The 288,358-nt window shown below is 27.4% G+C and overlaps 6 protein-coding genes across 8 annotated transcripts; 4 read left to right on the top strand and 2 right to left on the bottom strand.

The window, feature by feature from the left end:
* Positions 1 to 86,762: 86,762 nt before the first annotated feature.
* LOC123295803 (protein nubbin-like) lies at positions 86,763 to 218,387 on the top strand. The gene is made up of 9 exons (XM_044877264.1): positions 86,763 to 86,842; positions 109,834 to 109,869; positions 115,225 to 115,278; positions 182,665 to 182,784; positions 201,303 to 201,356; positions 213,876 to 213,991; positions 215,379 to 215,642; positions 217,013 to 217,412; positions 217,745 to 218,387. The coding sequence occupies exons 2-9, from the start codon at positions 109,836 to 109,838 to the stop codon at positions 218,290 to 218,292; spliced, it is 1,590 nt and encodes a 529-aa protein (XP_044733199.1). The 5' UTR covers positions 86,763 to 86,842; positions 109,834 to 109,835; the 3' UTR covers positions 218,293 to 218,387.
* Positions 218,388 to 227,109: 8,722 nt separating this feature from the next.
* On the top strand, positions 227,110 to 232,099 carry LOC123295802 (DDB1- and CUL4-associated factor 8). Of its 2 annotated transcripts, none has more exons than XM_044877263.1 (6): positions 227,110 to 227,697; positions 228,451 to 229,153; positions 229,765 to 229,945; positions 230,005 to 230,283; positions 231,113 to 231,346; positions 231,643 to 232,099. In XM_044877263.1, exons 1-6 carry the CDS (start codon positions 227,220 to 227,222, stop codon positions 231,817 to 231,819), a joined length of 2,052 nt encoding a protein of 683 aa, XP_044733198.1. In that variant the 5' UTR covers positions 227,110 to 227,219; the 3' UTR covers positions 231,820 to 232,099. The 2 variants fall into 2 exon arrangements, with proteins under 2 accessions (XP_044733198.1, XP_044733197.1); XM_044877262.1 differs by having other exon boundaries at positions 228,448 to 229,153; positions 231,643 to 231,958.
* A 1,322-nt stretch (positions 232,100 to 233,421) lies between these two features.
* Positions 233,422 to 235,214, bottom strand: LOC123295805 (transmembrane protein 147). Its single transcript, XM_044877265.1, has 3 exons — positions 235,084 to 235,214; positions 234,888 to 235,020; positions 233,422 to 234,135 (listed from the first exon to the last, which is right to left on the bottom strand). The coding sequence occupies exons 1-3, from the start codon at positions 235,158 to 235,160 to the stop codon at positions 233,662 to 233,664; spliced, it is 684 nt and encodes a 227-aa protein (XP_044733200.1). The 5' UTR covers positions 235,161 to 235,214; the 3' UTR covers positions 233,422 to 233,661.
* Positions 235,215 to 247,764: 12,550 nt separating this feature from the next.
* LOC123296358 lies at positions 247,765 to 268,007 on the top strand. The gene is made up of 19 exons (XM_044877820.1): positions 247,765 to 247,824; positions 248,864 to 249,105; positions 250,812 to 251,141; positions 254,093 to 254,710; positions 255,949 to 256,314; positions 257,093 to 257,371; positions 257,828 to 258,089; positions 260,435 to 260,641; positions 261,660 to 261,901; positions 262,588 to 262,799; positions 262,872 to 263,064; positions 263,883 to 264,037; positions 264,125 to 264,332; positions 264,444 to 264,563; positions 265,576 to 265,698; positions 266,346 to 266,456; positions 266,637 to 266,817; positions 266,948 to 267,210; positions 267,454 to 268,007. The coding sequence occupies exons 2-19, from the start codon at positions 248,868 to 248,870 to the stop codon at positions 268,005 to 268,007; spliced, it is 4,662 nt and encodes a 1,553-aa protein (XP_044733755.1). The 5' UTR covers positions 247,765 to 247,824; positions 248,864 to 248,867.
* A 2,276-nt stretch (positions 268,008 to 270,283) lies between these two features.
* Positions 270,284 to 272,141, top strand: LOC123296357. Its single transcript, XM_044877819.1, has 2 exons — positions 270,284 to 270,315; positions 270,611 to 272,141. The coding sequence occupies exon 2, from the start codon at positions 270,744 to 270,746 to the stop codon at positions 272,139 to 272,141; it is 1,398 nt and encodes a 465-aa protein (XP_044733754.1). The 5' UTR covers positions 270,284 to 270,315; positions 270,611 to 270,743.
* A 637-nt stretch (positions 272,142 to 272,778) lies between these two features.
* LOC123294835 lies at positions 272,779 to 287,112 on the bottom strand. Of its 2 annotated transcripts, none has more exons than XM_044876007.1 (5): positions 287,047 to 287,112; positions 276,993 to 277,312; positions 276,059 to 276,344; positions 275,307 to 275,821; positions 272,779 to 275,146 (listed from the first exon to the last, which is right to left on the bottom strand). In XM_044876007.1, the coding sequence occupies exons 2-5, from the start codon at positions 277,282 to 277,284 to the stop codon at positions 274,134 to 274,136; spliced, it is 2,106 nt and encodes a 701-aa protein (XP_044731942.1). In that variant the 5' UTR covers positions 277,285 to 277,312; positions 287,047 to 287,112; the 3' UTR covers positions 272,779 to 274,133. The 2 variants fall into 2 exon arrangements, with proteins under 2 accessions (XP_044731942.1, XP_044731943.1); XM_044876008.1 differs by lacking the exon at positions 287,047 to 287,112 and adding an exon at positions 286,529 to 286,552.
* Between the last annotated feature and the right edge of the window lie 1,246 nt (positions 287,113 to 288,358).

The following is a 288,358-nucleotide window of genomic DNA, read 5'->3' as shown; positions in this document are numbered from 1 at the left end:
CAAATTGGATAAAGTTTGTTGAAGTTTTGGAGTCAGAATACCACCCATACCAAGTTTTAGTTTTTTACCTGTAGAATCAAAATTTTGAGATGCGTAAAAAAAGCGTGGTTTCGAAGTTTTTCCACAAACCAGAATCACGTAATATACACATAGCATATAAAAGTATGCGGGTCGTTAGTCGTATAAAAGTATGCAGGTACTCCTTTACACCTGCGCACCACGTCATCTTACACCACTGAGTCATTTTATGTAAGCACTTTTGCTGCTGCCCTTACAGTATAAGCCTGATAAATCATCATACAGCATAAAACCATAATCGTTTTGTATGAAATGATGAAAATCACTCACAGGCTTACGTAACTTTTCCGTTTTACTGCTTTTTCAATCCCTTTTTCGTGGCGCACTTATTAGCAAACCGTTTGATCGCTAGCTTCACTACATACTCTTATCTTCCACGTACTTTGAACACTTTACCCTATGGCATTGCTGCTTCCAAAACTTGAGTAATTTTTTACCTAATTTGATAGGAGTAAAATATAAAATTGACATTACGTTACATTTGGTACGTTACGTTACGTTCTTGTTATCTGTTAGTAGTGTAGTGTTGTAACGAATGATATTTTATTATTGGTTGTGTGAATACAATTTGTTTAAGTATATAAAATAAAAGCTCTTTCAATTTATTTAATGGTCAACTCATTTTAGTGTACATTCAAATACAATACATATGAACCACATTGGCTACCGGTCTATTTATAGTGGGACTCTTCAAATCAAATCTTTACTCTCAAATAACCAACCCAACAAGGAAAGCAGGAATGGCAGTTCAAAAAAACGGAGAAAAGTTCATATTCTCATAGACTCCTAATATGAAATTTTGCTTGCCTCTTTCCCAACAAAATCCTTGCCAACCAAAAAAGAAGAAATAGTGGCGGTTCTAAAGGAAGAATATGAAAGGTAGGAGTAAGAAGGAGAAAAGTATAAACATCCAAGAGTTCCAATGTGACTCCTCATATCAAATTTTGTTTGTCCCTCTCCCAAAAAAATCTTTCCCAACCAAAAAGGAGGGAATAGTGGCAGTTCTAAACCAAGAGTAGGATGGTAAGAAGTAAGAAGGAGAAAAGTACAAACATCCAAGAGCTCCAATGTGACTCCTAATATAAAAGTTTGCTTGCCTCTTTCTCAAAAAAAACCTTCCTAACCAAAAGAGAAGGAATATTGGCAGTTCAAAAAGAAGAGCAGGAACTGTAGGAGTAAGAAGGAGAAAAGTACAAACATCCAAGTGTTCGAATGTGACTCCTCATATCAAATTTTGCTTGACCCTTTCCCATTTTTGCGGAGTGAATTTTAAATGTATTAATATTTCAATTCAATAATAATGACTTTCAAACGATGACAATTCTCATTAACTGAGCATGAATGGCAAACCTAAATTTTGGAAGCAGCTCGATTCGCCTGCTAGCTTGCTAACTATCGGTGCGGTGTTGTGTGTGGCGGTTGTGATCATAGTCGGTATGTATTAGAATAATTCCATAGTAAAATAATATATTTTGCATATAATAAAGTCAGTCTGCACTCTGGTTGTGAACACGTTTAAAGAATACTAATGATTTCACCGACAAAAGGAAGTCAAATTGAGCATCTGTATATAAAATATATTAAAATTAACAATAGTGAAGTCCAGTCCAGTCCAGTCTCATAGTCAGAATCAGAATCAGAATGAATTTTACACTATATATAAAAAATTTAAAATGTTTTTAACTTTTGAATAATATAAATAAATAAATATATATAGCGGTTGTTGTCACTCAGCATTTTGAATATGACATGATTGAAATGTATTATTGTTTAAACGATCAATGCAGGTTACATCGTCATTATTATTAAGAAATTTTATTTAGGCTATTCAGAAAGGAACTTCGGCGTTCACAGATTCTTATTGCAGAAGTCTTTTAATGGGTTATTAACGAAAAAAATAACCGCGGAGTGCTATTAAATGACGGGGTGAAAATTAAAGATTTTTTCCAATTATCTCGCTAACTAGAAATTTTATATGAAGTTTTTTTGTAGAGAATCAAATTTTACGAGTAATTTGCACTTCACGGGGCCCTCAGTTATGTTTACGAAAAAATATTTCTAACAAAATTTGTTTGTTTTTTTTTTTTTAAAACATTTTTTACATTTAAACTTTTGTTCTATCCCTAATGGTTTGCAAAATGGGTCCGACGTTCCGAATATCTTGACCTAGTTGACCATTTTCGAACACAAAAACGTCACTTCTTACGTCCCGAGCACGCTTTAAAATTTTCGATTGATATCTCTTTTTGTTTTTGAGTTATTATGTTGACGGACAGACGAATGGACAGGCAGACAACCGAAAAATGAACTCCTTTGGTGATTTTTGGATTACTATATCAAAAGTCTATTCGTAGCATCAATATTTTTAAGCGTTACAAACCTTGATATATATTTCACATATTTATATCAAATCCATTATAATAATATGTAAAGTTATAGATATATAAAATAAAACGAAACGGACTGAAATGATAACTCCAACAATATATCATACACATTGTTAGAGGGCCGCCACGCCATTATGCTGATCTTTGGATCTTGCTTGTTGCTATTCTGAAAACAGAAGTGACAAAAAGTTGACAGTCGGCTTTGTTAACAACATCCACATCAGCATTAAATGTAGCAGTTAAACTTCTTAACATTTTTAAAGTCTACTACTGCTAGTATAATATAATATAATATAACTTTTATATTTTATTATAATATTATATTCTAAATGCTTGTTAAAAAGAGAACATATCATTATATTTATATAATAAATATCATCGATTATTTCACTCTATCAATAAATAATTTTATATAAATATAACGTATCTATAAATAATCAGATAGATTATAAAAAATATTTATTTTATATTATTTTTACATTCTTTAATGCATTCACTAATTTGTTCTTTTTTAATGAGAATCAATCTTCCCTATTGGACAACTCCCTAAGAGGCTAAGAGATATTCTTCAGCACCCTTTCTGTTAAATGATCAAATACACACTTGATACTTCGTGAGTTGTGAGTTGGTGAGTTTACCAAACTTCTTCTTTACGACTTTTTTCGAAATTATTGGGTTTTCAAATGAGAATGATAACCTCATATTTAAGCTATCGGTTTGAAACAAACACTGAAAGTAATTTGTCGGTCACTATGACCACTTGATAACATTTATAATTATTTAACAATTCGGCCAAAGAAACCACGCATGTACTCGAAAACAACTTTTGGGGTATTTGGTACTTTTGATGGCCTACATGTTATGAATAAATTGGTTTATATAATTTGTTCCTTTAATTTTCTTGAAAATTAAGAGTCAAACAAGATTTTTTGTGTGACATGTGAGCTTCGCAAAAGGTTTTCGTTCGGAAGGTAAGAAAAATTTGTTTAAATACTTTTGTTGTTGTACAACTAGACGGCTTTTTACTGCCACACATTTTAAAGATAGAACAGTAATTATATTATCTCCTGGTGGTTCGAAGCGCCGACGGAACCAAACAATTGAATCCATATTTTTAACCGTTACAAACTTAGGGCTAAACTTAATATACCATACATCATGGTATAAAAATAAAATTTCTGTCGCCTGTGTCAAATCTTGGTTCCAACGGGAAGATATAGTAAAGTTATTTGTGTGGTCCGGCACTCATTTATGCATTCTTAAAATTGAATAGAGATAAGCTAACAGATCCCTTTTAAAATCAAACAAAGATGTCAAATGTTTAATTTATACAGATTGGATAATACAGGTAATGTAATTGGTAGAATTTTTTTAAAGAATATAATGTATATAATGTAATGTATATATATAATGCAATGTATATAATTGAATTTTTTAACATTTTAATTGATTTATTAGTGTTTGTTACGTGATATTATTTTAAATTTGTATAAAAATAATTAAATAATGTATTTATTTATTTAATATTCAATTATATTAATTTCAAATCACAAGCCTGAAAAAAGTTTCTAATCAAAATTTATTTTATATTTACTGCGACAAATTAGATTTTCTATAAATAATTCTACATAATTTTATATAAATTAATTTCTTTATGCACTAGCTAAAAATAGTTTGAAACAATTATTTCACCATATTTTCTATCAATAAAGTTTATTTTTTTAATTCACTGAGTAGGTACGACTTATATCAACTAACGAAAATTCACGAACAGAACTAAAAATTACCGAAAAATTCTATATAAGAGAAATGTTCAAACTTACTGAACGATTTGGAAAAAATATATGATTAAAAACTTTGGATGTTTTGTTTTTATTTATAATGTTAGAATCATTTTTAGTTCTGTGATCGTACTAAAACGGATAAGATGAAATTATGGAATAAAAACAAGAAACGGATGTGATTATCTATAGAATATAGCATAAATATAAATAAATATATGCTCATTATTACATTGATTATCTTTTGTGATAAACGGCCTGAATCCCAGACCCGGGAAGTTATTCAAACCAATTCTGCATTTCCGAAAAACACAATATGGAGCAACAGGAATAAAAGTGGAAAACAAGTGATAAAATATACATTTTTTTTCTCAAATGGGAACCCAAACTAGAACCATATTAATATTACTAAACCTACTTAATTTTTGTAATCCTACTAAATTTTGGCTTTATTGTTCAAACTTCTGGTAAAATTTAACTTAGCTATAGTAGGTTTCACAATAGTGTTAAGTACTGGTTCGGTTGTTTCGCACAAAAGAAAGTAGTAAAGAAAAAATAACATCACAGATGAAAAACTTAGCCAAAAATTAGTGAGTTTCAACAAAATTCCATTCAAATCGAATAAAATTTGTATGTATTAAGTCAGAAATTGATTTTTTGAACTTAGTGACGTCACCAAAATCTAAAAAAAAATAATTTTGCTCTATCACATCCAAAATATATCCAATTTTGATAAACTTAGTATGTAATTTCACTCAATTTGGGTCATACTTTTCAAATTTGTGGTCCAATTTTACCTAGTCTTTGTAGGAGGTAAGAATGTAGATCCCTAGTCCCGATTTTTTTCACAAAGATGTATGGCAAAGGCTAATGTATCAAGTTTAATAACATCACAATACTTGAAAAAAGCCACCTTGACTGCAATATATCCTAACCTAATGTTTTATTGTATCCATTACAATAGTTTTATCGTATACAACTTTTTATTGATCATTGATTAAAAAAATATATTTTTGCGATCAATATCTTTGAACGTTTAAAGCCAAGGACAAAAAGGCAAGAAGTAAGGCCACTTTATATTTATAATTTAATAACTAAATAATAATATCATTTAATTTAACTTCACTATATTTAGTGGTGAGTTTAATTTTACATTAAAAACCAGAACGACAACATTTTAAAGTTACAAAAAATAAAAAAAAAAAATAAAAAAATAAAATAAAATGAATATGCAGCAATAAATGGCGAATATTATTATAAATTATATTCGAAAATTACATTAACACAAATTCAGTACAATTATTTATAAAAATTATATAAAATAATACACATTAACCAACAACCATCTTGATAGATTTTAATTTGGTTTTATGAGTTTAATTTGACTTTGACTATTCATCTCCTTTGTTTCGTTTCACATCAGATCCTCCATCAGTACAGTGCATTCATTGGTACTGTGTGTCCTAAGTTTGTTATATCCTATATCCTATAAGATATGAATTCCATCTTCTGTATAGTCTATCTTAACAACCAATCGATCGATTTCATTTTTTTATCATGGTTGAATAGAGAATTTTATGCCCTTTCAAATAATGTTAATATTACAAGAAAAAAGATGCCCTTTGAACTTTCAAAGCTGGAGTGGTTAGGCCGGGTTGAAGGGATCAAACCTTAAATTCTCTAGGTACCATTTTTGAACTTCCCCGTCAATATCTAAATCGAAGAGTTTTCACTCAAAACAATAATCATATTAGGTCAAGAGGTTTTAAGATTGGATACTTTTGAAATGAACACACTGTATATATTAAGGTATACTAAGTTCAGCCTCAAGTTTGTAACACTTAAAAATATTGATGCAACAAACAAAATTTTGGTATAGGAGTTCATAAAATCATGGACCATTTTAGGAGGCCATAACACGATAACTCAAAAACGAAAAGAGATATCATGCGAAAAGAGATATATGGCGTGCTCAAGACGTACAAATGTGGCCCAATATATAAATACAGGTCTGGGATTTAGGTCTTGATCTTGCGGAGATGAATCTTGGTCTTGATTTTAATTCATATAGAAAAGACATTGATATTGATTATTGTCGATACAACAGTGTGTCGTATTTAAGATGAAGACACCCTCATATATTCGATTTGAAATTTTGCATAATCATACAAGATGATGGATCACATTTTATAAGATATTTAACCGAAATCAGAATTTAAAACTCAGCAAAAACAAATCGACAAATAGTAATGATTCTTAATATTTGCAAGATCAAAATAAGTTGTACATTCTGTACATATGGGATGATAGTAGGTAAACTACCTTATCGACTACCACAATATTATATTCATAATACAACAAAGCAAAGTAAAGTAAGCAACCAATGATTATTATTAGTTAGAGGTACCTACGTAGGTACTATGGTACTCTGGTACTCATACAAGACAACACGTTCAGTTCATTGGTATTAATTATATGTTTTGATCAATACTATTACTATAGAATCTATATTGTACTAGTGATGGGACGAATATTCGTATTGGCAAAAAACGATACGAATGTTTCTGACAAAAAATCACCATCATTTTGTATCATAAATTGCAAAATAACGCCCAAATTTCACTAATATGTACTTTACTCATATTTTTAGATTACTTTTTAATCACTGTTAAATTTAAAAAAACTGAATTTTGCTTTTAAGGATGTATGAGCATGGTAGTGGGGGCACAAATTTAAAAATAGATATTTTCAATTTTGATGATAAATTTATATTATTACTTGATGATATAAGACGAAAAGTAAGAATAAAATTTTTCGATATCTGGCTTAATTTTCAAAATATCGAAAATTGAAAATTTTGTTTAATTATTTAGCTTTCGATATTTCGAAAACCAAGACACATATCGAAAAATTTTATTCTTATTTTTCGTCTACATTCATGAAGTTATAACAAAATTCATCATCAAAGTTGAAAATAAGATAAAAATAATTGCAAGCCTTAATCTACCCTGCTCTTACATCCCTTATATGGACGGTGACACTTAGTTTTTTTTTTTCTAATTCATTGCTAATATGTTTACTTTCTATTGAAAAGTTTTTTTTAAATTTGTTTTCATTCATTCCAAATGAAAATTATCAAAAACTTCTAAAATATGTCGTTTTTTGAGATTCTTCCATAAGAGCCAATGTATTTTATATCGATTTTTAATGACTTTTTTCTTAAAAATTTGCACGGATACCTAAACTGAAATTTTAACCACATATTCTTTGAGTAAAAGACTACCTACAAACAAATTTTGAGCCTTTAAATCAAACATTGTTGTCATGCTCATACATCCTTAATGTACTTAATATGGATTTTTTAATGGATTTATATGACGCACTTTTTTACGCTAATGAAGAATTAATTATATAGATCCGTGCGAAATTCCGCTTCTGTAAGAACTGTCGTAACCCATAATACTCTGTACTCGTTTCTTCAAAACAACAACAAATTTCGTAGAAAAGTGATGAATTGATATTAGGAGAACATGTTTTTAAAATAGTTTCATTTGAAACATCTTTACAGTTGCTGATTCAACGATCAATTAAAATACCGAAAAATTTTTCGTTGAAATAATTATATATTATTTCCTATTCTGTTTTTTTCCTAAGCGGTACAATTTTAGCCCGTGAGTATATTTTTCGCCATAAGCCAACATGAAGGGTTTGTAAATGAAGCATGAATCAGGGAATTTGATAAAGAGATAACGTAGATAAGGACAGGATAGAAATAAACATGTGGTAGAAATAATATATAAGGATTAATTAAGTTATAACATTAGAATTTTTTGAGTGCTTCATTTGAAAGTTAACATTTGCATTCTCGAATATTGAATCGCGAATGTACAAAATTGAATTTTCGTGAAATCACTACAGTGTACATATGGCCATTTTAATATTATTTATAAAATTATATTGTTTATATTAATAACATTACTGTCTTACTACAAAATAAAAATATGCAATATGCTTCTCATAATTTGATGACGACTTATTATTATAAATATATTTAATATTTAAACAATACGGCAATAAATTATATTTAATATCAATCAATACGATATTCTTTATTTATATATTGTAGGTATTGTATCAATAAAGGTGCTAGGTGCTAGGCTATACGGCTGCTTGTGTGACCTTTAGAACAAAGCCACTATAAATTAGTTATTATACAAACGTTTATTAGTGATTTCACACATTTTATACCTGCATTTTATTCAATGGAGTACCATGTAGGAGCACCAAGGCAGTTTTAAATAAAAAGCTTGATATTTTTTTATGTAGTTGGACAAAGTTTTATTTCAATTCTGAAAGTTTTAAGGAGGGTTGCCCGATTATTTAAATAAATGACAAAATAAGTATTCTTAAATGTGTATCGTGAGAAAAATGTAATTTTCTTAAAACCTCTTAGAAACTGTCCTTAATATGGTAGAAAATAGTCCCTCTAGTAAAGTACGAAGAAAAATTTTTAATTAATGAACCATAGAATATATAATATTATGCGCTAGCAATTACGTTCGCTGGACGATTTCGAAAACTACTAAATGAATTTCAAATGACTCATATTAGAATTTAGACATACAAATTTCAGTTCGAATCTTACCGCTTCTTAGTAATAGTGATATGAAAATGATAATTAACTACCGATTTGGTTGATTGGATGCAAAATACATTTTAGTATTTTAATTCATATAACATGTAGATGATCTATACCTTTACCTACCTATAATATAATAATAAAATGTTTTGTTTTTGATGTTATATTCAAAACAATAAAGAGTACACTCAAGTGAAATAGGTAGGTGTCGTTTTATAGAACAGACGAATATAAGTCATGAATGAATTCCATCAATGTTTCTAATGACTTACCATAGAGATTTTCTCCTTTTTAGGGACGTTCCCAAAAATCACGTTTTCTTAAGATAATCAAATCTTTCGAGAAAAGCTTGAGATATCTTGTCAACCACCTACAAAAATGTATGTTTGTGCGACAATTCCAGCTGAGTAGCTCGCGTAATAATACTCACTTTGGATTAATCAGCGATCCCAGATCCATATATTGTACTTGCTTCTCTTTCATATGCAATTAAATGCAAAGTTCTTTCAAATTTCCGGTTACCGAACATTTTGCATTCTTTTGAAGTAGTACAGAACGATCAATTCAAACTTCGTTACCAGAAAATCCGCTGTATGTATCCGAAAATAATTTGATTTTGAAAAATTTGTTTAAGGACATGTTCTTAAGACTCAAACCTTTAAAATTATGCACACAAAAAATCGATTCCTTGAAAATTCTAGACCAGAAAACTACCTTAAATTGATATTTCCGTATTGTACATATACCGTCTTTAGTCATTCGGTATGATCCTTTCATATATTGCCTAGACATTAAACTGAATGATAGATTTCACTTGAAGGATGCTTGTAATATTAAATATGTATTTAAAATAAATGTCTTGAACATTACCAGTATTTTAAATAAGTTAAGCAAAAGCAATCATCAAACATAATCATCGAATACTTATACGTACAGGTACAAGCTACATCACATCACATCTATATCGTGGTTATCCATCTTTAATTATAATAATATAAATATTATTACTAATAATAATATTGATTGATGCGCTTCCATTCTGGAAAAAAAAACTTTGCTGGTGTGAACGCTATTACATTCTGCAGTCTCTTCTGTCTATAGTCTTCTATCAACTTTATATACAGTCCCACAACGTGAAACTTGAATACAAAATGGTTAAGTATGTACTAGCGCAAAAGGAAATATTTTAAAAGGAAAAATATTTTCCTATTAAAAATGAATGCCATGCCATTTGTGTATTATTTCTTCTATAAACGATTTTCTTTAAATCATTAGGCATAAATATTTTAAAAATTATGGTATTTATACAAAAATTTTACTCCTAATTTTTTGGGAATGTCTTTAAGTTCCCCTGGCTTAGCTACGGTTTGATCGAATATATCAGCCATATGCATTGAATTGTGAAAAATGAATTTTTTTGGCAACAAAACATGTGTGTTATCAAATTACAAAAATTTTTATTGTGAAAACGGTTTCATAATAAAAAAAACTAATCTAGAATTAGGTTGAATGTTCTGCGTTTAGAATAACTCGAATAAACTTCTCGGAAAGCATTTGTGGTTACAGTATTACGTTTAGAGATTTTAATTTATTGAACCTATGAAAATTAATAATTTAACAATAAAAAAACAGATTCTATTCTTAGATACCACAGAAAACACCCACATAATAACATATAAGTATTCTATCTACTTTTTTTGCATTCCTATACAGAGAGTTATTAAATTATCGAAGAACGCATTTTCTTTAAATTATAATAAAAACAACATATCACATTTTTTTTTTTAATTTTATCGTTAGAAATTTCTAGATATTAACATTTGGCTTTCAGTTATACAGAACGATCAAGACGATATCAGCGCTTAAAAAGTCAAAAATCGGATTTCGAGGTAATATCCTTACCTTATATAAGGGCAAGAATCATCTCATAATATTCATTTAAGGGCTAAGGTCGAAAAAAAGTATTACATATTTAAAAAATTTTATATGGGTTTTCCATAAACTTCAATATCGAAAAAAGTCGCATATAAAAACCGTAAATATGCAGAATTTCGTTACACTTTTAATTTTTGTTCATTTAACGTATAGTTTCAAAGTTGTTGGAGGATGACTGTGTTTCAAATTTTCATCGAATCGTGAATCTTTCACAAATATCACTTACTTTTATAATAATCGGCCGGCAAGCATACGGTATTAAACTTATAGCAACTATTTATAGTTACTACAGTCATTTAAAATAAAAATTTCAAAAAATAGTTGCTTATCAAATAATATAAAAATTACTTTTTTTCGCCCATCCCCGACCACTACTCCATGAACCATATGGAGCTGTTTAGGAATAGCAGGAGTGCTTTGACGTCAAAGTCGATTTTAGGTTGGAGAGGTAGTCAAAGAGAGGCTGTCACATTGTCTCACCTTCTTCCCCACTGTGACAACTCCTGCAGTAGTCGTGCTACACTGTCGGAGCCAGGCGTGCAGTAGTTAAAGTGTCTGACAAATCGTACAGGACAGTTTGGTAGATTCATCAAAAGGTAGCCACTAACGAACTTTCAAGTATGTATTTATCATTTAAAGAAATCCGTGATGTTCGACAGTCTATAACCTGTTTTTAGCCACGGGTATCGCTCTGCGGAATTCCGCATAGGTCAAGCCGATTTTATAAGATTACCACTAATATCAGGTTTCTTTTTGTGCGTGTTTTTAGAGACGATATAAGTAAGAATGATCGTGGTATACCTGTATAGTATTTTATAAGCATATAAACTATTGTATAGGTATATGTATATAACAAACACCTTAGAATGTTCTTATTGTTCATCATCTAATTGTCTTGATAGTTATCATGCTTAAAACTCGCAACTCTTGTGAGTGACTTTATCGACAGGTAGATTCGACACCTGTTTACAACACATACACACACATAAACATGTAAATACATAGATACTTTTAATATATTAACCTTTAAAAAATGTAATAAAATTTATGTTTATCAATTTACTGTGTGTTTTACAAAGTATTAAGTATTTTTTAAATGTTTAATTTTTCTTCTCCTAATTCTACCAGATTATAAACAACAAAAATTTTACCACGTCCAAAACGAAAAATGTATAAACAAAAAAAGCGATCACAGAGAAATTGGACATAGAATAACAACAAATCAGTATTATATACTTGATTCAGTTGAACGTTTTGTCTCCATATTGAGGCTTCTTCAACAACTACAAAATATAATTATTAAAATTACAAAATAAATTACAATTACTATTATTATAAATAATTAATAAATTAATAATATTAATTTATAATAATTATAAATGATATATAATTTTTAGGATTTATCATTAAGTGACAATTTCATTTTTGATTTTCTTTAAGAGAGATTTCGCTTAGTTGAAGCAACTCATAGCCTATAACAAACTGTATTTGTTGTTTGTTTAAACATAAGAAATGTAGGTACATTGTGGCTATAAACAAACAAATAATAATTATAATAAATAAATATTGCAAGTATTACATACAATATAGAGTATAGTAGATATATATTCATTACACAAAACATATATTTTGTTATTAATATTATATAATTAATATTAAATTAATATAGACGTGTGCTACACATAATTTGTAGTTATAATAACTGGTTATCAACAATATAAACATTATATTATGTATTATATTATGTATTATGTATTGTATGTTGATGTTGACTGTTTGATTATAATTTATTTATATTTATATGAATGAATTATATCTTATCTATAATTATGTATATTGTATATTATACTTACAGATACTAGCTATAGTCTGCATTCTATAATACAAACTTAAATGAATAACCATCAATTCTGATATAAAACGCAAATTCTTAAAAAAAAAAAAACGAAAAATATAGTTTTTTAAAAAAACATTAAAAAGTAGAAAATTATTTGGTACTAAATTTAGTATACCTTGCTTTATATTTCATATATACAGGCTTTTCAGAATTTTTGGAAAACTCGACGACAGGAAAATATGTCTCAATGTTCGAACTATAATTTTCGTATAGGAAATCACTGCTGTAACCTATGTAGAAAAATTGTCATACATTTTAAAGTAAATTACAAAATTCGATTTTCGGAAATAACCAAAATTTACCTTGTTAAATGTCTTCAGTCACTTTGATTCTTGATCGATTATTTTTTGCGTTTTAGTAAGCATTACAGTAATGAAGAATTGGATTCTCTTAATAATTAAAAATAGAGATTATATTGTAATTTTAATTCGATTGAAAAGAATTCAGATTATAGAGATTATACTGTACTATAATAATTACATGTGGGTATATATCAAATCGTTGTACAAAAGAATAATTTAAAAATAAATTAATAAGTAATCAAATAAGAAACATCTGTATATCATATATTAACGATTTTAGATTATACAGATTAATTTTTGATTCAGGAAGTTTTATTTATAATCAAAATCGCAAACTTTAAATTATACAAATTACAAAAAAGTCAATAAAGATTCGATTTTAATGCCAGTAATGTAAATTGTACATATAAAAGAGTAGATTTAAAGTTAAAATACTCAGCGTAGCGAGTGGGTAATTATTAGTAGGTATGTATATCTATATATTATATATGTATATATTATATATAGATAATATATTGTATATATAATTGTGATATAAAAATATTTCTTAGAGAGGCACCCATGCAGAGATGACTGGCTGCTGCACCACTTGACGGTATATATAGAAATTAAGCGAGGACTTATATTTTCTCGCCTAGACCAATCTTTATACGAGCATGCTTAGCGTTTTAATAAGTTTTATATATTATATTATTTATTATCAGTGGCGTCTTATTTGTATCATTGTAAGTTATATCATAATGCGTACTGCTATCGAAGTTTATTTTAAATTTTACCCAACATTTTCTAAAACTGAATCGAATATTACTTTTCTGTGAAAATTCTAAAAATTTCAAGTTTAAATAAAGTAAATTTATCAACAGATTTCGAACTTCTCATATTCCAAACTTTGAGATTTTACCTACTTATAACTTAACTACCAAAAAACATATACACAGTGTACCAATTTATCGTTGATATTATATAAAATGCATTTGTGGTCAGTAATGCTATAGCACGAATTAAAAAAATTTATGTGGGTAACAAATGACTTCTTGGTAATGCTTAGTATAGGAAATACATTAATAGGGACTATTCATGAAAGTTTTTTTATTAAATTTCAATTTTGAGATTTGGACATATTTGTACTCCTTTCCGGGGGAAGAAAACCTCTAACATATTGACGAAAAAACCGTTTTAAAATATTAAACTTTGAACAATTTTACTATAATTGTTGAAGTCCAAAACAAACAGATTATAATTATTATTATTAATGACTTAATTAAAGTAAAACTAATGTTCTCCGTCACTGAGCAAAAATAACATATACAATACATATCTTTTCATTAAGTTGGGCTCTGTCCTGATATATCATAAGTCTACTACGAATAATTCATATCACTATTAAAACAAAGCGCATCCAATTTATTGAAACTATGTACCTTCTCCCTTATCCCTTATTAAGTCTAGTTTTACAGATTTATGCGTTATATGGAAAATTCGACAACTAGCAATCAAGAAACTACCGTGCTTTTAAGTAACTAGACCCACACATTAGTTTAGACGTAGTAAATGTGAAAAATATGAAAATGATGATGCATGTTGCCGCATTACTATCTTGAAGACATTAACTATCATATAAGAATAACTAACGTTTGAGATGTGGAGAGAACAGACTGATGGGTAGATTGTCATTGTGTATGAGAAAATGGGTGGAATTGTATATATAATGTGGGGGTGAAAGAAGAGGCAGCAATACTACTTGCTTTGCCTACCTATAACTTAACTACCAAATAACATATACAGTGTACTAACTTATCCTTGATATTACATAATATTTATGTTATTTGTGGCCAGTACTACTATAGCACGAATTTACAAAATTTATGTGGACACTAAATGACTTACTGGTATTGTTTAGTAAAGAAAATATAATAATCGGGAATATTCATGAAATTTTTTTAACAAAAATTTCAAAATATCGTAAAAGAAATGATAAAAAGTGTATTTAAAATTAAAAGTGTCCCTAACACCTAGACCAAGGAGTCCTCTGTGCCCTCCTTGAGAACAATCCGCCACCCGAAGACCAGACGTATTCGGGTAAGTGATGCTTTTAAAATAATGATCCTACAGGATTTTGTCGAGGTCAGATACCACGCAGAAAGCCCACAGCTTCTCCATCGGGATCTCTCCAAGGTTTGACAATTCCAAGATTTCAGACCCAAACATCTAAATCTAAATCTGACGCAGATTTTAGCAGGTGTAAATAATATGTATGGAGCTATCCTCGTTCTCCGTACAGGATCTGCAAGTGGGATCGTAGGAGATAACCATGTTATGATGGTGATAGTTCAATCGACAGTGTCCTGACAAGAGTCCGACCTCCATTTTCAACTGTGCTCTAGTAACTTTCAGACAAGATGGGCTTGTCGTAGCCATTCCTTGATTCGGAAAATTATGGAGCATCTTGCTATGGGAATGACAGATAAAAAGTTGCTTTGAGACGAATCATCTGTTAGCAAATCCACTGATTCATGTCACTTTAAGGCCAGATTGGCTCGGTACCCAGATCATCCTGACTGTGTTGTTCAGTGCGATTCAGTTCCTTGGAGGATTCATAATCTTTCCTCGATTGAAATCTTGACGCCTCCAGTGTCAGAAAGGCGTCCCAAGAAGATGTTGATATGTGCCTCACTGCAACCTTTCGAGTTACAGATCTGGGCAACTCTCGGCATAACGAAGATTTCCTATTTTAAACTACAAAATAGATAGATATTAGATAGAGAGATTGAACATCATATTCTATGTTTGCGATAATAACTTTTGTTTTGATAGAAAGAGATACAAACAAATCATTGATGGCTTTTATCTTGGTATTGCTATAACTATTGCACTACCAATTAAAATATCTATGTAATACTATCAAATTTCTAGAAACTCTGTACAATAGAAGCACCTTCCCACCACCCACCTGAATACAAGAATGAAACAGAATGTAAGATTGTGAAGTATTGCTAAGTTTTCCTTATTTCGTTTCATCTCGATGGCTTGTTTCTTTCCTTCTCTCCTTCACTCGTTGCTTTCTTGGTGCTGCTACACTGGCATACTGATTAATCTTTCAATTCTTTAGTCAGACGAGAGGTACTTATTTATTACGGAACACATAACAGGCAGACAAACAGATAGATGGATAGATAGACTAGAACTAGAACTAGAAGGAAGATGCACACAGAACAGAGAAAGGAGTAAGGCAACGTAGTAACTATCAAGCAAGCACTGATGGTAAGTAAGGAATGAGATGAGATGGTAAGGATATGAAGGAAGGCAAGCGATCATATTTATAACTTTATATGCATTAGTGAACCTCAAACTTTAATATTCTCTTTAAATGAAAGAAATATTTTACATTTCTTATTATTCTTTTTCGTAATAAGATGAGAATTTTTTAATAATAATGTTTGTGATCCTTTTACATTTATTTATTTATGATAGAAATTACCCGACGGAAAAAAAACACATACAAAAAAAGTACGTTATACATAAAGGAAAACTTATCGTACTTAGACCGACAAACATGTTTAGAAATTTCGATCGATTTTAATAGTTTTTGAATTGGTTCACAGCTTTCAAGTGGTTTGTCTGCCTCGTTATCCCAGAGAACTATTCGGTCAATGTATTTGCTTCTTAAAATTTCTTGCATATCAAAACAACATTATGTGAAATTTGTTAGACAGTATATTACTTTCAAACAAACAACTCATGCGTTTGTGTCAACTTCATCACTCATCCCCTCACGGTAGTTGTATCACATTTGTCGCTCCATTCGCTATATTTGATCTCGCGATGAGGTTGAGATAACTTCATATCGGTTGATATTAAGAATTTCTTTTTCAGTGAACATATTAGAAAGATCCAACGTTTTTGAATGACGAGAAGACTTAAAAACGGTGTGAACCTCCTTAAGTCGACATATTCCTGCAATAGCATGTGTAAGGTATTGTCATTTGTAACATTTTATTTAAATGAATTAAATTATTATATATTTTATTTACCCTCATTTTATAAGAACATATTACACAGTTAATTTATTGTTATTAAATTATAAATAGATAAATTGTCATATTATATTTATTAATCCAAACAAAACAATTATCTAATTAAAATTTAAAACCTAAAATGAAATGAACCAATATTGTCAATTATAATCAAGCAATAATTTTATAGATATTTATTAAAACGAAAATGTGTTTTTTTTTTTTTTTTTTTTTAAATTTAAGTGGTGACATTAACATCTGTGTTAAATTATGAAAATATAACTAAGTTATTTAAACTTCTATTCCCGTTTTTTTTGGGAAAAATACGCTTAATAGAAGTTATTGTAATCTATACAATGGTATAAAATTGAAACGCTCATAAAATTTTAAAATTTTGAGATTCTACGTGACGCGGTTCGAAAATTGCAAAAATGCAACAATTTCTTTCTCAACAAGCCTTCCGAGTTTTCGAGTAATTTAGTTTCCTGATGTTTTTTTATCAACCAATAAAATATTGAAGGTAACAAATTTGTGGGGAACTTCGAATAGTACGTTTATTGATTCTAATATCAATTCAACCGTTTCTGGAAGTATCTGAAAAAGACATGGTGACAACCTTTAGCTCTGAACAAAAAACAATCCAAAAATTTCAACAGAAGATTCAAAACGGGTGTAGAAGTTTGTGTGGAATCATTTGAAGTTTTTTTTTTCTATAAAAGTTTAAACAATTAAGTATTTAAAAATAATTTAATTTTGATTAGGTCATTTTTTGTGTGTATTAATCATTTTATTATCATTATAAATTAAAAATTATTTAATTAAATTTATTTAATAAAATTAAGTTTTTATTCAGGGGTGTAGTTAATTGGTTTGAAATTAGTTTTATTAATGAGGTTAATTGATTATTTTAATTTGAGTGTAATGTGAGAATTTTATAGAAATTCTAATAATTTCCAAAATTTTAGCTCGACATCTGGAAAAATAGGGCTCCTAGGTTGCCCATTTTACTTAATGGTTAATCTTGCCTGCACAGAAGTGAGAAAAAGTGACTTCTTTTTTTTATAAATTTATGAAAAATAACGAAAATTGACGTATCTGGAAAATATTTTAATCACACAAAAAAGCGTCTGTCTGGGGACTGTCGAACTGTGAAAAATTAAAACTTTGGAATAACTTTTTAATAAGTTACCAAAGATCAGAACCACTGAGTTAATAGTTATCTATACAGCTTTAATTATTATTCCATAGGTGTCGTTTTTTTTAAACATAGGTTCCTTCCAAAAGATTTTATCCTATCCAAAGTCGCCTAACGCTAAAGAAGTTTTAATTTCAAAAAACAGATCAATAATTGACAGATTAATTAATTTTTTTTATCAAAAATATATAATATAAAAATTACAAGAAATGCATTTATAATAAAGAGTAAATTTTATAAATATATAAGTTTTATTAACAGCAATTATTCTTAATTATAATTTATGGTGAAATTGTTAAAGATATAAATTAATACGTCGAAGACTATCACACGCTAATCAGAATGAAGAGGGCGCCTCAACTCAATTCAACAACTTATATCATTCATTTATTATTTATTATTGTATTAATTATATAATAAAAATATTATTTATATTACATTGTAATTCAAAAATTTTAAAAAAATTGTTTCATAAATGATCTTAATAAATTAATAAATTAAAGTTTAGTTTTTTTTACTTTAATATTTTATTTTCTTTATTCGTGTGAATAATTTAAGACAAAGGTTTTATTTTCTCTTTGAACATTTTTTAAACTAATAAAATAATTAAGATATCTTAACTAGACGATATAGACACATGTTACTTCTTCAGATATAAATAATGGGGTTCATGTAAATGAAAAAATACGTCGTCCATCCTAATTTCCGTTCATAGATGGCTTTTAAACTTTTAATTTTCTTGATTTATGAGCTAATCTTATGCAAGATCAATGAAATGCTATGTAAACTACTTCCCTTTTTATTTCTCTTTTCAGTTTTTATTTAACGCAGTCGGTTTTTTCGTTTTTATAATTTCTTTTTTTTTTTTAAATTAATGCTACCCTTAATCGACCAGCAAAATTTAATATAAATTATAATTATAATAAACGCAATATCAATCAAAACATTTAATGGCATTATCTATTATTCATCAATAACGGTATAAGTTTAAATGGCCTTAAGCGATTACGATTACGTCACATCCTGCACTTAGTATCCACAGAAATAAATAATTTGGAATATTACAAAGATTATTTCAAGTAAATGAGTTTTAAAATTAAATGATTAGTTAAAATTATTGAACCACATTTTGAAACTTTTGGATTGTTTTCAGAAAGTTATTTGAGGCTTTATTTGTGCAAAGTTTCAATCCTTATTATTGATATCGTGACTGCTACTATATCTTAAATCTTACATTAATTTGGACAAAAATGCTCTTTTTGTATAATTTGCATAAAGCCAGAAAGTAAAAATGCTTTTGAATTATGTTTTTTTTTTTTTTTTTTAAATTCGAACAAAAAAACTGACCATTCTAAGTCGTTCTACTTATTATTATTATTTTAATGATAGAAGAAAGAAGTCATAAACTTAAAATCACTCAATAAATATAATTTTATGATTTTTTTGCCGCAAAAAACTATGTGAAACAAAATAAAAAACTTAAATATCATATAATTTAAAAATTATGATTATTTCTATCGAATTTAAATGATTTTCACCTGTCATTTAAACAATATGATTAATGGTTTTGTAAATATCATACATTTGTTGAAATATGGGTATTTGGTTAATAATGAAAAAGGAAGCAACATTTCGTATGTTGTTGTAATATGCATAATTCTCCTTTTTTTACAAGTTTTGTAATATATTGTTCATTTTAGCATTCCGTAAAAGATATCTATAAAAGGTTTGCGTAAACGCTCTATCATCCATACTTCACCTCAAAGCAACTTGATTTAGCTAAATTTATCTTAGTACCCAACTTAGTACTTAGTAATAGGAACACGCGATAGGAACTGTGTTCCGTTCGTAGCTTCGTACATTATAAATTTAGCGCTTACTATTTTATTTACACGATATTTTTCTGAATTTTTAAGGTATTAATTTTAGAAATCAAAAGCTTGATTTATTATTTAAAGACTTTTTTTAATGAACACAAAACTAACATAAAATTTTAACAAAAAATTAATTGAGAAATAAGAAAAATACTTTTTCATATTCTCAAAATACACGGCAAGCGAATCGGCTGAAAAAGATTTAGTTTCCTAGGAGACCAAGGTGCAAAATGGATATCGTTTTTTTTGTTTTCACCTTTTTTAGTTTTACCTCCCAACCAACAAACAAGTCAGCAAACAAATTCTTAAGATGTTTTCCAAAAAGGAGTTAGAAAAATAATAACATATGTGATACTTGTGAGCTGCGTATTACCTCACACTTAATCGGCTATTTCTTTAAATCCAATGATTTGGTAAAAATACTTTTTTTTTATAGTTTTTGTACAATAATTTCTGTACATTAGCAAAAGTCCTCATTATGAATACCTGTAAATCTAATTGTGAAACAAAAAAGGGAACTTATTTGACCAGGTAAAAAATATTGGCGCCATATTATAACACTACCCACAAATATACCTAGTGATAGATTTTTAAGAAGCAGATTATATAGATACCGAACAGACCGACAATAATAGGTATGCTAACTAATTTTTATGAATGTTGAACAAAAAAAATTTAAATTATATGGTATTTGATTATTAACCAAAAAAAATAAAATGATTAATTGTTTTTTGAAAATCATAAACTAAAATGCAAATTACATATGAATACATGTTATGTTTTGGTTTTTAAACTTTAAGTATAGCCGAAAATATTTTTTTTACCCATATTTACTGATTTTTAAATATGTATAGGTATGTGTTCTGTTAAAATCATTTAAAATATTTAATGGAAAAAATTTATATTCATTGGTAATTCCACGAAAAATTATATGAGAAATCGATAGACAGGAAATTGTCGTTAAATGTGTTGATCAGTTTATATTCACGGTAAATAATTAAATTTTTACCGTAAATATACATAATTTAGTATTTTTTGATCTGCAATTTTTTAAAAATTTCTTTGTGTCGATGTGAGCCAGTCAGTAATTGCGTTATGAGCATTTATTTGCTCTCGCTCGGCTTAAAGCGATTTTTCTCAAATACGATATGTGGTTGAAACTTTATTTAGTTTCATATAATTTTATCTATTTTCAAATTAAGAATATTTTAAATTTTTTAAGCAATCATACAGTAAAAATATATTTCTTTTCTAGTCCCTCAGTCCGTGAATATAGCGGACACTGGCTCTTAGACCATAACATTTTCTTCCTTATCGATATATCCACTAACATCACAGTTAATTTACACATGAGCTACTGTAATTGTCTAAAATTTACAATGTAAAGGTGTAACAATATTTATTACAAAGTAACGCCTTTAAAGTATAATTATTAAAATAAAATTGTAGATATAATATTTTATGTCCAATTTATAAATTATTAATTATAGGTTGTTAGTTTTCATATCTCTTATCAGAATGAATAATTAAAATTATTATTGTTTAGAGAGTACATACATTGTAAATCATGTAAAAACAAGTACTATTTTTGGATAAAACCATTTTATTGTAATTTTTTCAAAACAATATAATTATGAAAAACTGTATTTAATCTAATTTTGTTTTGCTTGAATGCTTGTTATTTAGCTTCTAATTATCTAATGCCGCAGTTTCATCATTAATAAAAAATTCGTAACGCAGGAACTGCAATAGCTAAGCCAATTTCCTCAGAGATTGAAAAAATAAGACATTTTTCTTACAATCGAATATTGTATTTTCAATTTTTCAAGAATTGTATTTCGAAAACTAAGCGTCTAAATCAAAATCACCAAAGGACTTTTTTGCTTAAAACTGGTCAAAAAAATTCAAAATTATGTACTTTGCGCTACATCATTCTTTTATCATAGTGAAAATCAATTTTTTAAATTGCGATTTTAAGGTTTTATATATAAAGATATAGTTGAATCATTTTTAAGTTCTATAAATTATCAATAGATGTCTATTAGAGTTATATAATTGCACTCAAACAATCTTATTTTTAGTTTGTATAAGTATTTAACAGATGGTGCTGTGTTTCAATTCCAAATATAGTTTTGATGATCCAATTTAGTCCATGTGTCTCTCGCATAAATGCAATATGAACAACGTGCGTGTCCAAGCCACAGCAACGCATGATCATCAGGTCAGTCAGTATTAAATAAAATATAATCAAATAAAAGCTTCATTGAACAGGATACAAATATAATTAAAATAATTGTAATGTAAATTCACAATCTGATCCTAGGTATATCACACCTGTAGACACACATAAGCACCTATATCTATCTATACCTATATTGTGTACGCATTTAATGTAAAAAGATCCAGTTAAGGTAGGTTAAGAAGATGTATAACCGGTTTATTTAAAACGTGGGAGCTAACTGCTGACTGCTAAAAGCTAAGCCAATGTTAAGGTGTTGAAAAATATATACAACTAACTTATATAGATAGGTATTATAATAATACAAAATATTTAAATATATTTTTAATTCAAATCTGATCTTAAAATAACTTTTATTATAATATTTTAAAAAAGATGAATAATTAAGGAAAATTTTCAATATTATTCAAGTTAGACCAGATATCGAAAAAATGTATTTTTACTTTTCATCCTATATCGTCAAGCTATACTCATGTTTAATAATGTTTCCTTAGTTAAGTGTTTTTCATTTTTTAGATAATGTTTTGAGCTGGTTACACGTTATCGTATGAGTAAGCACTTTTTACAATTTATTTGTGGATTCTATGAAAAGAATGAATATGTAATTCGTATTGTCATTTGAAGCATAACAATAAGACATTATCTATGCATGCTATCTAATTGATTTAAGCTTAACATCTATATAAGACGTATACCACGTTTAATTTATACAGTGTGTTGCATTTAAGATGAAGACACCCTCATATTTTCGTTATTTATAAGAATATCGATTTGAAATTTTGTACAGTTTTAAATTTTACATATTAAACAGAAATCAGAACTATAAACTCAGCCTGGTAAAAATTGACATATAGGGCCGATTCTTACTAGTCTTCTTCATTTTAAATACAACACACTATATATTTTTATATTACATTAGATAGAACAGGTACCGTATATTTGAAAAGCGTTAAATTAGTTCAATAAAATTCAATGTTTAATAAACATGTACATTTGGTTATTTAATACAGTTTATACTTATACTCTATAGTCGTTTCAAAACTGCAAACATGTATTGTAGTATACTGATAGTACACGGTAAGAAATTTTTGCGCCGATATCACTATGTAAGTATAGGCGTGTTTGCAATACTATGATTTTACCATTAAATGTATCGTAACATAAGCAACAGTCAGTATGGTTTTTAGGCCCATACTGACTGGTGATATCCACAATACTTCTGGCGAATTGTACTATTTAACAGTGTAATGTCGCTGATGCTACTAATAACATACCAGCCATGTTTATTAAAATGACAAAATAGGTTAAGAGTAGTAGAAAAACGATCAGTGTCACAACAAACATAGCGTTTACTGCTATACTGAATAAGATCGAAGTTTAATAATATGTATCGATAAAAGCGCCAAAAATTATAGCGGGAAAAACAAGTACCATTTTGACATCTGTAATGTAGAGGACACATTTGGACAGTATGTTTTAAGTGTGAGTTTGGGGTTCCGTATCCGAAAAAACTAAAAAATTAGTGCTGATCTTCAAAATCAGCTCTGTTTGAAAAATGCTTTAAGGAAAAAGGTAATTTAATGGAGAGTATTCTTAGACATGTTTCAAGTGTGAGTTTAGAGCTCCATATTCGAAAAATTTGTCGGGGCTTTTTGAAATTTTGTAAATTTCACTTCTTTGTCTTTATGCAGGTATTCACTACTAGTTTGTTATGTAGGTATTCTTGAACCAGTTATACATATTTTGTTTGTGCTTCAGTTTAATGCATATTATATAAAATATTAATAATTTTAGTGTTCTTGTTCTTCAATTATTAACAAATTTATAATTTTTTAGATATTTTTTAACTTTTTGATGATAAATTTTATTTTGACACGCAAATGGAAATGCATTAACAAAACAAGTTATAACTAGATTTTACTTCTACATTCTAAGAAATTAAACTATACTTGAATGTATTAGCACTGTTCACAACTATCAAAAAGTATTCTATCCCTTACCTTTTAGGATCTACATTGACAATTAAAGCAACACGAAGGTACAATTTGATGTTAGAACATGATGTTCCTCATCAAACTCTTATCGTAGCAATAATATGTTTAGTACCCACCCTGTATAAAAATAAAAATAAACAGTTTTTTTTAGTATTTTATGGTTAATTATAATTTTGTATAAAAGTAATTTTATGCCAATATTTAAATAAGTTTCAGTTCGATCATGGAATGGACTTGATAACAAACAATGCCTAAGCCCGTAAACAAAACGTAATGTGTGTTTGTGTTGTGTGGTTTACATTTGTTATAAGATTTTAAGGATGTACGAGAGCCAGGTCAATTTTTGGATAAAAGGATTGATTCTTTGTATACGAAATTGGACTAGATTTAAATCAATTCTGAAAATTTCAGATTATTTAGTTAAAAAGACTTAAAAAAGAAGGCTTATTTAACTTTGGTCTTAGGGGAAAAAGGGTAGATGGATGATATGTTTTCATAGATTTCCCCAAAACTAGTCGGTGGAAATTAAAAAAAAACTATTTAAATTAAAGTTAAAACCTGAATAAATTATTGAAAATAAAAAATGTACCGTTGTGCCCGACTAATTAAGGATGTTTGAGCACGGTGTTGGAATATATATTTTCAAATTTGAAAGTGAATTATGTTATACCTTATTATATATAAGAGAAAAAGTAAGAATAAAATTTTTGATATCTGGAGTAAGTTTCAAAATGTCGAAAATTGAAAATTTTGTTTATTTATTTAGCTTCGATAATTCTCGATAATTTTATTTATTCTTATTTTTCGCCTATAATAATATAATAAGGTATAAATAATTTAAAACCACAAGTTTAAACTTACCTTGACACTCGTACTACCTTAATATAAAAGTATATAAGTAGAGGTTTATTAAATAAGTTGGTGGTATGCGAACTCACGATCTTCTGGCTCATATTGTTCGACCACCCAACACACTACCATGATGGTTGTTTATATGTATTATGTATGTTACGTTAACATTGATGTTATCAATACTTGTATCTCGCGCCACTCTCACCGCCCGCCCGCCAGCACTGCTATCTGGTGACAATATCTGCAATCTAGATCATGAAGTGAACACCTCGCGTTTGCATGTTGTTTCATTAATGTATGTATAACCTATACTACTATTATTATATAGAGATATGTATTCTGATCTGACTATATTGGCTCCGAAAAACCTTATTTACCCATATAATAATATATCCTACTGAATCAATTCAGGTATACATATTTAGTCTAGTCAACAAGTTCAAATTGGTGAAATATAGAAATAATGCTCGTAAAAATACGTGCGAAAGCTTGTTGGATTCGAAATGATGTCTAGAAAAATGTGCCAGAAGCATTTTTAAGCACATGCAAAATTCCAAAAGTTATTAATAATTAAAGATCAAAAGAAATAGGTATATCGTTTTCCTCTTTTAGAGGATGGCTCTAAGTTCAGTGTGCTTTTTGGCAACGGCCTCTTCTAACATTTTATGTTGTGTTCTACCTCTGGCAACTCTCCTCCAATAAGGAGTTTCAACTCATCTTCCCATCTCTTAAATTGTCAACCCCGTTTCTTTTTCGCATCTCTGGGATACCAGTCGGACACAATTTTACTATACTTTTCCTGAGTACTCCTTATCGTATGTGGCCTGTCCATCTCCATTTTAGTTAGTCTATCTTCATAAGTATATTCATAACTCTTGCCTTGGTTCTTATAAAGGTGTTTCGGTTACTGTCTTTTGTTGATGCTTATCATGCCTCTCTCCATCGCTCTTTGACAACATTGCAGCTTATCTCGGTGGTGTTTTGAAACAGACGATGTTTGACAGCCCTATGCGATGCCAGGTAGAATGCAAGTGTTGTAGACTTTCCGATTTTTTCCAATGCCAAGGTCGTTGGATGATTTCTTTGAGTCACCAGTATTTGTTCCAGCCGTTTGCTATTCCGCCTTTTGATTTCACTGTCCGTCTGATTCTTGAACGATATGATCTGTCCCAAGTATATTATGTACTCTTCCACGTATTCGAGAGATTCTAGACATGTTAGATTGGAATGATATCTTGAAAACTCGTGTTACGACCATTATATCTATATTTCACTAATTCGAACTTGTCGACTAGACTAATATTGTGTTGTATCTGTTTCTTAAAAATGTAAAATAAAGAGTGCATCTTTGTAAAATCATTAGGATCAACCATTTATTGTTTGAGAATGCATGCATATAAATATAGAAAAGATGCACTGGTGGTGATTCAATTGTTTTTATCATAAATATATTTTTACGTGAACATCTTAAAACTTACTAGATGGGGTGATTCTATGAAATAGTGTCCCTTATGGTGCCAACATTGTAGTACTTTTAAACTTACTAAGTACATAAATAATATTTTAAAAATTATCGTGTAGATTTTAATTCGAAAATGTCTGGTTGCACGATTTTCATGTCACTTTTACCTTCGAACGTAATCAATTTTTTTCCTTCAAGTTTTCACAATCGATAATTTAAATATAGAGTTTTTTGAGTCGTCTGTCAAATCCTTATTTCTGATATTTCCTCAAGCTTCTGGCAGATAAAGACTACATCTACTGACTTTTTCATCGGTTAAAAAACTTAAAAATTTAACATTATAACACTGTTGGTAACTGCTCCTGTATAAATCCTTTTTGTTCTATCGAATCGAATGTTCTAGTGTATTTAAAATTACACATGATTGTCAATATTTATTATATAGTTACATATTTTATCAATTGTTCAAAGAATAATAATAAAATATTAAAGCTATTGTATGTATATATTATACATTAAACATACATACATATGTATACACTTTTGAATTATATCGTAGGCGGTGAAATAATTTTATTATTTATAGCCAATAAATAATAATTGTATTCAACACCGCTAGCAATTAAATAAATATTATCAAATATTCAATATTTTCTTTTTATTGTTTATTTTATACTAGCGACCCGGTGCGGCTTCAATTTAAATATAAAAAAAAATACAAACTACTTATTACCAAAAGATAAGGGTAAGATATAGACGCAGTAGGCGCAGAGAATATGCCAATCAAATTCCTTTCCAAAATAGATATTAAATTTGGAAACACTATTTTGAAAATAACAAGCGAAAATAAGCAAATGATGTCTTAAAAATCCAAATAACCCTATTTTGCTCTATCAAGTCCAAATAATATCCAATTTTGATAAGCTTAGTACGTTATCCTACTAAATTTGAGTCATTCTTTTTAAATTTGAGGTGAAATTTAACCTAGCTTTTATGACTTTGAAAAATATGGAGTCCTGGTACCGGTATTTTACGCTTAGAGAAATAGTAGCGAAAAGCTAACATCACAGATGAAAAGTATGACCCAAAATTAGTGGGTTTCAAAAAAAATTCCATGAAAATCAGATCAAATTTGCCTTTTTTATCAAAAAAATCAATTTTATGAACTTAATGACGTCATCAAAATCCAAAAATTTTAATTTTGCTCTATCACATCTAAACTCTATCCAATTTAAATAAATTTGGTATGTAATTCTACTAAATTTGGGTCATACTTTTCAAATTTGTGATCAAATTTAACCTAGCCTTGATAGGTTATAAAAATGTGAGGTGCTGGTCCTGGTTTTTTGCACATAATTGAACAGTAGCGAAAAATTAACAACACAGATGAAAAGTATGACCCAAAATTAGTGGGTTTCAAAAAAAATTCCATTAAAATCGGATCAAATTTGCCTGTGCTATCAAAAAATTCGATTTTTTTGAGCTTATTGACATCATCAAAATCCAAAAAATTTAATTTTGCTCTATCACATCCAAATTATATCTAACTTTAATAACCAACAATGTGCAACTTCATATATGCCATGGAAAATGTTGAAGGTATTTCTCATAATCAATTCGCAATCAATTTTTCAATAAAGAGATCTTTCGACATAAATAGAAAACGTAGTTATTTATGTTATGTTAATATTTGTGTTGACTTTAGTTTTCACTTTTTATTTTTATTTTAAAACGATAAAAATAATATTACACTGCAGAATAAAATCTTTTATCATCCTCTCTATAGATCCCATCCAGGCAAGTAAGTACGCGTTTTCTTTTGGTTAACTAATACTAAAATGTTTGTTTTATTTTTCTTGAACAGTTTACACCCAGTAATTGGCACGATCTGTAGGGAAACACGCAAACTTTAAAGCGGAACTTGCTACTCGTGTATTATATATGTATAAAACTATACTTTATTTATAAAACTATTTTACGACTTTAATAGTGTGTTCCGTATCAAAAGTATATCACAAAAAACCAGCGAGCTTACCACATTCGATCGGCTGCTTAAACCTAATTGCTTTAAGTCAAGGTAGATAGATTTAAACCACGTACTTAAATTTTGGGACAATTCTTTAAGAAGGAACAATTTTCAAGAGAAAAATCATTATTATTCATTTAAATAATTTGATATACATTCGATATTGTTAATAAAATAAAAAAAGCACGAGAGGTGTCGTGGTACACTCGGTAGGAGCTATGTTCCCTTTGTACTTTCGTTTCATTATAAATGTAGCGCTTACTTTTTTATTTATTATTTATTTTATTAAGATATTTTTCTGAACATTTCCGGTATTAATTTTATTCTATGAATTAATTTACTTTTTATTCTATGAATTAATTTTAATATTAGTTAAAAAAGACATACTTTCTGATTCTTTATTCATTACATACATTTAGCTTGATCAGGATATTTATTAAGATATAACTTCTTTGTACTTTAAATTATCTATTATCTATTATCTATTATCTTTAACTTCTGATAACTCACTTTTTAGAAGAAAAAAAATAAAATTTTAACAAAAAATACAAGTTTAAAAATTAACAAAATACTTTTGTTGTATATTCTCAAAATTCATGGCAAGCTGAATTCAATGAAGAAGATTAAGTTTCTTAGATGATCTAGATGAAAATGGTCGATTTTTGGTGTGTTTTTTTCAGTCAACAGTCTCACATTTAGCCCCTTTATCATCTTTAGTTCCTATCATCCCTAAGAAAATCTTTCTGGCCACATTTTTTGTATGAAAATTGGTAAATTTTTCAATATAAAACCATTTCAAAAAAAGAAAAATCTGTAAATTATTCATATTGATATCAACACTATTCGACATCTAGTCCTGTTTGAACTTTATGCATAGCCGCATAAGATACTGTTTGAACTTGGTGTAAGCCTTTTCAGATTGTAGTATAACCGCATCAGATAGTGTTTGAACTTGGTGCAGACTTTTTAAAACTTTATTTACACCGTTCAGGTATATTAAAATGGCATGCCACGTACAATATATATGCATAAATGTTAGGTAAATATACGGTGATTGTGAAATATATATAAATATATAGTTTTTTCTTGTCCAATTTACACTGCATATAGTTAAAATAACACAGGTACACTATTTTATTAATTTTAATTGATATATGGTATGATTAATAAATCTAATATATATTATTATCGTGAAAGTTTGGATGTATGAATAAAAGTTTGTTTCCCAATTAGGCCAGAACGGCTGAGCGAATTAGAGAAGGATTATAGCCCGGAATAGTCTACTTTTGCACATAGTCTACTTTGCAAATTTGTGGAAGAGTTTTTAGGAACTTTTCTGCTCTCTAAGGATCTTTTTTTTTTTTTTGCCGCAACCTCTTCATTTGTAGCAGAAAAATTTCTAAACATAATTCCGAATCAAATGCCAACCTTAATCAAAATATTCCACAAACCAAATTCGTTCTAAAATGGTGCTTTTTGACTAGGCTAGATACACAGAACTTTATAATCATACTATTGTTTATGTAATCTTTATATTTGTTGCTGTATTATATGTATATACAACATACATATAAAACTCTGGTCAATGTTTATCTTCCTCGCGCGTCAAATTTATAGCATCAGTATTATCAGTTGATATTGGTAGTTAAGTAGACAAAACCCACAATAAATAATATAGATTTGATAAAAATCACTATCACACAAAACAAAAAAAAAGCTTACATATTATAATAAACATACATTTTACTAAACTTTAGCTACTTCATCCTACCAATATCATCAAATTATATTTTACACTTTTATAGCTACACCAATATACCACACAATACGTTATAACAACTTGGAGATTAAGATTTCATTGATCACTATTGATCCTACTATTCTATCTAACCGATTGTGAAGATCATTGCCAATTTTTTAGGGGTTCGGGTACGAAACCCTAAACTCGCACTTGGAACTTAGCAAAAAACACTCTCCATTAAATTACCTTTCAAACGAAACAAAAAAAAATCAAAATCGGTACACCCATTTAGGCACTACCATGCCAAAAACAGCCAGACAGACACACAAACATACATAGCGGTGCAAGGTAGGGGGTGCAATTTGAAATTTCATACTTTTGGTGGGTGGGAATGAACGAATGAAGCCTAGAATTTTGTAGATACCAATTTTGCTCCTCCCCGTCAACATCTAAATCGACGTGTTTTCACTCAAAACAATGATCATATCCGGTCAAGAGTTTTTATGGATGGATAACTTCCATCTTCTGTGGAGTCTGTCTTAAGAACCAATCGATCGATTTCATTTTTTAATCATGCTTGAATAGAAAATTTTATGCCTTTTCAAAGGAAGTATAACAAAGCAGGGGATACCATTTGAAATTACAAAGTTATGGCGGCTAGATGTGAAGGGGTGAAACCTAAAATTCTCTAGGCATTATTTTTGAAGTTTCTCCTCGATATCTAGATCTACGTGTTTTTATATAAATCAATAATGACATCGGGTCAAAAGTTATTAAGGGTGGATACTTGAAATTACTGTTTTTGAACGCTCTGTAATTAAATAATATTAATCACTGAAGTAGTTTATAGGTGAGCCACTTTGTACTGTGTTAATTCAACAGAGACACATTTCTAAAATTTCTACGTAATATTCTTGTTAAGTTTAAGGATAACAATATTGGATGATATTTGCATATTACTAAACAACAATTATGTATACGAATGTCGCACTTGATCGTATGCAAAATAGCGTGACCGATTTTAATCTAAAGTACCTACTTACTTACTTATATCATGTTATGTTTTGTATTCTTATATCTGTGGTGGTATACTTGTTATAAGTTTTATGTGTGTGATATATTCTTGGAATTTTAATAATGTACGTGGTCCAAGTAGAGGACATTCACACTTTTAGCACGGACATCCCAAAAATATACAGGATGATCCATTTAAATCTATTATGCCTCATAGCTCGTTTTGTAGTTAGCCAATCAAAAAAAATTCTCTCTGAAAAGTTTGATGGGGGACACCAAGTTTAGAAATCGTAATGGACCTTGTTCTTCGGGTTGCTTTAATAGTCAATTTAGATCCTAAAAGACAGAGATAGAATGACACTTTAATTTACAAAGTTGATCTTCATAAATCATTTCTTTTTTTTAGCTTACCGTTTAAAACACTTTGAATAAATCGCAGCCAACAAGCCATGACTTACAAAATTTATACCATGTGCGAAATGAAGCAAGTGAACTATAAACTACCATAAAATATTCTATAAAAACAAATTTGTATTATGCGTAAGGTATAAACACCCACTTTTGTTTATTATTTTTTTATCAAAATCGGTTCACTAATTATTCAATATAACAGAGTGGTAAAAAAAATTTCATACCATTTTTGTTCAGAAGTGTGAAAAGCAAAAGAACCGTTCAAAGTGTACTTATTATATTGGTACATTGTTTTTATACCCTGTATATATGTAATATACATATATCAAGGTAAACTAAGTTTAGACCCAAGTTTGTAACGCTTAAAAATATTGATGCAACGAAGATAAAACCACCAAGTTAGTCCATTTCCGATTGTCCGTCTATTAGGCTGTCTGCCTGCAATACGTTTAAAAATATGAGCGAAATTTCTAAAATTCCTACTCGACTTTAAGAAGATCCATTTTTTGGGCATATTGGCGTCAATTAAGTATTTTTAGTAAACCAGTTTGTGTATAAGATGTAGCAAATTAAAAAAGGCACGTGCGCGACCTCAGTTTACAATTTGCGTCAGAAATCATTATTAATATTCATAAATTTTATAGGTAGATAAATGTAAGTTAAGTTATGTATACACGGTATAGAAAACTAGCGTATAGTTTTAACTGTAGGAAAAATAAACTAGCGTATGTGATTCACTGATCCTTTTATATACTACACTTTAACGCTTAAAAGGACCTCCTTCGATGCACCTTGCTTTCGTCAATAGTTTACTCAATATATAGGGTATACAAAAAATGCTATTTAAAATAGTATTATATGTTCAAGCATTAACTTTTTGCTTAGTGTTTCCACCTCGACCAACTAAATTCATTCACTCTAACTGTATTCCAAGATCAAAACCTCCAGGCGCAATTTTATGCCTGAAGTGGCTGAAGCAATAATGAACGTGTTGACGCAAAGATCGATTTTTTACTAACCTATAGTTGAAGAAACTAATGAATAGTTTAATTATGCGAATAATTTAAAATTATATGAATAATTCATGACTTTAGGCACTCTATAACGAAAGTATACGATAGTTTTCTATATCGTGTGTACGTAGCTTTATACATTTTACATAATGAAAAACATACTTTTAATTATGTTAATGAATTTAAATATTTTATAACTGTTTGAAAGAAAGTCATGACTTAAACTTATTGGAATAACCAAAATTTAAAACCATATTCGAGAATGGCACGTGTTTCTCCTCCTTCCAGATGTGCCATAAATCCTCAATTTTGTGAATTATGAGTTTTGTATATCATTGAAAATAAACAAGTTCAAATTCAGATTCATTTAACTTACTAACACACACGTTCTGGTATCTCGCCCTCGGAATACATCGCGATTAACACTTATCATTAGACTTATTTCATACGCGATATACGAGTTGTAGCTAAAACAACGGTGAAATGCAATGGGGAGTTCAAAATTGGTTGATTTTTCTAAGCTGACTTCAGTATAAAGTTGTTTAATTTGGTGCAAATCCCCAACACAAAAAGAGGCGCATTATAAGTGTCTAGGACACTGTAGCTCTTGAACGGGTGAACCAATTTAATTAAAATATATTAATTATTAGATATTAATTAAAACGTGTATAAATATATGTTTTAATTTAGAATGTTGAATTAAAATCAAAACTATACATTTGCAAATGTATGATTTACATATTTTCATATATACTTATACAAAAAAGTTTTGTTTAAGTCAAATTTTAATATTCGTCACTGATTTAATCAGTGAGTTATTTGTTCAGATATTAATCTGTAGTTATATATATATATATAATAACATTAAATATTATCAGTTATGTTAATCTCAATATATTATTTCCGTTTAAATGAAAATAAATCTTTTCATTAAACCGCAATACTCTACTTATATTAAAGCCATATAGCACAAACACAATTCTAAAATTTACAAAATATTATTTATTTATTCACAACGAATAATAATATATTTATTAAAATATGTATTTATCCAAAAAAATATATTAAATAGAGAATATATTAAAAAAATATTACATGAATTTTATTTATTTTTATGTATGTTTTGATAAAACACGTGTAAAATTTTACATAGTGTATAAGGTATGTGTAATTGGTTATCATGGAGGTGATGTAAAGAGTATTTCCAACATACTACAAGTGAGAAGTAGATGGCTGGTGTATAATTTTTCATATTACGCATAAAAAAGTAAAACTAGACTTGATACCATAACAAAATTTGAAAGTGAAACTAAAATTAATTAAAAAACGAAGAAGTTATAAGCATTCAAAGATTGTTTCCCATTTCCTTTTAGCAAAACAAAGTTTTATATGTATTTTATATGTATCTCTATGGCGATATCTTCCTCTTTCTTTAATTAGGAATTTTAACCGTCAATTATATGAGGTAAGAAAAAGTTTCAATCACATATACCATTTGAAAAATATAACTTATTTATGTTTTAAATCGAGGGTGAGCAAAATACTCGCGGCTGCTGATGGGTTAAAAATTTGACTATGAACTTCCCAATGTGTGCACAGGTAAGTGTGATATATTTGTTATTTCTGAGGGATCCTGTACACCTGTAAATGAACACATAAAAAATTAAATTAAATTTATTAGTAAATATGTATGTTAATTTATAATTATAATAGAAATAGTAATTTGTAACTACTTTTTATGGAGTTATGATTGAGATAATTTCATGTTTTACATAATAAATTAACTTTATTAATTGCTGATTTTTTTTCATAAATTTTTTAATATGTAAATTTTAATTTGTTTTGTTAGTATAAGATCATTATTCATAAAAAAAATTTATTTTTACTACCTAAGTAAGTGTGTTCTTTTATTTCTTCTTTTTCCTGTTCTTCAAAATAGTATAAAACTCTCTAAACTCTCTTGAATTCATACCAAATTGTAGCTTTTGACATGTAGAACACTAATTTTAAAGTGAGGAAAAAAAATTTCTAATTTTCCATGTCAATTTTTTTGTAACTATTCTTGAAAAATGAAAATGCAATATTTGATTTTAAGAAAAATGTATTAGTTTTTCAATCTCTGAGGGAATTTGCGTAAATAACGCAGTTCTTGCGCTACAAATTTTTTTTAATATCAAAAATTGTAATTTTTTTTCATTTTTGGTACACTTTTTCATGGAATCATCATAAGCTTAAAAACTTTTACCGTCTCTCAGACTAAAATGCTTTTTTTAAATACCTATACCTACATATATTCAGATTATGATCTCATGACAATTAAATGTGAAGTAATTAAAATACTTCCAAAATATTTTAATTGCGTGGCGTCGGACATTATGATAAGAAGAAAACCCTTTTTTTTTTTTTAATTTTATGTCTTTATTTTAATAATTTAACAAAATCCTGTTAAAATAAACATAGTATTATCTTCCGCCATATAATTTTTAGTATATATACAACACATGATGGTCTATCTTGTGTTCTTGTCTGTGTAACCAATATACTTAAACTAATTAATTAAACTTAAAATTTAATTTAATCTACTAAATCATTAAATCGTTTAATTGAAATAGAATTTATAACTTTATTTAAGAAAGAACAAATGTATAAATGTATATATATATATATATGTATGTATCCCACGATTATTATAATAATTATTAGTAAAATTATAAAACAGAAATTTTTTATAATTAATGTATTTATTATGTTAAATATTAGTTATTAATGCCATTTTATCACTTTATAACTGTATATTTACGTGTGTTATTGGAATGGCATGTGGCCTGTGGCCTCGATTTATTTCGATATGATCATTGCTTCGAAAACCGTCAGTATCTAATATTATTCAAGATGTTTCGATAGCAAAGGGATCGGAATCGGTATGAATTTTTCACAATAGACGTATAAAAGAGTGATTAATTAATTTCAAACTTGTTGGAACATTTTCAATTTTTTGGTATCGAAATACCTTAAATGTAGTTTTTTTATATTGTTAATTTGCAAACGTACATAGGCTAAGAAACGAAGAGACTAATATGAATAATTATTTTCTGATTATAATGTCCTAAATTTTGATAGAATAATAAGAAAACAAAACAATAACAATAATAATTTAGTAAGTAGTAAGTATATAAATAGTTCTTTTTGAGATGTTAATTAACGATAGATAAATATGTTTACGTTCATTTATTTACAAACAAAATAATGTATATGTACCTGCTGTATATGCATACATACCATTATTCTTCTTAAAGATCTTTAACAGATAAATAGAATTGATAAAATATATAAAAAAATTAACCAGATGTCAAAGTATATTTGTAATTAAAATACAATTAAAGAAATTATACATTGTTTTATACAAATCATTTCTTACATCAAAATGAGTATGGTTTAATTGTCTGTGCTATTGTGCCTGGTATACGGCTATAAATGTAAGTTCGTCAAATTCAGAAAAACTTAAGCTGTATTTGCTTCATAGGGGAAGAATCAACTGGAAGTGAAGAAAATGGTCTTGAAGTCATAAAAATACTTCACCAATAAATATATCACAAAAAAATCATAAAATTTTCATATAGAATACATGTCAAAGTGAATAGTACGTGTAAACCCAAAATTGTCCCAGCTCGAACCTATGTGACATAAGGCCTCACTATGATCCTGTAAAAGAAGAAAGTTAGACGCCGGGACAAAGATATTCCAGGCTGAATGCGAGAACTTTACTTAATTGAAAGGTATAGCCACCCCAAGTAGAGTACAAACAATTATGCCACAATTTTGACGTTTCATTCCTTCACTCATGAAAATTTTTACGAACACTTATTTTTAATTTTCCCTGGAAAATGTGGACATTGAATTGATTTATAAACAATTTAAAAAAATTGAGTTCAAGTAGTTTTAGTACTTCATTTAATACAAAAAAACAAAAGTTACTTGTTACTAAAGTGATTCTGATTTCAGCGACATTTATACTGAGACAAACTATAATAAGGTATAATTAATTTATCATTTGCATAAGAAGGCCATCATTATTATTGTATGAAATTAGTTAAACAAATTACTTTTGTCCTTCCTAAAAACTGACAAAATTGTTTTAATAAAAATATGATTAGCATGTTTTTTTTTTATTTAATGTAATAGTTCTTTTTGTTTGTTTTATTGTTTGTTTGTTAATATTTTATTATAAAATACTTTAAAGAAAACATAAAACTATAAAAATTCTTTGAAATTTTAACAAATTAATTTTTATCTTTTTGTTAATCATTTTAATTTCTTATTATTAAACTCCGATTAACATCAATAAATTTAACAAAAAATTTGTCATAATATTTTTATTAATGAACTTTAGTTTATGTCATTAATTATGTTATGAAGACATAAATACTTATTAACAGAATTTATCTTAAATTAATCTGAAAAAAATTTATAACAAGTGAAATTAACAAAATTTAAAAAGCCCTCGACCAATTTTTGGGTATACAACCCTAAACTCGACTTGAAATCTATCTAAGCTGAGCTGATTTTGAAGATAATTGAAAGTAATAACAAGGAAAGTTTATGTTATGTCATAATAAATATCTTGATCAATCCAAATGGAGGTAATATACGCACATATTAGGTTGACTACTAAATCAAAAGTATGTCTTTTTTAAACTAATATTACAATTAAATCATACATAAATAATAAGATGCTAATGAAATTATTAATAATTCATACATACATAACAAGTAATAACCATCTATTTAACCATTACTATATATATATAAAATAATTTTTATTAAATTATTATAAATAATAATTTGTTGTTATTTAAAAGTAAGGAATATTTTAATTTGCAGGTGTTAAATACAGACTGACGGTATATAGATATATTCTTTGTAAAATGAATATATGATATAAAAGTTTGTGTTATTACACAGGTGTTAATTTAATATTCTATTTTGATTAAATATTATTTATTAATATGAATTGTTATTCTTTTATTATTTTTATTTATGGGATGGTAATGATTTTAAAACATTGATTAAACAAATTTATTAATCATAATCAGTATAAATATTAACAATAATCAACAACAATTTTACACTTATTTACAAAATGATGCACTCTCTATTCAATGTGGAATCAAAACGTATCATAATTTTTCACATTTATATAAAGTTTTAGTTTTAAGCATTAAACTTGACTCAGGTTTTCTTGAAAAGGTCAGCCTATTCTAGTACTGGTAATAGATAGGTGACCACTTAAAATTGGAAAGTTGTTATTGAATAAAAAAGTAACTTTTTTTTTTCGAAACATTTTCCGCAAACCGTACAGTTCCGCAAACAGGTAAGAACGAAATCAAAATATTCATTTGGTATAATTGTTTCAGCGGAATTTAGATATTCTTCGAAAAAAAGTTTTTCTATAAAGATAGATCATTTTTATAAAGACCTATGTTTGGAATAATATTTCATAGTTTTGTTGTAATGTGTATGATAGTAAGAGTTAATCGCACAGCACACCTCCGTCCGGGTCCGTCCGTATATAACTTGGTAAGTAAGTAATAGAAATGTGCGGATGCATATAATTTGGTATGCATATAACAACATTAAAATAATAAAACATAATACAAATATTATAACATAATACCGACGCGACCGTATAAGTATAATGTGAATTTGTCTTAAATGGAAATATCCTTGCATATTTATTAAAACTTATACCTAAATAAATTATCGCTTGAATTATTATCTAACATTATAAGTTTATTCGTTAATAGCTATATCTGTGGAAGAAACATCTAAATGTGAATTTTGGAAGACTTGACAAAACAAAACGCGTTATCACTGTTGGGCAAGGTTTTTTTTAAAATATAAGTTTAAGGATGAACGAGCACCAAGGCAGATATCGAAAAATTTCTTATTTTTCGTCTACATCCATGAACTTATTACAAAATGCATAGCCAAAGTTGAAAATAAGATACGAATAATTTCAACACGAAATCTATAATTGCCTTGGTGCTTGTATTATCTTAAGTATAAGGTTAAGTGAGAAAAATTAAGATTGTTAATTCATTTGTATTATCAAGGTAAACACAATAACAGATTGTACAAACTAAAACCTTTCAAATATTCAATTTTACAACAAAATATAAATTTATTGCGTATTTTAGTATAACTAGGTTTTATGTATAAATAAAAAACATTAAAATTATATTAAGTGAGGTAATGAAGTACCTTATAGGTTAGATCATATTTGCGAAAAACTATTGAAAATTATTCGTTAAAAATTTCTTTTCGTTTAGTTCGACTACTTTTTCGATCCAACTTTTATACAATATACAGCATGGCTTTTTTAAGTTGACATGTGCTTAAAACTCAAAAAATAATTTTTTCTTTAAAAATACTTCAAGCAAAAAAGTTGAGTGTGTAAGCGCACATTGACCAAAGTTTTCAAACACAATGGAAAGCTCACTCTACTCTATATAACTGCTAATCGATAGATGAACACTTCAAATTAGAGAGTTGTTATTGATTAAAAAGTAACTTTTTTTGTTCGAAACAAAAACAGACTGACAAGTTTAACCCAAAATCGTGTTTCTGTATCAAAATTGTTATTTCGTATAATTGTTTTTGCGAAATCTTGACAGTCTTCGAAAAAAATTTGGCCAATAAATCCAATAAAAGTGGTTTGTTTTTCAATAAAAGCCAATGCAACACAAACAAACACAATGCAACACAAAGTAAAAAGCTTGATATTTGCTATGAACTACTGTTTCTAAAATTTAACAAAGATTTAAAGAACACATTTCTAAAATAAAACGTTTTTCTCATGTTTTTCAGTTAGGAGTCAGAGTGAGCTTTTAGAATTCAATGCTGATATAAGATGTGAACTTTTAAAACTAACATTTTTCGATTAAAGCATATTTCTTTGATTAAATTTATTTATCAAGTTTCAAGAATATATCTCTAAAATCAAGAATAAGAATATGAAGTGATAATTTTCTTTGTATTAAAACCAAGGACACCACGCTGATAGATACTGGACTATATGTAAAGAGTTAATAGAATAATCGTATTAAAAAGAAGTATATATACAACCTACAAACAATGAAAAAAGCATATAAATATTTAAAATATACGTAAAACTAACTAACTTAATGTGATGACAAACAAATTGTAATTATTTAGTCATTAAAATCAACAAGGTCAATTTATTGTAGTCAAATTTTTAAATAAATATAAGTATAATTGTAATAATACATAAAATAATAAATTAATTATTATTTAAGAAAAATACAACATACTACGTTTAAACTTGTTCAATCATTTATTTTCTTATATAAACGTTTTTTTTTTTTTGTTTTTTGTAGCACAAGTTTGAAACAAAACAAAATTTCTAAAAACAGGATACAAAAATATTAATATATTAATACAAAATATCAGTATAGGCAATTTTATTACAGATATGATATACAAATTACATACTGAACAAAATTAAATCTTAATATTATTTGTCTACCCTATTATTTCCTAAGCGGTTCATTTTTAGACCGAGAGTCTATTTTTCGTCATAAGTCGCCACGATAAGATATCAAATGAGGGATAAATCATGGAAATTGATAAAGGAATAAGGAAAATCCCGCGATATCACAGAAAAACAAGCTAAAAGAATAATATATACTAGCACGGCCCGTTAGGAATTGCGCTCCCGTAGTTACCGTAGCCCGTGGCTATGTGTTTTTTCCTAAACGGTACATGTTTAGACCGTGGGTATATTTTTCGTCAAATCAAGACATTGATAAAGGAATAAATAGGAGATAATGGTAGGACTGAAAAAAAACTTGCTAGAGTAATAATAATTAAAATATTATTTTATTAAACATAAAAGTTAAATATTAATTTTGAAAGGAAGTTTCAGAAAGAAATAATTAAATAAAAATTAATAAATATTTGGAAATATTTAAAGGCCACTCTTAAATTATTTTGATATATTTTTTCTGAGTACATACAATTAAACACAGCACAATGCATGGTGTAGTTATGATCATTAATTATAATTATTTGATAATTCAATGAAGGTTAATTTTCTAATTATTCATAATCGAGTGTATAAGATTTTCTGGTCTCCACTTTCGTGTCATAGCAGATTTTTTGAATTTTTCTCGATTTTTTATGGGGATCAACTTTCTTATTTAAGCTAAATTCGCTATTAAAGAAACCTTTTCTGTATAGCTACCAACGATTCAAAAATTCTACTCCTTAACAAATAAAAAAAATTCTTCGTAACATGAGTGAATCTACGTCGCCGCCGGTCTAATCCGCCGCAATAGATCTTTCACATCAAAAAGAATCCTTCATAAATGAAAACTAGACACGCTACATATTTGACTTTGCGCTCTTTAAAGATATTTCCCAGTCCAAGACTTCATGAATTGCACATATTTTAAACAATATAAATCATTTCACAAATATTTGTACAGTATGTCCCATAAGTCATTAGCCATCTATTTCTAGGAGCCTTTCTTGTAAAGTATTGCTGTATTTTAGACAATAAAAACTATAACGCTGGTTGAAATAAGATCCGACTTACTCTTATCAAGATATCACTCTCATAGGTCTTGTATACCAAATTCAACGAATTGAATATCCAATATCTTGAAATCCTTCAGCGTGGCGGATAAATGACCCTAGAAACTGATTTTCATTAATATCGGGGTCAAAAAATAATTTTGCAAAATTTGAAATTTTTCAAAGGGTACCCCTTAAAAAAATTTCAAAAATTCGAGAAAATTTATTTACCCCCGACTATGATTTTAGACTAACTTGATTACGGTGAAAATGATGTCACTAGTTAAAATACGATCCGATTAACGCTTTTCAAGATATCACTCTCATAGGCCTTGGATTCTTAATCCGAGGAATTGAATATTCAATATCTTGAAATTCTTATCCTGCCGGATAAATGACTGCGACTTTCGTTCTTTTTGGGTCAAAATAACCCTATGTGCTATTCCAGTATTGCCAAGAATTTCATGATATTTTGGACATACTGTATTTACGTATATTATATTTGATTAACATTAATATTTCTTCGTGTGCAGTAATATTTTAATGATGGATTTAATAATGTATATTAGATTTTTATTTTATTATATCTTCATTATTTACTCAATAATATATTTATATTTTATAAATATATTATTTTATTTTTTATAATAAATAAGTAAATAAAAAAATATATTTATGTATGAATAAATTCATTCATTGTTAACAATATTTATTAACAATTGACGATTAATTATCGCATGAAAATTATATTGCGTTGAATATTTATAATATTCACAATTCATAATAGATCTTTTACCCAGTCGAAATTGGTATCAGAAGAAAGATAATTTCATTAAATAAAGAAAATTATGGTAAAGGTCGAAAAAATCTAGTTGGCATTGGCTTTTAGACCATAACATTTCATAGCTTCAGAATTATGAGAATTTCTTTCATCACGAGAATAAAGATGTTATCAAAATAATATTAACATCGAAAATTTTCGGGCCTGTTCTTGTACTTTCTTTGGTTTAATGTGAGTCGTAAATTAAAATAACTTGCATTAAAAATATGATGAAATTAGTTAAAATAAATTTAATTATTTAGATTATTTCTCTGCCCTAATACATTTCAATAGACAAGATATCATATCAATAATAAATATGTCTCATCAGATGGGTGAAGGTTAACCTTATATCGCCTTCTATACTATATAGTCTTTTATATAGTGTAATTCCAATATTATTAATTATAAGTTAACTTATAGATAATTACAATAAAATTTTAATAAATTCAACCCTGTATTATTTAATATACAATTTAATAGTAATGCGTTCATGGAATTTTTTAATTGGTATGTAGTAAGTAACATGAATATAAGATATAAAATGTTATTCTGATATGATACCTATACGCAACTGATTAATCACATCTTTGTATGTAAGAATATCGAATCATTATTAAACAGCTATTATTATGCATAAATATATTTCTATTACAAAAAGTCTAAAGTAAAATTATGTTACGTATTTTTTGATGAATTTGTTTTTATCGAATTCTGTATTTTTAGACCCCAGCACAGCACATTACTAAGCTAGTTTTCTTACTTCCACAGGTAGTAATCGAAAATATATTTTAGTTGTCTATTTTGTAGCAACTTTCGGACTTCAATTATTGGTCTTTTTTTTAATGAATCTGTTACAACAAGCCCCTCGATGTTTTCCTATATATGCTCCTATTATTGGCAGACTATATGCTCCTAAATTAGTTTTTATTTCTGTCACTATCTGGCAGTGTTTTTCCGACCAAATGAGTATAAGAAAATTTTAAGATATAGTTTCACTGTTACATAACATATTTATGTTTGAATAGCTACACAGATCCAAAGCTCTTTAAAACAATATTAAATGTAATTATCACTTTTTTATTCAATCTGATAAATAAATTATTATTTTTTTATTATAAATATAATAAATAGATTGTTTATTTGTTTGTCTGTTGATAGTCATTATTAATATTGTTTTTAATTTAGTTTAATAATAATAATTATTTTATATAAAAATTATAATATTAAGTATTAATTAAATGAAGGAAGGTGAAGAAGATGAAACGATAAGTAATATTAGTTATTATTAGTTGATAATGATTATACAAATAATTCATAATTAATTGATTGTAATAATTCACTGTGCGTATCAAATAAATACGCTCTATGAGTCTAATATGCTTACGACTTAAACAAATTAATCTTACTTATACTTATTTATATATGTACATAATTAAATTAGTTTATTTCAACATTCAAAGTTGCTTGGTTGCTTATTGCAAAATAATATTTGGGTTATTGCATTTGGCTTGTAAAACCAAACTTGATACAAGAAATTTGATAGTGAAATTGTTGCCCATCTCCTTTTAACAAAACAAAGCTTTAATAATTATTATTCTCACAAGCAGTATGTTAGGAATGTCCCTTTATCGTTTTATTAAAAATAAATTAACAAATTAGACAATATTGTGTGTTTTAAAAAAGTTACAAAAATTTATCGCTAAAAATTGATTTGTATAGTGAGTTGTAAAAACTAATTATTCGGATTTCATCCTATTTGAAAATGCATGAAATTATGAATTATTTTATGATAAATATAATATTCATAAATATGGCATTTAATTTTATTATTATGATTTATTTCTTCTCAAAGTTTTTATGTAAATCATTTCTAAGAAATACTATTATTATATATATATATCCATATAACATGCATCTATATTCTTTAGCTACATATACATCTTATATATTATTACTCTAGCAAATTTTTTTCTGTCCTACCCGTCTTCTTCTTCATTCCTTTCTCAAATTTCATGATTCACCACTCATTTTCAAACTTATTCTGCCTAAGTTTGACGAAAAATATACTAACGATCTAAAAATTGCCCGCTTAGGAAAACCACGCGAGACAAATTAATTAGTCTATCTAGTCTAGCTCCTAATATTAATTTAGGATCTTTTGATTTATTTCATCATTTACCTACGAAAATGGTTGTTTGTTGTTTTTAGTCACGGGTCAAAGGTAGCCATGGATTACGGTAACTACGTGAGCGGAATTCCCCACGGGTCGAGCTAGTACCAATATACTTCTTAAATGGATATTATACAACGATAAAATATAAAATTATTATTGTTATTATATTATTTTAAAATGATAATTGTTATTTATGAAAATAATTAAATTTTAATTTTTGCATGTAATTGAAAAATTTATTCGTATACTTTACCTATGAATACTATTTAATGTTGGCAATGCACGAATATATAATTCAATTCAAATACATTTCGCCAATAATTGACAGAATAAGCGGAAGATTGTTTCGAAAGTAGGTATAATAAAAGCGAACACCATCAGTACAAAATAAATAAATATATCAACCAGTTCTATAATCATTCTAAAATCTTTTTATTCAATTAAAATATGCTCTCAGCTGGAAAAATATAATATTAAATCGATATTACCAAAAGTATTACAAGAAAATTCTAGGCCTATGATGCTTAAGCTCTTCTTTAAATTAAATGAATTAAATAATTCTATAAATTTTTTCATTATATTAAATATCTATCTACTCCCATTTAAATAAAGTAGTCACAACACACTTCATGCGAGAACTTGAATTTGGAAATTTGTAAGAAATTTCTTCAACTTTTTGGTCAAGGATCGTTTTATCCTATTTCAAACAAAAACTGATCCTTTATCCGTTAATACCGTTGTAGGTAAATAAATAGGAATAGATGGTAGATAGACAGCGAGCATCGGACGTCTTTGTGAGTTATTTTCATATATATAAACACAATAAATTGTTTATAATAAATAATAACTAATTGTTTAAATGTGTGAATAAATAGTTCAGCTAATAATAATGCAATGCAATGCATTAAATAAATAAGAAATGAATATGTTATACCTAGTGTAGTGTAGGTATTACAATCTCTACGAAAAACTATTAAAATAACAAGTGAAAACAAACAACTGACTTAGTTAATTGTTGAAATACCATGCATAGTCAGTGTTGATTTCTTTATCACATTACACATACAAACATGTGACACATACATAACTGATAATCAAGTATAGTACATATTATAAAATTTCCGCCTAATTGGCGCCCTCATGGGTAAACAGTGATGTTTACGAAAAAAATGTTTAAAACAAAAGTTGTTTAATTTTTGATAAGGAACATTTTTTACTTTTAACCTTTTGTTCTATCTCTAACGGTTTACAAGATGGGTCCTACGGACCCAAGACCCAATAGACCTATGATGCTCATTTACGAACTTGACCTTACTTTTTACGTCCTGAGTACGCTGTAAAAATTTCAGCTCGATATCTTTTTTCGTTTTTGAGTTATCGTGTCCACAGACGGACGGACGGGCGGTCAAACGGAAATGGACTAATTAGGTGATTTTATGATCACCTATGACAAAATTTTTTTCCTAACATCATTATTTTTAAGCGTTACAAACTTGGGACTAAACTTAATATACTATGTATATTTCATATGTACATGGTATAATGCGAAAAGGCAAAAGGCTGGAATCGTTCTAAATATACTCCTCGATAAAAAATTTTATGTTTAACAACTTTTATGAAAAGTAACTTTTCCCTTAAATGCACAGTTTGTAAGAAAAATGAAAAAAATCACCAAAAAAACAGAAACTTGTACCTACCTTGTAGATTTTTCGGAAAATATAAAAGAATAGAAAAAGTTTATATAAACAAATCGATTGGAAAATATCTTTGAACGGACCTATTTTGTTCTCTAAAATTGGTAGTTTTTTAATACATTGCAAAAACTTGTGGAAAAAACGTATAAAATCGTTGATTTTTCCGAATTCACCCTTTTTTTTTGCACATTTGAAAATCTTTATTCTGTAGGAAGAACTAAAACTTGGCATGGGTGGCATTGCTGCTTCCAAAACTTTCATAAATTTCACCTAATTTGATTAATAAAATGAAAATTTTGATTGAATTCAGATGGGCACTAAAGTGTGAATTTTGTATTAATGTGTTAGATATATTCTACTTACTATTTGTGTGTGGTTTTTATTTTATATGAATAGTTTACGCAGGTAATTAACAGATAACTACTGATAAGTATTGCTTGTGTTTGCTAATAAGTTTAATAATGCAAAAAAAGAATTAAATAATAAAAATATATAGAATTTTATAGTGCTACTAATTATTTTAATACAAAAAAAGAAGCAATTCATCACATAAGCAAGGTTCGTTAATAATTCTTGGTAAAAAAAAAAAACAATACCTATAGGAAGGTAACGATATATGTTAACTCATGTGATTTGATTAGTTATATGCGTAAATATGCAGGAATTCATTGCTTTGAAGTAACCGCACTGCAATGTAATGAACAATTAATACAAATTATAAATGTAATCGAATAAATAAAATTACCTAGCTACTAAATAATGTAAAAAAAATAAATATAATCAACGATTGAGGCAAGTTTAATGGGTGTCTGACTATATATGTAAATATTAATTACCTCTATATAAAAATTTCATCAAATTAGCTGAAATTTCATATGATTTACTGAAGTTTTAAAGGTAGCAATGCTACCACCTATGCCAAGTCTCAGATTTTTACCTGTGACATTAAAATTTTTATACGCTCAGAAAAAAAGGGTAGTATCAATGAAAAAAAACAACAATTTTCACCTGGCACTCGTATATCCTTGACCTGGTGCTCGTACATCCTTGACCTGGCGATCGTACATCCTTAAGAATCTACATCAATGAAAATTTTCTTTGCATTTGGTGGTTTTTTAAATTTCTCTGTATTTTAAGGAGAAAATGCTTCTTATAAAAGTTGTAAAAGCTTAAAAAAAGTTGATTTTATTCGGATTTTTGGAAAAATCAATATTTGAAAAAAATTGTTCGCATTTGTCCGCAGTTTTTGTAATTGATTTCTTACTAATCCAGGCATTTTACTTAGTAGATCAATCTTTAAAAAGAACGATTCTGACCTTTCACAAATTTAAAACAGAAAATTTTATTAAATTGGATTTTAAGGTTCAAAAATCAATAAAAATCAGTCGAATAAAAGGGTGGCTCCTTACAGCATTCATACAGAGGTTATGCGGCGTTTGTACAATATTTTTTGTTTTATGTAATTTGTTAGTAAGTAAGTAACTGTTTCAGTAAGTTCTGCATGTATTTTGGCTAATTTTAGTATTTTATGTATAATAATAAGACAACATGCAAAAATGTTTTCTTTTATGTACAGAAATGTTTGTTTTAAACAGACTCTAAATTAAATACCTTGTGATGCGCTTGTCCACACAAAGAATTCAAAAACATTATACGTTTTAAATAAATGTTTATTCTTCGATAATACTCTGTCATTCATGCAAAATACAATGACTTATTAACTTATAAGGTTCTTTATTTTACCTAAAGTACCTATTTTACCTAAAGCGTTTTACCAAAATAAATAAGTAAAACCTTAAACCAACGTTAAAAATTTTGTTTCATAATAAAAATATGTAAGCATAATATTGATGAAATTAATTGATAATTAATTACTTTGAAATAAAAATAAGTTATATATATTCCTTTTTATAAAAAAAAATTAGATGTTTTAAATAAAATTCTTCAAGTTTTAAGTTCTATGATTTTTATAAAATTCTTCAAACATCATCAAATAGATTTTTCATTCTATTTCATTAATTATAAGGTTTATATAATTTAATTTTTTTTTTATCTTATTGTTTCTAGGTAGTGACTACGATTAAATTCAAATTAACATTATTTTGAATATTTTCAAAGATTTGAACTTTTTTTTTTGTTCATAAGTAATCAATCACACATTTGTTGCTGTAGGCAAAACAGAATTACGTCATACAATTATATATATATATAGTATCTCTAATATTATGTGGTTTCAATTATGTGGATGACACGCCAAAAACATTATATAAACGACTCTTAAGGATATAAGAGCTGCAGGGCCATTTTAAAAAAAGCTTGCAATTTTTATGTCAAGTTATACTAAGTCTAAATTAATTCCAAAAAAGTAGGCATATTTAACATTGGTCTTATGGGAAAACGGAGAGATATATGATATGTTTTCATCAATCTTTATAAATTATTGAAACTAAAACAATACTATCTCAAGGACAGACCTTCGGACAGACCTCTCTCTTATAGCTCTAATAAACACAATTCTAGATAAATATGGTGGGAGCGCAAATAAATACATATGTATATAGTAAGATAATATAATAACACTATTTATTTGCGCTTCCACCATTTATTGCATTTAATATTTGTTCTTAAATTTTCTAATGTACAAACCCTTTCCAGACAATAATTAACACAAGAAAAAAAAATAATTTACGAAATAGGAATTAATACTTCGTATCTTGTGTACTGTAATATCAATTTCTCAGGTTTCTTTTAAAATACAACTCAAAATACAGATATTTTACTATCCAGAGCGGCAGTCATGATTTATTTTTCTAATAAATTTAATTCTTAAATACTATGGTTCAATACTATACCATTTTCCAATAATTTATTTAATTTGGCCCCAGATTCAATATAAAATCCTTTTGCATGTAGTGTCAGTCAAAACTACATTTTGTTAAATAAATCATATATCATAAAGGTATATTTTTTTCTACAGAGTGATAAAATAGAACGTATTTTGGGAAAAATATAGTGTCAATCACACAAAGAATCATTCAAATAGTAGGTAATATTGATCCATGGCAAATACTCAGAAATCTTTTTGACCATTACTCTAAATTCTATTCTTATTTAGGCGCTATGTATCCAACTATCTGAGAAGGTAAAACATTTTTTTCGAGCAGAACATAAATATAATTTCCAACAATAATAAGGCAGGTACTACACAAACAATTTAAAACTAATTTATTCATGTGTTCATTATTGTTAAAAATGTGTTTTTAACACAAATAAAGATTAAAAAAAGATAGATAAAAGTACATCTACATCTAATAGTTACAAACAAATATTAAAACAATGGATATAGAACCTAGGTTGGAGGTTGGAAGTTTTTAATAATTATTATAAAAACCAAAAAGTAAGATAAAAAAACATAAAAACAATATTTTTGACATTCTATCCTAACATCTTTTTTAATGTTTTTGTTAAAAATACCTTGATTTATATAAAAATATATAAATACTATTAAGTTAACTCTAGAGTTTTAGATGTATCTTAACTAATTACATTTTAAAAAGAGGTCAATAATAGTTTTAAGAAATTTCATAGAATTCTCATTGCTATACGGTTTGTTTTTAATATGAAATGAATACATTTCAACTTCCAACTTATCGTTTTTTAAATGAATTGTCCCTGAAAAAAATTTGACGTAGTGGATATAACCATTGAGGGTCAGACCACTAATTCTATGATTCAATAACGTATTATTTTCATTGATCAATTGTAGAAAAATTTATTTTTTACCACATAAGAACGTTCTCGACGATATTTTACCTACCAGTAAATATATATTTTATATCCAAAAAAATCACTCAAGGCAAATCTGAGTAAAAAAGTAAGCGCTACATTTATAATATACAAAGATACGATAGTAACATGGTTCTAACCGGGTTTCCCACGGCACTTTTCTTTAGCGCCTCAAAATCCTTAATATAGGAGTGATTCATAAATTTATTCATTAATTTAAAATTCTATTTGTCATAATTTTGTATTATGATGATATGATTTACAAATAAAATTCAATTTAAGAGTTTCAAATATGGTAAATTTATAAAAATAAAAAATAATATTTATAATAAGTTTAATAAATAATAATAATAATAAAAAAAAGAATCGTTCGCTCAAGGTAGTCGGTCGAGTACCGCTCCGCTGCGGCATCGCTCACGCTGCTACACTATTATTATTATATTGACTTATTATTTGCAATATTTAATGTCATTCAAAATAAAATACAATTCAAATAATATACAAGACAACTGTTTTGTGTTATGTTGGGTTGTATTCTGAGTCTATACAACTTTTATATAAAAATCCTTTGATAATAATAATAATCATATATAAAAATATAAAAAACTGGCGTCACGCAGAAACTACGTCAACTAATCAAATTACCTCTTAATAATTGATATCAAATAAAATGGCCCAAGTTAGTGTTAACGCACAAAAGGGTTTCGTTGTCAATATAATGAACCTTTTTTTGAGACAAGTTCTATAGGCTCAATTACTCGGCTTAGTGGTCGCGCACTTTGTTTAAAACTGCTTTTGACACAAAGAGGAATATACTTTTAAAAGGACGTCATTGTCATTGTATATAAAAGTCTGTTTAGCAAGAAAAAGATGGACAACAATCTTTGAATACTTATAACTTCTTAATTTTCATCAATTTTAATTTAACTTTCAAATTTTTTTGTGGTTTCAAGTTTATTTTTACATTTTTATGGGTTTTGGTTTCTTAACTTGATCCATTACTCAAGAATTTCCTTCAAACAATTTCTTTTCAAGAATATTATATCACATGTTAACCTGTACATGAATGCTTGTTACATGCAACTGCACAAATATTGCATGATTGCATTAGTTACAAAATCAACAGCTTCATTTTCGCTTAGAAGACATTCGCTAATAAAGGAACGACAAAGTTATGAGCGACTGCTATACATACACACACATGAAGTAAGCTTGGATGGATTGGTTAGCTTGCATTGTGTGGTGTAGTGAGCTTGTTGGTTGCATACAGTAAACCATATAAAAATATATATTTTATATAAAATAAAAATCAAATTGATGATTCAATTTGGTTTGTTGCTCTTCTGCTCTTTACTCTTTGCTAAAAAGTAGTAAGCAGAATGTTAAATTAACCGTACATAAAATGGAGGTCTTCATTTTTTTTTTATATTTATAAATCGGTCGGCAGCTGTTTCTTCTCCTTTTTAAATGACAACAATTTCTTCTTCTCGTCTTCGTCTCAATATTATTATTATTCCTTTACGTACCCATCATGCATGATTCTGATAATGTTGCTTGATGTACCTAAGTAAGTTTGTTTGTGTCTAACTAATGTTATCACATGTATATCTATCTCCTTTTTCTTCGCTTTCTGTTCTTCTTAAGTTGAGGGTGGTTACACAATTACAATTGAATGCTTCTCTTGTGCATAAGAATACTAAGTTATGAAGGTATTATTTATTATTATACATATATAGAGCATACGTATCTAAACTAATGTCTCAGGGTAAGCACACCAATAGATGGATGAACCAAGTATATTACGGTATATATCTTATATGGAATTTACCATATTACTCATAAAAATGTAACAATAGACTTGATACCATGACAAAATTTGAAAGAGAAATTAAAATTGATTGATAAAAACAAAAAGTTATAAGCATTTGAAGATTGATTGCCCATCTCCTTTTATGACGTCACTAACCTATATCTTCCTCTTTGTTGAATTAGAAATTTTAAACATTCCTATTTCGCGTACTTCTAAAGATTTTCAAAAACCAACTTCACTTTTCTACCCGTTCAGTGAGAATTCTTCACCTGAAGCGATAAAAAAATTTTGTCAACATGCCTACGTCGTTCAAAATTTTCCTAGGCAAAGACCTTTCCAAAAATAATCCACCCATTGCGGTTCAATTATATGCACTGGCAATAATAGAAATGAGTACTTCTCAGATCGATCCATGATACAAAACCTTAGTCAATTGTAATAAATTCCGGGTAAAGAAGTAATTTTCAAATAAAAAACAGAAACTTACCTTTCATTCAATGTCCAATTTTAATTTTCATACTAACACCAGATACTTTTCGTAAAAAAATCGTCGATTTTATCTGAGTGTCCATATATTTTTCAGTGTACCCTATGTATAAAATAGTAAGAATACAATTTAAAATCAACCAAAATATGTCTTTTTTTTTGAAGGTGCAAAATTATGTTATTGAATAAATGTCGTTTTAGTCCTTTTACTTTTAAATGAGTCATATGCGTCTAACGATTTTCTTACCCACCTTATAATTACGTATAATACTTTTATGGAATTCCATTACTGTTTTAAAAAAACCCGGTTAGAACTATGTTCCCTTCCTTCCTCCGTATATTATAAATGTAGCGTTTACTTTTTTATTTACAAGATATTTTCCTGTAAAAAGATATTAATTTTAGAATAATATTTCCAAAATTTGTTAATTTCATTAATAAGATACACGATTTTCTTATTCTACGGGTCTGATTTTACCTATTTTCTAAAGTCTGTGAATTGCCACGACATCGCTAAATTGAAAAACTTTAAATATGGCTCTACAACGCCCGATAAAAAGTGGTATTAAAAGAAAAGAAGTTACTTGACATAGTATCGATATTTTTAACTAAAGGCCACCCCATTTCTTTCTGATACTTATGCTACCGTCTTATAGCATAAAACTCAAACCATTATTCGTTTTTATATTATTTATTTCTTCTTCTAATATAAAATTGATTCTTTACAAATAAATTTACACCTTTAAGATCTTAAAAAAAAGAAAGAAACGAATTGAAAGAATAGAAAAGTAAAAGCTATTTGCCAAACTAAAAGGTGGGTGTTTTGTATAACATAGACATACTTTTAACGCTTGAAGTATGCTTTGATCAGTAAAAACACATAAATTATAAAAATAAAATTTTTTTAAGTAAAAGGAACATAATGATATATTTCTTCTTTTTTTTTTTTAATTTTATGATTTTGTGAACAATACTGTTTTAATAATATTTGAATGGAATTTTATTGGAGCAGTTAACTAAACTAAAGTCTAAACTATATATTCAATTGATTGGAAAACCAGCATGAATTGTAACATACAAATGTTTGATGAAAAATTGTATTTATTTATTTATTATATATACAATAATACAATATTGATAAATATACGATTCTATGTACAAGATGTTACAGGTACGATTGTTCATTCTATCAAATATTAATAAGGCAGCACTCGCGTCACAATCGTTCGGTAACCTGTAGTCGCATGAGATTCGCACGTTAAATATAACTTTGTAAATCATAGCCTCAACATAATTTTATAAAAATTTATTTTTCATTCAAAAACTAGAAAGTACAAGTTTTCCAATTAGCAGGATAAGATTTTAAATAACTTTTTTCATAAAATGTGGGTCAAAATAATATGCAATATGTAAGGGCGAACTAAAAAGCTCGTAAAGCAATTTGTTTGCTCATTTTCAAGACAAATAAAGATGCTTTCCAATGGTCTATTTCCTTTTCCAATTTACTGTAAAGTAATTTTTAAAATCCGTGCAAAGGAGCGACAGTTGACAAATTTTGATTAAAAGCGTACAAAATTAGAAAATACAAATTTTCAAACGAGGTATTGTTCCTTCAAATTCGATAATTTCTCGCAGATATCTAGCTGTTTGAAATTTTGTGTTAAATAAATTTTCCTTTAATACTTTGATTCAGTATGTTATAGAATAGGATATAGAACTTTTGCAATCTGAAACACTTTGTAAAATATATATTTTATGTATTATTTATAATAAAGAAGTGTGCGAGGCTTGTGGCAATTTTGGCACATGACAACATTATTTAAACTAATGGTCAGTTAACTGGCCTGGCTGAGTTGCAGTTAAAATTTATTATTGTTCCGTTTTGTTGGGTTTTTTTTGTTGGTTTTATGGTCACTCAATAGGTCATCAATATATTAAATATTGTTCATTTATTTGAAATACCTATCTATATACAATATAATTATTTTAATTGTAAAGAAAGTTGGAAGTCAATTGATCTGTTTTGCTCAACTGATTTTAACTGACTTTTTTTTAACATCACTTGTGTTAAAAGCTATTGTTCAAATTCAATAATATTTTAATTTTCTATATAGATAAGAGGTAATTCACGAAGTCGGAGTATCTTTGTGAGTGGTAAAGAAATCTTAAAGTCTTCATTTAATTTGGCGGGTATGAATAAAAATATTTATTTAAGAGTGAAATTATAACTTATGTCTTACAATTTTATGTGTCCATCTGCCAAATTTACTTGATTTGTTGTTAATTAGTTTATTCTTTTTGAAAAATATCATGGAAAGCTGAATCGAAAAAAGTTTTAGTTTCCTAGGTAACACATCGTCGTATTTTGTGGTTTTACCTTCTAACCTGCAAACAAATTATAATGTGAAAAGGAAAATAGTTCCGTACTACAAAATTTTTACGTTCATGCCGGAGATTTGCATTTGATTTTCGGCGGATGTGTATTTTTTCTAATTTTTTTGTTCAATTTGTATAAAATATTTGCAGGTAAATAATGTTTTTCAATTTGATCACAATGCTATGTACCAAAAAATACAATCTTGGATTATTTTTTTATGTTGCATTTTTTTCATACATTAAAATATTTTCATTTTAAAATTAATCCAACATATTTTAAGCTATGATTTCTATAAAATTATATAAAATGTTTTTATTTAAATTGATACAAAACTATAGAATTATACATCCCTACCTGTTTATACAGCTTAAAAATAATTCGTTTCATAATTTTTTTTTTATTGAAATGTGAGGGTGGCTTACAAATAAAATATAATTTATAAAAAAATATATTTATAAATAAATTTTTTGTTATAAATTGGTAACACAATTGTAAATAAATCCAAGAAATCAGTCATCCATAACAAATATTAAATCCGTGTAACAATTTCAATAAAAGGATATGTAATTTTTTTCACAATACTGAAAATTATATGTTTCCAATATAAAAAAAATTTGGAAATTAATAAATAAATACAAATATTAATTCAACTTCAATTCAATCAAATAGGTAAAACATCTCGATCGCTACACAAATTTTGTCATTCTCTGCTGGCTTATATGTCGAGGGTTATATTTAGATTTGATTTAGAGTTCAGCCCAACTTCATATACAAAAAAAAACAGGCCTTTTACCCAAAATCGTACATTCTTAAAATAATAATGTCACTTTTGACACTTATATTTAGTCCCTCACAAAAATTATTTCGCTCAATTGATAGCAGTTGATTAGTGTATAGCCTTAAGGTGCTAAAACTATAAATGCGTCATATTAGTGGTTCATATAATATAGTTTTACACTGCAGTCACATTTTAGTTTTGTTTTATGAATGAATTGAGTATGATTCACCCCCACACACACAAATCATTAAAGTGAATATAAATATATTTGTTATACATAATAACGATAGAGATGGAAGTAACATGAAAGACACGCGAACACTGTTTATATTAATTTATAAAAAAAATACATAAAACAGATGAGATGATCCCTTCATCACTACCAAACATTCATCTCTTGATAATATATTTGTAATGATTGTGTATACCTTATTCAAGCAGAGATCGTTTTTGTGACGATTAACATGTTATATATTCTCCTCATCACGCTATAACTTGAGAACGGATGGAAAAATTTCGCAATATTTTGTTTTTTGGTGTGTTATTTATTGTCAGAAAAAGGTTCTTATGAACGAAAATATTAAGGAAATTGAGCGAAATATTAGAAATTTTAAGGCAAAATATTAAATGTCATAAATGGTGGACGCGCATATAAATAGTCCTTTACATTACATCTTCCTATGTACTAAGTATTTATTTGCGCTCCCACCATATTTATCTAGATATTGTGAACAGGTATTTGAATAGTATTGAGATATTATTTATTATTATTGCTGTCTTGTGAATAGGTATTTATCAGAGCTATATGCGAGCGCAGTGAATTCCACTGTCGAAGACTTCGGCCAGACAGAAAATTTTGGGAGTCACTGTCTTAAATCGTTTAAAATTCATTTAAGGGTTGCCGAACGTTTTCCCATCACTTTAACTGAATGCCAAAGTTTGTTTTAATCTAGAAAAGCGTCGCGAATTTACCTTTTGATCGTTAACATTTACAATTGAACAAGAAGATGATATTTCATTGAATAATATACTTTTTAAATACAATGATAATAATCACAATATATTTTTAGTATATAGCTGCTGTGTTTGATGAAGATCGTCCTGTATTTGTATCTATGTATAAACATTATACTAGGTATGTGCCTAAATACAGACCATCATTTTGCCCATAACAGTTCGCCTCTGTCATATTAATGTTAAATATATGAAAATGACAAACACACTGTGCTGGGCAGCATGTTGGTGTCTATTTAAATACAGACCTATACTAAATACAACAACATATAGTTAGTTATGTATGAATGTGTTTGTATGATGTTGGTTGTAATATGATAAGTTGTTTGGCGCCTGGACAATCAAAATCAACTTAATATGTTAAATATAATAATATAATATAATTGCTTAGCTAACACAAATGTTGTTAACATTATTATACATTTATTTAAATTTATTTTAGCTATGTTTTAACTTTTTAATAAAATTTAACTAAAAATACTTTTAAAGTAAATGAATTTTAATAACTCACCTATAACTTTATATAATTTGTGTAAGCTTTAGAAGTAACCTTTTGTAGATGTATGAAGTACAAGTTCTTACGGGTGTACATAAGTACACACACTCAGAGATAAAATTGGAAATTTTTCAATCAAGGGAATTTCCCAATCTTATTTTTTTTCTCCAAGGTATTCAGCACACTATAAAGATACCTTATACATATCTACTTAGAAAGCTGATATAATGATTTTTTTAACATAACATCAAGTTAAAACAAATCTACTGGTAGCTGTTTAATGAAGTCTTGAATGAATGAATAATTTTATGTTTATTTTATAAAAATGTTTATAATGTCAATATTGCATCTGAGCAATAACATCTTTAATAACACTGTTTTGTTTTATTTGAAAAGATCTTATTGCTATTATTCGAGACTGGTAACTGAAATGCAAGAAGGGAGTCTTAAAACGAAAATAGCTTTGTTGCATAAAGTTTTGAGTGCTTTGATTACAACTTTTTAAGGTATAAGGCAGGCGACAGTAAGGCTGAAGTTCTTTGTTGATAACTTCATACTTAAACTGACTAATCGTGGTCCTCAGGCCATTCAATTTCATCTTAAACCTACTACTATCAATCTTCAGGTACGATTCTTAATCTGAATAAACTGAATTATGTCATATACTTTTCTTTTGCGTAATGATTTCATTGGTAATTTCGACATAATCATCTCTATTGCTGTGAATGCACAGGCAGAGCTTATCATGTCATTCTAAATTTGAACTAGAAATCAAAGACCTTCCCATACAAGTTTCTGATTTTGTTTTTCTTCATGCCAGCCTGAATCAGTAACCAAACTGGTGGAAAATATATATTCAATTCAATTCGAATTATTTATTTGGATGTATTTTACACGGTAAATATTATTTATTATTTACAAAAAATATGAAACAATAATTAAAGAGACACCAAAAAGATATGGTAAGACGGTCCTTAAAAATGAATTCTATTCATTGTAATATTGCCAGCCAGCCAGCCAGCATGGTTTGCATTCAAGAATTATTTTAATTGTGGGTGGTATTTATATTTTAATTATCATATCACACACATTATTATTCATTTCTGTGTATTCTAAGAATACCATTTATAATTTATTCAAAAAAATATTTATTAAGTGTGAGCATAGCTTGTACAACAAGTGTTCAATATCGTTTTGATGTCCTATACAAAATTGGCAAACCAAAATTATGTTGAACCATTAATAATTTCAAAATGTTTTTTACAGCTTTAATAAAAACATTTGAGCTTGTCAGATTATACGTGCTTAGAGGTGTTCAGGAACATTTAAAATAATTTAAGTGGAAGGATCGAGAATTTGAAGCTTGTACATTTGTAGCTCGAGAACGGATAAAATAATTAAAGAAGTCATATCTCAGAAAAGCCACTTTAAGAATTGTTATCGTTTGTTTATTTATACAATGAAAGGGCAGTGCCTGGACAATATTTCCCAATTAAAAATATCCCAATAAAGTAAAAATGACTCTATAACTTCGCAATTTATCCGGTCGAGTTAGGAAGGTTTTGCGGTCACTTTTTAGCACGGGTCTGCGTCTTTTTTAGCATATACGTTATTTCTGTCATGAAAATGTACTAAAAATTGTAGGAAAATTATTACAACAAACACCAAATTAATGTAAAATCTGCGAGTATTTCATTAGCCTTCGGAATACTTCGGAGCACTAAAAAAACCAGCATAAGACGACACTTAAGTTGTATATTAGAGTTGAATTAAAAATATAATAACTGTTAAAATAAAATATAAAAATTGATTACTTAGTATGTATAAAATGATTGATTATATAAATTTTGATTAAACGTTTTTGATAATAAAATAAAATAATGGCAAACAATTAAAAACAAATTTAATTTAACAACACACGTTCATTGATTTATTTATTGATTACAAATTACACTTTATTCATTGTAGGTAGAAACTGCAGTATTTGTTTATTTTACAATCAAATACAATACAAAGTTCTTACAACATGTTATTTAAATTTCGTTGTATAAGTATATTATTTATTTGTATTTGAATGGGTATGCTTTGTTTTCTTAACCGATTTCAATAAACGAAGGTTCACTGTTTGAGTTTCACATTTATATATAGTGGGGTAAATCTACCGGATTTTGATAATCAATTCGAAAGATTTTAGGAGAAGACTTCTTTTTATACCATGTATATATGAAATATACATAGTATATTAAGTTTAGTCCCAAGTTTGTAACGCTTAAAAATAATGATGATAGGAAAAAAATTTTGTCATAGGTGTTCATAAAATCACCTAATTAGTCCATTTCCGGCTGTCCGTCTGTGGACACAATAACTCAAAAACGAAAAAAGATATCGAGCTGAAATTTTTACAGCGTACTCAGGACGTAAAAAGTGAGGTCAAGTTCGTAAATGAGCATCATAGGTCAATTGGGTCTTGGGTCCGTAGGACCCATCTTGTAAACCGTTAGAGATAGAACAAAAGTTTAATTGTAAAAAATGTTCTTTATCAAAAATTAAACAACTTTTGTTTGAAACATTTTTTCGTAAACATCACTGTTTACCCGTGAGGGCGCCAATTAGGCGGAAATTTTATAATATGTACTATATACTTGATTATCAGTTATGTATGTGTCACATGTTTGTATGTGTAATGTGATAAAGAAATCAACACTGACTATGCATGGTATTTCAACAATTAACTCACTCAATTGTTTGTTTTCACTTGTTTTTAAATAGGTTTCCTTTAAATAGCATTTAAAAATATTAAGCCATTTGCGGTATCTCTTTACTTTGCTTTTATGTTGTTCTTAAATACATATGACATAGATTTGTGACATAATTTTGATGCTGCTAATTATAAAAATTAATAAATGACACATATTATATTTAAATGAGTATGCTTAATTTATTCAGCGTTGAATACTCGCCGCGCTATCATCACCTCTTTAAATATTAATCATAATATGCTAAGAAGCTTATTACTAATAATAATAATTATAATAACTATTAATATTATTAATAAATTTATTCTGAATGTCGGTCGGTTTAATATAAAACAAAAAAAATTTAAAATAATAAATATATATATTTATTGCATTTAAAAAATAAATTTATTATACACATTATTATACGTAGAGGATGGTGTTGTACCTTTAGCCACAGCCATGGCTTGATTATATTTGGGTCATAATTTTTATCTTAAGAGATTTCAAGAATGTGAAGTTATGGTCTCGATTTTTAACACACAGATGGATGCTAGCGAAAAACTAACATTACAGATGAAAACTATGACCCAAAAATAGTGGGTTATCTCGAAAACTGGGAGTTAAATCATTAAATAAATACGATTTTTATATTTTATGGGTCAAAATTACCTTATATAGTCAGTTTCATTGAAATCAGAAATACAAATTTGTTTTCGATTTATTGAATTTTTCTTAAGGGGTACCCTTAGAAAAAATCGAAAAAAACGGGAAAAAATTTTCGCTTCGGAATTTGATAAAACTTTGTTTATAAGGTAAACTTGACCCAAAAAATTCAAAAATCAGGTTCATTTTACGATTAGGCGAATAGTTTCTGAGAAAAGCGATATTTCAGAGCGATTTTCGACGTTACCCCGAAAACTAGGTGTCCAATCATTAAATAAATACGATTTTTGTAATTTTTGGGTCAAAATAACCTTGTATACTGAGTTTCATCAAAATCGGAAATATCAACTTATTTTCGATTTATTGAATTTTTATTAAGGGGTACCCCTTAGAAAAAATCGAAAAAAACGGGAAAAAATTTTCGCTTCGGAATTTGATAAAACTTTGTTTATAAGGTAAACTTGACCCAAAAAATTCAAAAATCGGGTTCATTTTACGATTAGGCGAATAGTTTCTGAGAAAAGCGATATTTCAGAGCGATTTTCGACGTTACCCCGAAAACTAGGTGTCCAATCATTAAATAAATACGATTTTTGTAATTTTTGGGTCAAAATAACCTTGTATACTGAGTTTCATCAAAATCGGAAATATCAACTTATTTTCGATTTATTGAATTTTTATTAAGGGGTACCCTTTAGAAAAAATCGAAAAAAACGGGAAAAAATTTTCGCTTCGGAATTTGATAAAACTTTGTTTATAAGGTAAACTTGACCCAAAAAATTCAAAAATCGGGTTCATTTTTACTTATATTAAGGGGTACTCCCTAAGGGGTACGTATAAAAAAAATCGATTTTTTGAACATAATGACTTCATCAAAATGCATAAAATTAATTTTGCTCTATCACACTCAAATTATATCCAATTTTGATAAACTTGGTATATATATAATTCTACTGAATTTGGGTCATACTTTTCAAATTTGGGGTAAAATTTAACATAACCATAATATATTAAAAGAATATAAGGCTCTGGTCCCGGTTTTTAGCATATAGGTGAATGCTAGCGAGAAACTAATATCACAAATCTATGAAGAACAATAAGTGAAATAGGCAAATCTCTTCTTTTAGACTAGTTATGGCCTGTCTTGTTAGAAACATTCTTTGAGAACACGATTTTAATAACATAGAGTACACAATGATGAGGTACAACATTTTACCTCATTTTAACATTTATTATAATTTACAATGTGCAATTTTATTAGTTAGAATATTTAATTTATGTACCATGCATTTATGATCAACACAGACCATCACAATATGAATAAATTTATTAATTTTAATATAAAATATAGGCTGGCTTTTTACATTGGACATTTGCAAAAAATTTATGAACTAATTTATGAATTAATTTCTGAACGATTGCGTGTTTAAATTAAAAAACCGTTCTTCGCATTCTACTTCGAATTTTCTTAAAAAGCAAGAGTTCTCACATAAGAACGCAATGAAAATATGTTTTTTTTTCTCAAATCACAAAAATTTTGTGTTAGATCATTAGAAATGAACTAATTAAGTGATTTAATTAACACATATGCCAGATTTTTGTTCGTAGCATCAATATTTCGTAGTATTCTAAACTTGAGACTCAAATTAGTATACCTTGGTATATATATTTTATATATACAGGGTATAAAAACATAATAGATGGACATATTACAAAACTAGTTGGATAGGTCGTCATTTTTCGGATACATATATCTATAACATTTGACTGTTCATTACAATATATAACCATAAATGTCTATTTTTATCATCATCTCGCTTCAAAGCTCATTAAACATCTGTTCACTACTTTGTTTTAATTAAAGTCTTTATTACACTAATAAATATAATAATTATGTGTACATATATAATGTTAACACATATACATATACACTTTATTAAAAGTATTGGTGCAGAAGTTAAATAGCAAATAATTTGATGATAAAAAAAAGAAGCATATGGTAGCAATAACACACTCTGGTCAAAAAATATATTAAAATCAACACATTGTTTAAAAATATATTTTAAATATAAATAAAATACCAAAAAATACTCAAACCACCATGAATGATGCCATTATCAAATGTTATCTAATTTATATTACTTTCAGTCTTTCAAAAATATCAGCTATAAAATATAAATGTTGCAAATGTTGTTGTTGGGTTGGGTTGCAATATGCACACATTCAATTTTCAGGTAAAAATTTGTATTTGATTACTGCAGTAGTCGAATGGCTTGGTGCGATCATTTAAGCAATCACTAATGACTAAACAACCAAAATAAAAGCCTTCAAAGATTATTTAGAATCCCTTTCTAGCAACAAAATTAAGCATGGAGTTCTAATGACAAACATAGTTTATATCGCCATATACTATGCCCGATTTCTCTGTCTAATTAGAAGTTCAAAATGTTTATATTATTTTTGCCTTCTCCCTTACGGTATTTTCATATTTTGTTAAAATGTCTTACCTTTTCTATCACTGCCCAACTCTTGCCATGAGGACTCACTTGAGGCAGCCTTTCTTTGACAACCTTCATTAAAGCACTCCAGCTGTTCTTAAACAGCTCCTAATGGTTCAAGCAGTAGCGGTCGAGGATGAACCAATCCCTTTTCGGTAACTTAGACGAACCCTATGTTCTAAGTGTGTCACCCCAGGAGAGCCACTCTATCCTAACCTAACCAAATATATGCGGAAAACAAACCAATGAATATTTCCTATTATATAACTGTCATGTGTTTTCAGTTGATTGTATATTGTTGGTATTCTTGAACGATGTATATCAGTCACCACCATATAGATGGCATCAATAAAATATATTATACATGTATATGTGTACACGCATGAACAAACCTTATGGTTTTTTTAAACCATTATTTTTTTAAATAAATAAATAACTTAATATTATATTGATTATATTGAAAACTACACATACATATATAGATTGATAGAATGATGATTGTATAATTCTTAAATGGATGGCTTTTAATTGAATAAATGAATTTTAATTGAAAATTAAATGGTTTCGTGGAAATATTTTGACATACACGCGATAACAATTATTTTAAAATTTACATCGTTATATTTAAATTAATGTATTCTACATGAATTTGGATAATTTATAAATAAAAAGTGTATAAAGACCAATTTACAAGATGTATATATAAATAAATAAGTACTTATTTATTTATACATGTACCACTCACTCACTATACCAATTAGAATGTTAGATGAAGCAGAAACTATCTAATCGAATTAATTTTAACACATGGCGATATCGAAATATTAAAATCGTAAAGATATATTGAAACTTTTTTGAAAATTTCGTTTTTCTTCAGGTTTTGAATACGGTTTTTTTTTTCAATACTTGAAAAAAATTGGAAATTTTCAATTCTTGTACCTTGTAATGGTGCAAATTTGGCCAATTCGACATCAGGATTGTCCCCCAATCGTAGCAAATTAAAGATTTAAAAAAATTAACTCAAAGAAAATAAATAATTGAGACAAATTTTAGTGTGACCTAACTAATTAACAATTTAAATACTTTCTGAATGTTATATGTAAAAATAAATAATTTGTTCCACTGTCGTGCACAAAATATGATGATGTAAATGATGCTATTTAAAAAAAAAAAATATTCTTATAATAAATGAAAAGATGTCGGAAAGATAAAAGAGACATAAAAAATATACATTAGGATGTGTTAGTTAAGGTTAATTCTAAGCTAACAACATGCTAATTCAAAATATTTTTGCTAATTTATATTCATCATCATATGGAATATAATTTAAAACTCATCTAATAACTTCAAATACTTAAATAAATGATAACTACGTAAAAAATGTCGGCATTTGACAGAATTGTGTGTGCCATATTTATTATTATTATTATTATTACTAGAATATTACTGAAATACTGAATATACATTATTTTATTTATTAATCAAGAACATTTTATAATACAGATCTACATAATTGAAATTAATCAAAAAATATACTTTTTGTAGATAAACTAAAACTATTTATGCATTCATCTTATATATTATATTATTATTATAGTTTTCATATTATATTACTACAAATTATTCAAACATTGTTCTTGAATGACTCATTATTCATCATCAGATATAGATACATCATTCAGCTTCTTTGTTTTCTCATTTAATGCCCTCTATATATGAAATATATATCACGGTATACTAAGATTGTAAATATTGATGCTATGAACAAAATTTTGGCATAGATGTTCATAAAATTACTTAATTAATCCATTTCCGGTAATCATTTCCGGTTTCAACATAAGTCATGGTCTTGTAATCGAGAAAGGGTCAAGCAATTTTAACAATACTTCCCTGAAAGCTTGGAATTTTACGTTACAAAAAAGCTAGAATTCAAACAAGTAAACAGATTAAGCCGTAGTTTTGATCGAAGAATTCTTAATAAAGCAGTGTTCTCAAATGATCATCGTCATTAAACCATTAAACTACCTTACTTAACAATATCCATAACTGTCCATATGGTTAGAATCAATGGTGTCCAAAACTCCTTAATTATTCATCCACAAGTGTTCGAACTCTAAACAGTGGACATTGGATATTGAAACAAATGATAAATATAATAAAAAAAACATTTCTTTAATGTATGTTTGAATAAATTATAACTTTTTGGTATAATAACAAGAACAAATACGTTTAATCCATAAAAAAAAAATGCATGTAAAAACGTCGGAATCGCCAAAACCAAAGTCAAATGTTAGTCAGAAAGAAGTAAAACCATACTAATAAGAAGTAGAGGAACGAATGCATAAATATGCACATTTTAAAATTATAAATAAAAGATAAAAATATGTAAAAATGTTTATTGTATTAGATATTTTGATTATATTTTATATGTATCTTTTTTTAACTTCATTCAAAACGTATATATTCTGTTCTTTTCTATATACTAATAATATAAAGTTAGTTTCTTTCTATATTGTATTGAATTTTATTTTTAAAAAAAGAACAAAAAATCAAATACAATTCTTCCTGGCAAACGATAATCATTAACATATATAAATACTTTGGCCAAAATATTCAGCATTTACAAACATGTGATATTCAAAAGTTTGTTTTGTTCGTATTATTATTTTTAAAAAAGATTACCTAAAAAGTATAAATACCACGATACTCGAAATAAACACACGACGGACTTACATTTCGATAATTTTTGATATTTTCCAACGCCATCATCGTTAGTAGTTACTTTTATTCGCATGATAATGAAGACTCTTACGCCCAAGTTTTTGGATCACACTTTTTAATTTTGCACGATGATTTCCGTGACACTTGGGTCGGTGAATTTTAACTTTTAGACGAAAAATTATTGCCGGAAAGGGCGTCAAAAATTCACTCGATATTTGCAATAAATATACGTTTTCAAGTGTTTACCAAATGCTTTGCATCTTGTCGGTTCTACCTGTGACAATATCAGCAAATGAAAGAAACATTCTTTAGATCGACAATGTCTACAGATCAGCTAAACGGTTTAGCCACGCTCATTATAGAAGTAAAGGCCGATGCGCACAGAGACTTAGGAAAGTTTTTGTCTGTATCTCCCAGAATTAGCTTATTGAAAAATAGTAACTGAATATCACAGAGTTCCTAGCTGTTATTGTCATTATGACCTAACATGCTGAACAAAAGTTTAAATCCCCCTTTTCTCTCCTTGATAATTCCTGCTCACGGGCCTGACTCAAAATATAAAAATAGATAGTCAGCCATGGGGAAAGTCGACGGATGTTTTCTTTTTAACTTTTATATTACTTTTAGAATGAATAATAAAGTTTCATAATTTTTAAAATAAAATTATTAACGTGTGTATAAAAAACTATTCTAATAATTATTATTATAAAAATATAAAGAAATCATAAAATTAATCATGTGTTTCAAATTTTATATCAAACGTCATCTATGAACAGTAATCAGAAGTTACCAAAGATCAGAATCACCTAGATCAGGGCTTCTTAAACTATGGGTCGCGACCCCATTTGGGGTCGCGTAGCAAAATTCTGGGGTCGCGAGAGGTAAAAATACAATTTAATAGAAAATGTTTTTTAACTTGTAAAATTATTGTTATAAAGATAAAATAAAAATTATCGTAGATAAATATATCATAAAATCTTCTAGTTCGGAGATTGTTTGTACCTGCATTTCTATTAGGAGTATTATAAAAACTTGAATAACATTTACTATGAATTATGAAATGTTATTGGAATTAATAAAAGATATAAATTTATTTTTGTCAATCTCTAAAAGCCGAAATAATCCCGAGAAATAATTATCAACAAAATTTCTAGGTATTATTGCTGAAGAAACAGCTTTAACACATATTAAATCCCAATATCGTTCAGCGATAAAAACAGGCACATCCATCTCATTAAATTTTCAACTTATACTTTAATTTAATACTTACCACGCAACTACTTGAATATATTCGAGAAAATTAAGACGGTCGGAATCCATTTTTTTTTTAAACTATAATAAATACAATTTTATAATTGTTTGTGCAATTTTTAATTTTAGATTTTCGTATGTTTCAAAACGAATTCTAAACTTATATATTTTCATATGTATATTGCTACCTAATAAATAAATCATCAAAAAATATTAATTTATTTTTCTTTTATATTTGTATGGGGTCGTCAAGAAACTCGCAATCATAAATGGGGTCGTGAATTACAAAAGTTTAAGAAGCCCTGACCTAGATGATAGTTAATTACACAGCTTTAATTATTATTTCATAGGTGTCGTGATATTTCTGTAGCTACATGGCATATTTTTTCGTCTTAAAAGTTTGATAGTCACTGGTCTATAGCTACAATATCGCTTGTAATTTGTTTTGCAGCTAGATAAAAAAAAAGAAGCAGATATCTGTATAACTAACATATTCAGTTCACAGTAAACATAACCTAAATTCACAATACATTCCTAATATTTATAGTAAGTATAATAATAATATATTGAAAACATTTAATGGTATGGATGGTATGGTGGCATTTAAATTATTTTACATATTGATTCGCATTCGATAAGGTAGGTAAGAACTATACTAGAACCGAATAGATAAACAGAGATAAAGATAGTGGAGTGACATTAAAATCTATTATATTTTTTGAATACCTTTTGCATATTATTCAAGGTATTGGAGACTATTTTTTGTGACTTATTGTAATTTTTATTTCTTTACATATAAATAAAGGTATTTAGTATGCTTTTTCTTCACGTATTTTTTAAATACACCTGCCTTCAGTCACAAATTTTAAATACAAAAAAAAAGTCTATTGTAAATGTATTCGAAACATGCATCATGCAACAGACAAGCAGTTTTTTTTCTTCATACGTTAATTATTCGAAGACCTAGCTTTATTAATTGATTTTTATTTAAATGCCAACATCAAAATGTACTTAAGGTAGTACCTACACGAAAGTGATATTCCAAGAATTTCTCAAAACTCAGAATATAAAATATTTAATTCATAATACACTTGCTGTTAAAATTAGAAGATGATTTACCATGCCATACATGAGATATTAGCAATTAAAAGTGACGCAATTTGTACGTGTACATGGGAGAAGTGTATAAAAATACACAAATTTACAAATATTATATTTATTTACCAATGAATGACGTCCACCATCTCTATGAAAAACTAATATAATGTAGAATACTATATTTAGAAAATATATAAATAAAAATAAAAATTATTTACCATATAGTTTCGATAAAAAACTTAAATAAATAACTCGTTTTAGCGATATTTTTTTATGGAGAGGATATAATAACTAATGGTAAAGTTATATATCATAGTATGTGTGTGTATACGTATAGAAGATTTGTTAGTGAGGAACTACAGTCTTGTGAAAATAATATATGGTATATGTATAATAGTCATAGCACAGTTAATGCACTGAATGATAGTATTAGTCCAAAACTTTTTGACTGGACGGTCGCGGAGGAACTACCTTAAGAGCGTTGTTAAAGGCAAAAGTGTTTCTTATAGAAACAAATTTTGAGAACATTCACAAAGAATCACATTTTCTTAGGAAAATCTTTAAATCGTGCTCATACATCCTTAAAATGATTTGATAAGGAAGTGTTGTAGGTATATTTAGTTTTATATAAATGTTTTTTTTAACTTAAAAGGAATTATTAACAAAAGATTAAATCACTTTTGTTAATAAAGGTTTGCTGTCGCATGGCATTTTCATTGTTATATATTGGTATATGGATGGGTTATAACTTATAACAACTAGTCCGTCATATGTTTTGGTAAAAAAAGAGTTAAAGATGTACATACTGTACATATAGAAAGGTAAGGGTGACACACGACCGATTGATAATCATTACAATAAAAAATAAAAGTAATCTTAACCCGTCCCTTCCATATTACCCCATTAACAATGAAATAAATTCTATTTTTATACCTCTTCTTCCTGTAAAGGTAACGCGTGCGATGTAATATTTACTTATTTATTTATTATAGGTGTGTCTATGTCATGTAATACGACAGAACAAAACAGAACCGATACACAAATATAAGAATAGTGAATAAAAAATATAAGACGTTTCTAAGCAAAATGTATTTTTTAAAGACTATACAAGTTGGTGCAGAATTGCATGGCACTTTTTAGGAATGTGGTCTCTAATTGGAAATAAACAGGAAAGTTTTACTAACTGGATGACCCGTGATCTTCGATTCACCTACACTTTATTTAATTACTATTGATAAGCGAATATTAAGGTTAGCTTGAATGCTAAATCCGTTAAGCCAACCCGATTGCTCGCCCTCCCAGCTTATTTCACCCGCTTAAGACAAATTTTACTACCATCTCTTGGATAGGTCCTTGGCAGTAGAGTTAAATAACAACTCATAACACATGAATAATAATAAATAATACTTAAATACTATTCAAATACCTGTTAATAATTCTAGATAAATATGGTGGGAGCGCAAATAAGTACATAAGTATATCGTAAAGTAATATAATTGCATTAATTATTTGCGTTTCCACCATTTATTGGGTTTAAAATTTGTTCTTAAATTCTCTAATGTTCTGCTCAACTTCCTTTTTCCTTTCATATCAACTTTCTCCTGACAATAATTAACACAACAAAAACAAAGAATTACCGAAATTATTCTATCCGTTCTCAAGTTATACCGTGGCCTGATAGGGACTCATTTATATAAATTGTTGAATATTATTACTTATTTGGCAAGTGATTATTTTTTTTTATAATGACATGGGACTAGAAATAGTTAGAAGAACCTTACTTCTGAAACACTCTTTATTAATGTAAACTTATGTAGGTACTCCCATAAACTAAAACATATAATCCATTACGTAACGTGTATCAAATAACATTCCGTTACGTGTACAATTATTATATTTTTAATTGCATCTTTCTTTAAATAACATGGGTGTAAAAAAATTAATGATTAAAATCAGATTAAATCCTTCTGAACGGTTAACTTACCAGTTACGATTTATTAGAATAATTATTATTAACGTTGAATGGTAGTTCGGATCAAACTCTTTACCATATCGACTAATTTAGGAATGAAATGTCCTCTCCAATTTGTTAATTCAAATGACGTCGAAACAGTGTCATTTTCCAACCATCTATCTACAGTGTGAAGCATTTAAGATGAAGACACCCTCATATCTTCGTAATTTATAGGAATATTGATTTGAAATTTTGTACAATCATACAGAATGATGGGTCACCTTTTTTAAGTTACTTAACTAAAATCTGAACTTGAAAGTCAGACTACTAAAAATTGGCAAATATTGTACATTCTTAAGACTTTGCCTTACGTCAGAGATGGTTAGAGATATTGAGAAAAAAAAACTATCAGTTTTGGTCTTTATTCAAAATTATTGTAAGTTTATTGAAATATTACCATACATAACACTATTAATTGATGGACTCAAAGATAATTAATTATCAAATTGAAAATTCGTGCTATTAAACAATTTAATATTCCCACATTCAGGAAATCGAATCTAAATTATGTAAAATAGCATTTAAAAAATTGTAGGCATTATTATTATAATGGCGTATTAACATATAAAAAATGGCACGTGAACTGCAGACTTCACAATGTTATTAAAGGGTTGATTGCTTGGATAAAATATATATATTATTATAATTTTGGTATATGGTATGTGAATTTATAATTTGAACCCTTCATTTTAAATTCACTTTCAATTATATAAGTAATATATTATATACATTTATATTATATATGTTATGCGTATTATACTTAAAAAAATCAATATTTTAAAAAATGGTTTATTATTTATTCAAACATAATGTCGGAGCGAAACATTAATATATCGTTAAATGATTTATTTTCTGGATAAATTGTAATTTTAAATTCACCACTTTAATTTATCCCTTTCGTATTTAAATTTTTATTGGTGTTCACCATTTTTTCTTACTTGAATTTATGTAGTAATAATATTCAAAATATGACGCAAAATAAAACATTTTTGGATCAAATGTAATATCAGTCACATATAGAATCACTAGTAAAGGTATTTCGTACTTGTTTTAAGGTCTAATATTCGTAAAAAATTTTGATTTAAAAGCAAAAATTATTTTTCAATAACAACATTTGTAATGACATCACAAATTATATTAAATTTTTAATGATAAAAAAATAAAATACAAACTAATGAAATAAAAAGTAAAAATGGTAATAAATAAATTTTCCCAAACATAAAATTTTTTAATAAAATATTATTTATAATTGCAATTGAACAATCATTATTAAGAATTATTAACATAAATAAATGGTTTAAAAATTAAATATTTATAATTAAAGAAGTCATAAATAAATGTAATTGATTTTTAATTAATATATAATTTAATTTCAAATATATATATAAAAATAATAAAAATAATACAAAAAAATCAACGCAAACCTGTTGAAAAATTATAAATTGCTTAAAAAAAACCACAATTATCATTAATTTTCATAATTAAAATTATTTAAATAAAATTTTCCGAAAGGTTTTATAATTTATTCAAAAAACTATGCATTTTAAGGGAAAAAAATAGTCCAATTCAAAGTTGTAGAGTGTAAAATTTTCAAATGGTTTCCGGAAAACTCGAAAATTTTGTTTAAAAAATCGAATTTTTCAAAAATGCGAAACATTGAGTGTAATTTAAATATACAAATCGATAGGAAATTTTTTGCTTAACAATTTTTATCAGAAGAGCCTTTCCTCTGAAGTGCAGGTTATGAGAAAAATTAAAAATACTGCCAAAAACATGTAAAATTATACATTGATGTCAATTTTTGCAAGTTTTATGGGACATAGGAGCACAAAGTTCGCACATAGGACAAACAACATAATTATATATACCCCTATACGATATTAATATAAAACAATATAAGTATAAATTTTTTTGTAGTTAATATTGCCAGCTATATGTAATTAATAAACCATGAGTGGTCTAGTTGACTGCAGGGATCACAGCATTAATAATTTATTTAATTTTCATTATAATAAGTACTATGAAACATACAAGGAGAGATACTAAATGTTCTGTTTGAAAATCCATCTTAAAAGACATTCTGATCCCATTTAGTCATTCAAAAAAAAATCAACTTCTATCGAATAATGTCCCGAAGAAAAAATTAAAAGGAAAATATATGGTAGAAATTAAAATTTTATTATAGGCCGTTACAATTCTAATAATTTGTGCCATTGTCAAATTCTTTGAATGTTTGAAAAGGAAAATAAATGATGCAATTATATGTAGAAATCAATATTTTCCTACAACGTTGTATTATGATTTTCTTTGTAATTCTCGTATAGTTTCTGCATTCTTGCTTTAATTATATATAATGTGCACTGCATATATATTTATTTTGATAAAACTGTACTCAGAATACTGTATTTTATGTGTTTCGACATAATATGCATATATTTATACATATATTATATTACATACAATAGAATGGAATTATTATTGTAGTGCTAAATATTGTATATTCTACAGATATAATACATATACAAGTTGATTTATTTAGTTTGATTTAGTATTTAGAAATAACGGTTGCCTAACATCGATAATAGACTACTGAAGTTGTATCGTTTCTCCCAAATTTCAAATTTAAGCCTTCGTTGACACTTTGGTAATGCTAATATAGACCGTCACCAAATTAGCAACGAGTAACATATATGTATTATAAGAGTAATTACGGTTAACTCATTTACGTATTCATATAATACAAAAATAATCTAGGAAATTGGAACACAATCGGGTTTCCAGAATGTTGTAAGACTCTTTTTCAATACTTCTTTTATTTTGTACACGGAAATGAAACTAATCATTTCTGAACTGAAAGCAGACGAGAAAATTTAACACTAGAACTGAAAACATACAGAAAGACATAGGTTAGTGACGTCATTGTCTGATATCACCATAGAGATGCATATAAAACTTTGTTTTGCTAAAAGGAGATGGGCAATAATATTTGAATGCTTATAATTTCTTCGTTTTTTAATCAATTTTAATTTTACTTTCAAATTATGTCACAGTATCAAGTCTAGTTTTATATTTTTATGCGTAATATGGCAAATTCAACATCAGACAACTAACGTATTGACCAAACAAGTGCTTAACATAATAGATCAACTTATATATAAAACAAAATCATCCCCCTAACATATATTTTGTAAATAATAATAAAAATTCATATAATATGGAGAAAAAAAGAAATATAATTGTCTAAGTTGAACGATACGATACATTTACATTAACATTATACAGTTTTAGGGCATCTTTCAATGCACTATACTGTAGTCAGTTGTGTATTGTAGTGTAAGTTATTTCGCTAATGTGAGGGTGGTTTTACTATTTAATGTATTTGAATATATCGTTTTACAGGTAGAAGAAGGTCCTTTTATACATATACATACATGTACATATGTGTCCATTATATTTACCTTTTTATTTCACCTATACGTACACTATGTTTCAAATATATTGATAATAGTGTTATGGTATATGTCGCTTCAAAAGCATATGCATGCCTCTTATGTTTATAAAATAATGTGCTTCATTAACAAGCTGGTTCAGACTAAGAATTTTAATTTGAAACAAAATCGTCCATTTTACAACACAATAATTAAGAAAAAAATTGTAGTTTTTATGATATTTCGATGCGATATTATAAAATTATCTCTATTATCTTTAACTTCTGATGGCTCACTTTCACAACTCATTTTTTAATGATAAAACTAAAATTTTGATAAAAAGTACAAATTGACGAATTACAAAAATAATTTTGCAAATTCGCAAATTCATGCGGCAAGTTGAATCGACTGAAAAACTTTTAGTTTCCTAGATAACCTAAAGGTGAAATTTTCCATTTTTATTACACTTTTTCTGGTTCTACCTCCAAACCAGCAAACATATCAGAACGATTACGTGCGATAAAGAACATAATTCCAAAATACAAGACCACATACTATTATATACAATTATTAAGTTGGATTTAGTATATTATTAAGAATTTTTACTACTTGTACAAACAAATGAAAAATCACAAAACAATAATTTTTTAACAAATTCCCTTACTAAATAATATTATTTCTAATCAATCAAGGTTGAATAAGATTTTTTAATATTTTTATAAAAACACCGTGACGCAATGGGAAATAAATACTAAATCCATGAAACTGTTGATTTTATTAGTTGTTTTTGGGTCTGTATGTTTTATCAATACAACCGCCTGTTTTATTAAATATTACCTACATATACAATAAAAAAAATTTAAAAGGACGTTTTAATAGACATGACCGCAATTATTACATTGAAAATATCAACATTCTGTAATGACACATCACTTACTGCGATAATTACAGTTTAACGGTATTTCACAGCCATAGGTAGTTCAACGATTCTTGGTTCATATCTTTTGTAAGGATTTAGAGAAATATGAAATTCTGGAGTATTAATAGGTCATTGCAGAAATCAATTACAGAAAACTCGTTAAAGGAAGAGCTTTCATTTCTAAATATACCAAAAACCTATTATCCGGGGGATTCCTTATATGACTGACACTACATTTGACCCAAAATACGTTTTATTTCGAGTCATATTATGAATACTATTATGTTAACGAAATGAATACTTACTTTGCTATGTCACTGAAAACTAAAACCCAACGTTAAAATGGTGTAGTATTTGTGTAAAGGCGGGATTGCCTTTTTGTCTGTGTGTGATATTTTTTACTCAAGCACGTGAAATTCGAAATCAAGTAATCATTGAATGCATTTTTTTTTAAATAAACTACGATTGAATTCAGGCCATCATTTTTCCATTACCTTATTTTTATTTACAATCGACATCAGAATATAGAGCCAGAAATACAATCTTTTAGTTTAAAAATAATAAACTTAGTCAGATTTAAAAACCATAAATTCATATTGTTAAAAGTGTTTTATTTGTAGGTAATTAGATTACCTGAAACAGAAGGGATCAGAAAACAATTAGGTTACAACTAAAGGCAATATTAATTCTTTAAGAACCTTTTTATCCTTAATGATGATTTTTTTTTGTTAAAAATTAGTATTAGAAAATACCATAATTTACTTTTGTTTTAATATTTTTAAAAAGAGAAACAACAAGCCAACAAATCCGCCCGTGTAAGTTTGAGAATTTGTTATGTTCCAGGGTTTGTTTTTTCACCAAAAATCAAACATTTTCACCTTACTTGCCATGAATTTTAAGAATATGTAAACATATTTTTATAATTTGTCATTTTATATTTTTTGTATAAATTTTATGTCTTTTCATTTAAAAAAATGAGTGAGCGAAAAGAACTTTTATTTTTATATTGCTTTTGACTTTTTTTCCTAGTATCGATTTTATATGTCGCGGTTGCCTGTAACATACCTATGTTTATTTACACCATAAGGTCGTTATTATAACATCAGGTCTGCATAAAATCACTTGTAAAATATATATATTCATTATGCGTAAAAAAATTTGATTATAAAACTATCGCATAAGCAAACACCAAAATTATTTAAAAAAACCTTTAAAAATCCTTTATTTAATAAAAAAAAAATATCAGATATCATCAACTCAAACAGTAAAATTTTATGTTTTTGGTTAAAAAAAAACTTATATACGATATCAAAGATCCTAAATGGATGACCTACTTTCAAAAACTTCAGTTATATTGTAAAAAACTGTATGTGGGAATTTTTGTGTAAAAAAACCGTTTTGCAAATAATTTTTTTTTTTTAAAGTGAGGGAGATTACAGTTTTTTACGTAAAACACCTTGATTTTGATTGAAAAAAAATTAATAATCATGGGAACAGTTTTTTTTGTATTCACAGCCCCTCATAATAATGAATTTCTTATTCACAAGAAATTACATTTTTTTATATAAAATATAAAAAAAATTCTGTTAATTTTGCATCCCTGAGTTTTATTTTGTAAATAATTCTTGCAAATTGTATAAATATTGATTATACAGGATATTATTTAAACATTTTTGATTTTTTAAAATTTTTCTCTTGTTTGTATTTTTGAGTTTTTACGTTTTTAAATAAAAACCTCTTACAGGTCAATAATTTTCAGGTGTATACCGTTTTCTTGTCAGCACGATAACTCAAAGAAAATGACTTTGAGTTCGTAAACGAGCAACATAACAATTGGATCACGGGTCCATCTTTTCAACCGTAATAGATAGAACAGAAATGTAAATACAAAAAATTTTCCTTATTTAAAAATAAACAACTTTTGTTTGAAACATTTTTTCGTAAATATCTTCGCTTTCTCATGAGGATTCAAATTAGGGCAAAACTTCAGTTTCCATTTTCTGAAAACCACCCTATACCGTAAGTAACAGGATTTTTTATAAAAAAAAAAGAGAATAAAAATACATAAATTTGCTGAATCCATACTGAAGGTCATTTACAGTTCCCTTTTATATTCATATTCATACCTGTAACTATTAAAATGATTTTTGTGTTATGATGAAAATCGTGTGAATATTTATTTGAGTTTCTCAAAAAAATTAATATTATTAGGGATATAAAAACATAAAATTTGTTTTTTTTTCTCTAACTTATCTAATTTGCTCTGACATAGTCTTTCATTTTTTTAGTATTACTGCTCTTTTTATCTTTTTATAAAAAATTTTTGCATACATATGACTATTTTATTTTTTTATTATTAAATAGTTTTATTAGGGATATATCAGACACATGGAGACCCCTTACTGAGCGGACTGACCTAGTCACTTACCTAGTCATAGTAATGTTAAAATTTAAGTATCAGTAAGGTTCATTATGAAGATCTATGCCTAATAGAGATTATAAACTAAAGAGTCTGAAAGGTGATTATCAAGGTTTAACAACTTTTTCCTATATGAAAATTTATGAAGGTGGAAATTTCTGTTTTGGGGGGAAAATGGAAAATATTTAGTTGAGAATATCGATGACTTTAGTCTAAAAAAGACATACTTCTGAGGTAGTTGTGTGTGTGTTTGAACAAGATGAAAATATCACCATTCGATAAAACGTATCTGATTTACAAGTAAATGAACGATTACTTAAAGTCTTTCAAAATAATTTACCATATCATAAATATTTCATCCAAAAAAAAGACACTTTTATTTATTCAACAATAAATTTTCTGGTATCTGTAAACCATTAAGGCATATTAAAAGGTTCGATATCTAACAATAATGTTTAAAATTCGATATATGCGCTCCAAGCACAAAGCCAAGAAGTACGTAATACGTAAGAAATATATATAAAAAAATACTAGTATGTGAAATATATTTCTATGTAATATATTGTCACTTATGTACATAAAACATATATTATATATATATATATATAACGCCATTTTATAATCTAGAATTTATCAAACGCCTTATTGCGTTTTGTGTCTATTCACACGCTAAAATTTACATCGTCCATTTCATAAAAATAATGTTCAATAGGTTTTCTATACCTGTTTCTTATTAAATTAATGATAAAACTTATTGGTTCTATATTAGCTGCACCATATCACGCGTTGCTGTGACTCAATTATAAAAGAATCAATTCATATTATCCTATCACATATAAAAAGGAGTACTTTATTTATTTATACAGTGAAACCTGTTTAAGTGAGACATCAAGGGACCTGCAAATTTGCCTCACGTTATTCCACTTATCGAGTGTCGCAGATATTCCCGAATAAATATACATCTGTCTCATTTACAGAGGGCTCCATTAATACAGGTCAGAATACTGGTTATTTCAGTTACAGAGGTGCGATTATTAAATAAAATAATGTATTATCAATATCATTTAACTGCTACAAAAACTATAAATAACAAGCCTTCGCGTGAAATCTTGTGCCTTTTCTTTAATCGTCGGTTCACTTACCTTACTAATCAATACCCTGATCAAACCAAATAATATACTCACATATTGGGTTGACTATGAAATCAAAAGTATGTCTTTTTTTAAACTTATATTACAATTAATTCATACAGTAAAAAGTAAAAGTAACTATTATATTAAATTCTTTAAAAAAGAAAAGTACGAAAGTACATAGTTCCTACCGAGTGCCCACGACACGTGTCGTTCTTGTTATTAGTTTAGATTTTAATATTCACCTGACTTATTTGATAAGTTGAAAATGTGTGTGGTATTTCTATCACGTAAAATAAATGGCACAAGTAGTTCTTATCTCACGGACATAGATAAAGCTATATTCATAATAATTTAATATAATTTTTATTATGCTTTTTGAAGAAGATTAATTAATACTAAATGTGTGAATAATTTTAGAATTAATATAGACTGTAGCTTGTAAACAGACACTTCCTTTATCAAATATTAAAAAAAATTTGTTGAAAAGAATGATTTGAAATATCGCGCAATCGCGAATAAAATATATTGGTTTTATAAACATTATATTTTGTATATACATAAAATATATTTGAAAAATATTCTTTTATATAAATATATATATATTATATAAAATGTTTATATAATATACATTTTATTTATGCGCGTTATATATTCTGATATTCATATTTTTATGTAAGACACACCCCTTTTATAAAGAATCTCCCGAACCATCCCGTTTCATCCAGGGATACTGATATTTCGAGGTCGTTGTAAAACGATATATATGCGATATAAAGGTATTATATATATATATATGTGTGATATGAGAGCAAACGAAGCGTCAGCAGGGATTTTACATACGAGACAACACGGTTTGGATATTTTATAGCAAAAGAGCTTTGTACGCTTGCGTCTAACGCACATTAGATATGCACTAACACCGTTCGCTGACTGCTTTTTCAAGAGCTTTTTTTTATGTTATAACGTTAAAAATTGTAATCCAGAATTTTATAAGGGGAATTCATGTAAAATAGATATCTATATATGTATATATAGAAGTTAAATATTATATGTAACCAGTGGTATCAGTTACCACCTACGATACAGCTACGTGGTGAAGGCAATGCGAGGTTTTTATTGGTTCACATAAGCATTGAAAACTGTTTTACATGTTTTATAGTTTACATATTCGATGTTGACTTTCCATTCTTAACATTTTTTATTATTACACTTACATAAGAAATGTATGCCGTTTATTACAATGCTGGTATGGTATGAAGACAAATTCTTAAAAAATCTAATAAGACTTTATATAATATAGCCGTAATATCTATAGCTATGGCGTTATTTACAATACTGTATGGCATAGAAAATAGTAAGCTTAACTCGATAGGATGGTCTTGAGTCCTACATTGCAGATATCATGGTATTATGGGTCTGAGACCCATACTGACATCGGCTTATGTGCCCTAATTTTTGCTCAGGTTTCGATAAATTTAATGTTAAAACCATCTATTTTTAAAATTCTACAATTTCATTTTCAGTGTTAAATTTCTCTCAGAATTTAATTTAGATGTTTGAACAAAATCGTTAAACTAGCTATTAGTCTAAATTGCTAGAATGTAGACATATTTATAGAATCTATAAATGATATCCATTATCAAAAATGGCTTATCTAAATATATTATTATGATATTCATAATTATAAACATTTTTATGATGTCTATATTTATAAAACTCTTGTATCACAAAGAAAGTTACATACCCACCCAAAAAATACCAATCAAGTGCGCTTACTTCAACAGCTTCAAGGATTCTGTAGTAAATATATAGATATAATATCAATATTATCTTCTAAACAGTGACAAAAAATATTAATGATCTTAAAACAAGTCAATATTTCTTTAGTAAAAGATTTCAAAAAAGTTTGATTTAATGCCTCAAAATGTTTTTATAGGCGGAATTTTACTCAAAGAATACGTAATTAAAATTTCAGCTTAGATATCCATGCAAAGTTTTAAGAACAAAAATTGTGGAAAGTCGATATAAAATATGGAGAAATCTAAAAAATGGCATATTTTGGAATTTTTTGATAATTTTCACTTGGAGTGAATAATTTTGTGAATAGAAAAGTAAAAATGTTAGCAATAACATATAAAAAGAAAACTAAGTGACTGATTTCATATAAAGAATGTACGAGCAAAGTAGATTTAGGATTGAAATTATTTTTATCTTATTTTCACCTTTGAGGATGAATTTTATTATAACTTCATGAATGTAGACAAAAAAAAGAGTAAAGTTTCTCGAAATCTTCCTTGGTTTTCGAAATATTGAAAGCTAAATTGATAAGAATTAAAAAGTAAAACTTCATATTGTTATTAAAAAAAAAAAGAAGGTGATACGGAACCATTAGAACGTATTCAAATTTTTCCTTAAAATATAAAATATGCTAGTATTTTTTTATCTTTTTTTTTTTAATTGTTCATTATTTAATATTCATAAAAAAAATATCACCTTATTAGATTCAAAAATTAAACTACAGTGAAACCTATTTTAGTTAAATTTGTACCTATTTTTGTACCGTAGATAGGTATTTCTAAAACTATTTGAACAGTGTAACACCTAAAGCACTGTATGGTAGACAAATATAGCACTGGTTTTCAAGAGCTTAGTCATAACGTTGTGCAATGTGCTCTAAGTCAGTGTTTCAACCTGTGCTCTAAGTCAGTGTTTCTGAAAATGGGTGACAATGTGGTCATCAAAAGGGCGGTAAAGTATGGAATAAATGTAATAGGAACTGATACAGCACGCATTGGAAGCGCTGAAAAATAATTAATTCTCGATGTGGACGATAGACGAAATAATTTTCCCTGCTGTAAGTCCCTGCTGTAAGGTATAAACTGATCTATCTATTATTGTTATCCCTTAACGTTGAATTTGTTAATATATTGATTAATCAATAACCAATAAATTACAGTTGAACTGTAATAACGTCATTGAATGTAAATATTAACGTAAATTGTTGGTATTTGTATCATATTTTATGTTTATTTAATAACAAATTTATCTAAAATAATTTCCTTTATTGTAATTATTTATTAATCAGTTAATTGAAAGTACCCACCTATTTATATATATTGGTAAGTGATTGATAAAAAAAAATTATAAATATACTCAACGAAAGTATTAAAGGTGCAAAGATATTTTTAAAGCTCATTTTCAAGAAAAATCTTTCAATCACTTTCAACAAATTTATTGTAAAATAGTTATTTAAATTTTGGTACACTTCCAAACTTTATTGGGGCTAACATTTCTGACACTTTCAATAATAAAAATTTTTGTGCAAGAGATTCCAAAACTAGAAAGGACAATTTTTCAAATAAGCTATTTTGGTCTTAAATTCGATGGTTTTTCGCAGAGATACAGCTATTTGAAATTTTGGTAAAACTTTGTGTTTAAAAATATGTTCCTTTAATACTTTGGTTGAGTATAATTAATTTTATAAGTTCAAATATATAATGAAGATATGAATCTCGAAAGAAATCTAATCCATAATTCATAATCTGTTAATTAAAACGAAAAATTAGGGATAGTTGAAAATGAAAAAGCAAGTATTTTATACACCGCAATTTTTCTGCAAAAATTTTTCCATATTGCCACGGATTTATTCATATTCACAACATCCAGGCTAGAACGCACCTGTTCAATCAACCCGAGGGAGTCTTTAGTCTAACCCAAGCCTTGAATCATCGATTTCACTTCCATATGTATTTGTCTAACAAAATGTCAGAGTTTTGAACTTAACACGAAAGTCAACGAACTTTTAATAAATATAATGAAAATTTCCCATTTCATATGTCTCCTAATATTCGTTTGTTTGTATACTGTTAGTAGACTAATCAACACATGACCTTCAAATATGTAGGTCAAATAAAACTGATCAGCGCAACAAAACTAAGCATTAAATATATATATCTGTACATGCTACCCTATATACCTATGTTGCTATGTCTTTATTATTCTTTTCATAAAATCCATGATTTTTCTTTGAAAATACTTCCTGTATGAAATCTTTCAAGAAATCATTTCATATGTGATTTATTATAAAGTAGCTTTTTCCCGTGATTTCGCTCGCGATAATGATTCATTTCAAATAATTCACTGAATTATCTATTTAATGAATCATAAATTTAAGGAAAATATCTTATCCTCACTTATCCCCTCTAATCCCAACTCTAAATACAAATCAAACAATTTTAATCCCATCTTTTGGGAAATAACGCAGGCGACCATGATGTCTGTGGCATCGCAGCGCGTAAACGGCTGAACCGATTTTAATTTTTTTTGTTTTGTTTGAAAGACAATTTAATGGAGAGTAATTTAGTTATGTTTTAAGTGATATTTTAGAGTTTCGTACTCAAAAAAGCTAAAAAATTGGTGATTATCTTCAAAATCACCTTAGTTTGGAAACGGCCTTAAGAATAAAGGTACCTAATTTCATAGAGAGTGCTGTTAGATATGTTTCAAGGGCGATTTTAGGGTTCTGTACCAGAAAAAATTGTCGGGGCTTTTTTAAATTTTGTAAATTTCACTTGCTAGATTTTTGTAATCAATAAATGAACATCTTTATACAAATATAAATAATAAGTATCTATTTACCTAATTTTCTAATCTTTACTTTACTTAAGATAAATTTTAAATTTGTTACACATAAATAAATGTACCTATACCTAATTTATGTACTTAGGTGGTACCTTATTATCAGTTAATTAATTATGCAAAACTTATCAAAATTTAAATAAATAATTTTGTTTGTAATATTTTGAAATTTATTTACAATGTATGTATTGTAAAGTGCTTTTTGTATTTTGGATAATAAATTATTATTGAAAAAAAATTGTTATTATTATTCAAACTAATCTAAATAAAAGTTTAAAATAATAAGTTTGGTGTATTAATTATAATAATTAGTTTGTAAATTTATCATCAAAATATGTGAATTTTTAATTTTATTTGTGTGTGTTTTATTTCATTGAAAATCAAATCAATGTGTAGTTTAATTTGAATTTTATTTAGTGAAAGTGCAATCGATATGCTTAAAAAAATTAAAATTTAATTTCAACATCCTTCAAAATCTGTGTCTGAATTGATCTTAATACCTAATACTCATTAATTAATACTTCATTAAAATCAATTTATATTCAAAGTTTTCGAGAAAGTGACTGATTTAAAAACAAATTCAATCCGATGTAATATCATTTTATTGAAAGTCCACTAATTTTGGGTCGTACTTTTCATTTGTGATGTTAGTTCTTTGCTAACATTCATCAATGTGCCAAAAATCGGTACTAGGATACTACATTCTTAAAATCTATAAAGGTTAGGGTAAATTTAACCACAAATTTGAAAAGTATGACCCAAATTTAGTAGAATTACATACTAGGTTAATCAAAATTGGATAAAATTTGGATTTGATAGAACAAAATAAAATTTTTTTAATTTTGATGACGTCACTATGTACAAAAAATTGATTTGTTTGTTAATACATCCATATTTGATCCGATTTTGATGGAATTTTTTTTGATACCCACTAATTTTGGGTCATCCTTTTCCTCTGTGATATTAGTTTTTCTCTACCACTCACCAATATGCAAAAAATCGGTACTAGGACCCTACATTCTTAAAATCTATAAAGGTAAGGGTAAATTTGACCGCAAATTTGAAAAGTATGGCCCAAATTTAGTAGAATTACATATTAAGTTTATTAAAATTGGATATAATTTAGATTTGATAGAGCAAAATTAAATTTTTGTGATTTTGATGACGTCATTATATACAAAAAATTAATTTTTTTGATAACACAGGCATATTTGATCCAATTTTAATGGAATTTTTTTTGAAACCCACTAATTTTGGGTCATCCTTTTCCTCTGTAATGTTAGTTTTTCTCTACCACTCATCAATATGCAAACAACCATGACTAGGATCCTACAATCTTAAAATCTCTAAGAGCTAGGTTAAATTTGACCAAAAATTTCAAAAGTATGACCCAAATTTAGTAGGATTACATACAAAGTTTATTAAAATTTGATAGAATTTGGATTTGATAGAGCAAAATAAAAATTTTTGGATTTTGATGACGTCATAAAGTTCAAAAAATTTTCAAAGAATTAGAATTTCTGCTTCTTTTTTATATTTTTATTAAGACATAGATTCTTCTGCTTCTATCAACTTAATGAAAATCACTGAATATAAAATAATATGTCTGTGAAAAATGCAATAATTTCTAAGGAAAATCTAGATTTACAGTGTGTTACATGGAAATTTTTATTACGTAGAACAAAGTAAACATTCCTATGTTTATAGAATTGATAACGTATACTTAACCGGGAAAACACTCCATTTTTTCCAAGTATTTTCACAGAAAAGTATAACTAGGTACTATGAAATATTTCTTTTTTTGATATCGGCCAAAAACAGTCCAAATTTTTCTTTTTTATTTTAAGAATATTAAAAAGTATTATATTATATCAGTAGCCAAAATATGAAGTCATTCCTGTATGTGGTTTTCGAGAAATACGATGGTAAAGTTACTAATCATATCATAGATAAACGATGGAAAACACACTAATTTAAGGTTCATAATTCAAGGCCCAGAAATGACAGCTTCACAAGAAACTATCATAGTATTTATTAAAGGCTTATAAATAACATTTCTGTTTTTAGTTTTTGAAATAATTTACATAAGTTATCAGAAAATGTATGAAATTTAGTATATTAATATTACGCTTGGCAACGTTGCACATGAATTGAAGATATGTCATTGTACATGTCATTAAGTATTATCTTCAGTTATAAGGCAAATTTTTACAATGAAAAAATTCAGGGATTAGAGAATTTAAGCAAAGAAAGTAATCGCTATAAATAAATAATAAATAATAAATATTTATTACAAAAAAAAATATATCTTTAATTTAGGAATCCATTGAAGTGTTTAAACAATTTTTATAAAATAAAGAATTGAATTCCATTTATAAAATAAAAATTATGGAAATTAAACAAAGACAAATGATAAAAATAAAAAAAGTTGACAAAATAAAAATAAGAAAATAATTAATGTAACACCTCCCGCCCATTTATATCTAATAATAATTATTTAAAAAAAAAAAAAAGATAAAAAAAATAGGGTAAAACGACCAAAAAACATACATATTATTACATTACATACAGTGAAAATATCCAAAGTGGGTATTATGATAAGAACAATAAAATAAGAAATATTATATTAAAACATATATTTATTATACTTGATATTTAAAAAAAATATAATAAAATAAAAATAGTGAAGTGAATAAGATACAATTTAAATTACATATATCAAACAAAGATAGTTTGATTAAAATTATTTTGAATGATAAAGATAAAAAGTGCACATGAAGAAGAAGGAACAAAAAAAGTATTAAAATTATTAAAGAAGGAATGAGAGATATATAAATAAAATAGAGTAAAAAGCATATGCATACTGAATAAATATTAAAGTGAAACAACTAGTAACAAAACAAGGATAGACAGAAGACAAGTGGAATTGTGGGAGGGTCAAAATAGATGATCGCATGTGCTGCGATGGTCGCGAAAGAAGACACCAACACAAACAGCACTTGTTTCGCTCTTGTGAGAGAAGTAGCAACTACTCAGATAGAGTAGACTGAAAATATTATATTCTTACATTTATTTTGCATAAAATTCAAAATTTAACAAAATTATTGCAAGTTATTAAGAAGAATAACTAAATAAACGAAGTAATATTTGAAAAGAATCGTGCGTGTTGTTTAAGTTTGAGTGTTTTTCAAGTTCAAAAGGGGTTGTTTTGAGAATAAATTCAAATTTTTTGAATTTTATAATGTATACAAATAGTTTTTCTTGAGATATCGTATACATAAAAAAAATAATATATAATAATATATACATATGTATGAATATCAGCAGATTTCTAAACGGTGATTGGTAGGTATGAATTCCCCACCCTTCATTATTGGATATCGCAATATATCTCTGTTTAGTATGCACCCCTCTTTGTTTTGAATGTGTAGTAGTAGTAGTTTATCCCCACTCAACGCAGGTTAGGGGCACAAATATTGCTTTTTACAATACATTGTAGTTATATGGCATTTGACGTTCATGTAGTGTGGTCAATGCCTTTATTTTTTTATATTCAAATTCAAAATATACACACATTTTTTTGAATTTATTTTTCCATTCATAATTAATTAAATGAAAACATTTTCATCCATTTTTGTGATTACAAAAAGTGCATAAAATTGTGCGCGGACTTTGCGTGACTTTTGGATTTGCAGTGAAATAAATCGAATTTGCAGTGTTTTTTTTGTATAAAAATTTGTGTGCGTAATGTGTGATTAAATTTTGAGATCAAATGAAACTCACGTATTATTGTGGTGTTCTAGTGTTTAGCAATAAAATTATTTGTTTACAACATTACGAATCTGGCGGAAATAAGTGGCGATTCGGTGCGGCGTTGGGTAGATAAGAGACCCTCGCCCACCCTTGAACAACAAAGTGTGACAAGTGCAGAGACAACACGTACATCATCAACGTCCCCTACAACAAAACCGTGTAATTTCAATAATAACACAATTGACTTTTTAACAACAAAATCGTGGTTAAATAATCGTGCTTTACCAAAGACAGAACCGAGCGAAGAAGTAATCGAACATCAACAGCAACGAGAAGAAGACGAGGACATGCCAATGTTGCTGCAACAACCAGCACAACACGTGCTGTTAACGTCGCACGTTGTTGATACAGCAGCGGATCAACCATTAGACTTTACAATGTCAAAATTTAAAACAAAAACAACAGTTGCGTCCACAATGGCCTCACAATTAAAACAATTAAATAATTTAAGTGCACAGCATGCATTGTTATTGCATAACAATGGTTATTATACAACAAGTAAAAACAATAATAAGAGTTTTACGGGTGGGAGTAGTCCGTCAGGTGCTAGTTCATCAGACGATGAGGGTGTTGGACCACCGAGTATAACGACAGCTGAATCACCGGGTCCTTTACGTGGCGACGGTAAGTTTATCTTATGCTTTTTTGCATAAACTTTAAATTTGTCCTAATCTTCAATCGAAGTTGCATTATTCCCTACTTGAACCGGGTGGAAATTATCTTCTAAGAGAAATAGACAATGAATAAGGTTGCCTTTGTTCTTGAAAGTTGATAATTTTCTGATTTTCTTGGTAATATAGGACACAAATAAAGTTAGCTATCTTTTAATAGCCTTGAAAAAGACCTAACTGAAGGCGAACCGTTGGCAAATAAAAAATTGTTTTTTTGCATTAACTTTAAATGTGCCCTAATTTCCAATCTATGATGCATTATTCTCAACTTAAAGCACTTGCAAAAGAAACGTATAACGAACAACGTTGATAATTATTTGGTTTCCTTATAAATGTACGTCACAAATAAAGTGTAAGAAACAATATTTTAAGAGCCTTGAAGAAGACCCAATTAAGGTCGAAACGTTAACTACATATTTTAAAAACTAAATACACATTATTTGTGTCTTCCATTCCCAAGAAAACATAATAAAAAGTAGAAAACGAAATATCCAATTTGGTCTTTTAATATTCGACGGGGAAATAGAAGTAAATTTCAATAACACCTGCTACATTCTCCCCAACTTGACAATTACCTGCCAAATAAAAATGCACCTTCATGGTTTTGTGTATTAATTCAAATTCAAATTTGCTCTTTTGGCGCTCGGTGGGGAAAGAGGCGAACTTGAAGAACATCTGCTTCATTCCATAACTTTACAATTGCCTACCAGCTTAAAAGTGCCAATTCATATTTTTTAAGTCAGGCTGAAGAATTTAATATCAAAACGAAATTATCCTGACCGGTTTTTCAACGGAATAAATAGGAAAAAATTGTACTATTGACTAGACTAAAGACAAATCCGTTCGAAACTTTACGAGAAAACACGATTTTATCGTGAAAAAAATCGCACGTTTTTCGACCATTTATTTTCTCAGCTTATATGGCTAATGAATAACATTTTTTGTACAAAACAATACATAAGGTAGTTCAAAATCTATTTTTGGCTCTAAATCACCTTTAAAAGGGCTTGCGATATTCAGCGGCGGATTTAATTTCGATGCCATCCTAGGCTCTGTCTGATATGGCGCCCTTTTTGCTCTCTGCCGGATTGATTAAACATATAATTTTCTGTTGAGAAAGTAGTAACAGAAAAAATAGTAAAATTCAAACTTACTGTTGGTAAAAAACTTAATTGCCCTTTCAAATGTTAGTAACTTTTTAGATTTTGAACGCCCCTGAAATGTTGCCACCCTTGGCCTAGGCCTCGCGGATGTTAACCAAAGTTCGCCTCTGGTGATTTTGAATTTCAACATCGAATTCAAGTCGAAAATAATTTATTTTCCATCAAGAGTGCCATGACTATACAAAAAATTGAAATTTTGATCCAAGTAAGTTGAAATATATAAATTTAGGTCCTATGACTGGATTAAGTATAAAAATGACAAAAATGATCAAATTTGACATTTTTCGATAGAAAAAAATTTGTTTGCAAATTTTCGATTTCCCATCAAGAGTGCCATGACTACACAAAAAATTTAAATTTTGATCCAAGTAAGTCGATATGCATATATATTTAGGTCCTTTATGACTGGATTAAGTATAAATAAGCCAAAAATGATCAAATTTGACATTTTTTGGAAGAAAAAGTTTTTTTGAAAATTTTCGATTTACCATCAAGAGTGCCATGACTACACAAAAAATTGAAATTTTGATCCAAGTAAGTCTTAATATATATAGTTAGGTCTTTTATGACTGGATTAAGTATAAATAAGCCAAAAATGATCAAATTTGATATTTTGATAGAAAAAAATTTTTTGAAAATTTTCGATTTACCATCAAGAGTGTTATGACTATACACAAAATTGAAATTTTGATCCAAGTAAGTCTAAATATATATAGTTAGGTCTTTAATGACTGGATTAAGTATAATATTTTGGTAAACAAAAGATCTGTAGATTTTGCAGGGTATTCAGTTGTCCAAAAAGTATATGGTTATGCAAATGGTAGAAAATTTTTTACTAAAAAGCTTGCATTACTTTGTTCCAACAATAATTTTTTCTAGAAAATCTTGTGCAACACAAGATATTAGTATGAGAGCAAAGTCAGGAAAAGGTTGATTTGAAGATGGTCAGAGTTTTGTTTTATTTTGCCTGGCGTGTCTGGCATCTGAGAGAGAGAATTTAAAATCATTTTAAGACAACATTTATCAAATTATTTTTCATACCCCTTTTAGCAATATAAATTATAATTGCCAGACAGTTTTACGGTTGCTAAGACCAAGCCAAATATAATTTTTTTTAAAACCTATTTAAATCATTTAAGCTTGGCTGTAATTTTTATATGATTTAGTAATTATAATTCAATAATCTCAGAAATTCGGTTGCTTTACTAACGCGAATCCATTGTTAATTAACACAACCGCCGTTTATCCAATCCTAATTTCAATAAGGAAAGAAATATCCGAAATTCAATCATTTTAACATAAACTTTCGAAAACGGGTTGCAAGATCTCGATATCTCTTTTTTGTGATACTCCTTAATTAAGAACGTCCTTCAACTTGGATGTTAAATTAGGTACCCTTTATATGGAACTATATGCAGGTGTATCTTTGGTCACAGTGAATAATTTTATATCAGGTGTAATCAATCAACCGCATAAATATTAATATTAACCATCTTTCGTCCCCCTACCCTTCGTATATATAAATGGAGATTTCTGGAGACAATAGGTTTATCTTTTGTATACTATATTTGATATGACCCCAATGACTTCTTGTGAAAAGACTCCAATAAAACAGGTGATTTTTGTACTTCAGGGCTTCTCTTGTTTGAAAGTTTATTTTTTTACTTGTAAGGGAATTCGCCTTCCTAAATATTTTGTTTATTTAAATAATTATTAAATACTTTGTTAAAGAAAATACTAATTTCCAGTTTTTACTAATTTCCAATTTTCTTTTCCTTAGTATCTTGAAATGTTCAGTTGCAAAGTTGTTTATTCATTTCTGTCAAATTTTTAGTTTCTAATCTGATTAAGGTTTGCGCAGGCACTCAAACATGTCATAAATTAAATGATATAAAAAGAAGTCATAATTAAATTCTTAAAAGATTTCAAAGTTTTTCAGAAAATAAGTAAAAATAAATCAAAATAGTCTATGTATTAAAGCGACGGTTTTATCTTTGTCGAATTTATGCTTAACTGAAAACTTCTTTTAAATTAAGCGCTTTCAAAAATTATCATCTATGAGTGACTCATAGAAAAGCTAACTTTCCACTTTTTAGTACAATAAAAGCTTGCCTCTCAAAAAGTATTTTTTACTAAAATCTGTTAAAACATAAAAATTTTAAGGTGCTAAAAGTTTTATGAAAATAAATTAAGATTTGTTCTGTTTCGTGGATAAAGACTTGTATACTTTTGAATGATATTTATAGCAATATAAAACTTTTAGAATCGCATAATATTCATTTATATTGTAAATTAATTAATTAAATTCCCATATCGACGACCCAGTGCTAGCCATTCAATCGTTGGTTAACGTAAGCGTTAGTTAAACTAGACTGTATTGTAATATTTGTATTTTTTTTAATGACGGTTTTCAATTCATAACATTTATTGTTATTAATAGGGATATATTTGCGTATTAGTGATAAGACGAATGTTAGATTTAGTACATCAGCGAATTTTTGAATATTCGCGAATATCTCGCAAATTCGCTTTCAAACGTGACTGCAAAATACATTCAATTCATCATTAGCGTAAAAAACTTCATGCATTAGTGTTAAGTCTATTAAAAATTTCAGTTTGTTTTGCTTTGAGGTTAGTTTGCTGTATGTAATTGCATTACATATGTGTATATATATAATTTCTTTTTTTCATTTGTCAAAAACATTTGCATGATTCCTTGCGATTGCAAATGTATTAAAATAAAAACGAATCCGCGAAATCGAATGCGAATATACGTGCCATCACTAAATGGTTATTATTGGTTATTGACTACAATAAAATTGAATTTAATTTCAATGAGTATCATAAATTATAGTTAATACTTAAATAATAGTTAAATAATATATAGATCGTAATTTTACTTTATGATTATAAACTAAGGTTATACTTATTTTATTTTATATGATATTGATTTAAACCCTATTTAATTAATAATAATATTACATTAAAAATTAATTAATAATACATGCATAGGTACATACATACAGCTACACACAATAATTAATATTATTTATTTTAATAACTAATCATAACTTTATTATTATACTTTCTTATAATTATATTATAAATATATGATGTTATATTTAAATAAGTATATTCGTGCTTAATGTAGCCCGTGGAAAAATTTCATAGAAAAGTGGTTAAAAAAGTCAAAAGTTCTTAAATTAATATTAGAGGAACATATTATATTAAAATAGTAATTATATGTCTAGAAGATTAGGAGATGATCTATAACAAATAACATGTTTGCCTAATAAACTTTTAATCTAAATTTATGATATTTTATCGTTAAAATTATTACTCTAGCTTGGTTTTTTCCCAAAGCGGTACGTTTTTAGACCGTGAGTATAATTTTCGACAAACCTAGAAATACTAACGTTGAAAATGAGAGGTGAATCATGGAATTTGATAACGTCATAAGGAAGATAAGGGTAAGACAGAAAAAAACTTGCTAGAGTAATAATATATAAAATGATAATAAATTTTAATAAATTAATACTTCCCTTACTTTATTAAAATTTACCAATTTTAACGGCCAATCAGAATATTCAAATTCAAAACAGGTAAATCCCGATAACTGGCGTAAACATGAAGTAAACTACTTTTTCAGTAGTTCGAATTTAGACTACCAGGCTACTAGTTAGATTTTAAATTAAATTAAAAAAGGATGCCGGCGGACATTTGTATTAGGTCTTAAAAATGGCACGTGTCCTCATAAATGATAAATCATTGCGTTATAAAAGCCTTATATTAAGTTTACTAATTTATGCTATCTAATTTGTTTTGATTGTTTGAAATCTTTTCCCATAAAATTGATAAACAGAAAATATCAATTTTACTATCAACTTCGTTCTGTTTTCTATAACATTCTCAAATCAAAATAATCAGAAAACCAAATCAGTTTTTGATTATTGTTTATAATACACAGAGGGCCAGTTAATCTATATACTTAAATATCTCAATTTGTAATTAACCAATCAAAAAATAACTTGAGCAAAAGTTCTAGAGTTTGGTGTGGGACATCATGCTCTGAAATCAGATTGGACCTAGTTCTTCATGTTGCTTTAATAGCCAATTTAGATTCTATCTATATTCAAGAGATATAATAACACTTTAAATTAGGAAATTGATCCTCATAAAAACTAGCATTTTTTTGTTTACAACATTTGTGGGTATAAATTTCGTGGAAATACATATCTCACATGATTACGTGACGATTTCTATCAGTTCCCCAGCTCACCATGGCAAGTCTTGTTAAAGAAAATCATTACAAAAAAGTTTTGAATAATAATATTAATGAAAAAGATGCTGTTAATTGAAATCGATCATCGATATAAAAATTAATAGTTGTTAAATTCATACTTAAGTATATGAGTTGATTTGATAGACATGTGTTAGTTAGCTGGTGTTAGTTATAATTGAAATCTAACTAACTTATATTTTTATTGCTACAACGAATTGCAAATTAATTTAGTAATGTGTAAGACTGTAAGGTAGTACCTACCTACTTGACTTCTTGTAAATTAAATATTTAAATATACTGCATTGCACTAAGACGTACAACAAGCATTCGTAGCTTTAGGTAGCTAATAGTCCATGGGGTAGCACCCTTTTTGTTAAATGATAATTACATACTTGAAAATTCGTGAATGGTTTTCTTTTGGCAAGTTTATCAAACTTTCTCAGCATGACTCGAAAGTAGTGTGTTTTCAAATGGGCATTATTACATCATATTTAAGCTTTCGCGGTCTGACAAAACGTGGAAAAGAATTTATCGGACACTATGACCACTTTCTTACATTAAAAATTATCAATTCAACAAAAAGGAATGCTTGTTTTCAAAAACAAAAAATAATTAAGTATGGCATGGTCGAGGTTGTAAACTGTATCTTTGTCGGGCAAAATATTTTATTGTTTAATAATTGCAAATTTTATCAAGTGGTCATAGGGTCCGACAAATTCCGCCTTCTCTGTTTAAAAGACGTTATCATGAAAACGCTTCACTTTCGAAAAAAGTCGTAAAAAGTTTCATACACTCGTCAAAAAAATCTACTAACAAAGTTTAAAGTGTGTATTGATCATTTACCAAAAAAGGTGCTGTCCCACGGACTATAACTATAATTGGATAAAATAAAACTTTAAATAAACACAATTAAAAATTAATTTTAATTAACAATATACATAATACCTATGGTAATAATAAATATTAGTTATTGATCGATATATCGATCTGATCTTGATATATATTATGTATGTATGTATGTATAAATCTAAATCAAATGATTAATAACTAATAATAACAAATTGTAAATTGTAAAAACTGTAAAGTATGTTTTAATTTCATATTTGATTAAAACTTCAATTTGTTTATGAATGTTAATAATGCAACCATATAATTGTTAAAACCTAAAAAGTTATTAAACTTACAGCAAGCTGTAATATAAATAATAATAATACTAAACTAGGAACTATACACTGCAAGCTGAGACTGCATCACTATACTTTCAGTAATTTGCGTTCGATTTATTTACGAATTTACGGTAAAAAATCCAACATTCGTCACATCTCTAATATATAATTTAATAATATCAACTAACAACAAGCTAAGCGCTAAGCTATTGATTTGATTAAGCTGTTAAAACACTCAGCTATTTTATTGATTCAACCAAAAAAACTTACTGAATTTTACTTGTAATGTATTCAGATAAAACTTTGTTTTAAACATTTTCGTTCCAAATTCTTGGAGACCACGGGCACCAATTTCAAGAAACAAGTAGTCCGTTACGGTCGCCGTTAACAGTTACGTTTTCGACCGGCCACGTTTTTATCGATACGGCCCATAAAAGATACACTGGTAGTAGCTCTATAATCTCTTCTGGTTACTCTTCAAACCAATAATACGGCAATTTTGTTTGTAGACATATTTGTATGTTATGATAGCGAGAGTCTCTAAGAATTTATAAAATCTTGAAAAACGGTTAGGCGAAAGAAAATTCCCCAAACATTCTTAATTCCTTAGTTATTTTACCCCTTATTTTAAAAATATTATTTTTTAAAAGGGTTTAAATTTATCTAAACTTTTATGTCACATTTAATAAGCATGTCAAACGGCAGACCTCTAAAATGTAATCAAAAGTGAGAGAGGGTGGCGTATAAGCTGATTTTTTTAACGATATTTGAGGGAGAATTTCATTACAAAATAAATCAATAAATCTTATTCTTTAGATTAAATCTTTTTTGAATAATACTTTTCAAAGTACATCTTGTATTTCATAAGCGTGCCATACTGCAAACTAACCAGAACTTACGCACGATCTACAGATTTACAGATTCATTTTCAACAACAAGCTTTTATTGTGCTAAAAAGTAGAAAATAATTATTACAAAACCTTGTCCAAAAATTTGTCTCTTTCTATTTTTCCACTTTTTTTTATACTTTTTTTGTCTTCGTAAATCAACCTGGAAAGTCTTGCTTGAGATTTGTATATGGTAAGAAATGCATGGCGTTTATTACAATACTGGTATAGTATAGGGACAGATATACTCAAAAAGTATCTGATAATACTATAAAAACTTTGGCGACACTTACATTAGTAAATAGTAAGTTCAACTCGAGAGTATGGTCTTGGGTTCCATATTACATTGCAAATGCCAATTCCAGTTTTTCCAGCCATGATTTTTGGTGCGTTTATCAATACACATTATTAAACTATGATACTATTCAGTATAAGTGTAAACGCTATGTTTGTTGTCACACTGCTCGTCACCATATTATCATGACTTTTAACCTAATTAGCAACAGGTTTAAATAGTACTTCTCGCCAGAAGTATTGTAGATATCACCAGTCAGTATAGGCCAGACAACTATACTGACATCGGTTCATGCGCCCTAACCGTTGCCCATGTTCCGATACATTTAAAAGTAATATTGTCTATGTTTAATTTAACTTCTATCGCATACAATTTCTTACAGTGTAGCATTTGCTAGCCCTAGCCCTTGCCTGTGGCTAATCTGCCACTGCTTACACAGTCTCTGGAGTTAAACAACAACAGAATACAATAATATTATATTTCTATAAAGTTTTCATACGTTATTATAAATTTTTCACGCTAATTTTTTATTTTTGCACAAGAAAAGAAAATATTTTTTTATTTGTAAATAGTCAAACATAAATAATTTTTGCAATTTAAATTTATTTTACATTTCTAATTGTATTTGTTTTTAAAAATTTATTTACAGGATTTGTTTAGAGAATTTTTAATTAATTTTTGTGTTGTGCTTGAATAATTATTTTCTAAATAAATTATTATGTTACTGAATTTGCTAATGTTTTCGATATCAGTTAAAATACCGATTATTACTTTTGTAAAGTGATTATATTAAGCATAGCGTCGGAAACAGGATTTTAATCAAAATAAGAGTAAATAGTAAAAAGTGTCTGCTCTGAGCTATTATCCAGACCTTTTTTTACAAAGCTTTTCGAAATGAAAATTTCGTTCAGCAATTTTATTATAATAGTATTTTATTAGATCCTTTTATACGGCTTTTGTGAAAACTTCAAATCGATTCTCTGTACGGTTTAGAAGAGATTAATTATCAAAGTTAGTGTTGTTACCAAAAAAAGTTATTCATTTTTATGAACAGTTCTTAATTTTTGTATGATTTTAAAGTTTTAAATTTGAGGAAATATTGATAAAAGTTTTTTATGTGAACGGTATCATTTCTAAAAGCTCATTTTGACTAAAAAACCAACAGTTATAAAGCTTTCTTCCTATACCACCAGTTTTTTAATAACACTTTCGTTTTGGTATCGATACACTTTAAGGAGTAACTTTGACAATATTGATAAACATCTTATTATCATAAATTGAATTTTTTTGATTACTAGGAAAGAGAATCAATGAATCGATTGATTATTGTATTAAATCATAAATTTTTATTACTAAATTACCTCATTAAGTATACATATACATAGAATTAACATGTTTTTGATATTTGAATATTCATCGAATTCATAGTTCAATAATTCAATAACTAATCTATGATAATCAAAATAAATAATAGGTATAATTATTATTAGTTTTATTTATATGCGTCAATGACTTCATCAGATTTCAATGATTTGCAATTTACGTAGATATACACCTAACAAAAATACCTTTAATTCAATTTTTTTATGCTAATTTAAGAAATCATGTTTTTACTTATCTATTTTATTGACTGATCAAAGTACATATTTAAATAACTTATCAATCTATAATAATTTAAATTCTTCAAAAAAAAAAATCATAGATGAAACTCATTGAAATATTAACAATAATCTATACAGTTTTTGAAATTAGCTGCAAGTTTTAAAAAAAGACTGCTTAATATGTGCGACATCACACAATGCTTTCAAGCGGTCTCCCATTAAAGTACAGACTGTGACCTATCTTTACATTATTTATAAATTATTATATTTGTTCTTGGTAGAATAATTTTTTATGTGCTTTTTTTTAACAGTGCATTTTTCTTTATGTAGACAGGTAGTGATAGCTACCCGGTAAACTGCTAAGCTATGGTAAATGTTTGAATTAGTTAATTAAAATCAATTGTTCTTTTTTAAAAGTTATGTAATGCATCATTTGTTTTAGCAAGTATAAATTAATAAGGCACTTACCTAATTGAAAAATTTAAATATTTTGTATTTTTATATGGATATGTATTGGAAAAAATCAATTAACTTGATATTTTTTATGAATTTATATTTGGCAAACAAATATTATAGCAAATTAACCTCAAATCAAAACGAAGTGAAGTTTCTTCGGGGCCTCAATCTTCTTGTTATTGTTCCTAGATCTTGTTCCTATAATTTTAATAAATCTGGTATTTCTTGTACACTCTATATAAATATTCATAATGTAAATATCTACTTTAGTATAGTACGAAATAAATTTTAATATTAATCATTTTTTGGTTAGTAGATATTATAGGTATTTTTCTGAAAAATAAAAAAATGGATACAAAATATTAAAAATTTTATTTATATTGATGTTCATTCATTAAATAAATTATTATTTGATACTTCCTGTTTGTTCTTTATAAGATAAAACAAAGACTCTTAAGAACAGAAAAGAATATATATTGTAAAATTTAGATGTAATTATTTTTATAACACCTCAGTCTCAGTCCCTTCATACATTCATTTCATTTGTTTTGAATCTTAACTAATATCAGAAATATGAAAGTAATTCTGTCTGTTTTTTATGTTTTCACGCATAAACTACTCAACCAATTTTGATGAGAGATACATGGAATCTTAGAAAGGACGTAAATACGTAAAAAAAGCTAGACAAAATAAATGTCGTTCGGACACTTTTCGACTGGTCGAAACCCATTAAGGTCAATTATAAATTTCTTTCAATTGAAACTCATCAACGTCAACAGTTGTTAAATAACTTCTGATTCTGATCTTTAATAACTTCTTATTACTGTTCATAGATAACTTTTGATTTAAAACTAAAAATCTTGATAAACGAAAATTTATCAAATATAATTTTTTGTTATTCCATAATACATAATTTATAACGGAAAAAGCACAGTTCCTACCGGGTGTCCCCCGAAATGTGTGGTACTATTTATCAAATTATAAAACCGTCAAAGTTTGAATATAATGTGAGATGTGACAAAGAAACTATCGCTGTGGAATTTTACATTTTAGTTAATTTGTGAATATGGGAAATAAACAATAATAAAGGTAAATTCTTTAAAAAAAAATTCTGAAATTATTCATTAATATTTAAAAGTAAAGTCGCTAGGAGGGGAATATAAGATACAAATTAATTTTTAATTTATTTTTATTTTTTATTGAGATGATAATGGCTCTATAATATTAGATATTTTAAATATACTTATAATACCTTTATAGATAAAGGTAAAAAAAAATCTGGCCGTAGGTTAAAAAAATATTAAGTTATTTTTATAATTACATTATAAATACTGTAACAATGTTCAAGAAATTTACTTAAAAAATATAAAAAAATAGAAATAACTAGTGAAATTAAACAATTGACTGCATTAATGGTTGAAATTTCCTGTATAAACAATGTTGACATGATTAGAAAAATGATGGTCTTCTTTGTTCTAGTCATCAAAGTATTTTCGAGAAAATTTTTCGTTTTTCGAGAAATGTTTCACAAGATTCGCTAGTTGAACTTATCTACTAATTTTCAATACTTTTTGAGAAAATAGACACCAAAATATTGTCCTTAATTTGTGCCCTGACGGGTAATTAATGATTTTTACGAAAAAAATATTTTGTACAATGTTTTTTGTATGAAAATATTAAAAAATTGAAACTTTTGTTCTGTCTCTAACGGTTTACAAGATAGATCTTACGGACTCAAGACCCAATTGACCTATGTTGCTCATTTATGAGTTCGAATTCACTTTCTACGACTTAAACACTCTATAAGAATTTCTCTATTTGTTTTTGAAGCATTGTGATCACGGACAGACTCAAAACTTTGTTCATGCCATCAATATTTCTAAAGCGCTACACACTTGAGACTAAAATTAGTATACCTTGAAATTAATTTCATATATACAGGGTATAAAAATACCATAAAAAATACCTAAAAATGATGAAAAAAAGGCGGAATAGTTAAACACAGAAAGATAATAAATAATGGTAAAAGGAAGTTTGTTTTATGTATTACAACAAAACACAAAATTATAGAAGACGCTTCATTAATTACTTTGATAATTACTTTAAATTGTTTTTATTGAATTTTTGCATAATTATACTTTTATAAATGTATGTAGGCATACAATTTATTGTTTTGTCATGAATGTATGAAATTTAAATTAGTGACAATTCGTTTCATTCCATCAGGTGATCAATATCATATTAAAATTTGTTCTTCAATTGCTTGTTATAAGAAAAAAAATTTAAATTACTTATTACTGTATTCAACCAAGGACAGGTACAAATGGATTAATTAACAAATGAATAAGGTGTTTTTATACATAAATAATAAGTAGCTGTACTTCAAATCCATCTAACGTAGCCTTGTTCAAGTCTTCCATCTCTTCTCAAACGGAGCTGCTGAAAGATCTTTTTAAGAAAAGAAGTATCTTTTTACATTTTTAACTTCACAATTGATTGATTTTCTTTCATATACGGTAATCGTTTATAATAGCGTTTATTACAATGCTGGTATGGTATAGGGACAGATACTCAAAAAGTATATGGTATCAAAACTTTGGCACCACTTACATTAGTAAATAGTAAGTTTATCTCGACAGTATGATCTTGAGTACCAGGTTACAATGCAGATGTCGCAATGATACTTGTTTATCCCGTTATTTGGCGCATTTATCAATGAGCATTATGAAATAGCGACCCTATTCAGTAGAGGTGTAAACACTATGTTTGTTGTCATATTGCTCTTACTCTATTGTTCTTATCTAAGCATAATATTTGGACTAATTTCATTTAAGGATGTACGAGCGACAGGACAATTTTGGTTAAAAGGTTTGATTTCTTTTATATGAATTTGGGCTAAGTCTAAATTAATTCAGAAAATTTTTTGGGGGGTTGCCCAATTATGTAAATAAATAAATGACTTCCAAAGTAGGCATATTTAACAATGGCCTTATGATAAAACGATGGATGGGTGATATGTTTTCATGTGTTTTTCCACAACTAATTTGTGGAAATTAAAATTAAATTAAGAAACTTGATAATTTTGTTTAATTAGTTACCTATATTATTTCGAAAATCAAGTTACATATCGAAACATTTTATTCTTATTTCGTCTACATTCATGAAGGTATAACAAAATTAATCATCAAAGTTGAAAATAAGATCGAACTACCTTAACAGAACGTTTCTAGAAAATCAAATTGATATCATTTTTCTACGATAAAACATGCCCTTAAATTAATCATATAAAATTCCATAGACAATTTCAATTAAATGACTGAGCTTTTCACAAGAAATTTTCTCCATAGAATTATAAAAAAATATAAATTGATATTCAAGTTTTTCACATAATTTAAATTCTTGAAATTTTTCACATTTTTTCTCTAAACGATAAAGTTTTTCCACCCATAAAACAATACTGCTTAAAATTTAAATATAATCTTTTTTTTTTATATAAAATGGGAAAAACCATGAAATACAAAATGAATAAATTAGCTGTTTATGTTTCACTTTTATAGAATGTCCTTGAAAAACATAATTATTCATTTTAATTTATTTTTATATATTTTGTTAAATTATAAAAGAATATAAAAAAAAATCATTAATCAATATAATTTGCATCTTACAGACAAATAAAAAAATTCTTTAAAAAACTATTTATTTTGTAAGAATTCTAAACAAAAATATTGTTTACATATTATTCTCACATTTTTATGGAAAAAATTAATGGTAAAATATATAACCATTAACCTCCATGTAAAGAATAGTCGACTATTTGCCAAAAGGAACAAAATTTCCAACAACTTTTGTTTGAAACTTTTTTTCATAAAGTTGATGGTTAACGAGATATTGGCCAAAAATCGTTTTTTATGTATACGTAGCGTTAATTAACCCAACCCCAGCTTTTTTGAGATTGCGCGTTAGTAGGATCTGAAACTAGATTACTTCAGTTATTTTGAACGGCCTATATGAATGAATTTAGCTACTGACGATGGTTGCATTGGAATCGAAACATCGATATTTAACGAAATATAATTCTGCTATAACCGTTTCGAGTTCTGATCTGTATTCATATAGAGGTTAATAAGTTATTAAAAAAATTAAAATCCATAATGTATAATATTCTTTTTTATCATTAATCTAATTCAAGAACATGTTACTTTATTAAAAGTAAGGTTAAGGTTGACTTTTAAAATACACTTTTTATTTTATGAATAAGAACAGCGATTGTGTTTGTTATAGGTACCAAAGAAATAAGAATTAGATACCTAGGTACACATAGAGTTCTAAGAATTCAATTGAAGGAATATTTTTTAGTTAAGATAAAAAAAAAAAAGAATTTTACATACCGTAAAAATAAAATTTTATACTTACAAGGTTAAAATGATTTTTAATATGTTTTCTATATTAAATTTAATTTTTAATGTATATATAGATATAAAAACATTATTTCATTTGTGTACCTAAATTAAAAATAATTATTTATGAATTAAAAATAATTAACGTGATCGCTGCAATTTTCCACTTTGGGGTTTTTAAACAAATTTTGTTAATGAAAATATATATGTGACGATACCTCTTCTTATTTTGGAGAAATTTGTAATGATCAGTACAAAGTTTAAGCCAACCTAATTATATAAATATACACTGACAACAAAATTCTTAATATCAACCAAAATGAAGTTGTCACAACCTAATCACGATTCAAATATGGCGAATTAATCGATTCGTTTTATTTACAGGATTATATATATTTGAAACTAAGTACAATTTTATTTTCCATCAATAAAATGTATGACTTGAAACTAAAATTAATCTCTTTCATAGAAGTAACGATTTTGTTTATTTAACTTCAGTGATTTTGTATCAATGAATTCCAATTTTAAATTCAATATTGTAAATACTATATTTAGATGCACTTGTTCCAATCATTAGGAAAATGTTTGGAAATATTTCGGCCAAATTCGGGATGAGGTTGTCATTATTTTAATTTTTTTTTTTGCAGTGTAGATTATTGTATGATGATGATGTCATAACATGCATTAAAATAAAATGGGTAAAAACCAATTTGTTGTTAATTCTACATTTATTATTTTAATAATTTTGAATATAATTTGCATATCACATCCGCTTGCGGCTTATACTTATAACAAATGCTTATTATTTACTAATTAGTAAGATTACCTACACATTTACCTTCAGGTATAATAATTATAATTTTATTAAGATTAACTAACTTTACAATTAATTATTATTAAGGTAGTACCAGCATGGTATTTGCAGTTTCTATGTTAAAGCAATGGTACAATTTTTTTTTCGACAGAATTTAACGAAAAATTAAATTTAAGAATTTAATAATGCTTACTATTAATTCCCAAAGTTTCAGAAATTTTGACCGTTTAAAATGGGAAATAATTATGACAACGTCCCAATTTCGATCAATTTACGTCAAAATTAATATCTCGAAAGTGAAAATTAATTTCTAAATTTTTTTTTAGAATTTTATTGTATAAACATTTTTTTCTACTTTTTCTTCAATATATAATAATATCATAAAAAATAGTTGGAGAGACCGGACATTTTACATGCTTTAAATGGGACATGACCCTCAAAATCGCGAACTTTGTCTTTAAATATCTCGCGATCTAAACGGTCAAAAATTATGAAATTTTAGGAATTCATAAATAAAGCTATTATAAACCCGAGAAAAAAAATTCGGCCAAATCTGTCGAAAAGTGATTTCATGCTGGTACTACCTTAAAGTACGAGTTTTAGGTGACATAATTATGTTTTTTCTGTCATCAACTTATAACTTATCATATAATTAAAAATAATTAATTATTGATAATTTTTATTACACAGATTAATTCATAATGCCTGTGTGGTTAAGTACATATAATTGCAATCAAATTGAATCAAATTTACCTAATCGATTTATTTTCATGTATTGAATTATTGGAACTATGTAAAGTGAATTGATTTTTTCAAATTTGCAATAAATTTAAATAATTTGGTAGCTATTATAATTTTTTGTTATTCTAAGCTGAAATAAGATACATAATGTGATGGCCTTGACAAGACATAATTTTTTAAGTAATAATATACTTTACTAATTACATAAATTTATACCTAGGACAAATTGCTGAGAAAATATTTTTATTATATAAAACAGAATTGAATATGTTACATAATTTTAGCAACAATTCTATTCGTTTATTTATTAAAAAAAATTAAATTTTTTAATCAGATATTATGACGTTATGTTAATCTTTTGTTTAGTTGCTATTAAAAATAGATTAAAAAATTATACAAAATACTTCAATAAAACTTATGTTTTATGTACAAAGTGTTTATTCAAAATCGAGAGTTTAACTTCTTGTTTTTATACCATGTATATATGAAATATACATAGTATTATAAGTTTAGTCCCAAGTTTGTAACGCCTAAAAATATTGATGCTACAAAAAAAAAATTGGTATAGGTGTTCATAAAATCACCTAATTAATCCATTTCCGGTTGTCCGCCCGTCCGGCCGTCCGGCCGTCCGGCCGTCCGTCCGTCCGTCTGTGGTCACGATTACTCAAAAACGAAAAGAGATATCAAGCTGAAATTTTTACAGCGTGCTAAGGACGTAAAAAGTGAGGTCAAGTTCGTAAATGAGCAACATGGGTCAATTGGGTCATGGGTCCGTAGTACCCATCTTGTAAACCGTTAGAGATAGAATAAAAGTTTAAATGTAAAAAATGTTCCTTACAAAAAAATAAACAACTTTTGTTTGAAACATTTTTTTGTAAACATCACTGTTTACCCACGAGGGCGTTAATTAGGTACAAATTTTATAGTAATATATGTATTAATATAGGAATATAAAAGTGAATATCTTTTGTTATTTACATGACGTCAAAAAAAAAACAAACGATTGCGCATCAACACTTGCGCATTATATGAGAATATTAGTTAAATATGTCAGATATGTATGTATGTGAGTTATCAACACTGCCTATACATGGTATTTCAACAATTAACTCAGTCAATTGTTTGTTTTCACTTGTTAATTATATAATTTATAATACCAATTGTAACATGAATAATGTTTTTCTTAAACTCATCAGCTCTCGTGTTAACTGCTCGGAAATTTTTAGTTTTTGACGTTGTAAAGCATAGCCTCTACCTAATTTTATATAAATTAACTTTTTAATGTACTAGCTAACTAAAAAAAAAAACTCGTTGCACAGGAGCTGCGTTAGCACAAGAATGTTTTGTTCTTTGCGTACCTCCCCATCCCTTGTTCATCTGTCGACTTTTCTCATTAACGAACTTGACCTTTGAAATACCAAAACCCTTCTTAATACCAAATTTTATTCATATCGGACTTTACAGAGTCTTACAGCAACCGCTAGAGAGTTTACAGACACCCATAAATTTTAACGATAGTCATTTTTGACTTCTAGTAGGTAGGATCACTGATCATTTGGAACGACAGTTCCATTTCCTTCGGCAATTCGCCAATAGTTTGATTACGTGACCAGTACGACTTATATTAAACTAGCAATAGTACACAAACAGTATTGCTTCCACCCTTACTCTGGTGATGAGAAAAATTCTCACAATTTCTGAAAATAGATAAATTTTTATGAAGATGGAAAAATAAAAGTTACTTATGTATTAAATCGAGCGTGAGTAAATTTTACTTAACGCGAGTTCTGTCGGGATAATAATACCTATTATATACATAAAATAAAGAAGTTAAAGCACCTTGAATGTTTTGAAGACTCTTTGTATTGGAAGTGTAGGTAATACCTAAAATAAAATAAAATGTTGGTTGAATCATACATTTTTTTGTACAAAAAACAAATCAAAGACAAACAAACAACCCTGAACTTAATTATATGCATACAATTTACATTACTAAAAATATAAGCGGTATTGTTATTAATTGTATTTCTTAAAAATCTGTTTTTTTATAACAAATACCTAATTTTTTTCTATGTAAAATAAACTTGTAATATTCTTTTACAAAGTTATACGAAAAATTAATTAAAAATTTATGAAAAATTTTCAATGTGTACTTTTTTATTTGCTATCTTAATTGAATTTTAAAGTAATTGTTTAAATTAATTGAATTTTTTTTTCTAATTTTCAACTAAGAATAATAAATTAGAATTTCAATTTGTGTGTGTGTGTGTGTTATGTTTACGTTCCTATCTTAGTTTTACACTCTTAATCAAAAGTTTGAGATCCGTAATTAAAGAAACAATTGTATAAAAAACATTAATCTTCCTGGATTAACGATTTCAGCTTATTTTTATTGTAATAAGGTTGTTAAAATTTCCTCGATGTGCACTAAGAATCAAAATATTTTTTACTTATTATTTCTCTAGCTTATATTTCGTCCACACATGGGGAGATCTTTCCTATTTCTTCATCAATTACCAGGATTTACTCCTAATTTTAAATCATTGATGACGAAAATTCCATTTCTTTTGACTATTCATAGCCTTTATGATCTCACAATAAAATTATCAATGGTTGCCAAACTTTTGATTAATAGTGTGCATTTTAAAGAAGGTCACTTAGTTCATGCATTTATGTTAATTAAACAACACTATCCGTGTGTAAACATTCAATCAATTTAAATTAATTTGACTATAAATGGTTTGATTTTAAGATTAATAAATCGATTTTACTGTAAAGTTACTCGATAAAATACAAAGGTTCGAAGAAATTGTAACATTACCTTGCTATTCTGAATAGAACCTAAAAATTAAAATTTCTATATAAACAAGTGTAATTTACAAAATTTTAAAAACCCCAGACAAATTTTTTGGGTACCAAACCCTAAACTTGCACTTGAAACATTTCTAAGAACTCTCTCCATTAAATTACCAAAAAAATCAAAATTGGTTCATCCGTTTAGGCTCTACGATGCCACAGACAGACAGATTCATCTCTTTTTTTCGTCTTAATAAATTTGGGGCCCTTCTAAGTGCCTCATTTCGAGAGCCCAGTGGGAAACTGCTACTTTGCCAACCCTAAAACTGTTTTCATGATGACTTTTGAGGGCATTGAATCAGAAATCCTGCATCGACGATTAACGTATGCTATCTGATTCATAAATAAATTGCATTCACGTATAGATATCTAACTGAATAGATCAATGATAACAAATTGTATTTACACATGAGAGGAATTCTGGTAAAAAATGAAGATTTACCTGGAAAAATTGTAAAAATACAAGAAACAAATGATCTAGTATTGTTTACACATTCAAGTTAGATATATTACAAACAATTAGTTTAACAAGAGTATATATTACATTGATATAATATGCATACATCATACGAGTACTTCATTCATGTAATATTAACATGCTAATAATTATTTTATTAAATTTTTTTTATTTTATTTTAAATAAAAAACGTTAGAAGTGATGGCTACACCTGTTCACTGTTCAATGTTCTACAGAATGATTCAGAATTTAATGGCAATATTTTTACAAGATCCTTTAATCAATTGCCATTTTTGACGCGATTGCTTGAAGGCCTTGTAGTGTATGTATCAACCCGCATTCTTCTTGATTCAAAACTGGCTGGTAAGCGAGATAAGTATGGCACTTCACATAATTTGTCGTTGGAGCCAAAGAAGCTAAATCGCGATGATTTCTGTAGTTTCGTAAGGGTCACCATAGTGTGCAATGAACATATTTTTTTTCACAAATACTTCCAGGTTGTTTTTCTTGATTTCCAGGTTGTTTTTGAAAATTTCGATTTTTGAAATTAACACGCCTTATCATTTCAAAAATTTTACTTTTAGGAAAATTTTCTATAACTACTCTACTGACTTGCTAGAACTACTGACTTGCTATGACTACTGACTAGTATGAAAATAATGATGTGGGTGCCTCGTTTATGAACAAGGTCTTATGAACGGTGGTTAAACCCTATTATTATAAATTGTGACAAAATTCTGAAACACGTAATAATAAATAGCATAACTTTCATCATATGTATATTAATATTTTGCAATGGATAATTAATATTAAATTACAATATCTAATTTTTTTTTAGAACTTACATTATTAGCATTGCTTTGCGTTGCAACTGAACTGAATTATAATGTATCTATATCTGTATAACTTAAGTTACAACGCATAAATAAATTATGTTAATCAAAAATCGATCATAATAAATGTTTTTTTTTTTTAATTTTTCTCACATGAACGGAAGTAAATTTTACAATATTTACATGATATAAAATTATATTTGTATTTATTGTAAATATTTGATTTATTGTTTCGCTTCTTAAGTTTAATATATCTTAGCTTAATCGAAGGTTAACTATTAAAAGAATGAATGGAATAAATAATTGTTCTTAATATGTCTACAAACACTTCATGTGAAAAATTAGGAAGTTATTTTGAAAATTTACGCCTTAAACTTGAAACAAAAAATGTAGTTGAAGAAACAAAACTAGATTTTGAAAACTAAATGATTCTCTAGAATTAGTTCAAAAGATACTTATTATTTATCTCTAGCAAATTCTCCGGGCATTTTGCATCTTCTTACACGTATTGTTGTATCAATATCCCACATTTCACAAAAGGATCTCGCTTTTTCTATTGCCTCTTCACAGAGCTTGTCTCGAATTTCGACTAGTTCAATCGCTAATGATTTAAGATCATATCAAACATATTATCTTATCAGACAATTCAAGAAAGAAGATAATTCATGTAACCACACAGCGTAGTTGCCATAACGAAGTGTTGACAGACACAGGTCGAATCAGCCCTGCCAGCAGAAAAAACGTGCCATTTCTATTATGAATATATTATTACAGATTGATTTTGACTATTAGTATTCCTTTTTATTAACGAATAAAAATTTATTATATTACACTGCCACTAAATTTAAAATATTATGTTTTCCAGAATCAATTATAATAAAAATAAAAAATTATTCAGCAATTTTTTGTTTTCCGGACCAAATCTTCATCAACTTTATCAAATTTTAATAATGTACAAATATTATAATTATTGTTTCTAATAAATGTTAACCTATGAGAAGTAAAAATGAACTAAAGAGATGTTAACAAAATAAAAATAAATAAAAAACAAAATCATTTAAAAATAATATGTATCTGTTTAAGTGAAAAGTTTTTGATGTAGACCGCTTTATGTTTTATAAGCTAACAAAGCTAGCTTTAGTTTTCTCATACACTAATGATTCTAACCAGGGCAGCACACACCGTCATCGTACAAGCAATGCAGGGGTCTACCTCTATACTATAGTTAACAATATTGTAACAACATTTTGTGTAATATTTTATATATATAGTTAATTTTGTTAACATACACAAGATACACGTGCTTGCTTATATTTATATCTAAATATCTTTGAAATGTTTTAAAATACAACAACAACAAAAAAACACAAATTAATTCACTGCATGGATGAACGAATTTTTTTTAACCAAATTTATCGATAAGTGTGAACATTTAAATTTGGATTGTACATAAATGGTTTGGACATCCACTATCAATCAATCAATCAATCAAGAAGCACTTTATCCTGAAATTACGTCTGTTTTGATGTGTTTGTTTTCCTCTTTTTGAGGATATCTCTAAGTTCAGTGTGCCTTTTAGCAAAGGCCTTCTCTAACATTTTCCATTGTATTCTATCTCTGACAGCTCTTCCCCAATAAGGGCCCACTGTAAACATCTACTATTCTTCCCATCTCCTGAATTTTCGTCCCTGTTTCCTTTTTCCATCTTTGGGATGCCAGCCGGTCACAATTTTATCCCATTTTTCCTAAGTACTCCTTATCATGTGGCCTCTCCATCGTTCTTTGTCAGCATTTTATCTTCTCTCGGTCGAGTTTTTAGAGAGACTATACGATGCAAGGTAGAATGCAAGTGTTGTAGACTTTCGGTTTTGTACCGATGCTAAGGTCGTTGACCTTCATGATTTCTTTGAAGGACCAGTATTTTTTCCAGCCTTTTGCTATTCGCCTTTTGATTTCCTTTTCCGCCTGATCCTTGAATGAGATGATCTGTCCCAGGTATATGTGCTCTTCCACGTATTCGAGAGGTTCGTTGTTTATTGCTATAACTTGGTTATCAAAGTTTGTCAAAAGCTTGGTCGTGGTGATATTCGAAGACAGCCCTATTTTCTCACTTTCCCTGTTTAGATCTTGGAATTATTCTTCGGCGATGGAGTTTTCTTCGACGAGGACTATATCATCTGCGAGTTTAAGGTGATTTAGTCTTCGTCCATCTATGCTTAAACCAAGTTGGTCCCATTCCATCTTTCGGAATATATTCTCCAATACTGCAGAGAAAAGCTTGGGGGACAGTGGATCTCCTTGCCTGATAACTTTATTAAGAGCTATTATAAAAGATCTTTGTGCTAAATCTGAAAAATTGGTTTATACGTTATACATAAGTATTGATTTTTTGAGCCTTGAAAATCTAAAATTTTACAACTTATGTCAAAATCCAATAGAGATGTTAGATGTTTAAGCGATACGGAATTCTAAAAATATTATTGTTTAAAACTTAAATAAATTAGATATGTAATAGGCAAGCAACAATACTCGTATAGACTCACATATTTGTTAAGGTAAAAACATTGTAAGTTTATTATGCTTAGTCATTTCTTAAATACCTTATAAATTAAGTTATTATATTCAAAGAGTTATCTCTTATTGACCAATACATCATAACTTAAACTTTAATGCTTAACTTCAATGGGCTGTTTACAAATCACTTTGAAATAAATCATTGACCGTCAGCATCATTTAAAATACATGATTATTTACAAAAAATTACTTGTATTTAACTAGGTACAAATTTTGATTTCCATAAGGTTTTAAATATGTACGAACGCCAGAGCAATTTATATTTTAAATAAAACGCATTTTGTAAATTGTATGAGATAATAGCCCTGCTTTCGATTTAACTGTCCACCAAAAAATCCATCAAATATTAATTTAATTTTTGTAATTTTTGTAAAATTTTAATAATAAATTAACATAAAATTTCTTTAATTGATTTGCAGAAATGGTTGAAACAGCTGCGAGGGATAAAAAATATGGTAGGTTTTTCTAAAAATTTCACTTTTTATTTTTTACAATATTGTATAGTTTTGCTTGCACCTTCAGAAACACATTAAACTCGTAGACATTAACATCAATATATTAAAATTTTTTAGTGATAGTAAACATAGTTTTTTATTTTTTTTAAATAATTTTTTTATGATTTTTTTCTTTATTTAATATTTCTGCATATTCTTTTTTTTTAAATTTCTTTAAAAAAACTTTCATTTTTATTACATTTATGATAGCAGTAACTAATAAATGATAGAAAATTCTTATTTTTTTTAATGATTTATTATAGTTTTGTAAATAATTACTCTTAGACACATGATTTAATAAAAAAGTGAATATTGACTTTTTTTAAATTCATACACTTTCTTAGAAAAAATAATACTTTGCTTTGGTCTAACTAAAACATAATTTGCAAGATTAGAGCAAGTTAAGTCTTTAAAAAAGTTATAAAATATATTAGAATCCCTTACAAAGTAGAATCCCTTACTAATTGACTCTTGCAGTATAATTTTACATGTTCTTGTTGTACAATCGTTCATTATTTAAGAGTAAGAAAGAAAAAAATTTAATGTACTACACCGAAAAAAATTACAAAATCTTCACCAGTCTACTTGTCCGGGAAAACTATTAATGCGTTGATTTTATCTATCATTGGGTAAAACAAAGAATAAGAGGTGTCGTAGGACACCCGGTAGGAACCAGGCTCCTTTCGTATCTTCGTACATTAAAAATGTAGCTCAGATTTTTTTTTATATACAATATATTTTTATATTTTCAAAATTCATGGCAAGCTGAATCAAAATTTAAGTTATTTTAGTTTTTGAGAAAGAAGGAACTCAATTTTGCATTAAAATGGATCCTCACGGGAAAACAAAGAGTTCACGGCTCTGAGACTTCCCGAAATTTAACTCTTTAATTTTAAAATAAATTTTCGCATTTTATCTCCTATGTTTTGACTTTGCTACTTAGACCACTTTTGTGCTTCTGTTCACATCGGCTTGTGATGGATGCATTTTGTTTTGTATAAAAATTAGCTAACAACTAATTTAGTTTTTAAACATTTTATTATTCATAAATTATCTTTGCTGACCAGTAGTACACTAAAAGATAATTATTATGAATTAAAGAACAATCAAATAACTCAACATTTTTGGTGGTAAATTTTAAAATACATTGTTTTTGTACCTTAATAATAATAATTAATAATTAAAGGTAATATAATGTTGATTTTAATGATATAAAATAAAAGTAATATTAGGTATGTCTGCAGTATAAGAATGTGTGAATTCATTTTTTTAAAGTTTCAAAAAATAAAAATTTAAATATCATTTAAATACTATACGCTAATTAATGAGATATAAAAATATATTATTATTATTATTATTTGTTGAGCTATCATAAATTACAAAATACAATTAAAAAAATTTAAAAGTAAAATTATATATTTTTTTTTAATAACTATCTAAAAGAAATTTAACTTTTGAGAGGATGATTAAATACCACTATTTCTAAATTAAACTCATTGTTTAAACTACTTTTTAGTTTAAATATACCAGAATGGAATTGCTTGTAACCTACATGGGTACTAATCTAATTAATCTACGCAGGCCCAATGTTAAATTTGACCAAATTTTAAGAGAAAACAAAAAATACATTGTTGTAGAAGAAAGCAAGTCAAGAAATATAGCTTTTTTTGTTTACAGCTGATGAATGGCTAAGTTAACCGAAAAAAGTTGACGTCCAATGCAAAAAAATTCTAGTCTCAAAAAAACCTATCGATTGACGTCTGGTAAGTCCAATTTGGATGCGTCGGTTCCGAGAAAACTTGAAAAATGAGCAAAATTAGTCGTTTTTACATTTACCTATAACTACATTTTATTATATATTATTTTTTTACTTTTTAGTGCACATTAATTTGTTTTGGAAAAGTTTTTCTTTTGAAGTAGGTTTTCTTTTTGTTGAAAGTTTTTTTTTATTTTCTGATTTTTAGTGAATCTGAAGTACACTAACTAATTTGTCACTAAAAAAAGAATCATCGAAATCGGTTGGCTTGATATTGAGTTATTTGTCTTCTTTTCGTGCATACTTAATACAAATTTAAGATTTTTACGGTTTTCTCGTGGATGCCGTTGTCAGAACTAGACCAAAATAAAATGGGACCACACGGGAAGCACGAGCTTTCAAATAGATAAAAAACTTCTGAGGTAACAAACATCAAAAAAAAAAAAACATATAGTCGAATTGATAACCTCCTCCGTTTTGGTTTGAAGTCGGTTAAAAAATCAAATAATTATTTTTAATAAAAAAACGAATACTGAATAAACAATTGATAAAAATTAGATGGTCGTTATATAAATTTTATACACTGAAGTACGATCTATAAAGAGTAGGGTAGCTGTGTAATCTTTACTATGTCATTATTTTGAAACGCAACAGCGAATATTGTAAATACTGACACCTATAGTTTTCCACCTACCTAGAACACATATTATAAGTAATTGGCATCGTTTCACACAGAGTTACAACTTTTTTTCTATTTGTTTAAAATTAATAATAATTTACAATATAATTAGACATTATTTTCGTATTAATTTGTTAATGAAATAAAAATATAAAAAAACATATAATAATAATGTTTAACAAACTGTAGCGACAATTTTGTATTTTATAAATCGAATATCACATCATTTTACACTCACATGTAGTAACACTTATGATTATTTTTAATTTATTTTATTTTATTGTTTGTTTAATTAAATTACACCACATATTATTATTAAATTTGAAAATTTTAGTTTTATTTCACTTGACTTCACATCACCAATTTTTGTAATACTATTTTATGTTACTTGTTTGCTGTTTAGTTTTGTTTAATGTTTTTTCAAACTACCCCAAAATACAACGATGTGTTACCTAGAAAACTAAAATGTTTTTAATCGATTCAGCTTGCCATGAATTGAGAATATTTTGAAAATAATTTCAATCTGTCAATTTATATTTTTTGTGAAGAAATAAATGTTTTTCATTCAAGTTATCAGAAGAAGTTAAACATAACAGAGATAATTTAAAGTTAGAATTTTAACCTCTTCAGATATGAATTTCCAAAAAATTCCTTCTTACTGCACACTTACGTGATTTTTGGAACGTTTCCGCAAAATCTTTATACATCCAATTATTACCTGTGCATTAATCGATCAGTCAGTGAATCAGTACCTACATGTTAATCCTTGCAATTTCTATCATAGCTTCGTAGTTTCATAAAAGATTCAAAAGATTTAGAAAATTTAAGATTCAAAGAAATTCATAATCAATGGTTTTTTTATCTCATCACTTTAACGAACTGAAAAAAGTATATTTTGATAATTTATTTTATGATGAAAAAGTTTTCTTAAGAAACTTTTGAAACCTACTACTAAGAAGAATCATGGGGAAATCTTTGTGGTATTTGGGTTTATTTAAAGTATGATTTAGTTTCAAAATTTAATTTAAATATTGTTTGTAAAATTCTAAGAAGGAATACCTACCTTTAACTAATACACAAAGTCGTCAATAGTGCATTGAACTTAGAAAAATTGTTGCCCGTCTCTTTCTTGCAACACAGAATTTTATATGTAATCTCTATGGCGATACTCAACAATGACGTCATTTTTAAAGTATGTCGAATAAAAATGTAAAACTAGACTTGATACCATGCCAAAATTTTAATTTGAAATTAAAATTGATTAAAAAACGAAGAAGTTAAAAAGCATTCAAAGATTGTTGTCCATCTCTTTTTAGCAAAACAAAGTTCTATATGTATTTTATATGTATCTCTATTTATGGTGATATAGGACAATGATCTCACTAATTTATATCTTCCTCTTTGTTTAATTACAAGTTTAAAACGTTCATACGTATTTCTAAAGATTTTCAAAAACCAACTTTACTTTTCTTGAGAGTTCTTCACTTGAAGTGATTTTAAAAAATTTTGTCACCATCTCAATTATGTTTTGTTTCGTTGGTGTACCTCGATCAGTGGGCATATTGTATATGCAGAATGATCCATTACACACCCAGTACCCAATACAATACGTAAGCATTAATTTATAAAATTGAATAAATAAATACATAAATATTTGTATAAATTTATTATTGATTGATTGATTACATAATTAAAAATGTTAAATTAGTACTTTATTTGGATTTTAATATTTAATTTATTAATAATTCTGTCAATTAATTATTAAAAGTAGCTTGCCTACCTATAAAAAAACTTATTTAGTTACTACCTTCATTACCTTTGTTATATCGTACCTAGGTAGATACTTATTATTGCTAAGTAAAATAAAATAAAATATTCCATCAAATATAAAATTGATGTATTATTATTACCATTTCTTATTAATTAATTGTTACTAAATGCAAATTAAGATTATAAATATAAAACAAATAAAAAATACAAAAATTATAAAATTTAATTAATCATTATAAAAATGTTTATAGGTAATAACAATCATTTTATTTGTGTATTGATCTTATCTATAATATAATTGAATGTCCAATGTGCTAGTGTTTAAATGTTCTACGACTTTTGTATACTAAAATGTTATTACGGTTAAATAAAAGCTCTTACTAAGCACATAAAATTCAATCATCTTACGGTTTCAACTCGGAATGTAACGGAATAAGCTAAATATTTGTACAAATCTTGATTTTGACAGTATAAATGTTGTCTGCAAAGTCAAATATGGTCATGTGTCAGCATTCTTAGATGTTCAAGGTCAAAGCTCGACAAACACACTTTTTTTTCAGTGGACCTTTCTTATTGAAGATGCCATTGGCTTTAAAAAATTGCTGTAGCAAACAGTATGGTATTTTACTTCATCTCCCATCAAATCATGGTCGTAGCCCAATTTTTCATTTCACAAGTACTCCCAAAATATCGTTCCATTCTTCTGCTCTATTTCAATAGCGATTCAACGCATTCTTTTTAACAATTTTTATAATAAATGTAAATACGATTGAAGGTAAAAGACTCGAAGTATTTTCAAAAAAAACTGAATTTTGTGACCTTTGGCCTTCAATATTTAAGGACGCTAACAACGACTAATTTTGTTGACTTAGTTCAACTTCATATTAAAAAAAATGAAGCCTTGTACATCGTTGCGGATGCGGATCTATTGAAAAATAAGGTTATAATCAACGATTGAACGAACATATGATCGTGTCCCATATATTTTGATTATATACCTAAGTTTAGTAGATATATTTTTATAAATATTTATTCATAATATTAAATTCGTTTTTTAATTTATTTTTTTTCATAAAGTTTTTTGAATACAATTTTTATATTATTTTTGTAGATATGAATCTTAACCGAACTAAAGAAACTAAACACGCGAACGCGATTCAACTACGTAAGTAAAAATTTAATTTAAATTTATTTGATGTGTGTTCTTTTTAATAATAATTATATCAAAAATTGGGCTAATATTTTAATATTTATAATAATAATTTTTATCCCCTCACCTCCCACAACATTAAACAAGATAATAGCCTTATCTACTGAATACCTTCTTCTGATTATTATCTAATAATTAATTCGATTTGTTTATGAAATAATAATAAATACCTTATTTATTTTATTTTATATCTGAATCTAAAACGGTAATTTTTAATGTTTTTATGTTTAATTCATATTTATTATCATATGTACAGTGTGTACCAGCAGATATTGTGTAGTAATATCGAAAATTAAACTCGTAATTTTCGTCTAATTTTCTCAAGGTCTAACAGAATCTCTTCCCAAAATGTGAATCGTCCAAATATTTGTATACATTCGTTTATTTGGAAACGTCCTTAAAATATACCTACAATATAAAAAGTAAGGTATACTTTTAAACAACTATTTTTGAACAACCTCTGTACTTTTTTAATTTAGGTAAAATAAAATGCTTAATATAAAATTTTGATTGATAAAGACGAAGTAATATTTTATAATAATTTTTATTATTTATAATAATTTGCACGCAATATTTTTTAAAACCATCAGGGCACATCCAAATTCATTTTATAGTTATATTTTTGTAGACTATATATATATATTTTTTTTTGATTCTTTTAAATGTTTGGTAATAAAATTTTTTTCTTATGCTTCCACGGACATATTGCATTCAAGTCATAAAGCTTTAGAGTAGAAAATATGTACTTAGAAGCTGTGTAATATTAGAGATTTAAATACTGGTCCAATTTTTGTCAAAATAATATAATATGATATAAAAACTATTGAATTATGAATTATAAAATAATTTAGGTAAAAAATAAAGGTTTTATTTTTATATAGTTTATTATTATTTACATAATTTCATTATAATATTTTTTGTACAGAAGTTACAAACACATACCTACAAATAAATAATAATAATCTATTCATGAGACACATTGCGAGCGGCATTAATTTCCTTTTTATTTATTATTTTTATGTTTCTTGTTGATTCATTTAAAAGTAAATTACCGTAGATGTCGCAAGAACAACAACTTTACCAACTTACATATTATTATAATCATATTAGCATTCGGAAACCTTTTACGTTCTGTTCAAAAAAAAAATATTATACACCTTTTCTTTTAAAATTACCATGTATTCTAAAAGTTCATATGCATTTATTATCTTCACGTGCATGGTAAGGAATGTATGGCGTTGAATACAATGCTGGTATGGTATAGGGACAGATAATCAAAAAGTATTTAATAATACTCTAATATAATATTACTGTAAGATCCATAATTATGGCGTTATTTACAATACTGTATGGAATAAAAACTTACATTAGTAAATAGTAGGTTCAACTCGATAATATGGTTTTGCGTCTTGCGTAACGCTTTTTGTTTCTCCCACTAGGATTGTTGGCGTGTTGATCAATACGCATTATTAAACTACGATTTAGTATAGATATAAACTCTATGTTTGCCGTCATTCTGCTAGTCACTCTATTATTCTTAACCTATTTTGTCATTAAAATAAACAGTATCTGGATGGCCGGGCTATGATCGTTATGATAGATCAATTTTTCGCCCCCGAAATCCCCTGCATACTAAATTTCATGAAAATCGTTGGATACGTTTCCGGGATTAAAGTTTCCGCTTTCTATGTTTTAAATTATATAGCAAATCAAGATCATCGAACCATATTGCGTTCACATCTATGCTTACATATGGATATCGATAAATTTCTTGCTGTCTAAAATGCATCATTACAGTTCGATTGAGTATGCTAACTAATGATGATTTACATACTTTTGGAATACACAGTAGAACTATCATGAATATTATAATTTTTGTTTTATTTCATTGAAATAAAAATATTATGAATTGTAAATGTTGAGTCACAACTACTAAATAATTTTATTGTATTTTTTTTTTGTCAAAAAAGTAATAATAATGATTTTATAGTGTGCTATGTCCGACCAGACCTATAAAATCCGACAGACATCACATACAAAACTTTAGTCACACAAAATATAATATTAAAAACACGACATTCAAATGATAAGACCAGAATTAATGTTTTTTTTCTTCTTCTTACAAGCATCAAAATTCAATTATATTTCAAAAATTGGATAAAGTCTTCGGTTTTTTTTTTTGTAAACTTACCGAAAAACAACTTCTCATTGTATTTTTTAATCGTTTGAAGTTTGAAGCGTACAATTAAACCTTAAATATTCATTTTTAAATTGAGAAATAATTTTAATTTAAGTATTTTGTAACAGCATCTGTGGAAATTTGAAAATTAAATTATTTATACACGGATTTTGACTTAGGGAAAAAAAACCTTGCGTTATGGCATTTGAATATAGGTTTGAGTAATTACTTTTCGCTGAGATTGTAAAAATAGATAATATTTTTATCCCTCGAACCAAAAAAACTGTATACCGAAAAGAGGCCTTAGTAGACTTGCTAGAGCTTAAGACTTGGAATTCTCGTTCACTTTCGCAGGCCTCCGGTAGTTTAACTCAAAATTTAGATTAATTGAATACTAAACTCTTAAAAAGTTCATGAAACTTTGAACTCTTTATACTAATGTTCTCAACAGCGGGTGCCAAATTCTCAAGTATATATTATTACCAATTATTTTTTTGAATATAATAAAAAAACTGCCAATAAAAAATTAGTTAGCCAATAAATTATACAACACACATATTTACATAAATAAAAATTATAATTTGCAATACATATTTAAATACACAACTAATAATATTAGCCATAATTATGATTATGTAAAATATAATAAGATAATTAAATTTTATTATAATTTTTATATAAATATATTATTATTTGAATATTTCATGTTATTTTTAAAAAACAAACAACTAGAATTAAAAAAACTACATAGATATTAAAATTATTAAAGACAAACGGAAATAAATGTTAGTTTTTCTTAATATTATTTTGAGTTAAGTTGGTGACTTAAAAATTATAATTTTATGTATTTCATTGTAAAAATATAATTCTTTAATTAATTTTATATCTAATGCATGCACGGTCTATAACAGTGATTATAGGGTTTGTTTTTATTTAATAATATTAGACTTTGTATTCAAATTAGTAAGCATGTTTGACCGTATAAGATAGATATATACAGTGTGTACAATTAAGTCGGCACCACAGGGACAAATTGATAATATAAAAGTGCTTTGTATTCAAATTTTTCAATTGAACATTTACAATAATAAACAAATTAGAAATGTAAATTTTGCTAGAAGAACATTTTAGGTAACTTTTTCTAATAAATTTTTCGATATCTCTAACCATCTCTAACGCTAGAGATAATATTAAGTATCGGTCCTATTTGTCCATTTATATTAGACTGAGTTTAAAGTTCTGACGGTTGAGTATCTTAATGACTGTACAAAATTTGAGTCTGCATCTTAAATGGGAAACTGTCGAGTTCTTAGACCGTTTCCGTACTTTATGGGCAGCCTATATTTTAATTATATGTATTAAGAATGTAATATAAAAATATACATCATAATATAATTTTGCACTAATTTGTAAAATTAATTTTTATATTTTTTATTATTCTTTTATTTGCTTTTTATTTTGTTATAGTTTTAATTTTTATTTAACAAGATCAGATAATGGTTCTTAAAATCAAGATAAGCGTCACGCCTCTAATCATTACGAATTTAACTAATTATATTAATAACTAGCAGATAGCCAGCCGCTTGGCTGGGAAATTTCAACTTTAAAAACAAATGCTACCGTTTTAGAGCCTACACTTTCCTTTTGTCCACAATTTTATGGATTTTAATTGTTTGGTACGGAGCCAAATGACGAATATCAATTTCGATTTAAATCACACCCAAAATAACTTTCTACCTCTTTTTAACCCCGTTAGGCGATGAGTTTCAATCAAATAAAAAATACCTCTTTCCACAATGAATGTTTATGCAAAATTTAAAGAAGGTTGGGCCAATGAATTACGTTGTCCCATACAAACTTTGCTCCTGTCTTTCACCTCCTTAGGGGTAGACTTTTGGAAAATCCTTTCTCATCGGATGCCTATGTCATACAAAGAATACAGCCTCTAAGTTTCAGATCTCTACGATCAGGTCAGTCAGTCAGTCAATAGTTCTGGACAAAGCATTTGATAATCGATATAATATTTCTCAATATATCCGTATGCAAAAAGATAGCTATAAGTTCGAATATTAAGGCAATGTACTCTTAATGTCCCGAAAAATATACCAATCCAAGGGGATACTAAATTTTGAAAGAGTACTTGAAACCTTATATATCGAAAACGCCAGATTTTCCAGTCAAATATAGATAAAAGAAAAGGCCGTTAAGATTTTTACACAATGATGCATGTCAGCTCCTTAACTAAGTATGTAAATTTTATTAGAAAGATCTATTTAAAATATCAGATCCAACAGCAATCAATGACCTTTAAAACAAACTGACCAATGAACAGACCATTTAAGACAGTCAATATATTTAAGATAATAAGATTTAAAATTGATGAGTTTAATTTTTTGGTTGATTTATTCACCAACTGTAGCAATATATTAAATAAATAAATACACTGTTGCTGTTGCTGTTGCTGTTGCAATATTTGATAAATGATTTAATTATTATGTAGCTAAACAAAAATAAAAACCTCCCTTAACCTTAATTAAATAACAACATTAAAAAAAAAAAACTGACCATTCAGTATCCAGTTAGTAAGCGCAGTTTAATTCATTCTATATGAGTTAAACACCAAGTCATAAATTTAACGGAAGACATTTAAAATGCAAAAATTAAGTAATATTATTATTATAGTATTACAATGTATTTTTATTTTTAGCTAATATTAATCAAAATCATAAAAAAAGTTAAAACCAACCGAGTCTAGGTGTTTGTTTACATGGCAACTGCATCGTGCTAATTAGCTACTGCTTTAATTGGTCAGCACTCGCGTCAACCGTTCGGTAATATATAGTCGCATGATGAGAGATTTGCTCGCGGGAGCATATACATTAAATTTTCTTTAACTTTATATTTCTATCACAAATTTTTTCAATTTGCTCACTACGACTATTAAAAACTAACGAAAGAATACGAGTAGGTCCGAAAATATCTCAAAACTCGCGTGATGAGAAAAATTCTCACAATTTCTGAAGGATTGAAAAAAAAAATATTTTTTAAAAACTGTAAATAGATTGAAAAATTCTTAACTCGATACTAGATAAAATTATTTGAAGATATAAAAAGTTTCAATCACATAAACAATTTGGAAATAAAAGTTATTTATGTTTTGAAACTCAAAGCTGCGCGCTAAAGCCCTTCCCTTGATTATAGATCGAAAATGACCGAAAAAGAAAATTTTCTATAGAGAAACCATTCGTACTCAAAACCCTTGTCGCAAAATTTTAGCTTGTATATCTGAAAGGCGCATTGGTAATAAACGAATTTTAACGTGTAAATAAAAACACTTGTTCTTGATATGATAAATAAACGTTATCGTGTATATAACCACAGTCTTAGTGTATTATAACACAACATGCTACAATTAGGAACACATCCGTTTACCTGTGTTCATGCTGTCTTTTTTGTTTTTTGTTTTATTTGGAAGGTAAAGTAGTTTTGTTATATTCAAATGGATTTAATATGATGGTTGCTTGCTTGGCTAGGGTCAGCGTCAACCTTAGCATTCATTAGTTACCTTTAAATGTGTTTTTTGTGAATGATGTGATGCATCATTAGAATTATGTGTGCTGTTTTGAATATCGTACCGCACCAGTTATACTTCATTTTTATTACTATCATCAATACGTCATTAAACACTACAGACCACAAGACCCGAGATGACATTTTTAACTAAAGGCTGATTATGTCGGTTTCAAACCAATAAAATATTTACTAATAAAGGGCAAAAAATTAATCAACAAGTGAAATGTACAAAATTGAGAAAACTCCCGAGAAAATTTTCGGATGCGAAACTCTAAGTCGCACCTTTTTCCTTCTCCAGACTAAACCGATTTTGAGGATGATCACCTATATATATAGTTGTTCCGAGTACGGAGTACCCTAAACTCCCACTTGAAACATAGGTAAGAACACTTCTCATTAAATAACCTTTCAAAAAAATAAAAAAACTGCAAATCGGTTCATCTATTCAGACGCTACGATGTCATGGATCACAGTATTATCAGAAAATGTATAAAATCTGCTCCAATTCTTCCGTATTAAAAATAATTTATTGAAATCGCATTCGCATCGTCTCCATAAAAGTTTATTTTAACCGTTACTAATTTTTAATAGATTAAATTGCATTTTTTTTTTTTGTCTTGATTGACAGTGGACACCCTAATCTACATCCGTAATTAAGTAATGAATGAGTGAGGATGCACATAACTGAATATTATAAATTAATTACACAAAGCTAATAAATTCGCTACTACCTACAACAACAAAGTACAAACTACAAATAGATACATTTATTTATTTATTTTCTTTACCTGCATAAACAAAAAATAATAATTTTGGTTAATCATATTCATTCAAGCTACCTCTGACTGTTTTTAGCGAATTTCCGAAGGAAATGGAGCTATTCTTTTTGTACTGATGATGGAATTTAAAAAAAAAAATTTCTTCAAATGTTCATCGATCCTACTTAATAGCTGTAAACTCTCTAGCGGTTGCAATTTAGGTCCGATTTGAATACAATTTGGTATCAGAAAGGGTTTTGGTATTTGAAAGGTCAAGTTCATTAATGAGAAAAATCGACTTATTAACAATTGGTGAGGAGTTTTAAGCAAAAAAGTACTTTTCTGATTTTTACTCTAATCGCTTAGTTTTTGAAATAAAAATTCTTGATAAATTAAAAATGTAATATTGAATTTTAAGCAAAATGTGTTATTTTTTCAATCTCTGAGGGAATTCGCTTAACTAACGCAGCTCCTGCGCTACGAATTTTGTTCCTTTGATGATTATGATCACCAGCATACCACACTATATCACATCATCATCACATATTCACAGCTGACTTTACCAGAAACCAAAAAAAAAACTATTTCTTTACTTTTTTTTAATATTTTTTTTTTACCTGAATTTGCCAAACATAACAAATGTCCAATAATAACAATAAAATGTATACACCGACCTCTACAAGGTGTTTCAATAAAAGTATAGTGCCTTAGTTCTAAGACAGGAAGTCTTTCTCTCTTTCGTAATACAGGGTGTAAGTTGGTATATGCTTGAAGCTCGAAAAATAACTTTTATCGATAAAAATATTTTAAAAAATATCGGGTCTATGGGCGCACATCTCACGTAAGCATTAAACTTGACCTTGACTTTCAAGCTCAATGAAAAGCTTACTCCACTCCACAACTTGTATTCGATAAATGAACAGTTTAAATTAGAACGATTTTATTAATTAAAAAAGTAACATTTTTTCGGAAATCTTACAGTTTCGGCAAAAACGGACTGAAAAGTTTTACCCAAAATTTAATTTTTCGTATCAAAATTGTTATTTCATATTATTGTTTCTGCAAAATCTAGGCACTCTCCGAAAAATATTTTCTAATAAATCCAATAAAAGTGATTTTTTTTATAAAGACAATTTTTGCTTTAAATTGAATGAACAAACGCACAAGAAACTAAATTTTTGCTATCAATTACTGTCCAAGCAATTCGGTTAGCAAAAAAATGTTTGCGTATTTATAAAGAACCACTTTCTAATTTAAAGCGTTCATCTAATATTTGTCAATCACGAATCAGAGTGAGGTTTTAATTTAACATGAAAACTTCGAAATCGAAATCGTTGCCAGTATAAGTTGTGTGTCTTTGTTTCAAGCATATGTCAACTTGAAAAGGACACCCTGTATATTGTAAAACAATATATCATCTTCTTTTTTTGACACACTGTAAAGGTAAGTTTTCCTATGAATTAATTTTGATATTTTGGCGCCAACAAATGTGTATTTTTAAATCGAATTCAATCAATATTGTTTTTACTAATATTCAAAAAATATAAAGACATTAGATTCTTTATTTTTTTGACATTTTTATCTTTGTTTTAATTCTTTTATTTTACATTCCGTTGTAATACATAATCTGTAGTTGATCATTAAGAATGTAAGTAATTAGTTTTTAAAAATTATTTAAGAAATTTCACTTATAATCGATTCTTTGTAAATTATAAACCATAGACGTATATAACGATCTATACAGTTATATTAATCAAATTGCGTATTGTTACTATGATAACTCTCTGAAAAAAATTCATGCCCGGAACGAATGTGAGCTTTAACACCATTTTCCTCAATTATTCCCGCTCTCAGCATACCATAAATCATGCTCTACATCAACTCATCTTATTTATTTAATTAACTTTTGTAATTATAATCAAATATTGTCTAAAAAGTCGAGCGAGTAAAGGCGCAATCATCTGGTTTAGACCGGGAGGTTGCGAGTTCAAATCTAGGCTCACCTCACTAATTTTAGAGATAGGGCGTTAAACATGTGCTGGTAACGTAACAAATTACGAATAAGATAATTTAAAACTTTCTATGGCTTTTTAAAATTAACTTGTCCCTAATTTCAATTCCGTATCCTTATATTTCACTTCCAAGTGCTCTAAGACTGCTCTAAGTGTAAAGAATTTGTGACGCATCAAATTTAAACTTGTGAATGACCTTCCAATCTGGTCCCATCTCTTAGGACAACGTACACATTGCCGTGTAAAGTAGTCTGTTCTAGTTTTTATAGCATGCACAATGGAATGTCGTCGCTTTTTTACTCCAAATAAAAATATTTCCGATCTAATAATAATTGTATTCAAAAACATTTAAAAGAATTGATATTTTATTTACAAGTTTGTATTTTTAAAAAGATCTGCTTGCAAAAATCCATCAGAAATAAAAACACTCAAACATAAACTATTCAAGGTTAAATTCTTTTTAAAAAATAGAAATTTGAAATACCTGAGAAACCAACAACAACAAAAAACTTTCTAACCATCAATATAAAAATTCGCTAAACATTGTAAAAAAATAATTAAGGGTGGTTTTTTCATATTCAATTTTTTTCAAGGTTATTTCTTCTTCATTATTTGAATGAAGTAAAAAATTCCAAAGGGGATGATTTTTTTGTTGTTGGTTGCTCTATAAAACGCACCGAATCACCGCCTTTGATTGAGTATTATTAAGGGGTTGCAAGTAACAAGTGTTTTTCCACTAACATGCATAGATCATCATAGATAGTTTTACATTTTTATTATGATAATGTAAATCTTTACGAGTATGGGTGATTCCACATTTCACCGACACTTCATTCGACTCACAATATTTTTAATTTTGCGCGTTAACTCGCTCTCGTTATACATTACCTGTTTATCGACCTCCTCCCTGCATTCGAAAACCATATTATATTATATGTAAAATATACTCGCAAATTAATATATAAATAAAGTCAAAGGCTTAAGCCAGGCTTCAAATTTGAGACAAAAAATGTAGTTGAGAAAACAAGACTAGATTTTGAAATGTATATGATCATCTAGAATTAGTTCAAAAGATATCTTTTATTTAGTTCTAGCCAATTCTCCAGACATTTTGCAGCGTCTTCTTACACGTATTGCTGTATCAATATCCCATTTTTAACTAAGAGACTTCGCTTTTTCTATTGCCTCTTTACAGAGCTTATCTCGAATTTCGGCTAGTTCAGTCGCTAATGATTCACGATCATTTCTTATATATTATTTTATCAGACAAATCAAGAAAGGAGATAATTTATGTAACCACACATCGTAGATGCCATAAAGAAGTGTTGACAGACACAGGTCGAATCAGCCTTGCCAATAGAAAAAAGTGCTTTAAAATTTTAATGAAAAGTTACGATTTATAAAGAAAAAATATTATTTAGATTCTTAAGATACTGAAACCTAAAAATACTATTAAGTATTTTTACCATCAAAATTTTTTTTTTCATTTGTTGATACACTTTTTCATAGAATCACCCCTAATGTAAATCTTTATAGTGTGCGATTGTAATAAGGGTTGAAGGTTGAAGGTTTTTTATATTATGCATACACAAGCAAGGGGTTTATCAAAATAAAAATGTATTCGCAATAGGTTTCTTACAATATTCTATCATGTTTTTTATTTTTAAAACTTCATGTAGTGGAATATTAGTTTTACACACATATGTTAGGGGATGTAGATTTTTCTTTTCAATAAATTTTTTGTACATGTAATGCAACTTGTAAATTTATTATGATGAGGGTGTAAATATTTTCATAAGAATGTTTTAATAAACCCTCAAAAGGGAGTGGAGTGATTTAAAATAGGAGTTAATAATTCCATTTTATATGAAGAATGTTTGAAAATAGTTTTGTTAAACCACAAATGTACACAAATGCAGAAATTGATTTGTATAGTAACTAAAACGGAGCATCGAAGATACTGAAAATTATTTATAACATAAATAGGCTAAATTTTTTCATGAAATCGAATTAAAGTGCTAAATTTGCTAATCAAATCATTCAAATTACTACTAACTAATTGGGTATGGGTATGGGTTTGGAGGTTAACGGGCCATGCTCGAGCATCGGGCCTCGAAGCAATGGTTCAGAGCACCTAGCCAAGTAGACCCTTTTACTCTATCCCCGCTACGCTTTTCAGTGGCTATTATAACCAACTGATGTACTGAAACCCAGAATTTGCCTAGCGCTGAGTTTCCTAATTTCTTCTGGTTCGACTATGGCCGGATCAAATCATTTCCTTCGCTGAGAGAAAGTAGATCGATGTTTCTTCTGAATTTTCTCCGCATCTGTCACACGCGGGAGATTGCCTTTTTCCAATCTGATGTTGGAACTTGTTCAGGTTATCATGCCCTGTGAGTAACTCTACGATGACTCTAATATCAGCTCTGTTTAGTTTCAAGATCTCCTCGGCTCTGTTAACGAGCGAGTTTCCTTCACCCAACAGGCTTTTTTCGATTCGCCCTCTCTCATAGTTGGTTTTTCAAATTATCTCTTAATCTGTTAAGACCTTCTTGGTATGGCATCCTCGCAAGCTTTTCTTGAGTGGGTCGTTTTATATTGTTGCACATTTATTGGTCTTACCTCTCAATCAGCAAACAAATTATTACGTGTGATAAGGAACAGAGTTCCAATTAGAACATTTGATGATATTTGTATTAATAAACTAATCGCTAATCGATTATCTATTATACAATTTTTCACATGGACAAGAGTATTATTTACCGTAAATTGTAAATTATTTTATAATCAACTTGAAATTAATAATTTCCCGTATGGGAAATAAATATAAGAAATGGCGACAATAAAAGAAAAACTAATATCTATAATAGCTAATAAATAATAAGCAATCAATCGATTTAAATAAAAATCAATAAAAATAATTACTTAACGCAAACACATACAGATGGTGTCTTTGTTTAGGTAGTCTAAGCAATCATTAAAATACCTATATATTGAATTTGGTGTAAAATACTCATGCATTTCCTGCATATATCTGGCTGGGCAAAAATTTCATCTAAGAAGAAATTGATCTAGGTAAAACTTTATTAATCGATTCAGTTTGCCATAAATTTTGAGAATATGCAAAAATATTTTTATAATTTGTCAATATTTTATGTTTTTTCATAAAAAAAATGAGTTGTGAAAGTGAGTTATCAGAAGTTAAAGATAATAGAGATAATTTAAAGTAAGTTTAAGTAAATCTTATGTTATGTCTTATTATTATGTCACATATTGGGTTGACTACTAAATCAGAAGTATGTTAAGTAAGTAACTAGTATTACTGATATTAATTCATTAATTAATCCATCTATGAAGAGTGTTCTCAGATATGTTTCTAGTGTGAGTATAGGGTTTCGTACCCGAAAAAATTGTCGGGATTTTTTGTTGTAAATTTCACTTATTTAATCGTAATACATTACATTGTTTGTATATGGAAGTAAATGTGGTGCATGTACCTCTTTAAAATTATATTCATAATTAACCAGTCTTATTATAAATTAATTTAATTTAAAAACTAAATCATTAAACGTTATATGTTTGTGTATGTTTTGTACAATTTATGAGGTATTTAGTGGAAATAAATTTATAGGAAATTGTGATAAAAGCTGCAATTGCAACTTATAAAAACTTGTTTGATAATAATAAGTAAAGTAAGTAGTGGTAATATTATCATTGATAGATGGCCGTTAATACTAAATATTAAATAAATCCACACTTGGAATTAAATAAAAAAAAAATTTGTTTTAGATTTTGTTGGCATGTTTCCCACGCTTTGATTCGCTTATTATTATGTATTTCTTTGTATTTATTATACATATAGATATAGATAGATATATATTAGTGATGGGACGAATCTATGTCTATTTTCAATATTCGCGAATGCGAAACCGAATGCGAATATTAACTTTCAAATGAAGCGCTCACAAATTCTAATGTATTAACTTAATTAATCATTATACCATATTATTTCCAGAGCATGTTTTTTTTCTGTCCAAACCTTATTTTCCTTATTACTTTATCAAATTCCATAATTCACACCTTATTTGCAGGCTTATCATGTTGGCTTCTGACGAAAAATAAATACTCACGGGCTAAAACTGTACCGTTTACATGATTCGAATGTAACAAATTTTCTAATACTGAAAACAACATTAAGAAGTAAATCAGCGACTGTAAGGATATTTCAACTTCAAATGAATTTATTCTAAAAACTAATTCTAACTCCTAATTTAATAACTTTTGTATTCTTTCACCACTTTTATACGAAATTTATAATTCTTCATAAGCGTAAAAGAGTCCGTCATGTAAGTCAATTAAAAACAAACAATATGCAGTCTATGTAAAGCAAAATTCAGTTTTTTTTCAAGTTAGTTTACTATAATTGCATAAGTCCATCATTCAAATTTAACAGTGATTAAAAAGTGATCATGGGGTTTCTTGCAATTTATGATACAAAATGATGATTATTTTTTCCCAAAAATATTCGCATCGTATACGCGAACATTCGCGAAGACGAATGCGAATATTCGTCGCATCACTAATAGATATATGTATATATATATGTAGTAAGTATTTATTTATTCAACACACTATACAAGTTATTTAAGTTACTTAAGTACATATATTAACTACTTACTTATCATAAGTTTTTTTTTATATTTCTTTCTCTTTTTAACATAAAGTCACATTTATTTATTTATATTATTTATATATTTTATGTATATATTAAAGGTACTAATTAATTATTATTATTATTATTATTATTATATGTATGTTGTTATTGTTTTTTTAATTAATTGAATTTAATTGAAAAAAAAAAATGTTATATACATTACTTACCTATGAACATTCTAAATTATTATTCATTATATGATTATTTTTATTCAATTCTATTTAACTGGCTATTTGTTATTTTGTTTTGTTTGTTTAATGGGAGGATTTATCATGGAGCAAATATGGTGTACATGCTAGCACATTTAGCTATCAAATATAATTTAATTATTCAAAATTCGAATTGTGAAGTATTCGTTGTCTTGTAATATAGATGATTCCATGAAAAAGTGTACCATTAATGAACGAAAATTACTATTTTTGATGGTAAAATATTTTAATATGGTGCAAATACTGAAGTACTTTTAGCTTTTAGTATCTTAAGTACCTTAATAATATTTTTTCCTCGTAAATGTTACGTTTTCATTAAAATTTCATCAATAATGTTTTTAAGGACGTTAAAATTCCAATCAATTTCAATTTTATTCGTGACTTTTTGATTCTTATCAATTGTACTCAAAAATAGTAGTATTTATATACATTTTTTTTACCTTTAAAAGGGTTTTGAAATTCCATTTATCCTGTAATATTAATTGCTAAGGTTTCTTTCTGTAATATTAATTTTCCAATAATTTGTTTTCTGTAATTGGCTTCAGATACAATTTAAGATCACAAAGCTTGGATAAAGATATTTGAAGTCTAAAAATCTCTCTCGAGCGCAACTTTCTTTTGTATGAACTTTAATTATATTTATCTCGAGTTAGAGGTGATAAATCGATTACAACCTTTGACTGCTAATTGTATTGTAATATCCTTAATAAATATACAAATTTCTGACGCTGGGCTCATACCAAGACATCATGGTTAATATATTCACATTTATTTTACGTTCATCAAACATGGGCGTACAAAATGAAATATAAAGTGTAATGTTTCGCACGTGTTATTTATTATTTTGTTATTATATTAATATTATATAATATTAAAGTTAAAGTTAGTATGTGTTATATAATAATAAAGACTTAAGTAACTAACTAAGTAAGTAAGTTAAGTAACAATTATATATTATCTATTATCTATCTTTGTATTATACCTACATAAATAATTACTTTAACACTTACAATAACTAATTATATTTATATTTAGCTATTATCATATAATTATATTATAGTTTATATTAGATAAGGACGTAGTTATATGTAACAAATGGATGGACTAATAAGGACGATCCCAAAAGATCACGTTTTCTTATAGGATCATCTTCAAATCGTCTATATGTATTCTCAATTAATAGATTTTATAATCATGGAAATTATTTAATAGACTTTACGGTGTTTTATTTATAGATTTGAGCTGTTAAAGTTTGCGTTTTAAATCATATAAATCCTATATTGAAGTGTTTTTAAAGATATGCTAACTCTTTTTTTCTTCAAAATTATATCCCAATATCTGATTGCCTGACTTACAAAAACATTTGTACAAAATAAGTATATGTATCTGTTATATTTATGTTTATAGTATGATCGTTAAAACATTCTACAAAATTTACTTAAACTCTTATTTATATTTCTAGAAAAAGTTAACGATTAAAAATATTTAACCGGAGAAAAAATAGAAAAAATTTAATTGAAGTTTTAAAAGCTACTCTCTAGACGCTCATATCATAAGGACCGTGTTAAATAAAATAAATTTACAATGCATTTATAAAAATTGAATAATGTTTTATAAAATCACCTTTTATTCAAAGTAAACCATATTTAAATAATAATATTCTACAATAAGAAGATCTTCAAACAAGTTGAACAACAAATATATGCACGAAATTTATTTTTATTTTTTTTTTTTAATTTTAATTGTATACATAAAAATTTTACATTATATTTATATCATTCATTATATGAATTATATGTAGATGTATAATGTGGATGGATATATCTATATCTTTAAACTTTAACTAGGTATAGTATGTCTATCTTTATGAATCTTTATTATAATTATTAATATTTTTACTATTTTCTTAAATTCATATTTTTATTTAAATTATATACATTTTTATTTATTTCTATTTATTCTTTTTGTTTCTTTTACATACTTCCAATATATTATATATATATTCTATTAAAATTTATAATTTTGTAGTCCTTAACATCATGGATACACTTGATCTGGAAATATAGTAAATTTGTTAGAGAACCTATTCCAAATGAGAAAATCAGGTAGCAAAAATTTGGTTAAAAACACCACATCATTCAAAGGACAGAAAATATTGAAGTTGTCATCTGGGAAATTTATTTAAAAAAATTACGCGAAATATCATGTATCCGGTAAAATTTCCAAGAGTAATTTCTAACTAACGAACAATGTTCGTTCATTGTATCTAGTTTATTTTAGGAAAGACTTTATAATAAGCTTAACAATTTTTGTTCACCATTGATTTTTAAATATATGATATCAGAAGTACTCTGTTGTAAAGTTTTATTTTTTTTTTTTTTTGACAAAATATGTTTGATTCTAAAGGTCTACCTATTTTAAATTATACATATAGTCGAATGTTTTTGTAATCAAAAGTTATAATTATGTTACCAAAGATCATAAATGTATTGGCCCATGAAAATATAGGGTACCAATATCAAAAATATTTGACCAATTGATAAAAAAAATAATAATTTTATTTATAATTTTCAATAATGTTACATAATTCTCTTAACATATTTTATATAAATTTGATTGTGTTTATCTTTTAAATATCATTTTCAAAAGTTTTCTTAAAAGAAAAAAATTTCGACGAATTAAAGAAAATATTATTTAGTTTTGTAAAAACTTAAGAATTGCTTATCGTAAAAACTTGAGGTGATCCGAATCATTCTTGGTATTTAAATTGAGCGCCTTCTGCTTTTACCAATAGTTATGTATGAGAAAAAATTATTTTCAACTTTTCAGTAGTATAAGAACTTGCCGCTTAAAATTTATTTAAATTTGGGTTGAGTTCAGTTCTTGACTTCATTTATCCACATTTTACTTTTATTCACACTAAAAACGGTTTACTTTTGACTGTCTTTAGAAAGAAGACACATCATATGGCGTTATGTTCCCAAAATTGTAGTTTTTTTTTGTTGTTTTAGTGTTTTTTTTAAACTTGACATAAAATAATTTACGATGGAATAAAACAGTATATTTATTTAAATATATTAAGGTACTCGTAGATATATATTATTATTATTATTATATGAGGTAAATGTACACACAAAAAAAAGGTTGCATGATCACAAAATTCATATCGTTTTCCTTTAATTTTTTGTTTTTTTGTTTAAATATTATAATTGACGAAATAATATCCCACTTAAAATAACCTTCGAATTAAAACTACACACATTAATTCTTACATGTATGTTCAAATATATTTATATAGGTTGTACTTTATGGACGTGCTAATCCAATACGAATTCTTTTTGCCAGATGATCTACGTAATTGTGTATACTCGGTGGCAAAGCGACGGGTTGGGCAAGAGAGTGTATCATGCCCCGGGTGATACTTACAAAAAGCGCTAAATAGTCGAAACGAAAAATTGTTGGATCATTTATGATTGATTTCTGGAAAATATATTTTTGTGCCAGGATAATATAACAAATGTTAATCCATAAATAAAAAGGAATACTAATAGTCTAAATCAAAACGTAATAATATATTCATAACTAACTGTGAACTACCCGCTTTGCTGGGCAACATCCCCACTTGCACCCCTCCCTCCACATTTCCTTGCGTGGGATAACAGTTTTGTAATGTACACGTCATGCTCTTTTATTTGATACCCCACTTAGGTATATTTGTAAATATTCGATAATTCCTTCCCACTTTCTCGCTACACCTTTCTACCCTCCGAAGGTTAAAAGTAGATAAAAACAATAGATCTTTGAAGCTGGTTGTATATCGTGTCAATATTTCAGCTTAATCGATGCACAACTTTTTTAGTTTTTGAAGCATATCCCTTTCAACCCCTTACTCTACTATAATATGGATGTATTATACATAAAAACCTTCCTCTTGAATCACTCTATCTATTAAAAAAACCGCATCAAAATCCGTTGCGTAGTTTCAAAGATTTAAGCGTACAAAGGGGCATAGGGACATAGGGACATAGGGACAGAAAAAGCGACTTTGTTTTATACTATGTAGTGATAGAAATAGCTCGAATTCCTTACTGGCAGGGCTGACTCCACCTGTGTCTAAAAACACTTTCTTATGGCATCTACGATGTGTGGTTACATAATAAATTATCGCTTTTCTACAGTTTTTTGATAAAATATTATGTTAGATATAATCTTGAATCATTAGCGAACTAACCGAATTTAGGGACAAGCTCTGTGAAGAGGCAAGAAAAAAAGCGAAGCACTTGAAGTGTCTTATCTTTTGTCTATTTTCGAGATTACAACCTATATTTAAGTTTCAACCTATATTTTGAATACATGTACATATTTTTTTGTATAATATGATGATATATTATAAAAAACATAACATGAGATAATAATGATGTCTTTTAAAATGAAATTATAATATTTAAATTTTATATATTTTATTATTGTAATATTATGTATATGTATTTATTGTACACGTAAATTAATGAATTTCTTAAAAAAAATATTAAACATAAATATATATTTAAATCTTGTAAAATATAAAAAAGTATAATGATTATTAATAATTTCCTTAATTCTTTATTTGATGATTATTAGGATATAAATGAAATTCAAACTTTAATTGGTTATAATATGTTTGTTAAATTAATTGATATCACCATTAGATGCCTACTTATAGTTTATTCTAATTAATATAATTAATTTTGTATTGATTGAATCAATACTTGATGAAAATCCATTTAAAATGTTAAATTTTGGGTAACTACTAATATTTATATATGAAATATATCAAAGTATGCGAATTTTAGTTCCAAGTTTATAACGCTTAGGAATATTGATGATATTAACAAAATTTTGGAATAGATGTTCATAAAATTACCTAATTAGTTCATTTCCGTTTGTCCGCATGCTCAAGACGTAAAAAGTAGATCAATGCATTTGGGTCTTGTGTTTGAAGGATCCATCCTGTAAACCGTTACAGATAGAACAAAAGTTTAGATGTAAAAATTGTTTACTAAATTCATGAGGGTGTAAATTAGGACAAAACTTTAGAGTCTGTTTTCTCCAAAACTATAAAAGATATGGAATTGATTTGCAGATAACTTCATTTGAATTTACATCATTGGATACAATAGCAGTATCAATTAATAAAGATTTGGGCCCAGAACACTGCCCTATGGTACACCAGATTGGATAGAAAACCGATCAGAAAGTTCTTCTTGAATTTTGACTTAGAAATATCTGTCTTCTAAGAAATGAGAACTTGTAATTTGAAGTTTTAAGCTATATAAGTCTGGATGCCTTTATTTTACAATATTTTCAAAAGCCCAGACTCAATTTGAATAATAAGTTCAATATACTTATAGGTACTTTAGATATTATTCGTATGATCGTAAAAACAATTATTATAAAATTAATTTTTTCCGCATAATAAATTAATATTAAATCTAACATATCTAAGTACTTTAAATATAAAAAAATGTTTACCACTATGTAATGAATAAAATAATTTAATTTACATAAATTATTATTTTGTTGTAGCGACTAGCGTGAAATTAGAATAAAGAAAAATTAAAATTAAAAATTATTATGTCAGCAAGAATGTTTCAAATTCAAAACTATGCACTCTGCGCTCTGCACTGTAATATATTTTAATCACTTTTAATTTTTTCCACAATTTTTCCATTTACAAAAGTAATATAAAGGAACATTAATGGTTTGTAATTACTTAATCTTTATTGTTTTTTTGTATATTTTGAATTTTTGACGTAATCTTTATGAGAATAAATTTTAAATAAACTTGTTAACATATTTTATGAACTTTGTTTAATTATCAATTATGTTAATTCTGTGAGGATTTAAATTTTTAATTATCAACAGCCACGCTAACAAATTAGGGTATCGGTTTTGTTATATGTTTAATTATAAGATATCATCACGTCTAGATTGTAATTTGATCAACTCTGATTTTAGATACAAAATAATTTCTGCAACAAATCTTGATTTGAAATCATTTTGTATTCAAAATGCTTTTTTATAAATAATGAAAATCTTTCAATATGCTTTCCAAGCATAATTCCAGAGATATAAAACAAAAACTTCTTAGAATTTAAAGACTTGTTTTAACATAAAAAGTTCCTTTGTTTTACACACTTTTTACTTGTATTTAAGGAATTTATGCATATAAAATATTTATTAAATATTAATAAATATCATCTTAAATTAATTTTATTTTTTTGCTTTTGTTATAGGTAAGTTTGCAGTTTATATTATCAATATAAAGTTATTATTAAGTCGTAAGTATACTTTTAAAATAAGTTTTCTATAGATACTCTTCTTAAGTTGTTGGTAATGAACCGATAATCTAATATTCAATTTTAAAATAATTTATTTTAATCGTCAATTTTAAAATATATCTAAGAAAGAAAGTGCTTAGCCTTAACTTTACCTATAATACATCATTTAATTAAGTTTGACGGGAAAGCCGTTTCTTAAAACTAAACTTTAAAGAAGAATATATACAATTTAGATTACACAGAATCAGATGTAATTAACATCAATCATCTATTGAACACACGCGTCGTTAAAATTGTAGCAAATAAAATTTACTATATTCTATCTTCTTAGCATATTTTCTCCAAGTTTAACATTTACAGACCTAAAAAACGTTATTTACTGGCCGTAGCCTCTTTGTTACTCTGTCACTTGTCAAATCTGCAGCGGTGGCCCAAAAGTAACGGACGCTCTTGTTTCATCTCTTTCAATTTTCGATCCAATACACTTTTATCCAACCTTTCCTACACATTTACACACTTGCATACGTATGCATACGAACACGCTAGCATAACGTTAAAGCTCTTGCGTCTCATTGTCGCAGTTTCTTACTATTTCCTCTTACTCCTCATTGTCTTATCGCTTCTGATTGGCTCGATGAAGACTTTCGCTTGAAAATTTTATTTTCTACCTGATGCAATAAGTGTCTTTGTTACTACTGGAACACCCTGTGTAATAGAAAGCTAAACATATGAAAAATGGTTGAATAAACAAGTAAAAGTAACAAAGCATCAAGATATGGAAAAATTGAACAAAGTAATTCTATTTATATCCTTGAAAGCTCATTGAGTTAGAGAGCTGATCGGAGAGATCACAGGCGATGGGTTCGACCCCCGCGCAGATATCAATTTCTTCATATTTTACCACAGCAAGACATAAGAATAATGGACTTATTTTTAAATTATCGTGAGTTTAAGAAACTCGACCGTATCATACTTATTATGGTACGGACTCCTATATATTCATATTATATATCAAAAATAACATGTACCTATCTTGTGTGTTTAATAGTAATAAATTTATTCATTCATAAGTAGTGTATTTTATATCGACTACTTCTACATTCATTCATAAACTTTAACTACAGCAGTTAGTTAGAATGTATATGTGTACTCTGTAGTGTATTAACACAATAATCCGCTACGCTCGCTATACCTGGCTGAATTAAAAATCTGTAAAACTACTACATTTATAAAACTATCTTATCTATATTTTATTTTATTTAAATAAATCAAACGATAGTTCTGTAAAACAAGCGTTCTTTACGAAGTTGGGATCGGTTATAAGTTTTAAAGTATCTAATCTATGACTAAAACTGTGCCAATCTCTTCTAAATTGCAATCATTGATTGATTATTAATATTTCATCAAAAGCTTCTAAACCGTTCTTTTGTAGTTCGTTTGTTTAGTCTATTCATTCAATGAATAAGCTGGGAAAAAGTGTCGAAAGTAGAAAAGTAAGGAAACAGTAACGTGCTTGTAGGACCTCATCCAACTTAACCCAGTCATAAAGGGGCATAGGGTCAAAGCGGAGGGCGTATATAGTCAAAAGTTTTTTGAAATGCTTATTTTGTTTTACAATTATCATCTAGTAGGTATTTTTGGTGACTGAATACGAATCAGATGTTCGATCACATGAAGTCCACCACGTATTCCAAAAATAATGCCTTTTTTTAATCGAAATTCCACTATTTGGCACAAAAATGGAACACTAAATATTTATCATCCAAACTGTTATCTATTAGGTATTTTTGGTCGCTGATTACCAATCTGATGTCTGAGATCCATTTGATGAATGGATAAGAGTTTCTTATAACTAATCATATTATGTATAGATAACAAAACACAAAATTATTTTTAATAAAATATAAAGATTGTAATTATTTTTAGACAATAAATTCAGTAAAATAAAACATTTTGTCATGTGACAGCAAACACCAATCAGAAAGTGTTACGTCACTTTTAACGTCACGTGTAATAGAATGAAGGAAGTTATTTGATTTATTGTCATACACAAAAATGATACTTTACTTACAACTGCTTACAACTTTTATACACAAAAATGATTGCTTCGCAAGTCGTGATTTCATTCAAGACGCTATGACACTCTACACTGTTTTCGAAGCGTATTTGAATTGGTTTTTAGTACAAAAGCCTATTGTAGTTTTTGAGTGTATTGACGAGTCTCTTAGCTCCTGGACTATATACGATTATAATAAGTAAATAAATGGCAGAATCCTTTTTTTACAAACAGGTAAGTAAGTAAATAAGTAAAAAAATTGTATCTTAATGAACAGTTAGTTACTCTAGCGTTATAAATATATTTATACAAAACATATTAGATTATGTATGTCTGTATATTGATGTGATTGTTATTCTGCATGCTCCAATAAAACTCAATCATAACTATTTAATTAATTATGATGTTCTTTTTAAAACCTTACAACAACTTTATTATTTTGTGTGTATTTGTATTTTGAGAATGTATCAATCTTCAACTCTTCTTAAATACTGCAAATCTAAGTAAGAGCTAACGAGCTTCTAATTGTATTCTATCTGAGATATTAAAATAACCGAAGCGATTTTGATCCAAATCTCAAAACCTATTCGCAAAGTCGTCAAATGAACGCGATTTTTGTATTTTTTGGGTTCAAATTACCCTCTAATCTAAGTTTTATCGAAATCGAAAACAAATTATTTTTCCCGATTTTTTCGATTTTTACTAAGGGGTACGTACCCCTTAAAAAAATTGCAAAAAATCGAAATAATTTTTTGGTTTCCGATATGGATAAAACTTCGTATATAGGTTAATTTGGACCCAAAAAGTACAAAAATCGGGTTCATTTAACGACTAGGCTAATAGGTTTTGAAATATCGACCAAAATCGCTCCGGATGTTGCAATATCTCAGAAACTATACATCCAATCGTAAAATGAACACGATTTTTGTATTTTTTGGGTTCAAATTAGCCCCTAAAGTAAGTTTTATCGAAATCGAACACAAATTATTTTTGCCGATTTTTTCGATTTTTACTAAGGGGTACCCCTTAAAAAAATTGCAAAAAATCGAAATAATTTTTTGGTTTCCGATATGGATAAAACATTGTATATAGGCTAATTTGGACCCAAAAAGTACAAAAATCGGGTTCATTGAACGACTAGGCTAATAGGTTTTGAAATATCGACCAAAATCGCTCCGGATGTTGCAATATCTCAGAAACTATACATCCAATCGTAAAATGAACACGATTTTTGTATTTTTTGGGTTCAAATTACCCTCTAAACTAAGTTTTATCGAAATCGAAAACAAATTATTTTTCCCGATTTTTTCAATTTTTACTAAGGGGTACCCCTTGAAAAAATTGCAAAAAATCGAAACAATTTTTTTGTTTCCGATATGGATAAAACTTCGTATATAGGCTAATTTGGACCCAAAAAGTACAAAAATCGGGTTGATTTGACGACTGGGCTAATAGGTTTTGAAATATCGATCAAAATTTCTCCGGATATTGCAATATCTCAGAAACTATGCATCCAATCGTAAAATGAACGCGATTTTTGTATTTGTTGGGTTCAAATTACCCTCTAAACTAAGTTTTATCAAAATCGAAAACAAATTATTTTTCCCGATTTTTTCAATTTCGTCTGAGGCGTACCCCTTAAAAATTCATATAAAAACGGCAATAGAATAAAATGATTTATATTTTTGACAGATTTTGAACATTTCCGAACTGGTTCTGATTATTTTTAACAAGTTTCACAACATTTAAGTCCAGATTTAGGTCAAATAGCTTTGAAGATTCCTGAAACATTAATAAACTAAATAATTCGTCATAAGCTTCTTCGTGTTTCGCAAATTACTATTTCACTATTCCAAATAATTTTATTTTAATACAAAAACTTTAACAACGTTTGATAACTAATTAAAATATTAATTTTCTTTAAAAGTTCATAAATAGATAACAAGGAGGTAACTAAATAGAATAATATTTACACGATATTTACTTAATTGAATACAATATTGATAATAATATTTATATTTAATAATAATAAAAACAATTATATAAATTGTAAAATCAATAAGTATCTGAACATTCTTAAAAGGTAAAATAATATATATATATCATCTTCCTGGACGTAGACTGGTGTGCTGTTGGACGCATCACTTATTAATGACAGGAAAACTAATTCAATAAGTATACAAAACATACATAAATACATACGTGAGAAATTATTAATCAATTAAATTTATTATAAATAACTTATTGATTTAATTAATTATTATGAAATTAACAAAATAGCTTTATTTTTTTTTCACGTCTAAACCGTTAAACCAATTTTAGCTAGGCATGGGCTACTTTGTGTTGCGGAAGTAAACCTTAAAGGAGGTGAAACAGTGTCAAATAGTTTAATTGGATAATAATTCGTTTAGTTTCATTTAGTATTCATGTATTGGATTATAACTTGGATAATAGTTTCGTTAACTATTCATAGATGTCGTTATATATAAATATTTAACTTCTTACTTTGAATTCTTTTATCTTATAGAATCTTAGGGAGATTGATGATAGCTTGGAGAAAAAATATACGTAAATAGCAAAGAGTCCAAATACAGTTACATTTATCCGGCTCTATTCAAGATAAATGAAATAAAAACACGTGATTTTTGTATATAAACAAAAATGTATGAAATTCTAAGAGTAACTTATAAATTGTTTTGAAATATTTTAATCTTGGAATCTCTGGACAACAAAATAAAAATTATTTATTGCAACTAAATTAAATAGACATATTATTTATTCACTTGTTGCTTTTATGTATATTTTATCCATTCCTGGAAACATACACAGGAACAATTCATTTCTAAGCCACATTCAATGACTCTTATTCGATGACTATTAGTATAATTTATCATAACTTTATTCTATTCGTGTTACTTTAAATAAAAATTAAAATTTAGTTATCAATCAAAAATATTTTGTTAATGCTTTTTAAATATTTTGTTATGTTAATTTAAAGTGATTACGGTACTTGCGGCTCGATTCGGTTCGGCAAGACATAAATAAATTAAAAACAATTTTGTTTAATTACAGTTAAATTAAAGTAATAAAACATATTTTTTGTTTTTATTTTATTATCTAGTGTTTAAATTACACCTTTTTTTTTATAAATTTTAATTTTAATATTATTAGTTAGTTTTAAAGTTAAATTTTATTTTAAATATAAATATAATCCATTAGTGTTTATTGTAAGAATTATATTATTATTAATGATTTTATTAGCTAGCTATATCAGATAATATTAATTTAATTATAATATTATGTATTTATAAAATTAAAGAAATATGTTGTTTTTATACTTAGGTATTCATTCAAACGTTAAAAATTATTTAATATGTAAATTTAAAAGGTTGATTGATAGGTCAAAACAAATATTTTTATTTAATTCTATCCATCTTAAAGTATTGTGTGATTCAATCATTCAATACATTCCACATACAAAACCAGAATTAGTTAATCTTTGTTTTCTGGTTTTTCGTAAAAATAGTATATAAGGCACTTAACACGACTTAAAATTGTCCAACGAACACGCTCTTCAAGCTATGTCTATCGACCCTGTATCTTATACGATTAAAAATCGAACATTATCAATAAATATTTCAAACAAAACACATACCGCTGTTTGTTATATAATTTTTTTTCAAAACTAATTATTGGTACAGAAGACGGATAAAGGCGTAACATTAAAACCATATTAATAAAGTAAAAAAATAATTTTTTTAGATGAATTATTATTTATAACTGCCCATTTATAGTTCTATATCCCGTCAGCACTCGCGTCAACCATTCGGTAATCTTCAGTCGCGTGATAAAAGATTTACCCGCGCGTTCTATTCTTTGCAAATCATAACCTCTACATAAATTTATTTTTTAGTGCACTAGCTAATTAAAAATAGTTTGATTACGTGATTTTTGAGTTGATGTTTGAGAGTTAAAATATTAGAGCAAAGAAATAATTAAATTCATTTAACACAAGTTTTTTTTTAATTTACTGAGTACAACTTATATCATCCCAACAAAAGTACACGAACTGGCTCGAAAGTTTCCGAACTTAATAATTTTTTTTTGCTGACATCTTTACTCTCCTGATGAGAGAACCATTTCTGAAGGACTTCAAGAAAAAATATTTAAAAAAACTGTAGATAGGTTGAAAAAATCTGAAAAATTCATAATTCGAAAATAGATAAAACCAAAATGGTCAAAGCGCGTGTGCTGACTGGATATATATACCGTTAACAGTTAATAAAGTTTTAGAAGGAGAATCTCTTCCCTTTTAATTTAAATAAATATGATTGAACCCAAGTGGTAGTTATTATATAATAATGTGCACCCCTTTTTTCTTGTAAATCAGAATTCTAAGAGAGGGTTCAACTACATATAATTTATTTTACTTACTGACTTGACTGACTTAATAAAATAAAAAAGTGTGCCTGCACCATTATTGCATATAAGTACGTGTTACGTTACAATTGATTGACTTTACTTACACCAGTTTTATAAAGGTGTAAACTCACATGTTTGAGTGTGGATGATAAACATCTTTTGTATTATAATAATTGATCACCTGTAATCAAATAAGGGAAGGAAATAAAAGTTATCTTGTGTAATATGTAACATATATGTATCTATAGTAGTGCAATGCATATGGTTAACCCCTTTATTTTGATTAAAAATACAGCCAACAGGTGATTTTAAAAGGTAATATTTTTATTAATTAACATGTACTTACTTACCGTCTGTAAGTGAACGTGTTAATTCAAAGTATGTTAGCACCACGTACCTATATTGAAGTGATTCCATATGTGACTGACACTACATTTGACCCTAAATTCGTTTTATTTTACATCATATTAAAAATACTAACCATTATTTTAACGATTTTAGTATAGTTTTATGGTTGAATCTACATTTATTCTTCTGTAGTATAAAAATAGTACTAAAACTATATATGATTTATTTAACTTAATTCAAATGTGACTGATACTACATGCAAAAGAAAGTCGCGTACATGAATGTTTCTAAACTGTGAATATCTTGCTCTATGCAGGATTTATGATTTTAAATTGTATTTGAGGCCAAATTACCATAAAACAAATAATTGGGAAATGGTAAAATACAGAACCTAAGTATTTTAAGGATGTATGAGCATGGTAGTGGGGGCACAAATTTAAAAATAGATATTTTCAATTTTGATGATAAATTTATATTATTACTTGACGATATAAGACGAAAAGTAAGAATAAAATTTTTCGATATCTGGCTTAATTTTCAAAATATCGAAAATTGAAAATTTTGTTTAATTATTTAGCTTTCGATATTTCGAAAACCAAGACACATATCGAAAAATTGTATTCTTATTTTTCGTCTACATTCATGAAGTTATAACAAAATTCATCATCAAAGTTCAAAATAAGATAAAAATAATTTCAACCCTTAATCTACCCTGCTCTTACATCCCTTATATGGACGGTGACACTTAGTTTTTTTCTTTTCTAATTCATTGCTAATATGTTTACTTTCTATTAAAAAGTTTTTTTTAAATTTATTTTCATTCATTCCAAATGAAAATTATCAAAAACTTCCAAAATATGTCGTTTTTTGAGATTCCTCCATAAGAGCCAATGTATTTTATATCGATTTTTAATGACTTTTTTCTTAAAAATTTGCACGGTTACCTAAGCTGAAATTTTAACCACATATTCTTTAAGTAAAAGACCACCTACAAACAAATTTTGAGCCTTTAAATCAAACATTGTTGTCATGCTCATACATCCTTAATATATTTTAATAATAATTATGAACTGGACTTTAAAAATAATTAGAGTAAAATATCAAATAAAAAGATATAATAAAAATATAATATTTAATTACTTTTATTATATTCTTTTTTAAAGGTTGGTAATTTAAATATGATTTGCATGTCCTCAAAACGTTTCATACATTTGATAAAAAAAATGGCAAGTAAGCACAAAAAATAATAATATTGTAATCATTAGACCCTTACATTATAATGACAACGATACCTTCATATAAACAAACATATACATTATAGTTAGTACATTTTATATCATTTAAAACATGAAACAATAATATTCATACCTACCAACTAGTGCTGTGTTTGTTTTAACATTTATAAATCTTATTATTATTATTATACTTCTGTTTTTTTTATTTATTTAACAGTCCATCGTTACAGTGAAAAGTGTTTAATCTTTACTTTGTTTTGCAAAAATAGTTTTGCACGAAAAAGATTGTGTGTGTCAAGTACGACGCACATAAAATATGCTTTGTTCGTCAGGTTATTGTCAGTTTCAAACAATAGATGCTTTGTCTGTTATACGTACTATGTAGTATAAATTATATATGATAACCCGAAAAACCCGAAGACGTACGATGTACGTTGGCTGAGTAGCTATGTAGTCATTCTGTAAAATCGAGTAACAACTACGCGGTGTATTGTGTCCGTCAAATTATTGCCAGGTTCAAATAATAGGTGCTTTATCAACAGCATAGAAGTATACCGCGGGTTGTAGCTAGTGGATTATACGTGGAAAAAGTTCATACTTTACATGGTCGTTTTTATTTTAGCGTTTATTATTTGAGTAAATTTTAACTAAGTTGAACAGACAAGTAATATTTCTAGGAATGTTCTAATTATATTTTCGTAAATTTTTTGTATACAATTATTAAAAACTATAGCTATGAAGTAGATGAAGTAATGAGATATAAATTATTAAAATATGATCAAAAATCAAAATAGAATATTGACTTTTACATAGAAAATACTTAGAATAGAATTCAATTATATTATATTATGTTATGATAAATAGATAGATAGGTAATTTAATGCATGTTGTGGGTTGTTGGCTGTTTGATTGAATTAAATTTTTATACTTATTAAGTATAAAATTACCATATAAAATATGTATATCCATAGCAAAGAACATGTTTATTTATAGGCAGGCAGACACACAGGTACTACTGTAAATAAATACTGAGTTATGATATCATTTTAGGACTTACTTCCATACTGATTGCATGCGTTATCGTTCCACCGGAAGTGCACCTGTGATTCATTTTATATTTATATTTATATTATATTATATTATGATATTCAATCTTGTTTTATTAATTATTATTATAATAACGGATTGTAGCTTAAAAATCAACACACAAATACATTCAGTTTTTTAATTTTTATATTAGCTAGACTATTTTATTATACCATGTATATATGAAATAAACATAGTATATTAAGTTTAGTCCCAAGTTTGTAACGCCTAAAAATAATGATGCTAGGAAAAAAATTTTGTCATAGGTGTTCATAAAATCACCTAATTAGTCCATTTCCGGTTGTCCGTCCGTCCGTCCGAAAGATATCGAGCTGAAATTTTTACAGCGTACTCAGGACGTAAACAGTGAGGTCAAGTTCGTAAATGAGCATCATAGGTCAATTGGGTCTTGGGTCCGTAGGATCCATCTTGTAAACCGTTAGAGATAGAAGAAAAGTTTAATGTAAAAAATTAAACAACTTTAGTTTGAAACATTTTTTCGTAAACATCACTGTTTACCCGTGAGGGCGCCAATTAGGCAGAAATTTTATAATATGTACTATACTTGATTATCAGTTATGTATGTGTCACATGTTTGTATGTTTAATGTGATAAAGAAATCAACACTGACTATGCATGGTATTTAAACAATTAACTCATTCAATTGTTTGTTTTCACTTGTTTTATATTTAAAACCAACAAAATTTAAAATTTTATGTACAATATAAGAAACCAATGATAGTATTTCTTTATTTTGAAGTTTTGTGAATTATTTTGTAAAATGAGTTATGCAACTTCAGAAGCTATTAATCAGTTTCCCATTTATTATACAAATTAAATTTATAATTATTATTAGATATGGATCGTTTGGGGTTTTGTTATTAGCCAACTACTATAAATTTTTAGTTAATAAATAATAAAACCCTTAAAAAAAACCCTCAAAATATAATATTTTCACATATAATTATAGTAACGCCCTTCTTAAAATAAAAACTAAAACGAAATAAAATGGTAAGTCTATAATTAGAGATGAACTCTATGTTTAAATTTAGTATTTATCGATGACGTTTATCAATAAGTCCAGTTGTGCTACGGTGTTTTACAAAACATAAAATATTGTTTTTAAAAAAAAATATGTTTTTGACGGCATGGTAGCGGCGCCAAAATATGAATTATAAGATTTCGTATTTAAATTATAATTTACAAAATGAGAAATCATGTTTTCGTACACTAAAATTTATTTAAGAATGTACGATCGCCAGAGAAATTTTGGTGAAAACTTGGAAGGGATTTTAAATAGTAAATTGTTACGAATGGAATGAAATTGAATAATGACAAAATTAATAAATTTCTTTAAAAATAATTTTTATAGATTGCAATCGTTGTTGAGTTATCGAATCAAAATTATGATATTAATTTCATTGATTCAGTAATAAATTTATATTTAAAAAGCATCTGCTTGCCCCATCTGTCAATTATATGAATAATAATATAATTATTAGTTAAGATGCCTATATATATTATATAAAATATAAGCGATAATTATCAATCGATAACCGTATATGAAATATAAAATTGTTATGATATTTTAATAAGTAAACTAATTACAATGCAATTCAAACAATATCATATATAATGAAGACATTATTTTTATACTTTTTATCATGTAAATATTACTTAATTAACGCATAAATTAATAAAATTAATTTATTGTTGACCAATATATTGATCAACGGCTCCAAAAAAACAATTTTAACAAAAAAAAAAACTGACTTAAAGAAAAAACTTCTCCAAAACAAATTAATATGCACTGAAAAGTAAAAATATAACGATAATATAATTGTAACTACATTATATTATCGTTATATTTTTACTTTTTAGTGCGTATTAATTTGTTTTGGAATAGTTTTTTTTTTTTTAAGTCGATTGCTTTTTATTTTGTGATTTTTAGCGAATCTGAAGTAAACTTATTAATTTGTCACTAAAAAGGGATTATCGAAATCGGTTGGCGTGATCAAATTTTAGACTTACATGGTTTTCTTATGGATATCATTATCAGAACTGGAAGAAATGGAACCACAACGGAATAATTTAGTAGTTAGCATTATTCTTCGGGAAATACCTTAAGTTATTAACAATAATTCGATCTAAGAATGAACTATAACGTCCCACAAAAAGACATTTAGATGCGTGAGATGATTGCCTACACTTTTTTTTAACAGAATGACTAACTGTAGCGTTTGCATGATCCATTACAGATCAGATCTCTTTCATATTTTTTGATAATAAGTATTTATGACTGAAGTATTCTCATCTATAACATTCACTTCAAATATTTTATATAATATGTTTATTTATTGGTTATCTTATAAATTTTATTTTAAAATAAATAAATAATTGTAAATCTTACAATAAAAATATAATAATATATAATGTATTATATTAAATAATATAAATCAAATCAAATATATTTCTATTATAACCAATAATTAATATTTTTATCAACTATGAAAATTAAAATACGCCAAAATTTTATTGTTTATTCTCTGTTCAATATTCTCTGTCCCATATATTTGATGTTCATTTTTCAAGGATCAAGATATCTTCGAAATTTAAATTATTTTAATGTGAACAAAATTAAGCTTGGACATTAACAAAATAACAAATTTTCTTAATTCCATAAGAAATAAATCTTTCAGAATTCCATAAGAAATAAATTTGATGTCAATTTTAGTGATTTTTCAACAGGTTTTAATCATCTACTTTACATTCAATATGTAATCTGTTTTATATTTATCGAAGAAACATCTCTTTTTATTGTTATTAACTTGCAATAATAATTAAAAATTAGTAATAAAATTATTTATAATCAATTATTAGTAATTTTATTACATGTATACAATATTCATATTTTTATCTATAAGATTTTTATTTCCTGTTTACAAAATTTTCAGACCGATTATTATTATATGTGATATGAAAACTTGAACTGAGGAAAATTTTGGCTGAAGTAAATATTACTTGTTTCAAGTTTACACAAACAAACGTTCTAGTAGGATTATGGTGCGATGCGATGTATTAAGAAGTGAAGATGAAAACAAGATTCTTGCAATTATTTATTATTAACATATAACAAACATATACATGTATAATAATGCGTGTCATTACAAAGTCATAAAACAAACTTCAAACTACCATACTTACTTTTTTTACTATAAAGATACTTACTATTATTAATACATGATATTTTAAAACAACTAGCTATTAACCGCGGCTTCGTACACGTTCATGTTAATTTTGTACGTGTATGCGTTCATACATACAAAATCAGTTGTAATTGATATCATTTGGCATGCGGTATCTTTTCCTGAAAAGCAACGTACTTGGGTCAAATTGACCCAGTGCGGATTTTGGAGTGCCCAGTTTCTCTGTGACGAGCTTTATCCCTTCGAAAATTAGGCGAAAATTAGTTTATAATACATAAACAATGTTTGTGATCGCAAAGGCACGCTTCTCCTTAGATCCCTGGGATGGAATTTGTCCTTGACTCTTGATGACTTTGGGGAGTAATGATGTAAATATTAAAATATATTATATCTCTTGACCGATTCTGATGTATAAGCTATGATACTCTCAAGTTTCATCAAAATCTATCCAGCAATTTTTGCGTGAAAGTGTAACAAATAATCAAACAAGGTTACGTTTGTATTTCTAATGTTCAGTGTTAAAATAAATTATAGTTCATGTCCTATTAAGATGTATAAGGTATAATACTATCAAATTTCATCAAAAGTTATCCACTAGTTTTTTTATGACATCATAGCAAACAAACAAACAAAATTACATTTGTATTTATAATAATCAGAATAAGTGACCTTCTCTTCTCTTGATTTGCAACCCATTAAATATACATCTTAAGAAAGTAAAGGTGTACTTCGTATTCAAAAATAAAAAAAAAAACATTAAAAGACAACCAAAGAGTATATCATCATATTCATAAACCAACCCGCATTTTATTTTATATTTTCTATCTTTATCATACAAAATCATTATTAGAATATAAATATAAGCAAATATTAAAATGAATTGTAAGATTATTAGATAAAGACACCAATATTAAATACAGCTACGATGTGTGTGGTATAAGTATTTAAATGTATGTATAAGTGTATGTTATATGATACACACTGTATAATTTTGTGTAACTTTTATGAGGAGGCGGTTTTTTGTTGAAAATTTTTTGTCATGAAAACAAAAAAAAACTAAATAACAATAATAATAATAATAATAATAATAATAATAAGTAATGAATTCTAAGAAATGTATTCATTCATGTATTTAGATCTGTTTTTAAATATATCCATACTTAGGTAATTCCTAATTCAATTCATTTTTATTGGTCAATTTAATTGCTTTGAACCAACATCAAACGATTAGGTTTTAACAATCATACTTAAACATATACAAAGTATTTAAATATTTAACTCTTTTTGAAATACTTATTAACTATTATATCGTTTCAAATATAAGTAAGCTGTTTTTAAACTTTTCTAGTGTTTATTCAAAAACGAAGGCATCGTGGGACACCGGGCTGAAACTATGTTCCTATGGCATCTTCATATATTATAAATGTAGCGCTTTTAGATTTAATTATTGAATGAAAAACATAAATTTAAACAAAAAATTTAATTGACAGATTGTAAATCATTTTCAAAATATTCTCAAAATTCATGGCAAGCTGAATCGTTTCAAAAAGCTTTCCACATTTTTTGGTTTTACCTTGTAAGCCAGCAAACAAATTATAACGTGCGATAAGGAATATAGTTTAAAAAATGGATGTAAGAAAATATTTGATATTCACGTTTCAAATTTCGATATATACCATGGTTTTTGAAATATTGATGTCTAAAGATTTAGAGAAAATCACTTATAGAAGAAATATCACACAAATGCCATTCATTTCATCACTTTAAATGTATTTTATGGAAAAATTAGTGCCGGTTGTTATAATTTTCTTGATAGGAAAATATTTGCCATATTTTTAACTAACGTTTATTAATTGTCCAAAATAATATTTTTAAAATTAGTTTTGGGACAATAAAAAATCATGCCTTTAAAAACACTTCAATATGGGATTTATAAGAGGTATTAACAAATTTTGAAATGAGCAAATATAAAAGTAATGAGTAAAAATGACTAGATAAACTGAAAAAATTATTGATAGACATTTTTAGTTTTTTTAAATAATTTAAATTTAATAATATAAAATTTATATAATTTTTTTATTCTTGACATTACAGATGATTAATCTCATAATAAATTTGTAATAAAATATATACTAAAAATTGTTCTGAAATCAAATCAAATATTTTGAAGTTTACCCAAAAAAATAAAATTAATGTTTAATTTATAATAATTATATCCAGTGCTGGATTTACACTAGGGGCAGTCGGGGCTAGTGCCCAGGGCGGCAAATTTTCTAGGGCGGCAAAATTTTGAAAGTGAAAAACATTTTCTATACAATATATAATTAACTAATTCTTTTAAATAAACATTTTATCTTTCAAGAAATATAATTTATGCATTATATATCAAATTAAAATTTTGTATATTATAATATATTAAATTTAAGTGAAAACTATTAAAATAAAATGAATTTATTTCCATAAAGGTTTGAACAAATAAAATTTGATACTTTTTTTTCTGGAATTGATAAATTAATATAGTTTTTTTTGAAGAATTAAAAAAATTTTGTTTTCTCATGTTTATTGAGAACTATAGACATATATCTCTAGATCTGTCAGATTGTCGAAGTCAGAACATCTTGCAGAACATGCTCCTTGTGCTGCTCATTCTATGAATTTAGTTGGAGTTCACGCAGTAGAATGCGCCCCAGAAGCTGCGTCATTCTTTCATACAGTACAAAGTTTATACAACTTTTTTACTGCATCGACGCATCGCTGGGAAGTCTTACAGTCTCATACTGAAAAAAGAATTGCGTTAAAAACTTTATCTGCAACCAGATGGTCAGCTCGTTATGAAGCGGTTCTTTTTTCTGCAATTAATTAGTTATTCTAATTCTTAAAAAATAAGATATCAAAACTATTAAAATAAAATTTCAGTCATAGGGCGGCATTTTCTTCAGTGCCCCAGGGCGGCAGAAATTTAAATCCAGCCCTGATTATATCAATATCAACAATAGATAGAACAACCTCTACATAATTTAATCTTGTTCTCTTCCTTAAATTCTTTATAAAACAATTTTAATTTTTAAATTCAAACAATAATACCTATATATTATTAATGTATAATAAAATATAATTTTTTTTTTAAATATTAGGTATAATCTTATATATTTCTTGAGTGCTATTAAATATGAATTAATAATAATTAGTTCCAGATAAAATTCAAAGTAGATACATCTATTAATCATCTAACATTCTAACTCTATCGTGCAACGATATACCATATTATATATTTACCATTTTACAAGAGAATAGATAAATCTTTTATACAGGGAGTCAATCAATCCTTTAACACATACTAAATGAGTAAATTCACATGCGAGAATATAAACAATTAGTACTTACATATGAGACTGCTTGAGAACATTGTGTGTTGTTGCCTTTTTATTATTTATAATAGTTTTTTTTATATCCATTACATATCTTATATACGAAAATTTAGCTTCCGTGTGGTTATGGCAGCAAAACTCGAAAATAAGTCGACGGGCTGACTTTTAATTTGCCAGTCGTTACATTTTTATTCAAGAACACATACTTTGTATTTCTGACGGAAATGAATAATTAAAAATAATTGAAAAAAGGGAAAAAATAACTTATTTTTATTTACGCCGCTTATAATTAATATCAGACTAAGCCACAGCGAAACGTGGCCGGATTTAGCTAGTATGTTAATAATTTTAATTTTAAACGTATGAAATTTCAATTATTCTGCTTGTGTTACAAATAATTAAAGCATTTTAGGAAGCTTTTGCTTGGCAAATATTAGATATGACAAAAATGTGATTTTTAAGAGCGTTGAACAAAGCCACCCTGTATAAATAATTTATCCACTATAATATAATTTTATAAAAAAACATAATAATTATTACCAAGATGGTTTTGTTTACATCTTTTTTCTATTTTATTATAAAAGCACAGAATCTTCAAGTTATTGTGACTTTGTTTAAACCCTAACTAATGTAACCCTAATTTACACTTGCTACCCTCTGCAAAGCAAGTCTTTATAAAGAACATTCTCACACCCTTTGTGTTGCTAGGAAAAATTGTTTTTGTAAACAATAATTCATTAATTTAGAAGAATCTTTTGTGTGAATTATATTAAACAATACTCGATTGGAACAAGTAGGTGTTCTATTTTTAATTAATTTTCAATATTTATTGAATAGATATTTTGACTCTTTTAGGCTATTCGCTTTCAAAGCAAAATTAACACTTCTGAATTTAAAATCCTGCATCTTTTGAAATAATCATCGCAGTGAAATTATCTTACTCCAACGAGAGGTGTTCCACGACACCTCGCGTTTTTCACAGAAAGAGCTGTAGCTATATTATTGATTCCCATTTAAACGCCGTTCAAACAGTACTTGAATTATCAAAATTTCTATGAATTCGTTAATAAATTTTTTAATATCAAATAGTATCACCAGTTTAGAAATAAATTACGTGGGAGGTCGATAAAATTATTGATCTAATACACCAACGCGTACAAAAAAATATTTATTTATAAAATTATTTATTTATGATTATTGCCTCTAATAAAAAATTCTAATTTGTCAATAAATTACAATGAAAAACCAGAACCGTTTAAAAAAAAAAAAAAACAGAATAGAACAGAACACCTTAAAGCATATTAATAAATCTGAAACTAAAATAAAAAGTAGAATAATATTGAAATCGTGAATAAATTAATAGAACATTAATTAAAAATTAAAATAGACCTATAAAATAAATAAATACGTCTATGAATTAAATAATTTAAAAAATTAAAGAATCCCCACTGATTTTTTAACAAAATTATGCTTGAAGCATGAATTTGTAAATAAATGTATGTAATATTATGATTATATCACGCATATGTAATATAAAGCGCGCAAGAAGGTATCTGATCTGATCTGATGTGTGTTTTGTATGTTTTGTTAAGCGATGAAAGCCGAACAACAAAGATAAAGATGCCGACAACTCAACAAGGCCTCTAGGTCAAACAACAGATATGATTTAACCAATAATTGATAATAAGTTAAATTTCATTAGACAGAATTGATTTAATATAGTTATTAAATTATTTATTGATATAATAAAATCATTATTTATACATAAATAATAACTAATATTCAATATATTGTTATTATTATCGATATTATTATATGCAAAATATTCAATTTTCAATATTTGCATTAAATTCTAAACATACTGGATCTCGTGACAGTAAAACTGTATTTACACCGATTTCGAACTTTCGCATACGAATCAATATTATTTAACGATAGGTACAAAATAGACTAAGTGTGCCAGGGTTGGCAGAAATATTTTTTGCCAAGTTTTTTTTATTTTTTTACTCGTGTGACAGATATTTTGGTCAAGTTTGGACCTGTCACACCGAGATATTTCGAGAGTAGAACTTAAACCGAGCAAATTTGTTTCCAGTCAAAACTAACATTCATTGATTAAAAGCATCACAAATATTTTTATTTAACGAAAATTGTAACAAGCGCCAGTCGTTTTTCCATTAAATACATTTAAATTGATGAAATGAATTGCATTTGTGAGTTAATTCTTGAAATAAGAGATTTTCTCGAAATATTTAGACATCAATATTTCAAAATCTATGGTATATCAAATACTAATAGAATCTACCCTCAAAATTTGAAAGTTTCAAATATTTTTATGCACTTATTTTTTTGGGAACGTCCTTAAAAATTCCGTCGCTAAAGGTAGACAATTGTGCCAAACTTGAATTTGTATTTATAGAAGAGAAAATTCGATAAAATCTTGTGAACTATGTTGAACTTGAAATTTGATAATAACATAGTAGACCTATAATAATAATATGATATCATATATCTCACATATAGGTAGGTATGTATGTTATAGTTATAGTTATATATATAATATGATAGATATATGAGTAATACACTAAATTAATGATCATATTGAAGACCTCCTGCTGTAGATCTGTGAGTGATCCTGTAGTTTATTTAAGTCCAGCTCCAACTCCAGTCCAGTACACTGTACTAGTATACAGTTCAAGTCCAGTCTAGACCGCATAATAAAATCATCTTTATATATAAATATTAGTTTATGATTATATAAATACATATGTTTTATCACGTTCATTTTATAAAATCATTTATTATATTTTATTTTATATTATTTATATATAAACTTTTTTATTATTTATAAGTCTTTATACTTACTTTTATTTAATTATTTATTAATTATTAGAAGGTACAAAGTCTTGTTCTTGGGCTACCATCAAGGTTTAGATGCGTATTCTAAAAATTCAAAATTCTAATCTCACCTCACGCTACAAGTCGAAAATTATTAACCGACTATGCAAGTCTTGTTTCAATTGATTTTTGCAGGACTATCAGATAGTTTTCAAATTGATTTTTCTTTCTTTTTATACCTTGTATATGTAAAATATATTAAATTTAGTACCAAATTTGTTACGCTTTCCATTTTCGTTTGTCCTCCTGCCCATGAGGACGATAACTTAAAAACGAAAAGAGATATCGAACGGAGTCTTTGAGTTCGTAAATGAGCAATATAGCTCTATTGAGTCATGAGATCGTAGGACCCATATTTTAAACCGTACCCATAACTTTTTATACCGTAACCGTAACAAATAATGAATCTTTTGATTCTAACTTTACACACTAAACAAACCCATCCGATAATATTAACGGGTCAAAGAGTTCAAATTTGGTAAAAATATTTCCATACCAATAATCGAAAAGATATAATGTTCGTTTTTTTAATCTTTAGTAAAAGAAAATGAAGGATGAAAATCATAAGCAAATGATTATTATAACTTAATTATCACTATAATTTAAAGAATAGTTTTGATTAATAAAGATTCACGTGTAACTAACTATACGTTTTATTAGATAGATAGATACAGGAAGTACATATGTTCATATTTATTTTTCGTGTTTTCCGGTACAAAATACAAAACAAAAAGTTTATATAAATAATGATGACGTCACATCACAATATAATGAAGCAGAGAATAAAAGTTGTCTCTTGATAAACAAATAAAAAATAGAAAATGTTGATGCCAATATGAATGATTATTTTATTTGCCAATATTTATACAATATACTATACCAACGAACCAACCCCTCCACCCCACACACACACACTAATACCGCCACTTCTTGTTAAGGGTTGATATGCTTGTGTTATATTCATTGCCTATATTGTCTACGTGTATATTTTGAATTGTCATATAATCAAGATTTGTTCGAAACTTTGTTAATTCAATCAACTAAAGTTGGAATAAATTAATTTGTTATCAAATTTTCATAATTTGCAACTATATATACAGGGTATTTTAATTTTCTCCCAAATTTGAAACGCTTAGAAGTATTGAGACTATTTTTGATATGGATTTTCATAAAATCACCTAACTAATCCATTTTCATTTGTCCGTTAGCAAAAACGAGAAAAGATATCGAACTAAAATTTTTGTCGCGCGTCTGAAAATACAAAAAACTTAATTTAGATATTTTTCTATACATAATTCAGATCAAAACAAAATAAGATCATGAAGAGAGTTGAAGCGTTGGGAATTATTAAAAAAATCTCTTGATGTCAAAATATTTCATATTTGGAAAGTTGATCGGTGAGAAACAAAGTTAATAACCGATTAAAAAATTGATGAATTCATTTGATTTCATAATTTTAAAAAAAAATTGGTTTAATTATTATGGTTTGATAATACTGGACAATTAAGAATGTACGAGTAATTTTCAAAATATCGAAAGTTGAAAATTGGAAATAAAAACAAGTGAAAACAAACAATTGACTTAATTGTTGAAATACCATGCATAGTCAATGTTGATTTCTTTATCACATTACACATACAAACATGTGACACATACATAACTGATAATCAAGTATAGTACATATTATAAAATTTCCGCCTAATTGGCGCCCTCACGGGTAAACTGTGATGTTTACGAAAAAATGTTTCAAACAAAAGTTGTTTAATGTTTGATAAGGAACATTTTTTTTATTTAAACTTTTGTTCTATCTCTAACAGTTTACAAGATGGGTCCTACGGACCCATGACCAAATTGACCTCTGATGCTCATTTACGAACTTGACCTCACTTTTTACGTCCTGAGTACGCTGTAAAAATTTCAGCTCGATATCTTTTTTCGTTTTTGAGTTATCGTGCCCACAGGCGGACGGACGGACGGACGGAAACCGGAAATGGACTAATTAGGTGATTTAGTGAACAACTATGACAAAATTTTGTTCATACCAGCATTATTTTTAACCGTTACAAACTTGGGACTAAACTTAATATACTATATTTCATATATACATGGTATAAAAATGTATTCTTATTTTTCGTCAATATTCATAAAGCTATAACAAAATTAATCATCAAATGTGAAAATATGGTACAAAAAATTTCAACCACAAATATCTGACTTGCGTTGGCGCTTATACCATCTTAAACAACAGTCATGGACCACAACCATGCAAATGTACACAAGTATAGGTGTTGTAATAAACTTAATATACCTACATTAATACCTAAAGTTGATATAATTAACATTTAAACGAAGTATTTACTAAAATAGATGAGAGTACTTTGATACACTAATATATATACGATATCTGTAATGTTTGTTACCTGTACTGGTAACATTGTATTTGTATCTGATGTGACCGCATGCGCTCTTCTATGCTAATTGCTGGGCCGTGTCGGCCGCCTTCGATATTATTTCTTGGTACCTAACATAATATACATATAGTTATAGATACATATATTTTTATAAACATGCAATATGATTAATTTGTGATCCCGAAACTCTGTATAACTAGCCGGTCGTCTTTGTACATGCGTGTGATGCCGCCGCCACGCCAAACTACAATATACTTACACACACACACACATACATACATCAATTGTTTAAAAACATCACGTTACCACCGTTACTTAAATAGTACATTGTATTTGCATGTTTATCAGTTAAAATTTTTATACTTTACGAGATTATCAACTGCTTTACTTTTTGCTTTTTGAGCTTGATTAATAAGAGAAACGGTTCAAGAAATCACTTCCGAGATATGTAGGAATGTATTTAAAGAATTTTTCAAAAGTACAATTACACGTGTGGAACGCGAAGATGGTTACGTTGAGGCAAATATGAAAATATTCGCTTCGTTAAGGGGCTGACTTTCTATAGTGTTAACTTTAAAATTTATGGGTCTTTTAACTTTTTAATTACTAAAAAGACATTAAGAGTACCAACCTACTTATACCGATGGATAATGGAAGTATGAAGAATAAAAAAAAAATTGTTGAACCAAATATGATATGGTAGTGCATTATGGATTCGTTCGTTATTCATTGTCTTGTAAGTTGTAAGTTTGTATCACATTGTAGGTAGTATAGGTATACCTTTACCTTGTAAGTAAAGTGAGTTATATGATTAGTGCCCTCTTGTTCAATAGATAATACAATACTATACAATACTACACAATACCTACATAATTAATTTAAGATTAATTGTTCTAATTAAAAAATAAACAGATTTATATTTCATTTCATTTTTATTCGATAACGATAATATTCATAAAGATTCTTATCAATTTATATTTTTTATAACTATTTAGTTTATAGTTACCTACAAGAACATCTTCAAATATTTCTAGAAGATTCAGAAATGAATTCAAAGATAAGATCTTTAATTGCGGAAGCTCTTCCAATTAGCCATGGGTGTAACTATACATTCAGGATATGCATCACGAAAATATGTTGAAGTACAATTATTACATTCCATAGCACACTTGTTATAAAAGTTGATGAAATGAAAGTTATGGAATGTAAAAACTGGACAAATTGATAATTTAATTATGTATTCAAATATTTCAAGAAACTTGTAATAATTTTGAGTATCGACCAGAATAATGACAATAATAAAAATGCGAATTTTGTCATGATACACTTAGTGGATCTTGTCTCTTCTCCATATATCTAGATAGCTATTGTCGGCTAATAAAGTTCATTTGGGAATGAATAACAAATAAGATGTCAAAGAATATATAAAAATAAATATCGAACTACATAAATAAATAGCATAGGATGATGGGAGGGATGCGATGCGATCCTTATTAGTGAAAATAAATACGATGGTAGGTAATAAAGAAAATTATAAAAGTTACTTTTAACATGGTTTTCATTCGTAGCAAAAAAAGAAATACTACTTCTTCTACTGCTACAGCTACAACAAAGTGAACACACTGAGGTGATATTTTGTTCTATTTAGTAAACGAATGAATGTGTTGTTCGTTCAAATTAAAACTGGTACTGATTGAATCCGAACGATTGCTATTATAACTTACTATTTTTTTCACACCTTGCTTAATACATCCATCTATACAGTGTGTTCTGTAATTGTTTGCAGAACTGTACAATCCCTGAATAAGCTTATAAAAACGAATGAAAAAGTTCTTTATCAAATTTCGTTCTGAGGTCTATTTCCCGACGTATTGTTGTTGGAAAAATTTAAAATTTAACCATTCACAGCTGAAAAACACCCAAATATGAAAGTTTTCCATGGCATTATACACGCAAATTTGTAAAAAAAGAGCAGAGAAAAAGTATTTTTCGTATAAATATTAAAAAAACCAAGATAAAAGCCATTCAAGATTTGTTTATATGCAAAACAGAATTTAACATGGAAAACTATGGTAGTATATGGTTGCAGTAGCCTTTTCGGGGAGCAGTTTCTTTCATTTTCCTTTATATGTAACATCTTTAACTTTACTATTAGGAATTCCGAGAAAAAACTTGCTTATTCTTTATTGGTAGACAGCTTAAAAGGACACTCTATATTATATTTGTGTATCTTGGAGCTGCATGGAGATATAATAAATACACATATATAGCTCGTGTATGTATTTTTGTGTTGTGTTATAAGAGTTTGAACCGACATATACCGTCACCGCCTCATGGAAAATACAGCCCCTGTAATTGAATTGTCTTGTCGACTGATTCAGGAGGCACACACATTCGACAACTGCACTCACAAAACTTTCTTGCCAAATAACAGGTTTGGTTTCAGGCTAAATTTTTCATTATAACAAAGTATAACTTTATATACACCTATACCTTATATATTAAATAAACTTTTTAACGTCTATATCACCACCACCAAGTCAGCCAATAGAGTGTTTGTTAAAATTTTTATTTTAAGAACATATGTCCAATACACTTTAAAAAGTTTTTGTCCTACAAAAAATTTTTACTTTTATAATACAACGAAATTAACTTAACTTTTAAGTTAAAATTGTATTTTTTTTTTTTTTAATACTTATCGTGTATAAAGTTAACATCTGTTCTTATAGAAATGTCAATCGCTGTAACTAGAAAATTTTACAAAAAGTTTTTTTTAAATATACCAAATCAAAGATTTTATTTTTATTAGTAGTCTAATAAATGAGCATATTTGGCCTCGAATCAAATTGAACTTACAAATTTTACTTTATTCTAATTTTTACCTTTTTATTAGAAATTTAGGGAAAATGAAAGGTATTGAAACACAATAGGCGATAATCCTGATGTCGAATTGGCTATATTACAAATAAAAATGTAGGTAAAACTAGGCTTGATACCATGACAAAAATTTGAAAGTGAAATTAAAATTGGTTAAAAAACGAAGAAGTTATAAGCAATCAAAGATTGCATTCAAAGGTTATCCATCTCCTTTTAGCAGGTTTTATATATAATCTCTAAATAGGTATCTTCCTCTTTGTTTAATTAGGAATTTTAAGCGTTCATATCTTGCATACTAGTAAAGATTTTTAAATCCATCTTCACTTTTCTATTCAAGAAGTGAGAATTCGCCCTCCAATAGTAAGACTACCTTAAGAAACGCTATTTGTAATTTAATTTGAATATTTTATTTTTATGAATATTATAACAAATCAATAAAACTCTTAACTAATCCTGAATACATCACTGTCTTGATATAAAATATTCCTTGTACCTCATGTCTCATCCCAATAGAACTGCAAACCCAGAAAGCTCAACCCAGCCCGTATATAACTTGAATGGACCATTCATCCAACAATACTTATACAAGTTGGTAATTGAATTCACTATGTTGTTCCCTTTTATCGCACTCACTCTATCTCGTACTGTACTGTACTGTACTATACTTACGTACAATACTTATTCTTCCTTATAAAACTCGTACATACATACATACAGCTAACTACATATACATAACCTAAGCTAAACTATAACAGACTACTAGAGTTAGTAATATTGTACTAGAATATTTTTACTATATTTATTTTCATTTGTGATTAGAGAAGCTCATAAGTCCATCGAAAAAAATTTGGTTTGATTTTTTGAAGTGAAATCTTCTATAGGTGCGTTGAGCACTTTTTTAAGTGAACTTTTGTACAAAGTCATGCTCCATAAATAATACTACATTGAAAACAATGGTTATCACCCGATCACTGAAGTTAAGATACATTGAGCACTCTTAGATCTAGGATGGGTGGCCGCTTGAAAACGTTGTTTTTCGTTTCTTTTTGTTGTTTTGCACAGTTTGTTCATCGAAAATCATGTGTCAAATTTTCTTTTTTGCCATTTTGTTTGCTATTTCTAAGCTAAATGGAAGATATTTTAAGATTTGTTAAGCAAAATACTATCCAAATGACAACAAATGACTTTCATCACTTTATATACCCTGTACATATGTAATATATATCAAGGTATACTAAGTTTAGTCACAAATTTGTTACACTTAAAAATATTAATGCTACGAACAAAATTTTGATATGAGTGCTTATAAAATGACATAATTAGTCCCGTTTCCCGTTGACTGTCTATCTGTCTGTCTGTATATCCCCGCCTGTGACCACAATAACTCAGAAACGTAAAGAGAAAGTTTTATAGCATGCTTTGCAGGTAAAAAGTGCGATCAAGTTTGTAAATGAACAACATAGGTCAATTGGTTCTTGGGCCCGAAGGAACCATCTTGTAAACCGTTAGAAATACTACAAAAATTCTTGTGTAAAAAATGTTTCTTATAAAAAAGCTTTTGTTTGAGAGACATTTTTTCGTTAATGTTACTGTGTACCCAAGAGAGCGCAAATAAGGGCAAAATTTTGCTGTCCATTTTTTACAAAACAATAAAAGATAGAGAGTTTGAAATTAAGGAAAAATCTTTCAATACTTCTAAAGCAGTTTTCATATCAAAAATTCGATTCGAAACTTTTTGTCGATGAATACGACCTTAACTACGTGCTTCCCTAGCTGTAGGTGTATGATATTTTTGTTACATACTATATTAGGTAGGTAGGTAGGTAGATAGATAGGTACTATAAGTAGTACTATACGAGAGTATTGGAATAGACACATATTTTATTTGGTTTAACTAGTATAGTATATCAGTATAGTATACTAGTATAGTATAGTATAAGTATAGTAGTGCTGTTGAGGGCAGTTTTGGTATTGTGACCTGTTTTAACACCTATTTCTAAATACTATTCTGATCGTAACCTTTACAGTTATTAGCTTATCTTCACGTACGATTACAGTCACTTTTTTATAACGTCACTATTTATTTATTTTTATATATTTACTTTAGATCATACCTACTGAAAATCTATACATTTTTTATTTTATTTTTTTTTTACTTTAGACTTTACTTTTAGAAGTTTTTTTTTTTTCTAAAAGATACTAAATCAATGCGAGTTTTTTGATTATCTTCACACGTTTTGAAATATTTAAATTCCGTAGAAATAACATAAAGAGTCGTTATTTGTTGTTTATCGTTAGCTAAAATAAATAGCTCTTATCTAGAACCATTTTCTTGGACAGAGGGATGGTAATTAATTAATTGGTTACCTCATGAAAAATAAAAAACATCGAAAAAGTATTTTTTATTGAACTAAAAAGTAGAAAATAATTTTTTCTATGAACCACTTATACACGATTATTTTTGACACGATACACGAAGCTTTTACAAATAGTTATGTATGAGTGACTTACAGAAAAAATTATTTTTTACTTTTTAATACAATAAAAAGTATCTTTTATTTAAAATTTATATAAAATATGATGAAAGCAATGGGAAAATCAGATCATGCTTATCATAAATATGCATTGTCATTCGATTTGCACAAGGACGCAAAATTACAGCTCTATCAAAAACCGGCAAGTTAATGTACTTTAACCAGTTAAGATTTGATTTCACACTCCCGGACAGGTGAAACTAAATAAAAGCATGTAAAAAAAACAAGCCAAATTGAAAACTATTGAACTAATTTTGATTTTGGTTACGACCAGATCAAACTTTAATTTTTTAAGTTTAATTTGAATATTTACATTTTTTCTCATCCCAGAACCTATTTATTCTTCTCTACCTAAAGTCGATCGTTTAAAGTTTGCATTTGTTGCGTTATTACATTTTGAACAAAACTAACTATATGACTTTTTATTTATAAAGACCCATTTTAATATGTACCTGTCCATATTTTAATATATGAGTTTTTTTTTTTATATAATTTAGCAGAAAATTATAAATTCAATTTCTAAAGAATAACCAAAAAAAAAAAATTGTACCCAACTGATGATGATGAATAAAGGACGATGAATATCAATACTCTACGTCCGGTAGCAAAAATTATGAAAAATATCTACATATTTCTATTATGCAGAGGGATTATATAAAAAAAAATAAAGGCAGGTAGCGAAATTGATGTCAATAATAATCATATATATTAGTTTATTAATAAATAAAAATGATTGGCATTTCTTATATATTATAAGAATTTAATAGATTTCTTTTGTGTTTAGAATATTAAATAAAAAAAAATAAATAAAATTATTTATTATAGCATATGCAGCTGTAGATGACCTTTGGACAATTAATAATATCAAATGGAATTGTTTATTTTATTTTTTTTACCTATTTATTTTTTATTATGTGTGATTGTTTTAAAAATTTTGAATTATTTACTAATTCAATGATTGATTATTCATGTTTTTTTAATCAAGGGCATGATTGAATTGATTTACTTTCATTGCTGCATATTGTTCGATTATGAATATTGATTTTCATGAATTTTTTTTTATAGCTTTAATTGTGTTCTTAAGAAAAAAATTAACAGTTAATTAATTAATAGTACAATTAAATCTTACTTTTTACTTTTTTATTCGATTCTACTCATAAAATAGCTAATTTTTCCAGAGAATATAGCGGGAATAACGATAGTAACGCTTACATTTGGAAAACAGTATTCACTTTTTTCAAAGGTTGTATTTATTCACATAAAAATTAAATATAATATTTTATATGAAAAAAGTGCTGTCATATTTTAAATAGATCCACAAAACTAGAAATATTAATGATAATAAAAGGTTCTTTTTATTCCTTACAGAAATTTTTATTAATTTTGAATATTTTTTTTTTATATATAATTGAATTTATGAAAACTAAAAATCATTGATTTATTTGTTATGAATTAATTTTTTGTAATTCGATAATTATTTTTTATTTAATGATTAATTATTTTTATATAAAGAAAGCCGCTTACATAAAGAAAGTTTTTCAAAGTATTTAAACAGGATTGAAGTTTGTTTGACTATAATGAGTTTACGGGAAATGGCAATCAAATTTTATTAATTAAGTTTAATTGAAAGTAAACCATTAAGTTTTGTGAAATATTCATAATACATTCCTTTTGGAACTTATACTTATCCTGAGAATATTTTTAAATGTTAATCTACTATAAACTTTTACCATTTTAATGAAAAATTAGTTTCACCTTTCACACTTAGATGGTTGTATCGATTTTTCTCCAAAACAGTTAATCGAAATACTGGATAGTTGATTTTTCTGCAACTTAATATAGTATAACATTTGACTACTCGCCTCTAAGTGATTTGATATTGAATGAAAGATATTTCGGAATATCTTAAAAACTACGCATCAGATAGAAATTTGTTAAAGAAGTTTTTCGTTTATCTTTACGAGGTAAATTTCATAGTAGATTTTTCTGATTCATTTAAAGAACACCATGTATATAGTTTTCCGGAAAACTCTATTTATATGTAATAACTATAATATGTTTGTATTTCAATTGAAAATAATTTTAGATACATAGAATATATTAGAATCTGATCGGTCCATTTGCACACAATAAATATACTTACCTCTAGTGGTGCACTTGTAAAGATTCTATTCATATTTTGAAAGAAACATTTATGGTTACCATTTTACCTATCACAACAAATCTTCAATTTTTATATTATTATTTTCCTTTTAATCAAATGTACCTATATATACTATACTACTTACAACTAGAAATCCCTCGTCCAATCAATTTTTCATATTATATTCAATTTTTTTTTGTAGAGTTTTATTCAGGTTTCTTTCGATAACATGACAGTAAATTGAAAAAAAAAATCAAAATTACTTATTTATATATTGATTAAAATTGCATTGAGGTAAACACATGGAAAAGTTAACGTTACAAATTTTAAAAATTATTAACTGTAATTTTTTTAAGAAATAATTTAACACATAATTTTCAGTAAATATTTCAATATTGGAGTATCCTGAAGGAATATATATTTATAAAGAAACATTCTAATTTAATCCATTTTTTTTTAAATAAAATAGAATATCGTATCAATGTTTTACGTTTGATATTCTTCAAATATATATTTTTATATTTATATTATCAAGAATAAATTGTTCCAGGTATTCCTGAATTGTATTTAAATATTTATCATAAAATTATGCGTTAAAAAATATTTATAAAAAAATGTATTTATTACATATTTCAAAATGTCAGGGCTTTGTACCAAAAACAATACATATTTATTTCATTATGCTGGCGGGAAAATTTTTTATCTTATTTCCATCTGAAGGTGTTTTCTTCTTATTTCCATCTTGAAGATGTTACATTACAATTATTGAATAATGTTTCTTAAAATATCTAGAAAATTAATTCATGATAATCACTAACAGAATTGGTTTTAATATCGAACCCTCGATAATTTGGTTTTAACAAACGCTATAAAATAAATACTTAATAAGAATTAACAATAATAAAGTTGTTATAATACAAAAAAAAAAGGTTTTTCTCTGTAAAGTATCAAAAAAAGTAAAATAATTAGATAATTATAATTTTTATTATAAAAGTGATAATTACATATGCATAGTTAGATTATACATAGACCTATAATAATAATAATAATAATTTTTAATAGATAATGAATGTTGAAATAAAAATCACTTCCACAAAACTATGAATGAAAATCATTCAAATTAGATACATTCAATTATCAATTATTATCAATTCGATACACTAAACTTACTCTGTAACGCATTCAAGACGAGACGCACTGGATGAGGATGTAATCATTTTTAATTCATAAAATTATAAATATCTAACACTTTTACCTTTCAGTAAAACCTATAAGAATTTCTATCTATATTTAGTAAATTGTTCGTTAGAAAACTCATTTTTTTTATTTTCATTAATAATTTATTTATGAATGGATAGACCGTAAGCCTTTGATTAGTTTAAATTTGTTTAACAACTAATTTTTACTACAGGGGGGGTTAAATATGGAATAAACCATAGAACTACTATTAAACTAATGCATTCATAAAAGGATACAATAGTTTTGATAAAAGGACGCTTTTTAAATAAACCGCATTTTGGATCAAATGTAGTGTCAGTCACATATGGAATTACCCACTGGATATTTTTTTTTGGACAATATCATAATGTCTAATATATAGTATTTTTTCAATACGGTTGTAACCGTTTTTTTTTTAAATTTTGTCTACAGCGGGAAGAATTTCATGAGACTCCAGTCTTATTCGCTTTTTCATGGTAACTAAAAATGGAAAATAAGCGTAAGCGTATAAAATAAATATGTTTCATCAATGAATACGCAATAATTGACAGTAAATTTTAGCTGCTTAGGTTTATTCCCTTCATTGCAACCCCTTAAGAAGTGCATACTTTAACAAAATCCGTTAAAAAATAACAATTTAACTTAATCAAACCGTTTTTTATATTTTACTGAGAAACTCACAATTAGTAAACTTACTGACAACCCCAATAATAATTTTTTCACATAAAATCCAAAAAATAAAATTGGTTAAAATTAACGTTTTTAACTGAAAAATTCTAATATACAAAAAAAAAAATTTAGAGACAGTTAAAAAATTTTTAATCAACCCTATAAACTTTTTTTTTTTACAAAAATATAAAAAGTTGCAAGTAAGTAAATGGGGAGATTTAAGCGGTTTTTTTGCAAAAAAAAAAACGTGTGATTTTAAAACCCTATTTTTTTTTTAATAAAAATCCCTTTTTTTAACAAAAATCTATAAAATTGAATGTAAGGTGATCTTTTAATAAAAAAAGGTCTTTTTTTTGTAAAAGTATTGTACAGTTTATGTCAATTTTACTTTAAAAAATTGTGATTTTACCCAAAAAATAAAAATGTGCATAATAAATGTATTGTAAATAGATTTTAAAGTTTGACCTTGATATGATTTTTTTTTACAATTTACCTTTTTTTAACTAAAAAATATGCCTATCGTGAGAATTTTTTTACCAAAAATATATAAAAAAAATGCAGGAGACAGTAAAATTCGTTATTTTGAAAAAAATATTTATGTATAGGAAGATAATGAGGTCATGTGATTTTTACTAAAAAATATTAAAAATTTAATAGTAAAATGCACCAATCAGAATTTAGAATTTTCAAAAATTATATGATCTTGCATGTCCTTGTTTATTCAAATTATTTTTAACCATTCCAAGAAGTTTCAACGAAACTTACGATTGTAAAAACACAAGTGTTTTATAACTCACTTCGATGTGAGTTGCAAAATTTTGATCAACTAAATTATCCAAATTTAATAAAAACTAATTGATAATTTTTGTTTATTTTTTACTTAAAAATTTATAATTTTGACAGTTGTATGGTGAAGTTTTTAATCGGAATAAAATATTTTGAATACGCTTTAAGCTTCAGTGTAATAAATCGGGCATTGTGAACAGTTTTTGCTGAATTTTAATTAATTGTTTCGCGCTGAAATTTTTTAAATATGTGTAATTCTGATGATGATACAATTTTGTGGTATTATCTACACAATCAGATGGAATACGAAAAAACTATAAGAACTAGAAATTTGAAATATAGTGGAGGTGCTAGAAAAAATATATTTGGTATGTGGAAGCGCTGATCGTTTATTTTAATTTCTTAGTACTTAGTATTTTTTAATTTTTTAAATTAATTACTTTTTTCTGCAATTTTATTCATTTTTAATAATTATATTATTATACTATCGCTTTAGAATTAACTTAAAACTTTGGAATAACTGTGTTTTTTTTTTTAAATTAATTATAGCATGAATAGTTAAAATTTGGCATTTTGAAAAATTGAAATCATTAATGCGAGTGTAACAATTATAAATAATTTAAAAAATTTATGACTGGGTTGGGTTTCGAACGCATTTTTTAGAATGGCAATTTAGCAGCGATACCACTGATCCATCAGTCAGGTTGCCTCAAAGAAAATATAGGGGTAAATTTTAAAATCTTGATAAGTTGAAAACTTGTTGAGTAATTTAATATTGTAATTATCGAATTTTCGCTGTTTTTTCTTTTTAAATCGCTGTATTTGTTATTAATTCAAAATGTTCATATCATACAGTTAACTATTTTTACAAAAGAAAGCTATGATTTCTGACGACTTCATAGCAATTATGACTATTTTATGGTATACTCATGATTGTGAATCGATGCGTTAAAAAAAAATATACCATAATGTTTACACTGCTTGGTAATCGTGATATGCATATGTTAACTTAAGAGTAGGTATCTTTAAGAGTTCGACTGTAAAGATAAAAACTTTATACTTATAACTGTAATATTAAATGATAATATGATGTTTAGAATTATTATGGATGTATAAACTAAAGTAAATCATTAGACAGTTTGTTTTTAAACTAAAGCAAACTTGAATCAAATAAAAAAAAAAGTGGCAGTTATGAAACTGATCAAACTCGTCAACTAGTCAGTCATGTATAATAGTAGAAAAAGTTAACTTAATAATCAGTCATATCAACTGTTTATTTTACTTTTTTTGTGCTATAGTCTAGTCGACCAAGTTCAAAATAGTGAAAATTAGAAAAAGGGCTCACGAAGGAAAAAAATTTTTGTTTGTAACTCTTAAAAATATTGATGCTATGAACCAAATTTTGATGTAGGTGTTCATAAAATCACCTAATTAGTCTATTTCCGGATGCCTGTCTGTCTGATGACACGATAACTTAAAAACGAAAAAAGATATCAAATTGAATTGTTTTTTGAGTTTTTAAGTCTTAGGTCCGTAAGATATCTTGTAAACCGTCAGAAATAGAATAAAAGTTTAAATGTAAGAAATGTTTCTTATAAAATAAGCAACTTTTGTTTGAAACATTTTTTCGAAAACATGACTGTTTACCCGTAAGGGGGCAAATTAGATACGAGCATTGTATAGTATGTATTATATGGGAATATCAGTCATGTGTAGGACATGTATGTAAGGCTGGTTATCTCTGGAAGTATGTAAGGCTGGAAGACGAAAATTCGAGAAAAATTTGTAAATTAAAAATTGAAAAATTAACTTGAATATAAATTTCCAACGGCAGTAAAGTCTTGAATTAATACCAAAAAAATTATTTAGTGTGAGATACTTGTTTTTGACAATTAATTAGAACAATCTAATAATGTTGCAAAGACCTGTTTTTAGTATTTAATTAAAATTATAAATAATGACGATAGACTCCCGAAAGTGGAAGTTTTTTATTGACAATTTCCTCCTCTTTAAGAAACTTTTGAATTTTATAAAAATTGGCGAAAAACTGTATAACTTTTTTTTCATTTTTTAATTGTTTAAAACTTTTGCAATTTTTATGTGCAAAAATCGCTTCCGGTACATGTTTCTACACATCATTTCGAATTCAACAAGCTATCGCTCATATTTTTAAGAGCATTATTTTTATTTTTCACCATTTTCATGTTGTCGACTAGACTACTTTTATATTTTTTGCTACATTATGAACAGATTTACAGATAGATACACATACAAAGATAGATAATAATAATAAGTTTATATGTATAATATGTGTATAAATAACCAAATATGGAGTGTGAGAAATTCAACTTGTAATCAGGTAATAAATTAAATATGCGCATAAATTCTAAGAAAATCAACAACTATTTTAAAATTCAAAATAAGTATTACTTATGCATATGATTTGACTTATTGGTATAAATAAATAAAACTAAAAAGAAAAAAAAATATATTACATTAAATTAATTATTAATTATTATTATTATTGCAAATATAAAACATTTAAAAACTATTGGTTGGCAGTACCTATACGTATCTATTGATTTTAATTATAAATGGGAATTTTTTAAATATTAATAAAATTATTACCGCCCAAGTTGTACATTATTGGAATATTAATATACTTAAGTATATAATATTTATTTATCTATCATTTTTTTATTATTATTATTATTATTGTTGCAATGAGTTCTTTTTGTTCACACGTTCATTTGTAAAACACTGGACTGTTTGTTATTGTGTTAGAGACGTTCAGACAATTAAAAGTGAAATTTGTAGTTTTTTTTAATTTAATGTAATTGATACATATTGTACTTAAGTTTTTCGACGAGACAAAACGGGTTTATGTGGCATTATTTGTTCTAAATATATGTAAGTTTACATAGTATAGTTTTCATTAAATTATTCAGCTTCATATGAAAAAATCTACCATTTTTACTGCGATAATTTTAAATGGGGTGTATGAATGTTGGTATTTCTTTAGTAATTAGGGACAATCTCTTGATGAATACGTGATTAATTAAAGCATTTCGCTCTCAAAACGAAAGAAATTTTGTGTGTCAATTAATACGCCTTCTGTATAATTTTTAAGTCGATTCTCTGTACGGTTTACTATAAATTATATATTAAAAACAACCCTTTTTACATGGTTGAAGAAGTCGTAATAACTGTTGGTTTTTTAGTCAAAATTGCTTTAAAAAACGTTTTATCATTAACGCATAAAAATTTTTTATCAATATTCCTCAAGTTTTAAGCTTTAAAATCGTTATAAAATTAAGAACTGTGCATAAAAATGAAAAACTTTTTTTGGAAAACCACTTTGATAGTTAATTTCTCCTAAACCGTAAAGAGAATCGATATTAATTTTTCACAAAATACGTGTAAAAGAAGAGTTTAAATTAATCATCCTTGTATAGATCTTTTCTGAAAAACTCATATCGATTCTCGGTACGATTTATGAGAAATATGACCCTTTTTTGTTAAAAACACTAACTTTGATTGTTAATTTCTCATAATTTCTCAAATTCTTTAGGACCATTTTCATATCTTTGGTATCTAAATACGTTAAAACAATTTTTTTCGTATACATTTACAATTTTCAGTTAAAATTTTTTTTTCGCGCGTTTACACAAAAAAAAGCGATCGTTAAAAACAGTTGACAGTATCGTCAAACCCTTAAAGAAACGTCTCCTCTCATATTTTGTAAAATCTAGAAAAATCTTTTTAAACGCTCGTGTCATAATTGAAGGGTTCATTAATAGATTCTGGAATATAACACCAAAATATAACGGTTAACCGTTCGTTTTTATTTTTTTAAGTTAAATAAAAAATCGAACGTTAAATTAAAAAAATAAATAAATTTATGTATAAATTATGATAAATAAATATCGTTTTAGTATTGGATTGGATAATCGTATAAACCAATCATAGCTAAGTATATTTAATATTAGTGAAGAATTTTTAAAAAGAGAATGTATTGATTAATCACAAAAGAATATATTATTTTATTTTTATGTATAAATGTTTTTTTACATATGTAAGAATAAAATATATAGTTCTTTTATTGAAATTGGTAACACTGTATTTAAAATAACTAAAAAGGCAAGCGCACACGAATTTTAAACATACAAAAGGGTTTATTATTTGTTACTGTTTAGGTTTAGGGTTCAATTCAAATATTTGAAATCTGTTACTACTTTAAAACACGCGTATAGCACACTCGTGACCTCAAGCTGCTCATGCTGATGAAATATAATAAAAAAAAAACGGCACAAACTTTTTTTTTTGTCAAATATAGAAACGGTTTTGTTTCTCTATCTCTGTTTAATATATTTGTATTATTTATGATATATTTATGTACAATAAGTATTCTTAGTAAAGACGGAAATAGTCAATCTGTGTATACAAACATTAATTATTTAACTGACTATATTTTTTCCCTTTAGGCACGGCTGGCTCTACTCTCTCTAACTATATACCATAATCGAAAAGGTTTAAAACATTTTTATACATCCCCTAACGTTTTTATGTATGTACGTCTGCTTAAAAAATATATTTTATTATGTTAGGTGAATTTTTAGCTATTTTTTTTATGGCCTTGTGCAGATTTTGGTTTCATAAAGGTGTATGTATATATTGTTCAGGTAAAAACAACCCTTATTGTGTAAGTATATTATATACCATGCATATGTATATAATTCAAATATATATATTTTTTAATTTTTTATATACAATTTTTTTTTCTATGTTTGCCAAAAAAAGGTCCGGAAATAGTGGAATCGTTAATTATTTTGATGATATTGCATAAAAGAAAGCATCGGGTTTTTTTTTGTTTTGATTCTTTTAATGGATATGGTCCAATATTTCTTTAAAATAATTTATTTATAATTTTCATAGGATCATTAAGTTTCTTCCCTATTCTTAGAAATTCAGAGATCTATTATTAAAATGTGAAGACAAGAAGTTAATGATTTTTTTTGGGTATTCTTTTTCGGTTTTTTGTAGGTAAAATGTAGGTAATTATTGTGTTAGTTTTTATAGACTTATTAGTGTTAACCACAAATAAGGTTTAACCTTGGTATATATTTATGAATGTAAATTATTTTGAAACGCCATAGTTTAAATAATCTTCAACAGTATAAACAAGTAATTGGTGGAAGTGCCGATAAGTTTCTGTACTAACTATATTGATTTATCTGCGCTTCCACCATTTAATATTTAAGTTAATATATGATGATCACTTCTTGAGACTTCTGTTTCAAATTTTATCTATAAATTCTGTTAGAACTTGGGAAAATTAGACGAAAATTAAGAGTATAATTTCTCGATATATACCATTGTTTTTGAAATATTGATGCCTAACGATTTAGTGAAAATCATTTATAAAAGAAATAACACACAAATGACCTTTCATTTCATCACTTTAACGGTATTTCATGGAAAAACGAGTACCGCTTGTTATAATTTTTTTATATGAAAATGTTTTTCATGCTTTATACTAATGAAAAAATTTTTTCTTAAGAAAATTATCTATTAATTGAAAATTATTATCAATGTTTTCTCAATATGAAAACAATATCGTTCATATAAACCCAACTCTAAATAATAACGATATTTCCAATCGATTCAAAGATATTATCGATCATTGTCTAATTTTATGCTATATTGCATATTTGATATTTATAAACAAAAAGGTTTTTTATCTATTTTTTTTTTATAAGAATAAAAAAAAGTTCAAATTTCATTGCTAAAAAACAACGTATAAAAAAAAAAACTCTTTTTTGTAACCAAATGTTGATAAAAAATATGGCAACAATAATTGTAAAAGCCACCTGAGGCCACAAAGGTGGGTGCTAAGGATCTATCTATCTGTTAATCATGATCAGATGTTGCATTTGGTTTCTGTTTCATATTGTGTGTTGTTTTTTTTATAAATATATTTTTGAGTACATTTTATTTATTTTAGCAAAAAAAAAAGGGTCAAAAAGTGTATCTACTTTTTATTTCAATTTAATCATCTAGAAAAATTTCATTGTGTTTAGAATTTCGTTTTTTAATAACTGAGAGAGAAATCTAAAGTTTTATCCTTTTTTTTTATCCATTCACAAATTATTATCTTTAGTCCTATTTAGACTACCTAATGTCATGGTTTTTAAGGACGTTTCTCGCTAAGTGATGAAATTATTTAAGACTTCCGCTTCAAATTTTCAGGATGGATTCTGTTAGAACTTAAACTTAGAAAATTAAACGAATAATATTGATGCTTAAAGCTTTAGAGAAAATCCGTAAGGAGTGCTTATAAAAGATATTAAGATGGACTGAAAATTAGTTTTTCGAAATGTACAGGTCCCTAAAATATGTGCTAGATGGGTTGGGTTGGGTTGAGTTAGAAGTTACCGCGAAATATACAATAAACTAAACAAAATACTAGCAAACAAATTAGTTGTTAAAGGCAGCAAGTAAATACTTTGATTTAAGACAATATTTTCTTGCTAAACTTTAATTTTTAAGTAGTCAAACACTTATTTTATTGAATTAAGAATGTGTTCTCGTCGCAAAAAATCCACAATTTATTTCCAGCCACTGAAAGGACTGCCTAAAATTAATTCTATCACGTATTATTTCAGAAAAAAATCAATTAAAATATCTATTATATACATATATTATATTGAATTTAATTCTAAAATATTTAAACCAATAGTCGCGTTTCATTTGAATATATACTTTATATACTTCGATATATGTAAATTGATATTGACATCAAATTTAAATAGCAAATACAATTTGAAAGCTATCCACCAATCACAAGCAAGCACAAAGCTTTTTAAATAAAAAAACAAACCATATACGTATGCAGATAATATGTAAAAAACATAAAAGGGGTATGTTTTTACATATACATATATATCGTATTTTACATATAAAGCATCCTATTTAAATGTTTACAATGCGCATGCTTATTGTCGCACCCTTATCGTTGTTGTAACTGGGGCGTTTACCCCGTGAAAGGTTGAATCTGTATATCTGTATATGTTAACACTGCATATACAATATTATGTAGAGTAGTATATGCATTCTATGATAAAAGCTTCGTATAGCTTGTGCTTCAATATTCTTTCTATTTGGTTATTCTATTCTATAAAAGGTTTAGCGCACGCGTTCTTTATCGATTTATATAAAATGAAAATATACATATATAATAAAATTGTAGTTTTTTTTTTTTTTTTACATTATATGTGATATAAAATATTTTTTTATGATATAAAACCCAACCCTTTTATATAAATATCACATTAATATATAACTTATTATATGATTTTTTTTGTTATTTATTTATGTATTATATAATATTCAGTCTTCTTAAGGATGTTGGTAGGGATGAGGGTTACTTTTCGATTTTACGATTAAATGTTTATGTATTCGTATATGACACAACGATATATAATTTTTTTTTTACTACTTTGCTTGTTCAAGTTTTTTGTTATTATTACAACAGATTGTGTGTATGTGTGTGTTTTTTTTGGTGTGAATTGATTATTTTTGACAATTTTTTTCGATTTTGGATTTTATTTTTGTGAACTTTATGTGATTCTTAATTTGTTATTTATTTGGTTTTTAAATGGCTGCTTTAGTTTTAATTGGTAATTACTTTTTTTATTTTTTAATTTTTTAGTTAATTAATAATCCTTTTATAGGGCTTTCACAAAACTTCATAACTTCCTATTGATCCTCGAAATTAACTGTCGAAGTCTCTGTTTTTACCAAAAAAAGTTTTTCAATTTTATGAACAGTTCTTAATTTTGATATGATTTTAAAGCTTAAAACTTGATGAATATTGATAAAAGTTTTCTATGTAAATAGTAAAACATTTTTAGAAGTACATTGACTTAAAAAACCAACATTAATTACGACTTCTTCATATACCACCATCTGAAAAGGGCTGTTTTTAATAATTATTTTATCGTAAATCGTACAGAGAATTGACTTGAAATTTATACAGAAGGCGTACTATAAAACTCATTTATTGTGACAAACAATTTCAGTTTTTTAATAACATTTTAATTTTGGTATCGAAAAACCTTAAATGTGAATTATTATGACAGAATTAGTTTGCTTATTTTGTCAACAAAGTCTTTAATTAAATCTTTACACAATTGGGATACTTGTATGGTCTTGGACGACATTAGAATACGACACCTTATGCAATCTGTAATTGTTTTTAATGGCTCTTTTTTTTTAAACCTTGTTTTTTTTTTCAAACTCTTGAAGTTGAGATACTTTATCTACTTTTAACTTGAGTATCGACTTGATTACGTATCTTAAATACTCAAATTTACCTTTTATCATCATAGAAATAGAAAATATACCAGAAAATAGTAATTTATATTTAAATGGTGGAAGCGTTTGGAAGAAAATTTAAAAAGTGGAAGCGCAGTTTAATTATTTTCGGTGTTATTTTGTATTATTGTTACAGATGTAATTTCTTATCTTCCTTAAACTTATTTAATATCATTTCCAATGACGTTTTCATGTCAAGGGTGATTTTGAAGTAAAAAACTAGGGTAAAACAGTTAAAAGCTCATTGATAATGAACTTTAAATAACATAATACGTTAACATAATTTGATTTCGTAAATATCAAGTGAAAAAACTGTTACTGAAGTAAAGTTCTTGACTGAAATCAAAGCACTTTTATAAAGTATTTAATTTTCTTTATATAAAATTTTCATATAGTATTTCATCATCTTTTCCCACGCAAAAATAAGATAAAGATCATATATTTAACTAACAAAAAGGCAACAGAAGATAAATAAAAAGTTATATTTTATGGTTGTTTATCTTCAAATTTAAGTTTCCATCTAACGTCAAAATAAGAAAAAATAAGATGGTAAAATTTGCATGTATGATAAATTACTGGATAAAAATAAAAATCAATTTTGTTATTTATTACTAGGGAAAATCAAAAAGACTTCTTGTATTCGAATCTAAATCTTGAAAACATGATGTTCGAATTGAAGTCACTTCATACTTCAACTTTTGTTTCTAATAAGAACCATACGCAACAGATATCGATAAAGTAAACGATTATATTCGAATATAAACAAATTTGATAATTGAATGAATATATAAAAAAAAGCAGACCAAATAAATGCATTTTATGGTCGAATGAATTTGATCGATGAACATACAGACAGACAGACGGATAGACGGATAGTTCGATGTTTGTATACTAAGTCTGTGATGATTTCGGCTACAAGATACAATAAAACAAGTGACCGACCAACCAGCGACAAAACAACAAACGAACAACGACCGGCATATATTTTTGTGTGTATGTTTACATATTAGGAAAGTAAACTATGTAGCGATGACATACACAGCTTCATTGCAGCAATGTTACAGAAAATAGTAAACCTGTCGGGGTTTTATTCACAATCAGAATGTTTACGTTCTATTGTGGGGAACTTATCATGTACAGAATGCTACAAGATTGTAACGGATTCGAATTGTTGAATGATTAGGAAAATTTATCAAATACAGTGAACTTGATAATTTTAAGGTAGTACAAGCATAAGGGCAATTTTAGATTTGGGGTTGTATTTTCATGAATGTAGACGATATATAATAATAAAATTTTTTGATATCTGCGTTGGTTTTCGAAATTTCGAAAGCTAAATAACTAAACAAAATTTTCATTATTTTGAAAATATCAGATATCGACAAATTTTACTCTTACTTTTCGTCTTATAATTTAAGATATTAACTTTAGAAGTCAAATATTTCTTTTATTCTTTAAATAATTGAATTTGATGGCTACTTTTGTTTTATACTGAATGAATTAATTGTAATATTAGTTTAAAAAAAACATACTTTTGATAACGTAGTCAACCCAATAACTATGCGTACATTAAATTTGATTTGATCAGGATATTTATTATGACACAACATAAAAGTTCCTTGTATTTACTTTAAATTATCTCTATTATCTTTAACTTCTTATAACTCACTTTCACAACTCAATTTTTTAATGAAAAAACATAAAATTTTGACAAATAATACAAATTGACAAATAATAAAAACCCGCAAACAAATCAGAACGATAACATGCAATAAGGAACATAGTTCTAACAGGGTCTAGAAGTGAATGAAATGGTTTGACTAGTTGAACAACCTCCTGGAGGAACCTTATCAGCATACTACATGGTTTCCATATTGTTTCAAATGTAAATAAGGGCATATTGTATTTTGTATGTTTTTGACTCTCTGTAACATTGGTCTTGTTGGGGGTGGTATGCATGCATATATACACACACATATATAGAAAATAAAATCTTGAGCACCTTATTCACGACTTGAGGGTCACCACTCGTGGCATTTACAATCATGTCTAACACACATACATACATGCATACATACATAGGTGCATGTACACGCATGAGTACCTACGTACACTGCTATAGCAGTCACATCCATCTCTATATATTTATTGTAGTATATGAAAAAAGAAAACCCACTCATTCAATGAACAACGAATTAAATTAAATTTGTTTTATCAGTTTGGTATTTTCCTTTTTAAATGAAAAAAGTAAACGCAAAATAAAAGAACAGAAAGCTTCTCTCTTCTGTTCTGTTCTGTTTGTAATACATTTTTCCCTCGTATATGTTTTTCTATTCAAATAATAATTTATTATAATCATTACATAATGCATGTTACTCATGCAATTTTTGGCGTAAGCATATGTTTAGATAAATATATATAAATTTTATATCAAGTTAGATGTAAACACTTCTGTCCGACGCGAGTTGGCATTAATTCGTACGAATTAAAAATAGTTGTTTACCCATCACGGATAAACAGTGATGTTTAAGAAAAAATGATTCAAACAAAAGTTGATTATTTTTATAAGGAACATTTTTTATATTTGAACTTTTGTCCTATCTCTAGCGGTTTACAAGATGGGCCCTACGTACCCAAGATCTAATTGACCTATGTTAATGATTTACGAATTCAACTTTACTTTTTACGTCCTGAGTACGCTGTAAAAATTTCAGCTTGATATCTCTTCGGAAAGACAGCTGGAAATGGACTAATCAGGTGATTTTATGAACACCTATAACAAAATTTTTCCGTAGCATCAATATTTTTAAGCGTTACAAACTTGGGACTAAGCTTAGTATACCTTGATATATATTACATTTATACATAATATAAAATCGTAAACCGTACAGAGAATCGACTTGAAATTTATACAGAAGGCGAATTAAATACAATATTTCAGTTTTTTGGTAAAACTTTCGTTTTGGTATCGAACACCTTAAATGTTGATCATGTGAAAAATACAAGTTAAAATCGAAAAAATAGTTAAAGTGAATTGTATGTGTAAAGTGACACTTTCACACAAATAAGAAAGTTCAATTTTCAAAATTTAATTTCACAAGATACTTTTTTTCTTCATTGGTAAAAGCATTTTCTTTTGCCTTTGATATATGTATAAAAAAAACACATAGTTAGAGATACGTTTATTACAAAAATTTTTATCCAAAAGAGATTTCATTTTGATAGATATTAAAAGGATATCTATTCCTTCATGTTCGATATATATTTGATTTTAAAATGATGCGTTTGTCCCTATTTCACTTGTGTTTGATTCTTTATCTTTGTTTGTGGGTTAAATCACATAGACGAATGGTCAATCGACAAGCAAAGAAAGCAAGCATCTTGTTCTGTTCCCTTTTACAACTAACTCTATAGTTGTTGTTATTGAATGAATTTATTTAAATGGAATCGACGAATATCTGATTTTGGCAGAAACAGTAATGACATTTTACCATACATACATACACACATGGTTCACTTTGATATCGTACACGTCCATGGATGGTCGGTCCGTCGAATCAAATAAGTGGACTGAGTAAATGAATCCTCTTCTTTCGTATATTTTTATTTTTTGATAGTTTTATAGATAAAAGGTTAAAAGAAAATTGAATACTACACTTTTGTATATCAAACAAATTTCTTTTTTTCTTTATGTTTACTTGGATTCCTAGAATTTACATTTCAAAAATGTTTACTTTCTAGCTCATTCTTTATAATATCAAGAAGTTTATTTGGTATCGTGAATTTGAAAATAAGATCTCAAGTAACTACATTTGGTTTTGAAATCAATTTAAGAAATAATTTAAGCATAGATCCGATAAAAGAAAAAAAAAATCAATATTAAGCGATATGTGTAACAAATTAATATTGATTATAAAAAAAATGGCCTTAGAATAATATTATTATTACTTATGCTATTCAAATTTGACAATGATTTTTATTAAAATCAAATTTAGATATATTATTGAGAATTAACCTTGGTTATTTATTTTTATAATGCAAATTAACCATAAATTTATTTGAACTAATATACACTAAAATATTATTATAAATAATTATGCATTATAATTGATAAGAGCGTAACATTTTTTTTTATATTAAAACTATAAAATAAATAATATTTTAATAAATAAATAAAAAATACCTTTCTCTAAAACACCAGTTAATTCATGGTAGCTAGATAATTATTGTATTAATATTAAATTTAATAGATTTTTTATTATCATAATTAAATTCATGAAACTAAATTTTATTTAAAAAATATGTTTAAATAACACATGCATAAAGGTTTTAAAAGTATATAAGACATGTACGACGTAAAATTTTCCAAAGAATGCGCCTTTAAGCTATGTTCCTCGAATCACAGGACAGCCTGTAAAAGGCTTTAACTATAAACAATTCTACTTTCTTCAACTTTGCACAGATACTAGAATGATAGAAAGTGTAATTGTAGATTAATTAATTAACTATTTAGTTTAAAGATAATTAATTATAAAGTTGTTGGTTGTAGTTAATTAAAGTGACGTAACTTATCTGATAATTATCACAAATTTCCTTTCATCTTAACATACAATCAATAAATATATAAATTTACATAAATATTCATACAAATGAATATTTTGGTGAATACAACTTTATGATTCATACATGAATACTCTTAAAATGGAAAGAATCAGTCAACTAAACCATTAAAGCATTGCACTGCGGTGAAGCCATCAAACGATTGCAAATTATTGTCAATTGAAACAAGTTATAATATAATTAAATACACGGAGAATTATTTATAATTATCTACTATCTTTCAAAATATATTTCCTAAACATTCCTAAAAGAATGAGTATGGAAATATTCGAAACGTACTTTTTAAATTTTGAGGTTGGATTGAAAATTGAGGGCAAAATTTGTGATATATGTGATAGTTTTTGAAATAATGTCTAAAAATTTAGAGAAAATAACACACAAATACGATTCATTTCATCACTTTAACTGTATTTTATGGAAAAACGAGTGCCACCTGTTATAATTTTTTATAAGAAAGTTTTTCCCATGCTTTTAACTAATTTAATGATATTAGTTTTCCAAATTAATATTTTTAAAAGTAGCCATGTTACATAATAAAACATACCTTTAAAAACAGTTTAATATAGGATTTAATAAGCTTAATATAGGATTTAATTAGACATAATAAGCTTGAAAATGGTAGGTGAATCATGAAATTTGATAAAGGAATAAGAAAGATAACAGTAGGACAGAAAAAAACTTCCTAGTGTAATAATATATAAGATTTTCATAACAACTTCATTCCAAACATGCAATATGTTTATTGGCCAGTAAAATAATGCACCGTGTATTTGAATGTTCAATAATTTATAATTAATCTTGCATAATTTATTTATAAATATGTAATTGAAAAAAAAAAAAAAAAAAAAAAAAAAAAAAAACATAAATTGTATGGGAAAATTCATTTGATATAAAAATATTTTCTGATATATTTTTTGAAGAATCATTTGGGAATGAAATATTTGTTTTTGTTTCATATTATACATGTGTGTATGTGTTTGTACGTATATCTCGTATTTATTTACACAATGTCTGAAGTCTGTAGTACTACACAAGTACAACTAACTACTACTACAGCCTTTATTATAGTATTCAAGTAAGTCTGTATGGATGTCGATAAATGTGAAAAACAGTGACGGATTCATTCTATTATGTATTGCTTTGGTTCAAAAAGGTATCTTATACATATTTAATACGTTTCGTGTACTTAGTTAATAAATTTAAATAATCTAACATTCGTGTTAAATATTAACAATTTTATCATATCCGTTTTAAATTTCTTATCAATTTTGTTTACCGTTTGTTAAAAGCTGATTATGCTTATAAAAAATAAATAAATTTGTTTAAAATTGTTCTCATTGTCTTATAAAAGTCACGTAAATCTTGTCTGATCGATCAGAATTTCAAAAAAATTTTGGTTGAGTATTCAATGTTCACTGAGCAATTTTGAAAATTCAATTCTGAAAATTTTAGGACATATTGATTATGGGTTTTATGGTAAAACGGTCGATGGATGATATGTTTTCATAAAATTCTCCAAAACTAGTTTAACGATGGAATTATGTTACAACTTGACGATATAAGACGAAATTGAGAGTAAAATTTTTCGATATCTGGAGTAATATTCAAAATATCTTCAAATGAAAATTTTGTATAATTATTTAGCTTCTAATATCTCGAAAACCAAGGCAAAATAGAGAAAACATTCATTCTTATTTTTCGCCAACATTCATCAAGGTATAAATTGATCATCAAAATTGAAAATAAGATACAAATAATTTAAACCCCAAATCTACAATTGCATTGGATCTCGTAGTACCTTAATAATAAAAATAATAAATTCGTCACTGTTTTAAATGATGATAGTTTACGATTGTATTTCACTCATTAATAGTTAGAAATGAAGTTAGTTATTATTGTTTTTGAAAGGGGATGTTGGAAGCAATGTTGTGGCGATGTGTTGCTCTATCATATGTTGTTAGAATATAAGTTTGTGTTTGTGAATGAACTTAAATATATTTAGTTGTTCGAAGTTCTGTCTACCAAAGTATACATATATGTTTATGTGTACCTTGTACTTTTCACCCAAACATTCATATCTCCATCTCCGCATGAAAGTTAGTATTTCTAGATGTATTTGTATGTATATTCAAGACAAAAACTTCATCGATTACCTTCTTTTTTCATTCATTCTTCTAATATTACTCAAATATGAATGTAATATTCTTATTCGAGGGTTTTTCATTTGTTCAAACTGCATCTTATTACTACACTTTATTCAAAAATATCTATTATTACCCCTCAGCGAAGTCGAAGAAAAAGTGAAAATATTAAAGCAGAGAAATAATCTATACAATTAAATTCTATCACAAGTTTTTTATTAATTTACTGAGTACGATTTATATTAAACTAACAAACGTACACTTACAGGCCCAAAAATTTCCGAACTTAATTTTTTTCCTTACACCTTCACTTTCGTGATGAGAGAAATTCTCACAATTTCTGAAGAACTTGAACAAAATAAATTTTAAAAAAAACTATAGATCTTAAAAAATTACAAAATAGATAAAACTATAGGAAGATAAGAAAAGTTTCAACCACATATACCATTTAAAAAATAAAAGTTATTTATGTTCTTTTTAATCGAGCGTCAGTAAAATACTCATAACGCGAGTACCGACGGTTGAAAGGCGATATTTATGAAAAGCCTATAGATATTAAAGCATAATGAGAGCTTTTGATTTGTTCAAACTTACAGTATAAATTTCTTTATTACTAAGTATTAATAATAATGTAAATGTTAAATCAATAGCTGCGTTTTTGTTGATTATTCACAAACATGTCTGGATGAACTGTGCAGGGACTGTTGAATTGAATACGATTTGAGTCAGTGATTAGTTTTGGGGGATGAACATTAACATGTAGGGATGATATATTAAGCTTTGTTATTGTATATATTTTAATAATACATATATGTTCATTATAAACTAAAATTAATATTTTTACATCATATATTTGTAGTTATAGCTCAAGGGATATTTATTTTGTTAGTTATTTCTATTCTAACATTCATTTATATTTTATTTATTCATTCAAAATTTCATGTTTTTGGACAAAATTAAATAATATACCTGCATATATATATATATATATATATATATATATATATATATATATATATATACGCTTCCAACGCTTCCAAACAACAAATTTCATTATTTTACTAACATAAGGAACATAGTTCCTACCGGGTGTCTTGCGACATTTCTCGTTCTTTTTTAATATTCAATTCGAATTATATTTATTATTTGTTGAAATTAATTTATATTTGTTTTTCTTTACAGGAAAATTGTGGTTAAATGACCCTGAAATGACTTGGCGACCTGATTTACAATTACATGCATCATCACCGAATGACGATTCAAAAGCGGCGTTACAAACACGATTGGGCCTCACGTCACCTGGTAAGTAAATAATTATTTAGATATACAATATCTTTATAATTTTATGATTGATTCTACATTTATTCCTTTGTATTAAAAAGATCTGAATTAAGAATGTTTAAATTATTCTGAAAATATTGAAGTAAAACAAAGAATCACTGCATAGGAGTATTCTAGAAGTTTTTCTAAAAGATAAAACAGAGCTTGATTGTAATATTTTTTGTGTGTTATCATTATCTAGATTCAAACATAAATACATTGTGTTAGATGATAAAACCAATACCCATAGCCATGGCCATACATTTATAGTCATATAGATAATGTCAACACCTACTATACTATACCATACATATGCACAATATTCCTGTAGTCTGAATTAGACTTGTGATTCTAAATAATTACAGTACAGTCAAAAGCGTAACAAATAAATGAAAATGAAACAAATCGCTCACATTTTGCTAAAATCTCATGGAATGTGTTTTTTAAATGTTTCGATTTGTTAATAAACAATAATTTGTTGCTTATTATTGTTGTTCACATTTAATTATGCACACAATATTTACATCATGGTCTTTCGACTAATTTTGATATATAATATGTTACATTCAATCGTAAACTAAATTGACAAATGTCTTGTCTAGCAATCTTAATTAAAGAGAATTGAAAAAAATACACTCGAACCAGGACTCGAACCCGGACTTCTTGGATTCATGTCAAGCGCCCTACCAATTAGGCTATTCGAGTTCTAGACACGAATGCAATTTTTTCAACTCAATGAATTTTTTAATTTGTTTATCCACCTTATTTATTATTATTACTTATTATTGTTGTTCACATTTAATTATGCACACAATATTTACATCATGGTCTTTCGACTAATTTTGATATATAATATGTTACATTCAATCGTAAACTAAATGGTTCGAGTGTATTTTTTTCAATTCTCTTTAATTAAGATTGCTAGACAAGACATTTGTCAATTTAGTTTACGATTGAATGTAACATATTATATATCAAAATTAGTCGAAAGACCATGATGTAAATATTGTGTGCATAATTAAATGTGAACAACAATAATAAGTAATAATAATAAATAAGGTGGATAAACAAATTAAAAAATTCATTGAGTTGAAAAAATTGCATTCGTGTCTAGAACTCGAATAGCCTAATTGGTAGGACGCTTGACATGAATCCAAGAAGTCCGGGTTCGAGTCCTGGTTCGAGTGTATTTTTTTCAATTCTCTTTAATTAATAATTTGTTGACTCAATGAAACGGTTTTTGTTAATTTTGGCTTACCAAATTAATAAATAGGCAACTTGAATTACGTATACGTTATATTTGTATAATAGTTTATGATTATTTGACAAACACTTAACATTTACGTTATAAATGTTACCTAGTTACTAATTTTTTAAGTGCACTTAAACATTAATCGTTTCATTGAATTAACAATTTATTGTTTATTAACATTTTCACCATTAACTAATGTTATTTTACTTCTAAGAAAAACATCCCATGAGGTTTTTGGGAAAATGCGTGCGGTTTCTTTCATTTTCCTCTATTAGCCGATTTTTGTAACATCTTTTACTGTACTAATAAGTCTTCACTTTCTACACTCTGTACTTTACAAAATTCACATTCCCAATTCACAGTCAAACTTATAGAATCAGACTTATAGAATAGAAATACTAGCTGGCTAGTATTACAGTGCAAAGAAAAACAAAGATAACGATATATATTTGTATGATGTTATTGTTAGAATAAAAATCTATGTATAAATTGTATATAGAATTGCGTCATATATTCATTCTGTTATAGTACCTACTATATACTATATAGTATAGTAATATATAGTACCTTGGTATGTAGCAGCTAACTCTTGTTCTAAAACATATCTTTCTTTTCAATCGAAACATGTGATCTACTTACTTTGGAACAAATTTCTAGCTCTAAACTGGACTCAACTTGCGGTTAAAGAACTACTTTGTAAACAAGTCTAAACTAACAATTGACTTAATTATAGAAATACTCTGTATAGAAAATGTCGAAAACTTTCGAAAGTGTTTTCTAAATTTTTTTTTTTGTATTTCGAGGATATTTCACAAAATTACTAGTTATAGCTACCAGTCAATTTTTAACTACCTATCTTTTATAGTTTCGGAGAATGTGGACACCAGCGTTTTGTCCCAATTTGCGTCCTCATGGATAAACAATAATGTTTATAAAAAACGTTTCAAATAAAAGTTGTTCATTTTTTATAAGAGACATTTTTTGTATTTAAAGTTTTGATCTATCCTAACAGTTTACAATATGGGTCCTAAATTTTATGAATTACCTATCGAGACTTTTTCTTTTGGGCTATTTCACAGCGTCAAATTGATTATACTTATTTTGCCACCAAAATTGAGTCTGGTTAAAAAAAAGATAAATAAGGAAAATCGATAAAGAATACTTAAATAATAAAATCTCACATAATGTTGACTTTAAGTAAATTAGTAAACCAAATAGATGAGCACATTTTCATAAGTTAGTGATCCTATCGAATCCATTTTCTTCATCGGTATTTTCAAACACAATTTTTATCATGATGTTTTATTAAACTATTTCTTTTATATGATTTTCTCTCTTGTTCTGTGTACAGTAAAGTAAGACCCATGATAAAAAAAATTTTATATTTTTATTTAGAAAATAATGAGAATATGTATCATCGATTTTTGCTGACATCTTTGTATTCTTAAAACTTACATACACATACAGCTTAAATATTAATAACGTGGACAACTCAGAGAGTAATCATCTACAGTATATAATTATATGCCAGTAATGAAGATTCAATATGGTGACTACCAAACGCTATAGACCGTGGTTCGTGAGTGGTTTCCTTTTGACGAGTCTATCAAACTTTCCTATATGATTTTTTTTCGAAAAGACTGCGTTTTCAAATAAATATGATAACGTCATATTAGAGTTATAAGAAAACAAAAGTCCATCGATTTACATAGAATGATTTAAGTTGGCCAAGATTTTAATGGTTATTAAAGTGGTTCGTTAGCCTAATTAATAATAATTATACATAATAAAAGTATAGATACGCACGCTATAATATTTGAAGTGTAATTTGAACATTCATATACTGAAATACTGATATTTGTAGCAGACATTACATTAAATTACATTATATATTGTATATAACATCATGTATTATATATATATATGTACAATATGTACTTATTACGTATAAATAAAAAAAAATGCTGATCACATGATTTATTTTTAAATTAATGTTTTTCATATTTTATATAAATGTCAACCAAATATCATAAATAATTGTATGGATTATATTTTTATGTTCAATATATCATCATCATCATAATATATTTATTTACAATATTTAAGTTATGTCTGTCTGTCTGTATGTGGGCTTGTAGAGTCTAAGCGAGTGCGCCGTTTTAGATTTGTTGTGTTTCATTTGAAAGGTTATTAAATGAGAAGCTATGTTTCAAGTGCGAGTTAAGGATTTTGGACCCCAAAAAGTTATTTTTTAAACACTTGTAATAGTAAATTAATACTTTCACGATGAAACTTTCAATGTTTAAATATAAACTGAGTATTGATAAGTAATAGATATCAATAAATTTAACAAGAAAATAAAGGAATAAAGTTAATATGTAGTGATAAATAAATAAGTTAAGTTATATAGAACAATGATGATCAAACATTATGGATATTTAAAAAGAATCCTGACTGTAATTTCATTTAAAATCATCTCATTATCAAATAAAAATGACATGGTCAACAAATCTTAATGCAAGTAGAGAGAGCAGAGCCACTCCTACAGTTAACTGACTCTGATCATCATTGATTATGGGTATGGGTATGGGTATATAATATTAGTGATAGCTATCAAACTAACACTCACTAAAACAAATAAAAAAAAAACCTCTTTCTTAAGGAAATACTTTTAAATAGGCTTTCTTATGTCTTATGTCTTCTATACTTACTTATTGTTAGTTCTAACTAACTAAATTTATAAACATATCAAGTCCGTATAGTTTATACAGAATGTATCAGTAATGGCTACAAATAAATTTTTAGAATGGCTTCTTTGAAATTCCTGTACAAAATCTAAATTAATACTTGTATACAGATTTATTAACTTACTTTTCTAAATCTGTATTATTGCCATACATGCTCATCATGGCATAATAACATATTTTTAAGTCACATTTCCTCCGAAAGCTAATGTTTTTCGGAAAACTGTTTTGAGCAAAAATTATTAGTTTTTTTATGAGTATCAACTTTCTAATTTAAAGTGTTACCCAATGAACTAGGACCAATCTGGATGTCAGAACATGATGAACTACAAATCGAGATATTTAGGTGTATAAATTAAAATGACCCACCCAGTATAGATAAAACTCGATAATTCTGTAAAATAATGGAAGACATTATTGGTAAATATTTTTACATTAGTGGTGTATTGGTTTTGAGTATATTAAAGAATGAAATAGCTTGAAAATTTAGGCGCAAAAATTTAGTATGGATTTAGGTAATTAGTAAATACTCTTTTTCTCTTTCTCAAATTCTTTTAGTATAATAATTCATTCACTATTTTAACATTAAAGTTCGTAACGGAAATAGAACTTTACACACGTAGTATACATACACAACGAAAATAGTCAATCTTTATCGAATTTACACGTCCGCCCTTGAAAGCTCTATTTCACCCTACATTAGTTGAGGGCACAGATTTAAACTAAATGGAAGAGCTCATAAAAATACTCTTTCCATATACTTGTTTCCTATCATATAGTATAGAGTGGGTTGCTGTCAACACCCAATCACCCACCCAACCATGCTTTAGCTATACGTTTAACCCAAACATTAGAACACGCAGCCTATACAAGTATAGTCGGATGCAGTTTTGTCCACAAAGTTTTTTTTTCTTTTACTCTTATTCAAATTGAATTATTCTTCAGTTGAGTGGTATTTCTTTTGAATTGTATTACTTTATTCCCTTAACAATGAAGTGGTTTTCATATTGAAAAATGATTTTCAATTTTATTTAGTCCTTTAAACATAACCGAATTTTGTTTTTAGGTTATTTAAGAGTGTCAATTTAAAAGAGCTTCAAACATAACATAAGGTTTCTAAGTATCTATCACTGTTGAAGTGAAATGCTTGAAGAGGAGATTAAAATAATTGTACTACCATCAAATTAGATGAAATTTACTGGGAATTTTTGGATGCAGGTTTTTACTTGAAGAATAAAAAATTTCATAAACGCAGAAGAAAAAAAGGGTACTCGAAAACTATACATTCAGCCTACACTTTTTCGTGGAATTACACTTGTACTATTATCAGAGTTTTTGTTATAATTTACCAATATTTAAAACGGAATCAATCTAGAATTTAATTTGGGTTTTTTGAAATGAAAATTTTCATTTTAAAAGAAAATTGAATGAAAAATATTGAAAATGATGATTGGCTTTAACCAAGAATATATGTTGAATACATATCGTAGAACTGCTGTAGGATGATGTGTTACATTTAAATCCCTTTATTTACTCTTTCTCTCACAACACAAAATATAACCTTTTTACAAAACCAATATTCGTTGCCATTTTAGTGAAAAGTGTTGTGAATATGTGAATATGTTGTTGTGTCTAGTTTGGGGACAAAACTTTGCAATACACAACGGAGTTTTGGTCATGTAAATAGAATATACTTATATATATATGTATATATAGTGGACAAGTAGGTAACACATGTCGATGTCCAGTTTGAACCCAAGTTGCAACACCTTGTTGTGTTGATAGGGGTGAACTAGAGAATCAATTTATATTTGAACAGTGATATATGATATCAGTTTTTATAAAAATGACCCCTAATTTTATTTAATATATGTTTCATATTATTTGAATGCTATTATTATTATTATCCTTTTAATAATGCAATCGCTTTTTTTTTATTAATAATATATGGCTTCAAGCAATAGAAATAACCTTGCGCGTTTATTCTCCTTACGCCCCATTCTTTTGATTTTCTATTTCCAGTTACACGTCAAGCTTCTTTTACTAATTCTCCAAAGATTCTATTCCTTTACTAAAAAATTAGTAAATGTTGAAAACGATCAAAAATATAGTCAAAAATAGTCTTCCTTAAGCTATCACAAATTCCATATGTGACTGACACTACATTTGGACACAGAATGCGTTTTATTTTGCGTCATATGATGAATACTATTATGTTAACGGTTTCTTGAAATAAAATTTGCAATTCTTAAATCAATTAAGCGAATAGAAACAGATGTTGATAATAGTTAAGAAAGTCTTTATATGTGATTTAAATTGAACGAATCAAATGACAAAGTTAAATCATATATAACGATTTTTTTCAAATTAACAATAAATTTTTTTATTTTTTTTATCGATCGTGTGTTATTCACAATAATTCAAGTATAAATTTGATGACATTTCAATCAAAAGATTAGCAGACAGATTAACATTAAATAAAAAAATCTTAAAGAATTTAATAGTTCACTATAAACCTTTAAATATCTGTAGTAGGTAGATTGCTTAGAAATTGAAAATGAAAGGGTATAGTTTAGTATTGAAGAACGTTTAAAGAGTTTAAAAAAGGTACTTGATGTCATACAGGTTTTACACTACAAGCCGCTTATGTGTTTATAAGTCAATTTAAAAACTTTTACAGGTGAAAACAAGGGGTAGAAAAAGTGTGCTCTTATGAATGACATTCTATTTTATGTCAACCATCCATTATTTAAGCTATTTTATTACTCCTTAAATTAAATAGAAGTTATAGTCTAGAAACCTATAGAATTTAGGTTTTTTTTTGTTTAAATTTTGGCGGGACGATAACAATAAGAATAGTAAATTTATTTTATTCTTTGATTCGAAAAAATTAAATTAAGTTGAATTATTTGTTATTCCGCATAAAATTAATTTTCGTAAAATAAAATGAGAACATTTTATACAAAAAGTTTAATAATATCTGTTGATTGGTGGCACAATATAATTTTGGCAACTTCCTAACGCGTTGTCAAAAAAGTTAAAAGCAAATGAAAAGTTTAATTACTAACGCATTTCCAAGAAAATCAAAAACTGGATTAATTTAATAAAAGATAAAATAAATAACAAAATAATAAACGTATTAAAAATCCATAAAACCAGAATATCATCACCCTTTCTAGAAAAATTCAAAGTCGTTTTACAAATTGACGATTGGAATTATTTCCATTACATATCAAAAAAATATTTATACAGTGTGTCACATTTCGTTATTTGCACAGTCATACAAAGTAATGAGTCCCATTTTTTAAGATACTTAACCGAAATCTGCACTTTAAACTCAGTCTGCTGTATATTGACAAACAGGACCGATTCATAATATTTTGCCAAGCGTCGGAGTGTGGCCACAGATATCGAAAAAAAATACTTTTACATACAGCATTTTTTTGAAAATCTTAACATTGAAAGCCCTACATAGGTCAATTTTAAACGGAGATTTTCCTTTTTTTATTGTCGATTCAAAGACGAATTGGGAATACTACTTGTGGAAGTTTTGTAGAAGAAAGAATAAACAATTTTTTGTCAATCGAATAATTGGCATGAAATATCTGTCATCGTAGGATAACTTTCTTAACAAAATATCCAAGTTTGGCACAATTTTCCTTTCGATTTTTCTTAAAACTATTCGGTTTACAAAAAAATGTTTCATTCTATTTCCATTTTTATGTGACCTTGAAATAAATATATATTTTCACCAAACAAATTTTTTTGGGTAAAACAACGAAAAAAAATTTGTCTCGAATGTGACACCCAATATATTGCGTAACAGGATAAATATGTCATCATATGGATGTACTATTATATATAATATAAATGTATATTCTCAATAAACTCATAATATTAAATGAAAAATGTATGGAAAAACACGTGTTTTCATACAAAATAATAATAATAATAATAATAACACTAGTAAAAAAACAGGACACTATATAATATATATATATATATATATTTTTTTAGGGAGACATTTTTTTATATAATATTTGGTATAGTTAGATCATATTTGTACTAAGTATTAATAATATTATTGATATTTTTAAGATTAGGGGCATAAATTTTCATGTTTTCCTTCAATATAAACCCACTTACTTATGGATAAGGTATATCATAAGTGAATATCTATCTTACTGGTCATAAGTGAATTATGTTTTTTGAAGGGTCACCAAAGCTTTTTTACTAAAGATTATTTAAATATTTATTTAATTTCAATTGTACATAAATTTATGTCTTTTATGTATAATAATGTACGTTTACTCCTTTAACCTTTTTTTTTTATTTCTTTTCATAATTTCCCATCATACTTTTTTTTCCTGCAGATATAATTATCAGCTTTAATTTATTTTCTTTTAATCAAAAGATATAAAAAATGCTTAGGAAATAGATTTAAAACTTGAATTATTTTTCTCTAATTTTACAATTATCTCTTGGGCAGACCTTCGGTCTTCGGCCTGGTTGAAACCTTCGGTAGAAGAACTCTCTGCGCTCGCATATTACTCTAATAAATACTTATAAATATTCACAATACTTCAATGCTATTCAAATAGCTATACACAAGTTTTAGATAAATATGGTGGGAGCGCAAATAAATACATATGTATATGGTAATGTTAATATAATGCATTAATTATATGCGTTTCCACCATTTATTGCTTTCTTCTGACAATAATTTACACAACAACAAAAAATTATCGAAATTGTTCCATTCATTCACGCGTGATTCGATGATCAGAGGAAATAGGGACTCATTTGGTCCGATAAATTATTAATTGAATGAAATTTGTGTGTTATTTCTCTTAGGCAATAATATTTCAAATACAATGGTATATATCGAAAAAATTTACTCTTTATTTTTCGTCTATTTTTCCCAAATTCCCAAATTTTAAAAGAATCCATCCTCAAGATTTGAAACGTAAGTCTCAAATACTTTCATACACTCATTTTTTTTTATAGTATTACATATAAACAAAGTGTTTCTATTTAAGATTTTGACCAAAACCAATATAAAATATATAAAATATTTATAACAAATTCATCTTAATATAAAATAAAATGTATTTGAATTACATATCAAAGTGGTTTTTAGATAGCTTCAGGCACATTTCAATACCAAAAGGATAAAAGCTTCACTCATAGTAGAGTACAGTAGTGGTAGCTGTTGTTACTTCCTTTTTATAAAGCGGTCAAAATGTATAAATAAATGTATTAAAAAAAAAAAAAAAAGGTGAATACACAAATAATAACGTATGCATTGAAGGAATCTAATTTTAAAAACGTTTCAACAATCTTTATCTCAACTCTCAAACATATTATATGAAGGTATTTGAATTGTTAGTATATACAGAGTGTTTTATAATTATCTGCAGAACTATCACTTCCTGCATAACCTGAAATAAAATAAGAAGAAAATATTCTTTACCAAATATGGATCTGAGGAGGCTATGTTTTATCATAGTGTTAAGGAGTAACCTAAATAAAACTCTAAAACAAAATCGTCTGTGAGTACAGGGCCCGTTTTGATAAATATATGGCTTAAGTATGTGATATGCGGACGATACGTTGCGTACAAAACTTAATTTACAAAGAAATTTTATTGGTTAGTTTTTATATTAATACAAATAGGCGAATAGAGTTTTTTTTGTAGTAGTTTTGAATTCAGGTCACTCCTCCACACTTTGATAAAATACATTCTCTGTGAATTTTATTTTGATGAATGTATTTTTATTAATTGATTAATATAAGAGTATGTTAATTATCTCGAAAATAAGGCCTCAGATTCAAATTTGGTAAAGAAGATTTTCTTTTTTTTTTCTCATCTTATTCAGGAAGCAGATTTCTATAGTCAATTATAAGAACACCCTGTATACTTTATATGTGTGTGTGTGTGTGTAGTGGTACGACTGAACTGAACTGAATGATCATGGTCAGTTCAATCTCTTTGTGAATGAACAAACAGTGTTGTAGTAATATATGTATTATTATTAGGTTGGTAATACCTCTAACAGCTCACACGCCACGCTATGCTATGCTATGCTATGCCATCTCTAGGGAAACTTCATCTTATTGATATACTGTGTAAATATACTTAAAACTGCAAAAGCAAATGCTTTGGACCTTTAGGTACTGATGCGTATATATATCCATATACTAACTATACATAGACTTTATACACACATACAAGATGGGCCATTTTAATCTATACACATAAATATCTCGTTTGAGCCAAACATAAGTTGCAAAGTTTGCTGAGGGATATCATGTTCGAATATCAGATTGTACATAGTTCTTCGGGTTTTTTTTAATAGCTTATTTAGATCCTTAACTGTACAAAATAGAAACTTTTTTTGGAAAGCGTAAGCTTTCCATATTTTCATACATATAAGTTAATATTGTATATCAACAGATGTCAGTCGTAAACAAACATTTACCCTAGACTCAAACCATTTCTTACAAAATGTTTATAATAAATATATCGATGTAATTTATGAAGATAATAATTTATTTTTTCGTTACATATTCATTATATTTTAGTTAATTATATAAAAAACAATTAGTTAATGTGACCTTAATATTTTTGTATTTATTTCTTTTTCGTATAAATATAATATTAATATCGTTCGCTTTTTTTTTCATATATTAATAAAATAAAATTTATTGATAATTAATAAAAATGAAAAAAAAAAAAGAGAACAAAATGAGCCATAATATTTCATATATTAATGTGTGTTTGTTTCAATATGAAAGTTCAAATTGTTGAGTTAAAAGAGGAAAATATAATAATAATAATAATTTAATAATGGGGTGTTTTTATTATTATAGTTATAAATTATGTTTTATGTGACTAAGACTAAACATATCGAGCTTTTTTTAAGTAATTAAGTTTTCTTCTTATAAATATGTTATTAATATTTAATATATTTTTAATATTAATCAATTGTTCCGATATCCGATCCAAAAACTTACAAATTTTTAAGAGTTTTAAAAAAAATTTATAAATATTTCATTTTCTTTTATCATGTAGAACAGTAAGCAAGATAAAAAGATCTTATTAAAAAGTAAAAAGTCCTTAGATATTACGTTTCCCCGATCAGAGATTCATATACTTGTATAAAATTAAAAATAAAATAAAACAGAGTTTTTCTGGGACACCCGATTGGAACTATGTTCCTATCTTATCTTCGTATATTATAAATATGGCGCTTACTTTTTTACTCGGATTTGCTTTGATTTTTTTGCTGATTTGAATGATTGATTATGTACATTTTCATTTTGTGCTTTTTTTTGTGCTCAATATGTGCGTACATTACCTTCATTTGGCTTGATCAAGATATTTATTATGACATAACATAAAATTTCCTTTTTAACTTCTACCAACCAGCAAACAAATTGTGATGTGCGATAAGGAACATTGTTTTTTTTACAATTTTTTGTACAGTGAAATTAATTACGATAATTTCCAGATACACAGATGTAAAATTTGATATTATTTCACAAAAATATTCAAAAAATAGAATTATAAATGAGCATAAGCAAGTAAGTAACATTTTACTATAATAAGTAAAAACGCGTGGTATTATATTTAATTGAGAAGGGCGCTAAGTTTGCGAATATAATATGAAAAGGGGGATGAAATACATTCATATCACATAGTATCACCCTCATGTTATAAGATATACAACAACTCAAATATATATTCCCTATATTACAACTTGACCACTGTCCACTAAATTCAGTGAGATTCTAACATTTGTTCAGTGTTGAATGAATTCGAAAAAAAAACTTAAACTTCAAATACGTATATCCATCTACTTACTTAGTAAAATGTTCTTAAATTATTGTATCTAATTAATTCATTACTTTATTAATATTTGTTTTTAAATATATTTTATAAAAACTGTTATATATTAATTTATTTTGTTTAAAAAAAAAAGTTTTATTTTTTATTATTGTTAAAATGACAACGATTGTTACAAATTGTAATAATATTAATAAGTATCGTTCAATAATGGATTCCAACGATTGGAATTTATCAGCTATCGATCAATTATGCAAATGTAAGTAAAAAAAGCATTCATTTTAATATAAAAAATTATCGCATTCAAAAATTTATTTAATTGAAGTTTTTAAGGTAAAAACTTTTAATAAATGTTTGTACAAATATTTTAAAAACTGTATCGAATTAAGTTCTTTTGAATCGAGTAGCTTTCATAAACTTTAATATATAAGAAAAGTTTTTGATATTGAGGAACAATATAATATATACTAACATTTTAAAAATTAATAAAACCCACTTAATAATCAGTGAATAGACTTAACAATTAATTGATAATAATTATAATTACTTAAGACTTTCTACAAAAAAAAATTGTGCATATAAAAGGCTAAATTTACAAAAGTAGCTATTCGCAGGGTGCATAGTAATGATAGGAACAATCTAATCGATGTCAGCGCTTCCAGTGGATAATTTTGGTGTTAAAAAGCACTTTTATGACTAATTTTCAATTTGTTACATGTAAATAGTATAGTAAATGTCATATTAAAATTATTGAAAAATAATTAAACTTGTTGCCTCTGGGAATTCTACGTTAACATAATTACTTAGTTTTGTTAGGAAATTATATTAAATTTTCAATGTAAAACATATATACAATCCATAGACTCAGTTATCTATCCATACAATTTACTCTTTTAAGAAGAAGTAATTTTTTTACCCAGGGTGGACCAATTTATATAGCTATTAGCCTTCAGTTTTAAACAAACTATTTTCGAAAACAAGTTTTAAATAAAATTGTTAGTTTGTTTTCATGAGTGGTAACTTTCTCATTGAAAGTATTATTCTATGTCTTACCTTTTAAGATCTAAATTGACAATTACAACAACCCGGAGAACTGGGTCCAATCTGATGTCAGAACATAATATCCTCCCATCAATTCTACAACTTTTGTTAAAATTTTTTTTGATTGGTTAGCTTCGAAACAAGTTATTAGCCATATTAGATTAAAATGATTAACCCTGTATAATGAATCACCCTGTCTTACAAATACATATCTGATATAAAAGTAATATTTAACTTCTCATCTATATTAATAATAATGAAAAAGAAAATATACGACTTGTATGGGAACTTAAGCGTATATTAATGTTATTAAAGCTTACTTCTTTGTAGCTAAAGCTAGATACAGTTACTGTATTGTAGGTACGAGAAAATTGCATTTGTTCGCAAAACTCATGTAGGCGACTAATTCCGAGAATTAACGAACCTTAAACGTTACAATATGATCGTTTATAATTGGATTTGGACAATTTATTGTATATGATTTTTTTTTTTTTGCAATAAATTGGCGATCAGATGCAGTTCTTATAATTTTTTTCCTTCGACTTATATGTAATAATTATTACCATCCCTAATAATATATATATATATTTTTGTTTTTCTCATTTCTCATCCCCTTTTTACTCACACACAAAAAATATTTCTCGTTGATCTGTTTATAGTTTGATATTAATTATTAGAAACCACCCTCACATATTTGGTTGGTTTCGTGGATAAATAAATACTTTTTCATAATGAGTTTTATTATATATTTTTGTTTTTGTTTTTTTTTTGGTATCCAATATTTAATATAATATTAATTACATTTCATAAACAATTGTTTTTGAAAATACTATATTTTTTTTTTTTTTAAATTTATTATTATTTGATGTGCCAATTCAGTTAATAACAACTGAACCAAACGATTTAATTAATGTATTATCTATATTTATATAAGTATATTTATTATTATTATTAAAAAACAATTATTAATTAAGTTTTGTTTTTTAAAAAAACTATTTTTAATAAATAGTTAACCTACAAATTATTTCCGTACACTCACTTTGATGATCTTATTTTCTTTTACTTTGTAAATTGGTTAAACTAATAACAAGTAACAAAGTTTAAGAAAATCCTAAACTCACATTTGAAACATATCTAAGAACACTCTCCATTAAATTGCCTTTTTCCGGAAAACTTTTTCCAAACCGAGCCGTTTTGGAAGATCATCGCCAATTTTTAATTTTTTTTTCGAATAAGGAATCCTATATGTGTACTTGAAACATAGCTAAGAACACTCTCCATTAAATTGCCTTTCAAACAAAACCAAAAAAATCAAAATCGGTTCATCCGTTTAGACGTTTCGATGCCACAGACAGACAAACACACAGACAGACACACACACATGTGGGGGTTAAAAATGGCTAAACTAATCTTTTTTTTTAACTATATGGTTTTCAAGTTCAAAAATTTACATGTCAGTTGAAATAATCAAAACAAACTTTGATGAGAAGTGCAGAAAGTGAAAATTTTTCCAAAATTCCATCATCAGATCAAAAGCAATAGCCCCATTTCCTTCGGCAATTCGCTAATAGCTAGAAGCAAAAAACATTGTTTTTTTTTACAGTAGTTGATGGTAATTAAAATAATTTTAACTAGTAATGCCTTCGTATAAAAGTAATATATAGGTAATAAATAATTAATAATAAAAGATGATATTAGCGTGCAGTACTTAAAAAAAAAATCTATGAATATGAAAAACAATAATAATATAAATATGAATCTTTAATATTATTCATTTTTCCCTTGTTATTCGATTCTATGAATTGACCACAAAAATCATATATTTATATATTCAAAATCCAATTATTTTGTATGCAAGTATAAAACTAAAACGCAAGGATAACTTTACCTGTTGTATAATAATAATAATATTGACTAGCTCTGCTCGTACGGAATTCTACAGCACTACTTTTACATCTAATATGCATGTAATTAATATGCCTGTAGTTTTATTGAAATTAAATATACAATAATTTAATTAGCATTAAAGCAGTATCGTATTATACGATATGTAACTATTGTTATTATTGTTATTTATTATATTTCAAAAGGTTATTCAGTTTTTAATAATTCACTAAATATATTATGTTTTTGTTCAAGTGAATGTTAATTAAATTTTATAATTATAAATTTAAATAACTTAAATATTAAATAAATATTATTTAAAACAAGTGAAAACAAACAATTGACTGAGTTAATTGTTGAAATACCATGTATAGTCAGTGTTGATTTCTTTATCACATTACACATACAAACATGTGACACATACATAACTGATAATCAACTATAGTAAATATTATAAAATTTCCGTCTAATTGGCGCTCTCACGGGTAAACAGTGATGTTTAGGAAAAAATGTTTCAAACAAAAGTTGTTTAATTTTTGATAACTTTTGTTCTATCTCAAACGGTTTACAAGATGGGTCCTACGAACTTGACCTCACTTTTTACGTCCTGAGTACGCTGTAAGAATTTCAACTCGATATTTTTTTTCGTTTTTGAGTTATCGTGTCCACAGACGGACGGACGGACGGACAAACGGAAATGGACTAATTAGGTGATTTTATGAACACCTATGACAAAATTTTATTCCTAGCATCATTATTTTTAAGCGTTACAAACTTGGGACTAAACTTAATATACTATGTATATTTCATATATACATGGTATAAAGATATTTAATTTATAATTATAAAATTCAAAAATTGTGCATACAAGAAATTTGAATAGACATTTAATTTTTAATCGTGTTTTATTCACTATAATAAAATTGTAATATTTCTCTGATAAAAAAGAACATAAGTACCTAAACATATATGTGTATTAAAAAAATAACTATATATATATGTTTATATATAGAGTAAAAGAGTATGTATAAAGATATAAATAATGGTTTGTCGATGTACTGGTTCCCATATGGGCATCGGATAGTAAGATATATGCAAAAGTCTTAGTCAAGGGTGAAAAATAATACTTTGGGGCTTGAGTGACCCCTTGGGGAGCCGTTCCAAGCTCAATATCCATCCTTGTAAAATATACTACTAGTATTTGGCTTGATAAATAATGTAGTCACACAAGCTAATACATATTCAGTATATCTTTTTTAAAACAAATAATAATGTATACGCAAAATAACCAAAAATAATATAATCATATGGTAAATATATATATATAGGTTGTTCATTTAAAAACGTTCATTATTTTGTAATGAACGCTCAAATTAAAAACATTAGAAATACAGACATTTTCTTAAAAAATATTCGAAACTAATGTCTATATCATAGTTAATATTGCGACACTAAACCCCGAAGCTAAAACTTTTTCAAGCGATTCAGTTTGCTATGAATTTTGAGAATATGCCAAAAATATTTGTATAGTTTGTCAATTTGTATTTTTTGTTAAAAATTTTATGTTTTTCATTAAAAAAAAGTTAGTTGTCAGAAGTTAAAGATAATAGAGATAATTTAAAGTAAGTACAAAGAAATGTTATGTTATGGCATAATCAATATTCTGTAAATAAATAAGTAACAGCTATATTTATGTAACAAATTAGTTCCTACCGGGTGTACCACGACATTTCTCGTTCTTTCGTTCGTATTATTACATGAAAGGTTCAGTTTTAAGATTAATTAATCGTCCATTCCTACCAGTGCTTATATTTTTTACGCAATAAACTATACATCTCAATTGCTGTGCAGTTATTTTGTTTGAGTTTTTCTGATGAAATAAGTTTAGATATTTAGAAATATTTTTCGTATCCACTTTGTAACATTATCGAATACATTTGCCAACATTAATTTTTTATTTATTTAAAAAAAATGTTTACCAATATAGAGTAAAATATATTCATTCATGAATATATAATAATGGTTTGGCTTATAGTATTCATATATTGGAATATTTTTCACATTGATTGGGAATTTTCACAAATGTCGATTGCATTACAAAACTTGAAGTTATTTGATGAGATATTTCAAAATGATGGCAAGGAAAAAATACCTATAAAATTAAGGATGTATGAGCACAGTAATGGGGGTACAAATTTAAAAAATATATTTTTTCAATTTTTCAAATAAGAATATATTTTTCGATAGCTGACATAATTTTTAAAATATGGAAAATTTTTCAGCTTTCGATATTTTGAAAACCAAAATAAATGTTGAAAATTTTATTTATAAGTATACAAAGGTACTTTTTTTAAAATTATAGAAATTGGGAATAATAGATTTTCCATTAGAACGTATTATTTATGTCATCAGTTTCACGGTGTCATACTAAAAACAAAAAAAAGGGTAAAATAAAAAGCGTTATTTTCATTATTTAGTTAAGAAAATATTTATTGATAGGTAGATGATATTAGGCAGGTAGTTAGATGTGTACCTCTGGTATGATGATCCGATCAAGAAATACACATTTCTCCTGCATTACCTACCTAATGTTAGGCATATACTTTGATGATGATATTTGAACATGTAACATTGCTCTTTTACTCAAAATTGTACTCATATCAATAATAAGGACGTTTTTATACAAATATCATATTACTTTTAGATACATGCATGTAGGCACCAACTTGTTAACATTTAATGTGTTTGTATGTGTAACTCTACAGAATGGCTATCTATTTGCCTTGCGTTGAAAAAAGTGTCAGAAAAGTCTAAATTTTGTATATTTGTTAAGGATATACGACTACCTGAGAAATTTTGGATAAAACTTTTGATTTTTTATATATATGAAATATATCAAGGTGTAATAAGTTTAGTCCTAAGTTTGTAACGTTTAAAAATATTGACGCTACGAACAAAATTATGGCATAGGTGCCCATAAAATCACCTAATTAGTCCATTTCGGCTGTCTGTCCGTCTGACCGTCTGTCTGTGAATACGATAGCTCAAAAACGAAAAAAGATATCAAGCTGAACTTTTTATAGCGTGCTCAAGACAGTGAGGCTCAGCTCGTAAATGAGCAGCATAGGTCAACTGAGTCTATGTTGTAAACCGTTAGACATAAAACAACATTCTTCTTAAAAAATCGTAAGGGCGCAAAAAGAAAAAGACTAAACTATTATAAGATACAATATTATGTCGATCGCTGTCAAGGAAGACATCCAGTAAATACCTGCGTCCATGATGATCGTATCCTAAGGATGATAATAATAATAATAATAATAGTCCCAACACTATGTGTAATGTGCTATATGTTTATATAGTGGTCACCTGGTCGAACGCAGCGGTAAACTCCACACGTGGTCATCATCTTATCCAACCATCACGATGGACGTATGTGGTATCAATACCTTGTGTTCTGTCTCAAGGGAGTTGTATTCTTGACGAGCTTAACATTACTGACCCCTCACGTGCCAATATGCCACCGCGGCACGACATCATAATAAATATATAGATATGTATATAATTCTATCCTGCTATAGCAATCGTTGTTGGTTGTGGTGACCAATTCATTCAAAAAAATATATAACGTTCTTATTGATTGCTGGTTATTATTTTTATATTTTGTTAGAATAAAATTATTTTCCCAAATATATACTTTATAAATACCTTTTTTTTTCTTCTTTTCTAGTGGAACATTCTCGGAGCCGATTAGAAAAACCGCCATCAACCCCACCTTCAAACGGTAAGTTTATTTCACTTTTATTTTAAAAATTTTGGCTAAATATATTTCATTTTTATCCAATATATTCGCTATTTTTGCTAGTGTGTCAATTTCTTGCAATTGTGTTTGAAATTTCCTTAAAAATATGTTTTCCAAACTACTACTCATTTTCAAAATATGCAACGAAAAATTTTCGAACAAAAACCTTAAGAAAATAATTGATTTTTTTGGGCGTTATAAACTTAGGGGATGAAGAATTCTCACTTCACGAATAGAAAAGTGAAATTGGTTTAAAAAAATCTTTTCTAGTATGTACAATATGAAAGTTTAAAATTCCTAATTAAACAAAGAGGAAGATACTCACTAGTGACGTCAAACGTGACTAGCGCCATAGTGATTACATATAAAACTTTGGTAAACTTTTGGTAAAAGGAGATGGGCAATCTTTGAATGCAATCTTTGATTGCTTAAAACTTTTTCGTTTTTCGTTTTTTATTTTTTATTTTTATTTTACTTGCAAATTTTGTCATGGTATCAATTCTAGTTTTACATTTTTATGGGTAATATGGTCAATTCGACATTAGGGTTCTCCCCTATTAGAAAAAGGTAATTATTTGACATAAATTAATAAAAATTTTCATGTTTTATTCATTTATTTCATATACTTTCTATTACTTTCTAGGACATAATTCAAATATAAGACACTTTCGACTTAAAATTTTCCAATAAATACGCTCTTAAGCTATGTTCATCGAGTTACAGGCCACTCTGTATTTATTCATAAAAGTATAACGCATTCGTGAACCACAATTTATTTAATAACGAACTTAGATAATATATTAAATGTAATTAATAATTAATAAAAAATAATGATACTAGGAATATAATAAATAAATTTTTTTAATATATAGCTTTGAGTATTTATATTTAATAATGTAAAAGTTGATATTTATTTTGTTACGGTTTAGTTTTTTTTTAAATTCAAAGCCCAAAACATTAAAACCAATAGTCAGTTATTAGTTATATACATCCGTTTTAATTAAACAATAATAATTTTTTTTTATATTTTATTTATATTTACTTTAGTTATTAATTCAATTATTTTTTAAAAATATATAATGATATTTGTTGCAAATTAACACTCGACTTGTAATAACAAGTTATGGTTTGATTTTTTATATTTTTATTAGAAAATTGTCATTATTTTATTGTACATGTGTAATAGAATAGAATATTACTTGTAAATTTTGTGTTAATTATATGGTGTAGTGTATTGTTCAAGTCATTATATTTCCTTTTTATAAAAAAAAAAAAAAATAACTTTTAAACACATTAAAAATAATTTTTATTTTATACCTAAATAATAATAAAACACGTAATTTATGATTTAAAAAAAAATTATTATTAATTTTTTATTAAATTATAATATTTATAGTTTATTTTGTTTTTTTGGTTCACACGCATTCAAATAGTCGTTACGTTACGGTTAGCACGCTTTAAAATTTCAATATCCATTATCTCTTAAATATAAATATATGATCTCAATAAAATTAAAGATGAAACAGAAGACTACATTTAACCCGTCGCGGCCGACATATTCAGTTATTGGGACTATCGACGGAAGTGAAAACGTAAAACTTTGAAATAACTGACCTTTGGACTGGCTAGAATCTTTGGCAGTGATTTGCGCTCGCATAAAGGTGTAATAAATACTTATTCACAATAGCTGAATAATTATAAATAATACCTCAATACTTTTCAAATAGCTGTTTAAAATTTTAGATAATTATGGTGGGAGCGCAAATAAAAACTAGCGCAAGTATTTTGAATAGTAAGATGTAATGTAATATATCATTTATAAGCGTTTCCACCATTTATTTCATAGATTTTAATTTTTTTGGTGCGAAATCCTCAAAAACTCTTTGTAGTGGAGCGAATTGTGAATGTAAACCATCCTCGTCGCATCCTCCTTGAACACACACAAAAAGCTTCATCAAAATCAGTCTATCCGTTTAGGAAGAATTCAATTTGTTCACTCTAAAAACTGCTCAACGTGACAAAATAAGTTTTCATTACATAAAAAAAAAAGAAATCATCATTTCTTAAAGTGACAGAAACAAGAGTCAAAAATAAAAACCTACCACCATATTATTAAATAAATAAAATATATCACACTTAACTGGCACATAGTTTAATCACAATTAAAAAACCATATATCTTGTTAATATATATAAGAGCCAGTTAAAAAAAGAAATAAGTGAAGGGTTTCTACTCCTATTGGTTGGTGCTTTGAATATTATTTTACATCCCTAAGGAAATATTTATTACATCAAATTGTCCTTTATCAATATGTAAATACATCATAACATATAAAAGAAGTATTACTTTTTTTTAATACCCCTTTTAAATTGTAAGTATTATATATAAAAAAAAAGGGGTTAAATATAAATAAACCACGTGACTACGATTATTTAAGTCGCGTGCCACCACTTAAATAATTCTTTTTTTTTATATTCAATAACAACACAGTGTTATATAATAATATGCTAATAGAGACTGGTTAGTGTAAGCATAATACCTGTTTTTTTTTTTTAATACTTTTGATAGTGTTATTTAAATAAAGGTAGATAGAATGTGTTGTTGTGTTGTTGTAACATTATTATCAGCCACAAAAATTAAGGTAGTATGACAGTATCGAAATCATACATAACATTCTAGTCAAATCAGCAATAACTTTTTTTTAATCAATTATACAGTGCGTTCATTTCAAAAGTATCCACTCTTAATAACTCTTGACCGCGTCAATTTAGATATCTAGGGGGAATTTCAAAAAGGGTACCTAGAGAATTTTAGGTTTCACCCTTTCGCCCCTAGCCAGCCCGACTATGAAATTTGAAATTTCACCCACTTTCTTGTGAAACTTCATTTGAAAGCGCATAATTTTCTCTATTCAACCAAGGTCAAAAAAATGAATTCGATCGTTTAGTTTTTAAGATAAATTACACAGAAGACAGATAGTATGAATTCCATCTTCTGGGCATTATTTGAAGAACTAATCGATCAATAGTTCTTCAAATAATGCCCACTAATCGATCATTGTTTACAAAAATTTTCAATAGTTTAGGAGCTATGACTGTATAAACAATTTATTTGTTTATAACAATTTTTCTCCCACTCTAATCGATGAGCAAGTTGAAAAAGTTCGAATTCAATGGGTCAAAATGCACTCCTTGTTCGGTTGGAGCTGTGTAAATGGATACGAAACCCACTCAGCACACTCGTAACTGTGATATTCTCGATGATGATGACATACTACCTTAAAATAAAATAAAATGAACCCTTCTATACCTACTACTGGTACCTACTTTGAGTTAGTTAGTTAGTAGTACCTGTCCTAAAGGCATACAAAACAGGATATTAATATTATAATATTATTATTAAATGCATCATTTACATTTTATTTAAATTGATAAAAAACACCTTTTTACATCATATTTATTACATAATACATATATTATTTAGATAGAGGTGCAACAAGTTCACTTGTGTGTGGTAGATTATGTTTATTTAAAAAAAAAAGGGTTTAATTCGAATGACATTTTATCTAATCTATTACCTATTATGTAGTTATGTTTATGCATGTTATTTATGTATTCATTTTTTAAATGTTTTGATTATAATCAAGTGAATATGATACCTGTTCACTTGTTTGATATTCATTTAAATAAAATTTGATTTAACCCCCTTTAAGGGATTTCAATGAAACTTTATAAATACATTTTTTGATTAACAAAGTTTCTAAAAATCACAAAATCTAGTTGGTTGTTCAAAGTTAGCTGAAAAAAGATGAAGCATATAAGTTATCCTTAAAAAAACTAGATAAAATATTTAGAAAATCCTGTAGTTTATAATAATACCATAAAAATATAAGGTTGTCGATGATATAAAAACAAAATTTTAATTTAATTATTAAAATTCGAAGATCCATCATTTGATGAAGAGAGACGACTATAGTTAGAATATGGATGATTGAAGAAAGATATCTATATTATCAAATTTATAAGCATCACTTGCACACAATATATTATATATTTTTGTAGTTGAGTGGTATTGTAAAGCCAAAAATAACTCATTACTTGATGACAAAGCATATAATTGGTTTATATGTATGTATCGTGCAATAAACCAAAACTTTTTTTACAATACTGTTGGTTTACAATCACCTTAAATCTCTTCTATCAAAAACAGAATAAGATAGATATCGAATCAAAAGAATAAAACAGATCTCGAATAGACAGGAAAAAATAGGCTAAAAAATAATATATAAAATTAAATATTAAAATTTAATATAATATTAATCTGGCATTTTTTCAAAAGGATTAAAATGTAATAATAGCTAGAATATTCGAGAAAAAATATTTGTTAACTAAATGAAAAATATATATATAATTTTGGTTACATTTCTAAGTAGTAAATAATCAATCATATATAAAACTTAAATCAATATATCAACTGTCATATTGAAAATGCATTTTACATATTATACATAATATAAAAAAGATCAGCATACTAGCCAAGTTAGCCAAGCTACCAAGGGTGAATTTTAATATTTGGGTGAAGGGGGTTATATAGAAAGGGGTTATAATTTGATAGATATTATTATATGATGTACACCCAAAATGCAGACATGTGTTAATAATTGGTATATTTTTGATCATTAATAAAAAATTTTTATTATTATTTGAACTGATTTTTCTCCATTCATTTCATAATACAATGTTTATTTTTTTTATATCGCTACCAAAATGCTATTAAAAAATGTACAGATTTATTGTTCAAAAATTTGTATATGTACTAAAAGTAATAATTTTTTACATCCAATGAAATTAATTGCTTAAATTTTTTCACGAGGAATTTCAATGAGACAGTTATAACAAGATTTCTGTATTCTCTTAAGCATGTATTAGCAACCTTTTCTTTTTGATAATGTTTTAGAATATTTCTTGAAATCACCCAAATATTCAAAATATATTCATACAATGCAAAAGTCCAGTATATTAAAACTAAATAAAAACAATAATGTTTCCGTTTCTTTACATATTGAAAAGTAAAGAACCAAAAAGAAAAATGATATTGATACCACAAAAAAAAAAGCCAGCTATTTCCATAAGATGTAAATGATCCATTTTTATTTTTGTTTGAGTAGGTACTTTATTCAAATGAAGATAGTAAGATGATAGTAGCCACTAGAGCTTCTTGTTCCTAGCTAGGCTTACAATAATAATATGATAGTATATTTTTATTGGTAATATGTAGTAAGGTATGTTTTGTTATTCAAAACATTTTATAAACATAAACATACCCATTACTGAATACACTAAACTTACCTATCATCTACTAACTTGAATATTATATCATATTCACATCATATCATCTGAATATTATTCAAACAATACTTATACAGGGTGTTCCATGACTCAATACACATAGTTTAAGAGCGTATTCTCTGAACAATTTTAAGTCGAAAGTGTCTTATATACTTTTGTCCAAAATCCAATAGTTAAGGAGTTATGTGCATTTTTATGTCTATAAAGAAGATAGGCTACTTTTACAAATCAAGAATATGCAGATTTTAATTTTATTTACGGATATTGTGACGAAAATGCAATAGCGTCAATGCAGGAATATCAACGACGCTTTTATGATCGAAGAATTCCTAAAAAACAAGTGTTCTTAAATGTACATCGTCATTTGGTAGAAAAAGGTAATTTTCCTGAAGGAAACGCTGAAAGGTAATAGCAAAAATATTTCGACGAAGAAGCTATTCTTAACACATCGAAAAAAGTCCTTCGAAGAATATGAGTGAGTGAGTATAGAGGTTAGCGGGCCATGCTCGAGTATCGGACCTCGAAGCAATGGTTCAGAGCACTTAGCCAAATAGACCCTTAATAGAACTTCGAAGAATATACGAAGAATTAAATAATTAAATATATTTTTAAAAACTATAAATAGTTTGAAAAATTCATAACTCAAAAATGGATAAGATTTCTTGCTATGCGTTACATCCCAATTCCGGTTTGGGTGAACATGAAAATTTCCAGTTGTGAAGTTCTTATGAACTATCCTGTAGGTACATTGATCTCAAATATTTAGATGTGTAGAAGCTTGAAGCTTGACTATACATTTTGGTCATATGTTATTTTTTGATAGTTGGGATAAAATCATATTCTCTCCTGTTCGAAAATCACTTTTATTCTACATTTACATATTTGGTCGTTTACAGCTAACTTGTATAAATAAATACAGTTATTTACATTCGTAAACGTGTGTGAAACGGATCGAACATTCAAATCACTAGCTCTGATATTTGTTTAAGGATGTACAAGCACCAAAGCAATTTTAAATACAAAAGCTTGAAATTATTTATATGACTAAGTTGGACTAAGTCTAAATCAATTCAAAATTAGACATAATTTAACATTGGTTTTATGGTGAAATGGTAGATGGGTGATATGTTTTCATAGATTTATCCAAAACTAGTCAATGAAAATTTAAAAAAAAAAAAGAAATTAAAGTTAAAACCTTATTAAATTATTGAAAACAAAAGAAAAACTTAATTAAAGAGAATTGAAAAAAATACACTCGAACCAGGACTCGAACCCGGACTTCTTGGATTCATGTCAAGCGCTGTACCAATTAGGTTATTCGAGTTCTAGACACGAATGCAATTTTTTTCAACTTAAATATTTAAAAAAGGGGTATTAAAATTTCCCAGCTTATAAAGGGCATTGATAAGAATGTATTTACTCGATTTAAAGATAATCCTAAGAAAATGTAATTTTTGATAAGATCCTTAAAGGAAAATACTTTCGAGTTTAGTCAATGATTTAACTTCGAATAAATAGAATTTTAACTTCTATTCCTTTGTAATTTTTTAAACACATGTGTTGTTTAAAAATCTTTTCTAAAAACAAATTCCGTAAGATGTGTTTTTTTTTGAACCATAAAATATATCATAAATAATATTGATTGAATAACAGCTGAATCAAAATTTACATATGAATCCATTTCATAAACATTACAGCTATTATAATAATACGTCCGACTACCTCCTATTTGTGTAGTAAGCGGCGGCATCGGCTGATATGTGAGTGATCTTTTTTACAATAGCTCTTCTTTGTAAGCACCGAACAACTAAAAAGCAAATCTCTCTCTCTCAGTGTTTTTTTTTGTTATGTATTTTTACAAAATCGAACATTTCAAATACATGATTTGAATATCAAACAGTGATCGTTGGTCCGAACAAGCTGTTATGTTGTAGTAATATTCAGATGATGTGTGTAGTTACGAACAAGAAATATGTGAATATGATGGGTTCTTCGAAGGCTCCCTCATCACAATACAATCTTATATATATATATATATATATATTGTCATTTTTATAATTTTCATACAAATTGTACCAAACATTCATATGTTATGTAACAATTATTAACAAGTTTATACATAAGGGGAAACCGTAAACGTTCCCAAAGAAATGAAATTATGAAAAAATTTGAGACTTACCGTTCATTTCATCACTTTAAATGTTTTTTTATGGAAAAACGAGTGCAGCTTTTCTTTATAGGAAAATACTCTTCATGCTTTCAACTAATGTCTTTTCCAAATTAATCTTTTTAAAATTAGCCTTGTTATATAATAAACCATATCTTTAAAAACACTTCAATATAGGACTTTTATTTAAAAAAAATTTCTGTTGTCGCCGTGACGGTGAAAATTAGGCGCAAATTATATAGTATGTATTATATGGGAATAGTGACTAACTTTCTTTACTTACATGACGTAAGAAAATAAACGATTGCGAAATCAATAGTGTCTATACATAGTATTTCAACAATTAACTCAGTCAGTTGTTTGTTTTCACTTGTTGTCAATTGATTTTAGTATTAGCGAAAGTTAAATATCATCTTCTCTCTCTCAATTCAACAAAGCTGGAATTTGTTTCTTTAGAGAATAACAAGGCCTTGATTGAGTTTTTCTGATGGGAAAGTGTGCTTTCTTCAATCTCTTCAGTTAATTTTTTTTTAAAATCCTTATTTTTTGTAATGAAATACAAACTACATAACATAAATGAATTAGTTACATTCTGTAAATGAGAATATACAATAAACATTAAACAGCTAAAATAAATATTCGATTTATTCAAATTTATCAATATCAAATAAGGGTGTGTGTGAATCAAAATATTTATTAGCTTTCTGGTTTTAACGTTCATTTGAAGCATCACTTAATATATTTCGTGGTTCATTTTCTCTTATTTGAAAAGAGACTATTTTGGATCAGATATAAAAAAACAAAAAAAAAAAAAACAAATATAAAATTTAAAAAATATAAAATAAATCAAAAATCTATTCATTTTAAAATCAAGCAAAAAAAATATGGCACAAATTTTAAAACCCCTCCAATACACATAAGGGATGTTTTTTTATTGTTTTGTATGTATAAAAACTCCTTTGAGAGGACACAAAATATGATTAGGGTTGAATATGATTGGCTTATGTAGATTAATCTTAGAGGGTTAAAACACATTAACAACAATGTAACTCGAATGATGTTACTGTGATATACATACACACACTTTGACGTCATCAATCATGATATGACGTAAGCGATTTTTGAATGTTTGTTAGTTCAAACTAAACTGACAGTCACCCTCAGTATATGTTGTTTTTCGCGTGTTTAGAATAAATGAATCGTTGATTCGGATATGAGTATTTAGTAACGGTAAGTTGGTAACAATTTTAACCCTGTTCGGTATTTTTTTTTTATAATCAAAAAAGCTATTTATTTGCTATTAATTGATTTTAAAAAAAAGGGGTGATTTTTGGTTTTAATAAAATGGACGTTTTACTAGTTATAATTTATAAATTAGTTTCGGAAATATGACTTGAATAGAAAAAAAAGCATAGTAAATTATATGTAGACAAACAGAGGCCAGGCCATATAACAAGCCTGCCTGATGCTATTTTTCAAAGATTCTAAATAATAGAAATTAGCACATTAATGGCCCATCAATTATAATAAACGTCAATTTGTTCGTAGCTATTGTTCGTTATCGAATATTATTCACTTTTCACATTTATTTTTCTTGTTTGCTTCTTCAATTATATTCAAAATACAGAATTGATTGTGATATTTTATTCGTCATTTAAGAATTTATTAGCAGAAGTTTGTGTTTTTTCTATCAAAAACTTTTATCTTCAAACATAATTTTCCACTTTCATTATACGATAATTTTTAAGAGAATTGCCGAAGGAAATGGCTCTTTTGCTTTTGTACTGATGATTCAAATGTTCATCTATCCTACCTAATAGATGTCAAAAATGACCATCGTTGAATTACAATTATCGATAAACTTTAAATATATTATCTTTCGATTAAGTAAATTCAAGCTTACCATGATGGCTAAAAAATAGACTCACAGCCAAAAAATGTATCGCTTAAGAAAAAACAGGCTAGAGAAATAATATTAAGATTTCATTTTGTTCATTATGTAATTTGTGCATCATATCTGTAATAAAATTGCCTATAAATAAAAAGAAATTAAATTATCATTTTATTTCTCTAGCCTGTTTTTAGTCAAGAGTTGGGCATTGTGGAATTCCTCACGACTTGAGCTAATTTTTATTTACGCAACTAATAATTCATCAGACAAAAGTACAGCAAAACGTGACCGTGTTTAGCTAATTTTAATTTTCAATTTATGAAATTATTCATGTTATACCAAAGTTTTAAGTTTTTCACTTTTGTCGATAGCCCCTATGATTGCCTATCTTTTTTTTATGTTGAATTATCGTAAATTTGAATTCAATCACCATAATAATTTAAATTGAATACTTAATTTTAAAAATAAATAAATAAAAGATGTTTAAATTCCATCACATATGCAAGTTGTGATATTTTTTTATAAAAAAAAAACTAGGTAGCTGCTACATTCTAGCACTAGAGTAATAAACAACCCCTAAAAAGCTATTTTCACGGTCGGTGAACTATGATCAAGTTGGTTTATATATGTAGTGAGTGACCAGTGAAAGTCTATAAAGTGAGTTTTGTACCTTCAAAACGTGGTAGGTACCAACATCGAACGCACTCATTCACTCTCTTACAATATGTACCCACTCATGTTCTAATAATCATAATAATAATATAGAATCTAGAATACATAGAAAGCTATTTGAATCATTCAGTGTGAAATTCTTATAGGGTGTTGATGATATAACCAGTTATCATTACTTCAGGATCATAATGTGTCATGCAGTTTGTACAAGAATACAGCACTGTACTCTATACTGGAAGCTGTGATTCCAGCACTGTAAACATTCTTTTTGTTAGTATAGTTCATTTCATTTATGATCCAATTTATCTACTAAACTTCACTAAGAAATAACTTCAAAGCCTAAGTTTGAAATTCGAATTTTCGTTGTAAGTCTGTGTTGTCAAATTTCCACCACGCAAGTAAAAAAAATAAGTAGCGCTTCAAAAACTAAGCGTTTAAAGAAAAAATCGCAAAAGTACTTTTTTGCATAAAACAAATAAAAAAACACAAAAATATTTTTTATTTTGAAAAAAATTCTAATTTTTGTACTTTGTGTAGCCCCCTTACTCCATGTTTATCTGTCGATTTTTGTCATTAACGAACTTGACCTTTCAAAAACCAAAACCCTTCTTGGTACTAAATTTTATTCAAATCGGATTTAAGGATGTATGAGCATGGTAGTGGGGGCACAAATTTAAAAATAGATATTTTCAATTTTGATAATAAATTTATATTATTACTTGACGATATAAGACGAAAAGTAAGAATAAAATTTTTCGATATCTGGTTTAATTTTCAAAATATCGAAAATTTTGTTTATTTAGCTTTCGATATTTTGAAAACCAAGACACATATCGAAAAATTTTATTCTTATTTTTCGTCTACATTCATGAAGTTATAACAAAATTCATCATCAAAATTGAAAATAAGATAAAAATACTTTCAACCCTTAATCTACCCTGCTCTTACATCCCTTATATGGACAGTGACACTTAGTTTTTTTCTTTTCTAATTCATTGCTAATATGTTTACTTTCTATTAAAAAGTTTTTTTTAAATTTGTTTTCATTCATTCCAAATGAAAATTATCAAAAACTTCCAAAATATGTCGTTTTTTGAGATTCCTCCATAAGAGCCAATGTATTTTATATCGATTTTTAATGACTTTTTTCTTAAAAATTTGCACGGATACCTAAGCTGAAATTTTAACCACATATTCTTTGAGTAAAAGACTACCTACAAACAAATTTTGAGCCTTTAAATCAAACATTATTGTCATGCTCATACATCCTTAAACTGTGACCGCTTGAGAGTTTACAGACACATAAAAGTATGTATACAGAAATATTGTCATCAATACCTTTGCCAACCGACACCTATACTGCATTGACTCGTCCGCCATAACTATTACTAATGTTACTTTTCTCTCAATAAAGTACAGTAAATTATGACGTGCACACCGATATTGGCAAAATGATATCCACAACAAATTTGTTTACCGTGTACTCAATGTTTGAAATTAAATATCCATATACCGCAACTTAACTTTTGTAGGAGATATTTTATGATATGAAATGTAACAAATATTAAAATTGGGTCTGTAAAAAATTGTAAATCTGGTTACTTGTGCATCATTGACTTCAATAATAATATATGGATAGATGAGGGAATGTAATTTTAAGAAGATATGCCATGCCTACCATAGAGTAAGTATGGTACTTGTTCGATCACTACTTCTTCCCTTCAACTTCACATTCACTTTCCAATACGATGCGATGATGCTATGAGTAAAGTGGATGAAAAAGAAGGACCTGTAAAAATATAATTTTTTACAATATTTTCATATACTTACAAGGAGCTTATCATGCACTTTGCAAGAATAAACACAGTCAATGACTTTTTACTATAATGTAATGTAATGTATAATATATAAGAAATTTGACATAAATATCAAATATGAATTGACTAAATTTGATTTTAAATTAACTCACAAAATAGAATTTTACTTTTCATTTTTACAGGATGTACTGATGATTGGCCACTGATTATAATACCATGTATATATGAAATATGTCAAGGTATACTATAAGTTTAGTCCTAAGTTTGTAACGCTTAAAAATATTGATGCTACAAACAAAATTATGATATAGGTGCTCTAAAATCAGTCTTGTTGATATTAGTCTATCAGTTCGTAAATGAGCAACATAGGTCAACTGGATCTTGGGTCAAAAGCGAGCGTTTTTCGAAAGAAATGTTTTAAATAAAAAATTTTAGTGAGCATTAATTTCTTAATTTAAGGGGTTATTCTATCTCTTACCCTTTAGGATGTAAATTGGCTATTAAAGAAACCCTATAATCAATTAAAATAATTCACTCTTAAATTAATAATAAATTAATTAAAATTAAATTTAATAATTAAAATAAAATAAATAATCTTTGTTACAGATGAAGATCTAAATGGTGACCTAAGTGGTGACGACCAAAGTGTAAATAGTGATTTAAATCGTGATGACAATTCAATGGATTCAGATAGAGCAGGAGGTGATGGTGCATTAAATTTGGTAAATAAATAACAAATATTTATGATAATTTTATATAAAATTTAAAACATTTGTTCCCAATAAATAATAATTCACAATCTTGTTTACAACAATCCCAATGGAATGAATGAATATCAAAATAAAAACATTTGAAGTTTTCAAAACAAGGGATGGATGGATTGTTGGGATAGATATAGGATAAAGTGGATATAAAATACTCCAGATATATATATATTTATTCAATTGAATGTATGCATTCAATTCATTCCTTGTTGCTTGCTTGTCTGTTGTTTATTTATGTTTTGAGATGTGATGTACTCCTTAGGGAGTTGTACATAAGTTGTATTTGTGGCGTGATTTATGATATTTTAAATAACACACTTTTAACATATTATTGGCTCTACATATAAATACATTTAATATAACTTATAAATTGCATCATATTACTAAATTAAGTAGTATTTTCTTTGTTTTCACTTGTTTTTCTTCAAGTATTTCTAACAACATGCGACTAAAAATAGTTTTTCAGGAAAAATTTCTAATATATACTAATAATACAGGTTATATAGAAACTAGTTACTCTTGTCCATAATGCACTAAATTACAGGAGTTATTTTTTATTTAAAAAGGTTCAGTATCACATACTCAATGTAAAATCCTTACAAAAATATGTAAAGGATATCTCTTGATTGCAAAAGTAGTTTCCCACTCCCTTAAAGTGTCCAAATAACATACCAAAAAAGCAGCTTTACATCGCGTTTTGCGATTTTAATGTAGAATTTGACATACGTATTATATTATTAGTAGAATGTATGCGTAATATAGTTTCATTAGTTAGGCAACTTGTTATACTTCAATGTAATACATCATGTATACATTTGAATATATAATGTTGTATTTTTTAAACTACTTACTTTAATCCATCACAATCAAAACCATCATATTAAAGAGGTTTGACTGTTTGAGCAAGTACGGTGAATATTCATTTGTTTTTGCGGTAAATGATAGTTCAAACTCCTTCGATCACAATAAACACAGTTTTGGGACCTCTTACGGACCAAAATTTTGAATTATTTCATTTTAAAATTGTGATTCTTAACATAATACCTAATGGTGAATTAGCCTCAAAAAAATTTTTTCATGAAGAAAATTCAACACAGATTTGGTTTATGCAAAATAAAACATTACTTTACGGTACTTTCCAAAAAGAAAAATCTTGGTTTTTTGACGCTTTTCCGATATTTTTAGATCATTTTTTAACATTTACGTCATACAAATTGCCTAGTTGACTAGCCACGTAACAGCCGAACCACTTTTAAAAACATAAATAAACAAACTTTTATATAAACGAAAATAAAAAAAACTTGGAATAAAATTTCATTGGATTTTTGAATTCTTTTTATTAAAGGTAACGGAACCAACACGAGGCTCATCACCTAATTCACATGTAACAAGTTCAAGTCCCGGTGTAAATGCTGCTACATTAGCTGCCCTAGGTGGACTTGGAAGTTTGCTAAGTAGTCCATTATTACAATTAGGTGGTTTACAAGCGTTACAATCACAACATGCTAGTCTTCAACAATTACAACAGTTTGCCATGTTTCAACCGCATTCACAAGGAACACCTGGATCCCAACTACCACCGCAAGCTCAATTCTTTTTACAAAATCAGGTAATTATTAACTTATTAAAAGAATATATTTATTATTTATTTAATATAATCAAAACATTGTTATTAGGGATTATTACAAAACTTTCCTCGATCAAATCTACCATCTAGGACTGTTGCACATTCAGTGCAGGTCTGTAATCATTTTGTTTACTACATCTAAATCATTTTCAATGCAATTCTTTTATTATTTTATTATTGTCCAAGCATGTTTTGCATGCCAATATTTATGTATTATTTGCAAATTTCATACATAGTACAATTAAACTAAATACCTTAAAGGAAAAAATTAATGCATCTTTGAAATATTTCACAATTGTTTATTATAACAAAAATGTAAGAGTGTCTTCATCTTAAATGCGACACACTGTATATTGTATAGATATTCTTTTATATTAAAATCGAATAAAATATGATAATGATTTGAAATCACGAATCCATTTATAAAACAAATTTAGATATTATGTAGTATTAATAATAAATTTTGATTGATCACTTATAAAGAGCTATTTAATAAAATACGTTTGCGATAATAAATGTTATGCCTTGCACATAATTATAATTTACAAATCATTTTTTGTGGGTTAATTTTTTACGCATTGTTTTCAGACAAAAATAAATATATTCTCTTTGCTGCAATATAGTTTTAAACAATCTTTTTTTGATTGGTTCTACCCCTTATAAATATTATAACAAAATACTTATGTGATTGTCACAACTACATGAGCAGATTTATTCGGTATATTAAAAAAAGATAGATATCTTCGAGTCAGATTTTAACCATTGGTTTTAGTGTAGTAAGTCTACAGCTTAACCAACTTGCTACTGATGCATGTTATATATGCCAAAAAATATGCTATATGTTATAAAAATGATCAATAAGTTTATTTCAAACTTTCTGTACATTAGTAACAACAATCTTCATGTAGTTGATACAATCACATATAGACTAGACATGATACATTTGTGTACATAATAACCAAATCCTCTATTTAAAGCAAACACAAGTATCTTTTAATTAATCGATTCGCTTTATTTACACGATTATATATTCCAACTAAATACAATTTTATTTTCCATCAATAAAATGCATGACTTTAAACTAAAATCAACCTTTTTCATAGAAGTAATGATTTTGTTTATTTAACTTCAGTGATTTTGTATCAAATACAAATATTTAGCTGTACTTTTTCCAATCATTAGGAAATTGTTTGAAAGTATTTTTACTTCGAGATGAGGTTGTCATTATTTTTAATTTTTTTTATTAATGTATAAAGATTTAAAAATATTGCACATTTTATACAACGCTTATTTTATTTAAAGATTGAAGTTATTAAATAATTTATAATTAATGTTATAAAATTAATTTCTAGGTTCAACAAGCAGTCGCTCAAGCCGCCCAACAATTACAACAATTACAAAAAGCTCAACAGCAACAGCAACAACAACAACAGCAACAACAGCAACAACAATCAAACAATAATCAATTAAATACAAGTTTACCACCAAATTCAAATGGCCCGCCAACATCACATCATCAAACAATAACAAATAATCAAACAACACCGCCAAATACAAATACAGCACATATGAATTCAATACCACCAAATATGTTAACACCAAGTACGCCAAGTTCTGGTGGCGGTTTAACGCCACAACATATCAAACAAACACCTAATTCACGTATACTAGAACCATCACCAGAAGAGACAACTGACTTAGAGGAATTGGAACAATTTGCGAAAACTTTTAAACAAAGACGTATCAAATTAGGTAAATAGAATATTCATTTATTACTGTTAAAAAAACTGCTCTGTCAAAACGAGAGGTGTCGTGGAACACCCGGTAGGAATTATGTTTCTTTCGTATCTTAATACATTATATGTGGTTATTTTTTTAATTACAAGATATTTTTCTGAAAATTTAATATAGCTACTTTTACATTTTATTGCATGAATTAATTTTAATATTAGTTTAAAAAAGACATACTTCTGATTTAGTAGTGAACCCAATGTACATTACCTATATTTGGTTTGATCAGGATATTTATTATAACATAAAATTTCCTTGTACTTACTTTACTAATAATCGTTATTCAATTTCAGGATTTACACAAGGTGATGTGGGATTAGCAATGGGAAAATTATATGGAAATGATTTTTCACAAACGACAATATCCAGATTTGAAGCGTTAAATTTAAGTTTTAAAAATATGTGCAAACTAAAACCATTATTACAAAAATGGTTAGAAGACGCAGACAACACAATGAACAATCCAAATTCATTAAGTAATCCATTAACAACACCAGAAGCAATTGGACGACGTCGAAAAAAGCGGACATCAATTGAAACAAGTGTACGTGTTGCATTAGAAAAAGCATTTGTACAAAATCCAAAACCAACATCAGAAGAAATCGCAGTATTAGCAGATAATTTATGTATGGAAAAGGAAGTGGTTCGAGTGTGGTTTTGTAATCGAAGACAAAAGGAAAAACGAATTAATCCACCAACAGCTGCAATGGGTTCCCCGTGTTCAGTGGGTAGTGGAAACGGAGCAATGTTTGCGATTGCAAACACATTAGCTGGTAGTCCATTATCGTTGGTCACATCCAGTGGGCATGGTTTTAATCCAAATATTGGAAAACAAGAATGACGGCACGTTAATTTCTTCACAGATCATTTTCTAGATTAAAAAAAAACACTTTTAAATTCGTGTTGAAAGCGAGAGGAAGACACAAGAAGTCTTTGTTAATAGTGATAGTGCAATTGAGAGAACAATCTCTAAATCCAATGAAAACGTGTTTAATACAAATTTTTCGAAACTACTGGGCATAATTAATTAATTAATTTTTTTTTTCTTTCAATTTGGATCTCAGAGGTAAAAAAAAAGACGATACGTGATAAAAAAAAAAACGGTATGATTTTAAAAATGAATGCTTAGTTTTAAATAAAATAGTATAATTTCAAATTTACTTTCAACAATACTGTCTTCCACGGAGTCAAAGTTCCTAAATGTCTAGTAAAACAAAAATAAAATACAAACAAATACTAGAACAAAATATTTAAAAAATAAAAAACATTCCGTAATTCTATTAACAAATTTTTTAAATCGAAATCTTTTTTAAAATTTTCTTCTTTTTTTTTTGTTTTTTTGTCCAAACATAATCGCGCAAAACCAAAAATGTTTTAAGACTTTTTTTCTTTTTTAATTAATTATTATATATATAGTATATTAATTATTATTAATTATTAATTTTGTAAAAATCAAAACTTGTATATACAAAGAAAATCATAGGAATTTCACTGTACCATATGTGAACATAATTCATATATATTCTGTTTCTTTTTTTTCTTTTTGAACTAATTTTCTTTTCTTTTTTAAATAGTACAGTTAAAGATGCAACAAATTAAGAAAAACGAAATAAACCGTTATTTTTTTTGCTTAAATATCATTTGTAAATTATGAGTTAGTTGAGGTAAACAATAAATTGTTAATTTACATAGGCAACTTGCATTACGTGTATGTTATACATGTATAAGAGTTTTTCGATTATTTGACAAACAGTCACATATACGAAATACAAGTTGCCTATTTATTAATTTATTAAGTCAGCTTTTACATGTTTCCATCAGAGATTAAGCAAAAATTGAGCGGTTTAATTACATGATTTTTGTTACATCTTTTACTGTACTATAAGTTCATTCTTGTAATATAATATTTTCTATATATATATATAAATATACATATATTTAAAAATTTATTATTTATCTGTTGGCATTCATTTATTAAGCAGGGTCCCAACAATAAAAAAAAATACTTGAATGAATGCTCCCAGGTTTATTATTCAACAAAACGTACACTCAATTTTTATAATTTATTTATTTAAAAAAAAAAAGCATTTTTCTTAATTTTAAATAAATAAATTGTTCAAATCAAATCACAAAATATATCAAAATCCATCAAATATTTTGAATTTTTGAAATTATACTTCTTGGACGAGAGTGAATTTGTATGATGCGCGTACACAACGTGACGACAAAACTGCACTTGTTGGAGTTAGTTACAATTTTTTAACATCATGAAGTTTGCCCATAAACGAAATGTCACTCAAAATAGACAAGAATAGATTAATGAAAGATTAAGTGCCATCTATGTAGACAATAGATAAGCTTATTTAATCGAAATAACAGTTTTCTATAGTGAGTGCATCTCTCATTCAGGTTAGCTGGAGTATGTATTATTTGTTTGCGTTATTTATAAATTATTATATTTGTTATTACCGAAGGAGTATAATTTCTTACGTGCGTATACAAGGTGTTTTATAATTAACTGTAGAATTCTTGAATTCTTAAAAAAGCAAAGGACAAACGAAAAACTTACTTACCTAATTTCAATCTGAGGCCTAATTTCCGAGATAATTAACCAAATCAATAGATAGAATCAAAATATCTATCTCACTTTTTTTAATTTGTATTAAACCCCACCCTGTCATGATAACGACACCCTTCTATTTCTCTTTGATTTGGTTAATTATCTCGGAAATTAGGCCTCAGATCGAAATTTGGTAAGGGACTTTTTCGTTCGTCTTTATAAGCTTATTTAGAAAGTCAAGAGTTTTGCAGTGGCTTATGGAACACCTTATATATGTATACGAGCTAACATTTATAGTTCTTTTTTCTATCACTAGATAGAGTCTTTCTTAGCATTAAAGTCCCTATAAGACTAGATAAGTGAGATTCATATTGATAAAACGTATCTTACAATCTCACTTACCCAGTTTTAAGATAATTATTGTTTGATATATTTTGTGATTTTCGTAATCTTTAAAGAATTATTTTTGCTCAGTTAACATTAAAATCCGTATTGATTTAGAAAGTGTATGTTATAAGTAAATAAGTAAAATAACAAAAATATATTAACTATTATTCATAATAAAAATAAAAAAGTTATTTAAATAAATAAATAAAAAATTAGTTGTTATTTGAGAGATAGAGGCGTCGCTGCAAGCTGAACATGTAGTGACATAATATTTTTACGAAATTCAAAAACACAACAATGTTTGTAAACCCTATTTAATTAAATTAAAATAAATTAAATAAAAAAAAATACATGTATACTGTACAGTTTTTAATAAAAAAAATTTAGTAAACAAAAAAAAAAATACAATTCAACGTTAATTATATTAATTTCGGTGAAAATGAATATTTGTATTCGCGTGCCGCGTGCGTATCGTAACGTTTTAAATATTTATTGAATAAAATTTTCATATGTTTGTTAAAAGGATTTCACAGTACAACATAGGCGTTTTAAAATAGAAATAAAATATATCCTTTTCAACAAAATGTGAAATAAAACCTTTATTTTACACGAAGGGCCACAAAAAAAGTTCCTACTAATATTTAATGAGATCAAATTTTGTTTTTAAAAGAAATGTTTTTAATTCCACCTCATTATTTGCTATTATTTTCAATTTCTAAACAAATACATTCATTTTTTTTTAATATTTTGTTTATTATTCTTTTTTTTTTTTAATTTTAGGGTCAAGTAATATTTTACACACATGATTTTATTTAATTTTTTTTGTTACAAATCAAGATGTCCATTCAGTGTTTCACGTACCCTAGTTTAACCCTTCAGAGTAGTCGTCTTTCTTACCACAATCATTACTGTTTTTAGGTGCAAATACATTAATTTATATGAAAGAATAGTAAATTAAATTTACTTCTTGAATGTTCTGAATAGAAAATCTAATTATATAATAATAAGTTATCACATGTATCGAAGGAGATAGCCGAAGTATAACGCAGTCATTCGAATGGCAGTTTTTTTAACCGACTTTACTGAAGTGATGAATCAAACTTTCCCAGCTGTTAATAAAAGTTTTCATGTGTTCTATTTTAAATTTTGAAAAAAAAAACAACTATTTCAAATAAGCCTGAGATAGTCTTTCTGCGTACCCATTCTGAAGGGTTAAGTTAAATAAAGTGCGAAATTAAATAAAATTGCATCAAAACATCCATTATTGGCCGTTTCATCAATTTTATTGTGACTTTTTAAACAGTAAATTATTTTTAAATATATTGTTTGTAGGAGTGATAAACAATCTATGTTATTATTAATAATTCTATAGATATAGATAGCATAATACAACTCTATGAACAATATATATTAGTGCGAAAATATAAAACCAGAGTGGGTTATCTCAGTGTCATTTAACTTTTGACAAAACCACGGCCGGATTAAGCATATCGCCCCCCCCCTCAAAGAAATTCTCGGGAACACTTTTCAACCGCTTGAAGATCATCATACGTACCGTAATGAATCCATATTATTAGTTCTACTACGCGATACTAGATGGTTCTATTCTGTAAGTATGAAGTAAAGCAATAATACCCATTGCCATTGAGGATGCAAATTTTCCAATAAAATTTCCTTTCCTTGGAAGATTTTCTGTCATACTCGGTGTAATGGTTAATCCGGCAGTGTATTATAAGGTAGGTTCATTTTCTCAAATGAAAAATTGAAATGAAAATAGATGGATGGCATCGGATATCCGTTTTTTATTTTGGAACAACAAAACTGCTGATTAATAATGTACTTTTCGTATTAATTTATATAACCTAAAAACGATTTTACGCTTGTTCAAGAAGTGACAATAAATTTAACGAAATATCCAATAAAAATTTATTATACCCAACCAGAATTTATGAAAAACAGGCCGATTTGTAACACAAAATTGTTAATTAAATATTAGTAACAAAAAAATTTTGTTTCATACAGTATATAGTATTATTAGTTTAAAACACAAATAATCGAATTTTATTTAAAATTCAAAAATTTTATTCAATATTTTGTCCAGTTTTGTTATACTATTTTGTTGGATTGCGTTTAGGTTAACCTACGAGCTTGGGTCTACCAGTAATACAAAATATTAATAGGGGATTCTTCTATGTTTGAAAAAGTACGTCAAAATGTTGATTTTTCTAATAAAAAGCCACAAAAAAATATAGTTCGGCAAAATAAACACGCTTTCTTGCCATAAAGTTAAATTAAATTTTAATCCGTTGTTATTCAGTCAAAAACGCTGTCAGCCATTTTGATGAGTTGCAAATCAAAGAGAATTTAACGGTAAGATGTCAGCGCCACGAGTAACAAAAATATAAACCATATTTGTTAGACTCTGTGGATTATTTCATTGAATGAAAAGACAAAAGATGTATCAAATTTGTACTTACATATGTCATCAATTTTAAGTACAAATAATTTATATAAGAATATTTTTGAAAAATCTCTTTTTAAAAATGAAGACAACACATTCTGGTACACACACTTTGAAATTTTAAGTTATTAGCAACAGATTAAAATGCTCCTAGATAGTCTTTCTTAGCATTAAATTGTCAGGTTCATCGTATAAAGATGCAAAGCCTTCTAAGTTTTAATTATTCTGATCACGGTAGAGTTATGATTCACGCTACCGTGATTCTAACAATTATCAGTAAACAAAACCTAGTTAGGCTTGTTAAAAAAGTAACAAAAGTTAAACTAAATGTCCAACAACATAGTATAATAGCATTTTTCATACAAAAAAAAATGTATTATGTTAATTTTCGAACTTCTTATTTGGCTGTGTGCGTTTTTGTTTTGAAGTATTGAAAATACTAACTGTGAGAATGACGAAAATGTGACGAAGAAAATGTATACAATATTTTCTTTAAAAAAAAAAGTATTCAAATAATTGTGGTATTCAATGTGGTTTTGACTTTTAAATAAATAACAAAATATTTTTAATTTATAAGTGTACAAAAAAACTTAACCTAAACAAAACAAATTAAAAAATACCTTTAGTGGTTGTAGATATTTTTTGAGTCCAAAAATGTATGATGATAACGATACTTTGTTATATTATATAAAAAAAAAAACGCAATATTTCAAAAAAATAAAAACATGACAAATTGTATGAATTATCTTTCGTAATTATAATTAAATAAAACTTATAATTAGAGAGCCTACAATAAAAAAAAAAGGCGCATTTAAAATTGAAAATATTTTCAAACATATCGATCATTTTGTTTAAAAATTATTTTTTTATTTAATGTTTCAAACAAGTTCTAGAACCAAAAATTTGAATCATCTTACTTCACTTCTACATATATGATGAGAGTCATATTTTATAATGCATGCGCACATGTTGACACGAAAACTACATGTTGTTATTTTTAATACCATGAAATTAGTCGATAAACATGTTTCTACGCAGTAATTTCATCATTTTTGTAATAATATTGTTTATATTTTGTAATAAATGAGAATTATTATATAAGGTGTGAAGTTAGTCAATTGCATATACCTCTGTTCTTGATTAATTCCCGAAAATGTTACGTTTTCTTTCTCAGAGTGCCAAAAACTGTGTAGTTCAGAAGATGGAGATGTAGACCGAACTTCGAGTAAACAAATGCCTTTCACAAATAAGATGTCACTAGTGTTCCCTTTGAACCGTGATAGTGGAGGGAGTGTAATTTGATTTTTATAACGCATTTACGTAGTCTTTCGTTGGTGTGTTCGTATTTATTCCGTTATGTAGTAGTTCGTATAATTTATTTACTTCTAAATAAAATTTTTTACTTGCTTACTTCACTCATATTTATTAGATTATATTCACTCTGATGCAAAAAGAAAACTAGCGACGCTAGTGGAACAAAAAGTAACTATAATTTCTACGATTACGTTGACAAATTTTATCAATTCTCTCGCCAGAGTTTCTCCCGATTAAATATATACGAGAAAAAATAAATCCTCAGTTTTCATTTCTCAGCTTTATATTTTATTCAAAGGTGATTCAAATTTGTAAGACTTGCAATAATAATTTTATGTTGAAAGAGTATTAATTGTAATTACGTTTAAATAAATCAATATCCATATCAGTATTTAATAATTAGATATATATTTAAACCGATAACCAGAAAAACATTCATTTATATTTTTAAACCAATCGTTTTAGGATTTCAAATCAAAATATTTGAACACCATAAAATCGTATCTGTCATGTTTTTACGTCATACGGCTGTGTAAACTAAATAGTTAAAATTAAAAACAATTAGCATAAAAATATATACGCATTTGTTTGCACAGCCAACTGACGTCATTACCACATAGCAATATGGCTTCCACTACGTCCAGCGCTTTCGTAAAATTAGGTGCGAAATTCAAAAAAATAAAATTCAAATGCATTTTTATGGCAAAAATTTGAAAGCGAAATTATTAAAGTCTTTTACCTGGAAAATAATGATAGATACAAAAAAAATTTTTTTATTCAGTAGAAGTTTCAGTTTTTGTTTTAAAAATCTGAAACGATTGGTTTATTTAATTTTAATGTTTACAAATAATTCAAATTTTATATCTAAATTGATTTCTATTGATCGGTTTTATTTGATTTTAAATAAAAATAGACAAATTTTCTTGATTGATTTAAAAATATCGAATATATGTGTGTAGAATATATTAAAACAAAAATAAGATTTAAAAAAATAATTTATTTCGGATCAAAAATAATTATTTAGTTTTATAATTTTGATATTTATTTATATATTTGTAATATATAATTAATAAATTCATTCATTCATGTATTGTTTTATGTCTTTTAAAGATAAACAATTCCATTTGAAAACATGTCCGAAATATATTAATTTTTTTATATAAATAAATAAGAAAAGAACCTGTTTCGGGGTTTCCAGTTATACCAAGGACCCTATTCTGATGTGTATTATATTATGGTGGTCTAGGCAATAAAACAATGTACATTATTTTCATTAAAGAAAGTTGTGAATTTGTATATTTATCGTTTTTATTTCATATAAAACCTTTTTTTTTTTTATTCAATTGCTGAATATATACCTACGTATTTATTTTAGAACGAATTTTCATTTCGCACGTTTCACCATTTGTGGAAAATTTCTCAGTTTCAGATATGTGACGCTTAAGTAGTCCAAAATACATGAATATTTCAAAAATAATCGCAGTAGTTTGCATTTATATCTTCGCTTTTTTTTTAAATACATACAATTAGGTAAGTACACAAGATATTTTATTATAAAACATCGATATATTCTATGGTTCTATGCATGGAGGTTATAAAGAAGGAGAACGATCGCTACGTGCTAAAGCATTAGCGCACCCGCCCCTGAAAATTTGTAGAATTTATAGTTCATTTTTCAGCCACCAGCCGCGCTGTCGTCAGTAAGTAGTATATTAGCGCACAACAGCCCGCATTTAATGAGACAACTTAGCGATCCCAACGCCTCACTTATTTTGTCCATATTTTGGGGACAATATTTTCTATTGCGATCGTTCTCCTTCTTTATAACCCCCATGGTTCTATGGTTATTATTATATTAGGTCGTTGATGTATTAAAATGAAATGCCAAATTTTTTATTGCGCCATACTTTGTCGAGTTGATTGCCAGCGCCATAGAGCGTCGTGTAACGCTACTAAAATGTAATAGTAACTAATATACGGTATATAGAAGATAGCACCAGATGATTCCAATATTATTCTATGGTACATTTTATTTGACAGATCTGAAAGAACTATACATATTTGTATTGTAGGCAAACCTATTTTAGATAAGTAGTTATTATTCTAAAAATCTAAACAAATGCTTAAAGCTACCATGCATTTTTAAAGTTCTAAAATCCAATATTTTAGAATTAACGAAACATTGTTTTTTTAAATTAAAATGGTCACACTCGTCTGCTTGGCATGTTTGCCTGCTTCAATTAAGGCAATATCCTGGTCTAGAAATCGATTTTTTTGCATATTTTTATATGTTAGACCCTTAAGAATATGTCCTTAAACGAATTTTACAAAATTCGTGTTATTTTTGGAGATACTGCGGATTTTCTAATAATGAAGTTATAAAATAACTTGGCAAGAAATTGCATATGATGTAGAAAAAAGCCCCAATGTATGCATCTAGGATCACCGATTAATCTAAAATGAGTATATCTCAAGTTCTACTCGACCGATTTCTTTGAAATTTGATGGAAATCTTCTTTATAAATCTTTCTATCGTTGGAACCCTCGGATTTTAAAACTTTCTATTTTAAATAGGATAGTACTTGCTAATTTGCTATGCTACCCACATTGTCTGTAATCAAATAACTAAATGACTAGGTAGGTAGATATTTACTTAAATAAATTATGCCTGCAACTACAAGACGTAACTTCACAGCCGTCGTATGCCTTGCTAGTGGCAGTACTGTAGTGGCCGTGCCGTGACATGTGTAATCAGAATCATAACAAAACAGTAATAAAAGTTCATCGAAATTTTTGATACAAAGTTGAATTCCAAAACCTAAGTTCTATTATTATTTTGTGCAGTTTGAGTGTGACGTATTATTACAATTAAAAATAGTACAATTTTCTATAATGTCGTTTTATAATTAAATAAATAAATAAATATTATTATATTTAAATATGAATAGTTGAGAACTGTCAATAGTTATTAAAAATATTAGAATTCACAGATATAAGACATATCAGACCATTATCCATTTATTTATATGTTCGATAAGATAAAAAAATGGATGTGACAACTGATATAACCCCAATCAAAAGTCAAGAACAAAATGAAGTCGAAACGACCGAACAAAATAATATCACAACGAATAATATAGATAATGATAATAATGAAATTGAAACGAAAACAAAGGTTAAAGTATCCGAAACCGATGTAGAAAATATAAAGACAGATGTTGTTGTTGTTGCACAACCGAGTACAAGTGTATCGTTATTAGAAAATCAAAATCCAGATGAACATCAACCGTCTGAAACAAATAAGAATGTAGAATTTCCGAAAATTAAAGCGAATGTAAAAAATCGTCATTTTCGTAGAAAAAATACGTGGGTTGATGAATTAACTACCGATGATAGTGTATCGAGTGCATCTGAGAAATCAGATACGGCAGATGAGAATTATTCTTTTATATGTGTCGATACAACAAGAAAAAAAGAAAATGAAAATAGTGAAAATAGAGAAACGGCAGAACCAGTTGTTACGGGTAAGGAGATTATTTTGACAATACGTATGAGTATGGAGGTTAGCGGGTCATGCTCGAGCATCGCGCCTCGAAGCAATGGTTCAGAGCACTTAGCCAAATAGACCCTTGTACTCTATCCCCGCTACACATTTCAGTGGCTATTATAACCAACTGATGTACTGAAACCCAGGATCTGCCTAACGCTGAGTTTCCTAATTTCTTCTGGTTCGGCCGGACCAAACTATTTCCTTCGCTGCTGTATGAGCGTCGGGCAGTAACAGAGAAAGTGATGTAACTGTCACACGCGGGAGATTATCTTTTTCCAATTTGATGTTGGAACTTGTTCAGGTTATCATGCCCTGTGAGTAACTCTACGATGACCTCCAATATCAGCTCTGTTTAGTTTCAAGATCTCCTTGGCTCTGTTACCGAGCGAGTTTCCTTCACCCAACAGGCTTTTGGCGATTCGCCCTCCCTCGTAGCTGGTCCATGCCTTTAATTGTTGGTTTTTCAGATTATCTCCTAATCTGTTAAGACCTTCTTGGTATGGCATCCTCGCAAGCTTTTCGACAATACGTAGAAAGGTATGCAATAGTGTTTATCTGAAAAACAATCAAAAAATGAAAATATTTGACAAAAAATTCGAATTGTATAAGTAGTCGCATCAATGAATGATTTTTACTTGGAAGTCCTCAATAACAGCTCCGATTTTTTTAGACATGACATTGGGATATTTGCGTAATATAATCTTATCAAATCTACTTGTTTTAGAAGCAGAAGAACCAAGTGATAATAATTCTGATTGTTCAATATATGAGTCATCTTCAACATCTGCTGTAAACACATCGGACGAATTTCCAGAATTAGATGAATCAACAACAGATAATGTGGACTCACAACCAATGCCTCCGTCTTACGCTAAAATATGTAATCCAAAATTACCACCAAATTGGTATGCTCTTCCAGAAATATTAAAACGTCAAACGGGCTACAGTGCCAAATTAAATGGCCATATACAATTCCAACAACGTTATTATGGCTCGTTACATGTTGCTCAACGTTTCGAATTGGCATCGATGATGGAATACCATGATGGCTGTGTAAATGCGTTAGGTTTTAATCCGACGGGTAATTTAATTGCTAGTGCATCGGATGATTTACGTGTTGTTATTTGGGATTGGGCATTGGGTAGACGGAAAACCTCTTGGGTTACAAAACATCGTAGTAATGTCTTTCAAAGTAAATTCTTAGCGTTGAGTTGTGAAAGTGAATTGCAGTTGGTAACTAGTGCCCGAGATGGACAAGTATGGCTTTGGCAATTAGGTCAGGATGGTTTAAGAGGCTCCAGAAAATTGGGACAACATCGTGGGGCATCACATAAACTGACCTTATTATCCGATCAACCTCATATCGTACTCAGTTGTGGAGAAGATGCTTTGGTTTACAGTCATGATGTTCGAGCTACAAAACCTAACAAGTATTTTATCTTATCATATTATTTCTCTAGCATGTTTTTTTTTCTGTTCATGCCTTCCTTATCTTCCTTTTTATACCCCTGAAATTACCAGCGGTTGTTTTTTTACCCGCCAAAGTAGTAAAAGAAAATAAAGGACGAGTCCGTCTGTCCAATCACCTGGCTCTCTTCTGTACACATCGAGGAACAAATACATGCCAAAAAAACTGGAAGAAAAAGATTCCTATTAACTTGAAAGGCAGAAAAATTAAATTTCACCGGTTTACTCAAGGTCAAGAGACTCCAGACCTTTCTTAAAGTTCAAGTCCGCCTGTCCAATCACCTGGGTCTCTTGTGTACACTTCGAAGAACAAGTACATACCAAGAAAACCAAAAGAAAAAAGTTCCCATCAATTTGACAGTCTAAAAAGTGCTTACCTTGGCACCTTCAGTTGATGACACTCCAGACATTTTTTAAACGTCGAGTCCGTCTGTCCAATTAACTAGGCTTCTTCTGTACACTTCGGAGAATGGAGAATGCTGTACTGTTCGAGCTAATTTTAATTTATTATCGAAATGCTCATAACACGCGTGCTGACGGGTTAATATAATTTTTTTTGTTTCTTTTTTTCCAGAGTAACTTATGTGATGAATAAAGAGAATAAAAAAATTCCGTTGTACAGTATTCACTCGAATCCATTAAAGTCAAACGAATTTTGTGTTAGTGGCCATGATGAATCCGTTGTAGTTTACGATCAACGATTTATACCGAAAGATGGTGCCTCAATGAAAACATTTCAAGCGAAAACTAAAGGGGTAAATATTTTCTACGATCTGAGACGTAGCAGTTATTATTTGTTTATTTTTTTGAACAGACTGAACGTCATATCACAGCGTCCGTTTATAATTATTGTGGACGAGAAATTTTAGCATCATACAACGATGACGATATTTATTTATTCGATTCAGAATCACCTGGTGATGAAGCAATACACACATATCAAGGACATCGTAACGGTGCTACCATTAAAGGTGTTAACTTCTTTGGACCACGCTCCGAGTATGTTATAAGTGGATCAGACTGTGGTAATATATTTTTCTGGGATAAACAATCCGAGGGAATTGTACAATTTTTATTAGCTGATAAAGGAGTGGTAAGTTAATATTACCCTTTTTTTTAATTCATATTTAGTGAAATCAATGGCTTATTCAAAACTAAATCCTTTGTGTTGCTCAGTCGGGTAAAAATAGCACCGCGCAGTTTTTGTTTTCGAGATATTAATTAAATTAAAATTAATTAAATTGTTCAAGCATAGGAATAGCAACTACTCTATGCTGGAAATACCTGAAATAGTATTTTCATCATAATAACCTTAAAATTTTTGCCCTTACAATAGAAAATATTCATGTATTTTTTTTAATATTTTTAATTCATTGTTTACACCGTTATAACAAAGTAAAAAATATAAATACTGCTTAAAAATGCTGTAATTAAGTGTAAAAAAATATTTAAAATACATTATAATTTTGTGATATTTAAACGTAGTTTTTTGGCGCTCTTTGTTGATGACGTATAAGTACGTGATCAGTCAATTGGTGACAGTTCAATGTATAATTTACAATTTAAAAAAAAGAATTTACAACACGGAATTTACACTCGTTTTTATTAAGTTTTCTAATAAAAAGCCGTAGAATAATATAATTTAATGAAATACCATATAAAATGTAAGTAATTAATATCATACAGTATGTCAACAAATTTGACAAGCCCGTACTTTGATGTCACGTCCGTATAAAAATTTGAATTTCCGTTTTAGAAATTTTTAAATGCTCTCACTGAATTTGTACTTTTATTAAATTAATTTAAAGTAATTAATTACTAAAATAATGGTTTAGTTGAAATGTCCAGTCATTAAAGTTACGGAAGAAAAATATTGGAACCAAATTTAAATTTCATGAATATTCCCTATTTTTTGTTTATAGGTTAATTGTTTAGAACCACATCCATCGATGCCAGTATTAGCCAGCAGTGGTTTAGATTCGGATGTAAAAGTATGGTTGCCATCACGTGAAGAACCAAATAATATGAATGGCTTATCAAAAACATTTCTTGGTAATATTCGTGTAAGAAGTTTAAATGCTTTCCACGATCATGAAGACAACAGAATGATTTGGATGTTATGGAGAGTTATGCAACAAACACCACATGGTGCAACAGTAAGTAACCGCATATTAGTTCGTATTCTTTTTATTTTTCGGGGGGCTTCATCTTTACTTCTGTACCATAAATAATTAATATTAATTTACATTTAAAAAATATTATTTATACAATTTCGTCTCTTAATAAGCTTGTTGGATTCGAAATAGTGATAGAAAAATTATACTACCCGCTACGGATTTTTTTATATATTTAAACATTGAGTCTCTATTAGCAAAGCTTTTGAAAACAATCTGTATATTAAGGAAATTGTGTTGTACGTTGTTTGATTTTAATGTACGTAATTGTTTTAAAGATTTTCAGAAGACGACGATCTGGTAGCCGTAACAGTGATGAACAAGGTGGTGGGGGTGATGAAGAAAGTAACAATTTTTCGGATAATGATGGTACTGGTACCGATAACAGCTCTAATACATCTAGTACATCTGATACGGATGAACAAGATGGTAACGTCGAATGTTTACCATCGTAATTGATTCTTCAAATACCTAATATTTTTCCCCTCTTTTTCTTTTCCTCTCTTTACATCTAGTTATTGATTGCTATTAATTTTATTTATAATTTATTTAAATGTAAAATCCACAAGGAGAAGTATATATTATTAATGTTATTACAAAAACAAAAAAATATTATTCAAAAGATTATTTATCTCATTTAAAAACAATACATTTTTTCCCCCAATCTCGTAAAATTCTAGGTTAAATATAAGTAAACTTGTGTACATATTACGTTTGTAAACATTATTAAATCAGTTGAAATTTATGAGTTAATAAAAATATTATCTAACAAGTGAAAACAAACAATTGACTGAGTTAATTGTTGAGATACCCTATTTAGAAAGTGTTAAATTTAAAAAAGCAACACAATTATGGCGGCCATTCGACCTACTAACGTTCTAATCATGGAGGTTATAGAGAAGGAGAACGATCGCTCTGTCCCTGAAAATTTGTAGAATTTATGGTTCACTTTTCAGCCACCAGCCGCGCTGTTGTCGGTAAGTAGTATTTGCGAAGTTAGCTGTTTATGAGTACAAGTAGATGAAGTTAGTACCATTCAAATTTATAAAGTAGAATAGATAATTTATAATTTATTAATTAGTAAATAATAATAATAATTTCATTATTTGCTTCTTTTTTTTCCTTTGAATGATATTATATACACGTATATTAAACGGTGATAGATCATTTGAAATTAGCGCACAACAGCCCGCTTTTAATGAGACAACTTAGCGATCCCAGCGCCTCACTTATTTTAGTTACAATATTTTTTATAGCGATCGTTCTTCTCCTTCTTTATAACCTCCATGGTTCTAATTATGGAGTGTTCATGTTTACAGGCAGATAAAAAAATTACAAAATTGAAATGTTTAAATTAACAATTTATTTATAAGATTAAAAATCAACAACTGACAAAGTTTAAATATTTTATTTAAATAATAAACATGTTTTTTACTTTCATATTTAATTCAGACTCAACATATTGCAAACCTTCTATCGGCCGATACTTCTGACTTAATCGATTCATAAAGGGAAGAAACGGTTTAGTCGATAGTTATTCCAAAAAAGTCTAGTTCTAGTTGGGGGAGAGGGTGTAGTTAGTCTGCAACGCTAAATATGTCGACCTGTTACATTAAGAAACTGATTTCAGAATGGTTGAAAATCTGCTCACAAGAACAAGAAGAATAGAGAAGTTGAATTAAAGTTCTGTCTATACTAATTTTCCAGAATGTCTCCGAACTTCGTGATTTGAATAGATGCTGATACGTGAGAAATCGATTTTCATAGAAAATCGTAATATTTACAGTAATGAATGCAATGGAATTCTTTGTTTTGAAAAATAAAAATTGATGAACTTAATGTAATTCGGAATAATCGGTTTCAATTTACAGTCGAAATATACAGTGTGTCCCCGGATAGAGGTAACTATACTTGTAAATTTCCTTATTTTGCATTTTAAGAAAAAAAGTCATTCTTTATAAGAAGTTTTGCTTATTCTGAAAAGTATGTAGGAATATTTAAAACTTCTTAATAACGTACAGGGTAGCCAAAAATTTGGAATCACTATTTTTATTTACTAAGAAAAGTTACTCGCAATTAAAAATTATGACTCTATACAAAATTTATTAAGGTTGTTATGAATAAAATGCTATTTAATGACAAACTTCCCAAAAATTATGCTAATTATTGAAAGGTTTGTGATCGAAATCGAAAAATAATCTGGTAATATGCCTGGTTTTTTAGTGGTTTTCTATCGTCTGTTTTGGTGGGCTTAAGAATTGAAAGTTGGCAACACTGAATGGTACACGGGGACAAAGTTAATAAATGCCAATAGCTTGCGCGAGTCCTGCGTAAATTTGTAATGTAACAACACCCACACATAACGTAACAAAAGCTTTAATTAATAAAGCCGTCCATGGACCCGTTAATAAAACCGATATTAAAAGATCCAACAACATTGGTTTGTAACAGTTGAACACAATCAATCCGGTCACAATTGGTTTGAATGTTTTTTGTAGATCATGTCTGGACCATAACCAAATTAATGTGACCGTCGAAATGTGTTGTATTAATGAAACATTCGATTCTAAACATTTTTGTATGTAGCGCCAATCAAACTCTTGGCCACGGGTACCAACCCAAAGTAATAATGCTCTCGATAGAATAACTTCAGCTGTGGCCCACCCTATACCCGCAGTTAATACTTTACTGTGTCCTTTGCCTGGTATTCCTGCTAGAACAACGTACATTCCTATAATATCAGCCAAATCGACCGTTGATTTTAAAAATTCCTACAAAAAAAAGAAAAAAACAATCCATTGAATTACGATTTTAACTGGGAAAAAACGGGGGCTATTTCCGTAGTGATATTTGTGTTCAGCGGTCCTGAAAATCTCCCGTGTAAAGAGTTTCGACGAAATATGTTACATATTCTCGTAAAACTCCAAGAGACGAGGTGTATACTGCCCGCCAGCGACTCCAAAAACCCTCGAGTAACAAAATTAGACTCAAATCCTTTCAACTGGGAAAAAAATCCTTCTAATTAGCTAATTTTTATGAAAACATCTAATCCGGCACCTCGGGGGCTATTTCCGTAGTGATATTCGTGTTCAGCGGCCCTGAAAATCTCCCGTGTAAAGAGTTTCGACGAAATATGTTACATATTCTCGTAAAACTCCAAGAGACGAGGTGTATACTGCCCGCCAGCGAGCCCAAAAACCCTCGAGTAACAAAATTAGACTCAATTCCAGTGATATCTAATTTCCTGGTTTTCCAGTTTTTCATTTCTCCCTATTCCTTTTTGTTCACAAAGTTTGTAGACGCCCTCACGAATCGAATGCAAAAAATCGCATCCCAATCCACCTTATTGCTCAAAAAAATTGTCGATTTTGCTTTATTTCTTCGACCAAACCGTATTTTGGGAAACATAATTTTTGTTTATCAAGTCGAATTATAACATAATCGATTATTAAACGCGCAACAATTGAACTCAATAACTCTTGGATGTTCATCGAAATGTATCGAATAAGGATTCCCAACTTACTGAAATTAAATCTGGATTTTCAGCATTATCAGTAAATGGAAAAAATGTGGCCAGCACTAACATTTTACACAATTGTGTAAACATATAAATCCCACCGGCTTGAATACATTTCCAAAATGCACCATACTCAGATCTGAAATGTAATAAGAGAAAATTATTTTGGTTGGAATATTTTTAATTTCACAAATCGGCTTACAATCCAGAATATTTATAGCTGAAATAATATGGGGTATATATTAATGCCAAGCAATTACCAAAATGATACAAAGTCATTTTATTTTTTTATTTATTTTAAAATTAACCTAATACTAAATGAAAATAAATGAGTTGTCAAAATTTTAGAACATGAAGAACCGAAATACCAAAGTCACTAGATTATTGGTTTTAATACCGGTACCAACATTTAATTTAAATCTCTCTTTCAAATTCAAATTCCAGAAGAAAATATGTTTTCCCTAAAATATTTGTTGGTAAATACCAAATATGAATAACTTTTAAATGTTCATTCTAATGAAAAATCAATATACTTTATTATCCAGTCAAATTACACTTTGAAGGTTAAAATTCCCATAGAGCTAAAAATTGGTATGAATGTTCAGAATACTATTATAAATGAATTGTGAAAAGTCCCCATCAATCCCTCTTGTGCAAAAAAATTTATTGAAGGGGGAAGTTTGCAAAAATAGGTTTTCAGTAAAACGGTGAGTTTAACAGCAAAAATAGTTCAGACAAAAGTTGTTGATCATTCAATTTGCTACAAAATGTGTCTCTGCACCTTTTTTCATAAGTAATGCCATTTTCGTGATATAGCGGTTCAAAGAAATGAAAAAATTATTTTATTCGTAATGTACTTTAATATAAATTTTTGAACCGAACTATTGTCTGAAACTCATCGTTGTGCTGAAAAACGCGAAAAGCCTATTCTTGCAAACTTTCCCCTCAATTAAGTTTTTTGCACAGATGGGATTGATGGGGACTTTTCACAATTCGTTTATAATAGTATTCTGAACATTCATACCAATATTTAGCTCTATGGGAATCTTTGTAACCTTACTTATATTTTATGGACTAATCTGACTGGGTAATTATTGGATTATATCCGATTTATAATTTTCTAATATATAAAAATATCGTGTCACGGTGTTTATGTTTAAACTCCTCCTAAACGGCTTGACCGATTTTAATAAAATTTGTATATCATGTATATGTCGCAGCCAAATAGTTAAATTAGCCGTTTAGGTAATTTTTGTGGTTGTGGTCAAAAATTTAATGAAAAAGCCATTAGATGTCATATTTTAAACGATTCCAAGTACTTTTTGACTCGTGAAAATTTTCACCACGCCACTTGTCCCCGTTATGTTCACTTTTTCAAAAGGCCGACACAAGCAGAGTTAACTGATAAATCTGTTAATATTTGCCTTTCGCTTGTCACCACTTCAGTCACTAATACCCTCGACGTGTATCCCTCAGTCTATTTTTATTTAAAGTCTGTTAGATTTTCGACTAGTGGTTGACAAATAAAATATGAATGTCAAAAAGTTTAAAAACAAAATATTTGAAAATTTAATTTGCCCAAAGAATTAATTATAATAAATAAATTACGAATTAAAAATTTTTGTATTTTATTTCCAATTCAATGAATTTTAATCCAGAGTTAAAAATATATTATCAGCGAATTTTTCCAGCCGATATCATTTGTAAATGGTTATCGTATAAACAAGCAGGTATTTTTAAGAACTGGTGTTTTGGGTTAAAAAATTTCGAGCACATTCTGAATCTTAAAAATCCTTTATCAGTGCATTCAGCCTGTGGGTGTAAGGCTGGTAACATAAAATAAAATAATCATTTATCATTAAAATATATTTTATTCTTATAAATTATAAATTCGAAAATGTTATTTTTACAGTTAATACGTCTCTGGTTTATCTTTTTTATATATTGTTCATAGACGTGTATTATAATAAAACTATAGACGTGTTTAATAAAATAGACTGTTTATCGCTCCTACAAAAGCCAAAAGCCATTCCTCATAAAAATTCTGCAGTCTCCTTTCTATGTTTTCGATTTACCAGAAATTTATTGATGTTTGTTAATTAATATTTTAGATAATGATAGTCGCTTATCATTTCGTGAATTTTCATTTACACTACAAGACGATGTATATATTCGATACAATTCATTTGAAAATAAAGACAACTTGTATGAAAAACTGACGAGCCAAGTTCCAATTAAATTTGATATTGGTGCTGAATATGATAAACGACCCACAAAACTTAAATCACATGCCATGAAACCCGTACAGAAAGAATTAGTTTTTGATATTGATGTGACTGATTATGATCCAGTAAGAAATTGTTGTAAAGAAACGGATATTTGTGATGAATGTTGGTATTTTATAGTTGTTGCATGCCAAATTCTACAGACTGCTCTTCAAGGTAAATAAACACGTTTAAAGCAGACCCATGAGACCCTGTCGTTATAACCGATTTTAACTGTAATTATAAATAGATTTAATATTGGTACTCAAGTATATATGGGATATTTAAATAATGGACTATGTTAACTGTTATCCTCACTTTAATATGTAATATTTTGATTTTTAGAGGATTTTGGATTTGAGCATATTTTGTGGGTTTTTTCTGGACGTCGAGGAGTTCATTGTTGGGTGTGTGATGAAGAAACGAGATATCTCTCAGAAGATATCCGTAAAGAAATTGTCAACTATTTTTGTTTAATTGCACAAAATGGACAAATAATTCATTCGAAACAACATATTTTTTTAAAATCCAAGTTACCTAAATCTATCAGGTAAAGTATGGTGCATATGCAAATGAAATTATACCCATTTTTTGTACCCCTTATAAAAAAATTAAACAATTTTTGCTTGAAACTTTTTTTCGTAAACGTTACTGTTTATCCGTGAGGACGTAAATAGCGACAAAACTTTGGTGTCCATTTTCTGCAGAACTATAGATAGACAGTTGAAAATTTACAGGTCGCTTCAACTTGTGGTCTTATAAAACATTCTAAAAAATACTTTCGAAATTGTGGAAAATTAAATAAATTTGGCCGCTATAATTTAAATGATTTTTTAAAATCTTCTAATTTATAAAAAAATAATGCAAGCACTGACATTCAACATCTTAAATACAGGATATTTCAATAATTAACTCTGTCAATTGTTTGTTTTCACTTGTTTATATTAAATTTGGTATTTTTCAGAAGAGCTGTTGATATAATAGATAAATATTTTGTTGATCATTGTGTTATATCACAAAATATTCTTGGTACAAGATCAAATATAGACAAATTTCTTTCGTTTATTGAAGATAAGAAATTTTGTGACGAATTAAGAAAGTATTTCGAAACGGTACAACTGTCTCTCGATAGATGGATCTTATTTTTATCAGTTTATGAACAGTATAAATGGTCGGTAAGTAGGTTGCAGGCTATAGTCTGGCCATCTGTGAGTGAATTAAATAAATTAACAGAAATTTTAGTCGGTAATGTAGGTGAATTTTTTTTTAATCTATTGATTCATTCATAGATGGCGAGACAATAATTCGCAATATACCTTAAATAATTTCTTATTTTTTTTTCAGACAAATAACACAGAATCTTTAAATAATCTTGTCGAAAGGATAAAATTGAATTACATGTATTTACGACTGGATGTAAATGTTACAAAATCAATGAAACATTTGTTGAAGGCTCCATTTTGTGTTCATCCACAAACACGTAACATTTGTGTGCCGTTCAATCCAAACAAAATTGATGTATTTCAAATCAATCAAGTTCCTACACTTAAGTAAGATTATTTTTTAACCTCCGATTTAGAAAAAAGCGGGTGCTATGTGTGTGTGTGTGTGTCTGTGGCATCGGAGCGCCTAAATTAAATCGGAGCGCATTTTAATTTAGAAATATTAATTTATTATTTTTAGCTCAATTTTAGAAGAACTTGATCAATTTCAACAAATATCGAATAATAGAAATTTTGATCTGTTAAATGTTGATACACGCCTTAAAGAACCGTTGCTGATTTTTTATAATTTTGTTTCTCAATTACAACAGTCCCAGGCAGAGTCCCGAACTGATGAAATGGTATTTTAATAATTGAAAGTATTGGGTTTTCCCGCCGTTGTTTCTCAAGAATTTAAGAAAAACTTAAATTTGTTTATTTTAAAAATTGTTACATTTTTTAAATAATAAATATTTTCATAAAAAAAATTATGTTTGTGTTATTATTAGCGAATTGGAGAAGGAAATGGAGCTATTGTACTGATTATTGGAAAAATTTCTTCAAATGTTCATCGATCCTTTCTAATAGATGTCAAAAATGACCATCGTTAAAATTTATATATACATATGTATCTATACGTTTATATGTCTGTAAACTCTCTAGTGGTCGTAATTTTAGTCCGATTTGAATAAAATTTGGTATCAAGAAGGATTTTGGTATTTGAAAGATCAAGTTCATTAATGAGAAAAATCTTCCCATAAACAATAGGTGGGGGATGCGCAATTGCAAAATTTATAATTTTATTTCAAAGTAAACAAGTGAAAACAAACAATTGACTGAGTTAATTGTTGAAATACCATGTATAGACAGTGTCGAAGATATCACATTACACATACATGCATGTCACACATACATAACTGATATTCCCATAATTACATATTGTACAATTTACGCCTAATTTGCACCCTCATGGGTAAAAAGTGATATTTACAAAAAAAATGTTTCAAACAAAAGTTGGTTATTTTTGTATAAGGAATATTTCTTACATTTAAACCTTTGTTCTATCTCTAACGGTCTATAAGATGGGTCCTACGGACCCAAGACCCAATTGACCTATAATGCTCATTTACGAACTTGACCTCACTTTTTAGGTCCTGAGTGCGCTATAAAAATTTCGGCTTGATATCTTTTTTCGTTTTTGAGTAATCGTGATGACAGACGGACAGACGACGGACACACAGACAGGCAACCGGAAATGGACTAATTAGGAGATTTTATGAACACCTATACCAAAATTTTTTGCTTACCATCAATATTTTTAAGCGTTACAAACTTGGGACTAAACTTAATATACCTTGCATATTACATATATGCATGATATAAAAATATTTTCGTATTTTTTGATCAATTTTAAGTAAAAAAGTACTCTTGTAATTTTTTTTCAAAAAGTTTAGTTTTCAAATTAAAAATTCTTGAAACATTCAAAATGCAATATTCGATTTTAAGAAAAATGAGTTTTTTTTTTAATGTCTGAGGGAATTCCCTTAACTAACGCAGCTCCTGTGTTATGAATTTTGTTTTTCTTATCTAATCCGAATGAACAACAAAGGAATATATCTAATCTGCTGTATAGTTAAATGCAGTTTGGTTTTTATCAATTTTTCAATTTGGTATTAAAAATAAATTTTATTCGGAATTAATAATAAAAAATGGATGAAAATATAGAAAATAATAAAAATATTCAAAACGCAAAACGGAAAAAAAGTGATTTAAATAAATTAAATAAAATGTATAAAATTATTAACAAATTAAAATACGACTCAATCGATTCAAATTTAATACAAATATTACTTGATGTAGCTGATTTAGCAGGTGGAGAAAACGGAATATCATTCAATCAAGTTGACTTAAATTGTGTTCGAAATAAATATGGATATATTATTCGAGCGAAAAGTAAGAAAGGCATTAATAAAACTGGTATTTATTTTGAAAAGTTATATCATTTAAAAGTCATTTTAAATGAGTCATCATTTTTAAGTGATACCGAGAAACAAGAGCTTACAAATAATTTGTACAGCTTACAAAAGAAAATTCTTAATATATTAAAGCAAGAAAATGAATTTGAAGATGATTTATTAAACGAAATACCAGAATCAAGTTTCAATTCTGAAGATTATATGAATGATATCAGAAAATTTTCTACTCAACGATACGAAAAAATTGCATTGAAAAGAATTAAGGACGAAATAATTTCATTTGAAATTGATGATTCTATGAGTACTATTCTAGACCATATTTTGAGTTATGATAAAGATGATATTTATGTTCTTTTAGACCCTTTTTTTCTTGCTTCTGATTTATCACCAGAAATAATTAAAGATGTCCCTAGAATAGTTGATGAAAATCTTTTGAATGTCCTCAAAAATATTCGTGATATAAGAAATTTGTTGTTACATCGTCGTATTGAAGTTGAAAACTGGAATAGAATGGAAATTAAAGAAATCATTTTACAATTAAAAGAAAATTTATCGATTATTATTAAAACTAACGGACAAAGTATAATTTTGAATTATGATTCTGATAAAGAAGTGATTCGTTGTTTTTCAAGAAAAATTATTCTTAGTTGTGATTTTTTATCACCAGAAATATCTAAAGATATCGATAAAACAGTTCATGAAAATCTTTTGAATGTCTTCAAAATTATTCGCGATATAAGAAATTTTTTCATACATCGTCGTTATGAAGCTCAAAAAGTGGAAATTTTAGAAATCATTTTACAATTTAAAGAAAATTTATGGATTACTTTTAAAACTAACGGAAAAAATATAATTTTGAATTATTATTCTGATAAAGACGATATTTATTATTTTTCAAGAACATTTATTATAATTGGTGAATTATCACAAGAAATAATTGAAGATGTCGATAACACTGTGCATGAAAATCTTTTGAATGTCCTCAAAAATTTTCGTGATATACGAAATTTTTTGTTACATCGTCGTATTGAAGCTGAAAACTGGAATAAAATGGAAATTGAAAAAATTATTTTACAATTAAAAGAAAATTTATCGATTATTATTAAAACTAACGGACAAAGTATAATTTTGAATTATGATTCAGAAATTATAGAATTATTAATAAATAATTCTAAGAAATTGCATACGATTATTAACAATATAAATAGTAAGTATACGCAAATTGAAGATATTACAGGGTGAACCATTTTAATCTATACACCTAAATATCTCGTTTTGTAGTTAGAGATAGAACCAATCAATAAACAAGTGAAAACAAAATGATTCTTTTTATATATTATTTAAAATAAGTAACATTTTAGAGTGAGGAAATAATTTGGAGGGGGAATAGGTAATGTCGCGACTGATATATCGACGCCCGCAGCCTAAATCGCTCATAATAGAAGTTTGAAATTTCGAGATACAACCCATATTAATTGGTGATAATTCAGCATTCTATAGGTAATAGAATTTTTAAAATCGATTAATTAGTGAACTCAAAAATGACGGTTTGTATATACTCTCAATCTTTCATACAAACTTTCATCCCCTATTTCACTCTTTTAGGGGATGATTTTCAAAAAATCCTTTTTTTTGTGACACCTATACAGTATAAAATCAATATCTTCTCAAAATTTTAAACTTCTATCATTAGTGCTTTAGGCTGGCCATCGATATATCAGTCGCGACATTGCCTTTTCCCATTCCAGATTATTTCCCCCTCTGAAATGTTTCCGATTTTAACTAATATATAAAAAGAATCATTTGGGAAAAAAAAATCACCCAAATCGGAGATGCTATTGAGAACTCCCTAATAATGGCTATTTTATGGCTACTTTATTCGACTATATAATCAAATAAATGAATTGTAGGTGAAACGAAGCTCACGGAGTCAGCTAATGTTGGTAATAAAAATTCGGTTAAAACTGATGTTGCTGCTAATAGTGCCATATCAACCACGAAATTATTGAATAATTTAAAATCTAAAATAATTTTGGCTTCTAAAACTATTAAAGATTTTGAAGAGTCATTGGAAAAATTAAATAATGAATATCAGAATGAAAAGGACAAAACGACTAATGTGGAAGTTTATCCCGAAGAACTATCAATAGAGACTCATCAAAATATAATAGAACTTGCCAATAAATTCGATAAATCGAGAAAAGATAAACTTAAAGAAAATAAAAATCAAAGAAAAATGAAATCTAAATTAACTACGAGTATTCCTAGTAATCCTAGTAATTTATTAAATAAATTTGAAATTTTAATAATAAATGCTGCTAATGTTTTTGATAAATTTGAGGAATCTCTGGCTAAAATGAATTTGGAATATCAAGATATAAAGGAAAAATTAAATGAAGAATTTGAATCCTATCCTGAATGTTTATCCATAAATAATAAAGAGTTAATTATCAATCTTGGAAATAAACTAAAAAAAGAAAGTGAACAAAATAAAATATTAGCAATAAAGCAAATGAATGATGAAAATCGTGATAAAGAGTTGAAAAGAACACGTTCTAGAATAACGGAAATTAATAAAAATATTGTTGCTGAAATTGAATATTTAGAAAAATTGGAAAAACAAGAAAATATTAATGAAAAACAAAAGTATATTATGGAACAAATTGTCTCAATAATAGGTTAGTACAATATAATTCGTGAAACCAATTAGAGCTAGGTTAATTTGGACCTTAAATTTGAAAAGTATGACCCAATTTTAGTAGAATTACATACATGATTTATCAAAAATGGATAAAATTTGAATGTGATAGAGCAAAATTAATTTTTTTTTCTGATGACGTCATAAAGTAAAAAAAATTCGATTTTGTTGATAATGCAGGCAAATTTAATCTGGTCTTATTGGATTTTTTTTGAAACCCACTAATTTTGGGTCATTCTTTTCAGCTGTGATGTCAGTTTTTCGCTAGCTATCCTTTATTACTGCATGATTTATAATTAATTTTCTTGGATTATAGGTCAATATCGTAGAGATTTAGATGACGCATGCAATACGTTAATAAAGTTTGACGCTGATGACTTCATTTCACCATTACCATCAAATCTTAGTCACGACGCAAGTGCTTCAGCAAAATATGCAAGATCAAATGAATTAGCTCATGATATATTTTCTTTAAATAGAAATTTATTGAATCAAAGAATTACAGATGATATATTACCTGCACTATATGATTTTTATTCCATATCTCAAATATACGAATATGAATATCATAATAATAATATTCCTAAATCGGTTCAAGAGTGCATCAATTTAGGTTTAGATTATAGCTATTTTGATATGGTCAACGAAAGTATTAAATATTTTGAATTGGCTATAAAACGGATAAAGGAAGTAAATACAATAGATTTTTCAAAAATTGAACAATCATTGATTATAAGTGAGCATGAAATATCATTTAGGTGTTTTTCTAAAGCATGCTTTGATATAACTCATACTTATTTAATGTTGATATTAAAATTAGCCCATAAATACTGTAGTATTTTAAAATTTGATAAAAGTTATGAATTACTCGAACCAATTTATTCAAAAATTGAATCTATAAAAGATATAGAAATAAATTATTTAAATTTTCATTCCTATATAAGAACAACTTATGCTTTATTTACAATATGTTTATACCATCGACAAGATAAAAATTATGAGGCAGTTTTAAACAAAGCTCAAAAATTTTCGGCTTTAACAGGTGATGATACAGCTGGAAAGTCTGATTTATTCTCAGTATATGTGACTTTAAATAAATATAAAGAAGTAGATGAATTATGTGATTCGATATTAAAAGACACAAAAGACTCAGGAATTAGGTTTCCAGCTTTGATATTGAAATCATTTATGCTTCAAAGAAATAAATCAAATAAAGATCCATTCAAATTAATTAATGAAACAAATCAAATTTTATCACAAATGAACGAATTAAAATTAAACAAAGAGATGGATATATATATTGAAAAAGAATTGGCAATTATTTATTTAGAATTAATTTTAATTCATACAAATCTTGAATTATATCTTACAACTGAAATTAGTTTAGATTTAAATTTGAAATTAAAGTTAATAGAATCTGAAGAAAAATTCGTAAAATTAATTAATAATTTAAAAGTTGTTAATCTTGTAATTAATTTAACATTACCGATGTTATATAATAAGTTTACTACACTATTTTGTAAAATTTTAATTATAACTGTTAAAGTGAATTCTGAAAGTGAATCTGAAGAAATGTTTAATAAAGCACTTTATTATTTTAATAAATTAAGTAATTTGGATAAATCTAAACATGTATTCGATTTTGGTAGGGCTTGTTATCATTTTGTTACTGTAGAAGGGTTAGTCACTGAATCGGAAAAACGGATAAAATATTTAAAACAAACGGTGGAAATTATAAAACCGTACATAGATCAAGTAAAATTATTGGTTCCATACCTTCTAATTGAATTAGGTATTGAATATCACAAATTAGGTCTCAAATGCATTTCGTGTGGTAATCAGTTGAAAAACGATGCTGTTGAAAATTTTCGACAGTCAATCGATTATCTTAAACAAATTGATTTAGATCAACATATAAACCGTGAGAAGAAATGTATTTACAATCTGTTTATTACAAGTTATATAGGAATAGCAAAAATTCGACCTGATCTAGAATCCATTGAAGAAGCAATTTTTTATGCGGAAAATTTAATAAAAATAATTAATAGTGAAATCGAATGTTTAAATATTAGTGAAGAAACAAACAATAATGAACTAATTAGAAAATTAGAAGATGAAAAACGAATGAACGAAGTTTTTATACAAAAAGCTATTCGAAATAGAACGAAAATAAGGAGATTTTATTGTAATATATATCAAGCCCTCAAGATATTTTGTAAATACTCGCGGAGAATAGAAAAATTTAGTATGGATTAAATTTCGATATGATGCGTACTTTTCGAGTTAAACATTTAAGGAATATAAATTCTTACAAATAAAATACTTATAAAATAAATAAATCTATCCATATTACAATTTGCAAAATAATTTGTAAGTCACCTAATACCAAAGTGCTTATATCAATAAATTACAAATAAAAAAAATCTCGTCTAAGGTTCATAGCAACACTTCGTCTAGAGCAGGGTTGCCCAACCTTTTTTTGTCCGTGGGCCGGATTCATCATGACATACGATTTCGCGGGCCGGATTCTTTATAATTGCATATCTTAGTAACACCTTTGAAAAAAATTCAACATTTTCAATGAATTCACGAATATGTTTGTGCTGATTCATTTTTTTTAAATATTTATAAATTTTATGAAAATGTTGCGTTTTTTAATTTATTTTTAGAATTAAATGAAATCATAAAAGGTTAAAATTTCAAAAGAACAAAATCTGTACTCACGATTTATTAATGTGAAGTCTGATGTTGTTTTTAAAGTTTTCACAAAAGTTAATGTAAACATATGTGAGCATCTCCTATGAAATAATTACCACAAGTAACTCCATGATTATAACTAACTTCACTCTGTAGTCACCTCGACTATCGGCCACTCGCGGCAGCACTAGTCGACATCGGCATGACACACCGTGTCATGCCGATGTCATGTACAAATACAAATTATTCAATCAAAATACATATAACAATATCAGAAATATTGTAGTTAATAAAATTCACAGAAAATACTTTAATAAATTTAAAAAATAGGCGGTATTTGGTCAATAATTTACGAATATCCGACTAGGAGCTCGCGGGCCGGATTGAGCTTCTTCGCGGGCCGGATCCGGCCCGCGGGCCGTAGGTTGGGCACCGCTGGTCTAGAGAATACGGACAAATAATCAGTCAATAAGTACTTTTTACACTGTGGTCATAAAAATCGATCCATCTTTCTCCATTATAGAATTAATTGTCTTACAACTTATAAATTTATTATATAGGCAAATTGTTAAAATAGATTAAAATGGTCCACTCTGTATAATAAAAAAAGTAGGGGAAGGTGGTCTATAATGATCTCTTTAAAAAAATATGTAATCTATAGCCAAACTATTCGACATATATAAAACGTCGAATTTTCTGGTTTCTTTATTCAAGTGTTACAATATTGGCATGTCAATTTCTTTTGATCAGTTCAAATTTTTTAGAACTATTCAATATTTCTCAAAAGAGATCGTTTTGACCGACCTTGTAAGAATAGTGGGTAAAATGATCCCATTATATTTTTTATCAAACAGTTCACATAAAATATTAACTGTTCTTTTACATTTTACATCAACGATTAGTATAAAAACAAAAATCACTGGTAAAGTCATCTCAATCAACACATTCAAGATCCGTTACATGATGAGCGATCATTTTATCTTTTATAATTTGACACATACAATAGGGATCATTTTGGACTATATAAAGGGGATCATTTTACATGTAACGACATATTTGAATACCGTCATGAAAAATGAGCTTAAAAATTATTATACACTTATGGAAATGTGTTATAATATTATTAAATTCAACAGTAAAACAACCAGCCGGCAAAAACTAATCCAAAAAGAGAAATTTTACGTTAAAATTTGTCTTACCATAAATCATATCATATCAGCTTTTACATCGCGCGATTAATTTGATCGCGCGGAAGCCATCATCGATAAATATATTAGAAGACTTTAATGGTTTTCAACGAGGGATCATTTTACCCTGAGGGATCATTATAGACCACTTTCCTCTATCCATAATATTTTAATTGCATTAAACATTACAATAATATGTGTATGGAAAATATATGGATTCTTTTAAAATAAAATAAATTAAAAATATATATTTTGCAAAATAAATTGTTACGTTTATCAATCATTATAGAAAATAATTTTAATTTTATTGAATACTGTTTAAAAATTATTATTTATTTTAATTAAGTGAAATGTTTTATAATATATTATTAGCATCTATATTATTTTTATTATATTTATCGTTTATTAATTGTGCATTTATTAATTCACCAAGTGTACCATATCATGATATCTGTGGTGTAACAAATGGTCGAAAAATTTTAATTGAGTTAGGTGAAAAAGGTACCGTGTCTGCAAAGAATATATCAACAAATCAACATATACATCATTTTCGTAATAAGGGCAATGTGTCAACCGCTTACAATCATTGTACTTTAGAATTAATAACATGCCCGTATTGTATTATTACTGTGAATTTTAGGTAAGTATTATATGTGTTATCTACTAACAGATACTCGCACGCTTTTTTGCTGGACAATTTCTACTTTAACAAGTGAAATTTACAAAATTTAAAAAACCCCCGACAAATGCGATTTATTCCTTGTAAACCGATTTTTTTGGAAACTTTGCTATAAAATTTTCTCAATCGAGTCACAGACTCTAAACATATAACACTCCTTCTTAAATCAATATCGAAGTGATGGTCAAGGACATTAGATGAGATGAAAAGGATACTTAGAGAGCTATCATTTTTTGGGACAAATTTTTGGAAATATTTTAATTGAAATTGAAATATTTGAGTTGATTTTGTTCTTTTGAATTATTCTTTTGAATTACCTAATTATTTTACCATTTCACTTTTCGAAATGAATTGAACCAGGTTTATTTGACCATTCATTTCCATAGTAATTATTTATATGCCATGCCTTTTCCAAACTGAATCAATTTTGAAGATCATCGCCAATTTTTATTTTTTTCGGGTATGGAAACCTAAGCTCGCACTTAAAACAAAGCTAAGAATACTTTCCGTTAAATTACCTTTCAAACGAAACCAAAAAAATTAAAATCGGTTCATTCGTTTAGGTGCTACATTGCCACAGACAGATAAACACACAGACGCACACACACACATAGCGGTCAAACTTATAACACCCCCTTTTTGTAGTTCGGGGTTTAAAAATTAATAATTATAAGCAACTTGTATTACGTACATGTTAAACATAAGTATGTTTCGATTGTTTGACAAATCAAGTCCGCCATGAAAAATATTAATGTTATACATGTTATAACATTTATGTAAAACAAGTTGCCTATTTATAAATTTTAAGTCAACTTTTACATGATTACCAAATAACGTTAGTTTGTGCAACTAACTTATGGTTTATGAATGATATTTGAACCTGAGAAACACACTCCATCAGGTTTGAAGAAAATGTGAGCGTTTTATTGCATTTGCCTTAATCTGTTACATTATTAACTGCACTAAAACCGTTTTAATTTAATTGTTTTCTTTTGTGCAGCTACATGAATTTAACACAACAATGTGCAAACACAAGTTCGTTTAGTGATGCACCTTGCGCTTGTGATTACGTTTGGATCAATGAGCCACAATATGAAGAGTTAAGTGGAAAAGCGTTTTGTGGTGTGGATTCAACGTTTAAACAATTCGTTGGATTTCGAAGTCAAACGAAAATTATAACAATTACATTTTTTTATAGTACTTTTCATTCGCATGCATTTAGTTTAGAATTTACTTCAGAAAGTAAGTATCGTAAATATAATTATTTATTCATCAGACGAAAAATTATTCATGTTTAAATTCGACGAATATTCTAGTCATTAATATCTGTCGCTCTATTTATCGATAAAAAATGATTAAACTGAAATAAGTGAGAAAAATGAATCGAGTACTCTGCCTGACATAAATAGCAAAAATTGTTCCTCTCAAATAAGGAAGATAATTTAGTTTCTCAATTCTTGAAGCTGTGATTCTGGAATTTTCCATCACTTTAGGAAAATTTGTTTTCAGCAAAAATATTATACCCATACAGTAACTCTTGTTTAGCGTAGATAACAAAAATTGTACATCTCTGCCAACTAAGAGTACTCTAAATGTAAATATTTTGGCTGAAAACAAATTTTTTGGTGTTGATGTAATAGACCAGAATCATCACTTTATTTTCCTTCAGTCTTTCATAGAAATAAACATATAAGATCAGGCAGATATCATGGAAAACCATTAAAATTTCAAATCATGACCTTATGGGAAAAAAATGGGAGCATTCTTTTGAAAATGGAAAAATATAAAATTCAAAAACAGTTACCGATAAAAAATGTATTATATTTAATTCGTTAATTCGTTTATAATAGTATTCTGAACATTCATACCAAGTTTTAGCTCTATGAGAATTTTTGTTTGCTCTATGATTTATAATCTTCTAATATATAAAAATATCGTGTCACGGTGTTTATGTTTAAACTCTGCCTAAACGGCTTGACCGATTTTAATAAAATTTGTATATCATGTATATGTCGTAGCCAAATAGTTAAATTAGCCGTTTAGTTAATTATTTTGGTTACGGTCAAAATTTTAATAAAAAAGTCATTAGATGTCATATAACGATTCCAAGTACTTTTTGACTCGTGAAAATTTTTACCACGCCAATTGTCCCCATTATGTTCACTTTTTCAAAAGGCCGGCACAAGCAGAGCTAACTGATAAGTCTGTGAATATTTGCCTTTCGCTTGTCACCACTTCAGTGACTAAATGATTTGAACTGTCGCCGAAACATAATTTTAACTGTAAACATAAAAACTACTAATTCCCTCAACGTGTTCCCTCAGTCTATTTTTATTTAAAGTCTGTTAGATTTTCGATTAGTGGTTGACAAATGTCAAAAAGTTTAAAAACAAAATATTTGAAAATTTAATTTGCCCAAAGAATTAATTATAATAAATAAATTACGAATTAAAAATTTTTGTATTTTATTTCCAATTCAATGAATTTTAATCCAGAGTTAAAAATATATTATCAGCGAATTTTTCCAGTCGATATCATTTGTAAATGGTTATCGTATAAACAAGCAGGTATTTTTAAGAACTGGTGTTTTGGGTTAAAAAATTTCGAGCACATTCTGAATCTTAAAAATCCTTTATCAGTGCATTCAGCCTGTGGGTGTAAGGCTGGTAACATAAAATAAAATAATCATTTATCATTAAAATATATTTTCTTCTCATAAATTATAAATTCGAAAATGTTATTTTTACAGTTAATACGTCTCTGGTTTATCTTTTTTATATATTGTTCATAGACGTGTATTATAATAAAACTATAGACGTGTTTAATAAAATAGACTGTTTATCGCTCCTACAAAAGCCAAAAGCCATTCCTCATAAAAATTCTGCAGTCTCCTTTCTATGTTATCGATTTACTAGAAATTTATTGATGTTTGTTAATTAATATTTTAGATAATGATAGTCGCTTATCATTTCGTGAATTTTCATTTACACTACAAGACGATGTATATATAAGATACAATTCATTTGAAAATAAGAACAACTTGTATGAAAAACTGACGAGCCAAGTTCCAATTAAATTTGATATTGGTGCTGAATATGATAAACGACCCATAAAACTTAAATCACATGCCATGAAACCCGTACAGAAAGAGTTAGTTTTTGATATTGATGTGACTGATTATGATCCAGTAAGAAATTGTTGTAAAGAAACGGATATTTGTGATGAATGTTGGTATTTTATAGTTGTTGCATGCCAAATTCTACAGACTGCTCTTCAAGGTAAATAAACACGTTCAAAGCAGATCCGTGAGCTATGATTGATTGGTCGCTATAGTCGATGTCGTTATGACCGATTATGACTGTAATTATAAATGGATTAAATACTGGTATTCAAGTATATATAGGATATTTAAATAATTGACTATGTCCTCACTTTCCAGTTTGTAATTTTTGAAATAACAGTCTAATATTTTGATTTTTAGAGGATTTTGGATTTGAGCATATTTTGTGGGTTTTTTCTGGACGTCGGGGAGTTCATTGTTGGGTGTGTGATGAAGAAACTAGATGTCTCTCAGAAGATATCCGTAAAGAAATTGTCAATTATTTTTGTTTAATTGCACAAAATGGACAAATAATTCATTCGAAACAACATATTTTTTTTAAATCCGAGTTACCTAAATCTATCAGGTAAAGTATGGTGCATATGCAAATGAAATTATACCCATTTTTTGTACCCCTTATAAAAAATTTAACAATTTTTGCTTGAAACTTTTTTTCGTAAACGTTACTGTTTATCCGTAAGGACGTAAATAGCGACAAAACTTTGGTGTCCATTTTCTCCAGAACTATAGATAGAGAGTTGAAAAATTGCAGGTCGCTTCAACTTGTGGTCTTATAAAATATTCTTGAAAATACTTTCGAAATTGTGGAAAATTAAATAAATTTGACCGCCATAAATTGTAATGATTTTTAAAATCTTCTAATTTATAATAAAATAATGCAAGCACTGACAATTAACATCTTAAATACAGGATATTTCAATAATTAACTCTATCAATTGTTTGTTTTCACTTGTTTATATTAAATTTGGTATTTTTCAGAAGAGCTGTTGATATAATAGATAAATATTTTGTTGATCATTGTGTTATATCACAAAATATTCTTGGCACGACGTCAAATATAGACAAATTTCTTTCGTTTATTGAAGATAAGAAATTTTGTGACGAATTAAGAAAGCATTTCGAAACGGTACAACTATCTCTCGATAGATGGATCTTATTTTTATCAGTTTATGAACAATACAAATGGTCGGTAATTAGGTGGCTTAAGATATATTGCAAACTATAGTCTCGCCATCTGTGAGTGAATTAAATAAACTAACAGAAATCTTAGTCGGTAATGTAGATGATTTTTTTAAATCTATTGATTCATTCATAGATGGCGAGACAATCATTCGCAATATACCTTAAATAATTTCTTATTTTTTTTCAGACAAATAACACAGAATCTTTAAATAATCTTGTCGAAAGGATAAAATTGAATTACATGTATTTACGACTGGATGTAAATGTTACAAAATCAATGAAACATTTGTTGAAGGCTCCATTTTGTGTTCATCCACAAACACGTAACATTTGTGTGCCGTTCAATCCAAATAAAATTGATGTATTTCAAATCAATCAAGTTCCTACACTTAAGTAAGATTATTTTTTAACCTCCGATTTAGAAAAATGGGGGTGCTATGTGTGTGTATGTGTGTCTGTCTGTGATCGTTATGTGTGTGTGTCTGTGGCATCGGAGCGCCTAAATTAAATCGGAGCGCATTTTAATTTAGAAATATTAATTTATTATTTTTAGCTCAATTTTGGAAGAACTTGATCAATTTCAACAAATATCGAATGATAGAAATTTTGATCTGTTAAATGTTGATACACGCCTTAAAGAACCGTTGCTGATTTTTTATAATTTTGTTTCTCAATTACAACAGTCCCAGTCAGAGTCCCGAACTGATGAAATGGTATTTTAATAATTGAAAGTATTGGGTTTTCCCGCCGTTGTTTCTCAAGAATTTAAGAAAAACTTAAATTTGTTTATTTTAAAAATTGTTACATTTTTTACATAATAAATATTTTTATAAAAAAAAATTATGTTTGTGTTATTATTAGCGAATTGGAGAAGGAAATGGAGCTATTGTACTGATTATTGGAAAAATTTCTTCAAATGTTCATCGATCCTATCTAATAGATGTCAAAAATGACCATCGTTAAAATTTATATATACACATGTATCTATACGTTTAAATGTCTGTAAACTCTCTAGTGGTCGCAATTTTAGTCCGATTTGAATAAAATTTGAAGTGAAAACAAACAATTGACTGAGTTAATTGTTGAAATACCATGCATAGACAGTGTTGAAGCTATCACATTACACATACATGCATGCACACATAGATAACTGATATTCCCATAATTACATATTGTACAATTTACGCCTAATTTGCACCCTCATGGGTAAACAGTGATATTTACGAAAAAAATGTTTCAAACAAAAGTTGGTTATTTTTGTATAAGGAATATTTTTTACATTTAAACCTTTGTTCTATCTCTAACGGTTTATAAGATGGGTCCTACGTACCCAAGACCCAATTGACCTATAATGCTCATTTACGAACTTGACCTCAGTTTTTAGGTCCTGAGTACGCTATAAAAATTTCATCTTAATATCTCTTTTCGTTTTTGAGTTATAGTGTCCACAGACGGACGGACGGACAACCGGAAATGGACTAATTAGGTGATTCTATGAACACCTATACCAAAATTTTTTTCGTAGCATGAATATTTTTAGGCGTTACAAACTTTGGACTAAACTTAATATACTATGTATATTTCATATATACATGGTATACAAATTCTTGAAACATTAAAAATGCAATATTGGATTTTTTGTTTTTCTTATCTTATCCGAATGAACAACAAAGGTTAATATATCTAACCTGCTGTATAGTTAAATGCATTTTGGTTTTTATCAATTATTCAATTTGGTATTAAAAATAAATTATATTCGGATTTAATAATAAAAAATGGATGAAAATATAGAAAATAATAAAAATATTCAAAACGCAAAACGGAAAAAAAGTGATTTAAATAAATTAAATAAAATGTATAAAATTATTAACAAATTAAAATACGACTCAATCGATTCAAATTTAATACAAATATTACTTGATGTAGCTGATTTAGCAGGTGGAGAAAACGGAATATCATTCAATCAAGTTGACTTAAATTGTGTTCGAAATAAATATGGATATATTATACGAGCGAAAAGTAAGAAAGGCATTAATAAAACTGGTATTTATTTTGAAAAGTTATATCATTTAAAAGTCATTTTAAATGAGTCATCATTTTTAAGTGATACCGAGAAACAAGAGCTTACAAATAATTTGTACAGCTTACAAAAGAAAATTCTTAATATATTAAAGCAAGAAAATGAATTTGAAGATGATTTATTAAACGAAATACCAGAATCAAGTTTCAATCCTGAAGATTATATGAATGATATCAGAAAATTTTCTACTCAACGATACGAAAAAATTGCATTGAAAAGAATTAAGGACGAAATAATTTCATTTGAAATTGATGATTCTATGAGTACTATTCTAGACGATATTTTGAGTTATGATAAAGAAGATATTTATTTGTTTTCAAGAAAATTTATTCTTAGTTATGATTTATCACCAGAAATAATTGAAGATGTCACTAGAACAGTTCATGAAAATCTTTTGAATGTCCTCAAAAATATTCGTGATATAAGAAATTTTTTCATACATCGTCGTTATAAAACTCAAAACTGTAATAAAATGGAAATTGTAAAAATCATTTTACAATTAAAAGAAAATTTATCGATTATTATTAAAACTAACGGACAAAGTATAATTTTGAATTATGATTCTGATAAAGACGATATTTATTATTTTTCAAGAAAATTTATTATAATTGGTGAATTATCACAAGAAATAATTGAAGATGTCGATAAAACAGTTCATGAAAATCTTTTGAATGTCTTCAAAAATATTCGCGATATAAGAAATTTCTTCATACATCGTCGTTATAAAACTCAAAACTGTAATAAAATGGAAATTGTAAAAATCATTTTACAATTAAAAGAAAATTTATCGATTATTATTAAAACTAACGGACAAAGTATAATTTTGAATTATGATTCTGATAAAGACGATATTTATTATTTTTCAAGAAAATTTATTATAATTGGTGAATTATCACAAGAAATAATTGAAGATGTCGATAAAACACTTCAAGAAAATCTTTTGAATGTCCTCAAAAATTTTCGTGATATAAGAAATTTTTTATTACATCGACGTATTGAAGTTCAAAACTGGAATAAAATGGAAATTGAAAAAATCATTTTACAATTAAAAGAAAATTTATCGATTATTTTTAAAACTAACGGACAAAGTATAATTTTGAATTATGATTCAGAAATTATAGAATTATTAATAAATAATTCTAAGAAATTACATACGATTATTAACAATATAAATAGTAAGTATATACGCAAATTGAAGATATTACAGGGTGGACCATTTTAATCTATACACCTAAATATCTCGTTTTGTAGTTAGAGATAGAACCAATAAAAAAACTAGTAAAAAAAAATGATTCTTTTTATATATAATTTAAAATCAGAAACATTTTAGAGTGGGGAAATAATGTGGAAGGGGAATAGGCAATGTCGCGACTGATATATCGACGCCCGCAGCCTAAATCGCTCATAATAGAAGTTTGAAATTTCGAGATACAACCCATATTAATTGGTGATAATTCAGCATTCTATAGGAGGTAGAATTTTTAAAATCGATTATCTGGCCGTCGATATATCAGTCGCAACATTGCCTTTTCCTATTCCAGATTATTTCCCCCTCTGAAATGTTTCTGATTTTAACTAATATATAAAAAGAATCATTTGGAAAAAAAAATCACCCAAATCGGAGCTGTTATTGAGAACTCCCTAAGAATGGCTATTTTATGGCTACTTTATTCGACTATATAATCAAATAAATTAATTGTAGGTGAAACGAAGCTCACGGAGTCAGCTAATGTTGGTAATAAAAATTCGGTTAAAACTGATGTTGCTGCTAATAGTGCTATTTCAATCACGAAATTATTGAATAATTTAAAATCTAAAATAATTTTGGCTTCTAAAACTATTAAAGATTTTGAAGAGTCATTGGAAAAATTAAATAATGAATATCAGAATGAAAAGGACAAAACGACTAATGTGGAAGTTTATCCCGAAGAACTATCAATAGAGACTCATCAAAATATAATAGAACTTGCCAATATATTCGATAGATCGAGAAAAGTTAAACTTACAGAAAATAAAAATCAAAGAAAAATGAAATCTAAATTAACTACGAGTATTCCTAGTAATCCTAGTAATTTATTAAATAACTTTGAAATTTTAATAATAAATGCTGCTGATGTTTTTGATAAATTTGAGGAATCTCTGGCTAAAATGAATTTGGAATATCAAGATATAAAGGAAAAATTAAATGAAGAATTTGAATCCTATCCTGAATGTTTATCCATAAATAATAAAGAATTAATTATCAATCTTGGAAATAAATTAAAAAAAGAAAGTGAACAAAATAAAATATTATCAATAAAGCAAATGAATGATGAAAATCGTGATAAAGAGTTGAAGAGAACACGTTCTAGAATAACGGAAATTAATAAAAATATTGCTGCTGAAATTAAATATTTAGAAAAATTGGAAAAACGAGAAAATATTAATGAAAAACAAAAGTATATTATGGAACAAATTGTCTCAATAATAGGTTAGTACAATATAATTCTTGAAACCAATTAGAGCTAGGTTAATTTTGACCTTAAATTTGAAAAGTATGACCCAAATTTAGTAGAATTACATACATGATTTATCAAAAATGGATAAAATTTGGATGTGATAGAGCAAAATTAAATTTTTTTTCTGATGACGTCATAAAGTAAACAAAATTCGATTTTGTTGATAATGCAGGCAAATTTGATCCGGTCTTATTGGAATTTTTTTTGAAACCCACTAATTTTAGGTCATTCTTTTCAGCTATTATGTCAGTTTTTCGCTAGCTATCGCTTATATGCTTAATTCCAGGACCAAGATATAACATTTCCTTTATTACTGCATGATTTATAATTAATTTTCTTGGATTATAGGTCAATATCGTAGAGATTTAGATGACGCATGCAATACGTTAATAAAGTTTGACGCTGATGACTTCATTTCACCATTACCATCAAATCTTAGTCACGACGCAAGTGCTTCAGCAAAATATGCAAGATCAAATGAATTAGCTCATGATATATTTTCTTTAAATAGAAATTTATTGAATCAAAGAATTACAGATGATATATTACCTGCACTAGATGATTTTTCTTTCATATCTCAAATATACGAATATGAATATCATAAAAAAAATATTCCTAAATCGATTCGTGAGTACATCATTTTAGGTTTTAATTATGACTATTTTCTAATGCCCAACGAAAGTAAGAAATATTATGAATTGGCTATAAAACGGATAGAGGAAGTAAATATAATAGATTTTTCAAAAATTGAACAATCATTGATTTTAAGTGAGCATGAAATATCATTTGACTCGTGTTTATCTAAACCATACTCATGCTTTGATTTAACGCATACTTATTTAATGTTGATATTAACATTAGCCCATCAATACAATCTTATTTCAAAATATGATAAAAGTTATGAATTACTCGAACCAATTTATTCAAAAATTGAATCTATAAAAGATATAGAAATAAATTATTTAAATTTTCAGTCCTATATAACAGAATTTTATGCTTTATTTACAATATGTTTATACCATCGACAAGATAAAAATTATGAGGCAGTTTTAAACAAAACTGAAAAATTTTCGGCTTTAACAGATGATGATATAGCTGGAAAGTATGATTTATTCACAGTATATTTGAATTTAAATAAATATAAAGAAGCAGATGAATTATGTGAATCGATATTCAAAAACACAAAAGACTCAAAAATGAGGTTTCCAGCTTTGTACATGAATGCATTTTCGATTGAAGTAAATAAATTCACTGAAGTAAATGAAGATCCATTCAAATTAATTAATGAAACAAATAAAATGTTATCACAAATGAACGAATTCAAAATAAACAAGAGGGGAGATAAGTATATTTTAAAAGAAGTGGCAATTATTGGTTTAGAATTATTTTTAATTATACAAAATCTTGAACTAAATCTTGATGAACTAAATACAAATAAAATTAGTTTAGATTTCAATTTGAAATTAAAGTTAAAAGAATCTGAAGAAAAATTTGTAAAATTAATTAATAATTTAAAATTTGTTAATCCAGTAATTAATTTATTTATATCGGGGTTATATAACGCTTTTATTGAACTATTTTTTATAGTGAATTCTGAAAGTGAATCTGAAGAAATGTTTAATAAAGCACTTTATTATTTTAATAAATTAAGTAATTTGGATAAATCTAAACATGAAGTCGATTTTGGAGGGGCTTGTTTTTATTTTGATTTTGAACATGATGACTCGTAAACACGGATAAAATATTTAAAACAATATGTGGAAATTACAAAACCGTACAAAGATCAAGTACAATTATGGCTTCCAAAATTTCTAATTGGATTAGGCGATGAATATCACAAATTAGGTCACAAATGCATTTCGTGTGGTAATCAGTTGAAAAACGATGCTGTTGAAAATTTTCGACAGTCAATCGATTATCTTAAACAAATTGATTTAGAGATCGAAGTTAATAAAGTTCTGAAGAAAGAAATTTACAATCTTTTTATTATGAATTATAAAGAAGTAGCAAAAATTCGACCTGATCTAGAATCCATAGAAGAAGCAATTTTTTATTCGGAAAATTTAATAAAAATAATTAATAGTGAAATCGAATGTTTAAATATTAGTGAAGATACAAATAAAAATGAACGAATTAGAGAATTAGAATATGAAAAACGAATGAACGAAGTTTTTATACAAAAAGCTATTCCATATAGAACGAAAATTATTCAAATATTGCTTTATCGATTTATTTATTTTTTGAGGAGATTTTATTGTAATTTATATGAAGCCCTCAAGATATTTTGTAAATACTCGCGGAGAATAGAAAAATTTAGTATGGATTAAATTTCGAAATGATGCGTACTTTTCGAGTTAAACATTTAAGGAATATAAATTCTTACAAATAAAATACTTATAAAATAAATAAATCTATCCATAATACAATTTGCAAAATAATTTGTAAGTCACCAAATAACAAAGTGCTTAATCAATAAATTACAAATAAAAAAATCTCGTCTAAGGTTCATAGCAACACTTCGTCTAGAGAAACGGACAAATAGTCAGTCAATAAGTACTTTTTACACTGTGGTCATAAAAATCGATCCATCTTTCTTCATTATAGAATTAATTGCGTTACAACTTATAAATTTATTATATAGGCGAATTGTTAAAATAGATTAAAATGGTCCACTTTGTATATTAAAAATAGTAGGGGAAGGTGGTCTATAATGATCTCTTTAAAAAAATATGTAATCTATAGCCAAACTATTCGACATATATAAAACGTCGAATTTTCTGGTTTCTTTATTCAAATGTTACAATATTGGCATGTCAATTTCTTCTGATCTGTTCAAATTTTTTAGAACTATTCAATATTTCTTAAAAGAGATCGTTTTGACCGACCTTGTAAGAATAGTGGGTAAAATGATCCCATTATATTTTTTATCAAACAGTTCACAAAAATTTTAACTGTTCTTTTACATTGCATCAACGATTAGTATAAAAACAAAAATCACTGGTAAAATCATTTCAATCAACACATTCAAAATCCGTTACATGATGAGCGATCATTTTATCTATTATAATTTGACACATAAAATAGGGATCATTTTAGACTATATAAAGGGGATCATTTTACATGTAACGACATATTTGAATACCGTAATAAAAACTGAGCTTAAAAATTATTATAATCAATATTATTAAATTCAACAGTAAAACAACCAGCCGGAAAAAACTAATCCAAAAAAAGAAATTTTACGTTAAAATTTGTCTTACCAAAAATCATATCATAAATCAGCTTATACATCACCATAAGTCTTTGTTGAACGATTAATTTGATCACGCGGAAGCAATCATCGATAAATATACTAGAAGACTTTAATGATTTTCAACGAGGGATCATTTTACCCTGAGGGATCATTATAGACCACTTTCCTCTATCCATAATATTTTAATTGCATTAAACATTACAACAATATGTCTATGGAAAATATATGGATTCTTTTAAAATAAAATAAATTAAAAATATATATTTTGCAAAATAAATTGTTACGTTTATCAATCATTATAGAAAATAATTTTAATTTTATTGAACACTGTTTAAATATAATTATCTATTTTAATTAAGTGAAATGTTTTATAATAATATATTATTATTTTTATTATATTTATCGTTTATTAATTGTGCATTTATTAATTCACCAAGTGTACCATATCATGATATCTGTGGTGTAACAAATGGTCGAAAAATTTTAATTGAGTTAGGTGAAAAAGGTACCGTGTCTGCAAAGAATATATCAACAAATCAACATATTCATCATTTTCGTAATAAGGGCAATGTGTCAACCGCTTACAATCATTGTACTTTAGAATTAATAACATGCCCGTATTGTATTATTACTGTGAATTTTAGGTAAGTATTATATGTGTTATCTACTAACAGATACTCGCACGCTGCTTTTTGCTGGACAATTTCTACTTTAACAAGTGAAATTTACAAAATTTTAAAAACCCCCGACAAATGCGATTTATTCCTTGTAAACCGATTTTTTTGGAAAATTTCCTATAAAATGTTCTCAATCGAGTCACAGACTCTAAACATATAACACTCCTTCTTAAATCAATATCAAAGTGATGGTCAAGGACATCAGATGAGATGAAAATGATGCTTATAGAGAGCTATCATTTTTTGGGACAAATTTTTGGAAATATCTTAATTGAAATATTTGAGTTGATTTTGTTCTTTTGAATTATTGTTTTGAATTACCTAATTATTTTACCATTTCACTTTTTGAAATGAATTGAACCAGGTTTATTTGACCATTCATTTTCAAAGTAATTATTTATATGCCATGCCTTTTCCAAACTGAATCGCTTTTGAAGATCATCGCCAAGTTTAAGTTTTTTGGGTATGGAAACCTAAAATCGCACTTGAAATAAAGCTAAGAATACTCTCCGTTAAATTACCTTTCAAATGAAACCAAAAATTAAAATCGGTTCATTCGTTTAGGACTTTAGGTGCTACATTGCCACAGACAGACAAACACACAGAACACCCCCTTTTTTTAGTTCGGGGTTTAAAAATTAAGAATTGTAAGCAACTTGTATTACGTACATGTTAAACATAAGTATTTTTCGATTGTTTGACAAATCAAGTCAGCCATGAATAATATTAATGTTATACATGTTATAACATCTATGTAAAACAAGTTGCCTATTTATAAATTTTAAGTCAACTTTTACATGAAACATTATTACCAAATAACCTTAGTTTCTGCAACAAACTTACGGTTTATGAATGATATTTGAACCTGAGAAACACACTCCATCAGGTTTGAAGAAAATGTGAGCGTTTTATTGCATTTGCCTTAATCTGTTACATTATTAACTGCACTAAAACCGTTTTAATTTAATTGTTTTCTTTTGTGCAGCTACATGAATTTAACACAACAATGTGCAAACACAAGTTCGTTTAGTGATGCACCTTGCGCTTGTGATTACGTTTGGATCAATGAGCCACAATATGAAGAGTTAAGTGGAAAAGCGTTTTGTGGTGTGGATTCAACGTTTAAACAATTCGTTGGATTTCGAAGTCAAACGAAAATTATAACAATTACATTTTTTTATAGTACTTTTCATTCGCATGCATTTAGTTTAGAATTTACTTCAGAAAGTAAGTATCGTAAATATAATTATTTATTCGTCAGACGAAAAATTATTAATGTTTAAATTCGACGAATATTCTAGTCATCAATATCTGTCGCTCTATTTATCCATAAAAATAAAAATGTAGGCGAAATTATGTAAAGAATGTATTTGAAAAAATGATTAAACTCAAATAAGTGAGAATAATGAATCGAGTACTCATGTCTGACATAAATAGCAAAAATTGTTCCTCTCAAATAAGGAAGATAATTTAGTTTCTCAATTCTTGAAACTGTGATTCTGGAATTTTCCATCACTTTAGGAAAATTTGTTTTCAGCAAAAATATTATATCCATACAGTAACTCTTGTTTAGCGTAGATAACAGTAATTGTACATCTCTGCCAGCTACGAGTACTCTAAATGTTTAATATTTTGGCTGAAAACAAATTTTTTGGTGGTGATGTAATAGACCAGAATCATCACTTTATTTTCCTTCAGTCTTTCATAGAAATAATCCTATAAGATCAGGCAGACATCAAGAAAAACCATTAAAATTTCTAAGCTGATCTTATGGAAAAAAAAATGGGAGCATTCTTTTGAAAATGGAAAAATATAAAATTCAAAAACAGTTACCGATAAAATTTTGTATTCCATTTAATTTTTGTATAATTATTTTAATAATTAAAAACTTTTTTTTTAAACTATTTTAATAGGAAATCGTCAATTTTTGAAAGGATCCCTTTCAAATATATTGAGTTTAAACCAAAGTGTGAGTGGTTATATTGCATCTCCATACTTCCCTGCACTCTATGCACGAGATCTAACCGCAGAGTATGTAATTAGCTGTGAAGTGAACTTGTCTAGTAATTGCCGAATTCGTTTAATTTTTACTGATTTTCAACTTGGATCTTTATCTTTTATGGAGGTAAATCAAATTTTTTCACGCCAGTATTACTACATTTTTTATTTTTATTTTCTAATTAATTTGTTATTACAGTTTTACAATTGGAATGGTGATCGATTGGATATAACAACCGGTTCTAATTTTCGACCACCAGTAATACTTTCGTCGGGACCGAGTTTACTAATTATTTTTCATGCCAATAGTGGAATGGGTATAGGATTTAAGGCAGCTTACACTTTCATATCCTCAAAAACTTATAATGATATATCTGTAATTCCTAACACAAGTACGTAAAAATTAAGTAATACCGTGTCGCACAGTGAAGTAATTTATACCAAATTACCAAATTGCAAAAGCACCTTTTATTTGGCAATAATAATAAAATTTTTTTTTAGTCATATTCGTCTTCAAAACCAATAATTTCATTTTATTCTTCAATTATTTTTTTTTGCTTTTGAGCCATTTTTTTTCTTATCTATCCTTGCTTTTGTTTCCACTTAAGATGATTCTGGAATTATAAGTTACAAAGTTTTGGCTTAAGCTATCTTAATATCTATTCTTATCTTAGTCTTAAAAGAAAAGGCGCAAGTTCCCGGAATATTTTTTTTCATAAACATGTTAAAGAATACTTAAACTTTACCCAATTACAAAAACTTTTACCGAGCAAAAAGGAGCACATAAACAAAAAGTTTTGACTTTGATAAATTAAAGTAACTTTTTTAACAGCAAATATAAATCACAAATATTCAATTATAAGAACCATTAACATTAAATACAAATAAATAAGGCACAAACCTTCGTCTTTAATATAAAAAAAAATTCTTACTTAGTTGCACTAACAAACACAGTAAACGTAAATTGAATGACATGGTAAATCGAGAGAAACAACAATAATATCATGCATCCGTAAGAGCAGATTAATTAGATTAGGATAGCTCAAGAGACCTGCTTGTGTTTTGTTGAGAAATAGTTGAGTTTTCTAACTTTTATCCGGAAATTTGGTATAAATACTCCTCTGTGCGAAGATTACAGCACACTAGACTCGAATACCGATAAATTACGTCATTTATTGCTCAAGATATTATTAATTTTCCAAATTTGTAGATTGTGGTGGTTTTGTGGAAAATTTGGGTGGTGCTATTACCATGATGAATATGATTGAAGAAGGAATTCAAGCTTTTGATTGTGTGTGGCTAATAAGACCACCAAAGAATTATATGATTAAATCACATTTATATTTGAAAGTAATTACTTTTCAAAATATGGGTAAGTAAAATAAAATTAAGTCTACTTTAAATTCTGAGTGATTCTGTTCTAACTGTTACCTTTTTTTTTTTATTAAAGCACTAGAATCAGTATTAACAATACGAGAAGGTTTGACGTCAGACAAACCTCTTTTAGAAACAATCACTTATCCATCAATTGAAAATTTTCAATCAAAAAGTCAACATGAACATGTGGTCTTACTAAACATTGGATTTTATGTTCATTTAAGGGGTGTATTTTCATCAAAAACTCGTATCGCAATTGCATATACAGCTTTTGGCTACAAAGGTTAGTTTTAAGCTTATTTAAGACTGCCAGATAGTGACAGACAAAAAAATAATCTGCCAGATAGTGACAGAAATATTGCATATAGCTATACTTATAAATATATATTTTAAGATTGTTTCAGTGGATCTGATTTCTTTTGTCACAATCATCGTTGTATTCCTGCTCAATTGAGCTGTGATAGTTTTGATCATTGTGGTGATAATAGTGATGAACCTGTCACATGCTATCGAGGTAAGAATGCTGTTCATTAGCTTAATCAAAGTTTGTAGTTGCAATACATCGTCGGCTTTCATCTTATATCGCCTAATACATAAATTTAGATGAAATGTTGCTTCCGAGGATTTTTAGCTTGTTGCTTTTTTTACTTTTTGTGCTAAATTATGGGAAGTTATTTTTGTAATTATCGTTCTTTTAAGGATGTATGAGCATGGTAGTGGGGACACAAATTTAAAAATAGATATTTTCAATTTTGATGATAAATTTATATTATTACTTGACGATATAAGACGAAAAGTAAGAATAAATTTTTTCGATATCTGGCTTAATTTTCAAAATATCGAAAATTGAAAATTTTGTTTAATTATTTAGCTTTCGATATTTCGAAAACCAAGACACATATCGAAAAATTTTATTCTTATTTTTCGTCTACATTCATGAAGTTATAACAAAATTCATCATCAAAGTTGAAAATAAGATAAAAATAATTTCAACCCTTAATCTACCCTGCTCTTACATCCCTTAAATGGACGGTGACACTTAGTTTTTTTCTTCATTGCTAATATGTTTACTTTCTATTAAAAAGTTTTTTTTAAATTTGTTTTCATTCATTCCAAATGAAAATTATCAAAAACTTCCAAAATATGTCGTTTTTTGAGATTCCTCCATAAGAGCCAATGTATTTTATATCGATTTTTAATGACTTTTTTCTTAAAAATTTGCACGGATACCTAAGCTGAAATTTTAACCACATATTCTTTGAGTAAAAGACTACCTACAAACAAATTTTGAGCCTTTAAATCAAACATTGTTTTCATGCTCATACATCCGTAATCCGTCAGCACTCGCGTTATGAGTATCTTGCTCACACTCGATTTAAAATATAAATAACTTTTATTTTCCAAATGGTATATTTGAGTAGTTGAAACTTTTTCTATTTTCATATAATTTTATCTCTTTTCGAATTATGAACTTTTCAATAATTACTCACCCTATAAAGTTTTATGTTAATGATACTATGTTTCAGATTGGGAGGTTGAAACATTTGATCGCAGATGGTACGCTCATACACCTAATTATTATTTTCCTAAAATTGAACGGTATCCTGACATAAAAACAGCCACGTTAGTATTTATAGTGAGTAGTTTAGGTAAGTGTGAATTGTGTGCGTATACAGGCTGTTTTTATTTGTATTTGACATATTCTTGATAACAAAATCCAATTCGTGAATCGGAAATTTCCAATTCAACCAATCGGAATGAATAGGATTCAATTGTAAAAAATGTTTCGATTCATTCCGATTCACTTTAATTGAAACCAGTCAAAGTTTTGAATCGAAATTTAACTGAAATGAATCGGGGTTTAATTGGGAAAAAATTTCCAATTCATTCCGATTGAATTCCGATTCAAGAGGATCGTATTGGAAATTTCATATTGGGTTCTATTGGATTGTATTGGAATTCAATTAGAATGAATTGGAAATATGAATCGGACTTTTTTATCAGGGCTTGAATTTCGATAAATAAATTTAATCAAGGAAAATATTTCAAACAAAAATATCGAATTCGAGCTAAGTTTTCTGGTTCAATTAAATCCTCACTCTGATTCATAACTGACAGTTTTTTTAATCAATAACAACTTTCTAATTTAAAGTGATCTTCTATCGATTACCACCTTTGGGGTAGAGTGAAGCATTTTTATCGATACAAGTTATTTTTTGTGTTTCAAGCATATGTCAACTTAAAATAACAGCCTGTACAATTTCTAAAAATGAATGCTAATTTATAATTGTTTTAGGATTAATTGCATTAATTTCATCATTAATTTTACTTTTATATCGATTGGGTAATCGAGCGCGCCAACAAAGGGAATTACAAAATCAACTACAAACAATTAGTGATTTATTAGGTAAATATTATGATCCTAATACAGCTATAGTTCGCAATTTTCGTATAAACTAGGGTTGAAATAGTGAGTTTAGCTTCAAAAAAAGTCAAGAGGTGTCATTATACTTTTTCTTAGCATGAAATGTCTATTTTTGGGGGTAAGTATTTAATAAAAAGTGAGCAGTTTTATATTTCATTATAGATAGTAATCGAGAAGAGAATGTCACACTCGATGAGCCACCAATATATGAAGCACCGCCTGAGTACGATGAAATAATCAAAGTTGGAGTGACTGAAGCAGCCCATAAAAAGCAAACAAAAAAGAGATCTTCACGATCATCAAGCAAATCACAAGATACACGAAGTCGTTCATTATCTAATCGGTATGTACAAGCGCTTCGAATTCCGCATTCGAATACAAAAAAAGACAGGTGGCGTGGGACACCCGCTTGAAATCAGATTTGTCCATAAAGTTTGTTTAAATCTAATAAATATGTTTGTTCATTTGATTAGTCGAAAATCACGGAGTAAAAGGTCACCCAGCCGTAATGTTGCAACCTTACATCATCATGTACTAGATTCGCCTGGACCATCAGGCTGTATTCCATTCATTCAAACACATATATCGAATGGACCGAGTACAAGTACGGAATTAATTAAAACGTTGGTACCAGATTCACCACCGCCAACTTACCAGAAAAGTATCGAGCAATTTTCAAACAATTTCAATCAAGCAAATTTCAATACACAAGAAATTGCATCGATTACGACATTAAGTAATTTTTTTTTTAAATAATTATTATACTTTTCCCTAGAAATAAGTTGCACATTTTCATAGTAGTCATTTTTTCGCTAGTTATCACTTACGTGCTTAATTCCGAGACCAGGACTCTTGTCATTGGCGCTATGTACCCTCGTTACGGTCCTGTTAAGTAACCACTATAAGAAGCATATAATTAACAATCATAGATGAAGTCTTCCTAAGCAGAATTGTGGAATAACTGATTGAAATGTTACAGGTGGAGATGTAAGGGATGCAAATCAAATGAAAAATCAAGATTCACACGGAAGAACTTTTACATTAATTCGAAGATGTCGTTCGCAGGATGATTTAATCAAAATACAGAGCTCGAACAAGTTTATGAGAGACACAAATAACACCGAACTAGATCCGAATACACTTCATACACAAAATTCTGAAATGCAAACAACACATGAGAGTGTTTCAGACAGTAATTTATCAAATCTAAACATTATGTACGAACGTGAAAAATTATGTGGTCGTACTTTTAAGGATTACAAAGCAATGAAAAGTTATTTTGAAAATTTGTTTGCACGAGCTAAACATCCTCGCAATCAATATAAACAAGTGACATGCGAATGTGAAGGAGCATGTTCTTGTCCCGATGACGAGTTAATTTCAAATATGGAAAATTATGTATCATTGGATAATGATGGACCAATTAGAAACTGTCGATCTAATAATGGTTCAGTTGATGATCGAATTTTAACCAAATCATATTTATATTTATCAAATTTTAAGTTATGGAAATCCATGGATAATAATTTATAAATGTGCACCTTTTCATTTTTCTCATTTTGAGTTTGAACAAAATTATTTTAGTTGAAAAAGTTTGCTTTTGCCAGATATAGAAAGATTTGCTTTCTTTTTATGTAGATATTCCACTTTCAATTCAAGTTTTGAGAGTGTTCTGACTGTTTATACTTAGACTCCTTGACTTTTAACAAAATATGACTTAAAACTCTTTACTTTTAAGAAGACATCACTTAGAGTTTTTGACTGCTGACTAAAATGGAAATGAAAATAATTGCAGTAATTTTACAGAAAAGATTGTTTTATTGGTGTAAGCTGTGATGGATTTAAGTTCGATGCGGAAATGATTTTTGAAATTAAATATTTCAATTTTCAAATTTTTAATTTATTGTGAATTGCATTTTATTATTTGAATTTAAAATATAATTTTTCGAAGATAAATAATAAATTCATTTCTTCCTGAAGTTCCCCTGATAAAAAAATCCAATACATAAATTGGAAAATTTCCAATTCAATCCATTGGAACGAATGGGATTCAATTGGGAAAAAATTTCCAAATCATTCCAATTAATTCCATTTGGAACCAATTCAAAATTTTAAATCCAATTTTAAGAGAGATGAATGGAAATTTTTTTTTTATTCATTCCAATCGAAACTGATTCACAGATTTCGTCGGATTTAATTGGAAAAAATTGTTTTTAAAAATCTGGTTTTTTTGAAAACATGAAATAATATTTTTATGCAATGTGCACATGTCTATACGTTGTTTCGGTTGCCTAGATATAGAGCAAATTAAAGTAAAATTATCAATTATGATATTAATTTCTTCTTTCGAGGTTTGTTCGTTCGAATCAAATTTTTTTGAAAAATCTCAATGCTTATTTTGCTCATTTTACCAGGTTCGACCAGGCGACCAGGCCTGTTATCCATTGTCCAAATCGGATTTTTCCCGAAACCGTTCATAGATTATTTGCTAAAAAAACTTCTCATCAGAGGTTGTTAGTATCTAAAAAAAGTTTCCCAAGGATTTCCTCTATCTCTTAAAGAACTGTAAAAGTAAGTAGATGAAGTTACAAAAGTTAAAACTATTTTCTGACTCAAGTTTACAATAACTTTTTGTAATTTTTTTGATATCAAAAATTCAGCTAAAATTATAGATCCATTCTTTTATAAACTCCCTGTATGTTTTGGTTTAAATTTCATATCAGAAGTAAAACAAATTCTATTTTAAAATTAATTAAATAATAATTACTTTCGTTGTATACAATTTTTTATTATTTTTGAACTAATTTTGAGCTTTAAAATACAATAACGTCCGCATCATTGAGTTAAATGGGTAACACAACGAAAACACATCAGCAAAATTACTCAAAAATATCCCAGTGGCGTCCATACTTACGTATGATTGGTTGGTTTGTTGTAATTTCAATTTTATTGTCAATGTATTGTGTGGATAACTATACAAATGAATATAATAGAATCGTTTATGTAACACAGAATAATTATACAACGACCACGGTCGAAATTATTTCAGTAGGTAAGAAAATTTAGAAAAACTGGCGTAAATAGCTTCTAAATGGCCAACACTAAATTGATCTTCAAGCGCGGATTCAGCCCTCAAAAAAGGTGGTGGACACGACACAGCACCCGATAATCGACCAAATACAAATCGGAGTATGAACTCGCTCAATGTCGATATAGTGCATTCCTACAAAGGAGTAAATGAGCAACACAGGTCCATTTGGCCTTGGGTCCCTATTACCCATCTTGTAATCCATTATATACCGAGATAGAACAAAAGTTTAAATGTAATAAATGTTCTCTATAAAAAATAAACAACTTTCGCTAGAAATATTTTTTCGTAAACATCACTGTTTACCCGTGAGAGCGGGTAATATCAGTTATGTGTGTGTGACATCACAGCCGTGTTATATATATATATATATATATATATATATATATATATATATATATAATATTGTCGCGGCTATTTCCGTGTGTCCTTGTAATTGAAAGAAATTTTGCAGTGAAAAATTTACTTTTGTTTAGAAAATAATGAATCATATATTGTCTATAATAATAAGTGCCACATTCCAAATCTCGATCCATTTAATGAAGATGTGAGGCCGTTCATGAGAAAGAGAGATTTTACACCATGCACGAAATATGATCCATTAACATATGTGGAAAAAATTGGGAATGAAAGTATATTACATATTGATAATAATATGCGAAAATCGTATGCACTTTATGGAAAATTAGTCTGTTGTTATTCAGTTGTTCACAGAGGAAAACAAGACGATAAATTTGCCGATGATTCTGTTTTGTAAGTATTTGTCTTTGAGAATTAATATTTTTGAATTATTTGTATAACTGATTAAATTTTCGAGACTTTTTGCACAAAATGTAAGCTTTACTAAACCGAATTAGTTTCATTTTTCTTCGGGGAACTCGGATTTACAAACTTTCTCCTACCCATAACTAATGGTAGGCTGTTCCAGTAGATAAAAATATAATCTCCAGATTCCTTTTTCCCAATTTCCTTTCTTTACAAAGGGTTCATTTGCAATTATTGGTAAATCATGGGTTTGTTTAATATTAAATCTTCCAATTGTTTTCAGAGTGGATAATTGTATAAATTTTGAAAAAAGTGCTGTGTTAAATTCAAGTATAGAATTTTTAATCGTCAAATGTGACCAGAAAACAAAACGGAAGAAAGAGAATGTCTACAGTAATGCACATACAATAGTTCCTATGAAAGAAGATGTACGACAAAGATTAGATAATTTTAAACAAAATGATAGCGCACAACCAATCAGCGTTATAATGATTGGAATTGATAGCATATCACGCCTTAACTTCTATCGTTCAATGCCAAAAACTGCAAATTATATTCGATCAAAAGGATGGTTTGAGTTACGTGGTTACAATAAAATTGATGACAATACATTCCCAAATGTTATGGGAATATTCACTGGTTATAATAATTCACAAGTACATAGCATATGTGATCCAGAATATCATGAATTAGATGAATGTCCTTTAATTTTATACAAATATCGCGATCATGGTTATGCAACTGCTTATGCTGAAGATTCAGTAAAAATGCATACATTTAATTATGGTAAAAGAGGTTTTAATAATCAGCCTACAGATCATTATATTCGACCATTATTCCTTGCATCTAATATATCGTTAAAAATCGTTGATGTTGACGGCTTAGACTTTTGTGTTGGTCCTGAAACAAGTGAAGAAATTGTGTTAAATTTTGCAAATCAATTCATTGATACCTACAAAAAAGATCCATATTTTGGATTTTTTTGGATGAACAGTTTCAGTCATAATGAATTAAACGAACCATCAATGCTGGATTTCCAAACTAAATTATGGTTTGATATGGTTGAAAATACTGGTTTATTTAATACGTCCATTGTGATATTCTTAAGTGATCATGGAATACGGTTTGGAGATTTTAGAGGAACTAATTCTGGATGGTTGGAAGAACGTTTACCATTTATATTTATATGGTTACCGGAATGGTTTCGTAATAAATTCCCTACAGCTGTTAAAAATTTAAAAATGAATGAAAATCGATTTACGACGCCGTATGATTTACATATAACTTTACAAGATATTTTAATAAAATCTGGACGTTTAAAAGAAATAACACCAAGTTTAGCGTGTCCGAAATGTCGAAGTTTATTTGATGAAATTCCATTTCATAGAGGTTGTGAAGACACGAACATTAACTTACATTGGTGTACTTGCAATGGTTTCAAAAAAATTAGTAAAGATACATCTGACATTAAAGAAGCTGCAAAAGTATTTGTAAATACAATACAAAATATTTTATCAAAAAATAATGAGACACGTTTACTGTGTCATCAACCTTCTTTAAAGCGAATCATGGATGCTCGTGAGTCACAATTAGTCACAGCTAACATCAAGTATTATTTAATATTAATTGAAATTAATCCTAGCGGTAAATTTGAAAGCACTATTGCAAAGACAACCGAATTGGATGGACAAAATACATTTGAATTGAAGGGTGATATCAGTCGTATAGATTGGTATGGCCATGAAAGTGATTGTGTTAATAAAGAATATTATAAGCTATTTTGTTTTTGTAAAAAAGTGCTAAAGAAAGTTTAGAGAACTTACTGGGCAATGAACAGAAACTTTTCTCAATCTTTACTGATTTTATTTTCACTAACCTATTCCCCCCACAGGCCTATCTATCTTGAAAATGGGCGCTCTGCCATATATATATATATATCCTATGAAACAAAACGCTCCGAAAGGGATACGTTCAGAGATACTGGCGCCTTTCTACACCAAAGATCAATTTTATATATATTTTTCGTTAATTATCCAAGCATTATCCTCGAATTATGTGTCAAAGTTCCGACAATTTTTGTTTGAAGCTACTTTTCATTAAGTTGATGGTTTCCGAGATATTGGCCAAAAATAGTTTTTTTTATATATACATAGCGTTAATTAACGCAAGCCCAACATTTCTGAGACTGCGCGTTAGTAGGGACTAGGTGCCAAAATCTTTTTTTAAGCTGTGACTTGCAACTGCGAAATAAAACAACAATTCTTTTTTTGTAACAAAAATGATAAAACTTTATTAAAATAAATTATAATATAAAGTATAAAATTAACATTCGTTTTTTTTAACAAAATTGATAAAACTTTATTAAAATAAATTATAGTATAAAATATGAAATTAACATAAGTTTAAAGGGAATCAAAAAAATGTTTTTTTTATTGAAATATCGGTGGATATTTTAATAATTTATACTTTCATATTGTACTTTTATACTGCCCATATAATATTGAAATATATTATTGGTAAAATGTAGTCCGTAAAGTTTGAAATCGATAGAAAATCAATAATAAATCGTCAAGGCAAACTTTTATCGTTGACAATAGAGCATACAAATATTCGGCTTAGAATTCGGGAACCGGTTGTATTTATTCTAGAGCTCTAAGGACAAATGTCATCTGAGGAATTAGAAAGAAATAGTGAGATGAAAGGATGGATTGGGGGAAGGATGAATTGTACGGAGGGAGGATACTGTGTAATGTGTGTATAATTCGAAGGTAGACAGCAAAGAGAAAAGTTTGTTGAATGTGCCAATGAAAATTTTGTGAATTATATATGGGGTGTTCTGTAATTGTCTGCAGAAAGTTTTACTTTCTGAATAAGCTGAGAAAAAAAAGAAGAAAATGTTCTTTTTCAAATTTGGATCTGCGGCCTTATTTACGAGATAATTTGCCTCGTTTAAGCAGTATTTTATTGGGTGAATTTTATTTTGATGAATGCATTTTTCATCTCACCTTATTCAGGAAGCGAAAGTTTTGCAGGCAATCATAAAACTATAATCTGAAAATTATTCGAAATAAGTATGAAACTTGGATGTTTACTAATAAACTTCGATAAGAATCAAACAGTAACTAACAAAATAGTATGTATATACTGATTTAAATGATATGTAATACTCAATGCGATAAAATTATATGTAAAATATTTAAACTAAGCATATTGTGTTTCTTTCATAGCTTAACTGATAACTCTATTATGGTAACTTTAGTTTATTTATAATTTGTGTAATAGAATTATCAGACGACTTACAGAATGATAAAAAAAATACAAGGTCTGTTTTTGCGCATAAAAAGCGCTTCCAAATGGACGTTTTTATCTTGTAATTCAACAGGGCTGTTGTTAGTTAATGTATTGCTTAGATTTTTTGTGTATTTATTATTTCATAAATGTAATAAATTGTAATCCTTACTGAATATTATTAATGCGAAAATAACTCTGTCTGCCTGTAATGCAATCACGTCTAAACTACTAAACCGATTAAAATGAAATTTGGTACAGAGATAGTCTAGAGCCAGAGAAAGGGTATAGGTTTAATGCGAAAAGGATATAAGGAGTTATGGGATGCAAGTTTAAAAAAATGTCGTCTTTTTGGAAGGCTTAGTACCCAATTTAGTCTTCGGAAAGAACATACTTACATTGTATTTTTTTTTATCATTTAGCAACAAACATAAACCATACTTGAATTCTTCAGTCTCATTTTTTTTAAAGTACAATCAAATGTAAAATTTTTCTACTTCTAAAAATTTCTTTGGCACTTAATGTTTTTGCTTTTTACAATAACAATATTTTTTATAATATGCATCGTTAATACAATGACTTTGAGAGCCGTACATATCGATACGACTGATATCACCTTTCAACTCAAATGATTTTTGACCATTGCTTTCAGTTGTCTCTGCAATGGTACCTTCAAATTTCCCGCTAGGATTTATTTCAATTGTTAATAAATAATACTTGATGTTAGCTGTGACTAATTGTGACTCACGAGCATCCATGATTCTCTTTAAAGAAGGTTGATGACACAGTAAACGTGTCTCATTATTTTTTGATAAAATATTTTGTATTGTATTCACAAATAATTTTCCGGCTTCCTTAATATCAGATGTATCTTTACTAACTTTTTTAAAACAGTAGCAAGTACACCAATGTAAGTTGATGTTCGCATCTTCACAACCTCTATGAAATGGAATTTCATCAAATAAACTTCGACATTTTGGACACGCTAAACTTGGTGTTATTTGTTTTAAACGTCCAGATTTTATTAAAATATCTTGTAAAGTTATATGTAAATCATACGGCGTCGTAAATCGATTTTCATTCATTTTTAAATTTTTAACAGCTGTAGGGAATTTTTTACGAAACCATTCAGGTAACCAAATAAATATAAATGGTAAGCGTTCTTCCAACCATCCAGAATTAGTTCCTCTAAAATCTCCAAACCGTATTCCATGATCACTTAAGAATATTACAATGGACGTATTAAATAAACCAGTATTTTCAACCATATCAAACCATAATTTTGTTTGAAAATCTAACATCGATGGTTCATTTAATTCGTTATGACTGAAACTATTCATCCAAAAAAATCCAAAATATGGATCTTTTTTGTATGTGTCGATGAATTGATTCGCAAAATTTAATACAATTTCTTCACTAGTTTCAGGCCCAACACAAAAGTCTAAGCCATTAATTCGTTTGATTTTTAATGATTTCTGAGTTGCAAGGAATAATGGTCGAATATAATGATCAGTAGGCTGATGATTGAAACCTTAAAATAAAAAAATCTTGAATGACATCACGACTTGGCATACAATTATTTTTTGTGTATGTAAGTTGTAATCAAGTAACCTGCTTCGTTCTATTAACAGTCAAACCCGTGTTTTGTTTAACATTTGTTTAAATTATAAACTAAATGTCTTGATAATTACCTGTTTTATGATAATTAAATGTATTTATTGTTTCTTCATCTTCAGCATAAGCAGTTGCATAACCATGATCACGATATTTATATAAAATTAAAGGACATTCATCTAATTTATTAGGTTTCTTGGGATTACATATAGTGTACGCTTGTGAATTATTATAACCAGTGAAAATACCCATAACATTTGGGAATGTATTGTCATCAATTTTATTGTAACCACGTAACTCAAACCATCCTTTGGATCGAATATAATTTGCAGTTTTTGGCATTGAACGATAGAAGTTAAGGCGTGATATGCTATCAATTCCAATCATTATAACGCTGATTGGTTGTGCGCTATCATTTTCTTTAAAGTTATCTAATCTTTGTCTTACATCTTCTTTCATAGGAACTATTGTATGTGCATTACTGTAGACATTCTCTTTTTTACGTTTTGTTTTCTGGTCACATTTGACGATTAAAAATTCAATACTTGAATTTAACACAGCACTTTTTTCAAAATTTATACAATTATCCACTCTGAAAACAAGTAATTTTAAAAGTTAATATTGAAAAGACGTTAAATAGTACAATAAAATTAAATATCTATAAAGAAGAAATTGTAAAATCTTCGAACCGAAAACTCGATTACTCAGGAGGCGGGTTAAGCCCCTTATTTGTGGGGTTTAAAAAATTGTCACAGTTCAGCTATACTAAAAAATATCTTAGTGTATTAAAAAGCACTAAATACGCACTTTTAGCTGAAATGATACTTACAAATAAGAATTATCAATAGGTTTTTTTGATTTAGCATTTTCTTTTCCTCTGCGAACAACTGAATAACAACAGACTAATTTTCCATAAAGTGCATACGATTTTCGCATATTATTATCAATATGTAATATACTTTCATTTCCAATTTTTTCCACATATGTTAATGGATCATATTTCGTGCATGGTGTAAAATCTCTCCTTTTCATGTACGGCCTCACATCTTCGTTAAATGGATCGAGATTTGGAATGTGGCACTTATTATTATAAACAACATATAATTCTTTATTTTCTGAAATTAAAAATTTTTTTTAAAAATTATTCAATACTGGCAATATTCAAATGTAGCTACATGGTGAAAAATTTTTTGTGGATATCACTATGTCAGTATCGGTGTGAACGCAATACTGTGTACTGTATTGAAGAACTTTTCTAACTATTCTAACTTCTAAACTATTTTTTCTGTTTTATACATGCTAGAAACATAGAATTTTCACCAATCGACCCGAAATAAAACCAAAATTATAGAAAAGTTCGTAGAATTTCACTCCCTACATCACAGCCTCCCGAAAATGCCAAAAATACTCTTACATCTATCCTTTTTCTTTTTTACACGCTAGAAAAATGCGATATTTTGTTTTGCCATGTACTGATTGTTTCTGTGACGCGAAGCCAAGACCGAAGCCGCCAAGGGAACTCCATTGCTAGCAATTTCAAGAGTCAATTTATACAATGATTTTATTTACAACAAAATAATGAGCTTGTATAAACATGAAATTTGTTTTTTTACACATTCCAACGTAAATATATTATTAAAAATATAGTTTGATGTTATTTTACGACTCCTTTTAAGACTAGCTATGCTGAAAAACCCTCATATATAAAAGTCAAGTGATTTCGTTACGACTAGAAGGAAGTTAACATAAATAAAGTTTCATACCTACTGAAATCGTATTAACAGATTCGATATCGTCTTTGGTCGTTGTATAAGTGTTCTGTGCAACAAACACAATTGTATTATATTCATTATTATATTTATGTATACAATACATTGATGATATTATTGTAATTGCAGCTAAAAATACAATGATCCGTGAGTATGGATGCCGTTGTGTTATATTTGAGTAATTCCAATGATGGTTCTTTAATGTCCCAACCATTGAACCCGATGTTGATGGACTCGTTACTGTATTGGAACTCAAAAGTGGTTCTAGTTGACTGTTGGATTTCATTTTCTATGCCATATATAACACCCATATTCTGTAATTAAAGAAAAGATTTCTATAATTATTAATTAATTTTTTAATATGTAATAATTTTATAAGCTAAGATCTGGAAAAATTATTGTAAAATTTCTAATAGTATTTTTTATGATTTCGTAATCCTAAAATATACATTTGCGAAATCGTTTCAAACAGTATTCAAGCGCATGATTTTCGAAAATGGACTTATCAAAATTGGGCCAACTTCTTCAGTTCCTTTATCAAGTTGCGTACGTTGTTGTAAAGGGAATTTGAACCGGGAATTTGTTGTAAATTACATTTGATATCAGATTATATACATAAAATAAAATTAGGTATTTATTCCATTTTTATTTTGTAGTCAATTTTTTTATTATTTCATAAAATTTTATTACGATATTATTAAAAGTAAAAATAATGTCTAAGTACTTAATATTTTTATTAGTTTTGCATTAAAATACTCCATAAATTATTATCATTGGTCAAAAATTTTAAAACTTTCTCTATATTTTGTTATGAACGAAAGTCGCTTTAATAAAATATATCTATCTATAAGAGTATATTTCGCGTTATTGGAAATCACTGTTGACGTCAAACAGTTAATATGATAGTCATAAGCAAGCCTAAAGCTTAAAAACAGACATTCGTGGTATATGGAATAACTAGACCCTTAGAAGAGTGTGAATTATTATGAAATACTACCAAATTAATTCGTACATTTGACAACCCTCTTTACCCTTTGAACAAGGTTATAGAATCTCCGCTATCTTCAAATTCAGTGGAAACCAATGCTTTTGACATCGTGACCCTTCGAAAACTTATTATCGTGGTAGTGAATACTTGGAAATCGTGAAATTCGAAAAAATTATCCTTTTTATTAGTTTTAAAATATAATCCTATTCTGGCCTATGGTAAGATGGTCTATTAAGCAATAAAAAATTAAATTTAAATTTTTATCGCTAGTTATTTCGTGCTGGAACCAGTATATAAATTAAATTTTACTGCATGGCTATACTTTAGTAGTTTATATAGCCTGGTACTTTTAATGTAACTCCCTAGGGATATATAGCGGAATTGGATTAATTTTAATAAAACAGATATTGATTAAACTTATGTAAAAATATTTAAATGCCACTAAAAAAAGCAAATGAATACGCAATTTAAGTTTAACATTGTATAAAATGAATAATAAATGAATATTTTGAAAGTTCTCTTTAATTAGGTTCGAATAGCTAATAGATATCGATTAAGGTTACTAATATACAGTGTGTCCACGAATAGAGTAATAATTTTACAAGTTACAGGCAGTTTTAAAAGAACTTTTCAAAAGAGAAACAAAAACTCCAGACAAAAAAAATAATCGTAAAAATTCGTGTAACGTCATAATGTTAATTAATAATTGTGTACAGTGTAATACTATTCAATTAACATTATTACGTCACAATGATAGTTTACGAACATTTTTTTTCTTCCGTTTAAAGATTATAAGCAAAAAAAAAAAAAAAAATCACCAACCGTTGTTTTTCTAATTATACAGCCCTGTAAAGTTGCAATTTCGTTTTATAGAAATGTTTTATAGAAAAAATTCATATTATCATTACGTTTAAATAATGCGGGGTTTTTCGCAATCGTTTGATTATTTGCAATTGCATGTTCTAATAAATATTACCAAATTAAAACATTAAAGCAGCTTGTATCATTTGTATCAATTTTGTTTTATTTCATTTATTTAAGGATGTACAAGCGCTAAGGCAATTTTGGATAAAAGTTTTGATTTTTTTTTTAATGATGTTTGAAAAATTTTAGGGGGGGTTGACCGATTATTTAAATAAATAAATGACTTCAAAAGTAAGCATATTACATTGTCTTACGGGAAAAAGGTAAATGGATGAAATGTTTTTTAAAACCTTCATAAATTAGTGAAAACAAAAAAAATACCGTTGTGCCCGACTATTTAAGGATGTATGAGAAAGATAGTAAGGACATAAATTAAATATATATTTAATTATTTAGCTCTCGATATTTTGATAACCAAGGCGGATATCAAAAAATTTTATTCTTATATTTCGTCGACATTCATGAAGTTATAAAAATATTCATCAATAAAGTTGATAATAAGGTAAAAATAATTTCAACCACAAGTCTAAACTTGCCTTGGCGCTAGTACTACCTTAAAAGATATGATAACAATATTTTTACAGATACATATATGTTACAAAAAAAAAATCCTGTGGGTGTTTGTACTTCCGCTTATTATTATTGTTTGATACAACTTAAATACGTTTCGTTTTGTCGTTCTTATAAATAAATACACTAAGAGCCACACAAAACACTTTGTAAATATATATAAATAAACTAGATGCTCGGACACGCGTTACTGTGGTTCAGACTACCACGCTATAACTTTCATTTCCTAAGTCCACATAATTCCTTCAATTTTCCTGCCCTCATAATTTCATGGACTTTAATTTTTTGGGTGCGGAATAGTGCGGAAAAGTGACGGTAAAAAATGACGGATTTATGTCATCCCCCTGTCTCCTCCCTTTAGTCGGGGTGGAATGGGATCTTATCTAAAATCTATCCTATATTTTAAGTTGGAATTTGATGAAAATCGGTTTATTTGTTTCTTAATTGATTCCGATCAAACATGTGGCACGAGATTTTTATACATACTGTGTATCATTTTAATCTATTATGGCTAAAAGCTCGTTTTGTAGTTAACCAATCAAAAAAATTAACAAAACAAAAGTTACAGAGCTCCTGTTTGATCTTGAAGAATTTTCATTCCTCCCTAGAATGAACTGATATACATATACTTTTCCGTTTTCGAAATTTAAAGGTGGAAACTTTTAAAAGAAATCATTCTGTACATTTAATATATTATATTTAAAGTATGAATTTTAACAACAGATGTTTTGAAATGCAAATATTTATTATTAATTATTAATATTAATAATATCCACCCACTATTGATTTTCTTTTAATTAGATTCTATTATGAAAAAGAGAAGACAGTTGGCTGAAACACTGATAAAAAATCACTTTTTAATGTTAAGAGGTAAAACTTTTTACGTGGTGGTTATTTCAGGGGATACAACCATGGTTTTTTGCGTTTCACGGTTTCATCATTCATCTACGAGGCTAATACTTGTGCAGTGGTTGTACCAACCATTAAAAGCTACAATTTGAGCCTAGATGTCCTGCGAGTTGTAAGGCGCAGAAAATCAATGGCTATAAAAGCGTGTTCTCTTAATGAGAAGTTTCCAACGGATTTTCCTTTTTGATTTTTCATAGTGTTTTTCAGAATTGATTTAGGATATTTTGGCATAAGTATTTTCGAACTTTAAATATCTCTGAAACTATTTTTTTAGAGAAAATATGCAAGAAATATTCTTTATTCTTGGGAAAAAATTTTCCGACCACTTCTCCAACCTGACAACAAGCATTTAGAGGTTAAATTCAAGGTGGACAAAATTAAATTTGTTTATGATTGTTTATGATTGTCTAAATATAAAATTTAATTACCTTAATTATTGTATTGTATTTTACTTTTATACAAATATAATCGGACAGCCACGGTAATAAACCTTTCATATCGTTTCGTATCGCTGGTTCGCTGACAAGTTGAATAATTAATTTTTGATGTTTGATAGAATTTATTGTATTTTAGATATATTCGAATCACTACATATTATAAAACAAAGTCGCTTTTTCTATCCCTATATCCCTATGTCCCTATGTACGCTTAAATCTTTGAAACTACGCAACGGATTTTGATGCGGTTTTTTTTAATAGATAGAGTGATTCAAGAGGAAGGTTTTTATGTATCATATATCCATATTATAAAAGAGTAAGGGGTTGAAAGGGATATGCTTCAAAAACTAAAAAAGTTGCGCATCGATTAAGCTCAAATATTGACACGATATACAACCAGCTTCAAAGATCTATTGTTTTTATCTACTTTTAACCTTCGGAGGGTAGAAAGGTGTAGCGAGAAAGTGGGAAGGAATTATCGAATATTTACAAATATACCTAAGTGGGGTATCAAATAAAAGAGCATGACGTGTACATTACAAAACTGTTATCCCACGCAAGGAAATGTGGAGGGAGGGGTGCAAGTGGGGATGTTGCCCAGCAAAGCGGGTAGTTCACAGCTAGTACATTGATATTAGAATCTACGCTATTAAATAAAAGAACGAGAGGTGTCAAGGGGTATCTGGTAGGAACTATACCCCTTTCGTATTTTTGTACTATATTAATGTAGCGCTTACATTTTTATTTACAAAATCTACTTTTCTTTTTTCTACTTTTAGTTTTTACTTTATGAAATAATTGTAATATTAGTTTAAAAAAGACATACTTTTGATTTAGTAGTCAATCCAATATGTGCATACATTACCTACATTTAGTTTGATCATGATAATTGTTATGATATAACATTAAATTTCCTTTCACTTACTTTAAATTATCTCTATTAACTTTAACTTCGGATTACTCATTTTCACAACTCAATGATTGCAACGAATGTTCATTTGGGTATTTCGTGGGGAAAAAAATGGTACCACGGCGAGCGTTCAGATCGAACAGTTCTGTGTATTCAGTAGTAATGGCCTATATTCAGTTGGCTGATAAGTCCCCGGTCTGACACATATATGGCGTCGCTAGTATTAAATGCATATTATTTTTATATAGTACCAACCTTCAAATGATTCGTGTCAAAATTTGACGTCTGTAAGTCAATTAGTTTGTGAGATAGAGCGTCTTTTGTGAAGCAACTTGTGTTATTGTGAAAAAAATGGAAAAAAAGGAATTTCGTGTTTTGATAAAATACTGTTTTCTGAAGGGAAAAAATACAGAGTCCGGAAACTCATTATCAAGCCAAGTTTTTGCTTCCACTGTATTTTTTCCCTTCAGAAAACAGTATTTTATCAAAACACGAAATTCCTTTTTTTCCATTTTTTTCACAATAACACAAGTTGCTTCACAAAAGACGCTCTATCTCACAAACTAATTGACTTACAGACGTCAAATTTTGACACGAATCATTTGAAGGTTGGTACTATATAAAAATAATATGCATTTAATACTAGCGACGCCATATATGTGTCAGACCGGGGACTTATCAGCCAACCTATTATGTATGTAAATCTCAAATTTTCTGTATGTCGCCGGCAACATAGCTACTTGCTATAGACACTATAAACACTTGAATCAACATAATATAAGGCCCATTAAATTTACACTTAAAATATGTAAAACAATTTGTTGTAACAATTATAAATAATGTATGCATAAAAGTGAAACTTCTTCTAAACAAAACTTAATAAACCATAAACTATAATGTTTGTGGCTATTATATAATTTATGTTCCTTTAAAACAACAACAATTTTATGACCTTAAACAATACAACAACTTCTTAAACTAGTTCGACCCGGGCGGAATATCGCTCCAGTAGCTACAGGGTTGTCGTTTTTAAATCGTATAATTGGTTATTCAACAGAATTTTCGTACCATTAGTTAATAATAGTTATCAAACAAATAATTCAGTATTGAATGCGGGAAAACTTTTTATATTTTTATTATTAAAAAAAAAAGTAGATAATGAGAAATAACTCTTTTATTATATTGTTTATAATAAAATAATGTAAATAAATTTACAACTAATAGATAGGTAGTATTGATTTGTTGTAAATCTATTGAAAGATATCATATTTTGATGTAATAAATTACATAAATATTTACATATGATCTTATTAATAACAATGTACTTAATGTACTTTTCATAATTGAATGTTGAATAAAAACAACTAAAAACAAACAATTGACTGAGTTAATTGTTGAAATACCATGTATAGTCAGTGTTGATTTCTTTATCACATTATACATACAAACATGTGACACATACATAACTGATAATCAAGTATAGTAGATATTATAAAATTTCCGCCTAATTGGCGTCCTCACGGGTAAACAGTGATGTTTACGGAAAAATGTTTCAAACAAAAGTTGTTTAATTTTTGATAAGGAACATTTTTTATATTTAAACTTTTGTTCTATCTCTAACGGTTTACAAGATGGGTCCTACGGATACAAGACCCAATTGACCTATGATGCTCATTTACGAACTTGACCTCAATTTTTACGTCCTGAGTACGCTGTAAAAATTTCAGCTCGATATATTTTTTCGTTTTTGAGTTATCGTGTCCACAGACGGACGGACGGACAACCGGAAATGGACTAATTAGGTGATTTAGGAACATCTATGACAATATTTTTTTCCTAGCATCATTATTTTTAAGCGTTACAAACTTGGGACTAAACTTAATATACTATGTATATTTCATATATACATGGTATAAAAAAAAATTTAATGAGCAGCAGGTCTACATCACTAAGGTTATAGTTACTCCTCTTAGAATGCTTCTTGTTAGTCAATACTTGCAATATATCAATGCAATATGAATTATCAATATTTCTAAGCGTTACAAACTTGGGACTGAAATTATTATACCTTGTATGTATGAAATATACAAATTGTCGGAAAATATTTACGAATATGAAGTTTAAAATGTTAAACATGCAAAGAAATTATTTTTTCAAAACAAAATGCGGTTGAAGAAGTTTATACCAAAGTGGTGACATTTTAAAAATTGTACAAATTATTTAAAAAAAATAGTTTTAAATGACAAAACAAATTAGGTATTCTAATTTGTCCGAGCGCGGAGAATATAGTTTTGTAATTATAACATAAATGCCATGAATTCATACAATTACAAACAAAAAAAGAAGAGTAATTAAAGTTAAATGAAAGTTAATTAACACTTTTTATCTAATCTTATGTGAATAATTTATTCAAATTTAAATTTTCTTGGTAAAGTTTTATAATATTCGTGAATATAAATATGAAGAAATATATTTATTTCCGGTTAAAATGTATACAGGGTGAAAGTGTAAAAGTTCTAGAATTCGATGGGGAACATCATGTTCTGACATCAGATTGAATCTAGTTCTCTGGGTTGCATTGATAGTCATTTTAGATGCTAAAAGGTAAGAAATAAAATAACACTTTAAATAAGAGAGTTGATTCTCATAAAAAGACCAACATTTTTTCGAAATCTTTAGCTTTCGAAGGAAACGTGACCTAAAAATCTGTCCATTATTGCATTTAATTGTGAGAAAATGCACTATTTCTAAGAAATAAATTTTAAACAAAAGTTATCATGGACCATAAAGATCATTCGTCTATGTTAATAACTTTAAGCCCAGGTAAATTTTCAAGATTATTTGAAGATCTAGGTCCAATGGCCTTGATAGAATTTCAAGTCAAAGTAATGGACACAGGTAAATGTCCTCTATTGCTCTTGACAACTTTTGGCTAAAGAATTATTCTCCAGCTAAAGTTTTTTTTTTCCGGAAGAAACGATGGAGAATTTCGAGAGAGTCGGGAAAGACTACACGATTTCGGGAGTCTCCCGATTAAATCTGGAAAGTTGGTAACGCTATGTAAGTGATACAGTCTTAAAAGAATCTCTTTTACTTTTACTTGTATACTAACAAATGCTAGACTGCGGAAAATTCGATCTTCCAATAATCGTTAATTTTGATAATATCAAATTTTCACTAGGGTTTTTTTTTCCAATCTATCTCAAAAACGGAGAGTTTTATGAAAAAATTTCAGAAGATAAAAAATGCTTAAAATAGCCCAAAATATAAATAAATAAGGTCCAATGACTATTTTGTCCACTTTCATAATTTTTCACCAGAATTGGCTTAGAGGAACTAGCAGGTTTTCTAATATACGAATATTTTGAACCTGGTCCCATAAAAAATAATTTTGTTCCATAAAATTGCAATCTTAAATTCTTCATTTCCTATACAGTATTTCTTTCATGGGTAAAATTATGCCACACATTTCCTTAATATTAAGCAGTCATATCAAACATTTTAGTGGTTAATGACATGATGTTATTTTTATATATATTTTTTTTTATTATCATCAAAAGTTTCTTATCATTTAATGTACGTGTAAAATTACAATCTGCTGCATGTTTTTTATAATTCAAAACATAATTTTTTTATTTTAATATAATATATTTTTTTAATATATGAATGAAAGACAAAATTTCGCGAGTAGTAGAATTTCATCACTAAGATCTTTTCACTAAGACCCCAACAAATTTTTCGAGTACAGAACCCTGGCACTTAAATTAATATATCTACATTAAGTAATGTTATTTTTTTTTTGCATAATAAATAGCGTAAATTTGATTTAGTGCTAATTTTGTTTGCAAATATTAAAATAATATAATCTAATATTTTTTTGTCAAGTACAAACTTATTAACTTAATTGTTTGCTTAAAATGATTAAAATGATTTATGTGATTTATCAAACTAATAAACTACTTTGAGTTTAAAACCTTGAAAGTGAAAATAAAATATATTCATTTAACATTTAACTAATTAGAAATATTTAATTTAGATTCAATGAATACAAAAATATAAATATAGTGTAGCCAATAATACATTTTACCAAATTTCCATCCCCCAGCTTCAATTGGTCACACTGCTCCAATTGATTACACAAATTGTGATCCAATTTTTATTTATGCAAATTGCATATTTTTAATTTTTTATATTTATTTTTTGACATTCTATAACGAATCGAATACAGAAAACCGCATTCAAATCTGTCTTACTGTTCAAATATTTCGCTATTTGACTGTTTTTAACCCCCAAAACTAAAAAAGGGGGTGTTATAAGTTTCACCGCTATGTGCGAATGTCTGTCTGTCTGTAGAATCGTAGTGCCTAAACGGAGGAACCGATTTGGATTGTTTTTGTTTTTTTTAATGGCGAGTGTTTTTAGCTATGTTTCAAGTTCGAGTTTAGGATTCCGTACGCGAAAAACCCAAAAAATTGGTGATGATAATCAAAATCTTTTCAGTTTGGAAAAAGGAAATTTAATGGAGATTGTTCTTAGATATTGTTTCAAGTGCGAGTTTAGACATCAATGTTTGCGGGCTTGATTTATACCTCTGCAATATCTGTTACCAAAAAAAAAACACACTCTTAACTCTAAACACAAACGTTTCGTAGCGCTATAGTAGCGCAGAGCTAACGCGAATTTTGTAATTTAGATGGAAGCTGCAGTTTTCTAAATGCAGTATTTGTAGTACCTACGTTCTTACATCACATGGACTAAAAAAAACTAAATATGTAAAACTGACAACACTTACCTTTTAAAACAAAATATTATCAATAAATTTTATAATAATTCCATAATATTTATAATAACAATATTAAAACATAAATTGAATTTATATTTTATTTAATAATATTTAATTTAATTTATTGTTTATACTGATTATTTTTTTAAAATAATTTGTACGTGATTAAAACAATTAAATAATTAATAATAATTATTAATTTATTAAATATTAATGTATATATATATATATATATTATATGTAAATAAAGATGATCTTTGGTGGTAGTATTAGTAGTAGTAAGGACACGCCACGCCGTTAAATAAACGACGGAGCTTGCACAACTATTATTTATTAAATAACGAACAGTAACAGCTTGAAAATAACCGTTTATAGGCACCAACAGTGACAATAGTTAGCATAATTCTGTTATATTTTAATATTTTTTTTACACTTTTAATTAAACAACAATATTTTATTATTATTATTATTATTAAACAACAAAAATATAACAAATATTTTTAGATGATCAACACATCATTCATTACCCGGACAATGTTGAATGATTTTCCGCATAAAACGGTAGATAGATATATACCATCATACTAACTAACTAACATATACTTATTATGCACCATATTATTCTAATATTATTATACTTTATACTTGTACATATAATACTGCACACTCCGGTGACTGGAACTATACAGCTCCGGCTATTGATGTTTGGTGAGATTGCGCAAGCTTTAATTTTCCTTTATTCTTCTGTGTGCTTCCATTCGCAATATATTTTACAGTGTGTTCATAAATAGAGGTAACTATACTCGTAAATTTACTTATTTTTCATTTTAAGAAAAATAATCACTCTTAATAAAAAAACAAGTGAAAACAAACAATTGACTGAGTTAATTGTTGAAATACCATGCATAGTCAGTGTTGATTTCTTTATCACATAACACATACATACATGTGACACATACATAACTGATAATCAAGTATAGTACATATTGTAAACAGTTACGTTTACGAAAAAATGTTACAAACAAAAGTTGTTTAATTTTTGATAAGGAAAATTTTTTACATTTAATTTTTTGTTCTATCTCTAACGGTTTACAAGATGGGTCCTACGGACCCAATACCCAATTGACCTATGATGCTCGAACTTGACCTCACTTTTTACGTCCTGAGTACGCTGTAAAAATTTCAGCTCGATATCTTTTTTCGTTTTTGAGTTATCATGTCCACAGACGGACGGCCGGACGGACGGACAACCGGAAATGGACTAATTAGGTGATTTTATGAACACCTATGACAAAATTTTTTTCCTAGCATCATTATTTTTAAGCGTTACAAACTTGGGACTAAACTTAATATACTATGTATATTTCATGGTATAAAAAAACGAGAGTTGTCGTGGAACACCCGGTTGGAATTCTGTACCAATCGTATCTTCGTATACCATAACAATATATTTTACAGTGTGTTCATAAATAGAAGTAATTATACTCGTAAATTTTACATTTTAAGAAAAAAAGTAACTCTTTACAAAAAATCGTGGGACACCCGGTTGGAAATATGTTCCTATCGTATCTTCGTATACTATAAATGTAACGCTTACTTTTTTACTCAAATTTGCTTTGATTTTTTTGTTGGTTTGAATGATTGATAATATGTACATGTTAAATTTTGTAAAATCATTTTGTGCTTTTTTCTTCTGTCTATTTTTTGAAATACTTCCAAAAAATTGGCTTAGGGTAATTTACCAAAAAGGATTCCTAATTTTTGGCTACCCTGTACATTGCTATGCCTACATACTTTTAAGAATAAGCCAAATTTTTTATAAAGAAGAACTTTTTTTCT

Source organism: Chrysoperla carnea, chromosome 3, assembly GCF_905475395.1.
Source record: "Chrysoperla carnea chromosome 3, inChrCarn1.1, whole genome shotgun sequence".
Lineage (NCBI taxonomy): Eukaryota > Metazoa > Arthropoda > Insecta > Neuroptera > Chrysopidae > Chrysoperla > Chrysoperla carnea.
Note: the sequence above shows the minus strand (reverse complement) of the source record. Positions and strands in the feature narration are given on the sequence as shown.

Coding starts and splice junctions, on each gene's coding strand:
- LOC123296357 (XM_044877819.1), top strand. CDS start 270,744: ATGAAAGAAGATGTACGACAAAGATTAGATAATTTTAAACAAAATGAT.
- LOC123294835 (XM_044876007.1), bottom strand. CDS start 277,284: ATGAAATCCAACAGTCAACTAGAACCACTTTTGAGTTCCAATACAGTA. Junction 275,822..276,058: donor CCTATTGATAATTCTTATTT/GTAAGTATCATT, acceptor ACTTGTTTTCAG/AGTGGATAATTGTATAAATT. Junction 275,147..275,306: donor ATTTAATTATCATAAAACAG/GTAATTATCAAG, acceptor TTTTATTTTAAG/GTTTCAATCATCAGCCTACT.
- LOC123296358 (XM_044877820.1), top strand. CDS start 248,868: ATGAATTTAACACAACAATGTGCAAACACAAGTTCGTTTAGTGATGCA. Junction 264,564..265,575: donor ACCTGTCACATGCTATCGAG/GTAAGAATGCTG, acceptor ACTATGTTTCAG/ATTGGGAGGTTGAAACATTT. Junction 266,818..266,947: donor AGTCGTTCATTATCTAATCG/GTATGTACAAGC, acceptor TCATTTGATTAG/TCGAAAATCACGGAGTAAAA.
- LOC123295803 (XM_044877264.1), top strand. CDS start 109,836: ATGGTTGAAACAGCTGCGAGGGATAAAAAATATG. Junction 215,643..217,012: donor AATTCTTTTTACAAAATCAG/GTAATTATTAAC, acceptor ATTAATTTCTAG/GTTCAACAAGCAGTCGCTCA. Junction 217,413..217,744: donor ACAAAGACGTATCAAATTAG/GTAAATAGAATA, acceptor ATTCAATTTCAG/GATTTACACAAGGTGATGTG.
- LOC123295802 (XM_044877262.1), top strand. CDS start 227,220: ATGGATGTGACAACTGATATAACCCCAATCAAAAGTCAAGAACAAAAT. Junction 229,154..229,764: donor CGAGCTACAAAACCTAACAA/GTATTTTATCTT, acceptor CTTTTTTTCCAG/AGTAACTTATGTGATGAATA. Junction 229,946..230,004: donor TTCAAGCGAAAACTAAAGGG/GTAAATATTTTC, acceptor TTTTTTGAACAG/ACTGAACGTCATATCACAGC.
- LOC123295805 (XM_044877265.1), bottom strand. CDS start 235,160: ATGACTTTGTATCATTTTGGTAATTGCTTGGCATTAATATATACCCCA. Junction 235,021..235,083: donor AGCTATAAATATTCTGGATT/GTAAGCCGATTT, acceptor ATTACATTTCAG/ATCTGAGTATGGTGCATTTT. Junction 234,136..234,887: donor AAAATCCAGATTTAATTTCA/GTAAGTTGGGAA, acceptor TTTTTTTTGTAG/GAATTTTTAAAATCAACGGT.